General features: G+C 44.3%; 1 protein-coding gene, 4 long non-coding RNA genes and 4 pseudogenes across 18 annotated transcripts, besides 23 other annotated features; 1 reads left to right on the plus strand and 8 right to left on the minus strand.

Annotated features, from left to right (window-relative positions):
* Nucleotides 1-9,245: 9,245 nt before the first annotated feature.
* Nucleotides 9,246-13,778, minus strand: LOC124907781 (uncharacterized). The gene is made up of 2 exons (XR_007086472.1): nt 10,950-13,778; nt 9,246-10,856 (listed from the first exon to the last, which is right to left on the minus strand). It is a non-coding gene; the product is annotated as an uncharacterized LOC124907781 (long non-coding RNA).
* Nucleotides 13,785-13,967: a silencer, noted in NCBI's record as "fragment chr2:65522924-65523106 (GRCh37/hg19 assembly coordinates)". NCBI's record gives its function as "represses an EF-1alpha promoter that drives an FKBP-Casp9 reporter gene in an ReSE screen in K562 erythroleukemia cells {active_cell/tissue: K562}" and the evidence as "EXISTENCE:reporter gene assay evidence [ECO:0000049][PMID:32094911]".
* Nucleotides 18,825-18,934: an enhancer, noted in NCBI's record as "active region_15928". NCBI's record gives its function as "activates an Ori minimal core promoter by ATAC-STARR-seq in GM12878 lymphoblastoid cells {active_cell/tissue: GM12878}" and the evidence as "EXISTENCE:reporter gene assay evidence [ECO:0000049][PMID:35858748]".
* SPRED2 (sprouty related EVH1 domain containing 2) lies at nt 25,170-150,594 on the minus strand. 9 transcript variants are annotated; one of them, XM_005264200.6, is made up of 7 exons: nt 149,957-150,594; nt 62,714-62,891; nt 52,600-52,768; nt 49,982-50,046; nt 34,729-34,878; nt 26,491-26,568; nt 25,170-26,394 (listed from the first exon to the last, which is right to left on the minus strand). In XM_005264200.6, exons 1-7 carry the CDS (start codon nt 149,980-149,982, stop codon nt 26,314-26,316), a joined length of 747 nt encoding a protein of 248 aa, XP_005264257.2. In that variant the 5' UTR covers nt 149,983-150,594; the 3' UTR covers nt 25,170-26,313. The 9 variants fall into 9 exon arrangements, with proteins under 9 accessions (XP_005264257.2, XP_047299666.1, XP_005264259.1 ...); XM_047443710.1 differs by lacking the exon at nt 149,957-150,594 and adding an exon at nt 84,585-84,773; XM_005264202.6 differs by lacking the exon at nt 26,491-26,568 and having other exon boundaries at nt 25,170-26,382.
* Nucleotides 41,484-41,573: an enhancer, noted in NCBI's record as "active region_15929". NCBI's record gives its function as "activates an Ori minimal core promoter by ATAC-STARR-seq in GM12878 lymphoblastoid cells {active_cell/tissue: GM12878}" and the evidence as "EXISTENCE:reporter gene assay evidence [ECO:0000049][PMID:35858748]".
* Nucleotides 75,521-76,022: an enhancer, noted in NCBI's record as "NANOG hESC enhancer chr2:65584660-65585161 (GRCh37/hg19 assembly coordinates)". NCBI's record gives its function as "activates a minimal SCP1, AML or CMV promoter by ChIP-STARR-seq in primed H9 embryonic stem cells {active_cell/tissue: H9 hESC(primed)}" and the evidence as "EXISTENCE:reporter gene assay evidence [ECO:0000049][PMID:30033119]".
* Nucleotides 76,055-76,204: an enhancer, noted in NCBI's record as "active region_15930". NCBI's record gives its function as "activates an Ori minimal core promoter by ATAC-STARR-seq in GM12878 lymphoblastoid cells {active_cell/tissue: GM12878}" and the evidence as "EXISTENCE:reporter gene assay evidence [ECO:0000049][PMID:35858748]".
* Nucleotides 95,719-96,300: an enhancer, noted in NCBI's record as "NANOG-H3K27ac hESC enhancer chr2:65604858-65605439 (GRCh37/hg19 assembly coordinates)". NCBI's record gives its function as "activates a minimal SCP1, AML or CMV promoter by ChIP-STARR-seq in naive H9 embryonic stem cells {active_cell/tissue: H9 hESC(naive)}" and the evidence as "EXISTENCE:reporter gene assay evidence [ECO:0000049][PMID:30033119]".
* Nucleotides 100,994-101,123: an enhancer, noted in NCBI's record as "active region_15931". NCBI's record gives its function as "activates an Ori minimal core promoter by ATAC-STARR-seq in GM12878 lymphoblastoid cells {active_cell/tissue: GM12878}" and the evidence as "EXISTENCE:reporter gene assay evidence [ECO:0000049][PMID:35858748]".
* Nucleotides 101,334-101,383: an enhancer, noted in NCBI's record as "active region_15932". NCBI's record gives its function as "activates an Ori minimal core promoter by ATAC-STARR-seq in GM12878 lymphoblastoid cells {active_cell/tissue: GM12878}" and the evidence as "EXISTENCE:reporter gene assay evidence [ECO:0000049][PMID:35858748]".
* Nucleotides 105,739-106,275: an enhancer, noted in NCBI's record as "H3K4me1 hESC enhancer chr2:65614878-65615414 (GRCh37/hg19 assembly coordinates)". NCBI's record gives its function as "activates a minimal SCP1, AML or CMV promoter by ChIP-STARR-seq in naive H9 embryonic stem cells {active_cell/tissue: H9 hESC(naive)}" and the evidence as "EXISTENCE:reporter gene assay evidence [ECO:0000049][PMID:30033119]".
* Nucleotides 108,096-108,255: an enhancer, noted in NCBI's record as "active region_15933". NCBI's record gives its function as "activates an Ori minimal core promoter by ATAC-STARR-seq in GM12878 lymphoblastoid cells {active_cell/tissue: GM12878}" and the evidence as "EXISTENCE:reporter gene assay evidence [ECO:0000049][PMID:35858748]".
* Nucleotides 108,306-108,375: an enhancer, noted in NCBI's record as "active region_15934". NCBI's record gives its function as "activates an Ori minimal core promoter by ATAC-STARR-seq in GM12878 lymphoblastoid cells {active_cell/tissue: GM12878}" and the evidence as "EXISTENCE:reporter gene assay evidence [ECO:0000049][PMID:35858748]".
* Nucleotides 108,466-108,585: an enhancer, noted in NCBI's record as "active region_15935". NCBI's record gives its function as "activates an Ori minimal core promoter by ATAC-STARR-seq in GM12878 lymphoblastoid cells {active_cell/tissue: GM12878}" and the evidence as "EXISTENCE:reporter gene assay evidence [ECO:0000049][PMID:35858748]".
* Nucleotides 124,935-124,984: an enhancer, noted in NCBI's record as "active region_15936". NCBI's record gives its function as "activates an Ori minimal core promoter by ATAC-STARR-seq in GM12878 lymphoblastoid cells {active_cell/tissue: GM12878}" and the evidence as "EXISTENCE:reporter gene assay evidence [ECO:0000049][PMID:35858748]".
* Nucleotides 138,376-138,877: an enhancer, noted in NCBI's record as "NANOG-H3K27ac-H3K4me1 hESC enhancer chr2:65647515-65648016 (GRCh37/hg19 assembly coordinates)". NCBI's record gives its function as "activates a minimal SCP1, AML or CMV promoter by ChIP-STARR-seq in primed H9 embryonic stem cells {active_cell/tissue: H9 hESC(primed)}" and the evidence as "EXISTENCE:reporter gene assay evidence [ECO:0000049][PMID:30033119]".
* Nucleotides 138,878-139,377: an enhancer, noted in NCBI's record as "NANOG-H3K27ac-H3K4me1 hESC enhancer chr2:65648017-65648516 (GRCh37/hg19 assembly coordinates)". NCBI's record gives its function as "activates a minimal SCP1, AML or CMV promoter by ChIP-STARR-seq in primed H9 embryonic stem cells {active_cell/tissue: H9 hESC(primed)}" and the evidence as "EXISTENCE:reporter gene assay evidence [ECO:0000049][PMID:30033119]".
* Nucleotides 148,937-149,446: a silencer, noted in NCBI's record as "silent region_11579". NCBI's record gives its function as "represses an Ori minimal core promoter by ATAC-STARR-seq in GM12878 lymphoblastoid cells {active_cell/tissue: GM12878}" and the evidence as "EXISTENCE:reporter gene assay evidence [ECO:0000049][PMID:35858748]".
* Nucleotides 149,477-149,526: a silencer, noted in NCBI's record as "silent region_11580". NCBI's record gives its function as "represses an Ori minimal core promoter by ATAC-STARR-seq in GM12878 lymphoblastoid cells {active_cell/tissue: GM12878}" and the evidence as "EXISTENCE:reporter gene assay evidence [ECO:0000049][PMID:35858748]".
* Nucleotides 150,297-150,496: a silencer, noted in NCBI's record as "silent region_11581". NCBI's record gives its function as "represses an Ori minimal core promoter by ATAC-STARR-seq in GM12878 lymphoblastoid cells {active_cell/tissue: GM12878}" and the evidence as "EXISTENCE:reporter gene assay evidence [ECO:0000049][PMID:35858748]".
* Nucleotides 153,705-153,944: a silencer, noted in NCBI's record as "silent region_11582". NCBI's record gives its function as "represses an Ori minimal core promoter by ATAC-STARR-seq in GM12878 lymphoblastoid cells {active_cell/tissue: GM12878}" and the evidence as "EXISTENCE:reporter gene assay evidence [ECO:0000049][PMID:35858748]".
* Nucleotides 154,105-154,224: a silencer, noted in NCBI's record as "silent region_11583". NCBI's record gives its function as "represses an Ori minimal core promoter by ATAC-STARR-seq in GM12878 lymphoblastoid cells {active_cell/tissue: GM12878}" and the evidence as "EXISTENCE:reporter gene assay evidence [ECO:0000049][PMID:35858748]".
* Nucleotides 154,591-154,749: a silencer, noted in NCBI's record as "fragment chr2:65663730-65663888 (GRCh37/hg19 assembly coordinates)". NCBI's record gives its function as "represses an EF-1alpha promoter that drives an FKBP-Casp9 reporter gene in an ReSE screen in K562 erythroleukemia cells {active_cell/tissue: K562}" and the evidence as "EXISTENCE:reporter gene assay evidence [ECO:0000049][PMID:32094911]".
* Nucleotides 155,344-156,150: an enhancer, noted in NCBI's record as "OCT4-NANOG-H3K27ac hESC enhancer chr2:65664483-65665289 (GRCh37/hg19 assembly coordinates)". NCBI's record gives its function as "activates a minimal SCP1, AML or CMV promoter by ChIP-STARR-seq in naive and primed H9 embryonic stem cells {active_cell/tissue: H9 hESC(naive and primed)}" and the evidence as "EXISTENCE:reporter gene assay evidence [ECO:0000049][PMID:30033119]".
* LOC105374780 (uncharacterized) lies at nt 157,833-174,520 on the minus strand. 5 transcript variants are annotated; one of them, NR_187891.1, is made up of 5 exons: nt 174,300-174,520; nt 173,655-173,755; nt 171,878-171,977; nt 159,924-160,496; nt 157,833-158,080 (listed from the first exon to the last, which is right to left on the minus strand). It is a non-coding gene; the product is annotated as an uncharacterized LOC105374780 (long non-coding RNA). The 5 variants fall into 5 exon arrangements; NR_187888.1 differs by lacking the exon at nt 171,878-171,977; NR_187889.1 differs by lacking the exon at nt 171,878-171,977 and having other exon boundaries at nt 174,014-174,520.
* Nucleotides 174,521-175,512: 992 nt separating this feature from the next.
* Nucleotides 175,513-176,989, plus strand: LOC124907784 (uncharacterized). The gene is made up of 2 exons (XR_007086495.1): nt 175,513-176,591; nt 176,793-176,989. It is a non-coding gene; the product is annotated as an uncharacterized LOC124907784 (long non-coding RNA).
* A 28,626-nt stretch (nt 176,990-205,615) lies between these two features.
* On the minus strand, nt 205,616-236,908 carry LOC105374781 (uncharacterized). 2 transcript variants are annotated; one of them, XR_940192.3, is made up of 3 exons: nt 236,820-236,908; nt 230,964-231,053; nt 205,616-205,691 (listed from the first exon to the last, which is right to left on the minus strand). It is a non-coding gene; the product is annotated as an uncharacterized LOC105374781 (long non-coding RNA). The 2 variants fall into 2 exon arrangements; XR_940191.3 differs by lacking the exon at nt 205,616-205,691 and adding an exon at nt 222,058-222,142.
* DNAJB12P1 (DNAJB12 pseudogene 1) lies at nt 218,565-220,204 on the minus strand (annotated as a pseudogene).
* Nucleotides 229,763-230,141, minus strand: RPS15AP15 (ribosomal protein S15a pseudogene 15; annotated as a pseudogene).
* RN7SL635P (RNA, 7SL, cytoplasmic 635, pseudogene) lies at nt 263,397-263,686 on the minus strand (annotated as a pseudogene).
* Nucleotides 273,427-273,529, minus strand: VTRNA2-2P (vault RNA 2-2, pseudogene; annotated as a pseudogene).
* Nucleotides 276,045-276,673: an enhancer, noted in NCBI's record as "OCT4-NANOG-H3K4me1 hESC enhancer chr2:65785184-65785812 (GRCh37/hg19 assembly coordinates)". NCBI's record gives its function as "activates a minimal SCP1, AML or CMV promoter by ChIP-STARR-seq in naive and primed H9 embryonic stem cells {active_cell/tissue: H9 hESC(naive and primed)}" and the evidence as "EXISTENCE:reporter gene assay evidence [ECO:0000049][PMID:30033119]".

Here is a 278,694-nt window from a genome sequence, read left to right on the forward strand (position 1 = left end):
CTTTCTCTCTCTCTCCCCCTCCTTCACTCCGTCCATATCCCTCCCTCTCCCTCTCTGTCCCTCTTTCCCTTTTCCTTTCTCTTTCTTCCCCCACTCTTCCTCCCTCCCTCTCCCTCTCCACTTTTTTACCTCCCCTCCCCCTCCCCCTCCTCTCTCTCTTCCCCTCTTCCTCACACCCTCCCTCTGTGGCCCACCGCCTATTAGCACTATGCAAAGCACATTCTGGGAAATCTGGGTCCTAGCCAGTAGGACAGCTGTAGTAGCTATGGTGAAATTTCACATTTCTGGGCCCTGCCTGTTTCCTCCTTTGTCAACAGCAGGTTTCCAGGTGCTAGGAATTGTCATCACTCACACTCCCTTCCTCAAGGGTTTGCTTTAGAACTAAGATTCAAGGATTATCGATGTTTTTAATATAAGAATAAGCTGTAGAATGCCAAACAACAGCAGATAGGAGGAGAGAGAAGACTAAAACTATAACTGACAAATACATTAGACTAATGAATGCAAAGAAAACCTAGAAACTGGGAGGTTATTAGTGGACATTGGTCATGACTTGTGGCCACCAACCATGGTTTGAATTCTCTTCCCATGATTAGGGATTTTTCTACATTACAAATCTTGCTTCCCTGAGGCAGAAGTCCACAACTCACCCTTCTAGCTTTTCTTGTAGCAAAGATCTGCCCGTTAGACACTCCCACTCCAGAAGCAGCTACCCAGAGGAATTGTTTCCTAGCCAGGGGTCACCACAGGCCTGGGGTTTTGAAGCAGAGCTGGGCAAGGCACTTGGTATTCAGTGCCCAGTGTCAGGGGTGTGAGTGGCAGAGACGATGTCCAGGAGGGGAGGTGGTAGGAGTCACTGCTGAAGGCCCACAGCATGGTTGGGCCTTGGTCATGACTGGGTGTCCTCCAGCTGGACTCTGCGGCAACCTGGAGATTCTGTGAACTCCTACATATTCTTTACTAGTTTATTTCTGCTTAAATCATCCAGGGCAGGGTAGGGTTTGTTGCTTGCAGCTAAGACCCTGACTAATATAGGTAAATCCTGACAATATCTGGCTGGGATGCAATTCTGTCTTAAGGAAGCCAGTGCTTGGCAATGAAAGACACTGGATAGTTCCAAAACATTTAGTTCAGCAATATAGAGTGTGTTTCTTCTCTCACATGTCCAAGGTAAGAGCTCTATGTGCCATATGTAGCAGGAGCTCAATATTTATCAAATTAAAGTCAGCTTTCTCAAAAGAGAGGTGCCATCTATTTGTTCAGTCCCTTCATCCAGTGGAATGAGATTCTGACTTAAGATTTCCATGGGAGCAGAAGGTGAAAAGAGCAGACAGTGTGCTCAGCTATATCCTGCCGAGTTTGCTTTTGCACCCCATGAATACGGTAAGATTAATGAAATCCCAAATAAACTTCCAGGAAAGATGAAAGAATTTATAAATGGTAATGATGTAAAGTAAATTCACACTAGGGTTTTCCCCTTTCTTAGAGGAGCTGAGGGTGGGGTGAGGAGGGGGCTGGTAAAGGATCAGGATTTTATTTGTGTCTTCGCTGCAATAAAGCAGAAATGTTAGACACCAAGAAAGCCACTCTGAAAAGTATTTTCCTTGATCTCAGGAGAATGTGGAATTATTTAATAAATCAACAAGTCCAAGATCAAGGTGCCAGAAAAATAAAAAAGTATATTGCAGGGAAAAGCCCAAAAAAATTAAAAAATGATTAAATAGGCGGGCGCCGTGGCTCAAACCTGTAATCCCAGCATTTTGGGAGGCCGAAGCAGGTGGGTCACTTGAGTCCAGGAGTTCGAGACCAGCCTGGACAACATGGTGAAACCCCATCTATACTGAAAATACAAAAATTAGCTGGGTGTGGTGTGCATCTGTAATCCCAGCTACTAGGGAGGCTGAGGCATGAGAATCACTTGAACCTGGGAGGTGGAGGCTGCAGTGAGCCGAGATCACGACACTGCACTCCAGCCAGAGTGACATAGACTGAGTAAAAAAAAAAAATTAATTAAAAATTAAATAATCAACAAATATTTTAAATCCATTACCTGATATGGGCTTAGCTATTTGAGGGTTGCTGTAAAAAATATTGAAGCAGCCAGGCGCGGTGGCTCACGCCTGTAATCCCAGCACTTTGGGAGGTCGAGGCAGGTTGATCACAAGGTCAGGAGATCGAGACCATCCTGGCTAACACGGTGAAACCCCATCTCTACTAAAGATACAAAAATTAGCCAGGTGTGGTGGCGGGCACCTGTAGGCCCAGCTACTCAGGAGGCTGAGACAGGAGAATGGCGTGAACCCACGAGGCAGAGGTTGCAGTGAGCCGAGATCGCGCCACTGCACTCCAGCCTGGGCAACAGAGCGAGACTCCGTCTCAAAAAAAAAAAAAAAATTGAAACAATATTTAGTTTTTTCTGAACCATTTGAGAGTAGCTTGAGACATCATGCCCTGTTACCTTTTAATACCTCAGTGTATATTTCCTAAGAACAAGGATATTCACTTACATAACCACAGTTACCAAATTCGGCAAATTTAACATGGATGCAATTTTTTTATGTTCTACACTCCATATTCCACTTTTGTCAATCGTCCCATTAGGGCCTCAAAGCAGTTTCCCTATCCTTTGCAGAATCAAATCCGGCATCACATACATTTAGGTATATTCCTTTTGTTTTTGTCACTCTGGAACAGTTCCTCAGCCTTTCTTTGTCTTTTATGACAGTGAAATGTTTGAAGAAGAGATGCCAACTATTTCATAGCACAATTTGGGTTCCTCTGATGTTTTCTTGTGATTAGGCTCAGGTTAGGTAGCTCTGGCCACAAAACTGGATGGTGATGTTGAGCAATGTCCATCTGTTAATGCTCATTTTAGTCACCTGGTCAATGTGTGGTCACGTTTCTTCATTGCCGAGTTACCATATTTTCGTCCTTGCAATTCATAAGCAAGCTGTGGGGTGATAAACTCTTGTTTTTTTGTTTGTTTGTTTGTATGTTTTTTGAGATGGAGTCTCGCCCTGTCACTCAGGCTGGAGTGTAGTGGCACCATCTCAGCTCCCTGCAACTTCTGCCTCCCTGGTTCAAGCGATTCTCCTGCCTCAGCCTCCTAAATAGCTGAGATTACAGGTGTGCACAACCACGCCCAGCTAATTTTTGTATTTTTAGTAGAGACGGAGTTTCACCATGTTGGCCAGGCTGGTCTCAAACTCCTGACCTCAGGCAATCCACCTGCCTTGGCCTCCCAAAGCGATGGGATTACAGGTGTGAGCCACCGTGCCCAGCCATATACTCTTGTCTTTTAAGGGAATGGGACATACCATATTAATGGAGGCTACAGAGGACTGTAGTGAGAACCAGCTCAAACAGTCCTCACTCAGCCATTCTCTAGCTGTGCGACCTGGACGAATTCTCTAACTTCTCAGAGCCACCGTTCCTTTTCTGTGAAATGGGATAATAATAATATTTCCTCCCAGTGTTGGAAATATAAGTAAACATGTAAGATACTTGACTCACAGGAGACATTCTACAATGTGAGTGTGCTTCTCATTCTCCTTTGCTTTTTTTTTTTTTTTTTTTGAGATGGAGTCTCACTCTGTTGCCCAGGCTGGAGTGCAGTGGCGTGATCTCGGCTCACTGCAACTTCTGCCTCCTCAGTTTAAGCGATTCTCCTGAGTAGCTGGGGTTACAGGCACCTGTCACCATGCCTGGCTAATTTTGATATTTTTAGTAGAGATGGAATTTCACCATGTTGGCCAGGCTGGTCTCTAACCTCAAGCGATACACCTGCCTTGGCCTCCCAAAGTGCTGGGATTACAGGTGTGAGCCACCGATCTGGGCCTTCTCCTCTGCTTTTTAAAGTTACTTTAACTTTGTGCTTTTTAAAAATAGAGATGGGATCTTGCTATATTGCCCAGGCTGGAGTGCAGTGGCTAGTCACAGGTGCCATCATAGCTCACTGCAGCCCTGAATTCCTGGCCTCAGGCAATCCTCCTGCCTCAGCCTCTCAAGTTGTTGGGACTCAGGTAACACCACTGCACCCCAACTTTGTACTTTTAAAGTTACTTTAAACTCCAAAATTGAGGACAGTGGTTTGTTGATCTCTTACTATTGTTTCTAGTGCCATGAAGGGACATCAAAGATAAGCGAATCATACAATGTAACCTATGGCAGGAGGCATGAGAAACAAGATATGCAACAGAGGGCCTCTTTGGAAATGGCAGGAGCAGGGGCTGGAGGCAGCAACAAAAGTGTCATCTTGAAAGGCGTCTTCATGTGCAGCTTGAGAGTCAGCTGTGAGGAAAATAGCCAAGGAGACACAGACTATGAGACTGCCCGTGCCCTAGAGCTCTTTGCAAAATCAAGGTCTCAGGGCTTCACCCCATCCCCTGACCAAAAGCAAGGGATGTGAGGCAGAATCTGCCTTGCTGCCGATTCACTGTGTGTCCCTGGGAAAACCACCAATCTTCTCTAAGTCTCCATTTTCTCATCTGTAAAATGAGGGGTTTTGACCAGATCTGTAGTTCTCCATCTGGGCTGTGCATTAGAATCATTAGGGAAATTTTTTGAAACATTCTAATTCCTGGACCCATCCCCAGACCACTTGAATCAGAACACAGGTATCAGAATTTTTCAAAAATTCCCCCAGAGGATTCTGATCTTAACCAAATGTGAGAACCACAGACCTAAATAATCTTAAATAACCTTGCTAGATTTAAGTTTCTATGAATCCATGAATGGAATATTCTGAGGAACTGAGTTTTCTGATGAACTTAGAATTCACCACCAGAAATTCCTTTTTGTTTCTATTCCTATTTTTGAAAACTCTTCTAAAGTGAAAAAGTTTAAATAATCTTGAAGGTCCTTCCTACCTTAAAGTTTCTATGACTACATGAGAAGGATATTCAGAGGAGCTAAGTTTTCTGATGAATTTAGTATTTACTAATTTGCCACCAAAAATTCCTTTTCATTTTTATTTCTATTTTTGAAATCTTTCCTAATGTGTAAAATTCCAACCTCCTGTCTAGGGAAGCAGGGACAATAAATTCATAACATGGGGGCCACCACATGCTCTCTTCCCTTGACAGGGCAGACATTACTAATTGATGAAGACACTGACCTCCAACTTGCCATAAAAATCCATCTCACCTCTAGGCAGCCATGACCAATCAGTCAAAGCTGACACTGGAAATGAAACCGATTTGCCATTTTGGGTTTGGTAAATTTAGCTCAGTATTTCTTTCATAATGGGGTATCTTTCAGGGCCTCAAAGGCAAGATTCCAAACAACCCTTCCTCCACTCCATCCTCTCCAAATACACCGGGCTGTAGGACAGGTGGTATGGGGACTGTGCTGAATGTATACTGAGTTCAGATAAACTTTGGGTATAAATAAAATTTTTATAAAATATGTTTTGCTACCATTTACATCTTTTCCTTAAATTTAATCCAAAGAAGCCAGTTCTGGGGAAGCAATATGGCAAGTAGAGTAGGAGCGTGGGTTCAAATCCTGATTCTGCCGCTCACTATTTGGCCCATTTTGGACAACTTCCCTAAATTCTCCTCTCTGTCTTCTCGCCTCAGTCTTCTCATCTATAAAATGGGGGCTAATAATAGTATCTACCTCATAGGGTTATTGTGAGATTTGAATGAAATAATAGACCCAACACCCAGGGTCTGACACGCAGGGAACTCAACAAACCTTACCTATTTTGCTTGCTAATACCATACATTGAGGACTTCATTAAGTGATTTATGGCAAATCAAAATTGCATAGAAGTTAGAAGTAGTAGAAATAATAGTAGAGGAGATAATAGAAATACCTATATTGTGCCCCATTTGCCATCCCTTGGGAGGGAACGAGTCTGCATCCGCTCAAAGAGTCTGTGTCCACCCAAAGTGAGCGCCTTGGCAATGTGGTCTTGGGGGGCAGCCTCCACATCTGGGGTGTGGTCACGTAAGCTTGAAGCACTTAGCAAGAGCTGTGGTGGCCCAAAGGGGGTGTTTTGAAAATTGGCAGGTGTGCTTTTTTTGTTGACTCTGCCGTTGGCATTTGGGGATGGGGAGGAAGCTAGATGTCCTGCAATGTGTCGGAGAGTCCCAGACAACAAAGAACTCTCATGCCCCACATGACTTTCAGATGTTCCCCTAGCCTAAACTCACTACAAATGTAAATCATCAATAATTAGAACACAATGATCCTGAAAATAACTTGAAAGGAGTTACTTGAAAAGCCCAGTAATTTAGAAGACCATTCCATAGAGAGAAACTTTTTTTTTTTGAGATGGACTCTCATTCTGTCGCCCAGGCTGGAGTGCAGTGGCGTGATCCCAGCTCATTTCAACCTCTGCCTCCCAGGTTCAAACGATTCTCCTGCCTCAGCCTCCCTAGTAGCTGGGATTACATACAGGCCTGCACCACCACACCCAGCTAATTTTATATTTTTAGTAGAGACGAGGTTTCACCATGTTGGCCAGGCTGGTCTCGAACTCCTGACCTCAAGTGATCCACCCCCTTCAGCCTCCCAAAGAGCTGGGATTACAGGCGCGGGCCGCTGCGCCTGGCCTATAGAGAGAAACTTAAATGGAAGAAACGTCTTGCCCCGAAATGATTAATTTACTCATACTGTGCTGGTTGCTTGCTCTATGTATTGAGCATTTCTGATTATAAATTTTACTGAAAAGAATTTCAGTACAGTAGGGAGTTTACTGTACAATGAAACCAACTGAAAATAAGAAACAGATTTGAGATTTATTTAAACAAATCTTGAGCCAAATATAAAAGAGCAGACTCATGAAATGCAAGGATGTCATAGGTTTTTTTTTTTTTTTTTTTTGTCTTTTTTTGAGGCAAGGTTTCACTCCGTCACTGAGGGCAGTGGCTGGAGTGCAGTGGCACGATCTCAGCTCACTGCAACCTCCACCTCCTGGGCTCAAGCAATTCTCCTGCCTCAGTCTCCTGAGTAGCTGGGATTAACAGGTTCATGCCACTGTGCCCGGTTAATTTTTTTTTTGTTTGTTTGTTTTTTTTGTGGAAATGGGGCTTTGCCATGTTAGCCAGGCTGGTCTCAAACTCCTGAGCTGTGGTGATGCGCCCACCTTGGACTCTCCCAAAGTGCTTGGATTGCAGGTGTGAACCACGGCGCCTGGCCTGAGATGTTTTGACACAGGCGTGCAATGTGAAATAAGCACATCATAGAGAATGGGGTATCCATCCCTTCAAGCATTCATCCTTTGAGTTACAAACAATCCAGTTACACTCTTTAAGTTATTTTAAAATGTACAATTAATTTATTATTGACTGTGGGCTGGGCACGGTGGCTCACGCCTATAATCCCAGCATTTTGGGAGGCCGAGGTGGGTGGATCACTTGAGGTCAGGAGTTCGAGACCCGCCTGGCCAACACGGTAAAACCCTGTCTCTACTAAAAATACAAAAAATCACCTGGGTGTGGTGGTGGACGCCTGTAGTCGCAGCTACTAGGGAGGCTGAGGCAGGAGAATCACTTGAACGCTTGAGTCCGGGAGGCAGAGGTTGCAGTGAGCCGAGATTGCATCACTGCACTCTAGCCTGGGCAACAGAGCGAGACTCTGTCTCAAAAAAGAAAAGAAAAAAGAATTACTATTGACTATGATGTGGCCTCTTTCAAATCCATCCTCACTGTCCTTTGTTTCTCACAGGATGCAGCCCCCAAGTTCATTTTAAGTGCTAGAGACTCTCTCCAAAACATACCCTTATCCCAGGTCATAAAATCGAGGAACCACAGTGATGCTGTATTTTGTAAATAAGCCCCAGATCATTCATGACTTTGAGTCTGTAGCTTGTTTTAGTATATTACAGATTGAGTATCCCTTTTCTGAAATGCCTGGGATGAGAAATGTTTCAGAGTTTCTGAATTTTGGGATATTAGCATGTATATAATAAGATATTTTGGGGAATGCGACCCAAGTCTAAACACGAAATGCATTTATGTTTCACATACACCTTATATAGATAGGCTGAAGGTAATTTTATATAATATTTTACATAATTTTGTCCATGAAAAACAACATTTTGACTGTGTTTTGACTGTGACCCATCACATGAGGTCAGGTGTGGAATTTCCCATGGTGGCATCATGTCAGCACTCAAAAAGATTCAGATTTTGGAGCATTTTGGGTTTTGGATTTTCAGACTAGGGATGCTCAACCTGTATCTCTATTTTAAATAACGTTATTTTATTCTTTCTTTTATATACAGATAAGTGTTCTCTATTATTACTTAGCCTAACACTAATTTTTATTTTTTATTCTAATGTCCATTCATACCTCTGCTTTTTTTTTTTTTTTTTTTTTGAGACAGAGTCTCACTCTGTCGCCCAGGCTGGAGTGTAGTGGCGTGATCTCGGCTCACTGCAACCTCTGCCTCCCGGATTCAAGCCTCCCAAAGTGCTGGGATTACAGGCGTGAGCCACCACGCCCGGTATGTTCTTTTATTTTTTTGTTCTTCTTATGAAAATAGCTTCTGATCTTCTTATTTCCCTTAAATCCAAACCCATTCATTATCAGTAGGTGCAGGCATCTGGTGGCTTCAGTGTGTCCTGCTGTGCAGCCACACCTGAGCATTTATATTTTAAAGTACATGTTATTTTATTACACATTTTTAAAAATCTATCCTTTATGTTAAAGAAGTGATTCTCAGCTGGGGGTATTTTGTCCCACCTTGCCCTGGGACATTCACTTTTCGTTGCCAGAACTGGGGGTGAGGTGCTTCTTGAATCTAGTGGGGAGAGGCCTGGGATGCTGCTGAACATCCCACAATGCACAGGACAGCCCCCTCACAAGAGTAAAGTGGCCCAAAATGTCAATAGTGTTGAGGTTGAGAAACCCTGTGTTAGAGTTAGGGTATTACAACTAATTTTAAAAATGTGTGGCCCGGCACAGTGGCTCACCCCTGTAATCCTAGCACTTTGGGAGGCTGAGGCAGGCGGATCACGTGAGGTTGGGAGTTTGAGACCAGCCTGACCAACATGGAGAAACACCATCTCTACTAAAAATACAAAATTAGCTGGGCATGGTGGCACATGCCTGTAATCCCAGCTACTCAGGAGGCTGAGGCAATAGAATTGCTTGAACCCAGGAGGCGGAAGTTCCGGTGAGCCGAGATCGCCCCACTGCACTCCAGTCTGGGCAGCAAGATTGAAACTCCGTCTCAAAAAAAAAAAAAAATGTGTTTAGAGAGGTTATGTAATCCATGAATTTCATCTGGGATGTTAAAGGGAGTTTACAAAATATTTATTATAAAAAGTTATAAACCACTGGCATAAATCAAAATAAGAGGAAGTAGTCTGGGTAGACTTTGGATTCCTCACTTTCACCACAGCCCTTGAACTCATGTAAAGAGAAAATAACTTTGGAAAAGTGTTCTGTCCTTTCATCTCACATGAAAGCCAGAGGTCAAATGTGAAACTCCAGTGTTTCTGAACCGCAGAGCGTCCATCTTTCCAGCTGTGTTTCTCCAATGTCTTCCACCAAGCGGCCTCATTTCAGGTAATATTTGCTCTCTCCTCCCAGTCTGATGATGACTGTTTAGGGAATACCCAAGAGAGTCTAAATTGCTCACAGGATTTGGTAGAAACCACTCCCGTTTCAGTCACCAGCCGGCCCTGGGTCTTTATCACAATTGCTATCCTAGAGGAACACAGCTGCACGAAGGCACCAAGGGCTTCCTCCTTATGCCACAAATATCCTAAGAAGAATGTCTCAGAATTATTTCAAGGTGTGGCACTTAGTGCGGCCAGCATGTGGGAGAAGTGAGTTTGTATACTGTACCACTGAACACATGCCTTCTCAAGATGCATGAGGAGGCCTTCATTATAAGTGGCGTTAAACAAATGGAATGGAAAATTCCAGAGGTTGCAAAACAAAATAGGGGTGAGCAGAGATACTGTCTTCTGATGCAGTATTTAGACCCAAGTTCCGCCATTTATCATGCTGTGTGGCTTTGGGCAGAACCTTATCCTCTCTGTGCCTAGATGGATGTCCTGTTCCGTGAAAAGGGGATCGTGAGGTATGAAGTGACTAGCAGGTGTCAGCACACAAGTTGTGCTGCTAGTTTCTTTGGGTTAATAAATCCACTTGAGGCTGTACTGTATCTCAGCAGGATGGGCCCCGCCCATGTCAGACCTGGAGCTTGCTTTCCATGAGTTACATTTATGGCAGCTCGGTTAGCACTGGGAAAGGATCCCAGGCCTTAAGCCAGCCATGTACTTTGAGCTACCGGAGGCTACTCAATTAGGGACTGGCTTTGGACCTTCAAACCAACTTAAGAGATGGTAATTATTAGCACTTGCTATGTGCAGGTTGTCCATGCATCATCTCATTTTATTCTCATGAGATTCCAAAATAGAGTGCCACTGTCCTGCTAACGCTTGAGGAAAGTGGGGCCCAGAGCAGCGAAGCCACTGCCCAGGCTCACAGCGGCGAGAAGCGAAGGAGCCAGGGCGGGACTGAGCCCAGGCACGGTCCTGACCCGCTGCCTCTGAACCTGGTCAGGGCTTCATCCCTTCCTGCTGGAGAAATCGCTGCCAAAGCCTGCTCACACAGCCCCTGGGCGGCGGAGGCGAGGTGAAGCCAGTCAGCCTTTCTCCGAGACTTCCAACTCACCGGGCCTGGAGCTCGTCCCCTTCTCAGCCCAGCGCTGAGCCCCCAAGACTTGGCTCCCGGCTACCACATCTGCTTGGAGAAGAAATGGGTGTGGCCCAAAGAGCAGATTTATGTTGTCCTCAGCGCCTTGGGCTCCATCCCAGCTGCACAGAATTGGATGGATGACAAGGATAAATGTGTTTGGCTCCGGGCTCAGTCACTGAGGATTTATTTAGCACCTGCAATAATAAAAAAATCACAATGCTGCAGCGCTCCAGGCACCACATGGGCATGCGGGGGAAACGGGAGTCTGTAGGGGGGAAGACACTCACCTGCCTGCTCTCTAGCTGCTTGCAATCTGGCTGTGGGAGAGAGATGAATCCCGCGGCATCTCAGAGGAGGAGGGAGGTGGGATGTATTTGAGATGAGGAGCCTGAGAGGTTAAGTACTTTGTTTGAGGTTACACAGCTAATGAGGAACCAAACGAGAGCTGCCGATTTATTGACACTTATCATGAGTTTTCGTTGTTGCAAACATACGTGAAAAAATAAAATTTAAAAGCACAGCTAAGCAACGCAGGAGAAAAAAATCACCCCAAATCCCACCACCCAGAGTTAGCCACCAACACCCTCACCTCCATGCGTTTTCTTTCCTTGTGCAGATATGCATGGACATGTCTACAGTGTGTATGCCCTTAGTTTACGAAGCTGGATACTGCACAGTATACCGCTCAGGAAACTGCTTATCTCCTTTCAGATGCAGATCAGCTATTTTTTTTCTTTTTTAGAGACAGGGTCCTTGCTATAGTGCCCAGGCTGGTTTTGAACTCCTAGGCTGAAGCAGTGCTCCCACCTCAGCCTCCCAAAGTGTGGGATTACAGGCAGTAGCCACCAGCCCACCCTGCATCAGCTATTTAAATGGCTCCCAGCTGCGGCTGTGGAGTTCAGCAGGGGCTGCTGTCAGGCAGGGAGAAGGGGGAGTTTCCAGGATAATTCTCTCTCCTAGAGGCAGCGCTGGGCTCCTGGAAGGAGGAGAACCTCCAAACCAGGCCTCAGGAGGCAGGTGGGAGGATAGGCGGGCGGCAAGCGACATCCAGAAGGAAAAGCTGGGCCTGGTGAGACAAGTGTTGGGGGGCTGAAGAAAAGAGAGACTGAAGGGAGCCATTTCAGGTCTGGGGGGGGCCAGGGGGTAGCAGAATGTAGAAAAGGGTATGCTTTGGGGTTCCTCTAAAAGATGGGAGGAGCTGGCAAGCCCTGGCCTTAAGGAAAGGAAAAGTCCCATCTCTGGGTTCTTTAGCTAACAAAAGCCACTGACCCCTGTAGCTTCCCCATGCCTGTTCAGAAGGTGCTTCAGCCAGTAAAAAGGCAAAAAAGCAGCGTTTTCCCAAATGTGTCCCTGGAAAGACAAATCCCATAAAAGGATTCACCAGAAAAAAGGCTTAAAAAAAAGTTTGAGAAATGAGATGTACAGTCATTTCATCTCAGAGAATCGCAACACACAGAAACTTACCTGCAGCCCTGAGAAGTAAGAGATCCGCAGAACCTGGGTTTCCCAAGTTTATTTTCTCGGGTAGCTCTCACTGCCTAAGGAATTTCCCTTGTGCTCCCGCCCAGTGATGTTGGAGAAGACACCGCAGAGCCACTGGGCTGGGCATCTCCCTCAACAAGGCAGCCTCCTTAAGATCACAGGAAAGCCCCAGGCCTCACGGCAGGTTTACACCCTGTGTGCCCCGGCAGCCCTGTGAAAGGGCAGAAGTCAGTGATCCCAAGGTCTCTTCCAGCTCCAGCACTCTATCCTGTTTCTGCAGCTCATGCCCAATCAAATCTCACTTCAGGGGAATATCCATGGAGTGTGGTGGCCTGGGGCAGTTGTATTTGCTGGATAAATTCACTTATTTAATTCAACAAATATTTCTTGAATCCTTACTATGTGCCAGATACTGTTCTAGGCATTGGGGATTCCAAAGTCAGTAAAATAAAATCTGGGGGAAACAGACTACAGACAAATGTAATAACTATATCATGTATATGTCAGCTAAGGACTTTGGAGAGAAATAAAGTATGGTAAACAAAAAGTGTGGGGTGGCAAGGCTGAGAGAGGGATACTCTGTTAGATAAAGTGATCCGGGAAGGCTTTTCTAAAGAGGTGACTTGTGAGCAGAGACTAGCAGGAAGTGAGGGATAAAGCCATGCGGAGATCCCAGGGCTGAGCGTTCAGGCAGAAGAAACAGCAAGGGCAAACATTCTGAGGCAGGAACAAGGAGGCACACGAGGGGAACATTGTGGCTCAAGGGAATAAAAGAGGGGGAGCGTGTTAGGAGATGAGGTCAGAGAGTGAGTGGGGGCCAGATCTCCTAGGACTGGAAGGCCAAGATAAGAACTTCGGATATTTATTCAGAGATGAGAAGCCAGTGGAGGGGTTGAGGAGGGGCATAATGTGAGGTACAAGGAAGAATTTCTGCTTTCTAATAGGGATAAACAGTTTTCTAAATAGGGAGAGCCTACCCTCTGCCTTGGAACTTATGAAAAGAAGTTGAATTTTCATTTGATGGTTGAAGATCTTGCAAGGCCTTGGTACTGGTCATCCATCGTTGTACAGACACTTACTCAGTACTCCAAGCTCCCACCTGCCATGGTGGCAAGGAATTTGATCTCAGTCATATTTCAAGAGGCAGGTCTTCTTTTCACCCATGGCTACACGTGAGTCCAGCAACTTACAGGTGCCTGGGAAGGGAAGGGTCTCTGGTCTCCAGTCCATCATGGATAATGCAACTTTATGTTCATGGTCCAAGTCCATTGGTCTTTTCAAAGGCAAGCAGCTCTATCCTCCATAACCAACAGGGCTTCCAAGATCCTTCCCTTGGGTCCAGGACCATAGCTCTAAGAACTCAGTCTCCTGGTATCTACTCACCACCCACTGGCAGTCGGGCATTGGTGGATGCTGCATGCATGAGTAAGGCACCGTCACCTTTCCTCAAGCCTCTTATAATCTTTGGTCCAACAGACAAGTACACCAGCGTTTATGGTTGGGGAGGCTGGGCTCTGCTGGGGCAGTGGGATAGAACATAGTGCTGTTTTCCCTATGAGAAATAAGCCAAAGTAGGATACACAACTCCATGTCTTAAGTGTTTTTATTATTTATTTATTTATTTATTATTATTATTATTATTTTTTTATTTTATTTTTTTTTGAGACAGAGTCTCGCTCTGTTCCCAGGCTGGAGTGCAGTGGTGCGATCTCGGCTCACTGCAAGCTCCGCCTCCCAGGTTTACGCCATTCTCCTGACTCAGCCTCCCAAGTAGCTGGGACTACAGGCGCCCGCCACCACGCCCAGCTAATTTTGTTTTTGTATTTTTAGTACTGATGGGGTTTCACCGTGTTAGCCAGGATGGTCTTGATCTCCTGATCTTGTGATCCACCCACCTCAGCCTCCCAAAATGCTGGGATTACAGGCGTGAGCCACTGCGCCCGGTCCTATTTTTTATTTTTTGAGATGGAATCTCACTCTGTCATCTCGGCTTACTGCAACCTCCATTTCCCAGGCTCAAGTGGTCCTCCTGCCTCAGCCTCTCAAGTAGCTGGGACTACAGACATGTGCTACCATGCCTGGCTAATTTTTTTTGTATTTTTGGTAGACACGGGGTTTCACCATATTGCTCAGGCTGGTCTCGAACCCCTGACCTCAAGTGATTCGCCTTCCTTAGCCTCCCAAAGTGCTGGGATTACAGGTGTCAGCCACCGTACCCGGCCTTAAGATTTTTTTAGAAAGATAACTTGAAACTCTGGGTGATGGGAATCAGGCAGGGGCAGGTTCCGACTGAGCCCTGAAACCTCACCTGGACCCTCCACTCCGCCTGGGAGGAAGACCCAGGTCACCTTAGTCAGGAAGCAGGAATGCCGCAATGACCTGCCGCAGTGGAGATTTGTCCTCTTCTGTGTACAACATTTTTCAGTAAAGGGTACGGTGTCAGCTGGCAGCATTGCTGCAGCACTAATGAAGTTTAGGAAGTGCTTAGCTGAAAAGGGCATGGGTGGGGTAATTGAATTGGTGTCAGACACATAATGGCTTTGAGAGTCTTTTCTCCCTCATTTGATAAGAAGAGCCCTTTCCCTCACATCCTCCGTAAAAGCTCAAGGAGAAAAGGATGTTCACCCAGCTATACATCAATCCTGTCTATTGACTACGAGTTTTGGGAAATCATATGGAGAAGCATACTTTTTACGAAGGCTTTGGGGACTGTTAATAGCAGGCTGGGCAAAGCACAGGAAGAGGCTACGAATGAGTGTTTTCCACAGGACGCTGCCAGGTGATAAAATATTAAAACCATTACCAACACTCCCACTTCAAGGAATGGTCTTAATGATTCTGTCAGATATCTGGGTCCTGTGGTCAAATGGACAGTGAGCTTTTTGGGCCTCATCAAAAAATAGCTTACTGGGTGCCAGGTCCTGTGCTAAACGCTTACACGTTGTCTCCTTTCATCTTCACAACAACCCAAGAGGGAGGAGCTATTGTTATCCCCATTTCACATATGCAAAAACTGAGGCTTGCCCAAAACCACACAGTTCTGATGTGGCAAAGCTTGGCTTGAAATCTAAGATTGGGATTCCAAAGCCAATGCTTTCCTTCTTTACTTCCCTGATTAAAAAACGTAAAGGTGGCCTGGCGCGGTGGCTCATGCCTGTAACCCCAACACTTTGGGATGCGGAGGCAGGCGGATCACCTGTGGTCAGGAGATCAAGACCAGCCTGGCCAACATGGTGAAACCCTGTCTCTACTAAAAATACAAAAAAATTAGCTGGCCATGGTGGCGGGTGCCTATAATCCCAGCTACTTGGGAGGCTGAGGCAGGAGGATCGCTTGAACCCAGGAGGTGGAGTTTGAAGTGAGCTGAGACCATGCCATTACACTCCAGTCTGGGCAACAAGAAAGAAACTCCATCTCAAATAAATAAGTAAATAAATAAATAAATAACCTAAAGGAAAACAGACTACATCCATATACGGTTAAAAAGAAAAGTACAAGAGCTTACAATAAAAATTAACTCTCTGTCCCACCAGACCCAAGTCCAGAGGCAACTACCGTTACTGCTTCCTTGTTTACCTTCCGACTACAGAGAATACACACACAGATGTGTACACGATTGTGTCTACGTGTATATATATAAAATGGGTGTGCACTATCCACACTGTCTGCACCTTGCTTTTGGCACTTAACATTTCTCGGAAGACTTTAGCAAAACCTAACAAAGACAGCTGCCTGATTTTAATATGGCTGAATAATGGTTCGTCGTATAGATATAGAGGCGCTTAACCAGTCTGCTCCTTAGGGACATTTAGGATGTCTACATTTTTGCCATCAGCAATAATGCCGCAATGCGCATCTTCAGGGAAATGCCCCTGCACACGTGTGTGAGCAACGCTGTGCTTTTAATAACAAGAGCAAGATGATATCCCAGGACAGGTGGGTTCACTGTCCAGGTCACTAGCTCAGAGATTGCACTTGTAGCATCGCAAAGGCATTGAGGGTGGCACCAAGAAGGCCATGCAGGCCCTCGGCTTTGGGATATTCCATACGAACGACCCTCCAGGTTTGACAGATACAGACCTGGGCACCCCAGGGACATTTCTGAATGTAAACAAGAATATGGATAGCAGGGCTTCCTCTTTCCAGCCGCCATTTCATCACAGCACCCTTAGGGCAGCCAGGAACTGTAAAGGTTGTCTGTGAAGACTGCTGCCTGGGCAGATGGGGACCTTCATGCCTAGATCACCAAAGGAGGCATGGATCAAAGTCCAGAGAGTTGAAGTAGCTTGCCCAAGGTCACATAGAAGGTGGGGAGGACCTTGGCTCTAGCAGGCCTGCTCAACAGAGGTTTGTCTCGTCTCTGGTTGTTACTAAGGCTCAAGAAGATCTTGATGCCCTCTCTAGGCCCAGGGGAGTGGGTACAGTACCAATGAGTGATGCCTCCCCTGCTGGTAGCAGGCAGTGGTTAGTGTCCTTGTCACGATTTCTTTTTCTTTTTCTTTCTTTTTTTTTTTTTTTTTTAAGACGGAGTCTCACTCTGTCGCCCAGGCTGGAGTGCAGCGGCGCAATCTCAGCTCACTGCAAGCTCCGCTTCCCGGGTTCACGCCATTCTCCTGCCTCAGCCTCCTGAGTAGCTGGGACTACAGGCGCCCGCCACCGCGCCTGGCTAATTTTTTTTTTTTTTTTTTTGTATTTTTATTAGAGACGAGGTTTCACCGTGGTCTCAATCTCCTGACCTCGTGATCCGCCCGCCTTGGCCTCCCAAAGTGCTGGGATTACAGGCGTGAGCCACTGCGCCCAGCTTCTTTTTCTTTTTTTGAGAAGGAGTTTTTGTCTGTCGCCCAAGCTGGAGTGCAGTGGCATGATCTCAGCTCACCGCCACCTCCACCTCTTGGGTTCAAGCGATTCTCCTGCCTCAGCTTCTTGAGTAGCTGGGATTACAGGCGTCTGCCACCATGCCTGGCTAATTTTTGTATTTTTAGTAGAGATGGGGTTTCACCATGTTGGCCAGGCTGGTCTCAAACTCCTAACCTCAAATGGTCTGCCTGCCTTGGCCTCCCAAAGTGCTGGGATTACAGGCGTGAGCCACTGTAACCGGCCTCGTCACTATTTTATAAATTCCCACTATTTTTTTTATTAGTCAGGATAGTATATGGTGGTAACAAACAAACCTGAAATTGTACTGGCCTATTACCAAATTTATTTTTCACTTACTCATTCACCCCCGACTCAGGGAACTCCCCTGTCAGCTGTCCTCCCTATGGTGACTCAGTGACCCAATCTGCTTTCATCTTGTGGCTTGCCACCTCAATGTGTGGCCTCTAGAACTGCCCCGGGGGAGGGGCACATCGCTGGGACAGGGTATGGAGGATGCAGGCAGATCACACACTGACCCTCAAGTGTCTCACCCCGGTCACTTACAGCCCACTGGCCAGAATTATTCACGTGGCCACGCCTAACTGCAAGGGACTTGGAATGGCAGGGAGGGGTCTCCTGGATAGTCTTGAGCAGTATGTGTCTCTGCCAAGCTCCTAGGCTGGTGGGGCTGGCAAATACGGGCTGCTTTAAGCAGGGGAATGACCACAGGTCTGTGGGGAGGTTGTTAACAGTAGATTTGGGGACCAATATTAGCTTTTAGGTGCTACCCAATTGCTAATTCATCTGCAGGGGTCACTTATTTTTCCTAACCATCTTACTGTAGAATAAAACACACATACACAGAAAACCTCACAAAACAAATGTAGAGTTTAAGCTGAGTAAATAAATGCCTCCGAAGGCAAGAAGGAATTAATCGTTTTAGTTTTTGGACTCAGTGCTGTATTTTGCCATAGCATTTCTAACATAGCTTTGGAAAAGTGAAGTTTTGAATTTCAGAGGTATAATATTCCACTTTTAAACAGAGGGCTGTCTAACCTCGACAGCGAACTTGCAATCTGCCTGTGACCAAGGAGTGAGGAAGTCCTCCCCTCTCACAGTAAATGTTAGGTTGGAAGGTGGGGTTCCTGGGGCCGGCCAGCCAGTGGCCTGGGAAGCAGCTGAGAGCCTCTCCCCATTTTCCCTAACTGTGGACTTGGTTTCTGGATCATCCTGCTTCTTAGGCCCTGGTGCTTCAAGAGAAAGTTGAATTGGCCCCGAGAGGCCACCACACCCACCGTGTGGTCCCTCCTCCAGGCCAAGCTGCAGCCTGGAGGTCAGCCTGACCCTCGGGGACTCCCAGCTCTGGGCAGAAGCCTCATCGTCCCTGCCAAGGTATGTGTCAGCCTCAAGGCAGCACACAATGTTTTGGTAACTTGCAGAGGCTGAATCCTAGAAAGACCGCGTGTTCCTGGCCGCTGGACGCTGGCCTTGGTGATGCTCGCCCCCGTCCCGGAAGCCCGATGCACCTGCTGGGAGTCAGCACCGGGCCGGGCCTTCCAGCCAGCTCTGCCAGCACATATTTCTAGGCTCAAGTCAGACTTGGGAAAGCATGGCCCTCTCCTGGCTCCACATCCTGCTCCCCCTGCACCCATGGAGCAGCTGACCCAGTTTTTGGTAGAAAAATGAAAATCTTTACCAGTCAGATGAGAGGAGAGGAAGCAAATGCCACGCTGCCCTAATTTAGCCCAGACACAACCCTCCTTCTGAGGAAGGGATGAGGAGCTTGGGCCTTCTCACTCTCTCTTTTCAGAGCATTTGGAACAAACTCCCAAAATACCAGAGGCTGAGTGCAAACCTCCTTTGCTGTCATCAAGAGGGAGGATGAATCATGCAAAACACGCAATTTCTATCATCCCAAAATACTGCACATATACTTACATTTAGTGTCATTTTACATGTGCGAGGTATTTTTTTAAAAAATTCTTTTCTCTTTCACTCCTTTTTTTTTTTTTTGCTAAACCAAAAACACCAGCTGTAAAACCCACTGCTTCCTTCCCCGCCAAGTCTGCAGTGGCAGGAGGCGGCGGCAGCAGACAGCAGGGCCCCCTGTGCTCTGAGTCAGGCCTCCCTCTCAGTGGCTCCCTGCCTGCAAAACAAACTTAAAAGCTGGTGAATGGGACGTAGGGGCCCGCAAGCATGCAGGGAGGCCTAAAATATTTGCAGAGGCACACACTGTTCGCAGAATGAAAGGCCACTATGTAAATATCTGGGCCCCGGGTGAGGCGAGGCATTCTGAAAGTGGCTTTTCTGTTAGTCGCATCAAGCCAGCGAGGAAGCAAAGGCATTCATTCAAAAACATCACGCAGGAGCCACACCACAACTTCCTGGCCCCAGAGGGTAGACTCGAAAGGGACCACAGCCCTGAGGCCTGAGTTTCAACCTTTCTCCTTCGCTGCACGTTTCACAGGATGGTTCTGTGACAGCCGACAATGTCAGCTTTTAGGGATAGGCAGACAGGATTGATTTTCTCTCCTTTGGCAGGGAAAAGGCTTTTTTGGAAGACACTCAAAAGGCAACCATAGTTACTGATGGAGCATGGCAAGCATGAGACAGAGGCAGCTATTACCCAGGCTCGACAAAAGAGGAAAAAACGTGGGATGGATTTTGCAACAAGCCCCAAATGTTGATTCCAAGGACCCGAGGATGAGTGTAGAAGCGGAGCAGGCACACCTGACACCCCTCGCGGCATCCCCTTCAGATTCCCGGGAAGTCTCACAGAGACATGAAACCTGGCATCAGCTCCCTGACCAAGATGAGACCATGAACCAGTCAGAATGTTCACGAATCACATTGTCCTGGGGATGCATTTAGAACATTCTTGGATTTCACACCATTCATGTTGCCCCCTCTGAGCCAGAATGGGGCAGACAGCCCCAGGAAGGAAGGAAGGAAATAGTTTTGTTTCACTCAATCTCTGTCAGTGGATAGCCTTCCACTTGGGCAGGAATTATCGTCTAGGTCAGACAGAACCCAGTTTCATCTTCTCTATCCTCCTCTCTCCAAAGCAACAAAGACTGCAATTTCCAGCATACAACAAAGAGAGGGAGAGAGAGAGAGAGAGAGAGAGAGAGAGAGAGAGAGAGAGAGAGAGCGAGCACTAGCTGAAGACACACATCATCTTTTTCAGGTGTTTAATTGCTAGAGGAAGTATCTTCAACAGTGGTAGAAAGGGGAGGGTGCTAAGAGTGGCCGCTCAAAGAAGCGATGTAAACTACATTTGATTCTCTGGTTTAATCAGAGATTTTAAGAGCTGAGCAGAAGATCCAACTGTAGGCTGGCTCAGAAATACCCCAGATAATGCTCACCAGGCATGAACATCTGAGCTAGACGGGCATAGATCCACAAGCGGAAGCTGCCAGCACCCAACTGGGAGGCTTAGGACAAGGCATTTGCCTTGTCTGATGGCCAAGGTCAAGCCTGGATAGAGGGCTCTCCATGCAATGGAAAAAATACCAACAAGGGGCCAGAGAAAAGAGAGTAGAGCCTGAAGGGGAGAAAACTGCCCTCAAGGGCCAGAGGTAGCAGGTCTCTCTGAACATTACTACTCTACAAGAAACAGAGGCTCATCTTAGATGACTGCAATTTAGGGTCCTCTGAATGACACAAGAAGATATGGCTTCAACGGAACTGGCCTAAGAAGGAAGGGGAATGACAAAACAGTCTAAGACGAGATACAAAGGGAGCTGTCTAAAATAAGAAGGCAATACAAAGTAACCAAAAATAGAAGACCAGAGTCAAAGCTGCAGTTGAAGGGAATGAGAGCAGAATTGACTACAAAACAGCCTGTTAACCAAGAGAGGAAGAGGCCACACACTTTGTTCTCAGGATCTCTGTACACTCTTAAAAATTACTAAGGAGGCCGGGCACAGTGGCTCACGCCTATAATCCCAGTACTTTGGGAGGCCAAGGTGGGAGAGTTGCTTGAGCCCAGGAGTTTGAGGTTAGTGTGCTACGATTGCACCACTACACTCCAGTTGGGGAGACAGAGGGAGACCTTGCTTCAAAAAAAGAGAAAGAAATAACTACATTTGCCAAATAAAAAATATTTTAGAGAACAGAAATACTGGCTTATATTTTGAAAACCTTTAATTAATAGAAGACAGCTGGATTCTCATATCTGCTTCTGAGTTCAATCTGTTGTAATGTGTTGTTTTGATTGAAGTATATGAAGAAAACCTGACCTTAGACAGATATGTTGTTGGAAAAGGGAAGAGAGTTTAATAGTCTTTTGAGAGATCCTTGTAGGTAGTCTTCTTTGATACTCTGCCAAAACTCATAGGTAATAATTTCTTAAAGGTTAGTCGTGGGAGGTTGGGTGCAGTGGCTCATGCCTGTAATCCCAGCACTTTGGGAGGCCGAGGCAAGCAGATAACCTAGGGTCGGAAGTTCAAGACCAGCCTGGCCAACATGGCAAAACCCCTTGTCTACTAAAAATACAAAAATTAGCTGGGTGTGGTGGCAGGTGCCTGTAATCCCAGCTACTCGGGAGTCTGAGGCATGAGAATAGCTTGAATCCAGAAGGTGGAAGCTGCAGTGAGCTGAGATCGCACCACTGCACTCCAGCCTGGGTGACAAGAGCGAAACTCCGTCTCCAGGAAAAAGAAAGGTTAGTTGTGGAATCTAAAACCACATCACTTGGTTACATCAAAATTCATTATGGGGGCTGGGCGCAGTGGCTCACGCCTATAATCCCAGCACTTTGGGAGGCCAAGGCAGGAGGATCACTTCAGGTCAGGAGTTCGAGACCAGCCTGGGCAACATGGGGGAAACTCTGTTTCTACTAAAAACACAAAGATTAGCCAGGCATGGTGGTGTGTGCCTATAGTCCCAGCTACTTGGGATGCTCAGGCACGAGAGTCGCTTGAACCCGGGAGTCAGAGGCTGCAGTGACCCAAGATCACACCACTGCATTCCACAGCCTGGGCGGCAGAGTGACACTATCTCAAAAAAACAAAACAAAGCAAAACAAAACAAAACAAACAAAAAATACTAAAACAAAAACCCAACGTTCATTATGGGCCTTTCACTCTGAATGGATCTTTTACCCATGCGTGATTTTTTAACAGCAATACATTGGTCATTTGGAAGATATTGACTCTATTGCAGATCTGAAAGTTGACACATATCATTTTCATTATACAATATATATTTTAAAATCACATATCCTTTGCTCTTGTCTCCTAGGCTGGAGTGCAATGGCACGATCTTGGCTCACTGTAACCTCCGCTTCCTGGGTTCAAGCGATTCTCCTGCCTCAGCCTCCCGAGTAGCTGGGATTACAGGCACCCGCCACCACACCTGACTAACTTTTGTACTTTTAGTAGAGACGGGGTTTTGCCATGTTGGCCAGGCTGGTCTCGAACTCCTGACTTCGTGATCCGCCCACCTTGGCCTCCCAAAGTGCTGGGATTATAGGTGTGAGGCACTGTGCCTGGCCAAAATTGCATTTCTTAATATCACCACCAATTTCATGGAAAAAAAAAAAAGTCTATTGGGAAATTGTCAAGCCAACAGTAGCAGATACATATTTCACAAAATTCCAATTTTTGCTTGAAAGCTCAGATTTTGTCACTGACAACAAAACTGTCTGTTGTCTCTTTGAAGTAATAGGCTCATTTTGCTCATTTTTTTTGAGAAAGTGTATGCCAAATACCCCTTCCTGAATAACCATACAACATAACCATAATGACAGTCTGTCACTCTTTCAAGTAAAAGTGGTGTCCCATGACAAAAGCAGCTACTTCAGCTTGCAACTCAAAACAGTTGCACAAAAGCTTTACTTCAAGACAACAATACTTAACTGTGCAACAGAAGTGCTTTACATATATATTCCATTTTGTCACACAAAATATTAAGAAGATGTGAACTCAAGGGTCAATATGTATTAAAAGTAATCATATTTATTGCTTCATCAAGTACATTCTTTTTTTTTTTTTGAGACAGAGTTTTGCTCTTGTTGCCCAGGCTGGAGTGCAGTGGCGCAATCTCAGCTCACTGCAACCTCCACCTCCCAGGTTCAAGCAATTCTCCTGCCTCAGCCTCCGGAGTAGCTGGGATTACAGGTGTGCACCACCATGCCCAGCTAATTTTGTATTTTTAGTAGAGATGGGGTTTCTCCACGTTGGTCAGGCTGGTCTCGAACTCCCAACCTCAGGCGATTCGCCCGCCTCGGCCTCCCAAAGTGTGGGGATTACAGGTGTGAGCCACTGCCCCAGGCCTGCTTCATCGAGTACATTCTTAAGTGAAACTGGCATTTTTTTCTAAGAACATGCAATGATTAGACTAGCACAATTTGGTAGTCCGCTTTGACTAGCGCTAAGTTTTACCCTTCATTGTTTCTGCACCATCAATGTAAATGTCAACACAGTGGAAAAATCAAACACCGTCTTATTAAGATGATTTTAACCTCAGGGATTCTCAGGTGTCTCTCTGCAGACCACTCTTTGAAAAAGAGTACTATAGCAAAAAAAAAAAAAAAAAAAAAAAAGAAAAAAAAAGGAAAAAAATCATTTTAAAGAGGACAAAGTTAAGAGTGTAATTTAATAAAAGGGCAAGATGCAAATGATGAGCAAATACAATAGATATGGAAGACTGGAGAGTCAATCTATGAATTACGTAACCCAAAGGAAGAAACTTGAACTGTAAGGAGCAGGAGCAATCATTGAAGGCCAGGCATGGTGGCTCACGTCTGTAATCCCAGCACTTTGAGAGGCCAAGGTAGGAGGATCGCTTGAGCCGAGGAGTTTGAGACCAGCCTGGGCAACATAGTGCAACCCTGTCTCTACAAAAATAATTTTTAAAAACATTAAAAAAAGAAGAAGTCATCAAAGACATACAAGAAAAAAAATTCTGAGTTAAAAATCTGATTCTGTATATGAAAGGGCTCACTGAGCTTCAGGGAAAATTAATGCCATACACAAGCCAAAGGGTTTAATGACGAGATCCAGGTTTAAAAAACCATTACTGATGAACAAAAATTGGTCAACACTCACACAGGTCTTCTTCACAACAGTAAATGCCAAGAAACAAAGGTCATCTACATAGGACGTTCAGAGGGAAATGTTGGCCAAGGATTCTGTACTCCACCAAGTCACTGGGTGTGTGTGCATGCAACAAGAAGACATTCTGGGTTATGCAAAACTCAGAAAATAAAAATCACTTTTGTATTCTTCCTGGGTACAAAATCCTCTTGCCCTTCCAGTCAACTCATATTCATTGAGAAGATTAAAAATGCTGAGTTCACTGCTGACTTTGGTCATTAATGGGAATGCCTTACACCCTTAAGAGGAGAGAACACTCAAGGAATTTACTCTGAATTCATTGGAGAACTCAAGGAAATGGATGAGACATATATCCATTTAACCGAATGGTTGGACTGTTATCTTACCTTTTTCTAACTGGATAAAAAAGTTTTTTTCACATGAAACTGTTAAGAAGGATAAGGTAAATCTGTATGTATTCACATGCAAAGATGTCCAGGATATATTTTTAATTAAAACAAAAGAAACAGGTTTCAGAGCAATAAATATAGGTAGAATACATGACCCTATTTTAGTTCCCCTCCAAAGGGAAAACACACATGTCTACACGCACACAAATATACACACACATACATCTGTGTATAAATGCATAGAAAAAAGTCCGGAAGGACACAGAGTGGTTACATTTTGTGTGACAGAGGAATGTCAGGAGTTGAATTGTGTCCCCCTCTCTACTCCCCAATAAAATTCAAATGTTGGAATTCTAACCTCCAAAACCTCATAATGTGACTATTTGGAGATAACATATCTATTTGGAGATAATCAAGTTAAAATCAGGTCATCAGAGTGGGCCCTAATCCAGTATGACTGCTATCCTTCTAAGAAGGGGACATTTGGACACAGAGACATGCACAGAGGGAAGACTATGAGAACAGGCCTGGAAAAGATGGAGAAGATGTGCAACCCAAGGAGAGAGGCCTGGAGCACATCCTGCCCTGGTAGCCCTGCAACACCCTACTTTGGACTTCCAGCCTCCAGACTGCGGGACCACAAATTTCTATTGTTTAAGCCACCCAGTTTGTGGTATTTTGTTATGGCAGCCCCGGCAAAACAACAAGGAGACTCTTATTTTTATATTATATGACATTTTATTTATTTATTTATTTAGAGACAGAGTCTTGCGCTGTTGCCCAGGCTGGAGTGCAGTGGCTTGATCTCAGCTCACTGCAGCCTTTGCCTCCCAAGTTCAAGCATTTCTTGTGCCTCAGCTTCCTGAGTAGTTGCGATTACAGGCATGCGCCACCACGCCTGGCTAATTTTTGTATTTTTAGTAGAGATGGGGTTTCACCATGTTGGCCAGGCTGGTCTTGAACTCCTGACCTCAAGTGATCCACCCTCTTCGGCCTCCCAAAGTGTTGGGATTACAGGTGTGAGCCACTCCACCTGGCCTGTATGACATTTTAATAACTACATATGTTACTTCTATAATCACAACCCCTTCTCAAAAAAAAAAAAAAAAAAGACATAATGAGGGGGAAAGGGTACCAGGTATGATTATCACATAATAACTGTCTTTTTCCTCCTTTATAAATATATATGCTTTCCCTGACCCCAACAGTGCCCTTTAGGAGCTCAGCTTGCCACCACGGCACCAATAGCACCAGTGGCTGCTCCAGCTGAGGAGATGGGGCAGGCCCTGATTTGCACAGTTACAACTGGTATCTGGTTCTACAAGATGTTAACAGGGTCATTGCCCTTCATTCCATGCACCTAGTTCAGTTCTAAACAAAGGAAGAGCGGTTTTTCTAACCATCTCACCCCACGAATCGGAAAGACCAACGGGCTTCCAGTGAGGACGCCCGCATTGGCGGGCACTTTCACAAGCCTCCTCCCCACACCCCCCGCCCCCCCCATTCACACAGATGGCCCTGTGATTGCCTGCTCCAATGCCACAATACATAACCAACAAAACCCAGCCTGTGAGTCCTGTAAAATAGAGCTCCTCTAACAATACTTTTTCCCCTGGGAAGTGTCCTGATTTTCTGGGGGGTGTCCACCATTCAGGGAAGTGGGTAGTGGACCAGCATCAGGGCAGCAGCAGGGAGGAAGGGCAGAGGCGTGACTTGCAGGAGGCGACCCCAAAGGCCAGAGAAGCGGGGTGGGAGGTTCAGGCAGGCAGTACTCTGGAGACAGTGCTCTGACCCAGGGCAAGTGCCACTGAGCAGGACCCTGCCCTCTCGGCAAAACCGCTCCCACAGAGGCCACCGACTTTTTACCAGTTGGATGCATTGGCTCCCAGAAACCCAGCCAGCTTAGTGCACTTCTGCAGCCGTCCTTGGAGCTGTGAACATACCTGGAGGGGTCAGCAAGAAACTGAAATCAAATTCAGATCAAATAGAAGTTAAGAAATAGAAATCTCAACACACAGGATGTAGATCTAAATACTCACAAAATATTGATAATGCGCTTCAGCCTTCTGTGCCTTGAAAGAGGTTGTTCTCTCGAGTTCCTGATGTTTCCTCAGGGCCTCAGAATAAAAAAGGGACTGAGAAAGGAACTAGCATTTTTGGGGCACCTGCTGCGTATCCCACTGTAACTAAAGCATATCATTTAACCTTCACGCCAGCTGAGGGTAGGTATTATCCCACTTGTTAAATCTGAGAAAACTCAGAAAGGTGAAGTCACTTGCCCAAGAACTAATGGCTAGTAATGGCAGAAAGGCTGTCCAGTGACCTTTATGGAGTTAGGTGTAGTCGGTCCTCTGTATCCATGTTTTCTGCATCTGTGGATTCAACCAACCTCACATCGAAAATATATTCATTTAGGCTGGGCATGGTGGTTCACACCTGTAATCCCAACACTTTGGGAGGCCAAGGTGGGTGGATCAGCTGAGGTCAGGAGTTTGAGACCAGCCTGACTGACCAACATGGTGAAACCCTGTCTCTACTAAAAATACAAAATTAGCCGGGTGTGGTGGCGGGTGCCTGTAATTACAGCTACTCAGGAGGCTGGGGCAGGAGAATCACTAGAACCCGGGAGGCGAAGGGTGCAGTAAGCCAAGATCATAACACTGCACTCCAGCCTGGGCAACAAGAGCGAAACTCAGTCTCAAAAAAAAAAAAAAATCATTAAAGTGTTTTAATAGAGGTTAAGAAAAAACAAAACAAAGAAAGGGCCAGGCATGGTGGTTCATGACTGTAATCCTAGCACTTTGGGAGGCTGAGGTGGGAGGATCTCTTGAGCCCAGGAGGTCAGGACCAGCCTGGGCAACAGTGAGACCTCCATCTCTATGAAAAAAATTTAAAAACAGTTAGCTGGGCATGGTGATGTGCACCTGTAGTCCTAGCTACTCGAGGGGATAAGGTGGGAGAATCACTTGAGTCCAGGAGGTCAAGGCTACGGTGAGCCATGACTGTGCCACTGCATTCTAGCAAGGGTGACAGAGTGAGACCCTGTCTCAAAAAAAAAAAAAAAAAAAAAAGGATATAAGAGGGAGGATGTGGGATGTGTATAGGTTATATGCAAATATATCAGGGACTTGAGCATCTGTGGATTTTCTATCTGCAGGGGGTCCTGGAACCAATCCCCCATGGATACTGAGGGTTACTGTTGTTTCTTTACATGTGTGCTTCCTCACTTGTAAGGTGGAAAAGAATCCTGCATTCCGCAGAAAGTTAAACATGACGTTGGTGGTATGCCCAGTTCCGGCCTAGCACATAGGACACCAAAGACAAACTATACCTGAGGCAGCCTGAGGGCGCCCCAGAGAACCAGACGGACAGGATAAGGCTCTTGACTGTCGCCCACTTGTCAAGGCCACCAGCAGGGAAGGAAGGAACAGAGGCATCAGAGTGAGGCCTGGTAAGGACCTGGGCTCTGCAGTTGGCTAGCCCAGCTCAGCCTGGTTCAGTCCTTGCCTCCTGGGACCGCAGTTTACCTGTTACTCACCCTTTCTAAGCTTCAGTTGCTCAACTGTGACACAGGGATGACAGGAGGGCCCTGTCTTGCAGGGAGCATGAGGGCAAGTGAGCTCGTAGGACTCTTTCCCCACTCCTCCAAGTCCTCCTCTCCCTTCCTAACTTCCAACATCTCTCCATGCTTCTCACCTTTGCCAGTGGCTTGCGAAAATCACCCCCTTTAGGAAGAGTTAAAACTGAAACGTTAACACTAAGACGCAAGGCCCCTCCTATATATCTCCTTTTAAGGGCCCTACTCCTTTCTCTAGAGAAATTTTTCTCTGTGACCCTCAGAAGACCTCATACTTTATTTCCTCCTGGGGATTGTCACTGTAGCTCTGGAGCATCCAAAGTGTCAATTTGGAAAGGAAAGTGGGCCAAAGAGAGCTGCTCGGAGGAGACCAAGCATCTTGCAGTGTTAACAATTGTTTTCTGCGAGAAATTGTCCTCCAAACTACACACACACACACACACACACACACACACACACACACACACACACATATCCCTGAGGTTCAGCAGGGATCAGTGGAAAACAACTTAGAGGAAGTACAGCTGTTCCCTCTGAGGAGCGCTCGTTGGGGAAGCCAGGCCTAGGAAGAGGGGGTGTTCCTGGGCGGTGGCCTGCAGCCTTCCTTTCACTGAGGCATCCGAGCCCAAGGAGCTGCAGTCTCCCCTTGGGAATATGACATAACCATAGGAGGAAAGGGCCTTGAAAAAACAGACCGGTGTCCACATGTCCTTCGGCACAGGAAGCCCTGTCCCATCCTGTATGCGGGAACTCCAAGATCTGCCAACGCTCTAGCATCACCTCGTCTCCTGCCAGACAAATACCCCAAAGCCAGCGATCTGATAGGATGTGTTTATATTTACACGGTACATTTTAAAGCAATGGCTACATTGGTCATACATATTAGAAACCATAAAAAAAAGTTAAGAACTAAAATGTACATCATACACTTGTATATATATTTTTTACACAGAGGTAAAAAGGCTTATTATAAAAAAATCAATACAACAGGGTTTTTAGTATACAGGTAAAGAATGAATTATGCTTCAGGCACTTTAATTTGTTAATGTGAGCAAATAGCTTGGGGGGTCGGGGAGGCTTCTGGACAGAAAATCTTTTGGTTAATGTTTTGTTACCACAGATACAAAAATAAAATCTGAATAATTTCTCTCAAATGATTGACGTCAGTATGGCAAAGCTGACTGGGAAAATACTACACACTGTTCAGCTGCAGTGTGGCAATTAGAGACGTATTTACATAAATGTCCCCATGGCTGTCTTTGTGCCCTTAACCGATGCCTTCACAAACCAAAAAGTATACGTGGAGTAAGATCTGCTAGCGTAACTCTTAAAAGGGTGGAAAAGGACAAGGGGTGAAAGAAGAGAGAAACAGGTAACAACTAAATAGAGGTGACAAACAAAAAACAGCTGGGATATGTGCGTTCTTATTGAAATAAATAGGGGCACTTGAACTGAGGTCTAAGGAAACGAACATTAGTGTTGTGCTTTGTAGAGAAGAGACCCTAGAGAAAGACCCCAAGGAAGTGCCTCCGGGTCGGGGGAAGGTGGTCTCTCGACAGCACTGGAGGCTGGCTGAAGGTTTTCTAGATGTTCTCCAGGCATGGATGAGGTTCTCTTTTCTTCCATCAATCCAGATGGACAGCTCTCTGCTCCTTTTCCAAACTGGAAAGCCTAAACCAGTTACTCCAATGAATGAAGACGTCTACTAACTGACTCATAAGCACACTGGGTATTTACACCGGTAATCTACTAAAGAAAATCGATGAGCTTGTGGACGAGCTGGAAACAGCCCCATGAAGGTGAGCACAGCTAGCACTTTCCCAATATGATTGGCAGACTGGAAAAAAGTCCCTTTCCTTGAAGACTGGTGTCCTGTGTGCAATAAAGAAGGAGTGGGGAAAGGGAGTGGGGAGCAGGCCATGTCTTCTGCTGGCCGCTACCACAGAAAGATCGTGGCGGGAAGAACAGCCGGCGTCCGCAAGCCTGTCCCCGGTGGTCTCCACGAGGTTCTGATTGTACTATGCTAGGTATAGGTAACCACTCTTCACTTTTCTTCTTTCTTCAATAAGAAGATTTGGCTAATCCTTGCAACGTATTAGAAAAATACTCTTTTCCAGCTAATTAGAAGCCTCCTCCGTGGCAAGGCGACAGGCAGAACCAGTTGGCTGACCTAACCACCTGTGCACCCAAAGTGGCGAGTCTGGGTTTGGAGTTGCAGGAGAAAGACACTTAGGCATTGGAAGGGTTTTTACATATGGCCTTGTTTTTTCCCCAAGTATAAATGAGGAATTTGGTGATGTGAAATTGAGTCCAAAATGAAACGAAAACATAAACCCATGAAGAAAATGCAACCCACCACTCTTCAAATTTATGACATTTAAAAATCCCCTCTCCCCATTAATATAAAATAGCCAGGGGTTGGGGGGAAGAAGCTCCCTATGGTTTTATTCACCATAACCTTAGTGTTTCTCAACTGGAACTTGTTCGTGGGAACACTGATTTGTGTTTGAGGAAACTATTTGGTTTGCAAAACAACAAGCAAAATTTCTTACTTCACTAGTATCCTATTCTAATATTGCTAAATTTTTAGAAGTGGTGGCAACACAATTTAAAAAATGTTCTACTTTAGGGGTAATGGGGAGGCTCATAGAAACCTGAAATCCCCATTCTAGCCCTGGTCCAAGAGGATGCAATGCAGTTGAAGGAATTTTCCTGATTCTCACAAGTTAATCTGAAGTTAAGGCTCAATTCTCAGTCTATTACGGGTGAATGTTTTGCATCAGTGAATCATTTCAACAGATTTTGGGGGGGCAGAAAATGATGATGGGCTAAAGATAGAAACTGCAGCTTACATGGGAAATTTGGCTTTAGAAAAGTTAAAGCGATATTGTTTTGTGGTACAAGTTTGTTAACTAGCTCACCTCCTATACATAATAACTGACTGCAGGCTGAGATACTTCTGTCGGGTTTCATCATTCTCACATCCCATTTCCGCTGAACCAGATGCTTGCTAGCGACAGGCAAGGTGAACCAAGAGAAAGAGAGTCTTCGACGCTCTTGGAAAAATCAACTACAAAACCCACCGAAAATCAGCAGTTCCAATTGCAGACTCCTTTGAACTGGAAGAGGCGGGGGAGGAGGAAACAGGAAATCAACACATGGATGAGACAGTTAGCTTGGTTACAGATTGTTAATAGTACAGGAGTCTGTGGCGAAGGTTCCTTCCTCAGAACACTGTGCGAGCGTGTGTGTATGGATGTGGCTGCTGCAGTGTGGGCGGCAGGGGGAGTGGAGAGTCTACCCGGCAGCGTCCCTGGCTGGAATGGTGCCTCGAGGTACCAGGGAGCTGGGAGGCCGCTTGCCCTCCTCGCTCCTTGGAGTGGAAGGGAGCGGGGGAGAAGATGAGAGTATGTAAGAGACGAGTTCCCCTGTGGCTGCGGATGGAGGGAGAAGGGAGGGAAACTGAGTCACGCGGCCGCTTTGTGCTTCCCGCCACAGCACCTGCACATCACTCCGCAGTGGTAGCAGGCCCGAAGGGGCAGGTAACAGCACATACAGGGGGCCAGGAAAGACAAGGCAATAAGAGCCATCCACCGGAGGCAAAACTTCTCGTCGCTAGTATCGCACGAGCAAGGGTCTGTATAGTCTCCCTCGGGGTCCGACATACAGTGATAGAGCATGCTGTCCGCGCACCACATGCAGCTCACCCGGCGGATGCAAGTTCTCACGGAGTCGGGCGCGTCCTGGCAGTGGCCCCGGCGGTTCTCCTCGTGGTTGAACATGTCCCTGCAGTACACGCACCGCGAGCGCTCTCCGTCCTCCTTCCGCCGCCGCGACTTGCCCCGGGAGGGCTGCGTCTTGATCACGCTGCCCCCGCGGCCTTTGGGGTCCTCGCCTAGGCCAAAGTCTGAGGAGTCCACGTAGGGGTAGTTGTAGTCATGCTTGGGGACCTCGCCCTTGGCGAAGCGCACGTAGGAGGAGTCCGCGTCCTCCGAGGGGTCCGGGTACTTGCCCCTGACGGGTGCGTGCCGGTAATCCTCGTACCCCGTCATCCAGATCTTCTCCCGGGGGTTGATGCGCACGATCTCCTCGTCGTCGTCCGGGAAGCTCACCTGGCGGTAGGGCCTTGGCATCGGCTGTCCCGTAGGAGAGGAGACATTATTTTACAGCAGCGGCCAAAAAACAAACAAACAAAAAAACACCCCACCTTCTCCCTCCCTAGCCGTCCAAAATGCACCTTTCTCGATAACTCCATCACGATGCTCCGTGAAGAAACAGACCCTTCCTGAAATTACTGAATATCCTGTCGCCCAGTCAGAGATGTATTTCAAATAGAGTCTCAATCCATTAATGGGCCAGGAAATCAATTTCGTGGGTTGAGACCGGCAGTATTTTCCCTTTCTGGTGACGCACTGCCATACAGGCAGGGGAGTGTGCACATGGCAAGGGCACAGTGTGATGCGTTCTCAGGAGCATGGCACACTCAGATCAAGAGGCAGAACAGGACCTGTGCCCCAGAGTATCTTCCGCCTCCCTCAGGGATCTCCTAGCCCCAGTGTGAGGGCTACACTCACTTCTAAAGGCCTGCATTAGTTTTGCCTATTTTTGTATGGTATGTTCTCTTTTGTAAGGCTGGCTTTTTAAAAATTGAAATAGAATAAGGACACTGGAGTGCAATACATGTGAGAAGGTAAGTCCTGTTTTACGAAACTTCATTATCCATATGTGCACAATATGTCCACAAAGGATCACAATAGGAGATGCATTTCTCCCTGTGGGTGTCTCCTTCAAGAGACAGGGGACACTAGGAAACAGTAGCTCACCATGTCATCTGGTGAGATGCGGACAGGAGAAGGATAGAGTGAAGGCTCCGGAAACTGAAGTTTCACTCCTGCCAGGATCTCACAAATAGTGAGTGGCCAGACCAAGAGCCACACCCTCTAGAAACCTGCAAATCTAAGCTGCATTCTCCCTCAGGGTGGAAGAGGCTTTTCTCTGCAGTTAGTCCTGCTACAGGCTGCAACCCTGCCTTGTCCAGAGCAGCAGACACTGAATAAATATTTATTAATTACATGCATATAACCCTGGCTCACCCAGGGCCTCTCAGTGGAGGCAGAGAACTGAGACTTCTTGCTTTCGAAGTCCTTTGGGCATGAAGGTTTTTCAGGGGTTGAGGAACGTGGCTCTGGAGTGACTCACTGCAGTCAAATGCTGACATTTTCTAGCTAGTACCTAAGACTCAGGTTCCATTTCTGTCGAACTGCATAGGACTGTTTTGAGAATGAAGAGAAACAATCTACAGAGGGTGTCAGCTCACAGCCTTGCTCACAGGATGCACTTGATAACTCTCGCCATCACAGTCATTATCATATTGTTACGGACTTGATCATGCGCTTATTAGATTTACCCATCACTTCCTACCAGAGGGCAGGGCCATGTCCCACACATTTTACCTTAATTCCTGTCAAATTCTTGGTATCAGAGTTGCCTAGATTTTTGAAAATCATGATTTCAGAAGGATTTCAAAACAAATCTCGGAAACTGACACGGGCTTTACTAATTCTTTATTTTGGACAGTAAGGAAAGTAAAAAAGTTAATTTCCATCTACTGCTAGCATAATGTGATATTTATTTATTTATTTATTTTTTGAGATGGAGTCTTGCTCTGTTGCGATGACGCAATGGCGCAATCTTGGCTCACTGCAAGCTCCACCTCCTGGGTTCACGCCATTGTCCTGCTTCAGCCTCCCGAGTAGCTGGGACTACAGGCGCCCGCCACCACACCCAGCTAATTTTTTGTATTTTTAGTAGACACGGGGTTTCACCGTGTTAACCAGGATGGTCTCAATCTCCTGACCTTGTGATCCACCTGCCTCGGCCTCCCAAAGGGCTGGGATTACAGGCATGAGCCACTGCACCTGGCCAATAATGTGATTTTTAAATAGGACATTTTAATCCCAAAATATTAGGAAGCACAATCTAAAATAATTTTTTTAAAAAGAGTCAAATAAATCTAGTTTTATGTTTAAAAACAAAACAAAACAACTCACTGCCCTTTTTTCTCATTTCAAAGCAGCCTAGTGGCCACAGCACCCCACACAGGCACCAGTCCATGCCCCATGATTTGGGAACTTGCTCTGCAAAGCAGCCACTTGGTAAATATTTGTTGAACTACCGAATTCTGAGCTCCAGCTACATCCGCCTGAGCAAGACTGGGCCTGTAGCCTGTAAGGCTGGGGGCTCGAGCCAAGTGTGCAGCATTCCTTAGTCCTGATTGTGGCTCTGGGCTTCCACACAAAGCTGGGAGGCCCTTTGGACAGAGGAATGCAGGACGCAGTGTAGCCCCCTGGGTGAGAACAGGCTTGGATTTGAATCTCGTTCCATCAGATACTCCACCTCTCTAAGCCTCAGCTTCCTCATCGATAACCTGGGGAGGCTGAAGACTTGCCTTGTGGGGCAGTTTCTGAGGATTAAACCACATAAAGCATATAAAGGGTCTGGCAAGGTGTCTGGCACACAGAAAACACTGGATGAGGCTGAGGTGCCACCACCAATGCCACTTTCAATATGAAGTGGGGGTAAAGGCAGGAGCAGGAGAGGCCTGTGGTCATGGAATTTGGCTGAATAGGAGGGGAAAGAGGCCATTCCAGAATCAGAGGCACCACCCTGATGCCCTCAGAGGAACAGGGCTGCTGCTCACCTGATCGAGGTGATAGTGGTCTGTGGGGTATGAGTCGTGGAGGTGGCCCAGGGTATAAATCCTCCGGTGCTCACAGGATGTGGGAGAGGAGATTGTCCGAGTAGGTTGCTCTCTCTTCTGAGAGGAATTAGAAGAACTGTCTGTAGCTGTCTGTGTAGAGGGAGGTAACCAAGAGTCAATTTAAAAACAACAACAAAAACCCCACGCAGCAAACCCTGACATGCACTATTCAAATACTAGCTATTCCCTGGTTGTGGCAATTTGCTGCTCTTCCCAAAATCTTGAGTTTGTCTTGGCTACAACAGGAGGACCCCTGAATGGCCAGATTGTCTAAACACAATGTGGCTGGTTCAACAGGCAGAGAAGCCCAGCCACCAGACCCTGGAAAGGTAGGTTTTTCTTAAATGCGGGAATAGTGACTGGGTGCGGGGGGAAAGGCTGGATATACCAGGCTCCCCAAAGGTTTGTGTTCTAGTTTGATCAAGAATGGTTACCCTGGCCAGGCGCGGGGGCTCATGCCTGTAATCCCAGCACTTTGGGAGGCCAAGGCGGGCGGATCACCTGAGGTAAGGAGTTCAAGAGCAGCCTGGCCAATATGGCAAAACCCTGTCTCTACTAAAAATACAAAAATTAGGCAGGCATGGTGGCAGGTGCCTATAATCCCAGCTACTCGGGAGGCTGAAGCAGGAGAATTGTTTGAACCCGGGAAGCGGAGGCTGCAGTGAGCCAAGACTGAGCCACTGTACTCCAGCCTGGGTGACAGAGCAAGACTCCATCTCAAACAACAACAACAACAACAACAACAACAACAACAACAACAACAACAAAAACAAAACATAAATAAAAGAATGGTTATCCCATCTGTGGCCCTGGTTGTGAGGTGTTATGGCAAGCAGGGAAGACGCACACAGGCAAAAATGAAACCCACGTGTTTATATGGAGGGGGGAAATCTCCACCTGGGAGAGTCTCAGAGGTAAGGATACCGCTGGCTGGCGTATCTTGAGTACTGGATTTCCAAGAATAAATTTTGTATCTTTGGGGTTGGGAGCAAGACTTGGAGGTCACTTTAAACTGGAAGTGAGATGGATGACTGCATAGAAAAACAGAGGCCACCTCTGTGAAGGGGGAGTACAGAGCTGTTTTGCCCAGTAGAGATGTCAAGTTAAGACTGGAGTCTCCGTAACCATGTCTTTGGAAGGTGATTAGCTATCAGTGCGCACTGTACAAGCAGATCCCACAGGCACCCAGTATGCCACCTGATATGGTTTGGCTGTGTCCCCAACCAAAACTCATCATGAATTTGTGGGAGGGACCTGCTGGGAGGTAAGTGAATCATTGGGGCAAGTCTTTCCCGTGCTGTCCTCGGGATAGTGAATAAGTCTCAGATCTGATGGTTTTAAAAAGAGGTGTTCCCCTGCACAAGCTCTTTTTTTGCCTGCCACCATCCGCGTAAGATGTGACTTGCTCCTTCTTGCCTTCCGCCATGATTGTGAGGCCTCCCCAGCCATGCGGAACTGTAAGTCCAATTAAATCTCTTTCTTTTGAAAATTGCCCGGTCTCCGGTATGTCTTTATCAGCAGCGAGAAAATAGACTAATACTCCCACCTGAGACACAACGGAGCAGGCCAGGCGACCCCAGGTGGTGGTCATACTCCACAACCCTCTGGGCCCAGGGGCTATCCAGGGGCCTTGTTAGATGCAGCTGGCAACCATCTTTAAAACCAGGACCCCCAGAATCCCTACCCTTCCTTCTGCTTGCTTAGAGTGACATATCTCTCCACCCTCTACCATTCCCCAACTAAACAGATGAAAAGAAAAGGCTTTTTCTGATCTCTAGATGCTCTCTTTCTTGCAAATCTACAGGAACTTTCCTTTGGCTACTGTTTCTTACTTGTATATTCCCCTCATCTCATTTGCTTATATATATATTTTTAAATGTATTTATTTATGTATTTGGGACAGGATTTTGCTTTGTCACCCAAGCTGGAGTGCCGTGGCATGAACACAGCTCAAGTGATCCCCCTGCTTCAGCCTCCTGAGTAGCCGGGACAATAGGTGTGCACCACCACCCCTGGCTAATTTTTGTATTTTTTGTAGAGACGGGGGTCTTGCCAAGTTGCCCAGGCTGGTCTTGAACTCCTGGGCTCAAGTGATCCTCCTGCTTTGGCCTCCCAATATGCTGGGATTACTGCCATGAGCCACCATACCCTGACTTATCTATCACTTTACATGTTTTTGTTAGCTATCATAAATCATTTTAGGGACAAGGGCAAAACAAATAGACTTACAAAAGTTCTTTTTATCCTCCTCTCATTTATAAAGTAGTACATACTTAGAAAAAAAGCACTACAAGAATTTAGGAAAAACACACCCATATTTCCATTATGCAACATAAGCATTGTTAGTTTTTACACCTTGGTCCACATGTGCAGCATCCCTCTGGAGACCCAACCCTCCTGGATGTTTCTCTACTTGGGTTTGGTCTATGCCATGCATGGCTGATGCCTGCTTCTGATCCCCCAAGCCATGGTGACTAATTTCAATATGAACACACGGTGCTCTCCGAAGCAATATAGAGAGACTTTTGACAGAGCGGTCAGAAAAGCAGCTGTCTCCATTTCTGTAATCAAGATCTAAGGGTCCTATAAGCCTTGAATCCTGGCACGGGTGTGGGGAAAGGACTTGTCTGAGGATGGGAGCAAGAGAAGCCACCCTTAGTCCCTTTGAGCTGCTGGATCCAGCCAAGCCTGAATCCTGACCACTCGAGGATGTCCCAATGATGACACCAATTCTCTTTTGTGACTTAAGCCAGAATACACTGGGTTTGTCACTTGGGTGCACTTTCCCTTCACTATGGATTCCTTCCAAAGCAGTCCCACAGGCACCACACTCCTGGCTTCTCTCTACCCCTTACTCCTCCCCAGGTTCCCTCCTCTTCCTCACAAACAACTCTTCTTGGTGTCATATGTGTGAGTGCTTATGGTGTGCCAGGCCCTGAGCTACTTGTGGACACGGTTCCTCAGCATGGCCAGCAGGTCACAGGTAAAACACTATCTCCATGTCACACACTGGCACTAAGGGACTCTGAGAGATGGTGAATCCAGGCCATGGCAGCACAGTCACTGGCAGAGCTGGGACTGAAATGCAGCCTCCCTGACCACAAAGCCCAGGGAGATTTCTAATAGGCCCCACACACTGCTGCCTCTCACAGCCAGGTAAGTCCACTTCCAGCTCCTATGCTAAGAGGTATTTTGTTGAGATTAACACAAAACACAACTTCTCCAAGTCACAAGGTACACCCTGCTGTATACAAACCCAGGAGATGAGGAGATGATGTCTCACAGTACAAAGGTTACTACAGATCTCAATAAATACCTCTCAAATGAGTAATCAGGGCCTTTCAGTGTGATTCAAATCTCAAGAGTTAAATTCTTATCCAACAGCCACGTTACAGTCATCTATTAGGTTAGAAGTTAGCCTTGTGTTGAACATTGTAATAAGCTCTCAGTACTTAGTTCTCAGAAGCCCATTTAACACACCACGGTCACCACTGTGTTAGTCATCTGTTCACCCTAACTCAGCCTATTTTCTGTGACCCACTTTTGGGTTAACAATGTGTAGAAAGTCCTTCTGAGAAATGAGGCACATCCGGCTTTTCCTAGGACTCATTAGTCGATCAGAAATGCTACCTTCCGATATTCCCATCCCACCTCCCCAGCCCTCTCTCCCTGCACAGTCCAGTGCAAAGCTCCCCAGACATTTGTCAGAGGATGTGAGACTGAGAAAGGCCTTATCTGATGACGAATTTCTACAGTGAAGCAAGAAGGCCAGAAGACCTCGAGAGGCATGTCCACAGTCTACTGCCTCCTGAGGGCAGAGCTGAGGTTGCGTCCTAGCCGAGCCTGCAGTCTTCCAGGCCCAGCTGTTCAGGGTTGTCTGAACTCCCAGAAGATTCCATTGGAAGCCAAGGCTATTTCAGATGGATACTAACAGATGATTCTTACAAAGCAGCTAGTGTGACCTACAAACAAAAGGAATGTACTACCAGGGCATCTCCAAGAAAGGCAAAGGGGAAAAAAAATCTCCTTTTACCCTCATGCACCTCTGAACTGGCTCTCCTATAACTCTGCCCTGGTTTCCGTGGGCTGCAGAAAAGCAGCCCACCTGAGGTATGCACATACCTAATACACAAGCAAGATTCTTAAACATCTCTCTGTTATTTCTGTGCACAAGCTACTGACACCTACCAACCTACCAATCTGAAAGCTGTCACCTTCAATGAAAAAGTTGGCAATCACATGCTCCCAACTGTATCTACACTCCCCTTGCTCTCCAGTGGGGGTCTAAGAACTGTTAGGGCTTTGAAGAACAAAAGCAGAGGTCCCCTGTGACTACTCTGTGCTCGGGGACTTCAGGCTCCTAGAAGGCATGACTGCAGCATCCTGAGAGAGCAGGTCAGAGTGGGCGTTTAATGTCTCCTGCTGTGGACACTGAGGCTGGCATTGCCATCTGGCCCCAGCTGACACTGGGAGGTCTTGTGCACTATGATGCAGGGAGCACAGCCCTTGCCACCTGCAAATGTACCCTCTAAAAACACTCTTGCCTTTGGGTTTGACTCTGACTCAATGTCAATGCCTGTTGCTAAAAAGATGTCCAGCTGGGTGCAGCTGCTCATGCCTGTAATCCCAGCGCTTTGGGAGGCTGAGGTAGGAGGATCGCTTGAAGTCAAGAGTTCGAGACCAGCCTGGGCAACAAATCAAGACCCTGTCTAAAAAAAAAAAAAAAAAAAAAAAAAAGATGTCCAATTAAGAAGTGTGCAACCTAATATGAGGCACTGAACAACAGAAACGAGGGGAGTATTACAATGCTAAAAACAACAGGGTCTCAGCTCAGGCAGATTAGATTTGAATCATTCTCTGCTAATTATAAGATGATTTTGGTCAAGTTAATCTCTAACTCCAGTGTTTACATCTGTAAAATTGGGCCAAAATCTTCCTTGGGGTTATGGCAAAAATAAAATGGGATTTAAAATTTCTATTTTGCTATACATTTTTTTGAGACAGAGCCTTGATCTGTCACCCAGGCTGGAGTGCAGCGGCGGAATCTCAGCTCACTGCAACCTCCGCCTCCTGGGTTCAAGCGATTCTCATGCCTCAGCCTCCCGAGTGGCTGGGATTACAAGCACGTGCCAACACGTTTGGCTAATTTTTTGATTTTTTTAGTAGAGATGGGGTTTCACCAGGTTGCCCAGGCTGGTCTCCAACTCCTGAGCTCAGGCAATCTGCCCACCTTGTCCTCCTAAAGTGCCAGGATTACAGGGATGAGCTACCACGCCTGGCCTAAAAATTTCTATTTTAAACTGTGACTGCTGGTATATGAAAGTTACTGATTCTGTATGTTGATCCTGTATCTGGTTGTTTTGCTTAGCTCCCTTATGAAACTAGATTTTTCTAAGTAAATCATTTTGCTCACAAAAGATAGTTTGGTCTCCTTTCCTCTCTCTCTCTCTCTCTCTCTCTCTCTCTCTCTCTCTCTCTATATATATATATATATATATATATTTTTTTTTTTTTTTTTGAGACGGAGTCTTGCTCCGTTGCCCAGGCTGGAGTGCAGTGGCACGATCTCGGCTCACTGTAAGCTCTGCCTCCTAGGTTCACGCCGTTCTCCTGCCTCAGCCTCCCAAGTAGCTGGGACTATAGGCACTTGCCACCACACCCGGCTAATACTTCGTATTTTTAGTAGAGATGGGGTTTCACCTTGTTAGCCAGGATGGTCTCAATCTCCTGACCTCGTTATCCACCTGCCTTGGCCTCCCAAAGTGCTGGGATTACAGGCGTGAGCCACCGTGCCCGGCCTCCTTTCCAATATTTATACCATCTTCTTCTTACCTCATTGCATCTTTTGCCAGGGCTTCCAACATGACATGGAAAAACAGAGGGGACAGTGTCCTGCTTGTCTTGAACCTGACTTTGATAGAATTACTTCTAATGAATTTCTATTAGATATAATATTTCTAGGTAATTGGAGTGATTATAAAGTTCCAAAAGTTTCCTTCTATTCTAGATTGCTAAGGATTTTCACCAGATATTAGATGTTATTAGATGATTTTTCTGTCTACTGAGATGATTACAAAATCTTTCACCTTTATTTTATTAATATGTGAATTAAACAGCTTTTCCAACATAAACCTTCTTTGCATTCCTCAGATACATTCTACCGGTCTTTCACTAAATATGCCTTACTAATATGTGATGTGATTTATTTATTTATTTTTTGAGACAGAGTCTCGCTCTGTCGCCCAGGCTGGAGTGCAGTGGCACAATTTTGGCTCACCGCAACCTCCGCCTCCTGGGTTCAAGCGATTCTTATGCCTCAGCCTCCTGAGTAGCTGGACCACAGGCACGTGCCACCACACCTGGCTAATTTTTTATATTTTTAGTAGAGACAGGGTTTCGCCATGTTGGCCAGGCTGGTCTCCAACTCCTGACCTCAGGTGATCCGCCCACCTCAGCCTCCCAAAGTGCTGGGATTACAGGCATGAGCCACTGCACCTGGCCCACTGTCAAATTTTTCTATGGTAACTATAAAAAAACCACATACTTTGAGTAGCAAATAACAAGCTCTGTGTGACCTGGTTTCTAAAGCCCTCTAACAGGGCAGTGAGCTGAGACAAGCCTTTGATGAGGAAGAACCCAGAAAGGAGAGAGTAAGAAAAGAGAAGGGAAGGGGGTGAAAGCAGGTGTCAGAGGGTACAGAAATGAAAGTGGGCACTGCCAACATTTAAAAAAACAAGAAACAGGGACAGGGCTGGCCTGTCCAAATCCTCTATGGTAGTAAAAAAAAAAAAATCCATCCCTGGCCAGGCGCGGTGACTCACGCCTGTAATCTCAGCACTTTGGGAGGCTGAGGCGGGCAGATCACGAGGTCAGGAGATCGAGACCATTCTGGCTAACACGGTGAGACCCCGTCTCTACTAAAAATACAAAAAATTAGCTGGGCGTGGTGGCAGGAACCTGTAGTCCCAGCTACTCGGGAGGCTGAGGCAGGAGAATGGCGTGAACGTGGGAGGAAGAGGTTGCAGTGAGCCGAGATCGCGCCACTGCACTCCAGCCTGGGCGACAGAGCAAGACTCCGTCTCAAAAAAATCCATCCCTTCCCAGAAGGGTTTCTGGGTTTGGGTTGGGTGCTTTGCGGGATGTGGGCTCAGACACAGAAAGTGACCATGTTGTTGGGGGAGATGCCACGTGGCACGGGAAGAGGCAAGGCCAGGTGAGCAGTCCTCAAGCACCAGGCCTCAGAGCACTGGTCAGAGTCAGGCAGCTTCCCAGAGGGGTGTGTCTGAGATGGGTCATAGCATTCTAGATGGGTAGACCAGAGGAAGAAAAGGGGGCTCAAGTTTATCAGTGAACATCTGATCAACATCTCCAAAAAAAGAGCAGGCTTCCAGTTGCCAGATTCTATAGACACAGGCTGTACTTATTTTGAGAATTCAGATATTTCCCATAACTCTAGAGTTTGATGACAAATGAGAGCAACTCCATGGAGCTTCAAAACTTGAGACAGAATTTTAAAAAATAATAATGGACCTTAATGTTATGATGGCTTGACAATCAATCAAAATCTGAGTGCAAAAGACACTGGGCTGAAACTGCCTGGGCTAATGGACTGGCAGTTTCCCCAAGGTCAATGCTGTCTGGTTTGGGTGGGAATCAGCCTGAATGGAGAAACGAGACTAACAGGGCAACACCTCAGGTTAAACCTGAGCCAGCTCCCTCCTGCTGTATGAGCCTTTTTTGTACAATATGATCTCTTGTTCTTGGAAGCTTGGCTACTCTTCCCTCTCTTATGGAGGGACCTTGAGTTTACTGGGAAATTCATAAAGAAGCAAGTGCAGCAGCTCACACGCCCTGGGTCCAAGAATGAACCTTCTTCATGTAGAAGGCCACCTCTCTGACCAAGGGAAGCTCAAGGAGGGAGGGAAGGAACCACCAGGCCAGACGAGCTGAGGAGACAGGTTGCTTAAATTGTCCATTCTGGGATGGAATCCTGGCTGCTGACCCAGGACTTTTTGGGGGCACTTTCTGTGTCTTCAGGACGAGCCGGACAGATTTCAACGTTCACATTTCGCAGGTCTTTTCAGTACTATGCGCATCCCTTCAAGTCCTCTAGGTTTTCCTGCTAAACCTTTGCTTTCTAAAAGAGGGTAGGGGCAGAGGACAAGGAGGCAACAGTTGGCAAAAAGTGCTATGGGAAAGAAAAGGTGTGCCTGGGCTGTTTTCTCAAGGACACTTGGAATTATTATCAAGGGGCACCTGGTTCACAGCCTTCTCAAGTAGGATGCTCCCATCCAGTACATGGGTGAGACTATTAGAGGGCTGGCAATGTGTAATTTCTTCCTTCTTCTTAGGGAGGGAGATAAAAGGGACAAACCCCTCCTCTCAAGAGGCAAGGAAACAAGTACAGCCACTTCATCATCCTCATGTTCCCAGGAACACAAGGGCTGACTGCAGAAATCACAATGTGCAAAGAGCCAAGCCCTCTCTGACCAGCCCATTTGGGAGATCAGTGGGCCTACGTGTTTTGAATAGGGCCATAGAAAACAATGTTAAAGAAACTGCTTAAGGAGCTAGACCACATCATTCAGGAATCATGTAGCACTGCTAAGCAAAAATAGCACTATACAGGGAGATTCGAAAACCTCAATTTCAGGCCAGGCCAGATATCTTGGACAAGTTGTTTAACTTTTGGGGGCCTCAGTTTTCTCATGTGTAAAATGAGGGAGTTGAACTAGATGATTTCCAAGGTCTGTTTGAGCCCTAACAATTTCATGTGCAATGCCTCTCACCTGCTCCTAAGAACATTACAGGTTAGAGGAGTTGGACTAAGCCCGTTGCTTAGTTGATTCAAGAACCACAGGATTAGGACAGGTGCAGTGGCTCATGCCTGTAATCCCAGCACTTTGGGAGGCCAAGGGGTATGGATCACCTGAGGTCAGGAGTTGGAGACCAGCCTGGTCAACATGGTGAAACCCCATCTTTGTAAAATACAAAGTATTTTGTATACAAAATAGAAAATATCTTTGTAAAAATACAAAAATTATCTGGGTGTGGTGGCAGGTGCCTGTAATCCCAGCTACTCAGGAGGCTGAGGCAGGAGAATCACTTGAACCCGGGAGGCGGAGGTTACATTGAGCTGATATTGTGCCACTGCACTCCAGCCTAGGTGACAGAGCAAGACTGTCTCAAAAAAAAAAAAAAGTTACAGGATTAATTTTGATTGATTAAGTAGAATTTCTGCCTTGTCTGCAGATGCTGCTGCTATTTTGAATTTTTAAAGGTAGCTAACTAGTAGTTATGGACTACATTTGCATTATTTTTGCTGCAATCTACCACCAAAATATATCTCAATAGCTGATGTAACTAAGGCAATATTCTTCCTTTTGCAAGGGATTCTCATTTTATATATAAGTATTTACAACTCCCCCCACCCCGTATATAATATTCGTTCCTTTCTTAACCTCAGCCTGAGAGTGTCTCAGAAGGCTACTGGCTCAGACTGGATGAGTTGCAAGATTTTCCCCGCAATGTCTACTAAGGCTGAGAAACCTATGATCAGTCCTTTCTCCTTTGGCAAACAGGAAGTCGTCTGCCATTTTGTCAACAGGTCTTTGGGAACAGGTAGCTCCGGCTCATCTGTCCTGAGGGCCTACGTTGGTTCCAGGTGTCCTCTTTCAAAGAGACAGCAGATCAGGAAGTAGGCCAGACCTGTATTCTTTCACAATCCCAGCTAGCAGGCAGTTTGAGGCAGCTGCTGGTGGGGCTTTGGGGGAGAGATGACTCTGACTCTGTCCTAGACTCTAGGACATTATCCTCTCTCTAGGACCTAGAGGATTCTTTCATTGTGAAATTAACAACAACAAAAACCAACCAACCAACCAACCAACCAAGAAAAAGAAATAGGGTCTCACTATAGCTCTGGCTGGTCTCAAACTCCTGGGCTCAAGTGATCTTCCCGCCTCGGCCTCCCAAAGTGTTGGGATTAAAGGCGTGAGCCACCAGTCCAGGTCAACAAAAACAATTTTGTGAAAAATTTTTGTTTCTTAAAAAAACAATTTTTTTTTTGAGTTAGGGTCTTGCTCTATTGCCCAGGCTGGAGTACAGTGGTACAATCACAGCTCACTGCAGCCTTGACCTCTCAGGCTCAAGAGATCCTCCCACCTCAGCCTCCCAAGTAGCTGGGACCACAGGAGCACATCACCATGCCTGGCTAATTTTTTTGAAAAAATTTTATGTAGAGACAGGACAGGGTCTCTGTATGTTGCCCAGGCTGGTCTCAAACTCCTGGCCTCAAGCAATCCTCCTGCCTCACTTGGCCTCCCGAAGTGCTGGGATTACAGTTGTGAGCCACCATGCACGGCCTCTAAATTTTAAAGTTAGATGATATGTTGATATGAAAGAAAAGGACTCTGATAAACCCACAGTTTAGCTTCACTGGAGGGACTGAGGGGATGGGAGCAGGAAGGCTGGGTTTCAAGTAACCTTGAATAAATACTCTGTATGAATTAATAAAATGGAAATAAAAGTTTCTCACTGTCCACAGCTTAAAAAGATGAGATGATATATATGTAAATAAAGCAAGACACAAGTGGCAGGGGTTGCAAAATGCCTTGGGGCTTCCTGAAACTGAGAGCATTCCAAAGCTTTTATTTAGATCCTTAGACATTTAATTAATTTAGCCACTATAGGTATTACATGTCGATAAAAAGATCCTCCTCTTACAGCGTAATGTGAGCTTGAGAGTTATTGTCATTTAGAAGATAAAGGAGTCCCCACCCATCTTCTGAGACCTTCTTCTGACACCCCACCCTGTGTTGGGTCTCAATCAGCAGTAGTTATGGGATGCACTGCTCCCTGGGGTCAACCAAAACGTGGAGGGCTGCCCTCCCAAAACATCTTTGCTTTTCTTTTCTTTCTTTCTTTTTTTTTTTTTTTTTTTTTTTTTTTTGAGACGGAGTCTCGCTCTGTCGCCCAGGCTGGAGTGCAATGGTGCGGTCTCGGCTCACTGCAACCTCCGCCTTCCAGGTTCAAGCGATTCTCCTGCCTCAGCCTCCGGAGTAGCTGGGATTACAGGGGCCCGCCATCATGCCTGGCTAATTTTTGTATTTTTAGTAGAGATGGGGTTTCACCATGTTGGCCAGGCTGGTCTTGAATTGCTGACCTCGTGATCCGCCCACCTTGGCCTCCCAAAGTGCTGGGATTACAGGCATGAACCGCTGTGCCCGGCCCATTTTTGCTTTTCTTACCCACCATAAATCAGTTTCACTAAACTTTGTAGAAGTAATTTATATTTTCAAACTATTTTCTCTTTTACTTGTCACCCCTTCCCTCCTCTGCCCCAATCCCTTAATGCTAAAGATAATGACACCAGAAAATATTTTTGATCAACTGATCTTCTAAAATGAGACTGGGGCTTTCAAGTAGGGACAGGGGAACCTCAGACCTCCAGCAAAGAGATGGCTGAGGTCTTAAGCCAATGTACCAGTTTAAATGCACATCGTTTAGGCAGCTTTTCTGCAATAAAAGGAATCTGGTATACTGACCATGTAAAATGTACTGAAACTTAGTTGGATAACGATTTCCTTTTCTTAAGCTTCTCTGAAAGGCAGCAAGCAGTTTACGGGCTTGCATTCTGGGACAGCAGAGTGTGGAACTGAGGACAAGTCACTTCATCTCGCTGAGCTGTGGTGGCTTTATGTGCAAAAATGGAAGTGTCGATCTGTACTCACAGGGTAGCTGTGAGGACCAAATGCAGTCACGTATCCAGGAGTCCAGTGCAAAATGCCAGGGACAGTAATGGTTCCACATCACTGTCCCTTTCCTTCCCCTCCCCTTGGGCCAGTGAATGGAGACTCAAAAGAAATATGTTCATCCCAAGAAGGTTTTGAGTCCAAAGCACAGCTAACTAAAAGGAGAATCCAGTTTAGAATGGAGGCCTCTCTTCAGACTCCAAACACAGGGATCACATGCCACCTCACCTTTAAGAAAACACTTAGAAAGCCAGTCAATGAACTCCATTCATTACAACACTGGTAGATCTGCCCTCAGCTTTAATGTTTGCTGGGGATAGAGTAGGTAGAAAAAAACTCTTCAAGAAAAGGAAGATGTTGTATTCTGTGCCCTTTTACTTCTGCAAATGAAACCTTGATAAGTACAAAATTCAACAAATTCATTTTTCCACTTAAGAATGAAAAGAAACTCAACTTGCAAATACCCAAAAGCCCATCTAGGACAAAACCAACATTGTCTTGGTGCTTTGGTTTTAACTATGTGCTCTATCCATGCCTTAGACAACACCTGAGGTGGATGGGAGGGGGCTGGGATGTCATTAGACACAACTGCGCTGAGTTCCAAGTTCTAAATATCTGTCTTACCAGTAAGTTTTAGAACACAACCCCACTCTGGGAAGCTGTGGACCACATGTGAGCTAAAGCAGTGCTCATGTCCCTGGCTCTAGGTTCCAGACATTTCATTATCTCAGGACAGAAAATCTAATGACAGGGAGCTCATAAATGAAGGGGGACCTGGTTTGTAAGCCCTGATGGAGTGTGTTCCTAAGAGTCAATGGCCTAATTACTGGGCTTTTCTAGGGAAAGGAGGTACTATTGTTAATAGGTCCTTGTTTGTAAACAAATGGAATGAAGGCAATTGATCGCAGACACCAGGGTCTATACAGAATACAAGAAATTAAGTGGTGCTCTTTCTGCAGTGAGTCTGCAAGTGCCCGGAAGCAGCAGGGCTGCTCCTAAACTTTCTTCCAGGCATTTGGTGTTAGCCTAGAGTAGCACATGGATCCCCCGTGGATTAAAGGACAAAACCAGGAGGGATTCTGGCTTCCATCATCCCTTTCCCTCTCACCCTCTTCTGATTCTATAAATCACTTCTGGCAGGTAGCTGGGAAGCAGCTGCGAATGACAGGTTTGCTCTGGAGCACAGGAAGCCACCTTTTAACCCGCCTGCTGTTGTTTGTCTCTCAAAACGTGACAAAGGAACAGATGTAAGCAACATGCCAACTGTTGAGAGGATCTGCTCGGAGCACTATAGGAAGTCTGTTGGGAGCTATATCACACCAGCCAATCCAAGGAAGGACAACTGAGTTCATTTCCTGAAACCCCCTCTGCACACTCAGTTCAAGTCAGGTTGGGTCGGCAATGATCAGGCTATGCACCACGCAAACCCCTGCTTCCACCTTTGCCCCTGTGGCTCCCAGTTCTCAAAGCCCCTTCTTGAACCCCGTTCAAATGCAACTGAGAGGTTCAGTCCAGCCTCACCCCCAGCGAGGACTTTTTTGATCCCATGCCCCTCCCTCATCTCTCAACCAGACTACTTTTCACAGTCTGTAAGCCTCTCATGGGTCAGTCTCATTTCTGCAAACCATCTTGTGATCTCTTTGAGGGTTGGAGCCATGGCTCACATACCTTTGTATTCCCAAGGTAATGGTTTTTCAAATCACCAGTTGCAAACCATGAGTACAATGGGAGACAAGTTTAATGGGTTGCACCCAATATATTAAAATATAAAATAAAAACCAGCTTACAAAAGACACTCCTGGGACAACTGGGGAACTATGAAGTGGATATTAGATGACATTATGAAATTCTTATTAATTTTCTAAGGGATCGTAATGGTGGTGTGTTTACACAGGAAAATGCCTTATTTCTTTTAAAAATTATTTTTATTAGACTTTTTTTTTGGAGCAGTTTTAGTTTCACAGCAAAACCGAGTGGAAAGTAGAGATTTCCCCTGTCCCCACACATGCAAAGTCCCCCATTATCAACATCCCCACCACGGTGGTACATTTGTGACAATCGATGAAGTACACTGACACATCACTATCACCCAAAGGCTACGGTTTACATTAGGATTCAGGTGTTATACATGCTACAGGTTTGGACAAATGCATAATGACATGCATCTGCCATTACGGTGACATACAGAGTAGTGTCACTGCCCTTAAATTCCTTTGTGAACCTCAGGGGACACATGCTAAAGTACGAGAGGTGACTTACTTTCAAATGGATCAACAACAAAAATATCTGTGTGTGTATAAGCTCACACGCTTGCACAGATCAAGCAAATGTGCCCAAATGTTACAACAGCTGAATGTTAGGTGTACGGTATGCAGGCATTCACTGTACTATTCTTTACATTTTTCTGTGTGCTTGAAAAGTTTTATAATAAAAAATGGAAGAAAATGAAACAGAAAAAAAATCAGAATGCAGAGGATGAAATATGATTTGCTTTAGGTTTCTATTGACATATGTGTCCTGGGTCACAACATACATATATTTCTTATTGTGGGTCAAGGCCCAGAATTTGAAAATGCTGTCCAGGCTGGGCGTGGTGGCTAAAGCCTATAAACCTATAATCCCAGCACTTTGAGAAGCTGAAGTTGGAGGACTGCTTGAGCCCAGGAGTTCAAAACCAGCCTAGGCAATACAGCGAAACCCCATCTTTGAAAATAAATAAATAAATAAAAAGGAAAGAAAGAAAATGCTGTCCCGCGTAACTTGCTGCTCTAAGCACACAGCAGGCAGGCAATGAACTATTTGTTAATTAACTTCTAGAAGCACAGGATTTAACTGAAGCAGCAAGCTGAGAAATCATTTTGTTTCCAGTTACATCCCATTAACTCAAGCTGTGTCAAAACAGCTAAAAACCCTTTCCTGCGTTAGCACACTTGGGCCTAACCTTAAGTCAGCCTGCAGGCCTTTCTTATCAGATGTTTAATTACTCATCAGGAAAGATACTGCTGGCTTTCCCCCCTGATGCCAGGGAGGGAAGCGTGTTCACAGAAGACTCCAAATAGGGCAAGCGATTGTCCTGGCTTGCCTGGGATTGAGGTGTTTCCCAGGACTAGGGACATTTTGTGCTAAAACCAGGACAGACTTGGGCAAACCAGGGCAGCTGGTCATCCTAAATCTGAGCAAAGACTTTAAGACAACCTTGGACAGACCTGGGAGAGCTGACACTGCTGTGCTGTGTGGCAGATGTGCAGTGTTGCTCACTGCAGCGTGAGCAACAGGGACAAACCCAGCCTGAGAAAAATTGTAGTAAGACAGAGATCGCTCTGATGCCATCCAAACAGCAACAGCAAACACTGCATTGCAAAGTGTGCCTCATGCCCTTAAACAAAACCTTTCTCTGATTATTCAACAACTAATCTGGAAAGCAAAGGACAAAGGAAACTTACTGTAAAAACGTCATCATCGCCAAGCTCAGCTTCATTATGGATGGTGGAAGATGACGTTGTTGAACCTAAAAAGACAAAAATGTAATAAAAAGTGTTTCCCAAGAGGATACATCAAATCCAACCGTTTAAAAAAGTATATTTTAATAAAACCACATTCCATTCTTTTTGCATGTGAATTACCAACAGAAACAAGTTACCTGGGAATTGAGTGCTTTTAATTTACTCTTCTTTAATTGATTCTTGCCAGGATGCTCCCTAAATTAACTTTGCCTGCTGTTGTTCCCAATTAATCTCTCAAACTTCTGCACTCGCTGCTAGAGAATAAGCACACAGAAAGGCACTGTGGAGGAGGTGAGGGGAGAGGCTGCCCACTCCTCTGAGGGACATGCATCGAGCCCAGCCTCTGTAGTGACCTTGAGGTCCCAGCCGTGTAGTGGGAAAAGCACTGGACGGGGAACCCCTAAGTGAGACCTGCCACAATCTACTGTGTAAACTGGATTTAGCTCCTCTGGTCTTTTCACCTACCAATGAAGGCATTTTAGCTCAATAGCTTGTATGGTTGTGTCCAGTTCTGAATTCAGATGTTGTATTTCTAAATCCCAAATTGTGGGCTCCCTTCTAAGGGGACACCTGTGCAAGGGGGTTTCCTCTTGCAATACCAAGGCATCAGTGAGTTTGCTTTGTTTTTCCAAGTCAAAATTACAGCTCTTGTTAGAAAACCCTCCTTATTCCATCATGGAACCAATTGGATTTTAGAGTTCAATGTAATTACTTGTTCACCTTTTTCTTCATTCTGGTATGCGAATCAGGTACAACTGCCCTACTTCCCCCCACCACCCTGAATAGCAGACAATAATGCATGGATCAACTTAATTGGCCAAAAGAAAGACATATTTAAAATTGCATCAGTGACAGATATACCAAAAGGGAAATTTATTCTCTATCTTTTCCTTTTCTTGGTTAGATCTTTTAAAATATGCATTTAGAAAATATTTTGCTGGCCAGACGCAGTGGCTCACGCCTGCAATCCGAGCACTTTGGGAGGCTGAGGCCGGCAGATCACGAGGTCAGGAGTTCAAGACCAGCCTGGCCAACATAGTGAAACCCTGTCTCTACTAAAAATACAAAAATTAGCTGGGTGTGATGGCGGGCGCCTGTAATCCTAGCTACTGGGGAGGCTGAGGCATGAGAATCGCTTGAACCTGGGAGACGGAGGTTGCAGTGAGCCGAGATGGCACCACTGCACTCCAGCCTGGGCTGGAGACTCCATCTCAAAAAAAAAAAAAAAAGAAAAAGAAAATATTTTGCTATTACATGAAATTGAAATGAAAACAATTGCTCAGAAAGGATGAGAAATACTTAAATTTCCAACGAGAGACTGCAGGAGAAAAAACAACAGTCCCATAGTATGTTCTGTGCAACTCCTACTGGTCTTTCGGGAGCTGTCTCTACTCTGAATTACTCCAATCAACCAATGTTCTAGGAAAACTGGTGGAAAAAAAAGCTAGATAGTATGTATATAGAGAAAAAAATTACAAGTAGGAGAATGAAATGTTGTGCAATTAAGTACATGGACACAATGCGAACGTCTATCAATAATATAGGAGCTGTTTTTTCTCTAAACATGAAAAAGCTGTGTTTAATAACATTTTAAATATTTGCCACTTATGTCAGAACTATGATTTGAACACTGGTTTTTATTATCTCTTTTTGGCTATCTCATACTTGTTTATGGATTCATGTTCTAGCTAGTCTTGTCTTACTACTGATTATAATGTTAAGTAATTTGTCTTTTAAGACTTGCTTTTTTTCCTCTTCCCCCAAATCCACAATGAAGAAAATGACTTCAGAACACTTTTATTTCTTAAGCAAATGAAACATACATCCTTTTGTGATTAATTTCCCCAAGATCTGAATTTGGTATTAACATGCCTTGCTTGATATTTCTTTCTTCACAGGGCCCTGTCTATGGCTTCTTTAACCCTCTGATTTGATACCTGGATGTGCTGCAGTGGAGAATTTTTGTGTTTGCATCTGTGGACTCTAGTCAAGCCCACCATGAGAACTGACTGCCCAAGGGCCCTCCAGGCCACGATCAGATGTAACACAATGCCTACTACTCACTTACCCATAGACCAAGGCCTAAACCGAACCAGGGCTCCAGAGGTCACAGATCCCTTTCCTTTTCAGTGGCAGCTGTACACCCTGGGCCTCTGATTACAGGAGGACAGTGGGTAGGCCAGGAGCCTTCTGGGCCCGCCAGAATCCATTCTCTACTTCTGAGCCAAGACAGACCAGACCAAAGCCATTTCAATAGTCAGGACAAGGTGAAAGCAGTCAAAAATACATGCACATGGAAATCCAGAACCTGCCTGTTTTTTCACAGCAGAGTCTAAAAATCAATTGGGATTACTCCTTACTCTGAAACCCATCTCCTTTTCCCTGAATTGTCACTTTAATTACTCTCCTTGGAAATTCCAAAAGTTTTGGCATCTACTGACCTGGTCCCAAACCCTCCCGCAAATAAACCACAAATAAATGATGGCAGACTATTGGAATTAAAAATAATTTGGAACATTTCCATAGTCCCACTAAGAATGCAGCGACAAGTTCAATACCTTCTATAAGGTCTTCGATTGCTTTCCTTACTCCCCTGTCAAAGGCTCGGGCATCAGCAGGGCTTTGGAAAGTAAGTCCAAACTTCCTATTATCGACCTTCCAGTGATGAAACGTTGGATTGGCTTTGGTGTAGACCAAGTCCTTTCTTACATAGCATTCCAATACCACCTGAAGGATGGAAACACACAGGCTGGTTACTAGTGGAACAGCCATGATGATGTCTGGTTACAGAAGTCTAATTAGGAACCATCACTGGTGGCAACTACCAAAACCCCTCTAACCCCTGCCTTCACATATCTGTGAGTCTCTCCAATGGGAAAGGAGGCTTTGCTTGGCTGCTGACCATCCGATCTTCGCTGCTCCCCACTGTCCTGGTTGTACCCCTTCACTACACTCTCTTCATCACGGTTATTCCTCTTCCTCCTGGCTGCAGGGCACTAAGTTGATGCTCAGGTCTTGGGTCTTGGCTGTATTTCAGATTACTGCTTTTATGTTGGGGTTTTTATATTGATGGTCATCTAGCTTCCCTCCCCCGAGGCTCCAAATTCCAAAAGTTGAAAAATTAACTTTACTCTAAAATTTCTCCTCTCCCAACTTCTGGCAATACCAATCCCTCTCCACTCTTTTTCTCTGGCTCATCATCTCTGTGGTCATCTTTGCCTCCTCTGCCTATCTCCTGTATTATTAATCACCAGGTCCATTTCATTTTTCCTTCAACAGCTTTTATATCAACCCCATTTCAGTTGCTGCCACCCTGATCTGGGTCTCTATTAACTTTATGTTTGGATTAATAGAACAATATTCAAGTTTCTAGCAATTTAATCTCAGAACTGGCTTTTACTGAGTTGTAATGAGTAGATTGATCTTTTTATCTCTAAGATGGAAAGAACACCAATGTTATCAATGAGAACAAGAACATGCTCTGAAAACACTGAATAAATGAGAAACCTAATTCACATTCATTGTCCAGTATATCTTCCCTGTCAAGTTTTATATGTACTCCAATTCTCCTTCTTGTCATCTTCACAATTTAGTACCTGATTTCAAACTATTCTTTAACAGTTTCATGTGTATTAGTCTTGTTCCCCTAACTAGACTACAAAAAGTCAAGATTATAAAATAACCCCGTCTAGCACAGTTGATAGAGATACTAGAATTTATTTAATATTATAGAAAAGAAACATTGCAATAATTTGAACGTAAACTTCATTCTTTATTCATTAAAAAACTCAGACTACTTACAATATTTATTCCTATGGCTTCATTACAAACACCATAATGATTTTGCTAAGTTTTAATAGCCCAATCTTGTTCTGGCAAAGATCTGCATTTACCGCAATGTGATCTTATTAATTTAGACTAAATGAAGGACAAGAGTAAAGACCTGCCTAAATTAGTATACAGATAAATTAGAGAATATCTTTAAATAAGTATAAATTCTAAGAATAGATCAAAGCAAAAAGAAGGAGGCCAGTACAGTGGCTCATGCCTGTAATCCCAGCACTTTTGGGGGCTGAGGCAAGAGGATCACTTGAGCCCAGGAGTTTGAGACCAGCCTGGGCAACATGGCAGGACCCTGTCTCTAACTAAAATACAAAAATTAGCTGGGTGTGGTGGCACACATCTGTAGTCCCAGCTACTCAGGAGATTGAGGTGGGAGGAACGCTTGAGCCTGGGAGGCTGAGGCTGCAGTGAGCTGAGAAGGTGCACCACTACACTCCAGCCCAGGTGACAGAGTGAGACTCTGTCTCAACAAAAGGAAAAAACAAACGAGAAATAAATTAAGGGTTGTCTAATGAATGTTCCCTAACTTAATAAAAAAATGAGAATAATATTCAAATTGGTATATCAAATAGTAGTCCCAAGCAGTTAACTTTATTACATTGTATTGAGATCGGACAACAGTTCCCTCCCATAATTCTATTTATGATTAAATTGCTTATTATAGCCATTTCCCCCTAAGAATAGCACAATGATTAAATGTCAGCCCAGCCCCATTCCACATTGGGGAAATCCAAATAATCAAGAATTTAACAAATGTTATCTATTTTAGAATTTAATAGTCTCAATTCAAAGTCTCAAAATAAACTTTTTGTATTCTAAAAACAAAGACTCCTAGTTTCTCCATATTTTGGGGGTGAAAAAATTAGTCTTTGGTTGATATTTTCCAACTTTGAAATTATTCCAAAGGTACATTTTCTTAGAAAAGTTTAAGTAAAATGGCCGGGCGCGGTGGCTCACGCCTGTAATACCAGCCCTTTGGGAGGCCGAGGCGGGCGGATCATGAGGTCAGGAGATCGAGACCATCGTGGCTAACACGGTGAAACCTCATCTCTACTAAAAATACAAAAAATTAGCCGGGCATGGTGGCGGGCACCTGTAGTCCCAGCTACTAGGGAGGCTGAGGCAGGAGAATAGCGTGAACCCGGGAGGCGGAGCTTGCAGTGGGCCGAGATCGTGCCACTGCAGTCCAGCCTGGGCGAAAGAGCAAGACTCTGTCTCAAAAAAAAAATAAAGTTTGAGTAAAATAAGTTCAGCCACCTAAATTAAGTGAGGGGGGAAATCAGATACCATCTCTTTATGTCCTCTAAAGCAAAATAGTATCATATGTATCTAAGTTTAAAGACAAAAATGAAAAGGTTTTAGATGCTTTAATCTTCCCAACAGATATAAACTCTCTGGTGAAGTTTTGGCACGCACACAATTAGACACTAACTTAAAACTTGAGAAAGGCTTTAAAAAATACCCGTTTAAATAAGATGCATACGGAGAAAAAAAGTGATTATGTTCTTGTTCGAGACTTGAAAAAAAAAACTACACAAGAAATACATGTTGTGGGAGATTTAAGTATTAGCTGAAGACATGAGGACTCCATTCCTACTCATCTCTCCCCTCCACCGTCAACATCCCTCTCTGTCGAGTTCCCCACTGTCAGTAGAGCGGGCACAATCCCAGTTTCCATTTTGTGGCTTCTTTACATATACACAGGTAAGTTTCTGTGTAAGGGCAACTGTGTTTAAATGTAGCCACACCTATAAGTTGTTTTTAACTTGCTTTTTATTTTCCTTAAAAATATGTCATAGAGATACAGGAAGGTAAAATAATTGTTTAATTCATCTGTATGGATGTATTAGATTTATTCAACCATTCTCCATACTAACGGACATTTATGTCAGTAAGAATTGGTCACCTTGAAGGCAATGCTGCAATTTACATCCTTATCTATATTTGAAGTATAAATTAGAATTCTAGACAGCTTCCTGGTACTTAAAGACTTTTCTAATGAGTCAGTGGCAATATTAAAAAATGTAGTTTTTTTGATATTAATGAGTCAGTGGCGATATTAAGAAATGTAGTTTTTTTATATTAATGAGTTAGTGGCAATACTAAGAAATGTAGTTTTTTGATATTATAGAATAAAATGTATCAACATTTGGAAGATCTGCTTAACTCAGTGGAGCACTATTTTTCAGGTGACCAGTGCATGATGTTACAAAATCAGGGATGAGTAAGAGATCTATTGAAAGTGAAAGAGTCCCTCTCCCTCTCCCGTCTCCCTCTCCCGTCTCCCGTCTCCCTCTCCCTCTCCCGTCTCCCTCTCCCTCTCCCGTCTCCCTCTCCCTCTCCCGTCTCCCTCTCCCGTCTCCCTCTCCCTCTCCCGTCTCCCTCTCCCTCTCCCGTCTCCCTCTCCCTCTCCCGTCTCCCTCTCCCTCTCCTTTCCACGGTCTCCCTCTCATGCCGGGCCAAAGCTGGACTGTACTGCTGCCATCTCGGCTCGCTGCAGCCTCCCTGCCTGATTCTCCTGCCTCAGCCTGCCGAGTGCCTGCGATTGCAGGCGCGCGCCGCCACGCCTGACTGGTTTTTGTGTTTTTTTGGTGGGGACGGGGTTTCGCTGTGTTGGCCGGACTGGTCTCCAGCTCCTAGCCGCGAGTGATCCGCCAGCCTCGGCCTCCCGAGGTGCCGGGATTGCAGACGGAGTCTCATTCACTCAGTGCTCAATGGTGCCCAGGCTGGAGTGCAGTGGCGTGATCTCGGCTCGCTACGGCCTCCACCTCCCAGCCGCCTGCCTTGGCCCCCCAAAGTGCGGAGATTGCAGCCTCTGCCCGGCCGCCACCCCGTCTGGGAAGTGAGGAGCGTCTCTGCCTGGCTGCCCATCGTCTGGGATGTGAGGAGCCCCTCTGCCTGGCTGCCCAGTCTGGAAAGTGAGGAGCGTCTCTGCCCGGCCGCCATCCCACCTGGGAAGTGAGGAGCGCCTCCTCCCGGCCGCCATCCCATCTAGGAAGTGAGGAGCGTCTCTGCCCGGCAGCCCATCGTCTGAGATGTGGGGAGCGCCTCTGCCCCGCCGCCCCGTCCGGGAGGTGAGGGGCGCCTCTGCCCGGCGGCCCCTACTGGGAAGTGAGGAGCCCCTCTGGCCGGCCAGCCGCCCCGTCCGGGAGGGAGGTGGGGGGCTCAGCCCCCCGCCGGGCCAGCCGCTCCGTCCGGGAGGGAGGTTGGGCGGGGGGTCAGCGCCCCCTCCCGGCCAGCCGCCCGGTCCAGGAGCTGAGGGGCGCCTCTGCCCGGCCGCCCCTACTGGGAGGTGGGGAGCCCCTCTGCCCAGCCACCACCCCGTCTGGGAGGTGTGCCCAACAGCTCATTGAGAATGGGCCATGATGACGATGGCGGTTTTCTGGAATGGAAGGGGGGGCAGGGTGGGGAAAGGATTGAGAAATCGGATGGTTGCCGTGTCTGTGTAGAAAGAAGTAGACATGGGCGACTTTTCATTTTGTTTTGTACCAAGAAAAATTCTTCTGCCTTGGGATCCTGTTGATCTATGACCTTACCCCCAACCCTGTGCTCTCTGAAACATGTGCTGTGTCCACTCAGGGTTAAATGGATTAAGGGCGGTGCAAGATGTGCTTTGTTAAACAGATGCTTGAAGGCAGCATGCTCGTTAAGAGTCATCACCACTCCCTAATCTCAAGTACCCAGGGACACAAACACTCTGCCTAGGAAAACCAGAGACCTTTGTTCACTTGTTTGTCTGCTGACCTTCCCTCCACTAGTGTCCTATGACCCTGCCAAATCCCCCTCTGTGAGAAACACCCAAGAATGATCAATAAAAAATAAAATAAAATTAAAAAAAAATCCTAAAAAAAAAAAAAAGAAAGTGAAAGATAAACCAGTGGGTGGTAATGTAACAGAGTATGAAAGGTCCATTGATAGATTTCAGATTCCACATGGTTGAGTTTTAGTGTAGTATCAAAGAAGAATATCTACAATTGTCTGAAAAGGCTATTAAAATATTTCTCCCCTTACTAACTCCCCTTCTCTGTGAGTAGCTGTATTTTCTTTATATACTTCAACCAAAATAATATATTACAGATTAAAAGCAGGAGCAGATACCAGAATCCAGCTATTTTCTGGTAAGCCAGATATTAATGAGATCTTCAAAAACATAAAGCCATGCCACTCTTCTCATAATTACTTTTGTTCTGGAAAAGTTATACAGTTATTTGCCATAAAATGTCATTTATATTAACAATACTGTTTAATTAAAAGTTTTAAATTTTTTCCATTTTAATTTCTAATATGGCAAGTTATAAATAGCTGTAACTCACCAAACCAAAAGCTCTCTGAGGTCCTGAATAAAATTTTGGAGTGTAAAGGGATCCTGAGACCAAAAAAGTTTAAGAACTGTTACTGTCCATAAATCTCTGTGTGTTTAAGTCTTTTTCTAAAGGATAGTGTTCTAGATGTGAACTGCTAGGTAAAAAGATATGCACATTTAAAATTAAAATCCTGCCAAATTGCTTTTCAAAGAGCTTTGCCAGCTCAAATTCCCACCAAATGTTATGTGAGAATGCTCGCTGACCTACACATGGGCAATGACTGGAATGATCAAACTCTTAGATTTTGTGATTAGTCTCCATAAAGAGGTTTCTCATAAGATTTGTTTCAGGAGTAAACTCCTCTAATCCATCTAAAAATGAGATTCAACTCAGAAAATTTTAATTTAAATATAATTTCTCAGGCTTGACTGTCCCCAGCTTACCAAAAAATTACCTGACTACTCGTGAATGGTTGTCTGGAACAGAGACTTTTCCCACAGAAACAATGGTAGTTAACAGCCCTCAATATGTAACGAAACAAACTCCCACAATGTGCTGAATTCTAGATGTGCACTACATTGTAAAAACTGACAACACTGTTTCTATCTGAAAGAGCACTTCATGCCCTAGTTGGAATACTGGGAACTCTGATACAATCCATCCAATATATCCTAAAAATAATCTTCATCTTTTCTTTGCCATTCCACCTTTTAGAGGGGGGTTCCTCAATAACTCACCACATTTGCAGAGCTCCCATGTGGGCGCATGGTCTCCAGTGGGCACTAGCATTGCATTAGAGAAGCTTGAGAGGCCAAAGGAAGAGTTATCATATCTCTAAGGAGAGAGAAAGGGGCGGGGTGGTGGGGGGGAGGGCAGTGAGAGAGAGAGAGGAAGGGAGACTGGGTACGGGCGTGTGTGTGTGTGTGTGTGTGTGTGCATGTGCATGAGTGTGCTGGGTATGGGTGTGAGGGGAGGGGTTAAGTACCACTCAGTACAGAAATCCAGAATTTCCTGGAGTGTGAAACAGGCAAGGTGAGGGATGGAGAGACAGAGAAGTACAGCAGGACATATGGGTGTGTGACTTAGGTACTAGTGAATATAAAAGCCCACAAGTGTGGAGTCAAGGAATGTAAAGGGGACAGGAAAAGGGGTGGGGAAATGGAGAAACATGATGGGGGAGGGGATGAGGCACACTTTTAGGATAGTGCAATCTGTGTACACTAGCAACAAACAACAGCAGTTGGTCCACGACTCAGCGGGGGCGGACAGAGGACTGGACTGCCCTAATATTATGCCAAGTTAGTGTGAAGGGACAGGCTTTGATTTTGCAAAGAAATGAGCTCAAACGCAGGCTCTGCTGGTGACACTGCCCACCCCATGCCAAGGACGTGGCTCACTTCTTAGAGCATTGAGTTTCCCCACTACAATGTGGAAATAGTAGTATCTTCCTCCTTCAAAATGTTGCAGGAATTTAACTGAGGTTATTTACTTAAAGGACCTGGAACAAATGGTAAAAGTTTACTATGCACTAGTAATGTCTTACCAGTGACTAGATTAGATAAGCTAAAGGGCCACTTTAGGTTGAAGTATTCTATGACAAACCATAGAAATACCAGGAAAAAGTAGCTCTAAAAACATAAGCCTTCAGACAAGATAATCTGGTAAAACACAGAATAACCCTAAAAACAAAAAGACCAAAGAAGTGGAAAAAAATTTCTATATATATAAAAATAAGAACTAAAAGGGCAAGCAACAGATTATAAAAATATACTTGCAGCAAATATGACAGATGGAGATTCATATCTTTATTATGCAAGAGGGCATACACATGAAGGAGAAAAATAAGGCCCTGATAAGTAAATATACAAAGGACATCAACAGATAATTAATTCACAGTTATAACTGTTTAACAAACAGAAAAACATTTTATTAATTAGCAAGCAATAAGATTTTATATGTATATTTTATATACATATATTATGTATGTATATTTTATATACGTATATTATGTATGTATATTTTGTATACGTATATTATGTATGTATATTTTGTATACGTATATTATGTATGTATATTTTGTATACGTATATTATGTATGTATATTTTGTATACGTATATTATGTATGTATATTTTGTATACGTATATTATGTATGTATATTTTGTATACGTATATTATATGTATGTATATTTTGTATATGTATATATGTATGTATATTTTGTATACGTATATTATATGTATGTATATTTTGTATATATATTATATATGTATGAATATTTTGTATACGTATATTATATATGTATGTATATTTTATATCCCTCAATGTGTTAAAGGAAATTCTAATACTGGTAGCAGCTCCTTGCACATGTATCAAAAGTCATAAAAATATGACCTCCTAAATTATTCCAAAACTATAATAAACGTGGAAAATTCACATAGGTGTATTCCTAACACTGAGGTGAGGGGAAGAACCTTAATATTTGACACTAAGGAGGTGGTCAAATAATGAAACATCAAACTGATATCAGCAACATGGAAAATTTCATATGAGAATGTTAGGGCAATGTTGTTTCATGATAGTCTTGAAAGAGAATGTTTAAGGCAAAATAAATAAGATACACAACTGTTTAAAAATATGGCTGGGCACAGTGGCATGTGTCTGTAGTCCCAGCTACTCTGGAGGATGAGGTGGGAGGACCATTTGAAGCCCAGGAGTTGGAGGCCAGCCTGGGCAACAAAGTGAGATCCTGCCTTTTTAAAAAAAAGTACAAAGTGGGAAAATTACATCAAAGGGCTAAGGGTGGTTGTTCAGTTTTGGGGTCAGAGTGACAAGAGAATCAAATACTGGTTCCAGGCCCCCAAAACAGGCCACTAAGAACAAGGAATCTTTCTGAATCATAATTTCTTCAATTACAATTATACAGGCTGCTGTAAGGATACAATGAGAGATCTAACCGAAGGGCTGGATTATACTTAGTACATGGTAAATGCTAGATAAATGGTAGTCATTTTACTTTTTATTGGTAATATAGTTACATTGCTTTTTATTGCAAAAATATTATAAACAAGAATGTTTTCATTATTTGACTATTATATAGGGTATTTCCTGAACAAATACTTCTTAAAATTAGCTGTCTTCTCCCTTTAAATTTTCAGAAATGAAATCAAATGTGAAAATAACATTTCTGTTAACCCACATGTAACATTTACAAATTGTTCTGTCTTATCTATTTTCTAAATTTTTTTAAACTATAAGAAGTGCTTGCAAAAGAAGGTTAAATTTGTACACTTAACACATAAAACCCAACAGATGCTGCTGTAAAGGGTCTCAGATGTAACACTGACATATTCTTGTGGTGTCTTTGCATTTTCTCTGTGGGATCCTGCACAATCCTGCACATTCTGAATCATCTGTTGGCTTCTGAGTATACACTCCATGATCAAATACAGATAGAAGTAGTGTTCTTCCATGTTTAGGGCCATGAATTTAAAACAGATTTTGGACATTCAATTTTCCTTCCTATCATAGATTCCTTCATAACATAGAACTGAACATTTGAGTTCCTCCATAAGACCATATATTATGAAGTGTCAATCCCCCACCCTTGGGAGGTGATGATTACTTTCCAAAGTATTTATCTATAAGCATGGATAATAATTTATAGAAGTATGGGCCAGGCACGGTGGCTCATGCCTGTAATCCCAGCATTTTGGGAGGCCGAGGTGGGTGGATCACCTGAGGTCAGGAGTTCGAGACCAACCTAGCCAATATGGTGAAACTCTGTCTCTACTAAAGATACAAAAACTAGCTGGGTGTAGTGGCGCGCACCTGTAGTCCCAGCTACTCAGCAGGAGAATTGCTTGAACCTGGGAGGTGGAGGTTGCAGGGAGCCAATATCATGCCACTGCACTCCAGCCTAGGTGACAGAGCGAGACTCCGTCTCAAAAAAAAAAAAAAAAAAAAAAAACCCAAAAAAACCCACAAAGTATGATACCACTACTTCTTGTTACTTTCTTTTTCCAAGCATGTTTTATTCATTAGGGCATGAAATAAAAGCTAGATAAACATTTATTTATAAGTAGCCTAATGTCAGATGACATCTTGCCTTTCTGTTTTACCTGCCACCATCCAAACCTCAATGGCATGCTCCATGAATAAACTCTACATTTTTAAAACACTGACTTCACAGCTCAGTACAATGTGATTCATAATAATAAAAGAGTACACTTTTGTTTTGAATACCTTTTTACAATGATAGACATCTTAATCAAAGATGCAAATAAAACAGCCAAATATACTTCTAAGCATCTCGGATAAAGCGTGTGGTCAAAAGAGACTTTGCTGGAAAGGACAGTCACGTTTTACAATTTGGCACCAGCTCCGGGGTTCTAACTTTTGAAGCTTTTGCAAGAGTTTGAAGTCAGAGAAAGAAAGAAAAAAATACGTTAAGGAAAGAGGACTATGATTTAACGTAAAGAAAGCAGTTGTTACTAATTTAACCCACGAGTTGTATGTCTGCCATTACCAGTTTGTCTTTCTGTCGTTCACCATGGATGAGAAAGCCGCTTCGTCCATTGCCTTCGGGGTGCATGACCTTACAGACCCCGACGCGACTGATCCCGCCTCCTTCCTGTGGGAACCATCCCCCGCTGGAGTCATCTCTGGTCATAACCACAGCCTTGACACGCACAATATAGCTGTCACTAAAACGACAAGAAGAAGAAGCACAGGGCATGACAATGGTCTGGTAGTTGCAGAACACGTTTCAAAATGCAAGATGACCACCAGCCAGCACTTTTTTTGTTTTATCGAAAGAAATCTATGCTTGGCGGCAACCTTAAAAAGTGGTCCATCTCAACTTTTAGGGAAAAAACAAAACACTTAAACTCAATATAAAAGTACATTTTAAAAAAGATAAGTAATTAAAAATTACTTGTGATCGAAAGATGTATACAGGCACAATATTCTCCAGTTTCTAGGTGTAAGTACTGATAAATGAATTGATTTCTGTAATTCAGTATCTTTAGGTTGGAAAGACACACACCTATTTTGGTTTTTAGTTGTTGTTTTTTTTTTTTTTTTTTTTTGAGACGGAGTTTCGCTCTTGTTGCCCAGGCTGGAGTGTAATGGCGCGATGTCGGCTCACTGCAACCTCCGCCTCCCGGGTTCAAGCGATTCTGATTCAGCCTCCCAAGTAGCTGGGATTATAGGCACCTGCCACCATGCCTGGCTAGTTTTTTGTATTTTTAGTAGAGATGGGGTTTCACCATGTTGGCACGCTGGTCTGGAACTCCTGACATCAGGTGATTTACCCATGTTGGCATCCCAAAGCACTGGGATTACAGGCGGGAGCCACCACGCCCAGACTACAAACCTATTAAGACGGTATTATGGTTTCAACCCTTTAAAATGAGTTGAAAATGAATGACCAAGTTTTAACATTTTATAAAGCCAAGAATCTCATTTAGCATAAAATAGGATAATCTACTTGCAAATCATAAATTCACCATGAAATCACGTATCTAGGTAGGAAAATATTTCAATTCCAATAACCCTTTACATATTTGTAGACTTCTGTTTATGATTTTATTTCTTCCAGTCTAAAACCTCAATTTCACAATAAGTTCTTCTGCACATTTGCCAAAAATCCTTTTTCTCCCCCAGAGACCAATTCTAGCTTCTTTTCATTCTTCATCACTTTTGGGGGAAATTTATTTGGATTTTTGGCAAGGCCATTACATTCTCACTTGCTGTTTTCTTTCTTTGGATAGAATTCATTTTTACTCATTCAAACATATATTTGCGTGTTGTATATGCCAGGCGTTATAACAGATTCTCAGGAAACAAAGTTGCAGAGTAACAAAGAACCCCCATTATTCCCTGGGCCTCAGGGAAGACGCCCTCACCCTGGGCACTCAGAACCTGGTCCCCACAATTGGCCAGAGACGTGGAGGCAGTCCCTGTGCCCCACAGCCCTGCTCACCTCACTCACCGCTAAAGGCAAAGCCACCAGATTTTCTATGACCCCCTATGGCTCACCCTCCACTGCCACCCAACTGATCTCCCTTGGCCCCCCCAACCCAAGATCTACCATTCCCTTTACTTCCTCATCCCCTTCTCTGATCATTCCTTTCATTTTTTTTTTCATTGCGGTAAAATATGAATGGCATAAAATTTCCCGCTTTAACCATTTTTAAGTATACAAGTTCAGTGGCATTAATTACACCCACACTGTTGGGCAACCATCACCCCTTTCTACCTCTAGAACTTTTCGTCATTCCAAACTGAAACTCTGTACCTATGAAAAACACTAACTCCCCCTTCTCCACTTCCTCGACCCCTCAGCCCCTGGCACCCACCATTCTACTGTCTTGTCTCTATGAATCTGATACTCTAGGTACCTCATATAAGTTCCTTTCCCTTTCCTAACCTAAATTAAAATGCACTCTTGGCTGGGCCTCTGTGGCCCATTCTCCCAGGGCTGCTTTCTATCTCCCCACTGCACCCTGCTGGGCCTAGATGTGGGTATGGTGCTTGCCACTGCTGCAGACTATTCAGCCTCCCTCCAGTGCTTCTGAAGCTCACACCCTGACCCCTCTCACAACCCTTCTTCAGTCTTCTACAGACCTCACTTCCCTTCATTCCTTGAAGACTTCAGCAACCAGGCTCACTGACTCTCCATCTCTCCACCATGATCCCTGGCCCGATTCTTGATAATTTCATTATTGACATGGAGGATTCCTCCAATTCCCTGGCCTCTCAGTGTCTGGGCCTGTTTCCTTCCAATGCCCTTGTCTTACAACCAACTTTAGCCATTCATGCCCAGGTCAACCGTGAATCTCGTCATTACCAATATCTGCACCACCTCCATAACTCAATTGTAAGCATCCTGCTCTCCGACCACCTCGTAAGTTTGCAGCTCTCTCCCTCCAGACTCCAATAATTCTTTACCCTGTTGGGGCCAACAATCTATTGTTCTGACCACTTTTGCCCTCCCCCAAACCCCATGTCCTCAACTGATTCTCTACTCCTCCCCTTGCTTGTTGCCATTGCCTGGCATGACCCCAGTGGAGTTAAATCCTACCATCTACCTACTCTGTAACCCCACCCAGGCTGCTGAACATAGTGAGAGGGAAAAACCCCACTCTACTATGCTCATAGGACTAGTTTTAAAGCCATAAACACTACTCTCAAGTGAATCCTTAAGTGCCACCTGGCATCCTGCTACATTTCCCTGATCTGTCCCCCAAAGACAACTTCACATGGCCTCCTACCCCCTCACTCTCAGATGATGGATGAAGTTGCTTTAGTTTCACTGAGAAAATAGACAAAATCACAGGAGACCTTTCGCCTGTGCCCACCACCATGCCTACGCTTTGTACCAGCACTCTCTCCGCCCTTCCTCCTGTAACTGTGGTTAAGCCATCCATGATTCAAGCTAGGGCCAACTTCCTCCACTTAAAAACCTTCTACATACCAACAGTGCCCAAATTCACATTTCCATCCAGGTCTCTTCTGTGAGATTCAGGCCAGTAGAACCAAGGGCCTATGTGAGGTCTCTACATAGGCATCGAATACGTATCACAATCAACATGTTTCAGGTTGAACTCTCTTGGTTCCTGACACCTCCTCATCCTTCTAGTTCTCTCTTCAAAATATATCCAGGATCCACTTTTTCCACTTCTACTGACACTGACCTGATCCAGCTGCCATCACCTTCCATTGAGATTGCTGCAGTAGCCTTCTAACTGGCATCCTTGCTTCCACGTTTGCCCAACTTAACCCAGAAAATAGAAAGGTAAGTCAGATCATTCTACTGAAACAAACCCTCCAGTGGTATCGCCAAGCAGAAGTCAAAATCTGGACCTTACCCTATTACTCTCCTTGCTCATTCCACTTTGGTCCCACTGGCCTCCATATTAAGCATCCTTCTACCTCAGGGCCTTTGCACTTGCTGTTTCTTCTGTTCAAATCCTACTCCTCACATACCAACTGAGTTCATTCTCTTATTTCACTTAAGTCTCTGTCCAAGGTTATTTCAGAGAGGACTTCCCTGCCCACTCTATATAAAGCAGCATAGCACCCTCCACCCCTCTTAAATCTTCTCCCCTCTGCTTTGGCTTTCTATATGCTACTAAATCAATGCTTGCTCAATAAAATATCTGCTTGCCTACCAGAATATGAATTCCACAGGAGCAGAAACTTTGCCTTTTTTGTTCACTGCTATATCCCTAGAGCCTAGAATGGTGTCTTATATGTAACAGGTTGCGGAATGAATGGGGTTAAATTCACAATATAAACAGGTTTAAAAAAAATTATCTATAGCAGGCTGGAAGCGGTGGCTCATGCCTGTAATCCCAGCACTTTGGGAGGCTGAAGTGGGCGGATAACCTGAGGTCAGGAGTTCAAGACCAGCCTGGCCAACATGGTGAAACCCCGTCTCCATTAAAAGTACAAAAAATTAGCTGGGCTTGATGGTGGGCGCCTGTAATCCCAGTTACTCGGGAGGATGAGGCAGGAGAATAGCTTGAACCCCAGAGGCAGAGCTGAGATCGCGCCACTGCACTCCACCCTGGGCAACAAGAGCAAAACTCCGTCTAAAAAAAAAAAAAATCTATGGCTAACAGAATTCCTATAAAAACATATAGTGTTCAATACTTATTTACTTATGAACCACAATTACTAAATTGGGATCACAGTACTTTCTATTCCTAAAAATTGAAAAATCATGTAGAAGTACATATAAAAGTCATAGGACATACATGTACATATATGACTAATCCAACTATTTCAGGATTCAACATGCATATTCCCTTAGATTAAGAACCTTCTGGGCTGGGCGCAGTGGCTCACGCCTGTAATCCCAGCACTTCGGGAGGCTGAGGCGGCCGGATCATGAGGTCAAGAAATTAAGGCCATTCTGGCCAACATGGTGAAACCCCGTCTCTACTAAAAGTACAAAAATTAGCTGGGCGTGGCGGTGCTTTCGCCTGTAATCCCAGCTACTCAGGAGGCTGAGGCAGGAGAATTGCTTGAACCCAGGAGGTGGAGGTTGCAGTGAGCAGAGAATGCAGTGAGCAGAGATCAGCCTGGCGACACAGCAAGACTCTGTCTCAAAAAAAAAAAAAAAAAAAAAAGAATCTTCTGTAACATTTATTTAGATTAACTGCATACAACTTTGGAGAATATCCTTTCCCCCACTCCAACCCCATTTATTTAAAAACAAACAAACAAACAAAAAAACCTAAGGGTCCTACGACTTTTAATTCTCTAGTGTGCAACACAGCTTTCTCAAATCTTCTATAAGTATACTATGGGTTCATCTCAACAGGAGATGGCTAAGGTGAAGAATTGAAACTCTGTGCACCTCTTGTTAAAACATGCTTTCACTTTTTTTGTGTTGCAGTTATGTGCTGTTCTGTTTCTTTGAGGGGATTAAGTAAACATGAAAAAGAGAAGTTTGCATTACTTATGTTAGTGCCATAAACTTATTTCCAAAAAGTACCCATTTGTTAGAGAATTTAAAAATACCATACCCTTCTGTGTCCAGACTACAAGGCTGTTAACTCTGGCCTTTGCTTGCACTCTGAGGCCTCCTCCTTCCTGCCTCGATGCCTCCTATCAAGTGCCTTCTCCAGGGTATAGACTTCTCTGTGATGGGATTGGGGGAAGGGGAGGCTCAGGGGCAGAAGCCCCCTTTGTCTCCTCCGGCAACAGCCCCGACAGCCAGCATTAACTGAGGCATCTGGCTATTTAAAACAAGGCAGGGGGATAAAGTGCTGGACTAAAAGCTGCAAAGGATGTCTGGATAATCCAGCTGCATGGCTGCGTGCCAACTGCTTCCTATCCATGGTGTATTTACGTTACTCAGGCACTTCACCCCACCCAGCACAGAAATGACAATGAACTCCACTACCAAAAAGGTATAAAGGAGGAAAACTCTCTTCCCACCTTCCCTCCCCCTCTTTCTGGAAAGAATTAAACAACATCTGTTTAAAACAGATGCAGGGTTTGTTAGTGGTGGGGGGATGGGGCAGGAAGGGCAAGGGCAGATTAGTTTTAAAAATTTGCACAAGGAAACTGCTGCTGGTATGCCTTAGAAAAAAATGTCAAAACATGCTATCTTTGTCAAAAATAACAACATTTTAAAAGAATGCTTCTGAAATTAACAACTGCTGTAATGGTGTGGATCTAGTGAAGCTCCAGCCAAGGGTCCAAACCCCAACTGAATGGAGCCCGAGTGTCTGAACTTGAGCTGAACAGCCCCAACAATGTTATTACAAATGGTGTTGGACGACCAGCCCTCAATACCATATTCTTTAGTTGTGTTATGAGCAAAACTGGCTGGACTGAGGATCTCCCATTTAAATGTGGCTTCTTTAAGGAAAAAGCCTTGTGTTCCCAACATGTGGACTTTTTGTAAAAACAGGGCTTCCTGTCCCGGGATCACGCAATATGCAAAAGAGGCAGGTGACATTGTAAGTCAGGATAGGAAGGCAGAGAAAAAAATCTTTCAAAACTGGATTAGCATCTCCACAGGAAAGTTTTAGACCTCAGCCTTTATGTTCTAAGTGTTCTCCAGTTTCAAAGCAGGCCCCGTCTGGGCCACGTTACAGACATAAACCAAGGAAGTGTAGGAGATGACGGCGAGGCAGCACTGGGTCTCACAAAGAATGTGTGCTCTAGGGCCAGGCGGCCCTGAAGTCCCCAGCCCTCTCAGGAGCTGAAGAAACCTCTTTTTAAGCTTCAGTTTCCTCCTTTGCAAAATGAATAGGGGATCTACCCTGCTGGCTGAAAGTAGTGTTACAGGTCGTGTCAGATCCAGAAGTTTGGTAAGTTGTAACCATCATCATTTTTGCTGAAAGGCTACCTCAGTGACAAAAACAGGTCCTTGAAACACCAGCTTCCCTGGCCACTGAGGAGTGGGTTTCGACTGCCTGCCCTTTCCAGCTATCAGAGAGTGGAGGGGCAGGGAAGCTGTCAGGCTCTTGACAGTAGGAGGAAATTTGACATGGACCTCCAGCAATTGTCAAGAGAAGTCAGGTTTATAAAGACCAGGTTTAGTCGTCCACTGCAGGCATACCTGTAGAAGAAAATAATGCTGTCCGCCATCTGTGAACTGGCCCTCTGCTCCTGCCCCTCCCCATTTCTTTCAGGGATGGAGACTGGGACTTTTACCTCCCCCATAAATACTTCCTACAGCCAGCCCTTATCTGATTACACGGCTCCTTTATCTCTCCATTATGCTCAACATTAGATTCACTTCCTCCCAGCCTCTTCTCCACTTCACCAGACCTTGAGAGGGATTAGCCAAGATCCCAGCCTCTCCAGCCCAACTCCCAGACGCCAGCTGAGCCAAATATAACACCAACTTCTTGCAGGGAGCCAGGCACACTCACTTTATTTTAATCACATCCCCCGCCCCCGGTCTTCCTTGTGCTTATAGATTTATAAAGGCTCTTTGATTTCATCGAATTATATGTTTAAAATATTATATATGTGTGTATGAAGTATATGTGAATATAAAATACATATGACTAGTGATCTTTTTAAAAAGAATCAACAAAATGCTTCAGTAGAATCAAATGTGTTGAGAAGCTGAGGGTACTGGTCATACTTTCTATTTGTTAAGTCGGGTGGTGGTTTTGTGGGTGTTCGTCTTAAGTATCAACTACTCAAGAATTTTTTAAAAGCGGACTGCCCTGGTTTTGGAAGTTTATATATTCTGAACTTTATGGGCAAGGAAAGTTAACATAACGTAATTTTATGCATGGTGGTAACATGATTTTCTGCTCTGTACAAGCCCCTGAAGGTAGAACACTTGCTCTACACGCTATAATGTCCCAGAAAATAAGGCCTTTGTGTTAACCACCAAAATATGTACTGTTTGTGTGGTTAGGGTAGGCCATTACAGAAAACAGTGTTAACGAAAGCTCATAAATGCCCACAGTAGAAAGACTCGATCGCAAAGATGCCAGATCTGGCAGTAGCCAATTCTGGCAAAGGCCATCAGCTCTTCTCTCAAACATGGATGAGCAGGCACTGTGAGGCAGAGAAGAGATTTTCTGATCATTAAACGTTTGTTTCATAAAGAGAACCAGTTTGCATGATGTAAGATGTACAGAAGGTGAAAAGTGGGCTAAGATCACTTAACAACAGGCTTCTCCACAGTTATTTAACATCAGTGAAATCAGCCAACAAATACACTCAATGGAGAGTACTAGTAAAAGAACCCGTGTACTTAAACAGGGACTAACACTTTCCTGTGAGCTCACAGTGCCAGGGCACTATGCTCTATGTTTATCAAGAGGAGAAAACAGGCTCTTCCGTCCAGTCTTCACTGTGTCCCTGCTTTTCTGAGGTGCTGTAGCTAATCTTGCTCGTGCAGAGTAACCCCTACCCTTAGAGGACTACAACATAGCTTTGGTTTTTTGTTGTTTTGTTTTTGAGACGGAGTTTCACCCTTGTCATCCAGGCTGGAGTGCAGTGGCGCGATCTCAGCTCACTGCAACCTCTGCCTCCCAGATTTGAGCAATTCTCCTGCCTCAGCCTCTCGAGTAGCTGGGATTACAGGCGTGCTCCAACACGCCCAGCTAATTTTTGTATTTTTAGTTGAGACGGGGTTTCAGCATGTTGACCAGGCTGGTCTCAAACTCCTGGCCTCAAATGATCCACCTGCCTCAGCATCCCAAAGTGCTGGGATTACAGGCGTGAGCCACCAGGCCCAGCCAGCTTTGATTTTTAAAAATATGTTATCTTCATTATCAATTTATGTATTTTTTAAATGGTATGGAATGAGTTTTAGGAATAGAACCCTTATACAAAACACGGTACCTAAAAGGTGTGTGTAGGAGGTGGCGGTGGTAGTCTTTGCTTTACAATGACTGGGGATATGACCTTCATCCAGGAACCAATTAAGCTAAAAGCCAGGGGTCCTGCTTATGTGCAGGAGCCTCAGAGGGGGTATAAATAGGTTTTCCTTCACTCTGTTGGGCTCAGAATCTATGAGTAAAGCCAGTAAGTACTGCTGTCCTGCAAGGTCACTAGCGCCCTCTGTGTCCAAGTTCTACCCTCTCCCAAAGAGGGAGGTAAGGGGCATGTCCCTCCTCATGCCTTGGATAAGCCGAGCATCTTTGTTGTTCATGCTACCTAGCTACACTGAAGCATATAAATAAACCTCTCACCCACACACTATTTTCCAGTGCACATATTAAAAGAGGCCGTTTCCTCCATTATCATGGAAGACACTGGTCAGCATATAAATGATTATTAAACTTAATAATTTATCAATCATTCTTCAGAACCAGTATTAACAAGTCAAAGTTTGCTAGACTTGGACCTCTAGTATTTTAGTTTTCCTATTGAAATTTTAATACAGAAATACTCCTTTAAAAATAAGCTGTGAATCCCTATTTTTATAAGTGAGCAATTTTGGTTCGAAATATATGCCCATACCTTGTTTAACATACAGTGCTGATTTAGCATTCTATGTGCCTCTATACTTTCCTTTAAACCTCAGTTTAAAGGAAAATATTATAGATTTAATATTTAGATAATATAGATTTAACTTATCACTGATGTTAAATCCTAATTTAAATATAAATATTTCCCCATCGCTGAGTGCTACCTTACACCTCCAGGTCACTAGAGCCAGAGCAGCATGTATACTGCACATTCTGGCACATTATCTTGCACCTGCCTTGCAGACATCCTTGGGAGTGGAATGGATGCTCTGCCCAGCTGTCCTTAGTCAAGGGTACAAGGCAGTGTGCCATGCACCAGTCTGGCCTCCTTTCTTTCCTGCTGTGTCCTGTGACCCACAAGGGCCAAAAAAAAGGAAATGAAGCAAAGACACAAAGGAACAAAGATCAGAGCTGGAAGTTAAACACGTAAGCTTTACAGAGGCTTAGGAGCCTTTGAGGAAGTAGTTGGGAAAATACCGGCAGGCAATTAGGGATCCTCTGACATCCCCCGAGCCTGGGAGCCCTGAGTGACAGTTCTGGTAAGCTTGAAAAACCTACTGTGGCAGATGGAAGTTGGAGCTTCTAGTGCCCCCATCATCTTCTCAGAGAAAGCCCCAATTTTAGCGGCAAATCTATATGGACTGTAAATAGAAGGTGGTGATACCCACGGCATTAGCAATGCCCAGGCACACTGGAAGTTACCTCATAAAATGCTGGTTTTCTGGTTTCCATTTCAGCAAGGTTGACAAAGTTACATTAGACTCACTGCATTGTACTGTGTTTAAACGCAATTTTAAATTTCACCTCTAAGTGTTTATCTCCTGTAGCTTGAACACGTATAAATCCTGCACAGGAAAAGAGTGATTTGGCTAGATTCTATCTACAGTGCTCTCATGAAAAAAAAAAAAATCTTAATAGAAACTTTTTGATTTTATCAATACTTATTTAATCTATCAAAAATGTCTTAAGGATACCACTATATTTGTTGGTTTTTTTTTTTAAATCTTTTCAGCATTTTAATTCAGTACTCAAATTTATAAACCACAAGAATACTAAATATATACAAGATGACAGACCACGTGTAATTGGGACACAATAAAGGTTAAGGTTGTTCAACCTAAAACCCTAACATGGGGCAGTTTTAAACATGGGCAACGAAGTGTTCGCTGAAGTAAATCTTAGCTTCAGCACACAGGCAGCCAATTTTAGAAGTAATGTCTAAGACAGATTTTTAAAAAATGGCTCCTGGGCAATTTTCTCTTGTCAATATGTTCTTCTTGTGCAAGTACCTCTTGAGGTGAGTAATGCACCTGGCCCAGGAGAAGGAAAGCCCAGCAGAGGGCTGAGGTCAGGCCTGGGGGGACTGGCAGGACAGGCATGGTAGTTTAGTAATTAGATTATAATCAGCGAAGAATGGAACAACTTTTTCTTGAAGTTTGAAAACTCTTTGCTCTAATCCTTACTAATAGCAGAAATCCTAATTTTCTCATCCTGGGGGACCAGGGAACTGGAGACTCCTGGGCATATGCCTCTTAAATCCTTGGTGGGTTTCCTAGTCAACCAGTTAGGGGCCTCTGTATCAGTCACGTATCTGTGCAGCAGATAAATCACCTTAAAGAAGGCTCTACAATTAATTTAGGAAATTATGGGAAGATTTTACTGTGAAAGATTGTTGACATTCAAGGCATGTGTCAGAGGTAGTTCTGAGTTTTTTTCAAAAACCACGAAAACACGAATGGCTCTGACATGAGTAAACTACTTTAAAAAATAAAATTTATGGCCAAGTGTGGTTGCTCATGTTTGTAATCCTAGCACTTTGGGGGGACGAGGCAGGTGGATCACCCAAGGTCAGGAGTTTGAGACTAGCCTGGCTAACATGGAGAAAGCTCGTCTCCATCAAAAATACAAAAAAGTAGCCGGGCATGGTGGTGGACACCTGTAAACCCAGCTACTCAGGAGGCTGAGGTTCAAGAATCGCTTGAACCTAGGGGGCAGAGGTTGCAGTGAGGGAGTACTGGGAGTTGAGAGGCCAAAGTCTGAATCTAGGTTTATGATTTTGCTTTTATTGTCTGTCTGCTTTACTGAGTTGAGCCTGAACTTCTGGAGTTCATAATTAATCAAGATCAAAAGATTACCATCTTAAAGCAAACAAAATAACCCATCCCGAAGAAACGTTTCTTCTACTTTTTATTCCAGAAGCAGTAATTTTCTGACTTTCCCTCTGTTTTACACACCCTTCCAAAAATGGTATTTGTGATCCACATTTAAACCCCAAAGGCCAGCTAATGGAAATGTCAGATTACTAAACAAAATTAACTCTCACCACATTAAAGTGTACATGTAATAGAAAAATTGGTACTTCAAAAAACAAATGGCAAAGAGGAGTTGTTTAAAGTTAATAATCTCCAATTTAGGGCTTTAAATTGCAGCCCTTGAACTCCTATGCCTGACTTTCTCAGAATATTTTTGCTTTCTTTCACATTATTGGAGAAAACAAAGGAAGGGAGTATGTAATAACCCACCCGTTGAAATGTCTAGGAAGAAATGCCATGATATTTGCAACCTACTTTGAAATGCATTTAAAAAAACATGGAATCATGGATGGAGATAGATGGATAGATATGTGTATGATAAAACAATAATAGCAAAATGCTAATTGCAGACTTGAGGTGGTAGGCATATGGATGTTGAGCATACACTTCTTTCAACTTTTCTGAACACCTGAAAATCATAAATATTGGGAGAGTGAGAGATTTGTAGTGTTATGGTTGATTTCTAAATGGAAATCAACACTAAATCTACAAGATGCTGATAATGGTACTAAACAGAATCTGATTACTTTTCTTTCTGCTATTTAGAGTGCAGTTCCCCAGTTCCCTCTTTTTTTTTTTTTTTTTTTTTTGTGTGTGTGTACCTGCTATCTACCACCTGCCCTCTACCCCAAAGAAAACCTAATAAGAAGGTCAGGAAATGACTCTACCAAACTATGTTAATACCAAATTCTAAACCTACAAAATCCTTTACAAGCCAGCCCTTAATAAGACCTGTTCTCTGGCCGGGCGCGGTGGTTCATGCCTGTTATCCCAGCATTTTGGGAGGTTGAAGTGGGCAGATCACCTGAGGTCAGGAGTTCCAGACCAACCTGGCCAACATGGTGAAACCCCGTCTCTACTAAAAAAATACAAAAATTAGCTGGGTGTGATGGCGGGCACCTGTAATCCCAGCTACTTGGGAGGCTGAGGCAGGAGAATCGCTTGAACCCGAGAAGCGGAGTTAGAAGTGAGCTAAGATCACGCTACTGCACTCCAGCCTGGGCAACAGAATGAGTCTCTGTCTCAAAACACAAAACAAAACAAAAAACCTGCTCTCAAACAAAAGAAGGTGATAATTTAACCTATAGAGGAGGGAGGAAAATCAGCAGATCATGCTAGCAATAAGCTGACAGGATTTTTAAGAGCCTGTTTATATTCCCACAGGTCCACTAGAAATGGATGCCCTCTCAGATGGCAAGAATTACTAATGCATTTAGTTCCTTTTTTTCTAGGATTCTGCCACCTCCCTCATTAGAGATGGAGAGCTAAACACACAGATAAACAAACAACACACAGTCAAGGCACCTGTTCTCCCTGAAGCATGCTGGACGGCTTCACTTCCCTCCTGGAGAGTGGTATAGAGGTCAGCCCGAAGGCAGAGTTCAGGTCTTCACATTAGTTCCACCTCTTAAGCTATTCATACAAAGAACTGTGGAAACCGTCTATGCTAGACTCCTCTCTCACGTGGAAAAATTAAAATCCAGACTGCAGAAGGGACTTGTTCAAGGTCACTGACATTAGGGACAGATAAAGGACTAAGATCAGTCTCTGTGACAACCCCCGATCACACTTTTGAAAGGACCTCGTGTGGTGGCAGAAGTGCGCATATTCAAGTTAGGTGCTCTGGAGGATAAGTTATTCCTTATCTTGGTCCCTTGAAATTTACTGGATAGGCAACTGATTGTGAAAGGAATTCTAAGGAGAAATGAAGAGGTAACACTGGCAACACAGCTACATGAAAAAATCACAGAGCTAGAGGGTGATCCTACTCATCCTGCTGAAGTTTCACACCAATAGAGGTAATTCCTTTTTGGATCTGTTGTAATGAGTGCCGTAAGTCAGGACAGGTGACCTAACCTGACCTAACCTCCATTACACATCTTCTCACAACCGGGTGAGGCACCCCAAACTCTTATTACTGAGCTTCAGTTTCCTTATGTGTAAAATGAGGGGTAGAGACCACAAATGACTTTTGAGACCCTTTCAACTTTGATCCCTTTTCATGCTTTGTGTTTTAAAAAAATGGCCTTAAAGTCCTGTAGTTGTGGCAGAGGGCTTAGCAAACTTAAGCCACTAAAATACCCTACAAAAGCAGATCAGAAAACTTTCAGCAGTAAAATGCAACTGAGAGTATACTTTGAGTAGAGAAAAAACTTGAAACCACAAAGACCTGAAACCATGACAGACTAACAGATATGTTCTCTCAGTGCCAGTGTTATGACACAATTATGAAGTTTCCAGGAGTGAAACTGGTTTATCCAAGTATTTTGAAAAAGCAAGAAAATGATGAAAATTGAGTTTTAATAAGTTTAATAAGATCCTCTGGGGGAAAATAAAAGGTACAACCTGGTCATCTAGCTGGGTTTACGCATCCACAAATGTGAGATTCTCTTTAGCCACATGGAAGAAAAACCCCATGACATATTTATGGAACAAATGCAGGCCAAGAAGAGAAGAGAGATCTACCCTTTTTCTCCCAAACAGTTGATTCTATCTGCCTTATCAGTTGACTCAACATGAACTCCCCAGCCCCAATCTTTACTACATTCAGAGTGAAAAGGAGAAAATGTTAGGAAAAGGTAACAAAGCAATTATTTAGCTTAAAAATAGGGAAAGACATTTCTTATAGACCTCTGCTAAAGCAGCTCAGTGCACATCAAGTTGCAACTTAGGTTTAAGTTGCTTCAATGTGACAAATAATTTCTGGTCCAAACGTAAGTCAGTTGTTTGAAATTGGAATGTATCTTCCCTACAGAAAAAACATAAAATGGTGGGCAACTGGGTTCCCAATCCAGCCCACGAAAGCCCAATCAACGTGGAAAAATATTCCCAAATGTTTCAACTGCTTACTGACAGTCTCCTTGACAAGAAGCCTCTTTCCCCACTGCCAGAAAGGCCAGTTCCTCTCAGCTCTTGCTGGGTTTTGGCCAAGGGCTTTCCTATCTGGGGGTGGGGTGAGGGAGAAAAGGTAAGGAGGAGGAATTCTTCTTAAACTTCTGATTTAGGCTTCATTTTGGGGATCCTCAGAATGTGGCACCACTGAATCTTGAATGGCTCTAAAAGGATCCGTACTGATGTTATTTTACAAATCCCAACTTAAGTGTTACTGGGGAAATTCTTTCCTTTTAGGGTCACAATGACTGTTGGTGAGCAATTAAGTCAAGTGTCAGGCTCATAGGATATAGTCATGATGCAATGGATTCTTGACTAGTTGACTACACAGAGGGACAGGATTTGTCCTACAAGCGCAATTTCCTTCCGAGTTATAACAAGACAGAGCCATCCACTCAGTACACATATTTCCCATGTTACTTTCCTGACATAAAAGAACTAGGCAGCAAGGATAATGTAAAGGCCAACTAGCTACCAAGCTTCCTCAGTTTTAACACGTTAGTCTTAAAATATTTTTTCATTTATAAGGGAGTAGTGTAGTTTGAAGTACTTGATTCAGAAAGAACTCCAGGAAATACTAGAGCTATCTCCACCTCCCAAAGCCAACTAGCTTGTGGAGGCACTAGAAGGCATTTTTTTTCAAGACTCATGATTTTCACAGATAACTGAAACCCTGCGTGGCTAAGCTGCTGAAGTTGGGCTTTCCTGGCCATCACCAACATGTTTGCAGCAGGGAGCCCAACCAAGCTTTAAGTCATGCAGTCTGTGGTGGTTAAAGACCACTGCTGGCTGGGCGCAGTGACTCACGCTTGTAATCCCAGCACTGTGGGAGGCTGAGGCGGGTGGATCATGAGGTCAGGAGATCCAGACCATCCTGCCTAACACGGTGAAGCCCCGTCTCTACCAAAAATGCAAAAAATTGGGCCAGGTGCGGTGGCTCATGCCTGTAATCCCAGCACTTTGGGAGGCCAAGGAGGGTGGATTACCTGAGGTCAGGAGTTTAAGACCAGCCTGGCAAACATGGTGAAACTCCGTCTCTACTAAAAGTACAAAACTCAGCCTGGTGTGGTTCTGTGTGCCTGTAGTCCCAGCTACTCGGGAGCCTGGGGCAGGAGAATCGCTAGAACCCCGGAGGCGGAGGTTGCAGTGAGCCAAGGTCGCGTCACTGCACTCCAACCTGGGCGACAGAGCGAGACTCCATCTCAAAAAAAAAAAAAACAAAAAAAAACAAAAAAAAAACAAAAAAAAAAAAAACAAAGACCAAAAGACCACTGCTCAAGACAGGACAACCAAGTGGCTACTGCCAACTTCTTCCACCAGAGAGCTTTACTGACAGGTGGAAGGGCCCTCGACTTAATGTTGGTCAAAAGGAACAACTCTCTGCTCATTTCACTCACTGGTGTGCTTCAGCCACTTCTCAGGACTAACTTCACACAGTTTCATTCTCCAGGAAAGTCACAGTCACTGAAAGCATCCTGGATATGCCATCCCCTGAAAACTGCCGCACACCCAGCAGTGAGTTGCTGGCATATATGGAAGCTCTTGTGTTAACTTTTTCTTGTGTGTTCGCATATAGCGAATTAACCTTAACACCTGTGGTCCATACATACAATGGAATTATTCCGCCTTAACAAAGAAGGAAACATTGTCATATGCTATAACATGGATGAATCTTGAGGATATTGTGCTAAGTGAAACGTCAGTCACAAAAAGAAATACTGCATGATTTGTTCCGCTTACACCAGCTATCTAAATGTGACTAGTCAAAGTCCTAGAAACAAAAAGGAGAACAGTGGTTGCCAGAGGCGGGGGGCTGGGGAGGGGAGTGAGTTGTTTAATTGGGAAAGAGTTTCAGTTTTGGATGATGAAAACGTTCTAGAGATCTATTATACAAACTTGGATATAGTTAACACTACTGTACTGTTCACTTACAAATGGTTAAGATGATATACGCTATGTTATGTGTTTTTTACCACAATAAAAAAAGATAAACTGTGAAACAAAGAGAGGCTACTTGAAATAGGTAAAGAACCCCAAATTTAGAAATGTTGGGTTTAGCTTAGGAGCATTTCTGCAGTCCTTAAGAAGTAAACATTCACTTTGGGAGGCCAAAGCAGGAGGATTGCTTAAGCCCAGGAGTTTGAGACCAGCCTGTGCAACAATGTGGGACCTCATCTCTATTTTTATTAAAAAATTCTTTTAAAAGAAAAAAGGAGTAAACATTAACACTATTTAAAAAGTTAACTTTCCCCTAATTACAAAAGTAACATATGTCCCCATTATGCAAACTACATACATCACAACCCTCCCTTAAAAAGCATTCTTCTATACTATGAGGAGCAATTAATAAATATGCAAGACCTTCTCAAGAAAACTATAAAAGGAAGATCTTATGCTTCAAATGTAAGTGTAAATGTTGGCTTTGCTTTGTTCCTTGGGGTACCAGGTGAATCATATATAAGAAAAACACAAACATTTCCTTTGGTACTGGTTTTACTGAGACAAAAATGGCTTTTCTTACAAAATCATTTCAAAGAAGAACAGAAGAAAGTTAAACAAAATAGATTTTCCCTGAATTGTTAGCTCTGACAAATTCCTCTAATCCTTAGGCAGTTCTACTTTAATAGAAAGAACACTTACAATGTCTACAACACCAGCAACAGAATACACCAAAATATTTTTCATGATTAGTCCCTTTTCATCTCTTGTATTCTAACCTCAGTTGTAAAGATTAAACACACAGATTATTAAACACACACACATAATCACAAGAATTTCCTGACAGTTCCATTTCTTCTACATGGGGGTTAAGCGATGTTTTTTAATATTACTCAAAGCAGGGAAAAAGGGGCTGTTTTATTTTTCTTTGGAACAGGTTCCAGCCAGATTTTGCACATTGCAGTTCTCTGGCGACGTGATGAGAACACATGCCCACCCACAGACACTAATTTTGCTCTTCACCCCTCCCAAGCAGCCTTTATGACACATGCTGTCTGTGCTTCATTTAATGGAATTCAAGAGGCCCAGTCAAACAGCAGAGCCCCACAGGGCCAGGGCAACAACAGGCAACCCATCTCCTCCACTGGATGGGTACAGGGAACATGTGTTTAAAAGAAAACAACAACAACAAAAAAAGCCAAATCTAGCTTGGACATCTCCAATCTGAAGAATCTTTACAAATGAATGAATGAAGTCATCTCTTCGATTGAAATCAAGAAAGAGATAGTAATCTTGCTGTAGTTCTTATACACTGAACTCTATGAAGATGATGCAGCTAACTGTCTGAGCTGCTCTCAGATGTGCAGCAAAGAAGGTATCACTCTCATCCCAAGCCAAAAGCTCTAAGAGGGCTGAAGTGCCAGCCTGCTTCTGCAGCACTTGCTTTCTCTATGGTCATCATCTGTTTTTTTTTGTTTTTGTTTTTTTTGAGATGGAGTCTCACTCTGTCGCCCAGGCTGGAGTGCAGTGGCGCGATCTGGGCTCACTGCAAGCTCCGCCTCCCGGGTTCACGCCATTCTCCTGCCTCAGCCTCCCCAGTAGCTGCAACTACAGGCGCCCGACACCACGCCCAGCTAATTGTTTTGTATTTTTAGTAGAGATGGGATTTCACTGTGTTAGCCAGGATGGTCTCGATCTCCTGACCTGGTGATCCACCCACCTCAGCCTCCCAAAGTGTTGGGATTACAGGCGTAAGCCACTGCGCCCGGCCGTCACCTGTTATGAAGAAACCTTGGCAAATAAGAATCCAACTGGGTTGGGAGGCCAAGGTGGGTGGATAACCTGAGGTCAGGGGTTCGAGACCAGCCTGGCCATCATGGTGAAACTCCATCTCTACCAAAAATACAAAATTAGCCAGGCGTGGTGGTGCATGTCTGTAATCCTAGCTACTTGGGAGGCTGAGGCAGGAGAATCGCTTGAACCAGGGAGGTGAAGGTTGCAGTGAGCCAAGATCATGCCATTGCACTCCAGCCTGGGCAACAAGAGTGAAACTCCATTTCAAAAAAAAAAAGAAAAGAAAAGAAAAGAAAAAAACGGCTGGGCACGGTGGCTCATGCCTGTAAACCCAGCACTTTGGGAGGCCGAGGCGGGCGAGCAGGCCAGCCTGCTTCTGCAGCACTTGCTTTCTCTATGGTCATCATGTTTTGTTTTTTTTTTTTTTTTTTTTTTTTGAAAGGTTTGAGACCAGTCTGACCAAAGTGGAGAAAACCTGTCTCTACTAAAAATATAAAATTAGCTGGGTGTGGTGGCACATGCCTGTAATCCCAGCTACTCGGAGGCTGAGGCAGGAGAATCACTTGAACTTGGGAGGCGTAGGTTGCAGTGAGCCGAGATTGTGCCATTGCACTCCACCCTGGGCAATAAGAGCAAAACTCCGTCTCAAAAAAAAAAAAAAAAAAAAAAATTCCAACTGGGAATGCGCACGGTTTCCACAACTATGCCACATATAGCTCAAGACAATCCAGGTGCAGTTGACGCAACAAGCTGTCAGCAAACATGTACCCGGAAGAATGTTCAGGGTTCACAGAAGTCCATGCTGGTTTGATAAGAGGGTGATCATTCATCCCATTTGTACATTTAGGAGTTTATGTCGTTAGAAGGCTGATCCACGCTTGTCTCTGGCTTTTCTGAGCTACACAGGAATGTTGCTATTTCTAGATAATGATATAAGATTTACCTACAAGTGTTATTAATCCCACCCAGTATGGCAGAATGACCATAAACTCCAGATGTGGGGAGGACAATATCACAGCAGACAGTGAGCAATGGACAGCAGGCGATAGACAGGCCAAGCCTCCTGAGGCAGTGATCATCATGACCACACATCCATAAACCACACATCCGGACAGCAAGGACAGACTGCAGACTCTGTAACAAACAGGTCTCCCTCCAAATACAAATAAGGATGTTTAAATGTTGGTAGGTGATCTATACTAATTTTACATAAACCTGTTTTTATAAAATGTTTATTGAATTCGTAATAGCTTTGAGTCTTTAGAATATAATTTTAGTAAGTGCTAAAAATCTGCAAGCCAGCAAAGATTGGGAAAAATTGTTCCACTAAAATATCTTGGACACTCTTAACCTTTCAGGATTCAAATGCTCTCCCTGACTCTCACTCTCCCCAAGAAAAAGGAAAAACAAAAATCTTTTTTCCAAGGTTATGTCACTCTACTTGGCTCAGAAGACATGGCCACCAAAACTATCAAATGGATTTTTGAGTAGAGCAGTTCTTTCTTGATTTCCATCCAAGCAGAGTTAGGTTTTGAAGAACCAAAAAGGAATAGCTCAAAGCTGCTTATACACAATAGCAATGAGTGGCTCTGGATTGTAGACTCCAGTAAATCTATGAATAAAAGAAAACCCAGGGAGGAATTTATCTCCAATAACAATGAATCCCCACTAGGGCGGGAATTAAGAGAAGAACCGGACTGGGCTCAGATTTGAAACACTTTTAAATGTAACACTCCCCAGCACATTGCTCTGAACATAGGCAGCGTCTCACTCAATATCTATTGATTGCTTCCAAGTTGAATGATATGAGACCTTTGGAACTGGCCATGGCTCTGTATTCCTTTTCCCTCAAAAGGGAAAGAAGGCATCTAAAAACCACGTGGTTCCTTTGGACTGATGGCTCACAGTGCTTAACAGCAAAGGGGCCTCTGAGGCGTGGCAGCCACAACCCTAGGAGTGATTATCATTGTCCAATTTCAATGGTCAGTATACCCTCTGTGTACTGTAACCAAAGCTAACAGAATATGGTGCTCTGGAAAGAATGTGGACAGGACCTGAGCGAGTCCCAACTATACAAATCACAGAAAAACAAGACACAGAAAGTGTCACTAAATCAAGAACTTTAAAATAAATGTTTTTTTTATCCCTGACTATAATCATTTACCATAGGCCTCAAGGAAAAAAAAAATGCTACCATGAAACCTAATGTTTCCGTGAAAGCACAGGAAATTAGTTATTCTGTCTTTAAAATAAAACAAAATTAATGTATATTTTTCTAATGAATTTGATAAAGTGAACCCTAAGTTGAGTGTGGCATTCACCAAAACTATAAGAAAAAACCCCGTTTACTATAAGATGGCAAAATATGGGTCTTAGTTCAAGCTAACACTTTTAAAGTAGCCTTTCTTTCACAACTTAAAAAAATGTTGTTAATAAAAAATGGCCCTCACTTTGAATCTGAAGTATTTTTTAATGTCACCAAGTGCTATTATTAAATGTGTACTATATATGCATGTATACACACATAAAAATAAGCACTACAGATGTGGGCATGAAAATTCTTAGCAAAACCCCCACATATTTCAAATACTGTTCTTCTTCATTATTGTCCTCTACCATAATTAGCACGTTACAGCATAACAGGTGGCTTTCATTTATAGAATGCAAAATTAATGAAATTTAGAGATGGTCTTGTCTCCAAAAACAAATTGGCCATTCTATAAAAAGTACACCCCTTAATCTACAAAACAAACAGAAACAAACTCCCTTCATGCTGGTTTTCCAAATTATAGGAATTTCTGAATGTAGTTAAGTAAATTGAATGCATTTACTGACAGCTTAAAATTCATACACTTCAAGGAAAACAAGTCATTATTATGGATTTTATAAGAAAGGGGAAGAGAAACAAAGATTGCCGATTTTTCCAGCTTGGTAACCCCAGATCTGTTTAATGCTCTCTGAGTGATAACAGGATTTACTGCTATACACTGGGCTGCTCCACAAATGCTAAATCTTAGGCAAATTTGTGGGCAGTTGTGTTATAGGTCCTGACCTAGCCATTCTGGACAGACAGACCAGGAAAGCATAAATAGTACTGCTATAAACTAACTATAGCATCTGTCCCTAACAAGCAAGACTCACAAAGTATTTTTTTAAAATATGAGGAGACACTGAATAGACTGTCAACACACATAGGAATGTTTAATACACTCAAATAAATAAGATATGTGCTTTAACTAGTCAGACATTGTTTAAATTTAGTGGGTGAAGAAAGAGAGAGGGTCAGACAGGCAGACACAGCCTCCCAATTATGCAGAATGATCCTTCAGATCATGTGAACGCTATAATTAAATGTTGCTACCAAATCCCCACTACCCTTTCTCCCACCTAGAAAAAGTTAATGCATGAATTCAGTATGAGCAAATTGTGATTTATAAAAACAAACAAACAAACAAACAAACAAAACCCACCCTATTCACTCCGTAGGGGAATAAAGCTTTCTTGCATTAAGTCACGCATCATGGGGGTAGGAAAAAAGCACAGTACTGAAAGAAATCCAACGTAACACAATAGTAATTGTTAGACCACCTCCTTCAGCTCACCTCTGCTTATTCATTTGTTTTAAAGCTCTACACTACCCACCCAAGAGGTATACCATCTCTGCAAGCTGTTTCCTAGGCAGCATCTTTTAGATTCAGGACTTAATAATAAAAAACAACAACAACAACAACAAAACATTTCTATCAGAATATCTAAGGAGAAATTTGTTTTCAGAAAGAGGCATGAGAGGCTAAGAGCTCTGTGTCTATCAACAGACCAGAGGTTACCTATCTGTCCTTGCACGTGGGCACACACAAATACAAACACATACACACTGTGGTCCTCTACAACTAGGATAAATTTTCTCCTTTAAAAAAATGCTAAAAGCAGGCACCAGAAAGGTTAAGAATAAGAGAACAATGAAAAAATAAAGTTCATGTAAACAGTAAGCACGTACCTGCCAGGCGATGCCATTTCCTCTACATTGTGGAGCCCGAGTGCTGGGTATTAGCATTATTGCTACTATAAAGCTTCCGATAAAAATGGATCGTCTCTTGCTGACCTGAGAACCAGCTGGCTGCCTGAGAAGTGGTTTCCCCCATATATGATTCAGTCTCCTTGACAAATATACTGCATTGTACCGGATGAGTCATCCGAGGGTTAGTCCGCATTTTATAGGCCTGTTGTGTCATTACTCACATTCAACATCCTGCTTCTCAAAAGTGGAAACTGGAAGCCTGACAGCTGACAGATGCGTTTTCCAATTAAAATATTGTTTTAAAAATTCCTGTAAGTTATGATTACCAATCATTGATGAAAGGATGAAATGCCCAGGAAGCAAATGGCACAGTTCAATACCTGAGATTACATTCTGGAGAACCACAAGTGCAAATTCTTCACCTGCCCCCAGCCCCAAACCAAAGAATTTCGTCCAAAGTTGAGAGCAAGGATCCCTCTCTTTAAAGTTATCAGCTGAATTCGTGTAGGCATGGACTTGTTGATTCTTGTGCTGTGAGGTTACCCAGCTGCAGAAGCTATGTAAAAAGTATACATCAAAATTTTGGTCCTGGATTAATTTTATAGGTGGGATAGTGGCATTGTGTTTATAAAATGTCTACTTTTTTAGAGAGGCATGTTGAAGTATGTTAGGGGTAAAATGATATGATATCTGGGGTTTGTTGTGAATATTTTAGCAAAAAATAAATAAGGGACGGGGTAAAGAAATGTGGCAAAATCTTGATAAATGGTTGCATCTGTGTAGTGCGTATATGCAGGCTGACTGTATTTCTCTTTTTTGAAGTATCTTTGAAAATTTTCATAATAAAATGTTTTTAAAAATTAAAAAAAATTTTTTTTTCAGTCCCTGCAATCTAATTTATACCTAAACAAGGCACTTTTCTAGTTAGGTATAGAGCTACCACACATGTGAGTGTGGGAGCTGAACTTGAAGTTGTTTCTGCCTTCCAGCTGGGAGGTATGATACATGTATCCTGCGGCTGTTGTGAGTGTTGCATCAACCTCCTGAACAAACGCCTAGTGCCTTCTCCTCCCAGGGCGATCTGGTGATTGTTTCCTTATGCATTCTCTGAGGACACAAGCCCTGGCTTCATGGCTCAGTGTTAACGTTATGAAGGAGAGGTGACTATACCCAGCTTCCTTACAAGGTTTTGGAAATGCTCCATGAGAGGTTATGTAAGTCACATCCATAGTCTCTTAAACCAGCAGGCCCTTTGGTAATGTGGCACAGGGTTTGCTTGACTCACTTAATGTTCAAATTGGGTGTCTTAAACCATCTGGAGGAGGAAGAGCTTTGATTTAGTGGCTGACAAAAAAAAAATCCAGATATGGAAGCTCCAATGTATGTGAAATAAAACCACTGTTGAAACTGGCTGTCACTTTAAAAACTATCCATATTGATGCGCTGTGAAAACATGACAAGTCACCACAGGAAACAAAATAGAGGGGTCACTAAAGCCCAGAGCTCCTGCATGGCCCCCTTAGTCCTGAAACTTAAAAATGGAAGCATGTTTCAGGCTGAGGTTCACACCTCAGCAAACAGCTGACTCTAATTCTTAAAGGACCCTGTCTAATAGGACTTCAAACTGGCTCCAAATGGTTGGGACAGTCCCATCCAACATCAAATTACAACCTCACTAATCCAGACTGATTAGGATTGTGCATGGGCCTCAACTGAAGACTTCCTTGGCTTTGACAATTCTTTCCTCCTCACGAGGACTGCAGGCTGCAGCCTTATCAAAATGTTTCCTTGAAATTTTATAACTTTTCACACACTTGAAAAGCATAATTTACCTTAATGCAGCAGGTAGAAATGGGGGAAATTAATAAACTTGTAGTCTAATTTGAGTTTCTATAGTATTTTGGAGAAATAAGTTCACAGTTCATTGAAGAATTTTATAATTCAGATTTCAGTAATGAAAAATACAAAAATAATAGCAATAATAATGTGTGCACACATGCACAAACAATGAGAATAAGGCAAAGATAGTAAAATGGTAACAAATGGGGAAATGAGAATAGGGGAGTCCTTCATACTGTTCTTGCAACATTTCTGTAATTATGAACTGTTTCAAAATAAACTTAAACATTCACAAACACACAGGAATGAATATATATAACCCCTATTCCTAAAAAAATTAAAAAAGAGATTATTGGGTGCAGTGGCTCATGCCCGTAATCCCAACACTTTGGGAGGCTGAGGTGGGAGGACTGCTTGAGGCTGGAGACCAGCCTGGGCAACAAAGTGAGACCCTGTCTCTACAAAAAATACAAAAAGTAGCTGGGCATGGTGGTGCATGCCTGTGGTCCCAGCTACACAGAAAGCTGAGGCAGGAGGATAGCCTGAACCTGGGAGGCTGAAGCTGCAGTAAGCTATGTTTGCACCACCGCACTCCAGCCTGGGTGATGGAGCAAAAGACCATGTCTCAAAAAAAAATGATTTTTTAAGTATTTAATAATCACCACAGTTACTGTTGCTGACATGCCCACCCATTTGAAAAATATTGGACCATAAAGAAATTTACCAAAGTGTTAACACTGGGAAATGCCTCTGGGTTTGGGTTTCTCAAAGGATATTCCTTATAAACATTTTTATAAGGGGAGACACATACATACACATACACACACACACACATACACACACACATGCACACATTTTGGGAAAACATCATACTATATCCCTGAGAATATTGTTCAAGTTTTTCTAGGCTTGCATTTTCCAAATTTATTTGACCACAGAATCCCCACCCCCAACCCCCACTACCATCCCAATAAGCCTGAAGAAAGAACTTTGGTGGTGATAGCATATGCGATACTTTTCCCCTGATCTTTTACTTTTACTCTAAGTTTTCTTCAGAACACATTTTACTCATTATAACAACAAAGGCATCAAAACATGGTTCCTACCATCTTTAACAGACATTTCTGTTTGGTCGACTTGCATGCTAATGATACCACTATTTAGAAAACAACTTAATTATGCAATTTCTAGTCTCCCCTGACCACAGAGCAGCTTCAGGTCTAATTCTGGCTTAGAGGTAGGGAAACAGCAGAAGCTGCTCTGTGCCACCAGCAGCTGAGGAGCCTGCACCTGTGTGCAATGGCTTGGCAGCTCATGCCAGTGCTGGGCCTGGGTGAGGCCATTCCAAGGAGTAGTATAGCTTGCTGAAGGCCTGGCTCCACCTCACTATTTTCAGAGCACAGGGTCTTAGAACCTGGAAAGCAGCCTGGACATATATGTCTTCTGCCTCTGAGCTCTCCAGGACTTCATGTATTCATTTCCTAGCACTGATCCTCGGCAGGTAAGAAGCAAAACTAGCTGTAACTATACAGCAAAACTTTAGCTATATATGTATATAACTTAAGTCCAAATACTGGCTTATGTCAGGATCTAAAAGAAAATGCGGATATCAATGATGCAGGTACTGTAGGCTGACTGTATTGTGTAGTGGTATAAAGCATGAGTTTGGAGTGAAATTTACTTGTTCCAAATTCAACCTTGCCTACACTTAATGTTATTTAACTTCTCTAAGCCTCTGCTTCCTTACCTGTAAGATGGGTACAATACTATTAATAATCTTACAGAATTGTTTTGAATGGTATAAATGCGACCATTCGCAACAAGTACTTAGCATAGAGCCTGGCCACATACAGAACACTCATCAATTTATGTGAACAACGACAATGATTATTAGTAAATTTTATGAATTTAGACTCTCTCAGAGGTGGGCAAATTATGGCCAGCCACACATTCGAGTGTTTATATGCTGTCTATGGCTGCTTGAGAGCTACAAAGGCAGGACTGAGCAGCTGTGACAGAAACCATACGGTCCCCAAAGCTGAAAATATTTACCATCTAACTTTCATAGAGAAAATTCGTTGACCCCCAGTGATCAACATTTGGGTGAATAAAGAACCAGATCTTTTTCCTACAGAAATGTTGGTTGTTGGTCCCTTATTCTCCTCAATGTCCCAATTTAGAATCAGATACAAGAGTGTTATTTATAGTGATTTGGTCCACAGGATCTGTAGTTCACACTTTCCTTATAATGCAAAACACATACACAGCTTTCTGTCTTGCGGTAGGAGGGGAAATCTACAGTGCCTGAGGTTGCCTGTTGGTCTTTCCATCTCCCCTCTTTCCTGACCAGCCCATTCAGAAAGGACCTCCCCTATTTCAGAGTCCAGTGATTCCAGCTGAAGTGTATGAGTCCACAGCCATCCTCCCCTCCCCCGAAGTCACATTTGTGCATTATGTAGAAACCACACATGTCCCCAGAGGTTGAAGCAAGAGGTGAAAGATGATCTGGAAGAGGCATGCAGGAAACTAAGCAAACAGAAATGAAGGATGCTTTCAAGGGGGCTGAATAGCCACACACAGGATTAACAAGGCAGTGAGGGCCTTCAGAAATGAGGGCTACAGCCACCCTGTCGCTGCCCGTAAGAGCTCAGTAAGGAAAATGAGGGCCAACCCAGAAAAATGAAGAACGTGCCTCAAAATCAGGTCCCAAGACATATCCCCGCATCCAATCATACTGAATATTTTTTTTGGCAGGAAAACTTGTTTATTTGGGGGAAATGAATCCACAGCATTAATGGATAATGCAGTTGAAGGAACTCCTGGGACTGGTCTCTGGGAGGGGAAATTTGCACAAAAGAAACCATTCTAACTGCCTTCAGTTATGTTCTCTTGAAAAAAGAAGCCTCAGCCAGCTGTTTGAACAGATTAAACTGGGGTGTACTTAGATATACACAGTGTCTTTCTGGTGGTCACTTGCTGCCTTACTGGAAAATATCAACATCTTTGAGAAGTCAATCCAATAGAGAAATGTCTATGTTAAATACTGATGAGAATGATGAAGGCTGGTCAAGGAGGCGGCGGAGGCAGATGATTTCTATTGTTACCTAGTAGAGCCGGGCCTTCAGTACACACAGTGACAAATCTTACTTGAAGCTAAGTCAGTTTTCAGCTATGTTTCTTAAAGTGTAACGGGCTGGCAGAGGGGGTAAAATAAAGCTCTCTCCAAAGCTCAGGGTTAATTTGGGGATGTTCAGCTTGGCCAGAGCCAGAAGACCTGGCTCTCGCAGATGAAATGCATATGGGCTATTATGCCAAGTAGATTGAAAAAAAAAAGTAAGAGGCTCAACCGGGCGCGGTGGCTCACGCCTCTAATCCCAGCACTTTGGGAGGCCGGGGCAGGCAGATCATTTGAGTTCAGGAGTTTGAAATGAGCTTGGCTAACATGGTGAAAGCCCGTCTCTACTAAAAATACAAAAATTATCCGGGTGTGGTGGATGCCTGTAATCCCAGCTACTTGGGAGGCTGAGGCAGGAGAATCGTTTGAGCCCGGGAAGCAGAGGTTGCAGTGAACAGAGATCGCACCACTGCACTCCTGCCTGGAAGACAGAGCGAGACTGTCTCAAAAAAGAAAGAAAGAAAAAAAAAAGGCTCTATAATGTAAGGATCTTTCAGAGCTAGGACTGTGGTTTCAGCCCAGGTTTCTTTAGGGAAAGGCAAAGGGAACTCACATTCTCCCAAAGCCCACTCTGTGTGGGGTGCTCCATAGGGTTCTATTATCACACCCGTAAATTCTGTTCCTGGACTGTGTGGAGGGAAAATCAGGGCTGGATTAGTCGGCAGGCTTTGTCTAGATAGTCTGAGTTTCTCCTGCACAGTATGTTAAACAAATGCAGCAGGCCTGATGAGAGAGGAAGAATCCAAAATACATTAGAAATATGGGAAAGTCACTCTGGGAAAGTATGGGAAGAGCCGGGGGCTTGATTAGCAATGAAAAGGGAATGGTTGCGGCATTCAGGGTGCTGATTATGTGGCTGATGGGAGGCCAGGTGTCTATGAGAGGAGACCAGTTTCCCCTTAAAGCCTGGCAAAAGAGTGTTGAGGACCAACCAGGACAAGGCCTGGCTTCAGACCTGGTTGCAAACAGACCAAGTCTAGATCTAGAAGTGGAATTTGAAGTTCAAGGGATTGGGTTAACTCAAGTCCTGGAAATGAGATAAAGGGAGTTAAGGAGTGACCATTTAATGTATTTAGCAACTGACAGGCTGAACAATGAGGTCTGAGCTTGAAATCAGCTTAAAGTTGAATGACCTATTCCTTAAGGAGCACTTGCACCAAGAGGATCATTAACCGGACTAAGCATGCTAGACCCAAATCTGCCACTCAGGCCAACTCAACCCATTCTGCTGTTTCCCTACCTCTAAGCCAGAATTAGACCTGAAGCTGCTCTGTAAAATTCTAAGAATAGTCTTAAGCAGAGAAATCTATTACTCACCTTGATGCTGGCCACAAAAAACTTATCCAAGACAGCTTCCTAGCTAAGTAAACCTTTCACATGGAAGCTATCTGTTTGTCAGATGCCTATACAGCTGTGGACATGGAAATGTCTTCTAAGAACTTTCAACAATACTTTTTAATCATTCTCCTAGGTAAACAGCCCATAATTAATGGAGTTAGAAATCTTGCAAATTTATTCTATTGAGAGGCAGTAGCTTTGGCCTAGCTTTGCCACTAGTTATACAACCTGAGGTAGAGTCACTTAACTTCTTTGTGCTTCAAATTCCTTGTCTAGAAAATGCAGGGTTTAAACTAGTTTAGTACCTGAAGCTCCAACACAGCGAAATGAGAAAACTGCCTAACAATAAAAGTACCCCATAAAGAAGAGGGGAGTGGAAAGAAAGCTGGGCACTGTTGGTGGATCAAGACCAATGGATTGGGAGGAAAGCTATGTCCCTGATGCTGGATCTAAGAGACCACACCAAACTCACACACCAGTCCAAAAGGATGTGGATCTTACCCCAAAGCTAGAACTCACTTTTCCTTACAAACAAACATTAGTCAACAGCAGCAGCTAATGTCAATATTAGCTATGGTTATGTAATATGCAAACACTGAGTTTTAGAATTACACTGGACTTTTATCCCAAACAAAGACCCAAGATGGGGAGACAGAGTCTATAGCACAATCTCTTCTGTCTTCATGGCAATTGGTGCCACAATTACAGCATTTTGCTATGACTTGCATGTCATCTTTGCCACTGGACTTGAGATTCTCTAGGTCTTTTCTTTTTCATTTTTCCTTTTGTAGCTCTGCATTTGGCACATGGTAAACCCACGGTAGACTGGGTTTCTTCATTCATTCAACAAACACAGATTATCTTTTATTGGCTTCTACAGGGGGTAGAGATAAGGATTACATGAGGGGAGGAAATGACAACAGCAAACTTCTGTGATGTGTATTTTTTTCTTCATTACAAAAAGTGATAAATTCACTACAGAAAATTTAGCAAATGCAAAGAAAAACATTCACCTGAAATACATCTAGGCAGACGAATGTAAGAGTCTTACAGGCATCCACAGTATGTGAGGCACGTTTGCTAACTTAACGTACTTTTCGCCACTGAGATCCATTTAAAAAATTACTGGAAAATAACATTCCCGTTTTTCTATTTATTCATTCCTGATAAAAACAAAAGAGATTGTGCACAGGGCTTAGCAAGATTTTATTTTCTTCTGCTTTCGTTCAGCTTCCCAGAGGGGCAAATAAATAATTTATGGGGTTCACACCTTATGAACCTTAGACATTAACTACAGAACTAGAAGAGCTGCCTGGAATTCTAAACTGGACTTCAGAAATACCTAGGTCCAGACCAAGCACACTTGATGGAAGAGAAAATTACAGCTGTTGATCAAGTTCCTTGTACAAATTTAACTGCAGGAGCCAGAACTGGGCCTGATTCTAAATTCATTGTTCTAAATTCTAAATTCATTGTTCATTACTAAGATTCTAAATTCAGATTCTAAACTCATTGTTCCTTACTAAGAATTAGCTACCTAACTAAAACAAATCCCAAAATTCTGTCACAGTTAACTTTCTGGTTTCTCATGATTCCAGAATAAGAAAAGTAGATGATCACATCTAGGATATTTACCTGGATGAGAATTCTCAGGTGGCAGGTTAAATAAATCACCAGCAGGGCAGCCAAAGTTACTAAATACTTGAAAATTCTTCCTGGCTCTGCCACAAACATTTCAGCTCTAACAGAAATTTTAAAAATAGGCCAGTGAAGGTGAGTCAGGGCTCACTGGTTAATAGATGGGAAACTATCAGATAAAGCTTACAGACGACTGACTTGGGGCCCAACTTCCTGCCCATGGCTTACCTGCATTCTGCATAGGGGAGGCATGTGTGGAGAGCACCCAACTTGTTTCGAGTATCTCCTCCTCTCAGGTATCCCCAAGAGTGAGCCTAATACAGCTTGCTGGGAGAGGGGAGAGAAGCGGGTATCCAAAGCACCTCACCAAGAAAAGAAGCTTGCTGTGTGTGGCAGATGAGTGTTTTACAGGGGTGTCTCATAGGTGCACAGTTACCCTTTCCAATTGAACAACGCACACTCAGCAAGAGCCTGAGAACATTTAGAGAGTAGAGGCCCTTCCTCTGAAGAACACATACCCTGGAGTTGGCTGAGACTTGGGGGCCCCTGCCCACGTGCCTTGCCACCCCTGATGTGCCTCAAGCATTTAAAGTTGCAGCACATACTCATGTGTCAACATGGCTCTTAAATGCCAGTCAATGACTTCAACTGGCACTCCATCACAGGAACATTAACTCTTCCCAGCACTGGAGGAAGAGGCGAAGGCTTGTATGCCGGTCTCAGGTAGCTGTGACCACATGTGATTTCCACTGTGTGTATAGCCCTATTCAAAAGGGACAGAGATCTGTAGGGGAGATGACAAGTCCCTGATCAAATCTCAACTGACCAGCACTCATCCTCATAATAGTACTCACGTAGTCCTCATTCAAGGAAGAAAAGGGCCAAAGGAGGAGGGCTTACCCACTCTCTTCATTTAGCTGGCATTAAAAGGACAGCTCTCAAGTTTCATTAAAGTAAGTGTCAGCTGGCTAAGACGAAACAGTAGGGGGAATGGACAGTCAATGTGGGCTCTACCTATTTTGTAGGTAGAAACCTAATAGTAATGCACAAACCAGAATAAAATAGAAAAGGTACATTTGTGGCAGAGCCGAGAATAGATCCCAAGTGTCCTTGAATTTCATTTTTCAGAACACTTTTAAACTTTTAAACAAGGTTCATTCTCACGGTTCTTTGTTTCAAGTCTCCCCAAAGATCTTCTCTGCCTCTTTCTCCACTCAAGATGGAGAAAGGAGTTCCACGGATTTCATTTGTTTGTTTCCCATGAGCCCCCGATGCTAAGAATGTGTGGAGTGTGAAGAGCAAGTCTTAACATTTGAACATTCCAAAGCTACCAGGGTGGGACCAGTTCAGCTCAGAGAGATTTTGCTACCACTCAGGACAAGCTGGAAATAAACACAAACATACAGACAATATGGTGCACAGAATGCCAACAGGTAAGCAAGAGAGACTGGGGTGGGAGAGGAGGCCATGCTCTTGTGCTCCCTATCCTCCCACCACACCTCCTCCGAAGAAAGAAGACAGCAGCCCACTATGTTGTGGGACATAGGCACCTGCCTTCCCTGTTCCCTACAGTTAAACTTTAGAGGCTGTCAGCTCAGTTTATATTTCAGGGTGAAGAAGGGGAAACGCCCATGGGCTCCAGGAGCCAACCATGTATTTATTATCTGTTGCTGAGGAAAGCATCATGGGAAGAACAGGGCACGGCATTCCATGGGTCCGTTTCAGAGCAGATTCTGGACTGTTTAAATGTGGATAAGCAGTGGCCAGAAGCTTACAAAACAGATTAACTGGGGCATAATGAAGCCATTAATTTATCTGTACAATGTAAAGATAGATGCATTTTTCTTTTTAATTTTATTAATTGTTCTGTATAGGTATCATATTGATTTGATTCATAAATCAAAATACAAAGGCGTACTCCCACCATCCCATCTGCCCCATTCCTTCTCCTACCCAACATGCCAGTGGTACCCATTTCTTAAAGGTTGCTTTGTGTATCCTTCTAGGGTTTATGCAAATATTAATATGTATTCTCTCCCAAACTCATCTCACAAAAAAGGTAGCAAGCACGTTATTCACATGTTCTAGACCTTGCTGTTTATCTCTTCACAGTCTTTCCATATTTTTTTTTTGAGATGGAGTCTCACTCTGTTGCCCAGTCTGGAGTGCAGTGGCGCAATCTCGGCTCACTGCAAGCTCTGCCTCCCGGGTTTACGCCATTCTCCTGCCTCAGCCTCCTGAGTAGCTGGGACTACAGACGCCCGCCACCATGCCCGGCTAATTTTTTGTATTTTTAGTAGAGACGGGGTTTCACCGTGTTAGCCAGGATGGTCTCGATCTCCTGACCTCATGATCCGCCTGCCTCGGCCTCCCAAAGTGCTGAGATTACAGGCGTGAGCCACCATGCCTGGCCACAATCTTTCCATATTGAAACACAACTAATTCATTTCCTTTTATATCTGCACAATATTCCACTATAGGGATGTACCATGATTTATTTAACTAGTTTCTTATTAATGAACATTTAGTGTTTTCCAAACTTTTTGCTGTTAAAAATAATCCTGTGATAAATAACCTTATACATTAGAGTTGCCTTTACATATTAAGATGCTTGTTTACTGCTCTGTAACCATCTAACCATGATACAAAGACAGAAGAAAATCTTGCAACTGTAAACCCATCTGAAATCAAGACAAAGCCCTTCTAAAGAAGAAAAAAGCTACAGAAAAATAAAACCAAATTTAGATTTGTTGGGTCAGGATAATGAATGATGCATACGTGGTAGCACTGGATTGGTATTTGTGAAAGGAGTGATACAGTTTGATTATTTAGGCTGCCCATTCTCCATCCTTATCCTCCTCTTGCCGACCCCCCAAAGCCTCATCACCCATTAAAGCTGCAGCGTCTGACTCTAAGAAATTCTAACAGTGTTCGGTCTCATAGAGGGGGAACACTGTGGCAAAGCAATGACTGATGAGGTGGTAGGTGTTACCTCAGAGGGCAGAAACTCACCCCCTCCTTTCCTGGTCATCGTCTGACCTGAACCCAGATGCCCAGCTGGAGATAAGACTGCATAGAGCCATCTGCACACCAAGGAAAGGAAGGCTGTGTGGGTGTTGGCTGGTCCTTCCATCAGAACACAAGTCCTGGGCAACTCCCTAGGTAACTGTCAAAGCGGCAGTCCTCAGCAGAGACCAAAGAGGAGCCCGGGGGCAGTCCCAGCACTTCTCAGACACAGCCTCCAGCAAAGGGGCAGGAAATTCTAAGCTGTCCACGGAGCTGACTCATACTCTCTTTCCACATGCATCCTGAAGGTTCTATTCTAAGTTTACCAAAGGGAACATGCCTTCAGGCAGAAGCAGAGCACAGAAGTGGTTGTGGCTGGGGCTTCAATTAGCATTTCCTCTGTAACATGTCAAGATCCCACCAGAAGGGCTAAGGAAGGAAGGAGGAGAGAGCCCATCCAGTAAACATCAGCTGAGCCAAATTCCATTGACACCTCTTTTCAGAAGTGCATATGCATCGTTACCTGTGTACACAATGACAGTTTAATTACCCTGGGGTTAAAGTCAAACTACTAAAAGTGAGTAACACTTGTTTGGGCTTTAATTGGAATAAACCAAATGTATAAAGGTATTTTTCAGACAAATTGGAGAAAATAGAACATGGATTTGGTATTAGATGAGATTAAAGAACTACTGTTAATTTTCTTAGGTGTGATCATGGTATTGCGGTTCTTGTTTTAAAGTCCTTATCTCTCAGAAATACATACTGAAGTATTTATAGATGAAATTATATGTCAGGGATTTGCTTTAAAATACTGCAGTCCACCCCCTCCATACAAGAAAAAGTGTGTGTGTGGGGCGGAGGAGACATGAATGACAGCTGGGTGATGAGTACATGGGGTGGGGGCATATACTACTCTATCTCTGTCAATGTTTCACGGTAAAAAGGAAAAAGAGCTGTTAAAATGGCTATATGCCACTGAGACCTCACTAGTGACCAGAACAGGCAGTGTGGCCCCATAGGGGTGACATTGTGTCCTGTGTGATCCTCAGATGATAAGAGTTGGTGACCGCACAAAAGTCAACCCAGTAAGTAACTGCACTCGATTTTTCATTCCATCAACTAACACATTGGTTCTCAAATGTGGCTGCACACTGGAATCACCTGGAGGGGTTACTTTTGTTGTTTTAATTCATGCCTAATTTAATTGTTTGGGGTACAGCCTGAATTTCTGGATTTTAAAAAGTTCCCCAGTAATTCTAATGTACAGTGAAGTTTGAGAGTTAGTACTCTGAGAACCTAACATACCAGTTCAGGAAGATATCAAGGGTAAGCGAATGAGAAAGGACAGGGGCAGCTGGATGCTCTCTGCTCAAGCCTTTCCTGGGACCCCCTTGGCCTGATTATCTGTCTCTCTAGGGCCTCCAAGTCTGGGGTCCAGGCTGAGCATCCCTACATTACCGGTGCAATCAAAGATGACACGAGAGCTATAGTAAAAACTAGGGACTTGGCAAACAGGTTAAAATGAGAAGCTGGACCTACTTTAAAGCCAGATGAGAAGTGACTTTTTACCAATATCAGGATTGCAGTGGATACACCAAGTGTTCCATTGAGTGTTCCCCCTCACCCACCTGAGCATTAAGTGCTAATGTGCATCTTGCTGAGAGCAGCTTATGTTAGCTACAGAAAAACTCCTGTTTTAAGAGGCTGAGGGGTCTTAAGCAGTGAAATTTGTCATAGCTGCTGAGTACTGGGGCCCTAACAGCTGGTCTTATTCAAGCAAAGAGGAAGGAGAATTCTCTTAGGAGGGCAAGCCTCTCCTCACAAAGAGACTGGGGCCATTTTCCTGTGGCAGGTGGCATACTCTGACGAGCAACGATGAGCCTCTGCCTACTTTCTTGTGGCAAAAAGATAGATTCTGGTGTCATTCTCAGAGCCTGGGAGAGGTGGAACACTTGCTCTGTTGAGTCCCCTCATCTGTGTAACTCCTATGACCTTCCCTCCTATGACAACCCTGAAGTGTAATCATGTTTCCATTTTATAGATGAGCGTAATGAGGCTCATGAAACCTTAGTTACTATGCTTGAGTCGACACTGCAATAGAGAGCAGGGCTGGAATCTGACCCAGCCAAACTCCAAGGCACTACACTTTCTCCACAGCAAAGTCCTCTAAGAGATACTTTAGGATAGAATGAACATGGCACCTCTCATTTCCACCTGTAGGAAATAATACAAAGGTTGCTTGGTCACACATCCTCCTAGATGAACCTATTAGTCATCATGAGCCTTGAACTTTGCTTTATCGTGTTCCATGGGGACATGCATTCTTCCTCCACCCACCCCAGCTGGGTGTTGCTTTCCAGCTGCCCTGGCTGCTCTGTCCGTGGCACTATACAAGGAGGTTGAGTGCTTCTTACACACCCAACTCTAAAGTCCTTGCTGAGGATACCAACCTGAGGGTCCTTCCCTTGACCTGCACTCACATATTCAGGTTTGAATTCTGTATATCATAAGGTATAGAGAAACCTGGTGTGCAAGTCAACCTAAGTCAAAAGTCACGTTTTGGACTCTACTCCTTGGATGCAGAGAACCTTCTCTGTTACTGGTCCCATTTGTAGCTATGCAAGCCCCAAAGACAAGGTCGACTCAGGTGCCAGTATCACTTAATACCGTAGGTGTAAATAAGACTAATTTTTTCTCTCTAGACTCAACCTTATAGATCTTAGTCAAGGCTGCGTACTCATCCCCAAACCCCTGTCATTAAAGCTTTTGCCCCAGGAGACTCTACTGGCGTTCCAGAGACGCTGTCAGAAGTCAAAAGCTGTCTGGAACCTTTCTTATGGAACTGCCTTCGAGGCTAGTCAATCATGAATGAGTCAGCCATTAAAAAAAATTCCATCCTTACTGTTAGTTAAACACCATTTTTAAAATTTCAGTGGCTCAAAGCTTGTTCTGGACTTATTTACCAAACTTAGCTCTAATAAACTTAAAAATCTACCTTTACAAGATAAATACTTACTAGTGCCAAGTATGGCCCCCACTTTCTCTCTTTTTTTCTTCTGAAAAGAGTTCCACAAAGGCTTCTGAAAATGTTTCCAGTAAATGGCTGTGAGATCAAGTTGAGAGAGGAGTCTCCTGAGGTGAGGTCATGGCTTTGAAAGATATAACATTCAAATACAGACGTATGTGTTCAGATGCAAAGGTACATGCTCTGAAGTGTTTGCCTTAAAACAACAAAAAATTCAAGCCACGATTATATCTTCTATTACATGTTATATAGATTATGCTCCATCAAAGAGCATTAAATGGCATTAATGATATTAATGACATTGACATGCCAAGTACACTTTGCCTTTATGTGTCCTCTTTAATTCTCATTGCAGTTCTCTGAGGAAGGCGCTCTTAGGATCCCCATTTTAGAACTGGGGAAACTGCTGCCCAGAGAAGGAGTAGCCCAACCTATGAAGCCATTGAGAGGTCAAACCAAATAGGCAGCCTGACTCCAGACACATGGCTCTTTCTTACCCCTTTGCTCATTTCCAAACCTCACCAAGTTAGCCCAGCAAAGCTCAGAGGCGCTCAGTGCTCCTCAACTCGTAGCTCAGCTGGTTTGGCAACCCAGAATTTAACCCTCCCTTGGTGTTGTGTCCCAGCCTGCACCAGCAGATGTCTTGATAATAGACAAATGCTCATGCAGAATGGAACGGTAACATACATGGGCTGGTCTAGGCAGTGCAGAATGACACCTTAACAGTTAAACACTCGGCAGCTCTAAAGCAGCATGGCCCAAGTTGTGTTCCCTGCCCACCAATTTCTAGCTTGGTCAACTTATTTCATCTCTCTAACCTGCAGTTTCTCTATCTGCAAAACAGGGAAACAAGAGTATCTCCTCTGGGGCATCTTGGGGTTTGTTATGCTAGTTAGCTGCACATAGCAAAAGGCACTTTGCATAGTACCTTCATACAGCAAGCCCTTAATACATGTTGACACCTATGGCAATTATTCCAGCAAAGGTTCAGTACATGACAGACAGCAGGGTGGGCAAAATGTGGCAAAAGCAGGGAGGTGCCTCGGTGCAGGGCCGCTCCACTGGCTGATGACAGAAGCCCTCAGCCCCGGTCCCTGAGCAGAGAGATCTCACCGTGTAATATCCTCTAGCAAATGGGAACTGTGCAATTCAACAGGTTCTGCCTGGACCTCTGAAGTCAACATGAGACTCCTCCTTGCAACAGGGAATTACTTGGGGGCTTTCAGACACCAGTGGAATTCCCCCCACCACACACACCTTTTTCCTAAAATGCCAGCTTGACATTAGGAGGTTGGTTGTGGGTCTGCACTTCTGTACTTCTCAAAGCAGGAGTTTCCTTGGTTTCACATCCACCTTGTGTTTTCCCAATATATGTCTGCGCTTGAGTAACCACTCCAAAGGGAGAAGGGAGGGGGAACTGGTCTAAAAGAGTGGCTTCCCAGTCTTTGCTGGGTGGTTTCTGAGATGGTCCTGCAGAGGAAGGGTTAAAAGGCAGCTACTGGAGCAGCCTGACCTGTGGGCAAAAGAACAATTTAAACAAGAAAATAAAATAAAACAATAGCCCCTCTGGACACCATCACCTCCACAGGTCCCATGTGGGACAGAAGGGAAGAGTTCTGCATTTAAAAAAAGATTTCCAGGAAGAAGGCTGGTCCAGGAAGAAGGCTACGAAGAAGAAGAAGAAAAAAAAGCCAGGGGGGGTGCTTTGGAAAGGATTTTTAGAAATTCTTGCTGCTGCTTATTAAATTATTAACTTTTTGCCTGGAAGCAGGCTGTCCCACACACTACCCTAGGCAGTCTAGGGTTAGGGCTGGGTAACCCCCCCTCAGCCAGACCACTAAGGAGAGGAGCCTCTGGGAATGTACTGGTTTCAAAGCCACAACTGGCAGCTGAACTCACAGCACAGACTAGCGGTACTGTCCCATAGAAATGGAAACTGAGCCACATACACAGTTTAAAATTTTCTAGTAGTCACATTTAAAGAGTAATTAAAAAGCAGGTGTCATTAATTATAACATAGTTGACACAAACCAAGATATCTAAAATATTTGTTTCCACAGTAACCAAAATAAAATAATCATTAATGAGATACTTCACATTCTTTTTTTTCTTTTTGTAATAAGGCTTCAAAATCCAATGTGTATTTTGCACTTTTAGTCAGTTCGTACAAGCCTCATTTCCAGGTTCAACAGCCCAGGTGGCAAGGACTACATACTTGACAGTGTGGGTCTAGAAGCCACGGTGTGGCGCAGTAATTCTCAGTGGAGTCACCTGGATCTCTAAGGGGGAGGGGTGCTGCCTTGCGGTGGTGTGTTTGAAAAATGTGGCATCCCAGCCCCACCTCGGAAGGCCTCAGTAAAAGGCAGCTGGCCTTTCTCCAAGTTCCGCTGCGGCACAAGCCGCCACCCACGCAGCCCGGTCACCACCGCCTCTCTGCAAGAGTCATACAAGAAGGCTTACGTTTTAAAAATACCACCGGCATGCTAGCTTGGCGTCTGTAAGCACAAAAAGTAGGAGAGCAAGGAAGGGCTCCAGAGGCAGGTGGACCGGGCCGATGAGTAAAGCGCCCACGCCTGCTTAACCATACTTGTCTATCAGGTCTGAACTCGGCCCAAGCTTCAACAGAGCTTTTCCCTCTTGCTCTGTGCTGTCATGAGCACCAAGTTCACTCTAGTTCCCTTGTCTGTGAGGCCGGGGCCCTGTTTCTAGTTGGAAGATGCTGTAAGAACAAGTGATGGTCCAATGAGGGGTATTTTGAGCTCTTCAAAGGAGCAGAATTTCTTTAGCTAATATCCCCTGTGGTATTCAACAGGGAATTTAAAATATCCTCAGATAGGGCCCTCTTCAGCTATTACTTTATGTCCTTAGAACTCTGGCCAGAAAGAAGCTACCTTTCACATGGAGGAGGGAGGCTGAGTGCCCATCAAAACCCACCAAAGGCCGCTCCCCACCGTTACGTGGGTTCCCTATGTTCTGAGATAAGGCTTTCTGGTTTGGCCCTACTTGCTGTGGTGCCTAATCGAAATCTCCCTAAGGAGAAGTCTGACACACGAGTATGGAAAAGTTCTCTTATCATTTGGAGAATATAATTTAGGGCTGGGTAGATAAACATGTACAGGAAATACTTCTATAGAGGTCTTGATCCTCTGAAGATTAATAACCCATGGAACTGGAGCCCAGCCTCAAACTCAGAGGAAATAGGCAAGTTATAAAAACAGGAAGAACGGGAAGTTTATTTTTGGATGAATATTTGTTCTAGTGAAGCTCTCGATACTGACAAAAACCTTGATCTGCAGGTCATTTGCTGTAGCTGAGCAGCTGCAGTGCATGTTTCTACAAGCTGTCCCACCAGAGATTTCCGGGTCTTTCTGGAAAGAGCCTTGCCCCACTCCTGCAAAACATCTGCCTCGCTGCCACTGGCTGAGGGACTTCTTTCTCCTGCATTCTTGATGTGCAGGATCTGCTCAGCTAGAAGCCTCAGCCACCTGCAACGGCCGCTCTCGGCCTCCTTCCCAGTGCCCAGAGCCGGCCTATCTCCACCAGGTGTGGGAACTGCAGCTCTCGGTGTCTATCCCAGCGTGGTGTTATCAGCCTCCCTCGGTGGACTGCTGGCCTCCCTGGTCTCACAGCCTCCAGTGCCCCTTTCTCCCAACCCTGTCAGCATACTTTCCATGGCTCCCTACTGCTTATGGAATAAAGTCAGATGTTCCCAAGCTTGACGGGCAAAGCTCTTCACAATCCAGCCAAATCTACTTTTACAGTCCCATCTCCATAGGCAGGACCAGCTGCATGATTTGCAGGGCCTGGTACAAAATGAAAATAATTTGTTATTTATTAACTAAATAATAATTAGTTCAAAACTTAGTAAGAATTTCAAGGCAGCAACAGCAGAGCATTAAACCAAGTGTGGGGCCCTTCTGAGAGCAAGCCGGTGTGGTAGCATAGGGTGCAGGCCCGTGAGGCCAGCCCCTTCCCCACACCTCCCTTAGACCGACCCCAGAAGGCAGATGCTACCCCCACGGAGAAAAGCCCTCCTTACCTCTTCCTCACTCCAGTGAAACTCATCCTTTCCCTCAAGGAAGACTTCAAGACAAGAAGATCGGTTTCCACCCTGTCAGGTCCCCATTCAGAGGCACTCTCTGGCCTTGATTTACAGTATGCTTATTCATTTGCCTGTCTCTCATGCACACCTCGATTCACCAAGAGTTCCAGGCTCCTTGTTCATTGCCTGTTCATTTCTGTGCCCTCCTCTCCACCTGTTCAGAACAAAACTTGACACACAGTAGATCTGCTATAAATTTCTATGGTATGTTCACTAGAAATTTTGCTTTCCACTTCTTCTTTTTTTTTTTTTTTGAGACGGACTCTTGCTCTGTCACCCAGGCTGGAGTGCAGTGGCGCCATCTCGGCTCACTGCAACCTCTGCCTCCCAGGTTCAAGCAATTCTCCTGTCTCAGCCTCCCTGAGTAGCTGGGACTACAGGCGCACCACCACACCTGGCTAATTTTTGTATTTTTAGTAGAGATGGGGTTTCACCATGTTTGCCAGGCTGGTCTCAAACTCCTGACCTCAGGTGATCCGCCTGCCTTGGCCTCCCAAAATGCTGTCATTGCAGGTGTGAGCCACCACGCCCGGCCTGCTTTCCACTTCTAATGAATACTTACAAAGCCTCTTATGACCTTGCTGACTGATTAAAGGAAAAATTAAAAATTTCCTAAGATTTCCCCTTTACATAAGAGGAGATGCCCACGCCCTCTGGGGAGTTGGAGGGCGTCTGAACAGGAACTTCCATTAACCGCCATTGTGAACTGGGCTACCCAGACACAAAGGCTGCCCATGTTGTCTTTGGCAGTTGCTTCACAGGTAACCATGCCAGTGCTGCAGTGGAGGGGAGGCGTGGCAGAGGGATGGGAGTTAGGAGAGTCAGCATGACCCTCTTTCACCTTCCTGGTCTGATACAGCGGTGGGGAGAAACCAGAGAGGAAGAAGGTCATCTGATGTTTGATTCCCTACCCACTGCCACCAAGAAGTGGAAGGAGAAGGGCAAGAACCTAGGATTTTCATACCTAGAAACTTTAAATGAGCTCTCATTTCTTTGGAAATGATGACCTTTTCAGGGAAAATGCTTATGGGCTCTTGAGTTCCTTTAGAGCAAAGCGGCAGAAGAGACAGATGATGATCCCCACTCCCCTAATAAATGCAGACCTGCGTTAGTGTTTTTCAAGAGGAAGAAAAACACTGGACATCCCAAATAGCTTCCTAAATGTTCAGGTAAAGTTGATTTTTCCAGCAATTGTTAACTGATCATGCCCATGGGAGATGGTGAGGCAAAGAAGGGGGATGATATTGTATCAGAAAGCACAGGACTGGTCGGGTGCGGTGGCTCACGCCTGTAATCCCAGCACTTTGGGAAGCGGGGGCGGGAGGATCGCCTGAGGTCAGGAGTTTGAGACCAGCCTGGCCAACAGGGTGAAACCTCATCTCTACTAAAGATACAAAAATTAGCTGGGCGTGGTAGCGGGTGCCTATAATCCTAGCTACTCGGGAGGCTGAGGCAGGAGAATCGCTTGAACCCGGGAGATGGAGGTTGCAGGGAGCCGAGATCGCGCCATTGCACTCCAGCCTGGGCGACAAGAGTGAGACTCTGTCTCAAAAAAAAAAAAAAAAAAAGAAAGCACTGGTATCAGAAGGTCTTCACTAGATTTAATCAAGGGACCTTCTTACCCCAGCAGGGCATTCAGCAACCACAATAGTAGTAGCAGCAGCTAACAATTATGGAGACAAGTATTCACTAGGTAAGGGCCAGGTCACGTCCTCTCTATCGTACCTCTCATGGCATTGGTACCATCTGTACTCTTTTTGTTTACATGCTTCTATGCATATTGTGTATCTCCCCCTTAAGAATGTAAGGTCACTTCTGATTATGCAACACCCAGAACAGTGCTGCAAACTTAGTAAGCTCATAATGCAATCATGAATTTGACAAATATACATCATCTTCATCCTTACAGTATGGCTTCCATTTTTATAGAGGAAGAGAGATCAAGTAAAGCTCGGACTATCTATATAAGGAAGGAAATTTCAGGTTTGGGCTCTTCAGCTGTCATTCTGTATATTCAGAGCACTCTGTGTTTCAGAAGTCTTGGGCATAAAAGCATCTTTTAAAAATAACGTCTACTTTTGTAACAAACCTGCACGTTGTGCACATGTACCCTAAAACTTAAAGTATAATTTAAAAAAACAACAAAACAAAAAATAAGAATGTCTGCTTTAGAGACCCAGCTTTCCCACCATACTTCACCTAGAACTCACACGGATGAACAGTTTTCTACATATGGCTAAGAGCTTTTTTTTTTTTTTTAAGTTGAACCTGGTTCTAATGTTATAGAAAAACACTTCAACGTAAAGTATTCAGTGAATACCCTAAATGTCTAAAACCCCAAAGGGGAAGCCAGTGGGGCTCTCACAGTATTGATGGAGTGAATTTAAGGCACTGTCTAAATGCCTTGTGCAGTGTGGGCTGTGTGGGAGGTGCACAGTGGGTGCTGGCTCCCTCTGTTGGGGTCACAGAACACAGGGGCAGGAATTCTACATTGCTGACCGGAACAATCTCCTCAGCCACCTCTGCCTTGGTCTGTACTGCCGCTCTCGCACTTTCTCTTTAGGGAATACAGTCATTGCTCTCTAGTGATGCCCACCACACAAGGAATCATATTCACAGAGGTGTCTTGTTTCCATAGCTAAAACAGTCATTTGTAACACGGATCAGCTGGTTTTCACAGAAAACAATGGTAAGCACACCTAGGTCTCAGTTTACTTAGCAGAGAGCAACAGCTAAATATATTCAATTCTGATACCAATAAATGAAAAATCATAGCAAAATCGTCAAAACATATCTGTAAACACTTCTAAATTATTTTGGAAGTAACTAGGGCCTACATTGGAAAGGTTAGGTATTTGTGTGCATACTAACTCCAGAGTGAAGATACTATAGAGTTTGGTTAAAACAAATTTAAAAATTTAAATATATAAATGCATTTCCAATTTAGATCTAAAGACTATGAAACTAAAAATGCCGATTTACCATAAACATATAATATATATACATGTATATGAAAGGAAATGTATACACACTGAAAACCTAGGGAAAGCAAATTCTTTTCTTTTTCTTTTTTTTTTTGAGAGTTTGGCTCTGTTGCCCAGGCTGGAGTGCAGTGGCATGATCTCAGTTCACTGCATTCTCCGCCTCCCACATTCAAGCGATTCTCCTGCCTCCGCCTCCCAAGTAGCTGGGATTACACATGTGCACCACCATGTCTGGCTAATTTTTGTATTTTCAGTAGAGACAGGGTTTCACCATGTTGGCCAGGTTGGTCTCGAACTCCTGACCTCAAGTGATCTGCCTCGGCCTCCCAAAGTGCTGGGATTACAGGCATGAGCCACCACGCCCAGCGGAGAACGAATTTCTAAAAACCACCACGATGCAGCCATGCAGCTCGCGTCTTCAGCTTCAGCACATCACACAGCCGCACAGAGCTGGGCCAGCGCCTCACCCACATGCTGTGTTCACTTATTTTAATAAAGCGTGTATGGGGAAAAGAAAGTTCAACCTGAGTGAATCCAGTGCTTATGAAACTCTGAATATGAGCCCTCAAGGTAGAGATCGCGTGTCTCCTATTAGGGGCCGGGCCAAAGACATTATCAGTGCCCAACAAATGACGGTGAGGTCATGCCAGCCCTAGGCGGCATGTGGGCAGGGCCGCCCTGCCTGCCCAGTGCCTGGCTCCCAGCTAAAGTACCTGCTCCTACTTGATCCTGGGCCTTGAAAAATTAGCCAAGGCCCATGGGCTTACGGCTCCATTTTCAGTGACTTCTTGAGCCCATAAGAGTATAGTGAGTACAGTGAGGGTGGCTGGGAGATGTCCTGGTCTCCTACTGCAGGGTTTACCATGTGCTCTTAGGGGCTGTTATCAATTAGGCAGGAAGTCCCTCAGTCCCCTCCAGTGATTCTTCCAGGGCAGACAAAGGACCAAAAGCAGGAGGGGGGTGGTGAAAAGCAATTTTTCCCCAAAACAGGCACACCACACACACACACACCCCAACTAAAAACACTACTGTTGTGTTCACGGATGTTTCCTAGGTACCCAAAGCAAAACCCAAACCCTGAGCATGTGGTTTCATATTATAAAGGCCCTATTCTTTAATTAAAATGGTCTTTCTCCATCTCACTGTAGCCCACCCCCTCCTTGGCTCAGGGGTAAATTGCTCTCCCAGGCAGCCACACAAGCCACCAATTCAGCCAATATCCACAGAGAAAGCTGGCGAGTCACTGGGATTTGAAAGGTTCAACAGGTGGGGGTCAGGACAGAGATTCTGTACTGGGAGGGGCAGGCATCAGGGCTGCAGGACTCCTGCCTGTCCCTATGCTCTGGCCTCTGAGACCCCAGCCCTCTTTCCTCTGGAGGATGAAAGGCCCTTCCCTTCACAGCTCTGTGCCAGTGTGAGGAATCCATCTGGCCAGGCCCGAGAGTTCAATTCTCCCTTGTTCTCACCCCAAGAGATGCCTCATTTCCTCTTCCAGAGACAGCAATACAAAGACATGCTCAACCTTTTTTTTTTTTTTTTTTAAGGGAACACCTTGCCTTGGGAGAAGCACAATCTTTCCTTTGAACATGAAACATTCTAAAGACACCCTACTTTTACAGTGGAGAAACAGTTAATTTTTCTACATTACTTCTCCTCTTACCCCTGAAGGGTGTGTTGGGGGAGGAAGGAGGGTGACACCCACTTTTGAGAAACATATAGATTCTGCGAAACATAACACACACAGTCCAAATTTAAACTTTGTTTTAGCTTAAGCATCCCAGTCCCCACAAGGAAGTACCCCAAACTTTGTTGTGTTATTTGTTTATTAACAGATTTCTAAGATTTAAAAGCAAAAACATCACCCATAGCTAAAAAGAAATGTAGATGTGGTGCTTCTACCTCATGAGTGAGGAATGCTGGTGCCCTCTCATTGTTCAATTAATGTGACAAAACAATTATAGAATTTCTGGCATCGTTCTCAGAAATTCTGACAAGTTCAGACAATAACTAAAGGTATTTCTTTTTGATACAGAAATGGAGTTGCTCTAACTTGAATGATGGTTAGGAAGATCTTTGCCATACACAGACTTTGAAGGAGTGAGAAATTTTGCAGGAGTAAAATGGCATTATTAATAAAAAATTGAAATACACTTTTAAAAAATGGAAAGTAAAGCAAGTTTGTTGAAGAAGTGTTTAAAACAGGTAAGCAAAAACAATAAACCCACTACTCAGAGATAATACTGTTAACAAAACAATGTGCAAGTGTGAGGGTCTTTGTGGAGCAAAGCTGAGGATGGACACCCTGATACACATCACCCCTTTCCTATGTTTGGATTCTTCCTGCAATTCGCAGAGACCAGAACCCTCACGGAAGCTTGTGACACCTCCAGAAATGTTTGATGGTCTGGGCAGAGGAGCCAAAATCACCTTTCTGAGAGGAAGGTGACTGATGAGCCAGACCTGGCAAAATAAAAGAAAAGGAGAAGTGTTTCCAGAAATAACCAAGGCTGCACCTGCACCCAGTCCTTTGCCACAAGACCATGTAGCAAAACTGAAAGAACTCTATCACCAGAGAACAGTAACTCTGCCATGGAAATCCCCGCCCCGGCTCCCTCCCGACAGGTGGAAGATGTTTCCTCTGTGTAAGGTCAAAGGCAGTCCTGGCAATGACTGTGGGACTGGAGTGAGCCTGGCCAGCCCAGAGGTTTGGCGTGGGGAGTAACAGCATCGTTACTGTTGAGAGAGGCAGCAAGAGGAGAGGCTGGAGTCGGGGATCTACAGAGATGCAGGAGGTGGTCAATGGCCCAGACTCTGGATCCGAACTGCCTGAGTTCAAATCCAGATTCTGTCAAGGGCTGTGTGGCTATGGGTGAATTACTCCATGTCTCTATGCCTCTGTAAATGGGGATGCAACAACAGTATCTAGTTCATAGGGTTATGATGATTAAACTGTGAACCACCAAAAGCATTTAGAGCACTGTGGGCTACATGTAAATGCTATTTAAGTCTTTGCACATTTACTCTTTCCCTGTATTTTCTAGAACAAGTCACGTTAATTTTATCATCAGAAAATCTACTCCCTGGGCCAAGCACAGTGGCTCATGCCTGTAATCCCAGCACTTTGGGAGGCCAAGGTAGTGGATCACTTGAGCTCAGGAGTTTGAGACCAGCCTAGGCAACATGTAAAACCCCGTCTCTACAAAAAATGCAAAATAAAATTAGCTGGGTGTGGGGGTGCATGCCTGTAGTCCCAGCTACTTGGGCAGGTGAGGTGGGAGAATCGCTTGAGCCTGGGAGGCAGAGGCTGCAGTGAGCCAGGTTCATGCCACTGCACTCCAGCCTGGGTGACAGAGCGAGACTCCATCTCAAAAAAAAAAAAAAAAATCTACTGCCTGACTACCACACAGGCCCCATGAGCTTGTCACTTTATCTTTGGCCCTTCCTTTCAAATGGGCACAACCTCACCTTAATGTGTACACACACACACACACACACACACACACACACACGAATCATTAATTGTCCAGAGTAGGACTTCCAGTGCTAAAACCAGGGCAGTACCAGGCCAACGGGAACAGGTGGTCACCTTAATATAACATAAAAGAATAAACAAGAAAAACAAGAGTCATGCCAGTAACACCACAGCTCAGAAATGATGGACCCATGCTAACATTCTGGTGTAGTTCCCGAAATTCTTTTGCTATGCACGTTTTAGGCAAACTTTAGGCAAAATTTGGATCATGTTATGTAGGCAGAATTCTGTATTGGATTTTCATTCAGTTTTGTATTGCCCATCTTATTAACATTCCTTAAAAGTACTATTTTCCAAGGCTGCATAATATATCAATAGAATGTTCCAGGTGGCTTAACCATTGTAATAGGTTCTTATCAACAGTTTCACTCACAAAACTTTAAACACTGCCCATAAATGTGTTTTCACTTGACTATTATCTTTAAGTTTCTAGAGGAGAAATTTTTAGACAAGAGGATGAATTTTTTTTTAAAAGAAGTATTACAGGTTACCAAACTGCTTTCCAGAAAGGGTGCACTGAATTCTACTCTCAAACAACAGGGCATGAAAAATGTTCCCTCACCAAAACCACAATAGCATTTTAAAATATTTTTCTTTCTGGTAATAATAACAGTTGAAAAGCTGCTATTATGTTTTCATTGCATTAGTTGAAATTTGTAGGGTTAAATATATTGTGCTATATTTATTTAGTCAACTATATATTTCTTTTTTGTTAGCCTGGTGTTTTTTTAAAAAGTATTAAGTTATCTGTTTTCTCCTGGTTGTCTTTGTCTCTTTTTATAATCTCCTGAACTCTTCATAGTTTTATATTAACTCATAATGGAGGCAAATTTTACATATTTGTTAAATTTGTCTCTGATATTGCACAAACTTATGTTTCGAAATTTATCAGTGATTTCCTCTGTCATTTCTTCCAGAATTTCTTTTTTTTTTTTTTTTTTTTTGGAGACAGGGTCTTGCTCTGTCACCTACACTGGAGTGCAGTGGTGCAATCATGGCTCCCTGAAGCCTCAACCTTCTGGGCTCAAGCGATCCTCCCACTCAGCCTCCCAACCACAGGTGACAACAGGTGTGCATTACCATGCCTGGCTAATTTTAATTTTTGTAGAGACAGGGTATCATTATGTTGCCCAGGCTGGTCTCGAACTCTTGGGCTCAAGTGATCCTCCTACCTCAGCCTCCCAAAGTGCTAAGATTACAGGCGTGAGCCACTAAACCCAGTCTCTTCCAAAACTTTTATGTGTGGACAACCCTTCTTCCTTTAGAGAGGAGTTGAATATCCACCTACATGTTCTTCTAGTTTATTTTTTATTTTAAGGATTTCGTTTTTTTAGTATTCATCTTATAGTCTTAAAATGTGAGGTCAAGCTCTATATTAGAACAAAATCACAAAGCCCATGGTACAATGGAGTTGTGTTGAAATGAGGAAATTGTTAGAAATTAAATCCACAGGATACAAACTAGGGATTTGCATGAGACCTACTCTCAGTAATGAATCAGTTCATTAAAAAGCTGTACTTGACAATGAATAGGATTAATCAGAACATGCCAGGGACACTCAGTCCTCCCCCTCCTCCAAGCCCTTGTCTTCCTAAGGGTTGTCGGGGAAGACTGTTGAGAGTGGCAAGGATGAGGGACGGAAGCAGAGGGCAGCACATGGACCAGCACGGGACCATGGATCCGTCAGACCTCCATGAACTAGAGATTCTACCTGCTACTCAACAGCAAGAAAAGGAACTTCGAGGAGCCTGCAAAGAGTTTAAAATAGATCTCTCCTTTTCAAAAGGCAAAAGATCATGGAACTAGCTATTTTTCTTACAAAAAGTTGTTGCTACAGAGATAAAAATAAGGCAGTATGTTATTTTAAATAATCCTAAATGTAGCTTCCAACCACTTTTAGACTCCTGCACAGAGATAGATGCAGTACTATTGTAAAAAACCCAATGTTGCGAATGTGGCATCTCTCCCCAGCCTGACTCTCCACCTACATTTCCAGCCTCTACTCCCTTCCCCAAAATCCAGAGCTGAAAATTGCTATTTTATGCAATACCTGTTTAGTGATTAATCATAAGGCTTTTTTTTTTTTTTCTTTTTTTTGAGATGGAGTCTGGCTCTGTCTCCCAGGCTGGAGTGCAGTGGCACAATCTCGGCTCACTGCAACCTTCACCTCCCGGGTTCAAGTGATTCTCCTGCCTCAGCCTCCCGAGTAGCTGTGACTACACAGGCACGTGCCACTACCGCCCGGCTAATTTTTGTGTTTTTAGTAGAGACAGGGTTTCATCATGTTGGCCAGGCTGGTCTCGAACTCCTGACCTCAAATGATCCGCCCGCCTCTGCCTCCCAAAGTGCTAGGATTATAGGTGTGAACCACTGCGCCTATTATTTTTTGTTGTTGTTGTTTTTACACTTTATAATAACGGTCATTATAAAGCGATTTACCAGAAATGAGAAAGACTTATTGGTGTCTCCTGGTCTGTGGCCCCCTTCTCAAAACAACTATCTCAAGTATTCCCTCATACTAGGGAAACATGAACTATTTTCTTTGGAGAATTCATTTATTCATTCATTCAGTCATTGTTATTGCCAACTGTCAGGCTACTCTTGATAATGGAACAGAAACCCACAATGGAGTCAAAGCTGCATTCCAGTTGCAGCTCTGGCACCTAATAGCTGGGGGGTCTTGAGCAAGCTTCTAAACCTTCTGAACCTGGGTTCCTCATTTCTGAAATGGGGCTAAAACTACACAAGCAAAAAATGTTATGAGGAGTATAAGGACGTGTGAAATACTAAGGCAGGAAAATTGTAACATTTCAATGAATAGCAGCTGCTACTTGAAAAAAAAAGCTTTCCCTGTGCCCAGTGCATCTCTGGATGAGATGTCTCCCTCATATGTAAATTTTTTAAAGTCCAGCAAACAATTTAAATTCTCATTTCCTCTCAGGTAGCTACTCTGCTAGAAATAGACCAACCACACAGTTCAACAACTATGCAATTACACATCATTTGGTTTAGGAAGATGATGCCACAGATGCATCCTCACTTTAAAATTCTCAGGTGCCTGGCAAAGGATGCTGCTTTTAGAGACCTGCCCTCCATCAGGGTGGCTGCTGGCGCCCTGCACAGACCACTCGGATAGAGGCAGCTGTGAATGGACAGGAACAAGGGCTTAATGGACCTTCCATTTAAAAGCAGCCTCAATGAACACAAAAACTGAGAATGAGAAAGGCCTCTGGGTCAAATCTAACTGAGGAACACATACTTTATGACAACAGGTTTCACAGACGCTAGATCCAACATTCATCGGACCACTGGAACTTAGAGAAGAACAAACACGTGCCCTGCCCCCTCCCTGGTGCTTACAAACACCCATCAGGACAGGGCTTTGTCCCCTGTGTGTGCACCTCAGTCCCAGGCCTCCTTGCTTTTCTGCTACGGTACGAAGATTGCTAGGAGCCATGAGGGGTTTTGCTTACTATTTCTATTTCCCGGGACACTGAAGTCCGCTTCCGATCACAGTGAGGCGCAGGGAGGGTTGAATGCAAAGGACTAGATATTCAAGTGCTGGCTAAAAGGCTTTTTCATTTTTATATGAAGAGAAAATAAAACAACAACAACTGCATTTTCACATTATGCTACTTCTGTCTTTTTCTTAGGCAAATGTATGCTAATTGTAGTGATTTTTATCTATTTTCTGACCGAGGAAAATAGAAGACTGCTGTGGGTTGGGGTTGATTCTAGTAGCAAGGGTACAAGAGATATCCGGTGGCCAGGATTTGCCATCCCCAGTAACCTTGGGTGTACCTCTCCATCACCCAAGGTAACTCCGCCCGAGGTATCCAGCCCACTGACTGTTCATCCCCGTGTCCCTGCCTGACCCCTGTCATTCCACTGGGCCTCGGATCTAAGTGTTCCACGATCTCCAGCACTTCTCGCTCCGTGGCCCCGGCTCCTGGCCTCCACACACTCTTCCCTTACCAACGTTAACCCTCCACGGATTTTGTCTATCACTAGGTCCAGCCCTGATACCTGTCTTCAGCCCCAGCTGAATGGGCAGAGTGTCCCAACCTGACCTTCAAGTCTGTGTGTGGGGTTGAAAAAGAAGAGGACTTTCCCCCTTCCCCTTCTCTCCAGGGTTCTCACCACGGCAGTACCCTACGCAGTGGAAGTTAGAAGCCTCTGCCCCAACTGAACCCCACCTCCCTCACACTCATCCATTCAGCTGAACCCCAACTCCCTCACACTCATCCATTCCTTTCTACCACACCCCGCATCACCTGTCTCTCATGGCTTCCTGTAGTGTCTTGACTTACCTCTGCCTCTGACCTCAATTCATCTTGCACATCATATTCGATCCACTTCTAAAAAGTCATTTAAGGTCTCTAAATGTGTACTCGGTTTCCTTATGGGTAGAAGTGGGCATCAACAGCACCTATCTCATAGGGCAGTTATGAGAATTAAAACAGGTTAGGGGTATCGGGCACCTGGGATAGTGTCCAGCACACAGTAATGAACTCAAATATCAAATATTTTTGCAGTTACTGCTGGAAGTCCTGCTGTGGCCACGTCACACTCCATTAAAAACCTTCAATTGCTCCCTGCTGCTTACAGAGTAATTAGCTCAGGACTCAGGGTCCTTTTTTCCATCTGCCTCAAGTCACTTTTTTTTCCTAAACTTTATCTCTTCAAATTACTCCTTTTTCTCTTCAAATATCTTTTGCTCTGGCTAAAGCCTGCTCAGTTCAAATCTGGAATTGAACTGTCTTGGGTTCAAATCTCCACTCTAACCACTTATGAGCCTTCTCGGGCAAGTTATTTTAATGCTGCAGGCCTTAGTTTTCTTATGAGGAAAAAAGTTTTCTTATGAGGAGGATTAGATGGGATAATGTGGGTGAGGCCTCAGTCAAGGGCATGGCAACGCAGTTAAAGGTTGATTACTCTTCCTCTCTTCCACCTGTTTTGGTTTTGTTTTCTAACTTTTGTGCTATATCTCTGCCTAAAACTTCCCTCTCTGCACAGATAAACCTGTCCTTCAAGGCTCAACTCAAATGTCACCTTCTCCATGTGGGTTTACTTGAAACCCACCCACTAATTTCCTTCCCCCACCAAATACCTACGGCGCATCATGCTATTCTTGGACACAACAGCAAAAGCTCCCGTGTGCTTGCCCTATGTCCTACACTTGACTGACAACATTTGTGGACAGGCCCCACGTCTGATTCATCTTTGAGTTCTCCACACGGTCCTGCATATAGCAGAAACTTGGTAAATATTTGCTGAGTGAAAGAACAAATTTTTGGAGCAAAGGCAAGAGGGAGTTCCAAGCTTTGAAGACTACGGAACCAGCACTGTAGTATAACTGAGCAACAGGACAGAGATGGGTTTGTCCTGGGACATACTAGAGAAGTAAAGAATTTTTTTATTCCAAAGGAGCAGTGAAGCCAAACTATACAAAGTGAAGTGAAGCCAGCTTCCCCTGTCTCCTCCAAGTGAAGCATGGCCGCCTCCCCAGAGCCAAGGGTGTTGCCATTTTAAACAAATAAGTCACCCTGCTCTGATGCAAACAGCCCTCAGTGCTTCAGTCCTGAAGGGAGGGACTCTTGTATACCATGCACTTGAAAAATTAGATCTTTGTTTCCAAGAGGCTATTCTAAACTTCTAACCAGGCCTGTCTGCTTAGCAATCTCCTTAAAAGCATGTGCTGGTAGCAAGTACAGCTGCATTCTTAATCACTTACACCCCACAACCAACTAAAGATAGCTTGAGGAGGTCTGCCATATGCCAAATTCTTCTTTTAAATAAGAACACAAGAATCGTTCATGAAAAAAAAAAATTCAGTCATAGCCATCAGAAAAGGGAAAAGGAAAAAGATTTGACTTTTCTCTCCTTGTTTTGAATGAAATACCAAAGTAGAAAAATTTTGATAAAGAAACAGATACACACTACATCTTGGCACCAGGCTTATGCATCTGCATGGCCTGGCCTCTGAGACCCCTATCACAGTATTTACTCCTGAGTACCCTGAAAATGACTCAGGCCTGTCACAAGTTAGCCACAGACAGCGCCAAGTAATAAACCCAGCCCTCACCGCCCCCATCCTGAACAAATGAGCAGGGTTAACTTTTCTCACTGGCAACCAGAATGGGTTGTGGCTTATGACATGTCTCTCTTTTTCCTTTTTACCTAAACCCTACTAATCACTCAAAGCAAAGCTCAATTCCTTTCTCTTCTGTCAAGCTTTTCACAACTACCTAAACCAAGATAATTTCTTGGTCCATCACTAGGTCCAACCCTGCCCAGCTGTGGGCAGAATGTCCCAACCTGACCCTTCACATTTCTACAATCTGTTTCTAGCATCACTTTTTTTTTTTTTTTTTGCCCTTTACTCACAATACAAGGTAACATATGTATAATCCACAGACCCAGGCCTTTCTAAATAGATTGCCCACTTCCTGAAGACAGGAGCCTCATCTTAGCTAGACTCCTTTAGACATATCCCCCACTCCAAAGTACCTGAGCTACATGGATGAGTAGAATCGATATTGTGAAAATGACCATACTGCCAAAAGCAATCTACAAATTCAATGCAATTCCCATCAAAATACCACCATTATTCTTCACAGAACTAGAAAAAAAAATCCTAAAATTCACATGCAATCAAAAAAGAGCCTGCATAGCCTAAGCAAGACTAAGCAAAAAGAACAAATCTGGAGGCAACCTATTACCTGATTCCAAACTATACTGTAAGGCCATAGTCACCCAAACAGCATGGTAGTGGTATAAAAATAGGCACATAGACCAATGGAACAGAATAGAGAACCAAGAAATAAAACCAAATACTTGCAGACAACTGATCTTTGACAAAGCAAACAAAAACTTAAAGCAGAAAAAGAACACCCTATTCAACAAATGGTACTGGGATAATTGGCAAGCCACATGTAGAGAATGAAACTGGATCCTCATCTCTCATCTTATACAAAAATCAACTCAAGATGGACCAAAGACTTAAATCTAAGGCTTGAAACCAAAAAGATTTTAGAAGATAACGTTGGAAAAACCCTTCTAGACATTGGCTTAGGCAAAGACTTCATGACCAAGAACCCCAAAGCAAATGCAACAAAAACAAAGATATATGGGACTTAAACTTAAAAAGCTTCTGCACAGCAAAAGAAACAATCAGCACAGTTAGCAGACAACCCGCAGAGTGGGAGAAAATCTTCACAATCTATACATCCAACAGAGGACTAATATCCAGAATCTATAAGAACTCAGCGAGAAAAAAAAAATCCCATCAAAAAGTGGGCTAAGGACGTGAATGAACAATTCTCAAAAGAAGATATACAAATGGCCAACAAGCATATGGAGAAATACTCAACATCACTAATTATCAGGGCAATGCAAATCAAAACCACAATGAGATACCACCTCACTCCTGCAAGAATGGCCATAATCAAAAGATCCAAAAATAATAGATGTTGGTGTGGATGTGCTGAAAAGGGAACACTTTTACACTGTTGGTGGGAATGTAAACTAATACAACCACTATGGAAAACAGTGTGGAGATTCCTTAAAGAACTAAAAGCAGAACTGCCATTTGGTCCAGCAATCCCACTACTGGGAAAAGAAGTCATTATATGAAGAAGATACTTTCACATTCATGTTTATAGAAGCACAATGCGCAACTGCAAAAATATGGAACCACCCCAAATGCCTATCAACCAACAAGTGGATAGAGAAAATGTGGTATAGCTGGGCGCGGTGGCTCATGCCTGTAATCCCAGCATTTTGTGAGGCCAAGGTGGGCGGATCACGAGGTCAGGAGATCGAGACCATCCTGGCTAACACGGTGAAACCCTGTCTCTCTTAAAAAATAAGCCGGGTGTGGTGGCGGGCGCCTGTAGTCCCAGCTACTTGGGAGGCTGAGGTAGGAGAATCGCTTGAAGCTGGAGGCAGAGGTTGCGGTGAGCCGAGATCACGCCATTGCACTCCAGCCTGGTCAACAAGAGCGAAAATCTGTCTCAAAAAAAAAAAAAAGGTGTATATATATACACCATGGAATACTACTACTCAGTCATAAAAACGAACAAAATAATGGCATTTGCAGCAACCTGGATAGAACTGGAAACTATTATTCTTTTTTTTTTTTTTTTTTTGAGAGGGAATCTCTCTGTCGCCCAGGCTGGAGTGCAGTGGTGCGATCTCAGCTCACTGCAACCTCTGCCTCCCGGGTTCAAGTGATTCTTCTGCCTCAGCCTCCCTAGTAGCTGGAACTACAGGTGCACGCCACCACGCCTGGCTAATTTTTGTATTTTTAGTAGAGACGGGGTTTCACCATGTTGGCGAGGCTGGTCTCGAACTCCTGAGTTTGTGATCTGCCTGCCTCGGCCTCCCAAAGTGCTGGGATTACAGGCGTGAGCCACTGCGCCTGGCCTTAACTGGAAACTATTATTCTAAGTGAAGTAACTCAGGAATGGAAAACCAAACATCATATATTCTCACTCATATGTGGGAGCTAAGCTATGAGGACACAAAGGCATAAGAATCATACATTGGACTTTGGGGACTTGGGGGAAAGGGTGGGGATGGCAAAGGATAAAAGATTACACATTGGGTACACTGTATATTGCTCAGGTGATGGGTGTACCAAAATCTCAGAAAATACCACTAAAGAACTTATTCATGTAACCAAACACCACCTGTTCCCCCAAAACCTATTGAAATATAAAAATTAAAAAACAAAAAAACAAAAACCCCCAACAAAGTACCTGAGCTAGTCTCAGCACTGCAGGGTATACACAGGTATAAACTCTTCTCCAATGAAGTTACTGATACTCAATCCTTCTGACATCAAATTCAGTGATTACCTATTAGTTTTCTGAGGTTTAGCTCTTATATTATTCTGGTCCCTCCACAATCCTCCCCCTCAATCCTTCTTAAATAGTTATATGACACTTTTAACTAAGTCAAGATTTGGTGATAAAACTTATGATTATATAAATATTCAGGGCCAACCCTGGAATAGTCCATGGTTATATTTTCTTTCTTATAACTTTCTGCTTTATTCCTATATTAAATATTGCCTCCCTGTTTACTTTTGCTTAGTTTTCTATGTGTGAATTATTGTTTCATCCACAAATAGGGCCAGAAAAAAACAAGTTGTCAGAGAAACTGAAAAACTATTCTCTCAATAGGATCAAAAGCATTTTTGCTTGATGCCATCCCTTCTGGGACCGTTGGCCCTCATCCCCCATCTTTTTTATCCTCATAGGTTACTGGGGTACAGGTGGCATTTGGTTACATGAGTAAGGTCTTTAGTGGTGGCCCCATGTTCCATCTAGGCCGACTGTGCTCAGGGCCTCAGTGTGTGGGCTGGGGTATGGGGGTTCTTCCCTTCCTTTCTGTTCTGTGTTCGTCCCTATTTCCTAGATTCTTTGGTGTTCTCTCTCTCCTTTTCCTTTCTTGCTCTGATGGAAGGTCCTTTCACGTCCTGTTTCTGGTTCAGTCCTGAATCTGGAATCCAGAATTCAGGATTCTGCAGCAAAAACTCCAGCTATCCCACCTTCAGCTTTGCGCCACCCACCCTGGAAGGCAGTTCAGTTCTAGCGTTCTCTGCTCTACTAAATTCACACGCTGGCCTTCCATCTTACAAGATTTGGTTGGTATTTCTCTGGGAAGTTTCTGGGCTTATACTGTTTTTATTCCTTATCATCATTTTAAAATTTTTATTAGTTTTTTTGAGACAGAGTCTCACTCTGTCGCCTAGGCTGGTATGCAGTGGTGTGATCTTGGTTCACTGCAACCTCTGCCTCCCAGGTTCAAGTGATTCTTCTGCCTCTACCTCCTGAATAGCTGGAACTACAGACGTACCACACCACGCCTGGCAATTTTTTTTTTTTTTTATTTCTTAGTAGAGACGTGGTTTCACCACGTTGGCCAGGCTGGTCTTGAACTCCTGACCTCAAGTGATCCACCCGCCTCAGCCTCCCAAAGTGCTGAGATTACAGGTGTGAGCCACTGCGCCCAGCCCCTTATTTCCATTTTACAGTTTTGGGAGGAAGCAGAGATATATACACTTGTTCAGTTTACCAGAAGCCTGCTGAATGGGAACTTGCAGCTTAGCAAGAAGACCCCCCCAGGTGACTCACATGCATATCAAATGTTTACAAACAGATTTACAGTTAGTTGCCATGTCTCATACCATTTTTTTTTTCCTGGTAGCATCAAGTACAAAGACTTATAAGTAGTGAGAGCTCAAGAAGGTATTGGCCAGGCGCGGTGGCTCACGCCTGTAATCCCAGCACTTTGGGAGGCTGAGGCGGGCAGATCATGAGGCCAGGAGATTGAGACCATCCTGGCTAACACGGTGAAACCCCGTCTCTACTAAAAAAATACAAAAAAATTAGCCGGGCATGGTGGCGGGCGCGCCTGTAGTCCCAGCCACTCGGGAGGCTGAGGCAGGAGAATGGCATGAACCCAGGAGGTGGAGCTTGCAGTGAGCCAAGATCGCACCACTGCACTCCAGCCTGGGCGACAGAGCCAGACTCTGTCTCAAAAAATAAATAAATAAATAAATAAAAAAGGAAGTATTTACTACTAACAGTTGGTCAATATTTTAGTTAACTATATGCTAACATCTACACTACTCAGATTATAAATTGTAAAACGATCAGAATATTAGCGCGCGCGCGCACACACACACACACACACACACACACACACACACACCTGTTAATTTGTCTTAGGTAATTCTAAAGGAACACAGGTTTCATCACCAGGAGGATCAGGTATTTCATACAGGCTTGTCTGTGCAGGGAGGCCAGGAGTTTGAAAGCAGCCTGGGCAACATGGCAAAACCCCATCTCTACTAAAAATACAAAAAATTAGCTGGGCGTGGTGGCATGCACCTGTAATCACAGCTACTCGGGAGCCTGAGGCACGAGAATCACTTGAGCCCGGGAGGCGAAGGTTTCATTGAGCTGAGATCTGGCCACTGCACTCCAGCCTGGGAGACAGAGTGAGACTCTGTCTCAAAAAAAAAAAAAAAAAAAAAAAAAAACCAAAAACAAAATAATGCTATTGGGGATCTGGATCACTGAGTGAAGGGTGGTGCCATCTGTCAAGTCAGGAAAGGCCGGGTAAGCGGGCTGCCCACTGTAGGGGATGAGAAGTTCTCTTTTGGATATTTAAGTTTAGATGCCTGTTAGACAACCATATGGAGATACTGATATAACTCTGGAGTTCTGAGAATGGCCAGGCTGGAGAAATCAATCTGAGAGTCATCTGCACACAGATGGGATGTGAAGTCATAGGACTAGATTCCATCCAGGCAGGCCTGCAGAGGGAAAGGAGAAGGGGGTAGGATTGAGCCCCTGGGGTGCTCTAGAGCCTAAAGCAGGCATAGTGAAGGCATAGGAATTCCTATCAGAGCTCATATGGAATCACAGCATCTCAAAACAAACTAGAAGTTAAACTCACACCTATGTAATTGCCTGAATTGGATTAATATAATTCCATAAAGAGCTGTGTCTGAAGAAATCCTCTGATAATTCAGAAATTTTTAAAATCAATAGGCATGGTACAGACATGCAGAAAATCATAATTAGGGTTTTAATGTTGCAAGACTACAGAAGATTTGCTTCATTATTAACCAAAAAAGGGTTACACAATGATGAGCACATTTGGTTGAATTGAGAAATATAAATGAATCTATGTTTGGGGCATTTTACACTTCTGCCAAAGAATTTATCGGCACAATCTTTCAGCCAACACTGAACTAATAACATTTGATTTACATCCAAAAGCCAAAATACATTCCCAAAAGCCAGCCAAATACAAAGCTTCAGACTTCACTAAAGGTCCACAGTGAATGCTGAAACGTCCAAGCTCAGGACCGGCTATAAACTCGGCAGTACTACATTAACCATGTGCAAACCAAACAACAGCCTCCTAAGGAGACAACTATTAAATATTTCCAGAAGGGGTTACGGATAGTAGAGTCAACATTTAGAATAAGATCAGATAGACATCCATTTCCTTTAAAAGACAGGGTCTCACTCTGTTGCCCAGGCTGGAGTGCAGTGGTGCATGCATCAAAGCTCACTGCAGCCTCGAACTCTTGAGCTCAAGTGATCCTCCTGCCTCGGCCTCCTGAGTAGCTGGGACTACAGGCGTGTGCCACTGCACCTGGATAATTTTTTTAAAACTTTGTGTATAAGTGGAGTTTCCCAGGCTGGTCTTGAACTCCTGGGCTCAAGCAATCCCCCCACCTTGGCCTCCTAAAATGCTGGGATTACATGCGTGAGCCACTACGCCCATCTGGGATAGACATTTTTACGACACAAAGAAATCCTCAAAATACTAAAGACTAATTGAAATCGCATTAGTGGAAATGTAGTCCAAGGAGTAGCATCATGGGCAGCACCCAAAAGCTGAAGAAAAAAGCACCATCTCAGGCCCCACCCCAGGCCTGCTGAATGGGAACTTGCAACTTAGCAGGAAGACCCCACGTGACTCACATGCATATCAAAGCACTGGTCTGAAAGGCCTAGACCTCAGGTGCTTGGTACTGCCTGTTCTGAGCCATAATTAGGTGAATATCATGCTCAAAATTTCATATACAACACTCTACTCCAGAAGCAGCAGGAGAATCAGTTTCCTAAAAAGGAACATTTGTGGCCAGGTGTGGTGGCTCACTCCTGTAATCCCAGTACTTTGGGAGGCCGAGGCAGGTGGATCACCTTAGGTCAGGAGTTAGAGACCAGCCTGGCTAACATGGTGAAACCCCGTCTCTACTAAAAATACAAAAACTAGCTGGGCATGGTGGCGGATGCCTGTAGTCCCAGCTACTCAGGAGGCTGAGGCAGGAGAACTCTTGAACGCCCAGGAGACGGAGATTGCAGTAAGCCGAGATCACGCCACTGCACTCCAGCCTGGGCAACAGAGTGAGACTCCGTCTCAAAAAAAAAAAAAGAAAGAAAGAAAAAGAAGAAACATTTGTGCTAGTAATGTTCTCCTTAATTGTTTTAAGAATTATGTGTAGGCAGGCAACCATGTTAAATAAAGGGAAAGTCTGTAATCAAATATACTCACAAAGTTAACCATATATATTACATGTATTAGTGAACTGCATGGAAACTAGATATAAGCGCAAGTATATACTACTTGTCTATGCCAAACCAAGTTGTTTCAAAATCTCCTCTCATCTCTTTATTGGATGGCTAAACAGTCTCAGTAATGAGTTTCTCAGGGAGTTTTCTCTAGGAGCACATAATTTAATGCAGATATTCATTCATACTATACCCTATTCATTCATTCAGCAGATACTTCTTGAGCCTCTATTATGCCAGGCACTGAAGACAGCAATGAGTAAAACAGGCAGACACCTTGCCTCCTGTGCAGAGAGAGGGGACCTGGGGTCCCCAGGAGCTGGAGTGTCAACAGACCCCCAACTTTGGGACACAAGATCAAAGAGAAGCCACCTAGCGAGCAAACAGGACTGGCTGTAGGTCTATAAAAAACACGTGCCTGTTTCTTACAAATGAGGGCACAGCCCAGTTATCCATGTACTACCTCCCCAGCATGAACAGACCACCTTTCCCTTCTGCCAAACAAACACCTCCCCCAACAACAGCACACCCCTGGGCCCTTTTATGATCTAACCTCACTTAGCTCCAGGCACCTGCTCCCTAACAGGCCTTTAATTCCTCACTTTCCCTCCTGCCTTGTGACTACATCTGGCAAGGTGTTTTTCTTCTGTCACACGTTATAAACACGTTGTAGAGATACTATAAACAATAATTATGACAATAATGACAATTTGCTAATATTTACCGTGTGCTTTTCTTATGTGCCAAGCATTAGCTCATCTAAATGTATATACATCAGCCCATTTTCCAGGAGAGAAAATTAAGGCTTAGCGTTTATGTCACTACCCTACGTCTCATGACCAACAAGTGGCAGAATCAGGACTTAATGACCTTCTTATGGTACTTTCCACCTTGGTGGAGAAGAGCATGGAGATGACATAGTCATTGAGGTGATATATAGTGATAGTGATAGAGGAAGTCGTTATCCAGGGAGTTACTGAAATGTCCTTTTCAACCTTCCTTTTATCATTCAAATAGCAGTTAACAAGGACAAATTGCTGCAAATCATCCTCGATTTTCCCTCTTGCTTGGATCTTATTTTATTCTGATCCCAAATATTCCTAGCTAACATGTTTAAGGCTGAGTCTTTTCCCCCTCTCATCACACACTCATTACAAATGCAAATAACTGTGAATGACTGTCCAAACGAGCAGGACAAAACTCCCCCAATTAAGTCCAATACACACACCTGAACTTACTGGGGCTTCAACGCCCCCAGAAGATTAATCAGCACCATGGGGCTCCTGAGAACACAAAGGCTATTTTGTGGGAGTGATACGGCACTGCAATCCTCTTTTCTGTGATTACACCTCATTTTATAACAATGTTCAGACATTTGGTTTGAGCAAGTATAGTAATTACATTTCTCACTTTGAACTAATTTAAGCAGCTACATCTGAGCTCCTCCACAAGTCCTCAGGCTTACCAGCCCTTCTCCTCCCACCCAGAGCACTCCTATTTGAGAAGACCCGGACTTCTTTGCTAAGTGACTGTTCCCACTTTCTGTCAGGCACTCCATAATTCAAACCTATTTCTCCAAGCTGACCCTCTTGCAATGGGCAGAACACCCCCGCACTTTCTTCCTGGCACTCATTTGGAGGAGCCCTGTAGAAAAACAACCAGGCAACCAGACTCTCCCACTATCCAACTGTGTGACCTGGGTTTAACTCCCCAGGCCTCAGAGTCCTCATCTGTTAAATGGTGCTCCTGGCCTCTATGTTGGTGATGACACTTCTTTGGGCTGAGAGTGCTACCATGAGATTATAAAAGCGAACCACCCCACGGTGGCAGGTCCTTCAGAGCCACAAAGACCCTGCTGGAGGCAGAAAATTCTGCTAAATGTGCCCTGCAAAGAAAATGCTGAGAAGCCAGGATTTCTTAATACTTGACACCCAAACTTACCATCCACCAACTTTCCAATCCTCCCACCCCATTCTTATAATTTACTCTTTATAGAGGTCAAGAATAAATGGAAATGTTAACAGAGAGCAACACCAACCCTTCCCCCCAAATCAAAGATCCTGGTTTTGCTAGGCAGGACCCAATATTTTATCCACTCATGTCTGTGCACACAAGTTTGTTTGTAAGACTGCAAGCTTTTAGAAAGGCAGTGACAAGGAGCCTCACTAGTTGTAGAAATAAAGTTGGTCATTATACTCTTCGTGCACCACATGTGAGATGTCCTGACATTCCACCTCTGGGGGAGGTTTTGGGAAGTAGGGGTGGAAATGGAAGGTTGGGGGCAGAAAGCAACTCACACTTCACTTTCCTTCTGCTTAGCACATCAGCCCACCTTGCTGTACACAAGAGGCAGGCTAAAAATAGTAACATCGTTTTCCTTTCCACCCTTGCAGGAAGCTAACCTGTTCCACCAGAATGGCCTGATAAAGGCAGCCGCACTTCCTTAGAGATAAAATCCACCTTTCCTGAGAGCTCAGCCTTGAGAGTGAGGCAGGGCCCTCCATCAAGCTGCCTGCCTTGGAGGCTCAGGCAGGGCTCTGGTCCAAGTTACTGGACAGTGGAAAGTTTAGTCTCTCTTTTTTTTTTTTTTTGAGACGGAGTCTCGCTCTGTCGCCCAGGCTGGAGTGCAGTGGTGCCATCTCGGCTCACTGCAAGCTCCACCTCCTGGGTTCACGCCATTCTCCTGCCTCAGCTCCTGAGTAGCTGGGACTACAGGCACCCACCACCATGCCCGGCTAATTTTTTGTATTTTTAGTAGAGATGGGGTTTCACCATGTTAGCCAGGATGGTCTCGATCTCCTGACCCCATGATCTGCCCGCCTTGGCCTCCCAAAGTGCTGGAATTACAGGTGTGAGCCATAGTCTCTTTCTCAAATGGGGCGCTGGCTCCTTTTTTTTTTTTTGCTAAAAGTCCCATGACAGAAGGATTCTGACTTCACAGCTAATGTGAACTGACAATGAAGACTCCCAAACCACAATAACTTAACAGGAAACTGAGGTGGCTGCAGGTGTGTGTGTGTGCGTGTGTTGTGTATTGGGGGGCATTTTGGGGGGCATTTTGATTGTCTTCATCAAGTCAAGATTCAGCACGAGGGGGTTCTAATCTATTGCTGTGTAGCCATGAGAGCTGCAATCAAGAAGGTAGGTGCATGGCATGCAAACTTCCTCTCTGCAGGGGGTGGGAAGTGCTGCCAACTTAAAGCTTATCTCATTCTGAGTCTTCATGTCAATGACTGTCATGCACATCCCTGTTCACATGCCTTGGAAATCTAGGTTTGGGTGTCTGGTTTGGTTAAACCAAAAGATCAACTCTCCTCAGCTGGATCACTTGTCCTTTCACCCGTGGAGACGCGGTATCCACTCATGCCTCCGTGCACACAGGTAGACAGAAAAGGGTGGGAAAGGTGGAGCACAGGGAACCTCCCCATAACTCCAACTGGAGGACAGTTCTCTCTTCCACTCTTGGGAGTGTCTTAAAATACTAACATGACCGAGTGCAAAGCTCTAGCTATATTTTTACTTCTCAGAACAAACAACAACAAAATATCAAAAGCTGGGCAAGGGAGCCAGAGGTCTAAAGGGGCAAGAAGAAAGAATGTTATCAAAACGATTATGACATGGTCCCTGTGTAGAGAGGCATTCCCTAATAGGCCACCAACCCAGGCTATCTTCCTTTTACCCATCAGTCTGATTTCAGCTCCTCATAAAACCAGTCTCTTGAGCTTCTCTCCTTGCCTGCTGGTTCCATCTTCTTAAGATCTTATCAGAGGAGCAAGATCCTTCCCTTCTGCCCAGACCTTGGGTCCTTTCAACAAAGCTTTAGGCTGAAACTTCTTTCCAGACACCAGTAATGATCACCCGGCATGTATTAGGCACCTCAAACATGTCAGACACTGCTGCGGACACTTTCATGTGCTACATGTAATTTAATCCTCACAAGCCTCATACTATGAGTCCTATTTGACAGACAAGAAAGCTAAAGTTTGGGAAGATAAATATGCAGTATAAGGTAGAGTCAGAATTCAAAATCAGCTCCCCTGACTTTGAGGCAGAAGCTGTTTTTATGATGCCACAGATTCCTGTAGGAATTCCTTGTATCCCTTCTTCTCTGAATTGATCATAGAGCTCCAGGCAAATTGCTCGGACCAGAACCAGAGCCCCCTTCCAATGTCTGTATGTATAATCCCAGTCGCCAGCCACAGGAATTAGTCAGTTACATAAGGGGACTTTTGAAGTTCTTTTTTTTTTTTTTGAGACGGAGTCTCACTCTGTCACCTAGGCTGGAGTGCAGTGGCGCGATCTGCAACCTCTGCCTTCTGGGATCAAGCAATTCTTCTGCCTCAGCCTCCTGAGTAGCTGGGACAATAGTCACGTGCCACCACACCCAGCTAATTTTTGTATTTTTAGTAGAGATGGGGTTCCACTATACTGGCCAGGCTGGTCTTGAACTCCTGACTTTGTGATCCGCCTGCCTTGGCCTCCCAAAGTGCTGGGATTACAAGCGTGAGCCACTGCACCTGGCTCTAAAGTTCTTAATAGCCCATAAATATTGCCCTAATTCTGCCTTTCATCATAACCCTTATATCCTATAGTCCTTAGCCTGTGTGAGACCACAATTACCTGTAGATATCTCAAAAGTCACAGATGTCATTTACAGATCACCTCTTCATCGACCCCAGACCTTTATGCACATAAATCAACTGACTTAATACAACAGCCCAGAAAAGGAAGTATTATGAGCCCTTTTTCTATATTCAAGGACACTGAAGTTTTTGAAAGGTTCAGGTAATTTAACACTGGTCGCACAGCTAATAAGCAGCAAAGGGAAATTCACACCCAGGTCTGTCCTAGTCTAAGAGGTACTGTCTAACACAGTAGCAGCCAGCAGCCACAAGTGGCACTGAGCACATGAAAATGGAGATGTGCTCCAATTATAACATACAAGCGGCATTTTGCAGGTGTAGTACAAAAAAAGAATGTGAAATACTTCATTAGCAATTTAAAACATTAACTGTTGAAATGAGAATTTTTAGATACACTAAATAATAGACTAAAATTAATTTCACCTGTTTCTATTTACTTTTTTAACACCCCTATCAGAACATTTAAAATTACATATGTGGCCTATGTTGTATTTCTATTGGACAGCACTAGTCTAAATCCTATGATTTTACCAAGTTCTACTGCCTCCCTATAATAACACAGCTTTTAGCAATTTACATCTCATGCACTATTTAAAAATGAATAAAGCCACCTTGACATCCTCACTTCTAGTAACAAGAATTTTGTTTCCTGGCAAGACTGATTTGAGTGCTAATAAAACTCCAGTTTCCTGCAAAAAAAAAAAAAAAAAAAAAAGAATTTTGTGTTCTGATGAAGACTTTCAAGAGAAATTTTAGGCTGGGCATGGTGGCTCACGCCTGTAATCCTAGCACTTTGGGAGGCCAAGGCGGGCGGATCACGAGGTCAGGAGATCAAGACCATCCTGGCCAATATGGTGAAACCCTCTACTAAAAATACAAAAATTATCCAGGTGTGGTGGCGCGTGCCTGTAGTCCCAGCTACTTGGGAGGCTGAGGCAGGAGAATCGCTTGAACCAGGGAGGTGGAGGTTGCAGTGAGCCAAGATTGCACCACTGTACTCCAACTTGGTAACAGAGTGAGACTCTGCCTCGGAAAAAAAAAAAAAAAAGAATAATTTTAAATGCAAAAAAAAAGTATAACATCTTGTGCAAGGCCAGGCGTAATGGCTCACGCCTGTAATACCTATGCTTTGGGAGGCTGAGGCAGGAGGATAACTTGAGCCCAGGAGTTCGAGGCTGCAGTGAGCTTTGATCATGCCACTGCACTGCAGCCTGGATGATGCAGTGAGACCTTGTCTCTTAACTGAAAAGAAAACAAACAAACAAAAATCCTTCATGTGCAGGTGTCAAATGATCTGCAAGCAGCCTACACAGGGGTGTCTCTCTCGCTCTCTCTCTGTCTCTCTCCTGCCCATGCTGGGTTCTTTAGCATCGTTCATGGCATCTGATTATACCTCTCAGGCAGAATCTCCTTTTAAAATCACTATTTATACTCGTCATCCCAGTTCTTCCACTCACTAGGTAAAAATGGTTCCCAACTGGCCTGGCATGGTGACTCAGGCCTGTAATCCCAGCACTTTGGGAGGCCGAGGCGGGCGGATCACAAGGTCAGGAGATCGAGACCATCCTGGCTAACATGGTGAGACCCCGTCTTTACTAAAAATACAAAAAATTAGCCGGGCGTGGTGGTGGGCGCCTGTAGTCCCAGCTACTCGGGAGGCTGAGGCAGGAGAATGGCGTGAACCCGCGAGGCGGAGCTTGCAGTGAGCCGAGATGGCGCCACTGCACTTCATCCTGGGTGACAGAGCGAGACTCTGTCTCAAAAAAAAAAAAAAAAATTGGTTCCCAATCAAAAAAGAACCTAAAGGATGAGGCTTTTATAGATAATCAGTTAGCTTGAAAGATGTAATGCAGAGGGTCTATCGTGAGACGGGAAGGAGCCTATTGTACTTGTAGACTTTTCCTTTGGAGAGTGGTTCTCAGTGCAGGGCAACCAACTGCCATCGGGACAGGGGTCATGGTCTGCACAGAAGGACCTCAGACTGTTTGTTCGAGGTGCCTTCACTGTGGAAAACCTATCAGAGGATGCGCTTGACCTACTGCAATTGCTAACTCTAAGGGTTAGTTCTCTTTCAGGGTTTTCCATTTTTATATTATAATCATCATCTGCTGCAGCAGCTACCTTTAAAAGAAAAAAAGTTTGCTTTCCACGTACCAGGTGCTGTGCTGAGCACTTGGCCCACATTATCTCATTTAATCCTCCAGCAATCTTTTGAGGAATTACTTTGTGTACTTTCTGGACCCAGGCAAGACTCAGATTCAACAGCAGGCTCTGATAGCAACATTGAGGGACACCGAGCCTCTCTTTCCTTCTTTCCTAACATTGCTGTGATATCCCTGCTGCTTGCGGTGGGAGGGCGATTGAATTGGTTGCAAAAGTGCTAATATGGCATCGTTTAATAGTTACTTAAATTACATGCTTTTAAACAGCACTCCCACATGATGACATGACAAATGGTACTTATTCCTATATGCTGAAACGGGCCACACATGCATAGGTTGTGTGAAGTAAATGGCTTGAAGGGACTTGTGAAATTAAGCTACAACAGGGGACAAAAGTGAGGGATGGAATGTTGGCCTGAACAGCTCACTTCCTTGCTTTAATTGGCTTCTATCTTAGTGTTAATTGACTTTGAGTTAAGTGGCTTTCATACAAATCAAGGAAAGCTGACCTTTGGAACGCTGGTGACTTGTTGGGTAAATATGTCTTTATGGACTTCATAAAATTCAGATTGTGTAAACACATACTCAGGAACTATTAAAAAGCACTGGGTGGCTAGAGTAAGGCACAGAGGTGGCCTTTAGGATTGAGTACTCCGTAGTTTAACATTTAAGAAAATGAACAGCAAGACCAGGCGCGGTGGCTCACGCCTGTAATCCCAGCACTTTGGGGGCCGAGGCAGGCGGATCACAAGGTCAATAGACGGAGACCATCCTGGCCAACACGGTGAAACTTCATCTCTACTAAAGATACAAAAAAATTAGCCGGGTGTGGTGGCAGGCGCCTGTAGTCCCAGCTACCCAGGAGGCTGAGGCAGGAGAATGGCATGAACCCAGGAGGCAGAGCTTGCAGTGAGCCGACATGCACCACTGCACTCCAGCCTGGGCGACACAGTGAGACTGTCTCAAAAAAAAAAAAGAAAAGAAAGAAAGAAAAAGAAAAAGAAAATGAACAGCAAGGATGCAATGACAATTTAGGAGGTGAATCTCAAACTGTGGATGTAGGCAGAGGAATCACCTGGAGATAATTTCAAAAACGCAGATTCCCTAGACCCCATACTCATGGAGGCAGATTCAGGAGGCCTGGGTGGGCAGCAGACACTGGAGTACTGACTCTGAGTAGGTGGCCTAGGACCAGCTTCAAGAAAAAATGATTTTGAAACCATCCCTACAGGGCTGACAAGAATTGCACGCCAGATTCTGGACAGAAATACAGTTGTAATTAAGGACTAATTGGGCTGCACTCTGGCCCATTTCCTTGTTGCTAAAAGTCACCTAGCACTAGATATTGACTATTTGCAATCCCATTGTTCCTAGAGGTAGATTTCTGGCAACAGGGTCATATGACTGTTTAAGAGTGGATTTGCATCCCTGTTGTTCCTATAGACTGGATCTCTGACATTAGTCAGAGGCTTTTGTTTAATGATCCTTTGTTTTTCAGCAACCAGTTTGAAGACCCCCCACCCCAAGAGGAATGAGATCAGTATGAGAATACAGCTTCTTCATCTCCTTGCCCTGAGACTTTATGCTGCACTCTTTAATCAATCAATGATCTTCACATTTTGGCCCACTCCAAAACCCTTAAAAATCCTAGTCTCAAACTCCACAGGAAGATGGATTTGAAGTTTCCTCCCATGTCCTCATTTGGCAGTCCTACAGTTAAACTTTTCTCTGCTGCAACCCTGTGTCTCATTGCATTGACTTGCGTGCACATCAGCAACTGACCTATTATGGTTACAATTTTGGCACTATAAGCAGATCATTCACCTTCTTCCCCACCAAAGAATACCACCCAGGAATTCAAAGACCAGAGTCCTTCACCTATAAGTGGGCTGATCCTTGGAACAGTGGGGAACTCCTTTCCCCATCCTTGCCTCAGAACCAATAAATTGTCCAGCAAGTGACCATACTGACACCAAGAGGACCTTCTTTTTTGCCTACCCCTCTCAAGGGGAGAGATGTTTCTCCTCTAAGGCCCAGGTGCTGATGGTGACCAACATACTTTCAAGAGAAAACCAGTGGTGCAGGCTCCATTAAGGACAGCATGCATTTTTTCCATGCCAACAGCCTGGAGCCTTTACCCTGACGGTGGCCTCAAAGCCACCCTAGACTGCACAGGGAGGCCAGCCAATACCCACAGTGCCTAAGAGGCTGAGGCCTCTGGAAAAGCATCTCATTTCTGGGTTCCCACGTTATGAAGAGATGTGGCTGTATCTGTCCACTGATCAGGAAACCAGGATAATGTTTGGCCAACAGAAGAGAAGAGAGGAAACCCTCTGTGTTGTGTTGTCTGCAGGGCGGTCAAAACAACAGAGAATTGGTTATCGCTGCTGCAGAGGGCAGTGGTTCCACAGAAGAACTTGCTGACGATTAGAGCTGCATACCCAAGTCACCGTGCAAGTGGGACCCAGGCATTCCACATCAAGCACACATCTAAGCATAAGCTGCAGGGCCAGCCAGTGTGGTAAGACAGGGCATCCTTCTCAGCTCCCTTGATTGGCATATTTTCTGATCCTGTGTTTCAGTCCCTGGGGGGTCTGAGTGCTTCCATCACAAATAGCCCTAACTCCAAAGCTTATCAGAGTGGTTCATCAAGACATTTGTTTTTTCTACTGAACATACAGACTGCCAAATGTGGTGACTTAAGTATTCCCAAGGCCAGAAAGCGTCAAATCTATAAACAGTTTATGAATGAGTATAAATTTTCAACAATCAAGAATGAGTACTTGTTGGTAAGAGTTAGTGTGTGTAGTTTTATTGAAAAAGTCACAAAAAACTCTAAGTTGTTAACATTCCCACTCTAGGGATATACCGTCCCAGAAAATGCTAACAATCCAATTTACACCAACATGCTACTAGTAAAACTACTTAAAGAGAGAAACATTAAGTCTTAAAAAAATTAAAAAGGTGGGAGGCTGAGCATTTTCAAAGAACAATTTGTTTTTTCACAGGCATGCATGACAGCACATACTCATTCTCAAACATGTTTGTTTGAATTAAGTGATTCTTAATTTCATCTGCTAAATGCTGAATTGTCCCTTCTCCAAATAGGGGAAAGGAGGAAGGGCTGCCTTGCTTGGTTTTTACACGTGTGTGAGTACTACATTTTTCACATTATCATCGCCTATCATCAGTATAACCTCTGAAGCTAATATTCCTGCTGCCTTTGAGAACCACGGAGTATCATCGCCTATCATCAGTATAACCTCTGAAGCTAATATTCCTGCTGCCTTTGAGAACCACGGAGGCTGTGAATGTGAAGTACTTGCCCAAGGGCCTATCAGTTGTCATGGAGGAGTCTTTCTTCAACCTTGGTCCCCTGAATGTCTGGGAAGGGGCCATCATTCCCACCACCCACAACTAAGACCCAGCTCTGCTGTTTGCTCTACTGCCAGGTCATTCAGACTTCTACAGCATTCTCAGAGGTTCCAACCCCTTGTCAAGATGCATTAGTACTATAGAAAGTAATGTACATGCTTGGTGAACTGCAGGAACCTTAAGGAGATGCAAGACTTTGGCCATTACTGGAGTAATCTCAAAGTTGATCTTCTTTAAATTTCTGTGAAGGGAGCTTTTGGGGCGGGACAGGGAGAACAGAGTTGCAGAGGGGACTAGGCAGGAATTGATTGGGAGCTAGAAATCTATAAATAAGGATGTAAAAGCCAGATAGTTGTGTCCAGGATTCCATTTTTCAGGAGGGAAGTGTTTCTCTGAGTCATTAGTTGACTCTATCCCGTTTAAAAAAATTTTTTTTTGTTTTGGTAGACACAGAGTCTTGCTATGTTGCCCAGGCTGGTCTTGAATTCCTGTTCTCCTGTCTTAGCTTCCCAAACTATTGGGATTACAGGTGTGAGCCATCACAACTAGCCTAAACAAAATGTTTTAATCATACTAAAATATACATAACATAAAACTTACCACTTTAACCATTTTTATACAATTCAGTGGCATTAAGTACATTCACGCTGTTGTGTAAGACTCTGTCCCATTTTTATGTATGCCCTTCACATTTTCTCCTAAGACATTAAAACAACTTTTGGGCCTTCCCCACATTTGCATGCAGTGCCACACTTGTGGGTGACAAGATACAATCTTAAAACCTGGCATCAGTCTTTGTTAGAGACATCTGTTTTAAGTCAATGTATTTTCATTTCTAGGTAAAAGCATATGATTTTATAGCTCTGCTTTCCTTTAAATTCAAGCAAATACCAATCCTATGTTAACAAAGTTTTGTTAAAAAAAAAAAAATTCAAATATAAGGAATTATTCCTGTTCCCTGCAAAGTAACTGGCCCCCACTCCACCAAAAAGGGGCAACATTTTAAAACACCTCTATATTTACTGCTTTAACCATTAAAATAGCTAAATTCATATCCTAAAGACATCTGTGTTACATCACCAAGGAAAATTTCTGAAAACATTAATAGACCTTTTAAAGTTTCAGCCGAACCTTTTAAAATAAAAATAAAAACCAGTTATAATTTTGGACTGCTGTAGGTGATTTTTTTTTTATTTTTTAATTTTTTTTATTCAAAGCGACTCTTTGGATCAACAATTAGAATTTATTTTTTATTGGCTCTTACAATTTGCTTCACATGTAACATCCATTTGGTATATGCCTCCCTGGGAGGTTATTGGTCATCTAATTTGAAATGAGAAAGAACAAAGGGCGAAAGAAAAGGAGCAACATTCCTCTCCTCAGCTCACTAATACGAATGTGTGTCACCTTTTAAATACCACCCAGTATGACAGATTAATCGGAATGAATTAATAGGCAGAAGAGAGAGAGGAGGATCTTTAAAAAGACTAAATGCTCCCTGGTCAATACTGCCCAGGTTGGTTGCAACCTTCTAGGTTTGATTTGGGTGTTGCCCCTTCTAAATCCCGGATTAGCTAAAGCATGTTAGAATCTCTTGGATTATTAAAATACCAACTCGGGAGGATGGGAGGATGGGGGTGACATTCAGATTCAATCGGTCTACGGATGAGAAAGGTTAAGATGGGAGAGATGAAGAGTGTTGTTTCTCCTTGGTGACATCCCCAAGCAACCTCAGATATGCTCTTCCTTGGGGCCTCTGGTTTTGTTGCTAAATTGTCCTTGTTGAGACAGTTGGGGGGGTGTATATTTCAGGCTGCATGCCAACCAACACACTGCCCAGGGACGGGATGGGAAATGAACCACACACATCTAGTTCTCCTGGTCACTGTTGTACTGCTCCATCCTGAACAAGAGAGTGTGGAAGAGTGGGTCTACAGGTAAGCCATTATAACCAAACTACCCTCACAGTTTAGCCTCACAAGGGATCCTTTATGCTAAGAAGAATGCCCAGCTGATGGGGATTAACAAGAAAAGCAGAGGGGAGGGGGGTCGCTGGAAGCCCAAGAGAAGGAAATTTTTTAAAAAATACAAGTTTCCTGTCCTACACAAGCAGTATGAATTTTGTTATCCCAACGGGAGTCCTGATGGTAAAATCTAGTTTCAAAGTAGGATGGGGAAATGGATCAAGCCTTACCATGGCAAAGCTGGGTGGGACCTCCTAGGCGTCTGTGGGACCTTGGGCTCTCCGGATACTGTGTCTTGGTTTGGGGACTATTTTCATTCTGTCTCAAGCCTAGGTTTGTAGATGCCCTTGGCCATGATACTTACTAGCTGTGTGATTCAGTACAGAGGACAAGCCCCACTTTATTCGGAGTTAACCTATGGTGCAGTGGCCTTAGAAAAACTTAAGAGTAAAAAGCTACCATAAAAAATGCTGGTTATATGTATGACCAGACGGTCAACTCCTCCTTCTTCTCTCTCTTTGCTATAACAGCACCTGTTGGCTTCTAAGTGCACAGAGTTCTCACAACAATGTGCCAAAACCGCCACCCTTCCCATCCTGGCACCCACCTCCCCCCACCCCAGGAGACCTGCATATCAGATATTACTTCCTGCTGTCTATGACCACACCACCTTGGCAGTTAACATCAAAAGCAAACACATGGGGAGAACAGAAGGCACTGGAGCAGCGGGGGAAGAACAAGCATAGGTAATGTTTCATAAACATTTTTCTGGTGCCCAGGTGCAAAAACCTTGGAACTTCACATGTATTTCAGCTGATCATCTAAGGACCCACCTTCTCTCTCCCAGGATAGTGAGCTGAAGGCCCTTCCCTGCCTCCACTCCCAGTGCTCCTGTACCTGGAACACAGACATGCGGAAACCAAAGCTTAAGACCCCTACCTACCATGTTCAGGAGAGCTACACAAGAAGAGCATCTGGGAAGCTCATCTACCTCCACCTCATGCAGGGTGTGACCAAGGCTAGCCATCTGTTCAATGCTGGTGGTTCAACATCTACCTGGGCCACCTTTATCTCAATTAATTTCCACCATCTTTTTCCTATCTCCTGAGGGTTCAGTAACTCAAAGCAGTTGTCATGAATGTTTAACACAGTACCCAAAACAGGCCTGGAACCAGATGATATCTCACTGATCTAGCCCAAACTAACTAGCTTTGTGACCCTGAGTTAGTCACTCAGCCTCTCCAGATTGCAAATTATGTGTAAAAAAGAGGGAGCTGAGCTCGTATTTTCCTAAGATCCTCTCTAGTTCTAAAAGGTTATGGTCAGATGGAAACCATTTTACTTCAGCGAGAAAGGGCAAAGCATTCACCACTTCACTGACGAGTGCTGTGAGAAGTAACAATACTGAAACCAAACAAAAACAAAACTTCACTTGGGTTAATTCTAGGCTGTATGTCTGATTTACAAAATAAGTTGGCTAATTTTGTTCTGAATTTCACAGCCCCCTTGACCATCTTCCCCAACAACTATCTCTTCACAATATATGTTTCTATATCCAGGCTCACTGCATTTAACTAAAGTCAGAGAGAAAAATCCAGCTGAGATCTGTCAGACAGAATTATTAGTGGTCTCCCTGACTCCAGCCTAGCCTGCACTCTCTAACTAATCTGTTTGATTCTACCAACATATCACTTCATCGTCTCTTTGTTTCAAAGCCTCAACCAGCTCTGTTCTACTCAAAGAACAAAAGTCCAAATACGTGCTTTGTCAGCCTGGCTGGTACTCAATATCCTCCCAAATTTAGCCTCACCTGACTTGACTGGCTTTCTCTGAGCTCCCCCAGCATAAACTCAGACATGGAGTGTCCCTATCTGTGGAAGAAACCTTTGGACATGAGATGTCTCCTCTCCACCTTGCTGACCTGTCTCCTCCCCTAAATACTACCATCATCCTTTTCTGAGTCCTCAAAGACTCAAGACTCACCTTGTCGGAAGTGAACTCTCCCCTGGCTGGTGCAGTGATAAATATTTCTTTCTTTCTTTCCTTTTTCTTTCTTTCTTTTTTCTTTTTTTTTGACAGGGTCTCACTTTGTTGCCCGGGCTGGAGCATACTGGCACGACCTTGGCTCACTGCAACCTCCGTCTCCTGGGTTTAAGTCATTCTCATGTCTCAGCCTCCCAAGTAGCTGGGACTACACATGCACGCCACCACGCCCAGCTAAGTTTTTGTATTTTTAGTAGAGATGGGATTTCACCATATTGGCCAGGCTGGTCTCAAACTCCTGACCTGAAGTGATCTGCCCACCTCAGCCTCCCAAAGTGCTGGGATTACAGGTATGAGCCACCGCACCTGGCCTTTAATTTCTTATCATTTTTTTTTATTTAAAACAAGAATATTATGCTTATAAGTAAGAATAAAAGTCTTTTTTTAAAAAATATAAATTCTGCTTGCAATATTTAGAATGAAAAGAATCCTTAAATATTACTTTATTATTCAATCCCTTTATTCTAGAGATGAGAAAACTGAGTCTAGGGATGCTGACAATCTTGCTCAAGGCCACACAGCAGGTCAGTGGCAGACCTAAGTTTTCTGACTCCCATCCCAGAACTTACCACACTTGGCAAGCAGGTACCTATCTGCTTTAGACTTGGTATCCACATTCAAGAACTTTTAGTGTTGAGTGTATCCTCTTTTCCACTTGTGTACCACACAGACAAGGTGCTAACTCCAAGAGTAGAAAGGGGACAGAGCTGGCAGACAGAAGATTCACTCCCCTAACTCTTCCTCCTTTAATCAGACGACCCAAACTTTATACATAGTCTGTAGGTTAGACTCACTTGTAACTCCCCCCATCCAACTCCAACTAAACATGTCCTTTGCTTTCCTTCAGACCTTCCACTAAATCCACTCCAGAGTACCAAGGCACCCTCTGTGTATTCATCCCTCACCCCCAAAGAGTGCCCACACTTACGTTCTTATATCCAGAATGCGGTTCATAACAATAATTCCCAACTTTCCAAGCACAAGGACTCAAAGGGAAAAAATTCAGGGAGCACTTCCCTTCACAGGGATTATAGTTGTGTGTGTGTGTGTGTGTGTGTGTGTGTGTGTGTGTGTGTTTATTAACTGTGAGCCAAGAAAAATATATGCCAAACATCCACTGTGAATTCAGTAGTATTGTAATAAGGTTGTATTTTATTATTCTACAAATGTAGCTACATACTCTGAAAGACAGTAATACATATGCTTGGGAGACATTACGTATTTGGTTCACAAACAATGCATGGAGTGCATATGGTTTCCCAGACACTAGTTTGGGAACCACTGGCTAGTAGCATCAGTTCAAGACTTGCAGATGAGATATCTAAATGCTGGGGAGAGACCTTAAGTTTTATTCACCTTCTTCTGAAAGAAAAATGTGACAGCCAGGCCAGGCGCGGTGGCTCACACCTGTAATCCCAGCACTTTGGGAGGCTGAGGTGGGCAGATCACTTGAGGTCAGGAGTTCGAGACCAGCCAGGACAACATGGTGAAACCCCTCCTCTACTAAAAATACAAAAATTAGCTGGGCGTGGTGGCGCTTGCCTGTAGACCCAGCTACTTGGGAGGCAGAGGTGGGAGGATCGCTTGAACCCAGGAGGCGGCAGTTGCAGTGAGCCAAGACTGCACCACTGCATTCCAGCCTGGGCAACAGAGCAAGACTCTGTCTCAAAAAAAAAAAAAAAAAAAAAAAAGGAAAAATATGACAACCTAATGAAGATACAACTGGAGGGTCTATAGTTTATTTCAGATTTCCCATTGTACCCACCTCCGTGTTGGAGTTATTGACAGCACAGGCCTTCGTATTTTTAGTACCCCTTTTGGGGGGAAACAAAGGGGCCTCTCACTTGTTTCAGTCCTCTAGTTTATTCTTGACTTTCCCAGCAAAGCTGCCTCAAGTAGAAAGCCCTATTCCAATTCATATTCCAGTCTCTTCCCGATTTCTCACCAGAATTATCTGTAAAGAGTAAGCACTGACAAGTGATGGATAATTTGCATTTTAACCCTATTCAAATTTGGGTAAATGGTTTAATATGCATGCTAATATTCCATCATTATTCCAATTAAGGAAACTATTATGTTAAAGTGTTTAATCAGGAGAATTAGGGAGAACTCCAGACACCTAAAATTAACCTCTAATAGTCTTGACATTCATTTCATTTAAGTGCAATTTGCCAAGCTACAACCAACTCCCGCTTAAGACTTCTGCTTAGGCACGTGGGGATTCCTGATAAGACCTAAAAGCAATTCATTTCCTAACTACATTGCTGTCTAAAAGAATAAACTAAAAGGACCACAATACAATCAAATCCCCAAGCAGTCACATTCCAAGAGATTTAAACATCATCATCTTGATTCCCAGTAACAACAATGCTCTTTGCATCAGAAACAACACAACCACTTCCTCTTTCTCTGACCTTCTCTGTTTAATTACTTCCTGTGATTTCTTCTAGGGCTGAGCGCCCAAGCTTCCCAGGGCGGCAGCCTTTCCGTGCATACATGACTGATTTGTCTGACAGTCAGACATTACACATACAGTTTGGGACTTCACATTTCTTTTTAAGTGATGGATCTCATGGGCCTCCTAGCATTCACCGAGAACTTTCTTTCAGCCATAAAAAAAGAAAAAATTCTTCTAGTACATTTCCATTTAAAATCAAGCTGTACCTCAAAGCTGGAAGTCCTGCTAAGAATGGGGAGGGACAGGCACCTGATGATACCTCTCAGTGTATGATCACCACCTTCTTATCAAATGAGCCTCTTCAGCAAACATTCAAAATGCCAAAGATGTGAAGTCATCTTTTTATTAGGGTCTGGACAATGAAGATAAAACCATCACAGCCATGGATAAGCCCATGAACCCTCAGTGGCATAATTCCTGGGGAGTTTGTTAAGAATGCAGAATCTCAGGATCAGAATCCTCATTTTACCAGATTTCCCCAGGGAATCCCTATGTAAGCTCAGGTTTGAGAAGCACGGCTACAGGATCCTCCCCACAAAACAGCAAGGCTACAATACAGGTCCAGGTGAACACAATGCTGTGTTAGCCACATTGCTCTCACAAGCTTTCCATCAGGGGTAAGTTGGCTTACTCTTTCCAAAACAAGTATTTGTAGAGTTGCTGTTTATATCTCAGTACAGAAAAGGCCACCTGGATTGGCACTGGCTCCCTATTCCACAGAGCTGAACAGGAATGCAAGGAAGAAATGTCACTACATAGTTCTGAGGTGTTTACAGGATTCTAAATGAGTTCTAATTTCATTTGCTCAACAGTAATATAAACCAAGCTATTCAGATAACACAATTTTTTATACGAGAAAACTGAGGCCCTGTGAGGTTGTAACACAGACTGTTGTTCTACAGATGTTAAGATTTGAAGTCAAAGGACCTGGGTTAAAAATAACAAATCCTGCTGTGTGTGTGAGACCTCAGGCAAGACAGGGCCCTCTCAGAATCTTTTCCTCACCTGTGGTATGTGGACACTTGACGGTTGGACATATTCCATCCATGTGTGAATGTGTACGTGCTTGTATGTACAACACACACACACACACACACACACACACTCTCTCTCTCTCTCTCTCTCTCTCTCTCTCTTACCCTCACTCATTCTTTCTCTCATACCTAAAAACGACTTGAAAAGCTTGCTTGTTTGAAGATTCTGGCAAGGGCCTGTAGGTCCTTCAATGCTGTGCATGAAGAGTTCCCCTACCCCAAATATGAGAACCCCAACACATCACATTTCTAGTTTGCAGCTCTAGGAGGAACCCAGCAGGAAGGAGGGGAAGAAAAAGGAAAACAACTCTAGTTAGTAATCAGTTAGTCAGTCATCAAGAGGGCTGTCCTCACACCTTAAAGCAGATGAAACTGTCTAGCATCCTAGAATGTAAGTGCCCCGAGAGCAGGGACTTCCTGAGCCACAGCTCTGGTATTGTATGGCAGGCTAGGTGCTCTATATTTGCAGTAAGTGAATGGCACATGGTAGGCATTCAATGGCTAGTGGCTCCCTCTCCTCTGGCTGTACTTCCACTCATTTATTTTATCCAATACAATAATTTACACATAATTTTGCAACTGGGGCCTAAGTACATTCTAAATTCAAGTTATTCCGATTCACAGTATATCACACTCCAAATCAACACCTATAATCTAGTATCCCCAATTTTCCTTAGTACAAAAGACATCTTAGAATGGACGGTAAGGTCTTCAAAGGTTTTTTGTTGTTGTTTTTTATTTTAACAAACAGCAGAGTACTGTTCTGAAGTGTGCTCACACACAGATCAATGAGAAGGCAACCAATTATTAGGCCTTCAGGGCCAGAGGTGAGCTGTTGAGCCCAGGCACATCATTCTAGCAAGGCAGATTTGCTTTGCGAGTCTGAGCCTGAGAAAAAAATCAAACTTGACTTAACCTTTAAGCAAAAGGGAGAAATGTAATAACTATATTAAGACTATAGTCACACTTACGCTGCTTTAAAAGATCTATAAAAATGAGTAAAATTACTGGGATGTTGATAAATTAAACCTCTAGTCTAGCACTATGTCTGTATTCCCACTCCATCGTCCACTTTATTCCTTGGCTGGAAAAATAAAATGAAATGCCAAACATGGCATTCAAGTAGACAAAACATGTCATAAGCCAAGTGACTCCTAAGAGGATGGTCAGTCCCACCCATCCACACCAAGCCTACTGACTTTTGTTTTAGAGAGAATTTGAATGCTGCTGGTAATAAGGTATCTAGACCACATATCAGGAATGGCGTAGGGATGGCAGGGGAGCCAAGGATGCTATTACAGGTAGGTACTCTTACCCTAAGAGAACAGACAAGCTATAAAACTCAGAATCTCAAAAAGCACAGCCAACTGGGATCACTGAGTAAAGGGGCCAATGGTCAGCTGGGCATTATTGATTATCACAGTACAAAAACTACCAGGACACCATTAGAAAGCCAAAAGAAACAGTCAGTCTTAGAACATGACTTCTAAATCCTAATTATCCTCCCACAAGCTCCCTGAGGAGCCTTGAGCAAGTCATTTCAGCTCTCTAAGGTACAAAGTGAAAATCTTGTTTCCTGCCTTGTAAAGTTCATGGATCTCCTCTGCCTTGTAAATTCTGAAAAGAAAGAACACCTTATTACATGATGGGGGACAGACCTGGGGTAGATGGATGCTACTGAATCTCAATTTCTCAGGTGCTGTGCTAAAATGTTTTACCAAGGCTACCTCATTTATGCTTTTTTTTTTTTTTCTTTGAGATGGAGTTCTGCTCTTGTTGACCAGGCTGGAGTGCAATGGTGCAATCTCTGCTTAGCACGATCTCTGCTTGGCATAACCTCCGCCTCCCAGGTTCAAGCGATTCTCCTGCCCCAGCCTCCCGAGTAGCTGGGATTACAGGCATGTGCTAGCATGCTCAACTAATTTTGTATATTTAGTAGAGATGGGGTTTCTCCATCTTGGTTGGGCTGGTCTCGAACTCCTGACCTCAGGTGGTCGGCCCACCTCGGACTCCCAAAGTGATGGGATTACAGGCATGAACCACCATGCCTGGTCCATTTCTACTTTTTAACAGCCTATTAGGTATACAGCAGAATGAACCTCATTTACATTAATCCAGGGCTGGTGGCTTGGGATACTTAGCAGGGTCCCTTAGTGGCAGGGGAAGAGGTACGGTCTCACTCCAAAGTCCATGATTCTTCCACTACCATCATGGCAGCCTCTCCTTTAGTAGTTTTGAAAAAGCAACTCAAAGTCTTTTTTGGATATAGGTATCCAAAAAAGATAATTGTTAAATTGTGAAAAATTGTTAAATTTTTATACACGGTACAATTATTTTTTCAATTAATGAATAGTTACTTCAACCAATTGATAACTGTTTACAGAAAGCCTACTATGTGCTCAGTGTTCTGCCAGGCCATGGGTATGAGGGTTAATAAATTATTCTCAAAGGGCATGGTGGTGTACACCTGTGGTCGCAGCTACTTGGGAGGCTGAGATGGGAGCACTGCTTGAGCCCAGGAGTTCAAGGCTCCAGTAAGCCATGATTGCACCCCTGCACTCCAGCCTGGGCAACAGAGCAAGACCCCATCTCTAAAAAAAAAGTAATAAAAATAAAAGATAAAGCTATTCCCATGCCAGGTGCAGGTGGCTCATGCCTATAATCCCAGCACTCTGGAAGGTCGAGACAGGAGGACTGCTTAAGGCTAGGAGCTGAAGGCCATCCTGGGCAACGTTAAGAAGACCTCACCTCTACTAAAAATTTAAAAATTAGCCAGGTGTGGTGGCGCACACCTACAATCCCAGCTACTCAGGAGGCCAAGGCAGAAGGATCACTTGGAATACTCCAGCCTGGACAACAGATCAAGAGTCTGTTTCAAAAACAAACAAACAAACAAACAAACCTATTCCCACACCTAGAAAGACAGATGGGCCAAGCTTCTCTGTGCATTCTCAGTTAGTATGGATGCAAATACAAAATAAACAGTGCGTATCTGAAAAGTCAGTACTGGAGGCCAGAGCCAAAGCAAAGCAGTAAGAAAAAGAAACAAGAGGAATAAATAATGAAAATGAAAAGACAAAGATGTCATTACCAGATGAACAAATGAAAGTCAATTAAAAACTTAACTGATAATTAAGTTTTAAGCATTTATAAATGGACCACAGGAAATATATCAAAGAATAAAAACAACCAGATCTGAAAAATCGTTATTTCAGGACACAGAGGAGCCAAAACCATACATTTTAGAAGCTCCCAATATTTGTTCTAATCTCTTCAATCACAAGTGTTAAATGCTAAGGGTGAAGTCAAAATCTGTTTCTTTACCTTTACCCTCTAAGTGCAAGTAAACACAGAAAGTTTGTTTTTAAATAAATATTCAACTACCCTTTGAGAGTAGCAGGAAGAACATAAGCACAATTTGATAATACGTGTGCAATATGCCACATGTGAACATAATGTTGATAAAGGTTACATGAGAAAGGGAAATGGGTAGTTATGAAACAATTGTTACTTAATTTAGCAAACTCCCATGATCCTGGCCTGACTTTCTTTCCATGACATGGGACATATGTCAAGATGTAACAATCCTTCATGTCTATCCAGGGAAAGCATATAAAAAATATATTTTGTTCCACGGGGCACTGGAGCATCAATACAAAATATTTCTTCTACTTCAAAGTCACTAAGAGCCCTAGAAAATGCCTTAAAAGCACCATCACAATGTTCTAGATTTAAATAGTAATTTTTAAATATTTCTAAGAATAAGTTATCAAGTTTATTGAGATGACGGGGTCTTTTTAAAAAACTCGGCCTAATTTACCTTAGTAAAAACAAGCCCAAACAAATAATCACATACACCAAAACTTTCTGGTCTGCCTCTATTATCACTTGTTCAATTTCTGAAAATTTTGCTGTTAGACTGTATTTGTGTTCAGCCGGCAATACAAGAATGATGCCAATATTGGAGTTCATCAGCACAGCTGTATCCACCCTCAAGTGTTAAGACTCCAGCAGAACCCTGCAGCTATTGAAAATTGTTAATACTGTGATTTCTGCAGAGATTCTCCTACAGAGGCATAGAAACAGGCCCTGTCTTATTGTGGTCAAGATTTTTTACTTGTCAGTTCTCGCAACAATGAATGGAATAAAAATGGGTTTTGAGTTACCAATGACAGATCACTACCACCAGATAGTTCTGCATGGAATTTCCACAAAATACCAGAGGCTCAATGTGAACATGGTTGAGTTTCTCAGGAGGCTTATATATATATATACCCTAAGTTAACCAAATACAACAATTGTAATTATTGCATTAGTCAGTAGGGATGAAACAGCACTTTAAAATAATTAAATCCATTATTTTATTCAATAGACATTAAGCAACCACAATGTGCCCAATGGTGTTGGGCCAACAACTAGAAAACTAGGCATTTGAGAAGTAACCTTGAATCCAAAAAACTCAAATTCGGATGCAGAATCTAGCTGGGTATAAGCCCAACTTGAAATAATAATTGCCATGTAATGTAGGGAAAAAAATAATACACACAGACATTGATTTTGACTTGCATTTTGACTTTGACTTGATTTTGACTGGGAGGAGGGGGTTATGGTGGGAAAGTCAAAAAGGACCACCCAAACGCAATGGCTCAGAGATGGCTGGGGGCATGAGCAGAATGTCACCTACTGGAGAAGTGAAGGAAGAAAGAAGAGAATTTCAGAATAAAAGCAAGAGTAAGCAAATTGCTAAGGCAAAACAGTTTTGGGTATTGCTACTGATCCACTTTGTATATATTGTACTGGATAAAAGGACAGGAAAGCAGAGGGGACCAGCTTTAGTTAGAAAGGAGGTTGCATTTGCTAATATTCCCATGGAAACAAACCCAGACCACAACCAGCTGATGGAGCTTAGTCCACTCCAGGTCTACCACCTCACTAGCTGTTCAGCCTTGCACTAGGCACTTAAGTTTATACTATGACAGGTCCTAGCTTACAAGCTCCTTAAGGTCTTTTCAGGTTTTTTTTGTTTTTTCTTACTTTTAAGATTTTTTTTTCCTGGAGACAGGGTGTCACTCTGTCGCCCAGGCTAGAGTGCAGTGGTACGATCACAGCTCATTGCAGCCTCGACCTCCTGGCCTGAAGCCATCCTCTCCCCTCAGCCTCCTGAGTAGCTGGGACTACAGGTGTGCGCTACCACACGCGGCTAATTTTTATTTTTTATTTTTTTGGTAGAGACAGGGTCTCACTGTGTTGCCCAGGCTGGTTTTCCTGGCCTCAAGCTATCATCCTCCAGGCCTGGGTCTCCAGTAGTGTGGGGATTTTCTGAGGAATAAATCAAGATTCTAATTCTGCACAGTCAACTCCATATTTTTAACATTTAAGGGTTCTACTCATGTATAGTAGAACCATACCCCCTGGTAGAAACATACCTCCCTTTTTAAGGCAAACACAAAGAAAATGGATCAATACTCACTGTATCGGTTTAATTTCCACAACTGTTATTTCAGTTAACATAGATCTAACATTCCAATAATAACCAACTCTGAATTTGCACTACTCCCATTATCTTTGAGGTGTATCACAGAATTCTCAAGCCCAAATTTATTTAAATCCATTTTAATTCAGTATGCCCCTCATGCTTCACAGCATTTTCTGGGAAGATAAGTGAAGTGAGAAAAATGATGGCAATGACAGATTGTCACCAGTTCAGAAGAATAATGAACAAGCATGATTGGCAGAAAGGCTGCGAGCTCTGAGTCAGAACGACTGAGGCTGGACCACCCCAATGGTTCATAGTGGTTAGTTAAGAGCACAGAGACCTTCCTGAACCAGGCTACTGGAGTGCTCCATTCCCAGCTCCTTCAGTTACTCACAGGATGACCTTGAGGAAAGGACTTCACCTCTCTGTGCCTCACTTCTCCCTATTATAATAGGGATAATAATACCAACTACCTCGCAGGATTTTTAAGAAGACTAAATGAATAAAGTGCTTTAAAAAAATGTTTGCTGTCTCGGGCAACTAACTTGACCTTGGCTTTCTCATCAGTTAAATGGGGGTAATACCTTCTTCACAGGGTTATCTGAAAATGAAGCTCAGCCTGAAAGAAATCTATCTCAGTGCCCTGCAAAGAGCCACATAGGGCACCTGTTTTATGCCTAGCCCTGTACTATAAGCTTTACGTAGGCTGTCTCATTTAATTCTCACAGCAGCTCCACAAAATAGGTAGTGTCTATTCCCATTTTGTCCACTCCATATAAAACTGACATGACATATGAAAGTAAACTGCCTTAGATCATAAAGTGAGCAAATGGCTAAGCCTTAAGCCTTAAATACACGTTACAAACGCATTTAACTCGGGGTCTTCGATTGGTCTCTGGCTGAATAACCAGTTATAAAAGACATTTTTGCAGACAATTCAGGCAGAGTGTTAAAGACACCAGGGAATTATTAATTTTGTAAAATGTGATAATAGTATTGTGGTTTCACAGAACAGTATTTTTATCTCTTGAGAAGTAAGCTCAAATATTTAGGTACAACAGTCCCAATGTCTGCAATGTCTTTGAAATGGTTCAGCAAAAATACTTACACCTGTTTTATTAATGGGAAACATTTCAACGTTAGGGAAAATATGACTGAAAGGGAAGCTGCAAATCCATTCCCAGCAAGAAGTGGGTTACAGAGAAGAGTTCATGAAAGGAACAAAAGAAAAAGCTGAATGGCAGCTCGATGTCTCCAGGGTTAGAGCTTGGTTCAGTAAGGTTTATCTTGTCTGCAAATTTCCAAACCATTCATAGCCATGATCAAACGCTTTAAAGATAGTGACAAAATAGGTATGGATTTAAAAAAATTTTCCAACCCTATGCACAGAGGACGACTTACAATAGTTTGCTGATGCTCTTCGCTTCTTAAATTATATTTTTAAAAGTCTGTATAATTGTAAATTTTAACATGCATTTTTATGTGGAGGGGGGACGAAAGAGAATGGTCAGTGTATTTTCTATATGGAAGATATCTTTTGGGACCATTATCAACAAGAGCAAAGAAACTTTCCTGAATTACCATATATTAGAAGAATTTTAAATTGACATGGAAAACAACATTAGAAAACAAAACATTATTTTTTTAAATTAAGCACAATTTTACCATTTGCAAGATTCTGATTTACTGCATTCTGATGCTAAATGAAACAGATATTATCTGGACCATTCAACAAAACCTTTACTACATGTAGACTATCAAGTCTATTTTACCTAAAGTACAAATATATCTTTCCTAGGTCTCCAGTTTGATGCCACCAGTTCTCTTAAGTAGCAAACCCTGCCTGGTTCCAAAGGTATCTGAGAGACCTCAAACATAAAATCATTACAAGAAAAAAACAGATCAAATTCACCCAAAGTAGGAATCTAGCAAAAATCTAACCAAATATGGCTACCTTAATCAAACAATAATTTTAGCTCTAGACTTAAAGACAGTGGCAGCAAACAACAATAAAACAACAAAAAAGCAATCACAGCAAGCTCTGTAATTCAGAGAGAAAAACCTTACTGTCACTAACATTTAAAAGGAATTTTTCAGATGCGTCATTACACAGGTACGTTGAACAAAATAATAGACAGTGGCTACCATGGCAGTTTACAGCCCACGAAGTCGCTTTCTTCTCAGGCATTTTAAGTTTTGAGCCAAGGTCATCACATTAAAAATAACCCCTATAAGCCCATTTCTTCAGTGGCTAAGGTGCCAAGGCTTTCTCAGTCTCTAAGTGAAACTAGAACTCCTCAAATATCTATCCTCTCAACTGGACTCGTGACAGCAGTGGAGGCTACGGCTTCATGCTGAACTTGCTCTGAGAGCCTGAAATGGAGCTATTCTTTCCTCGCTGGTGATCCCACTCGAAATCCTTCTGCTTTGGATAGCAGATGGAGAAAGATGCAAGGCTGACAAGCTGCCACAAAAAGAGCCAGGTCAGGCCTGTATTCCCAAGGGGTGGAGCCAAGGTAGAGTGGTCAAACCTCTCCAAGAATCTGCAAGGCCAGAGCACAGCAACCAGCCTCACTGCTACTACTGCTACTCTGTGTGCAGGTACAATCGAGGGCCCATAAAAATATTGATTTATTGGTCACGTTCAAAAGGCAGCAAGGCCCAGCAGCATATTCCTTCTCTGTATTTCAGCCCTAAAAGCGCAACTTTTTTTCATTTTACCATTTTAAGATGCTATATACGAAGACAAAGCAAAACGTCTGAAATAGAAACACCAGCAGATGCGGTGGGACGTCTGCGACAGGCACAGCAGCAGGGATCCTCTCCTGTGACGGCTGTCTGGAAGATCAGGGGTTACTGCAGTCAAAGTTCCCTGGGGACTCACAGGAAGGAAACTGAAATTCCCTTTCCCAAACACCAGCCCCACTCCCGCCCGGACTGGCAACAGCAGACGCCAAAGGATAAAGGGGGTATATTTAATAAAGTGAGTAGATTTCCTAGAGTAGGGCACAGCACTGTCACCTGCTGCAAGAGACAAGCCTCCCAGTCGCCCAGCCCTGAGTCACTTCCCCTCCCAGCACTCTTGAGGCTCAATGCCTGCGGGGGGCAAAAGACCTGGGGCCTCCGGAGCACGCCTTCCGAAGCCCACACTCCCCTGCAAAGACGCGCGCGGGGCCTCCCTCCAGGGCGCGTCCCCGCGGCTGCCAACCAGCTCTTTGCGCCCAAGCCCGCGCCGCCGCTACCTTGGCTAATGGCAGCACTGAATGAAAGGAACGGATGCAGGCTCCGGATTTATGAATGTGCAGGGGAGGAGGGGAGGGATATCATGTGACAATAAAGGAGCGCGTCTTATTCACAAAAAAAAAAAAGTGGCTGGTGGCGGGCACAGCCACTGAGCAGCAGCGGCGGCCGCCGCGCGGTGACCGCTCAAACCCCAGGCATAAGACTTGAGGCGTCGGGCCCCGCGGCCCCGCCCCCGTCGCACCCGAGACTGAAAACGCCTCAGACCAGGGAGGGAAAATGCCAAACTGGACCCCTGGACCGCGAGGCAGGAGGCAGCTGCACCTCCGCCCCGGGCTGGCGACAGTCACGGGTCCCGCGCGGGGCGGCCCAGGATCCCTCCGGCGGAGCGCCCCGAGCATTGTTCCCCTCGGGCCCGCGGGCCAGGCACAAGCCCGTGCACGCGCACCCGCGAGGACACTCACATACACACACACACACGCGCGCCCCCAGCGCGATGCCCCGCACGCCCCCGCCGCACACGCCTCGGTCCGCCCCGAGCCGCCCGACCCCGCAGGACGCGTGTGCCGGCCACAAGCGCGTGCACAGGCACTCACGCGCCGCGGGGCCCCTCGGGCGGCTCCAGCACGCCGGCCCGCGCGGGGACCCTGGCGCACCAGACCCCCGCGCAGCCCGCGCCTGTCCTCCTCTCGCTCCGCCGTGTTTTTTATGAATGAAAATGTGGTATGCAAATGAGAGCGATTCAAGAAAACGAAATGGCGGAGCCTAGGCCCCAGTGGGCTCCGGAGCGGACTGCAGGGCTCGCGGGGCGGCGGGAGTCACAAAGTCACTGTGCAAAAACCCACCAGCCCCGGGAAGCCGGAGTGGGGGTGTCAGGTCTTCCGCTCTAGCCGCCGAGGATTTCGGGGGCGGGGGAGCTGTAAGTCCTCCGAGAGGGAGCGGAGACCGCCGGGAGGTCACCCGCACGCCCTTGGCCCCCGGAGCTGCCACCAGCCCGCCGACCCTAGGCGTGCGCCCGCCAGCCCGCAGCAGTTTTTGCCCTCTCCTCACTTCAACAAGCAGGGAAGCCTCGCGTCCCAACGCCGAAAGGTCAGCGAGTCGCTGCACCCCACGCCAAGTTCACCCAATAAGCGTCCCCGCCCGCATCCTCAGCCCCGGCCCCCACGCTGCCCCTGAGGGGCACCCTCGTCCCACCCCGCGACCAAACTTACTCGTCTGGGTGTGTTTCTTCGGTCATTTTCTTGTTCACCTAGACGCCTGTCCCGCGGCGGGCAGCTTTGCTCCCTTCATCTTCCTGTCCGCTCGCCCCCCTTCTTCACATCTCCGGAGATCGCCTGATTTGGGGAGGGGGGGCGGCTAGAGATGAAGAGGGCGCCGCAGCAGAAGGGGAAGCAGGGCGCGGGATAGGGTTTGGGGGAAGGGGTGCAAAGGCAGGCTGCGCGGGGAGTGAACGCCGCAGCGCCGTGGGGAGAGGCGGGCGGAGGCTCCGGGGGCTCGGGAGCGGGCAGAGGGGGCGAGATTTGGGAAGGGGACGGCGGTGGGGGAGAGCAGGAGAAAAACAAGCGCGCCTCGGAGCGGCAGGGACTGCTGCGAGGAGGAGGAGAGCGCCGGCCGCGGGTGGGGGGGCTCAGTCCGGGGTCGCCCCCGGGGGGCCGGGCCAATCACGGTTCCGGGGAGCGGTCGGCGGCCGGGGGAGGTGCGCCTGGGAGGCGGTGCAGGGCGCCCCGTCCGAGCCCCATCTCTCGACTCCACCGATTTACTCCATATTGGATTCTCACCGCCGCCAACAGGAGGAGGAAGTAGGGCGGAAGCGATGACGTCTTCCCAGCGGCCAGAGGTGGTGGAGTGCAAAAAGCTTCCTACTTGCGACCGAAAAAAAGGGAGAAGAAAAAAAAAAAAACTTTGTCCCGCCTACTGAGCACGCCCCGCTTCCTCTCCCCCTCCCTCCTGGCTTCCACTCCCGGGGGAGCCGCGGAGCCGAGTTGTTTGCTTGCGCCGCGACCGTCTGGCTCCGAATCCTCCTTGATTAGGGCTCCGGGTTTTAGGAAGCCCGAGAGGAGGGAGGAGGCGGGAGCGGAGGACTCGTACACATCTGGCTCCCGTTTTTGCCCCCTCCCTCCTTCCAAACACCAAGATTAAAAATCGGGGGGTTGGGCGGGGGCAGAGATGGGAAACTCAAGGGAGGGGAGGGAGTAAAACAGCTGAAGAGGTGCTCAGGCTCAGAGGCACAACTACCCCCACCGCGGGGTGGGAAGGTAGGGGCGGCGCAGGTGCCAGGGGCTGGCTTCTCCAGCCCAACCCAACCAGAGAGGGGAGGGGGTTCGACTTTGCCAAGGTTCTGAAAGGCAGAGGCTTTTCCGTTTCACGTGAATCTTGTGATTTTTTTTCTTTTTTGTCTCAATAGAGGAATGGATTTTTGTTTTGTTTTGTTTTGAGATGGAGTCTCGCTCTGTCCTCAGGCTGGAGTGCAGTGGCGCGATCTAGGCTCACTGCAACCTCCACCTCCTGGGTTCAAGTGATTCTCCTGCCTCAGCCTCCCGAGTAGCTGCGACTACAGGCGCGCGCCACCACGCCCAGCTAATTTTTGTATTTTTAGTAGGGAGGGGGTTTCATCATGTTGGCCAGGATGGTCTCGATTTCTTGACCTCGTGATCCGCCTGCCTCGGCATCCCAAAGTGCTGGGATTATAGGCATGGGCCACCGCACCCGGCCAAGGAACGGATGTTTTTAAGAATCATTACTCATGCAAAGAAAAAGGTCAACCCAGCACAGCCCAGAAACGTTTGCATTTCCGTAGAAATTATGGAATTTCTCGCGTTAAGAAGCAGCCCCGGCCGGGCGCGGTGGCACACGCCTGTAATCCCAGCACTTTGGAAGGCCGAGGCGGGCAGATCACCTGAGGTCGGGAGTTCGAGACCAGCCTGACCAACATGGTGAAACATCGTCTGTACTAAAAATACAGAATTAGCCGGGCGTGGTGGCGCGTGCCTGTAATCCCAGCTACTCGGGAGCTGAGGCAGGAGAATCGCTTGACCCCAGGAGGTGAAGGTGGCGGTGAGCCAAGATTGTGCCACTGCACCCCAGCCTGGGCAACAAGAGCAAAACTCCATCTCAAAAAAAAAAAAAAAGAAGAAGAAAGAAAGAAAGAAAAAGAAACAAGAGACATAGTCCCTATCCCTTGCTGCTCTCCAAACACAGTAGACTTTTCCATCCTCTTGAATGTCCATGGGACAATCCAGATACGATGTTAACTAAATAGCAACCACTGAACAGGTTAAGAGATTAAATATTTGCCTCAGGCTGGGCGCAGTGGCTCATGCCTGTAATCCCAGCACTTTGGGAGGCTGAGGTGGGCGGATCACCTGAGGTCAGGCGTTTGAGACCAGCCTGGCCAACATGGCAAAACCCTGTCTCTACTAAAAATATAAAAATTAGTTGGGTGTGGTGGTGGGCACCCATAATCCCAGCTACTCAGTAGGCCGAGGCAGGAGAATTGTTTGAACCCAGGAGGAGGAGGCTGCAGTGTACCGAGATTGCACCATTGCACTCCAGCCTGGGCAACAAGAGCAAAACTTTGTCTCTAAATAAATAAATAAATGCCTCAAATTTAGTATTCCTAAAATTTACATACATATAAGAGCCACAAATGCTCCAAAAAGTTTCACCTTGAGTCAGGGATAAACTGGTGGTTTACTCCAGGCTTTGTGCTTATCACAGCCATGATCTCTGTAGACATGGAGTAGGGTTCACGCTGGTGATGTGTGGTGGTGGGGAGGGCATGAACCAGGGGATGGAACAGCTTGGTTCTGGTTTTCTCCTAGCAGTCCTGAGACCCCGAGTGAGTTTCTTTATAAAACAGGAATAACAAGGCCAAGCTTGTCTTTATCAGTTTTTGAGGCCATTGAGAGTTCCTGAGAAAGTACTAAGCAAAGGCAAGATCTCATTGTCTTCCAAATCCTCAGATGGCTAAGGAATCTACCCAAGTCTCACCTTTGGCCATGGTTGCTCTTCTCCCTGGGAGTGCTGAAAGAGATCCCACCCTGTTATTCCTGAACTTCCCAGAACACAGGCACTTACCCATGTCAAAATTATCCACCCTGTGGGCATCTCTTGGGCTCCACCCTCCAGTTTCAAGGTACACAAATGGCAAGGTGGCAGGTGAGGTGATTAATTTCTGCAGGTAGGCCAGCTCTATGAGCAGGTTAAATTGGTGTCATCACCACTCACTCAGCCAGCTCTCTGCTTAATAGCAGCGAACGACTGGCCCAGCCTATGGACCAGGTTGCCAGGGGAACAATGATAAATATTCTGAGGTCCAGAAGTCCCCAAGTCCCCACTGGGATCACCTGGTACCATACTCCAGCTGGGCTATCTCAGGCAGGCCCTTAGGTCCACTGAGCCTTGGGTTCAGTGTCTGTTGGGTCGGAATAGTACCCACAACATAGGGTTGCTGGGAATCTTAAATGGGCTATACAGATTCCTGATAGCCCTTTCCTCTCTCTGGCCAGCTGGTTTACCAAATGCCCCCCTCCACTCTGTCCTTCATGTTCCTTTAAATGAAGCCTGCCAGTTCTCTTCTGTCTTGTTCAACACCCAAAAGGGGCCTTTTGATGGAAACATTACTAGCAGGTCACTTCTTGGTCCTCCCCATCAATTACTGTGGTTGAGGCAAGTCTGACTCCTGCAGCTCCATAGAATAAATGAGGACATTGGGCGAATAACTCAGATATGTCTGTTGATCTGAACATCAAGGTGTTATCAAAGTCCATTGGATTGTTGCTGGAATAGGGGATATCACAGATTTAGGGCTTTAATTGATGTCACTGCTGAAAGAGCTAAGGACCCACATCCCTGTCTCTCCCCACAACCGGCAGAACAGGGGGCTGCGGGAATCTCTGAACACGATCAAATCAATAGTGCTCAGTCAGAGTAGGATCGTAAAGCTTCAAAAGTAATATCGATCTGCTCACAACTTCACGCAAACCCAGCGGGGCCCCCAGCAGGTCCCCCACCTACAGGCTTCTCAGTTCCGAGTCCTGGGCGAGGGAGCACCCCCACCCCGGCCCTTCCCGCGGGCTGCCCGGAAAGTCCGGAGCGCGGAGCCGGAGCGACCCTCCGCGGCCGGGGACGGGCATGCTCAGTAGCCCCGCAGGTCCTGTTTCACTGGGAAGCCGTCCGCGGCCCCCACCCCTCCCGCCTGGCTCGGGCGCCAGGAGAAGCGGACATTTTAGCCTCCTCTGCAATCCGCTCTCTCGTTCGTGTCCTTCTCCCCCCTCTCGTCCGGTAGGGCCGGCAGTGTAGATTTCCCCAGGGGCGGGGGTGGGATCTGAGCAATCACTCGCCCTCCCCCCTCCCAGGGGCGGGGAGGGGGTGATTTAGGGAGGACTCCACGGGGCCCAAAGGTTCGCACCGCCCCGCCGCGGCCCAGCCTGCAGAAGCCCCCCGCTGCCGCGGCGCCCCCGCTCCCCGCCCCGCGAGGCGCGCGCAGCTGCGCCCGGGCCTGTCCTCGCTTCACCCCCACTCTGCCCCTTCGGTATTTCTCAATGACCGGCGCTCCGAGGACACTTCCGACGCGGAGGGAGGGGGTGTCATTAGCGCTCGGTTATCAGTTCCTTCCGGTCTCCCCGAGCTCAACCCTGCGCGCGGCCGGGCCGCGCCTCGGGCGATCTGGTGCCTTTATTATGATGTTTAAGTAAGCAGTCGTGTGTGCCAAGTGAGTTTGTAGCCCAGCTGTCTCCCCCAAGCCCCGCTGGCAGGAATGGAAACCCAAGCTCTCTCGTAATGCAGGGGATGATGCAAACTTAGAAACTGACCCGGCGCCCGGGAATGAGGCCCCCCCGCCCCGGGCGTGCGGCGGCCCAGTCGGGGCATGAATGGCTGGAGCCCGATTGCATAATCCGCGCGGTATAAATAGCCGGCGGGCGGGCCGCTGACGCGCTCGGTTGTGCCGTTATCGTGCAATGCTTCATCCCCGGTGCCGTTCAATCCCAGGTCGTTTTCCCTTTCAGCTGCAATGCCGGGATTTTAAATAGCAGAGATGAAAGGCCCCTGCCCCCGCCTCCCTCCTCCCCTGAGTTCATGTATTATGAATGAAACGGCAGCCTCGCTGCTTCCTGAGGTGCTCCACTTCAGGTAGGAGAGAGACTCAATGTCAAGGCAGCTGGCTACTAAAAGTTGGGTGTGTGCGCGCGTTGGGGAGGGACGGAGACCAGGAAATAATTGACAGGCTGGGAAACATTCTTTTCGAGAAAATGTAACCGCTCAGGGTTTGCCTCTGGAGTTTCAGTTTACAACTGTACAAGCCTCAGTCAATTTAAGAATGGATTATGCAAAGGGGCTTTCGACTGCGGCTTGCTCGCCCTCACACCCTAGGCCGCTGTCTCTGTGGAAAGTGCTGTTTCATTCAGAGGAGCTGGTTTCTGCCCTCCCAGGGAGGCAGCACACATCCCCTCTCCCCTCTCATCCCCCACTTTAAGATGAGCCCTGAGAACCCTTGAGGGTCTCGAGAAAAGCGAATGCTGGTCACTGTAGCCATTCTCTAGTTCCAGAACCTCTTGGAAGCCTCAGCGAGGTCCAAAGCTGAGTAAGTTTTAAAACGTATTTTTTTTCCAACAGTTTTTCAACAATAGGTAGTCATTTTAAAAATTAAAGGATGAAGCAAGTTTTCGTCTTCTCATGAATACCAGATTTCAACTTAATTTCTTAACATAAAAATGGCCAGTTCTTCACAAATGCATTTCTGACATGTGAAGGGCAATGGTCAAGGTCATGATTTTTTTCACTGGATACCCATTGCTCCAGTCTGCCTTGAAAGCACCAGGGCTCTATGAGGCAGTGGGGATACAGGAGTGAAGAAACCCAGGCTCCTTCCCTCCAGGGATTCGGTCAGCTGGGGCAACAGGCATGTAAAAAACACATGAGGCCGCGAGGTAACAGCTCTGAAAAATGGAGTAAGCAGAAGAGAAAGCAGGGGTCAGGGAAAGGATCCTTGAAAGATGCTGGGAGTGCCCTTAGATAACTGGAAGGGGAGAGATCTCGGGGATAAAGAGCCGGGTTACCACAAAGGCCCTAGGTGCGAAATAACTTTGGGAGGAGGGGGAAGGAGGTGCGGGAAAGGGTGGAGAAGGGTAGAAGCCAGGTCAGGGAGGTCACACAGGCCTTGCTGAAGAAGGTTACCCTTTATTTTGAAATCATGGAACCTTTTGTAGTCGATTCACAGCTGATCTTTGTCTAGTCCCAGATCACTGCAGTGGCTCCCAAAGTTATGCAAATGTGGGGCAAGTGGGCATCCATTGTTCTGGGATTAGGGCATCAAACCAAATTCACAAACTGACAGCTCCTAGGCCAGATAAGGCCCCAGACAAGTTTTGTTTTGCCTGTTTTTTTTTGTTGTTGTTGTTGTTTTTTAATCAAGCTAACAGCTTAAAACCAGAATATTTCACATAAAACTCAATATTTTTGGTTCCTCCTGAAAAAAATTAAAGACTTAGCAACTGTGAGTGCCAGATTTCTGCGGGGTAACAGTGGATGGTTGCTGAGTGGAGGCTGCCCTGTCTGTCAGGCTTCTGGCTCCTGGAGGCATTTGAGCTTTTGACCCCTGGCATAACAGGATGTTTTGTGACTGGGTGAAGGCCCCACTCTGAGACCCCAGGCTGGTAGAGCTTGTCACTGGGTAAAAGCAATTTGCATGAGGAGCGCTGGGCCTCTTGGGAGGCCAATCCCCAATCTCCTTACCAAAGACACTGTATTCTACCTAGGCAGGCAGCCCACAGGCAGGGAGCAGTGAGGCTCCTAAAATAACAATGAACATTGATCCCAGCTTGGGCTCTGTTTCTAGGGAACCCAACCTAAGAGAAGTAGGCTCTCTCCCACCAGGGGAGCTGGAGGGGCTCAAGTGATCAGCTGAGAAAATCACCAAATTTGTGGAACAAGTTTTACAAGTTACATAACCAAATAGTTTAAGCAGGGAATGCTAGGCTCAGGTTTTATACTTTAATAGGTTATTCTAGGCTTGAAGGATGGTTTGTTGGGAGCAGAGCAAAGACTGGTTTGGGAGAAATTTTCCTCTTCCATGACAGGAGTAACAATGCATGATAAAGCACAGTGACAAGGGCCATGGAAAGAAGTAACCAATTCCAAAGACACAAATGGGGTAGAAATGACTTGGCTTTATGATCTGTTAGATATGGGGGCTCATTGAGAGGTCTAGGATAAATTCCAAGTTTCTTTCCCTTTTCCTTGGGAAATTGGGTGTTTTCTGGTCTCTTAACATGATTAGGGTAATAAGTGGGGAGTAGGAAGAAGGCTGGGATCACTCAAGATGGAGAAGCACGATGAGCAGTTGCTGCCACACAAGTCTGGGACCCACACAATAGGTCAGAGACTGAGGGATATACATAGGACAAGACTGAGTGCAGCAGATCCTGGAGGTGGAGATGGGGAGACAGTTCCCTGAATACATCTTTTGAGCAACTGGATTCAATCTTGCCTGAAGCCTGAGGATGATCTGGACTTTTAAGATGTAAAAGCCAATATATTGTTTTTTGCTTGAGCTAGGTTGAGTTGGGCTTTTGTCACTTGGAGCCCCCAAAATTCTAGCTAACAAAGTAGAAAACCATACTTTGGATAGTGAAAAAGATTGAGAGGAACTAAGGAATGGAACATAAGGGGAATTTTAGAATGTGTGTTTGCAATTTAACACAGGGACATCTGGGGTCTTTGCCAGGGAGTTTCATAGAGACTCTGATTTACTAGAACAAACTTCTCCCAGGAAGTTAGTCAACACTTTATGGGTTGTGCTGTCCTCTGTTTTTAGTCTCAGCATCCTACCATCACCACCTTAATTCACATGTTCACCTCCCTTCTCACTCCTAAAAACATGCCTCATTTTTACTACCTTTATTTCCCGTCCCTTCTGTAAAGACCAAAGCTGGGAAAGGAAGCTTAATAATATAAGAGAATCAGAGCTTTTAGAATTGGAAGAAAATGAAGGATCGTATGTTGTGGCAACTCTGACTTCAGTAAACCAAACATCTTACCCAACCTTTTTGGAATGGAGAAAGGAAGAAAACAAAATACAATATGATATGGTCCCTGTATCAGTTAGCTTTTGGTGTATAACAAACCACCACAAAATCTAGTGGCTTAAAATGATGAACATTTTACTGTTTCTCATGAGTCTCTGGTCTGGGCTGGCTCAGCTAGGGCTGGATGGTCTAGGATGGCCTCGCTGATGTATGTCGTGTTTGGCAAGCTGATTGCTCTGGTAGGGCCTGAGGTGGGCCAGCTCGTCTCTGCTCCACATGATCTGTTATCCTCCAACAGGCCAGCCTGAACTGCATCACATGGTGGTGGTGGCAGGGTTCCCAGATCAGCAAGAGAGAACAACCCCCAATGTGCATGTACTTGTTAAGCCTCTGCTTGCATCACATTTGTTACTATCCCATTAGCAAAAGAAGTCACACAGTTGGACAGGCGCGGTGGCTCACACCTGTAATCCCAGCACTTTGGGAGGCCGAGACTGGTGGATCACCTGAGGTCAGGAGTTCAAGACCAGCCTGGCCAACAGAGTGAAACCCTGTCTCTACTAAAAATATAAAAAATTAGCTGGGCGTGGTGGCAGGCACCTGTAATCCCAGCTACTCGGGAGGCTGAGGCAGGAAAACCAATGGAAACCAGGAGGCGAAGGTTGCAGTGAGCTGAGATCATGCCATTGCACTCCAGCCTGGGCGACAAGAACGAAACTCCGTCTCAAAAAAAAAAACAACAAAGAAAATAAGAAGTCACACAGTCAACCCAGAGTCAGAGTCAAGGAGTAGTGACATAGACTCTCCTTGTTGATGAGAAGAATGGCAAAGTCATATCACAAGGGATGTGCATACAAGATGAGAGGAATCTGTAGCCATCTTAATAATCTACCTCAACCCCTAACCCAAATTTTACAACATAGAAAAAGATATTTGTTTTTTGTTTTTGTTTTGGTGGTTTTTTTCTTTTTCTTTTTCTTTCTTTCTTTCTTTTTTTTTTTTTTTTTTTTTGAGATGGAGTCTTGCTTTGTCACCCAGGCTGGAGTGCAGTGGTGTGATCTCAGCTCACTGCAACCTCCACCTCCTGGGTTCATGCAATTCTCCTGCGTCAGCCTCCTGAGTAGCTGGGATTACAGACATGCACCACCATGCCCAGCTAATTTTTTTTGTATTTTTAGTAGAGATGGGGTTTCACTATGTTGGCCAGGCTGGTCTCGAACTCCCAATCTCAAGTGACTCACCTGCCTTGGCCTCCCAAAGTGCTGGGATTACAGGTGTGAGTCACCATGCCTGGCCTGTTTTTGTGCTTTTTTTTTTGAGACAGTGTCTCGCTGTGTCACTCAGGCTGGAGTGCAGTGGTGCAATCTTGGCTCACTGCACCCTCAACCCAGGCTCAAGCGATCTTCCCACCTCAGCATCCCTAGTGACTGGGGCTACAGGTGGTCACCATCATGCCTAGTTAATTTTTTTAATTTTTAGTACAGATGAGGTCTTGCTATGTTGTCCAGGCTGGTCTTGAACTCCTGAGATCAAATGATACTCCTGCCTTGGCCTCCCAAAGTGTTGGGATACAGGTGTGAGCCACCGTGCCCAGCCAGGGTATTTGTAATAATAATATACATTTATCTCATATATGATATATTGTATACTTACATATACAAATATAAAATATAAACATGATACATATATAAGTACATGTATCATGTATTTACATAAGTATATTTTTATATAGATATACTATTTCTATATAGCAGTACTATTGATGAAATTCACTTTTCCCTTTACAGTCCCTGATTTATGGCCAACTAAAACTGCTTAATGTTTAGTAGATTTGTGCATGCTATAAAACTCTTCTCAATTAATTTAATGAATCAAGAAAGAGTCCTTAAAAACTTTTTATACTTGCCCTTCTCTGTCAGCTTGAAAATCCTATTTCTGTTATGCTTACATCTTAAAATAGGCATGCTACTGAAGAGATCTGGGCAATTAAAATGTTTGTAAACCAAAGCACATTTTAAAAACACTAGGGAAGCTTAACTATTTAGGGTTACTTTAGATTAGATAATTTGGAAAAGCAAATAATCATTCCTGAATTTGTTCATAGAACTCATATCTTAAATATAGTTTTGGGATTAGTTAAAGCAAGGCTCACCTGTGTGCTTTTTTGATGACGACAGAGGTGGTGCTCATGGTGATGATGGTGGTGGTGGTGATGATGATGGTGTTGAGAGATAGCAGTGGAGATGGTGATGGGAAGGATGAGGATGATAGTGGTGATGGTGGTAAAGGTGATGGTGGTGGAGATAGTGACGGTGATTTTGGAAATGATGGTGGTGGAAGGATCTGAGATAGACACTTTTAGTTTGCTGCAGTGGTTTCCCTGTGGTCCATCTACCAGATTGCAGGCTATACAGATAGCTGGGGCAAATGCATTAGAAAAAGGAATAGAAGGCCGGGCAAGGTGGCTCACGCCTGTAATCCTAGCACTTTGGGAGGCCGAGGTGGGCAGATCACGAGGTCAGGAGATCAAGATCATCCTGGCCAACATGGTTAAACCCCATCTGTACTAAAATACAAAAAAAAATTAGCCGGCCATGCTGGTGCATGCCTGTAGTCCCAGCTGCTTGGGAGGCTAAAGCAGGGGAATCACTTGAAGCTGGGAGGCAGAGGTTGCAGTGAGCCAAGATCACGCCATTACACTCCAGCCTGGAAACTGAGCGAGACTCTGTTAAAAAAAAAAAAAAAAAGGAATAGAAAAACAGCAAGTCAAAGAAAAGAAGAAAAGCAGGTAGAGTATATGATGACATGCCTGCTAGGCCAGACAGTTCCCCACAATGCCAGGAGAGGCAACCAAGTACTCTTCCTTCAGGCCTCATTTGGATAAAACTTCCTCCAGGAAGCCTTCTCTCATCTCACCTCAACTGGGCGAGGTGCAAGGCATGTATACCCTCTCCTCTGTCCCAGTCCTCTCCATACCTTTCGGTAATTGCTCTTCTACATTTCCTTCCCACTAGATTGTAAGCTTACTGAGGGCAGGGACCACATCTTATTCTCTCTTATTCAATCTTGAGCCACTATGGCACATAGTGCATGCCCTGTGATGCTTACTGAGTAAATGAACGACAAGTCAGCACAACTTGCTTTCTTCTTTCCCTCTAAAAGTGCATTTTACTCCACAGCATCAGAGAAAGTATCCTGAATGGCTTCTCAAGTGTCCTTGCCTAAGGCCCTGGGCTTGCTGGTGTCAGGTGGCTGGGAAGGTGCTCCAGCCGATTTTATAGCATAAAACCATGTAGTACTAGAGTTCTAAAGGACATTAAGGAACTACCTGTTTTAAGATGAGGAAACTGGGGCCCAGATAAGCAAAGTAACTCAATTATGTCACACAGATAGTCAGAGTCACACCAAACCATAACTCGGGGAACTCAGAGTCCAAATTTTATAATCGATGTGACTTTGTTGGAATAATGCTGGATACACCTTTTGCACCCACTGCTAATTATGCTGGTGGGAGGCAGTGTTGCTTATCATTGTTGTAATTCATTCACATAAGAGAAAATGAAGACTTGCTTTTAGGTTTCCAAAGACTGACTCAGGGATATTTATATGGCTTGCATTTGTGGCTCACATTAAATTCTATTGGACACTGCTGGTCTAGGGCAATAATGATGATCATGGTAATCCCCTTCTCTGGGCCAGTTCTTGATTTAGGGATGGCTGTGTTTCTTCTTTTAACTGAGCATAGTTTTTTTCCCTGTGCTTTTCCTTACACCGAACTGTCACAGTGTGGCCAATAAAATGTAGGAAAATGTCTGCTAGGAACAGACATTTTGGGAAAGATTTGAATCCCTGAGAAAAAGAAAGATGAGTGAGCAGAAATGCCACCACCCACCCCTTCCTGCCTTTAGAAGTTCTTGTGTGAAGCAGTGATGCCAGGAGCTACCAGGAGGGGAAAGCCATGGAAGTCAAAGGAAAGCTGACCTAGAATCCTGAAATCGTCAAGATAACTGACATAACCAGTCTTGGAAACTACCTATATCTGGACTTCACATTATGTGAAGTAGTAAGCGTCTATTATTTAAGCCACCTTTATTCTGTGTCTTGTTACTTTCAGCCAAACTAAGTGATTCACACAGCATGGCTTCATTGTGTGCATTCCCTGCTCTGCAGGGTTGTAAGTAAATCTCAGTCTTCCAGCAGCGGGTGCCTGGGCTTGGTTTGCCACCTTGCAGAAGAGGACTAAGCAGCAGTTTTTAGACATATCTCTTTGAGATGTCATCTGCTGATATTTGTAGGCTGAGAAATTTTTGGTGCTTTTTGTGTAACAACTTAACATTGGGCAATCTACAAAAATGTAAAAACCTCTAGCCTATGTATGCTTACAAGCATGCGTTATATGCTTGTAACTTATTGTTGCTGTATAAAACTCTATGTTTTTTTTCCATTGTTATTTGTGCTTATGAAATAACACAAGCCTTAATTTAAAAAAAAAAAAAACTTGGCCGGGCGCGGTGGCTCACGCCTGTAATCCCAGCACTTTGGGAGGCCGAGGCGGGCAGATCATGAGGTCAGGAGATCGAGACCATCCTGGCTAACACAGTGGAACCCCATCTCTACTAAAAATATAAAAAATTACCCGGATATGGTGGTGGGCGCCTGTAGTCCCAGCTATTCAGGAGGCTGAGGCAGGAGAATGGCGTGAACCCGGGAGGCGGAGCTTGCAGTGAGCCGAGATGGCACCACTGCACTCCAGCCTGGGCGACAGAGCGAGACTCCGTCTCAAAAAAAAAAAAAAAAAAAAATAGCCAAGTGCAGTGACACATATCTATAGTCCTAGCCACTCAGAAAACTGAGGCAGGAAGATTGGTTGAGCTCAGGAGTTCGAGACTAGCTGGGTAACATAACAAGACCCTGTCTCAATTTTAAAAAAAGAAAAGTAAAAAGAAATGTAAGCCTTGTTCACTGTATAAACAGTTAAAGTGCAAAAAAGTATTGAGAAAAGAATAATGTCCCAGTAATCTCACCACTCAGATATAACCCCTGCTATTAATGGTTGATTTTTCTTTTCTTTCTTTCTTTCTTTCTTTCTTTCTTTCTTTCTTTCTTTCTTTCTTTCTTTCTTTCTTTCTTTCTTTCTTTCTTTTCTTTCTTTCTTTTTTTTTTTAAAGAAGTTTTGCTCTGTCGCCAGGCTGGAGTGCAGTGGCGTGATCTTGGCTCATGGCAACCTCCACCTCCAGGGTTCAAACGATTCTCCTGCCTCAGCCTCCCGAGTACCTGGCACATGCCACCACGCCCAGCTAATTTTTGTATTTTAGTAGAGACAGGATTTCACCATGTTGGCCAGGATAGTCTCGATCTTTTGACCTCGTGATCTGCCCACCTCGGCCTCCCAAAGTGCTAGGATTATAGGCATGAGCCACCGCACCCCACCGGGTTTTTCTTTTTTGAGACAGGGTCTCGCTTTGTCTCCCAGGTTGGAGTGCCATGGCATGATCTTGGCTCACTGTAGCTTCCGCCTTCCGGGATCAAGCTAACCTCTTGCCTCAGCCTTTCAAGTAGCTGGAACTACAGTTGTGTGCCACCATGCCCAGCTAATTTTTGTATATTTTGAAGAGATGGGTTTTTGCCATGTTGCCCAGGCTGGTATTTAACTCCTGGGCTCAAGTGCTCTACCCGCCTTGAACTCCCAAAGTGCTGAGATTACAGATGTGAGCCACCGTGCCTGGCCATGTTTTTACATTAAAAAAAAAAAAAAAATTGGGGGTCTGGGCTCACACCTGTAATCTCGGCACTTTGGGAGGCCGAGACAGGTAGATAACCTGAGGTCAGGAGTTCAAGACCAGCCAGACCAACATGGTGAAACCCCACCTCTACTAAAAATACAAAATTAGCCAGGCATGGTGATGCATGCCTGTAATCCCAGCTAGTCGGGACGCTGAGGCACAAGAATCGCTTGAACCCGGAGGCGGAGGTTGCAGTGAGCTGAAATCACACCCTTGCTCTCCAGCCTGGGCAACAAGAGCGAAACTCCCTCTCAAAAAAAAGAAAAAAAAAATTCTAATTTTTAATTTTTGTGGGTACATAGTAGGTGCATATATTTATGGTGTACATGAGATATTTTGGTACAGACATGCAATGCATAATAATCACATGGAAAGTGGGGTATCCATCCCCTCAAGCATGTATCTTTTGTGTTATAAACAATCCAGTTATACTCTAAGTTCTTTATTTTTATTTTTATTTTTTTTGAGACGGAGTCTCGCTCTGTCCCCCGGGCTGGAGTGCAGTGGCGCGATCTCGGCTCACTGCAAGCTCCGCCTCCCGGGTTCACGCCATTCTCCTGCCTCAGCCTCCCGAGTAGCTGGGACTACAGGCGCCCGCCACCACCGACTAATTTTTTAAAAAATGTACAATTAAATTATTATTGACTATAGTCGCCCTGTTATGTTATCAAATAATAGGTCTTATTCATTCTTTCTATTTTTTTGTACCCATTAACTGTCTCCATCTCCCCACTGCCACCCCCGACTACCCTTCCCAGCCTCTGGTAACCATTCTTTTGCTCTCTATCTCCATGAGTTCAATTGTTTTGATGTTTGGGATCCCACACATAAGTGAAGACATGCTATGTTTGTCTTTTTGTGCCTGGCTTATTTCAGTTAATGATTTCCAGTTCCATCCATGTTGTTACAAATAACAGGAGCTCATTTTCTTCTATGGCTGAGTAGCACTCCATTGTGTATATGTACCATATTTTCTTTCTTTCTTTTTTCTTTTCTTTTCTTTTCTTTTTTTTTTTTTGGAGACAGAGTCTCAGTCTATTGCCCAGGCTGGAGTGCAGTGGCGCGATCTCAGCTCACTGCAACCTCCGCCTCCCAGGTTCAAGTGATTCTCATGCCTCAGCCTCCCGAGTAGTTGGGATTATAGGTATGCACCACCATGCCCGGCTAATTTTTGTATTTTTGGTAGAGAGGGGTTTCACCATGTTGGCCAGGCTGGTCTCGAACTCCTGACTTCGTGATCTGCCTGCCTTGGCCTCCCAAAGTGCCGAGATTACAGATGTGAGCCACTGCGCCCGGCCTTGTACCATATTTTCTTTATCTGTTCATCTGTTAATGGACATGTAGGTTGCTTCCAAATCTTGACTATTGTGAACAGTGCTGCAACAAATATAGGAGTGCAGATATCGCTTTAATATACTGATTTCCTTTCTTTTGGGTACACATCTAGCAGTGGGATTGCTGGGTCATTTGGTAGTCATATTTTTAGTTTCTTGAGGAACCTTCAAACTGTCCCTATAGTGGCTGTACTAATCTACATTCTCATCAACAGTGTACAGGGGTTCCCTTTTCTTCACATACTTGCCAACATTTGTTATTGCCTGTCTTTTGGTTACGAGCTGTTTTAGCTGGGGTTAAGATGATATCTCATTGTAGTTTTGATTTGCATTTCTCTGATGATCAGTGATGTTGAGCACCTTTTCTTTTCTTTTTTTTTTTTTTGTTTGAGACAGAGTTTCACTCTTGTTGCCTAGGCTGGAGTGCAGTGGCATGATCTTGACTCACTGCAACCTCCATCTCCCGGGTTCAAGCGATTCTCCTGCCTCAGCCTCCTGAGTAGCTGGGATTACAGGTACACACCACCACACCTGGCTAATTTTTGTATTTTTAGTAGAGGCGGGGTTTCACCACGTTGGCCAGGCTGATCTCGAACTCCTGACCTCAGGTGATCCACCCGCCTCAGCCTCCCAAAGTGCTGGAATTAGAGGCATGAGCCACGGTGCCCAGCTGAGCACCTTTTCATATGCCTGTTTGCCATTTGTATCTCTTCTTCTGAGAAATGTTTATTCAAATCTTTTGCCCATTTTTAAATTGTATTATTAGATTTTTCCCTATAGCATTGTTTGAGTTCCTTGTATATTCTGGTTATTAATCCCCTGTCTGATGGGTAGTTTGCAGATATTTTCTTCCATTCTGTGGGTTGTCTCTTCACTTTGTTGATTGCTTTCTTTGTCATGTGGAAGCTTTTTAACTTGATGGGATCCCATTTGTCCATTTTTGCTTTGGTTGCCTGTGCTTGAAGGGTATTACTCAAGAAATGTTTGCCCAGACCAATGTCCTGGAGACTTTCCCCTAATGTTTTCTTGTAGAAGTTTCATAGTTTGAGGTCTTAGATTTAAGTCTTTAATCCATTTTGATACGATTATTCTATGTAGTGAGAGATACGGGTCTAGTTTTATTCTTCTGCATATGGATATCCAGTTTTTCCAGCACCATTTATTGAAGAGACTGTCTTTTCCCCAGTGGATGTTCTTGGCACCTTTGTTAAAAATGAGTTCACAGTAGGTGTGTGGATTTGTTTCTGGGTTCTCTATTCTGTTCCATATGTCTATGTATCTGTTTTTATGCCAGTACCATGCTGTTTTGGTTAATATAGCTCTGTAGTGTAATTTGAAGTCAGTAATGTGATTCCTCCAGTTTTGTTCTTTTTGCTTGGGATAGCTTTGGCTATTCTGGGTCTTTTGTGGTTCCATATAAGTTTTAGGATTTTTTTTTCTATTTCTGTGAAGAATGCCATTGGTATTTTGATAGGAATTGCATTGAATCTGCAGATTGCTTTGTGCAGTATGGGCATTTTAACAATATTGATTCTTTCAATCCATGGACATGGAATATATTTCCTTTTTTGTGTGTCCTCTTCAATTTCTTTTATCAGTGTTTTGTTATTTTCATTATAGATATCTTTCACTTCTTTGGTTAATTCCTAGGTATTTAATTTTATGTGTGGCTATTGTAAATGGGATTACTTTGTAAAATTTCTTTTTCAGATTGCTCACTGTTGGCATATAGAAATGCTACTGATTTTTGTGTGTTGAGTTTTTTTTTTTTTTTTTTTTTTTTTTTTTTTTTTTTGAGACAGACCTGGCTCTGTTGCCCAGGCTAGAAAGCAGTGTGATCTTGACTCACTGGAACCTCTGCTTCCTGGGCTCAAGGCATCCTGCCATCTGCCAGCCTCCCTAGTAGCTGGGTGTGTGCCACAATGCCTGGCTAATTTTTTGCACTTTTTTTGAGATGGTGTTTCGTCATGTTGCTCAGACTGGTCTTGAATTCCTGAGCCCAAGTGATCTACCCACCTTGGCCTCCCAAAGTGCTGGGATTACAGGCATGAGCCACCACTTCTGGTTCTGTGTAGATTTTGTATCCTGCAACTTTACTAAATTTGTTGATCAGTTCTTGTTTTTTTTTTTTTTTTTTTTTTTTTTTTGAGATGGAGTCTTGCTCTGTCGCCAGGCTGGAGTGCAGTGGTGCGATCTTGGCTCATTGCAACGTCTGCCTCCTAGGTTCAAGCGATTCTCCTGCCTCAGCCTCCCGAGTAGCTGGGACTACAGGCACGCTCCACCACCCCCAGCTAATTTTTGTATTTTTAGTAGAGACAGGGTTTCACCATGTTGGCCAGGATGGTCTCCACCTCTTGACCTCGTGATCCACCCACCTGGGCCTCCCAAAGTGCTGGGATTACAGGCGTTAGCCACCATGCCCAGTGATCAGTTCTAATAGATATTTTTGTGTGTGTGCAATTGTTAGATTTTTCCAAATATAAGATCATATCATCTGCAAACAAGGATAATTTCACTTCTTCCTTTCAAATTTGGATGCATTTTATTTCATTCTCGTGTCTGATTGCCCTAGCTAGAACTTCCAGTACTAAGTTGAATAATAGTGGTAAAAATGGGCATTTTTGTTGTGTTCTAGATCATGGAGAAAAGGCTTTTAGTTATTCCCCATTCAGTATGATACTAGCTGTGGGTCACTGCTAATGTTTTAAGTGTGTATTTTTATAGTCTTTTTCTGTATAGAAAGTATAATTTTAATAAAAATAAGATCATGCTGAACATACTCCTTTGTAGCCCCTTAAAAGAAAAACAACTCAGTGGTAATATGCAGAGGTCCTAAATGTCTCATGCATGTTTTCTAGAAAGCAGCTATGACTTGATACCATTCTCTTTAGTCTTAATGCCACAGATGTATAGAGCTTTTCACAGATGTGAAAATAGTTTTAAATACATTATTTTATTATTTTGTGCCCCCACCATAACCCATCTACACTTCTACAAATAGTGAACTTATTTGCTTAACTGATTTTCTTTACCAACTAAATCAAGAATTTCTGGAGGCGGTGGGGAAAGCAACTATCAAATAAACTAAATTTTATACCCACATAATTATATCTGTCAGAATGCCTAGTGTATATAAAGTACTCAGTACAAATTTATAGAATGAACAAAAATATGCTTGTATAGTTTTTGTTTTGTCACGACTGTAATTGTTCTGTTGGTAAATTTACACTACTGTCTCCATTGAAATTCTCATTTCAAACTAGTTAAGATCACACAGTGATTAAGATCACAAAAGAAAGAAAGAAACATTATCATCATCAGCATCATCATATGCCTCACCATTATTAAACCCTTTAATGGTTCTGGACTTTAAGGTTCTGCCTGCTAGTTGTAGACGTGAATTTTAAGCATTGAAATTTTACCCAAACCCAAACAGCTCAAAGATAAGAGGAAACTTCATCAGATATTCCAATATTTCAATAAGCCTGATATTTTTTGGTGAGCCGATTTAAAAAATTCAGGTAGCAGGCCAAATGTGTTCATTTTTATCTTGATACTTGTCATCATATAATCTCCACTTTCCTATCTCTTCTTCTTCATTTCCATTTCCTCCTAAACCAGTCGCAGACCAGCGCCTGTCCTCACTACTTCACACAAGCTGCTCTTTGGTCAGGTCACTTCATCTGATTGCCAAATCTGCCAGTCTTTCTTCAGTCCTTGGCTTGTCACTTAACAGGGCTGACCACTTCTACTATCTTGAAACTCTTCCATCAGTGACTTCTGTAACCCCAACTTCTGGTTCCTCTTTACCTCTCCATTCATTGATTTATTCAGCAAAAAATTTAACTGAGTACTGGTGTTAGGTGCTACAGTAAAGGAATGCAATCATATTAATAAAGCTGGTATTAATTGAGTGTCTTACCAAGTGCTAGTCAATGATTCAAAAATTTAAACACTTTACATGTTTACATGTGTGAACTACTTTAATCTCACTAGAACAAGGGACAGCAAACCTTTTCTTTAAGGGCCAGATAGTAAATATTTTCAGCTGTACAAGCCATATGGTCTGTGTTGCAACCACTGAACCCAACCTTTGTAGCATGCACGTGGCCATAGATAATACATAATCTAAAGGGTGTGGCCATGTACCAATAAAACTTTATAAAACAAGTGACTAAGTTTGGTCAGGAGCTGTAGATTGCCAACCCCTGCACTAGAATCTATCTAAGTTCCACCAGGGCAGGAATTTTGGTTGGTTTCAATATAGAAAAACAAATGCTTAGTTAATATTTAATGAATGAAGGCTCTCCTTCTAAGATAGAAACTATTTGAATCCCCATTTTATAAATAAGACAACCAAAACACAGAGGTTAAGTAGCATGCCCAATGTGACCAACTGAATTGGCAAATCCAGGATCAAAACCCACATAGTTTGGCATTAGAACTTATATTCTTAATCACTGTACTGTACAGTGGTGACACAGAGAAGGTTGTTAACTGTTCTCTGGGAAGTGGGAGTGGGAGCCAGGAGAGGTAATTTTAACTGGATCTTGAAGAATGAAGAATTCACCAGGAAGAAAAGTAGAGGAGAGGGAGAGGCTTTGCGTTCTAGCATGTGGAAACTGCAGGTATAAGAAACAGATGTCTGATACAACATGGTATTATGAGCAAATTGGCAATAAAGGAAAACCATTGCTTAGGGAATGCACTCAATTTTCAGCAATTCACATGTCTGGACACAGGTTTTGAGGTGGAGAGTGGCAGAGATGGGCTAAAGAAATATGCCGGGGGCCTTGTGTGACATGTGGATGAATTTGGATTTTAACTTGGTGGCAGATGGGCTACTGAAGTGTTTTGAGCATGAGAAAGAATGACCATATTTGCATTTTAGGTCAATTTTTAAAATTACATTTTATTTTAAAATTAGATGATACATGCATATTGTACAGCCTTCAAAAGCTGAAAAGGTCTTCTTCCTGCTTGTTTCCACTATCCAGTTCTGTCTTCCAAAGGCGCCCACTGTTTCCAGTTAGAAAGATGACTTTCGGCCAGGCGCAGTGGCTCACACCTGTAATCCTAGCACTTTGGGAGGCCAAGGCGGGTGATCATCTGAGGTCGGGAGTTTGAGACCAGCCTGACCAACTTGGAGAAACCCTGTCTCTACTAAAAATACAGAAAATTAGCCAGGCATGGTGGCGCATGCCTGTAATCCCAGCTACTCGGGAGGCTGAGGCAGGAGAATCACTCGAACCCGGGAGGCAAAGGTTGCAGTGAGCCGAGATCAGGCCACTGCACTCCAGCCTGGGTGACAGAGCAAGACTCCATCTCTAAAAAAAAAAGAAAGAAAGAAAGAAAGAAAGAAAGATGACTTTCACTGTAGTGTGAAGAATGGATCAGTCCTGGGGCCATACCAATCTCTTGACAGAATGTCACAGCTCTCAGATGTCTCCGACTTCCAGTAATACCTCCCTCCCTCACCACTTCTGGCCTTGAGATGGTATCTCAGTCACTAGCCTGGAGGGCTGTGGTATCACTATGGTTTCCCTCTCCATGCATTCTTACATTCTAAATGGGGGTAATATTGCCTCTAAAGGGGTGAAAATTAGTCTGGGGGAGCAAAACAATCTTAGATATGAAATGGTTTGTTGGCCTCCAAAGCTCAACCCTACTCACCAAAATTTTGTCAAGGGAAATTTAAATTTTTCTCTTAGGATGAAATAAGGAGATAATGACAAAAGGTTGAGCAACACTGCTCTACACGTTTGTAAATATTTCCTTGACTAGATCCTTTTCAAATGACTCAGGCTGAATGTGCACCTGTTTCCGCCCAGGTACCTAACTGATCCAGGAGATAATGGAATTCAGAGGCTTGAATGGAGGATGGTGATCCATGTGGTCATAGAGAAAAGGCAGTGTAACATCTTGGGAGTAAGTGTGGACTGCTGGGATTAGATCCTGGCTCTGCCATTTACTATTGGCTGTGTGACTTTAACCCCTCGTTGCCTCTGCAAAGTAGGGGATAACAATTGTACCTGTCTCCTGGTTTTGCTCAGGATATTGCTCAGCATATGTTAGCTATTGCTCAAAGACTCAGATGGTAGAGCATCAAAGGAGGAGGGAGTTTTGCTGGAGGTTGGAAGAGCTAAAGGTTTAGAAGTAGGATTGAGGAATGTGGAGAGCGCCAGTACCACTTTCCATACCCATGGGTTGTGGGGCATGGGAAAATGAGTAGCATCCTTTCTAGAATTCAGCAATGGAATCATGTTCCTTAGGGATTACAGTTACTTTTCAGTTAAGGCAAGGAATGAGCCAGGAGGTTAAAAGTGGAAAGAAGTTTATATACAATTGAATGAAAGCAGGGCACAGAAGAAAGATCTGGGAAGGAAGAAGGTAGAAGGTGGAGAGGAAGCCCAGAGCAGGATAGCAGATTGGAGATTAGGGTAAGGGAGAAGAGACCTCCAGAGGCAGGAGCACCGCACAAGATGGCTCAGACTGAACAGAGCAGGAGGTGGTGAACTATGGCCGGATCTAGCCAGCTGCTTATTTTTGTATAGCTCGCAAACTAAGAATAATTTTTACATTTTAAATGGGTTTTTAAAAATGAATATGAGAGCATTTCATGATACATGAAAATGATATGAAGTTCAATGTCAGTGTCCATAAATAAAGTTTTTTTGGATCATAGCCATGCCCGCTCATTTAAACATTGTCTATGGCTGCATTCCCACTACAACAGCAGAAATGAGTAGTTGCAACAGAGATTGTGTGGCCCACACAGTGGAGACTATTGGCCCTATCTGGCCCTTTATAGAAGTTTATTGCCCAGGCACAGTGGCTCATGCCACTGTAATCCCAGCACTTTGGGAGGCTGAGATGGGCAGATTGCTTGAGCTGAGAAGTTCAGGACCAACCTGGGTAACATGGCAAAACCCCATCTCTTAAAAAAAAAAAAAAAAAGAAAAAAATTAGCCAGGCATGTCAGTGTGCACCTGTAGTCCTAGCTACTCAGGAGGCTGTGGTGAGAGGATCGCTTGAGCCCAGGAGGTAGAGGTTGTAGTGAGCCTTGTGTTCATACCATTGCATTCCACCCTGTCTCAAAAAAAAAAAAAGAAAGAAAGAAAGAAAATTTGCTGGCTCCTGTTCTAGCACATCATTCATAGTCTGCAATATGAATGGCACCTCCAGGAGTTGTGCAACACAGATGACCTGGCTCTAGGAGCACTCAGTTTGGATAAGTGATAAAGGATTACAGTGAGGAGAAGAATGGATGGAATTAAATGGCCTCAAGGCTCTTTTTGGAATGTAGTCACAAAGTTGTTATGTTAGAAAAAAGCAAGGCTGTCAGCCTGGATTCAAGCCACCACCTCTTGGCTGGTGAGGAGCTAGGTGTGGTAGACACTTCTGGTTGCCCACACAATTTTTGTTTCTCCTTTTGTTCCTTATTAACAGAAGGCTGATTTTATCAAGGTAGCAATGTACCCTGTTAAAAATAATAATCTCAATAAGAAAAGTCCCCAAAGAATGATGGGGACATGTCAATAGGACACAGAGCCAGCTTAAAGGGGTTCCTAATGGCCAATCTGGGACAATTCCATGTTAAAATAAACTCTGATAGTAATGGGTTGTAACTTATCAAGTAGAATAAAAATCTTTGAGTCCGTACGGAAATAAATGAATAAGTGGAGAAAGGAAAGCTTTCCATATGGTGCAAGGCAAACTCATACATGGAAAGACAGAATTAGAAAATTACCATCTTATTGTTTCAGGCAAGGATTATCAATGGATGCTAAAACTAGTGGGTGAAGTTTTGATGAGAAACATGATATTTATATCATCTCAAAGCCTCTCCTCACAGATTCTTATTAATTTCAAAGGGTAAAATAGGGACTTTATAGTAGAGAAATCTGACGGATACTACCTTACCACCTTAACCAAGTTATCAAAGCTAATATCATTAGTAACAGAACAAGTCAAAATAGGGTAGCTTCTGCCATGATGCATCGAGAAGGTTGCAGCATCACTTCTGTGGTATTCTAGCCAAAAATACCTAACCTGAATCCTGAGGAACTGTCAGACAAACCCAAATAAGGGATGTTCTGCAAAGTAACTGGACTTCAGTTTTCAAAAATACCAACAACATGAAAGGCAAAGACAGATTGAGGAACTATTTCATGTTAAAGTAGACTAAACCAACATGACAACGAAATGCAATGTTTGGTCCTGGATTGGTTCCTGGACCAGAAAAAAAGCTTCTTCTCTGTTATAAAGGACATTAGTGGGACAATTGACAAAAGCTGTAGATTAAATAATAGCCTTGTATCAGTGTTAATATTCTGATTTTGATCATTGTACTGTGGTTATGTAAGAGAAAGTCTTTATTTTTAGGAAGCACATACCAAACTAGAAGTAAATGAGCATCACGCATGCATGAGAGAGAGAGAAAGAAAATGATAAAGTAATTGTGGTAAATGTTAGTATTGGGAAATTTTGGGTGAAAAAATACAAGAATTCTTTGTACTACTTTTGCAAATTTTGTCCATTTGAAATTATTCCAAAGCAAAAAGTTTAAAAAAATACTCATTTTGCCCTGGTACTCATGCAGTGATATATTCATATACCCAATCTTGGCCAATGGGTTGTAGGTTTTAGTCCAGTGAATAGGGCTTATCAGAAAATGATTGTTTTTCCTCATAAAAAGGGAGAGACTTGGCAAATGCCTTTTGCCCTTTGTCCTTCCCCTTCCTGCTTGGAATAAGAGCTTAATACCTGGATGTGGAGCAATCATCTATGATTATGAGGACAGAAGGAGCTGGAAGTAGCACGGGTCTTGATGGCTTCTTTGGGCATCAGCCTTGGACTGCCTGCCTCTGAATAAGAAGTCTGTTAGTACACTGTAGTTGGGTTTCTGTTACATATAGTCAAATCCAACTCCAACTGAGCTAGACTGTCTAAGGCTCCCAATGATGTTTACAGTTTTGAGTTTGTGTGGCTTGACTCCTCAATCTCCTTCACAGGCAGCTGCTTTTGGTTGCCCCTCACATGTGGGTGTTCTGCAAGTTTGGTCCTCGGCCTTCTCCTCCCTCTGCGGTCTGTCTACATGGGCTGCCTCATCCACTCCCACTTACCATATAGACTCTGATGATTCGCAATTACCATCTTCACCTAGAATTTTCTCCTGATTTGCAGGCTACATATTCAGCTACCTAGGGATATCTATGTCTATGGTCCATATTCACTTCAACAGTTGCAAAGCTAAATTGCCTTTTCAGCTACACACACATAATCATGCACACATCCAGCCCACAATCTAACCACTTTCCCAAGCCAGAAATGCAGGAGTCATCATCCTCTCTTCTTCCTACTTTTTTACCCCCTACATGCAATTAGTCATCTAGATCTTGATGACTGTACCTCCTAAGTAGTTTCTGAATCCATCTCCTCTTCTCCATTCCCATCAGGTAGGTGCCTCATCATCTGTCACTGGTATTTTTTATTAATGTTTTAAATAGTCTCCCTGTCTCTGTCCTTTGTTCCCCTAACAAACTGCTATCCATTATTTTCTAAAATGCAAATATGATCACCATACTCTCCTATGTAAAAATTTCCTACCACTTCAACTGCTAATGGTAATTCCCCCCAACCCCGTCCCCTCCCCCCGACTCCAATTCCTACTGTGACATAACAATGCTCATAGGATAACCTCTTGGCTGCCCTTCTGTGCCATTTCTTGATGAAGGAAGGACTGTTGACTGCCCCTGGCTGATTTATTTTATTCTTAGGAGGCAGATTCTCCCAAGTCTCCATAAACCAGTGATCTTCCTTTGGCCCCAACTGTCTCTTACCCACAGCAATTTGTACCTCACTTTATTCCATGTCAAAAGACCTGCAGTGTTCTTTTACTTGTCACAAAAATAAATTTTATACATTGATCAAAATGAAGTGTTCGGGCCACTCTGTGTGATAAGTGAGGGTTGAACACTGCCTGAATCCAGCAAACACCATTCATACTACACTTGATCTTAACCAAAAGGCTGAGAAGCAATAACAAACACCATTCATATGATGACATTTTAATCAGTTCGTAGTAGCCCAGGTAGGCAAGCTCCAGGGATGTTTATAAGGCAACCTGGCCCCACATTATGAGTCTCCTGTCTTGGCTACTTTTGAGTTAAGCAATCCTGGGCTCCCGGGACTGATTCCTCCATTTCCTGAGGCAAGCTGCTGGGGTTTGGGTGGAATATGTGATTAAGAATCTTTAGTCACAGAGCAGGAAACAAGGGTACCCAGCTTTGGAGGCACCAGCCATTCACCTTTTCCCTTAATAACCTTCCCCATCCTGTTCTACCACACCTAGTATTATTATTATTTTTTTTTTTTTGAGATGGAGTCTCACTCTGTCGCCTAGGCTGGAGTGCAGTGGAGCGATCTCAGCTCACTGCAAGCTCCACCTCCTGAGTTCAAGCAATTCTCCTGCCTCAGCCTCCCGAGTAGCTGGGACTACAGGTGCTCACCACCATGCCTGGCTAATTTTTTGTATTTTTAGTAGAGACGGGGTTTCACGGTGTTAGCCAGGATGATCTCAATCTCCTGACCTCATGATCCGCCTGCCTTGGCCTCCCAAAGTGCTGGGATTGTAGGCATGAGCCACCGTGCCCGGCCTATTTTTTTTTTTAAACCCAGATCAAATGGAACCTATTAAAGGTAGAGTTGGACATTCCTCCTATGAGCAGAGTTAGACAGTCCTCCTAGAGCTTCTGTGGTATTTATTACACTCTAATACAATTATGTGTTTGTATGTCCGTTTCCCTGCATTTGGTTTCTTTTAATAGCATCCAAATGCAAATCTGACCTTTTTTTTGTTTGTCCTTCTATCAGCATACAATAGAGCCTGACATAGAGAATAATCAATAAGTATATATTGATTGATTAAATGAATGGATTTTTTTTTTTTGTTCCAGGTAGAGTGTAGTGGAAAAAGCCTAGACCCTGGTACTATTCCCAGTTCCTCTGCTAACTTGCTATGTGACCATAGTCTCTCAGCAGCTCCTTCACCTCATCAATGAAGTGGAGTCAGTACCACCCACTTTGGAATAATTGTTTTGAAGATTAAAAGAGTTAATGATCATTTATCCATTCAATTGTAGGGATATGCTGAATGCTTCTTATGAGCCAGGCACTGTGGTAGGTACTAAGGCTATAACATTGTCTTTTCCTCATAAAGCTTTTCAATCTAGCGGGAAAGACAAGTAATTAAACAAGCATCTACAATAACATATAGTGAAAATTGGAATAGGAGAAGAATAAGGTCCTATGGGAACATACAACAGGGGGCCCACCTTAATCGAGGGGTTAGGAAGAACCTCCCCAAATGGTATGAAAGAATTGTAAAGTACTATACTCATGTCAGGTAGGATGTTATTACTATAGATGAGACTGCCGTTGAGCTCATAGAAGGAAGCCATCACACTGTGGAGAGTGAGGCTTCCTGGAAAAGTGGAGTGTTGAGCTGGACTTAACTTCCTTTGATGTTGCTGGCTGATTTTCATTAGGAAGATGTGCCCTTCGAATGGTGTCTCCAGGATCAGAGATGGATCTGTCTTCATCTGTCCATACCCCAACTCACCTTGTTGCTATAAGAAACTGAGCCCTCCAGTTCAAGAATACAAACCACAGAGAGGGGAATACTGAAGGGAAATCTAAAAGGTCAGTGATGTTTCTAGGCAAGGCATCTGTGGAAAGCTGACTTCTGCCTTCAAATGCATCTGGAATCCAACCACCTCTCACCACCTCCTCTGTAACCCCCTGTCTAGACCACTCTCATTGGTCACTAGATTGCAGAGACCTTCAGACTGGTCCTCCTGTTTCCACCCATGCCCTCTTAGAATTTCTTCATGCACATTCCAGCTCCAAATGTCTGTGTTCCTGCTTTGGGCACATTGAGGTGAAGAAGACCAGTGATTTGCCAAGGAAAGAAGGGCTTGTCTGAAAGAGTCAGGAAGGAAATTTATGCTCCCTTAGAAGATGAGAAAACAGAGATAGGGGCTGCTCACCTACCCCTCAGTGTCAACTTGTAGTAGGTAAATAAACAACACCAAATAAGTCTTCCTCTGTTGTTTTTATACTAAAGGATTTTCAGATAAGCCACTGCTCGTTGACCCTTTCCCAGCCTCCCCTCCTCCTCATTTCCCAGACATTCCCTAAGTTGTCTCCTGGCTACAAACTTCCCATCTCTCTGCCCCCTCATCTGTTTCCCAGCCTTTTTCTGACTCACCCTTCACAGTCTCTTCCAGCAGTGCACAAACATCCTCTTGTCTATCAAAGTCAACTTCCAAACAGTCATCATGGTGCACCAGACTGGAGGAAGGAGCAGGGGAGCCAGCACCCTCTTTGGTCAGCTCCTGAGTATGCTGAATGGACACTCAGCGTGGGTTTGCAGGGAGGATTGTTAACTTGACCCAGGCTTCGGACAGGGCTGCCTCCTGCAAGGATGATCTATTTCAGGTTGTGGCAGTTTTCTCTTCTTTTTTTCTTTCTTTTTTTTTTTTTTTTTGTAGACAGAGTCTTGCTTTGTTGCCCAGGCTGGAGTGCAGTGGCGCGATATTGGCTCACTGCAACCTCCGCCTCTCAGGTTCAAGGGATTCTCCTGCCTCAGCCTCCCGAGTAGCTGGGACTACAGGCGTGTGCCACCACGCCCGGCTAATTTTTTGTATTTTTAGTAGATACTGGGCTTCACTGTGTTAGCCAGGATGGTCTCGATCTCCTGACCTTGTGATCCACTCACCTCGGCCTCCCAAAGTGCTGGGATTACAGGCATGAGCCACCGCGCCCAGCTGGTTGTGGCATTTTTCAAATGACAGCAAGGTAAGAGACAGAGACACCATCTTTTCCAAAACCTTCATTTTTTTCTTCCCCCCAATTTTTATTCTGAAAATATTTCAAACCTACAGTTAAGCTGAAAGAAAACCCCCACAAAATTAATATATTCTTCACCTAGATTCAGCAGTTGTTAACATTTGCTTTCTCTGTCTGCCTTTTTTTTCCTCTCTTTCTCTTTTGAGATAGCTGTCTGCCTGTCTATGTATGCATGTATCCATCCATTTCTGTAAGCACACACACAATGTGACAAACCCTTTGAAAGTAAATTGCAGAGAACTTGACATATCATCTTGAACACTCTATCATGCATTTCCTAAGAATAAGGCCATTATTTTTCCTACATACTATGATATGATTATCACACTTACAAGAATTAACATTAGTGCAATAATACTACTACCTAAAATATAGTCCAGACTTTTGTAGTTGTCCCAAAAATGTCTTTGAACACTCCCCCTGCCACCCTCAAATCCAATTAAGGATCAAGAATATCTTCTTTTAACCCAGAAATTTCCAGGGCAATACCAAGTTTGGAAGAGGCAATATGGTTCCCAGAAACAGGGCTTTGTAGCTATATACAATTGGGTTCAAATGTCAGGTTTTTCCCAGCTATGTGACCATGGACAGATTATTTCACTTTCTCACCTCAGTTTCTTCATATAATGGGAATGCTGTTACCCAGTCTAAAGATTTTGTAAGGATGAAGAATGATGTAGTTTTCGTGCTTGTCAAGTAGTAGGCACTCAGGGCAAGTTGCTCCTCTGGAAAGAGAAGCAGAGAAGGGAACTCAGTTGGGTTATATAAATGGCTGAGAACTTGTGTAGCTAAACAAATGTAAGTGAGCTTACTACATCAAGGTTAAGACATTTTAAAACTATTTCCCCTGCTCAACGTAAGCCTGTAGCAAATGCCTCTTGCATATGGGAATACAAACTTTGTGGGAGCAGGGATTTCCTCTGTTTCATTCAATGTTTTGTTCCCAGTATCTGAAACACAGCTCATTAGACAACTTTTGAATGAATGAACAAGTGAATAAATACATCTTACTAGGTAAGTTACCACTTTTATGTAACTCAAAAATGTGAGCCTCTACTCTTCACTCCCTTTTCTTTCTTTTTTTTTTTTGAGATGGAGTCTCACTCTGTCACCAGGCTGGAGTACAGCCGTCTGGAGTGCAGTGGTGCGATCTCGGCTCACTGCAACCTCCGCCCCCTGGGTTCAAGTGATTTTCCTGACTCAGCCTCCCGAGTAGATGGGACTACAGGCGTGTGCCACCACACCCAGCTAATTTTTGTATTTTCATTAGAGACAGGGTTTCACCATGTTGGCCAGGATGGTCTTGATCTCTTGACCTCGTGATCCACCTGTCTCAGCCTCCCAAAGTGCTGGGATTACAGGCGTGAGCCACTGCACCCAGCCTCTTCACTCCCTTTTCTAGAGTTGATTTCCTCTGACATAAGGTGGTGTCTCTGTCCGTTATTACCACAGTTATTCTAACAAATTATTCTGAAGCTCAGTTACTCAAAACAACAATCATTTGTTTTCATGCTCAAAGGTCTACAGGTTGGGCTACAACTTGGACTGAGCTAGGCTAGCTCTTGGCTTTGGGCTTCAAGCTCCAGGTTGGATCCAGTTGTGTTTCTTATGTCCCTCACCCTCCTTGGACCAGTGACATGCAATCTTTTCCCTGTATCTCATTCTGGGGCCCAAAGTGAAGGGTGCGGGTGTAGGGGTGTGGACATGGTCTCTCTAAGCTGAGTTGACTTTTAGGTTTCCCTCATCACATAGCTGCAGCATGAATAGTCATTCTCCTAACAATTTCAATAGGCGGTTTTTGAACTTGCTAGACAGATATATGCATGCACTTCACATTCCCTTCCCAAAGACAAACACGATTTCTTACAGGCATTATAAGCTACTAGGAATAAGAAGGGAGTGATCACCTCTTAGTGGATGTTCTCTTACTTCCTGAACTTTCTGGAAGGGACTTGACTAAATTCTTGGCCAAGAGCTCTTGTTCTCAGTTTTCATGGAGATAAGAGCAGGGAGTGGTTTATTCTCTAAGTTAAACCTGTGTAACAAATCATGGTAGGATGAAGAAAAAACAGTGTGACTACAACAAACCTTTACAGTTCTTCTTCAGCCCTCCATCCGCATCCAGGCTTCCTCATGCCACCCAACACTGCTATGTCTTATTGCAGATGACTTTGCTGCTGAGACTATTAGACAGGAGGCACTGCAGCCTATCTGTGCATGCCCCATCTGCCATCTTGTCCATGTCTCCATCTACCTTTGCTTTCTTCCATTTTCCTGTCCAAGGCTAATCCTGACATCTCTGTTAAAATATCATTCCAGATTTTCAATATACCAAATGACTCCCATTCTCTCTTCTCTCTTCAATCTCTTTCTCACCACGTGCTGATTTCTTTGTCCATTTAAGCCTCTTCCCTCTGAAACAAAACAAAACAAACCCAAAAAAACCTAGCTGGGCATGGTAGCTCATGCCTGTAATCTCAGCTACTTGGGAGGCTGAGGTGGGAGGATTGCTTGAGCCCAGGAGTTTGAGGCTGCAGTGAGCCATGATCACTCCAGCCTGGAGTGACAGAGTGAGACCCCCCTCTATAAAAAATAAATAAATAAAAATTAAGAATACCATGCTTGATCTTGTATCTCCCTCTGGATTTGGCCATACAGAGTTGTCCATGGGAATCTAACTGAAAAAGGAAGAGGACTCCTATGGGAAATGGCAGTTCTTGGGAAATAAAGCTAGTTGAGAAAGAAGTTGTCAGATGAGACAAATGTATTATTGTTTGATGGTGAAGGAAACAACCAACAAAGAATTAGATCTAATACATGAGTTCAGGAAGGTTGCTGGTCAACATATAAAAATTAATAGTATTTATCTAAGCAATAACCACCTAATAATGTAATTAAAAATATGAGAGGCTGGATGTGATGGCTTAGACCTATAATCCCAGCACTTTGGGAGGCCAATGTAGAAGGATTGCTTGAGCTTAGTAGTTCAAGGCTAGCCCGGGCAACATGATGAGACCCTGTCTCTATTAAAAAAAAGAGAGAGAAAGAGAAAAAAAGAAAGAGAGAGAGAGAGAAAGAAAGAAAAAGAAAGAAAGGAAAGAAAAGAGATGGAGAGGGAGAAAGAGAAAGAAAGGAAGGAATGAAAGAAAGAAAAGAAAGAAAGATTATTAAAAAATATGAGAACATTCAAAAATGGTCATCAAAACCCATAAAGTATGTAGGAATTAGCCTAACCAAGTGTTATGAGCTGAATTATGGTCCTGGTCCTCCAAATTTCATAGGTTGAACTCCTAACCCCCAATACCTCAGAATGTGACTATATTTGGAGGTAGAGTTTTTACAGAGGCAATTAAGTTAATGTGGGGTCATTAGGGTGAGCCCTACTCCGATATGACTGGTGTCCTTATAAGAAGAAGTGACTAGGTACACAAGCACACACACAGAAGACCATGTGAAGAATCAGGGAGGAGAAAGTCATTTACACCAAGGAGAGAGGTCTCAGAAGAAACCAACCCTGCCAACACCTTGACCTTGGACTTCCAGCCTCCAGAACTGTAAGAAAATAAATTTGTATTGTTTAAGCCACCCAGCCTGTGGTACTTTGTTATGGCAGTCCTAGCAAACTGATATACCAAAAATATACAAGACCTCTGTTGATGTAGGTTTGAAAACTCTCAGCAAGCTTCTTTTTCCTGTTTCTTGTCCTCCCTGCCTGTGCTATTTGGTCCTTAGCCATTAGATGGGGCAGAGCAAGGTGGCCTTCTGCTGGGCTTGGGGATGGGAGCTGGTGACAGAGTGAACCAAACAAGAAAAGGTAAAGGGTTGTAGAACAGCTGTGTTCTGTATAGAGTGGGGTGGAAACCCAAGGAATCTATGTTATGGATGAGCTTTGGGGAATGGCTTCCTAGTTTCCTTTTAAATTTTCCTTGACTAAAATATAAAGGCACTTATAGGTTGTATAATCCCCACTCCTTCCTTTCTTCTGGTGGCAATAATACAAGTGAAAGTGCATTTCTTCTGGCACCTACTTTCTCTTTGTTACAAGGCAGGGAGTCTTCTCATTCAATTTGGAGCTGTGTTCCTGTCACTCTAAACAAAGTAGATTGCTTTCCTTTCCTATAAGCAGGGGCCATCTGGTGAGGGGGCATTTGGCTTGAGCTTGGAGAATGAAGCAGCCACTCAGGCATCCTACCTTATGCTTGAAATGCCATTGTCAATGATAATGACTAATATTTATTGAGCACTTATTATGGTGTCAGCACTGTTTGAAGTATATCACATATATTACTTCATTGAGTCTGCCAACCATCCTATGAGATGTGGCACTATTAATATCAAACCTTTTTTAGAGATAAGGAAAACTAGATACAGAAAGGTTAAGTAGTTGGCCTAAGGTCTCTCACTGGCAGCTAGGGATGGAAGCAGGATTGGAACCTGGGAAGCCTGGCTCCCAGGTCTAGGCTGGTGTTTACTACACTGCACTGTCCCTGGTATTTAGACCCTACACTGGGAATTTACTTCTCTAAATGTCTTTTTTTTTGTTCAGCCGTCTACACCGAGAAGTTGATAGGGAAATCCATTTTCAGTCATTCACACTGCCGTGTAAATTAGATTCTCAGATGATTTCATATCCACTTGAGAGTAGATTACCAAGACACTAGAAGTTTTGATATTGAGGAGAATGTATTTCACACACGAAATTAACATTCACTGGGTGCCAACTGGGATTTGACAATTGTTGTTTTATAGAACCCTCCCAAATGGCCCTGCAGGGTAAGAATTAATTACCTTCCTTTTATGTTAGAAGGAAATGGGTGTCTTAGAGGTTGGAGCCCAAATCTGGTCCCTGGGCATTCTCGATGGCTGCTTGAGGCCCTCTGACACTTGTGGCTGGCTGGGAAGACACAGAGGCTTCTGGAGGGGAGTGGCAGGATGCTAAGGCCAAACGTCATAGTTTTGTGCAGTTCCAGGTCTAGGAAACAGCTGGTTTTATTTAGTGAAAATAATTGCTGCAGGCCAGTGTCTCCCTACCTCTCATGGACTTTTGTGGTAGGGTGGAAGATGGGTATGTAGCAATATGTTCTGTAACTGCAATTTAGTGCCACAGGCCTCCTGAATCCTCCACCTCCTAAGCAGGAGCATTTTAATAGTCGAGGACAGAGAAGAGAGAACTAGAGCTAATTTATAACTTTAAAATCTTGTATTACCTTTCCTACTTGCCTCCAGTCTTTCAAATACATATATCCCAAATGCATCAATTTCTATGCGTCTTGAATCTGGAATCTACAGCCCACCACCCCCTACACAGACCGTTCTTCGTTTTGTGAATTAACTTTATCTGCTGTGCATTTCAGCTTAGTCTGGAAACCTCTGCTTAGGATTGCCAGCTTCGGCTTTTTTCAGAGGTCTAAAGAAGAGGTGGTTCTGGCAGGTGTAAGCTCTCTGATGTTTCAGCCTACAAATATGTGAACCGAAGTCATGTCGATTTGCATTTCTGGATTAGCAACAGATGGTAGTTATGAACTAACTGACTATCTGACAGAGAGGCCCCATTGGAAGCAGTATGGGAGCAGATCCAGGCTCTGCTGTGCAGTTATCAGTTGGTCTAACTCTTCTTTCAGAAAATATTCTCTCCGGAGGAGAGGCCTCAAATTGCAGATCCCCATCTAGGCATTGAAAAGGCAGCGTACAACCCTCCTTTTGTAGGCACCTCCCAAAATAACTTTCAGCAGGATATGGCTTGTTATATTAGTTCTGTAATTTTATTTTCCAAATGATGCTTGTCTTTGAAGCTTGGCTAGGGGAACTGTAGCTAAGATTAAATGGGGTCCAATGTTTTGTGACAATACTTCCTTAGATTTACATGACTTTTAAAAAATAGATTTTTTTTTTAATCTCTTAAAATCTGTGACAGAGAATATTGGGATTTTCCATCCTGCCATTTGTTTCCCATATTTGTTATAAGTAATGAGCACTTCTTATTTGTCAGGCCCTGCATTGGCGCTGGGGAAGACACAACAGTGCGCAGAAACCAACCAGCCTCTAATTGCAAAAAACTTCACAGCCCAGTGAGGAGGCTGACATTAATCCAAGGATCACACAATGCAACTACAAAATGTGCTAAGGAGGCAAGCGTCTGGTGCTAGGAGAGTGTGTAATTTGATATAGTCTGAGAGGTCAGGGTATGGATGTGTAAGCCAATGAGGAGAACAGCCTGTGCAAAAGCCCTGGACTGTGTCTGGTACCAGGACTTAGCCAGTTAGGGCGAGCAGAGCAAGGGAGGGGTGGGCGGTGGAGCTGAGACTGGAGAGGCAAGACGTGCCAGACCATGAGGCTTTTGCAACATTTAGCCCCTAGGCCCCACCCACAAAGATTCCGATTCAACTGGGAGAGAGGGGGAGAGATATGGGTAGTTTTTTTGTTTTGTTGTGTTTTGAGACAGAGTCTCACTCTATCTCCCAGGCTAGAGTGCAGTGGTGTGATCTCGGCTCACTGCCACCTCTCTGCAACCTCCACCTCCCGGGTTCAAGCGATTCTCCTGCCTCAGCCTCCCAAGTAGCTGGGATTACAGGCATGTGCCACCACGCCCAGTTAATTTTATATTTTTAGTAGAGATGGGGTTTCTCCATGTTGGTCAGGCTGGTCTTGAACTCCTGACCTCAGGTGATCTGCCTGCCTCAGCCTCCCAAAGTGCTGGGATTACAGGTGTGAGTCACTGTGCCAGGCCAGATATGGGTAGTTTTTTAAAGTTCCTGAGGTAAAGCATCCAGGGTTAAGAATCATTAGCCTGGACTTATTTGGTCCGTATTCTAAGAGCTGTGGGAAACCACTGAATTGTTTGTGGCAGGACAAACAATTCAGATGTACATCTTGTATCCTCAGGATGCCTGCACATATAGACACCGAAAATTACTAGGGTGGGCCCAGAAATCTGTATTACTCTGCTGCACGATAATATCAGAAGCACTGTCAACCTCAGCATTGTTTGATCAAACAGGAAGTACATAGATAAACCCCAAAAGTAGACCACTAAGATGATCCCATTTCAATTTTCTTCCTTCCTTCCTTCCTTCCTTCCTTCCTTCCTTCCTTCCTTCCTTCCTTCCTTCTTTCCTTCCTTCCTTTGAGACAGTCTTGCTCTGTCATCCAGGCTGGAGTGCAGTGGCACGATCTCGGCTCACTGCAAGTTCTGCCTCCCGGGTTCATGCCATTCTCCTGCCTCAGCCTCCTGAGTAGCTGGGACTCCAGGTGCCCGCCACCACGCCCGGCTAATTTTTTGTATTTTTAGGAGAGACAGGGTTTCACCATGTTAGCCAGGATGGTCTCGATCTCCTGACCTCGTGATCTGCCCACCTCGGCCTCCCAAAGTGCTGAGATTACAGGCGTAAGCCACCGCGCCCGGCCTCAATTCTCTTTTTTTAAGACAAGTTCTTGCTCTGTGGCCCATGCTATAGTGCAGTGGCGCAGTGAACTGTGGTTGTGCCATTGCTCTACAGCCTCGACTTCCTAGGCTCAAGTGATCCTTCCACCTCGGCCTTCTGAGTAGTTGGGACTACAGGTGCATGCCACCATGCCTGGATAATTTTTTAATTTTATTTATTTATTTTTTTGTAGAGATGGATTCCCACTATATTTCTCAGGGTGGTATTGAACTCCTGGGCTCAAGTGATCCTTTCGCCTTGGCTTCCCAAAATGTCAGGATTATAGGTGTGAGCCACTGTGCCCAGCCTTCAATTTTTTTTTTTTTTTGCTTTATCTTTCTACTATTACTTCCAATCTTCCCATTCTTGCTCAGACCCTCTACTTGGAGTGGTAAAGAAGGCCTGGTTGTGTGCTCCTTACTACACCCTGTGGCTTCAAAACTTGGAAGACTTGTTTTATACTGAGGCAGTTTCCAAAAAGCACTACTTTCAGCAACAGCATCACTTCATATTTACTGTGCACAATGGGCAGAGTAAATGAAAGAAATTACTTTAATACATGAGTGAGCCAGAATATGTATGTATAGGCCCATGAACAAGAAGATAGCATTAATACTTGAGAAAGTGTCTTTTAGGAAGGATGTATTCAGGATTTTCTCTCCTTACACTGCCAGATTCCCAGAGACCAGACCTAACACCTACCTCCACATCACTCATTTATTCAAATTCCTGAAACATCAATGATTCCAAAGTAAATTAACCAGGCATTTTGGTGGTCTCTGCAATATTGGACACTTTAGTTAGGATTCTTTGCATCTTCAGAGCACTAGTTACACAGACACTGTAAACTCTCTAGGGTGATAAGGAGGAACAAAGGGCACCGAATGCTTTCTTCTTTGTGTGGATACGGAAACTGAGTGGTTAAGTGACTTCCTTAGATGACTTTTTAGAAGGGGCATCGGAGTGGAGAAGGGAAGTCAGGGACTCTGGGCTTCAACACACGGCTCCGGCCATTTGGCCTGATAAGCATTCATCTTTAAAGACCTGAAGATGGTGAACTTTTTTGAATGACTTGTCAGACAGATGGAGTGATGGCTTCCAGCCATGGAACTCACTTATCGTGGATGTCTGTCAGGGTTAAAAGTTCTATTTGCAGGCCTCTCCCATCAGGTTGTTTTTTTGTGTGTGTTCTATCCCCCACTAGTATGGATCCTAACTGGCTTGGTTGGCTTGGATAATGGCATTCATCTTCTGCTCCCTGGGGCATCAGATCACAGAGGGGTAAAGGTGTGGGCACTATGCCAGAGCATAAGCTCAGGAATAGTGCTAGCTAAGAGCAATTTCTGTTGACTTATCTAGAAATCACGCCCTAGCATCCATTAGGATGCCAGTGTATTTTTCTAGGGCAGCAAATTGACCAAATAACCATACAAACCTGCTTCCTCCCTGTTTCCATTTTCTTGCAATGTTGTTTTTCCATCCACTAGGGATGAATGAAATATCCTCTCAAGTAGATCTCTAAATAAATAAAAATAGAATAGGAAATCCATGTAGTGCTTACTCTGTGCCAAGATCTCTTCAAAGTGCCTTACATACATTCTTAACTCATTTAATCCTTACAATTGCCCCTCTGAGATGGGTACCATTACTATCCCTGTTTTACAGACGGAGGCACAGAGAAGTTAAATTATTTGTTCAGGATCACACAACTAGTAAGCAATATAGCTGAAATTTGGATCTAGGCAGTTTGATTCCAGACTTGGTGTTCCCAGTTACTTCCCTAATTATCCTCTTTATAAAGGGTAAATTAAACTGAAATTTCATTGGGCTGATCAATGCGGAACTGTAAAAAAATAAATGAATAAATACACTGAGATTCCAATCTTAACTTCGCTATACATATATCTACAACAGGTTATCATACTGACCACAGCAAAAAATTCATTTGGATGTTTCTAGTGCAACTAGAAAGTGCACTGCTTGAGGGCAGGGGCCTCTAAGTCCTCCTTGTAGACCTAATACCTTACATATAGTAAAAGCTCACTAAGTATCCCTTGAATGTTATGCAAAAGCATTTGGAAAACTGTGAAATACTGTGAAATATTACTACACATGTTTACATATACCTATATCTCTAAGCCAAGCAGGACTACCTATAATTAGTATCTCTACCATTTCCTCCCCCCCCCCCCTCCCCGCTCTCTCTCTCTCTCATGCATGTTTTTTTGTTTGGGTTTGCTTGTTTGGTTGGGTTTTTTTTGAGATGAAGTCTTGCTCTGTTGCCCAGGCTGGGGTGCAATGGCTCGATCTCGGCTCAGTGCAACCTCTGCTTCCCGGGTTCAAGTGATTCTCCTGCGTCAGCCTCCCAAGCAGCTGTGAATACAGGTATGCACCACCACATCTGGCTAATTTTTTGTATTTTTAGTAGAGATGGGGTTTCACCATGTTGGCCAGGCTGATCTCAAACTCATGACCTCAAGTGATCCGCCTGCCTCGGCCTCCCAAAGTGCTGGGATTACAGGCATGAGCCACCATGCCCTGCCTTATAATGCATGCTTTGTACAGACATTCCTCAACCCACCAAGCTTTGCAATTATTCCTTAGTTGCCCCTTATGGCAGCTGTATGTAGCAGAATATACCCAGCAATAGTGGCGGGCAAGTCTCAATTTGCTGATGTACTCCCCTCTGCCCTTCCTTCCTCCCCTTTCTCAACAGCTTGGAATAGTCCATGCTTTGAAAAAAAAAAATTTAACTTAAAAATTATTTTCAGTGATTACAAAACAGTTAAATCACTTTAAAACAACCCCACTGTCATTACTGCATTAATTGGCAATGATTTGAAATATAAGGAATACAGAACTTTCAAGCATTTAAGAAAGGGACTCTCTTATCAACATGATTTCTCTTCAAACTTATGTTTCAAATGGAATTCCAGTCTTTATTTATTTATTTATTTTTTGAGACCAAGTCTCACTCTGTCACCCTGGCCAGAGTGCAGTGATGCAATCTCGGCTCATTGCAACTTCCGCCTCCCATGTTCAAGCAATCCTTGTGCCTCAGACTATTGAGTAGCTAGGATTACAGGTGTGTGTCACCATGACTGGCTAATTTTTGTATTTTTAGTAGAGATGGGGTTTTGCTATGTTGGCCAGCTGGTCTTGAGCTCCTGGCCTCAAGTGATCCACCCGCCTCAGCCTCCCATAGTGCTGGGATTATAGGTGTGAGCCACCGTGCTTGGCTGGAATTCCAGTATTTATAAAATTAATTTTATAACCAAAGCCAGGACTGGGCACAATGGCTCATGCCTATAATCTGAGCACTTTGGGAGGCCAAGGCAGGAGGATTGCCTGAGGTCAGGACCTCGAGACCAGCCTGGGCTACATAGTGAGACCCTGTCTCTAAAAAATAAAAAATAATAATAACTAAAAAAGAAAAAAAATACCCGAATCCAGTTTTTGTTGTTTATGCAGCCATTTGTAAGTGGATCAACCCACTTGAGAAGGAACCAGATTTTTGCTAGTACGTGGTGTATGTATGACCATGAGCCTCATGTTTGTATTGTCCAGGATGATCATTATAACCAGCCATCTCTTACATCAGTTAACAGTGCCCCCACTGAAAACTTGGCTCTTAGGGCTCTGGCCCCAGACCTTAGAAGGAACTGACCTCAACCCTGTGAAGCTGTGAGAGCCAGGAAGTTACCTGAGCAGGATGGTGGGTGGTTCCATGGCCTGAATGTCTTTGTCCCCCAACCCCAACATTTATATGTTGAAATCCTAATCCCCATGTTAATGGTTAGGAGGTGAGGCCTCTGGGAGATGATCAGGTCATGAGAGTGGAATCCTCATGAATGGGATTAGTGCCCTTATAAAGAGACCCCAGAGGGCTAGGCTTACCCCTTCTACCATGTGAGGATGCAGAGAGAACAGGAAATGGACCCTCACCAGAATCTTCTGGTACCTTGATCCTGGACTTCCTGGCCTCCAGAACTGTGAGAAATAAATTTCAGGTGTTTATAAGCCACCTGGTCCATGTTATTTTCCTATGGCTGTCCAAACAAACTAATACAAGTGGGCTCCAGGATTAAACTTCATCTGCTCTATGCTGCCTGCTTCATGCCCCCAGAGATAACAGTGGCACCATCCCGAGGCTATTGGAGAGCTGTGAGAAATGGAACACAGCCAGCAACAGGGGAGACAAGCACAGACAGGTAGGCCTGACACCTTTCAGACTTGGAAGTGTCAGCCAGCAGAGACCAACATCTTCTCAGCTAAAAGGTCAAACTTGCTCCAGAAAGCTTGAAGACTTCCCAGGTATGATCTTAAGACTTCATCTGGCTGGGCACGGTGGCTCATGCCAGTAATCTTAACACTTTGGGAGGCCGAGGCAGGAGGACTGCTTGAGGCCAGAAGTTCAAGACCAGCCTGGGCAACATAGCAAGACCCCATCTCTACAAAAAATTAAATTAGCCAGATGTGTGCGTGCCTATAGTTTTAGCTACTGGGGATGCTGAGGCAGGAGGATCACTTCAGCCCAGCAGGTGAAGGTTCCAGTGAACTAGGGTTGTACCACTGCACTCCAGCCTGGGTGATAGAGTGACACCCTGTCTAAAAAAAAAAAGACTTCATTCCAGCTGTGTCTGTCTCATCCATACCCTGCCTCTGATTTCCCCTTGCTCATTAACTACAGACAACCACATTAGTCTGTGCCTCTCTGATTTTTGCCTGCTTGTTTGTGACAGTTTTGGGTCAGCCCTGAGGCTTCCACTCAGAGATCTTTAGTCCTCTGCCCATGCCTTTTGCTCCAATGTATATACCATCACGATTTTACATTTACATAGGCTAATTTATGACAGCCAGTACTTATGTAGCATTTACTTTGTGTCAGGCACTTTTGTAAGCACAAAATTATGTTTACTTAGAACAGAGGAAAGTCATGTTTCCTTAGACCAGTACACCAATCCTGGACAGCTTGTTAATTACAGAAATCCCAGAGTTTCTGATTTAATAGGTCTGGAGTGGTGCTTAAGAATTTGTGTTTATAACAGTGTTGATGCTTCTGGTCCAGGCACCATACTTTGAGAACCTGTGTTACAGAATGTCAGATAACCTGTAGGTGGGCTTGTTAGAAAATGCTCTTGTATGACATTGGAAAGGCATGCAGTAATCTTTTTGCTTTACTTTCAACTTGGATGGTTTTCCTTAACAAAGGAAAAGCTGAACTGAACTATTCATTACAGTTCTCTTTCAAGGGTTGGATATTGATAGATCATAGCACTCTGGAACTGGAATATCAGGTGTTTCTTAGGGACTTCAGCAGTTGGACTTTAGAGTGGAGGGAGAGGCTAGGGAAATGCACCACCATAGGTGAGTACCTGCTGTGTGTCAGGCACTGTATTGGGCACTTGGCTGCCATAATTATCTCATGGAGTCAATCACCCAGTGGTGTTGGTATTATTCTCCCATTTTGCAGATGAGGAAACCATGACCGTGGCTTAGAGGGCAGAGGGTCTCCAGCAGAGCTTCCCAACTGGTATGTTGGAATGCGTAATGAATGTATGCTGAGCTATTGATCTCAGTGCTAGTGGTGCTGGGATGGGGCCCAAGGTGCCTGGAGCACCCTGCCCCTGTCAGTTTACCCCCAGGGTACTCTGGCCACAGGACAGACCCTCAGTGAGCTCAGGTCCAGGGGTAGACACTGCTCCTCCATCCTCTGACACTCACAGCTCTGTGAGTGAGGGGCAGGACTCAAGGAGTCCTCGGGAGCCTGCTCATGGTCACAGGCAGTGTTCCTGGAGGTGGAAGACACTCAGGATTAAGGCTGAGGGGCTACACTGGCAAAAACCTCCTGGGTACCTTTGGGGAAAGAAGACTCCCTTTCAGTTATGGAAACAAAAGTTCTCTGATGATGCTTATGCACCACACCTTAGGCTACAGCTAAGACAAGGCAAAACAGGACCCTCAGTCATTCCAGCTCCATAAAGCTGCCTCTCAGTGAGGACGAAAGGTTATCAGACTTTGTCCTTGGTGAACTGTGACAGAAGTGAAGATTTATGACCCATACTTTAATAGTTTCTTGATTGGATGATTAGAGCTCCCTATATCTTTATCTGCTAGCTAAGTAGTTTGGTGTCTGCACAAGGCCCAAATGCTGTAGTCAGACTCCTGGAGAGTCAATGGCCATATATGTTGGGGGAAAGCTTAAGTAACTCAATTGACTTTCAGTTGTTGAAAGCATTGATTTTTTTTAATTGCACTTATGGCTTAAGACCCAAAATAGCTTTGGACGATAGAGCAGAGGTTGCACTATTAGTTCTGTAGTCAATTCTTGACATATTCTGCCCTCTAAAAGGGCCAGTTACTACATCGGTTACTATATTAGGAGCTTCCAGTTCAGGCCTAAGATTTTCATTGATATGACTTAAGGACAATTGATGCTTAGATTCTTCCATTGAGAAGGTAACTTCAGGAGATTCTCATGTCTCCACCAAGGTTTCAGGAGATACTCTGCACAAATAAGACATGACTGGGGAGGTTTGCAGCCTCTTCTGTTTTGAATGTGATCTGTGATCTGCTGGCCTTTTCTGTTTCCCTAGGGACTTTTGCTCTCAGAAACTTTCTACCAGCTTGTGCTGTGGGGAAAGGAAGGCATTTTCCAGGGAGACCAGTCATTCTTCATGTTTGTATAGTGCTTTCCAGTCTTTAGTGTTACAGAGAACATTAAAATATTTTAGGCTAATCCTGCTTTTAAAAATGAAGAATTGAGGTCTAAGGAGGCTAAGTGATTATCTGAAATGTCACAACAAGAGGCAGGGCCCATGATTATAAATCCAGGGTTCTTGCCAGGATGCAAGACTAATCTATTTATGGGTAGGGGATACAGGCTCCACTAGGTCCATTGAGAGACGCTCTTATTAAGTTTATACAGGTATGTTACTTCTCTGCTATCTTCATGTGTAGGATTGGGGTGGGGAGACAAGGTCACACTCAAATGAGAGTGTGGGAGAACAACCACAGCTCCCCTGCCTCTCCTGTGGCAGGTCCGAGAAGGCTATGGAGAGGTGCTCCTTTTCCCATCATCTCCCCAATTTGGAAAGGAGTTCAGGAAACCAAAGCTAATGGAATCAATGTTAAATAGATTCGCTCTTTCATTGGCTTAAGTGGTCCAGCTGAAGAAATGTTTGGGAACAAGATACCAGAGAGGCAAGGTACTTACACAATTAAAATATAAAGAATTTAAAGACTGTGACTGAGTGGTCTTTTTGAGGTGACTCTTAAATGAAGGGCAGCCATATGTACTGACAAGGTAAAACCAGAGCTAGACAGTAATTGAAGTGGTAAAAACAGGTTTCTGTTTATGACTATCTCACTAGGGGAAAAGAGATCACAGTGTAGACCTGGATTCACTTCTGAATACAGTGTGGGCAAGTGGGAATTTATAGCCAGGAGCAGGGTGGGGGTTGGCGGGTGGGATAAGGGAGACTCTAGCTTAACAGGATTTTTGCTGAAGACAGGGCAGGGTGATCACACATCACCTGGGGATGGTGGAGGATGAGGAACCCAATCAGATATGGAGAGGGATCAGATATGGAGGGTGGGGGATTCTGGCTAAACCAATTTAGCCGGGTTCTTGCTAAACTTGTCTTTACAAGGAAGTGTACAGATAAATGTAGGAGAAGATTCAGGAGCCTGACTAAAGTTTGGTCAAACAAAGCATCTTTGTCAGATCAAATCTGGGAAAGCAAGAATTTAAAGGCTGGCCGGCGTTCGTTTTGACCCAAACACATAGGCCATAGTACTAGCACTGATTACATAGATCAACCCTGGAGAAGAAAGGAGAGCATTTAATAGCTTCCCGTGAATGAGTTCTGTAAGGGTTTACAGAACATGTACTGTGTGTTCCAGGTGTGGATGTACAGACATGAATGAGGCCTCATGGCCCAGTCTCTATGAGTTCTCAGTGCAACAAAGAGATGAGAACATGTGAGCTGGAGGGGAGGTGGTAGCAGGGTGAGAGCTGGTACTGTGAGCTCAGTGGGGGTTGAGAGTGAGTAGGGCTGTCCCCTGGGGCAGGGCAACAGTGATCTCATTACATCTGCAGCCCACAGGGCTCAGTTCTGCTGTGGTCTCAGAGGGATCACCCTATAGCATCTCTTGGATTCACTCTTCCCTGTAAATGGATGTCAGGTTCATAAAGGCACTCAGTTGGGTTACATGAGTCAGTAGGCTTTACCCCATACCCCCTCCCATGCTCAGAATCTAAGACATTGTTTTAGATATCACATTTTCAGCCAAATGTCAATATGCCTGGTCTGACATCTGAAGATAATTTGAAATCAATGGCAATAATTTTCCCATCCTTGGAAGTATGGTTTTAGCCATTGTTACCTAAAAGGTCTTGCTTAAATCAACCTCCATCCAAAGTCTCTTTAATAAGAAAAGTAGCTGACATTTTTTGATCACTTACTCTGTGACAGGCATTATATATGCATTAGCTCATTTAATCTTCCCAACATCCCTATGGATAAGTCCTATTATTACCCCCGTTTTACAGGTAAGTAACTGAGGCTAAGAGGATATATGAGTAGCTGAAAATCACACAAGGGGGAGGTGCTGAGTGGGAATTTGTAACTCCTGAGCCCATGCTTTGAGTTCAAGCTGCTTATCACCACATTAAACTGGGTCTTTACCTGAAATAATGCAACACCCAAAGCAACTTCATGTTTCAGGGATTCTCAGAGGAGTAGAAGGGGCTTCTCAGCCTTGCAGAAGGGTGAAGCTTGGAGGGAATTATGCTTACCATAATGTTTATTATATACTTTATAGTTTGAAAATGATAATAATAAAGATTCTCATACAGTCTTCGTGAAGGGAAGGCACACATCCATAATGTCCGAGGTGGGAGAAGCCACAGGCCAATTGTAGTACATCCCTGGGTGTCATTAAAGGAAAGGCAGCAATGAAGTGGAGAATAGTTTCCCTATCTATGAGGTGGGAGGAATAACAGTATGGCATCTCGCTCTGTCACCAGGTTGGAGTGCAGTGGTGCTGTGTCTGGAGTTTGTTCCTGCCGTTGGGTTTGTGGTCTTGCTGACTTCAAGAATGAAGCCACGGACCTTCACGGTGAGTGTTATAGCTCTTTTTTTTTTTTTTTTTTTTTTTTTTTGAGACAGAGTCTGGCTCTGTCGCCCAGGCTGGAGTGCAGTGGCGCCATCTCGGCTCACTGCAAGCTCCGCCTCCTGGGTTCACGCCATTCTCCTGCCTCAGCCTCCCGAGTAGCTGGGACTATAGGCGCCCGCCACCAAGCCCAGCTAATTTTTTTATGTGTTTTTAGTAGAGACGGGGTTTCACCGTGTTAGCCAGGATGGTCTCAAGCTCCTGACCTCATGATCCGCCTGCCTCGGCCTCCCAAAGTGCTGGGATTACAGGCGTGAGCCACGGCGCCCGGCCATGTTATAGCTCTTAAAGGTGGCACGGACCCAAAGAGTGAGCAGCAGCAAGATTTATTGTGAAGAGCGAAAGAACAAAGCTTCCACAGCGTAGAAAAGGAACACAGCGGGTTGCCGATGCTGGCTGGAGTGGCCAGCTTTTATTCTCTTATTGGCCCTTCCGGTATTCCCTTTCTGTCCTACTAGAGTGTCCTTTTTTTCAATCCTCCCTGCAATTGGCTACTTTTAGGATCCTGCTGATGGGTGCATTTTACAGAGCGCTGATTGGTGCATTTTACTGAGCGCTGATTGGCGCATTTCACAATGCTCTTGCTAGCTACAGAGCGCTGATCGGTGTGTTTTTACAGAGCGCTGACTGGTGCATTTTACAATCCCCTTGCTAAGACAGAAAAGTTCTTCAAGTACCCACTTGACCCAGGAAGTCCATCTGGCTTCACCTCTCATTGAGATCTTGGCTCACTGCAACCTCCACCTCCCAGGTTCAAAAGATTCTCCTGCTTCAGCCTCCCGAGTAGCTGGGACTACAGGTGCCTGCCACAATGCCTGGCTAATTTTTGTATTTTTAGTAGAGATGGGGTTTCACCATGTTGGCCAGGATGGTCTCCATCTCTTGACCTCGTGATCTGCCCACCTCGGCCTCCCAAAGTGCTGGGATTACAGGCGTGAGCCACCGCACCCAGCCCTTTGTCTATATTTTAAAAGATATAGATCGAACTTCAAATAATTTTGATGCCCGTTATGGGGCCTTTTCAGGCTCTGCCTCAGACATCTCTCTTGCTTGCTTTTGGGGAGAGCCCTTTCTGAGTTTAATGGCTTCAGTAACTGGAAAGGGGGTCAGCTTATTTCCCTCGAGATGTAAATGAAGCCCTTGAGACCTGGACACCTACATTGGCCCATTTCGAGGTGGTTGTTTTTTAGGACTCCTTTGTCTAATGATAGTGGGAAGGTTTTAGACCACCCGGAGAAGGCAGGTGGGAGGGGATTGGTCTCCAGAAACCATCTAGAAAGAGGGCCCCACCCTCCTGTGATCCTTTCTAAGAAGACTGGCAAGGCTGAAGAATCCTGGTCGCTTCCTCTTGTATGTTGTTTGCTTATCTCCTTTCCATTTCCTTTAGAGATTAGCGGTAAAACACAAGCAAGCACTTTTGAGAAACAGGCTGACCTAATACCATTATTTATTTTCCTCGGATCTGACATCCAGAGAGATGGTGCTAGTCCTCACAGTCACATAGAAAATTAGGATGTAGGCTCATACCTGTAATCCCAGCACTTGGAAGGCTGAGGCAAGAGGATGAGTTGAGGCCAGGAACTTAAGGATGCAGTGAGCTATGATGGAGCCACTGCATTCCAGCCTGGGTGACAGAGCAAGAATCCATCTCTAAAAAAAAAAAAAAAGAAAAGAAAAGAAAGAAAATTAGAATCTGATCTAGAGATTCAAACACAAGTTTTCCAAGGTTTGTCCTTGTACACTTTCCACACTAGACCACTTGCATCTCAACAGAGCACTTCTGGACATCATGGTTACCAGCTCTGGATGTAGAGCTAGACAGATCTGAGTTTGAATCCCTTTTATGGGTTGCATGACAGTGGAACCTTTCATGACTCTGTTAAAACCTCAGCCCCCCACCCCCAACCCCAAACTCCTGTAAATGTGGGGACTGAAGGAGGTGATCTACTTAAAAGCTTAGCACAGGTAGAGCCTGGTAGAAAGCAAGTCTTGAGGAGATGTCAGCTGTTCATATTCTTTTTTGTAAGTAATTCAAAGAACAAAGAAGTGTATTTTGGGATTTAGGGGGGTGGAATCTGATGGTTTTTCAAGTCCACATCCAGGGAGTTTACTGCCTTCTCACCTCATTTGGAAGATGCTCAGAACCATCCTGACTCGGAACGATCCTATGGAAAACTTGAAGTGTTTCTGCAGCACATAAAATCCTGGCAAATATGTAGCAATAACACCTGGGTTAAGGAAGCTGGACTCCTTGATATACCTTTCCAACCAACGGAGGTGGCATAGTCACCAAGAAAAGGGAAGTGTCTATGTGGCAGCCTTGTGTCCCACTGCGTGAGACTTCTGTGTTGGAGGGTGGCTAGGCTGGAGCCAGTCATGGTGTGCAGTTCCACACACAAGTCATTGCACTTAAGAAGACCTAGTTTGCCGGGAAAAGGTTTTACTCAGCAGATGAAAAGGAGCAGAACCGCCCATGTTGCTTACTGCCTCAGGGAAAATTGCCCAGTCCAGGAGCCCATTAGGAGGCTGTAGCTCCGACATCCCCAGGTGCTGGCCAGTAAGTAGGTTTCCTGGACTGTCTCTAACCTGGTTTATAAAGGAAGTCAGCCCTCTGGAATTTCTGACAGGTTTACAAACACCCAGGTTCAGGCAGGGTAGAGAAGCATGCTGGGCAGCAAGGAGTCCTTGTCTTGCTGAGAGAATTTGCAGACCAGGAGTAAAGAGAAAACTCCATCCCTGGCACACACAGGAAGCTTGCATCTGACAACAGGAAGGCTGGAACGCCACTTGGATTTGCTCAAGGAGGGTACAAGCATCTCCTGCTCATTGTCTCCTTTGTTATGAATGTATGTAGGGGATCAGCCCAAACAACCTGAAAAGAGATAGGATTCTGTACCCATATAGGCCACATGTCCAGGCTCAGGTACATGTGGGGATACAGGCTCCAGGGAGGCTGACTTGCATTCGGTGCCTGTCTGGGCTTTTCTCTAAACTGTGAGACAAGAGACAACAGTGGGACAAGGCAACAGCGGGAACCCACCTGGCTCCTTCTAATTGCGTTTATTACAAACGAGATGAGTGATGAGTTCAAGTTATAAGAAGTAGACTTGGAAGACAGACAAGGATGAAGGTTCCCTTTTAACTCTTTTCTGACAAACACACGCTTAATAGTTAGGACTGATGCAAAGATCCCACCCTTTTCTCCCCCCCTCCCGTTTTCCGGGCCCTGAGTAGTTGGAGGAAGAGTCTACAAAGCCAGATTATTTTTAGCCTTTGAGGCGAGGCTGATTCACCCCTCCCCTCGCCCCTTCCTTTGAAACGCACAGTCCTTTTTATTCCCTGGCCCAGCCAGGGCACCCGAGTTCTCTCGGGAGCTGCCCTTGAGCAAAGCTTGCTCAAAGCTGCTCCATCAGCAGGTTGTCAGCCCGGGGTCCAGCGAGGAGTATGGAGGAGGAGCTGACCTGCTAGTATGAAGGGTTTAAAGGAACTTAAGGCCGCATGTGGTGGCTCACGCCTGTAATCCCAGCACTTTGGGAGGCCGAGGCAGGCTGATCACCGGAGGTCAGGAGTTTGAGACCAGTCTGGCCAACATGGCAAAACCTTGTCTCTACTAAAAATACAAAAATTAGCTGGGTGTGATGGTCCATGCCTGTAATCCCAGCTACTAGGGAGGCTGAGGCAGGAGAATTGCTTGAACCCGGAAGGCAGAGGTTGCAGTGAGCCGAGATTGTGCCACTGCACTGCAGCCTGGGCAACAGAGCAAGAATCCTTCTCAAAAATTAAAAAAATCAAAAAGTAAGAGAATAAAGGAACTTAAGTACCCGCCAGTTCACTCGTTCATCCAATCATCGGTATAGGCAGGATCCTGTGCAACATTCAGAGGGGAGAGGGAGAACGAATCAGTGGGGTGTTATATCCAAGGAATAATTGATTGCTCAGCTAGACACAGAAATACCCTTTCTGTGATGAAAAATGCCCTGTACCACAGTTTTCATGACTACTTAAGAAGGGATGGTGTCTCTTAAAAAAATGATTGAGAAATATTTCAAACGTGAAAAAGTGCAGAGTGCATTATAACTCATAGGTATGGACTCCGAACACCCCTATTTAACTTTTGGCTTTATTGAATTGACTTACAAATGTTTTAAGGAATAAAACCTTAAAAATATCAGTTGAAGCCCTCCTGTGCTCTCTCCCCATTCTCCTACCGCATTCGAGGGGCCGTGTATCTTTCTAGTCCTTCACAAGTAGTCTCAAAGCAGCAAAAGGAATGGAAACTTGTAAATTAGCTACTTCCATTAAAAACACTCCTTTAACTTCTTTTTTTTTTTCAATTAATAACAATTATAGAAACGGGCCTTGCTCTGTTGCCCAGGCTGGTCTTTAACTCCTGGGCTCAAGTGATTCTTCCACCTCGGCCTCCCAAAGTGCTGGGATTGTGGCATGAGCCATCATGCCTGCCCCACTTTAACTTCTTCCTCTTCTCCAGGTTGGAAGCATCCTCATCTTCACCACCACTGTCGCCACCATTATCAGTTCCCATAGAACTATCTTCTAGCCACCACTGATTACAATGCAATTTCCAAGTCATAGAGCCCTGGAATGGGTCCAGAATGGGCCTTTAAAATCACAGTGGAGAGGCCGGGTGCGGTGGCTCATGCCTGTAATCCCAGCACTTTGGGAAGCCGAGGTGGGTGGATCACTTGAGGTCAGTAGTTTGAGAATAGCCTGGCCAACATGGTGAAACCTTGTCTCTACTAAAAATATAAAAATTCCAAAAAAACAAAAGTAAGCCAGGCTCGGTGGCTCACACCTATAATTCAAGCACTTTGGGAGGCCGAGTTGAGACCATCCTGGCCAACTTGGCGAAACCCTGTCTCTACTAAAAGTACAAAAATGAGCCAGGCATGGTGGTGGGCGCCTGTAATCCCAGCTACTCGGGAGGCTGAAGCAGGAGAATTGCTTGAACCTGGGAGGCAGAGGTTGCGGTGAGCCAAGATCGCACCACTTCCTCCAGTCTGGCAACAGAGCAAGAGTCCATCTAAAAAAAAACCACAGTGGAGAAACAGAGACCCCAACAGGTGGGGTATCTGCATATTGACAGCATGTATACTCAGGTTCAGAAGCTGGGAAGGAGCTATGTGACTGCCTAGAGGTCCAGCACTCCTGGCACAGACAGGGTGCTCCATAAACTCTAACAGCATGATTGTCCCTGTCAAATCCTGCCCACAGTGCACATGTGGTTAGTGCCCCGAACTTCATCCTAACCAATGAAAATATATCAGGAAGTGTTCATCTTGTTACTTAATATAATGAATGGGACATTTCACATAACTTCCTAACTATGAAAAAGTCTGCTTGGGATCTTTAAAACAGTTAAGTTGGACAGAAAGTTTTCAAGAGAAAGTGTTAGCTAGGCAATATGACACACACACTTGCCCCCTAAAACTAAAGAAAAAAGAGTATTAGAACCTATAATCAAACAATGTTTCGTGTAGTCTAATAAAATGCCAAGAAGCTAGCTGCCCTGGGGTGGTACCTCCCAGGAATCCAGGCTGGGCAGAGGGCCACTTGGAAGGAGGTGGGGGATAGAGCACAGGGCAGACAGATTTTTAAGCCCACCTGAGAAGTGACTTCATACTGTGACTGTTGGCTGGCTAGTCATAGTGAGATCTAATGCAGAATGGGTGTTGGACACTGCATTACATATACACATTCACTATATCCTCCTAACCTGTGAACCAGGAACTATTGCATCACCATGTACAGATGAGGATACCAAGGCCCAGAAAGCTTAAGGAACTTGTCCAAGGTCACACAGCTAAGGAAATGGTGGGGCTGAGGTTCTGTAACAGGCTAGTGACCCCAAGGCCCATGTCTTTTTTTTTTTTTTTTTTTTTGATGTATATAACCTGGGAGCAGTGGCGTGCGCCAATAGTCCCAGCTACTCTAGAGGCTGAGGCATGATTGGGCAACATAAGGAGACCTCTGTCTTTAAAAATAAAGAAATAAATAATTTAAATTGAGGTATAATCTACATAAAGTAAAATTCACTTTGTTTTGGCAGTGTACAATTCTATGAGGATTGACAAGTGAAATACCACCATGATAAAGATACAGAACAGCTCCATCACCCTCAAAAATTCCCTTGCGTCCTTTTGTAATCAATCCCTTCCTTCTAATTTTTTTTTTTTTTTTTTTGGAAACGGAGTCTCCCTCTGTCACCCAGGCTGGAATGCAGTGGCGCAATCTTGGCTCACTGACTGCAACCTCCGTCTCCCCAGGTTCAAGCGATTCTCCTGCCTCAGCCTCCCAAGTAGGTGGAACTGCAGGCATGCACCACTACACCTGGCTAATTTTTGTATTTTTGGTAGAGACAGGGTTTCACCATGTTGGCCAGGCTGGTCTCAAACTCCTGACCTCACGTGATCCTCCTGCCTCGACTGCCCAAAGCGCTGGGATTACAGGTGTGAGCCACTGCACCCAGCCTCGATCCCTTCCTTCTATTTGCCCCTGCCCCCTGTATACGCAGCGATCAGTTTTCTGTTTACTTTTTCTAGAATGTTATACAAATGGAATCATACAGCCCTTTGAGACTATTTTCTTTCATTTAGCAAAATCTGCATACATCCATCTTTTGTTCCTTTTTGTTGCAGAGAAATATTACGTTGTATGGATGTACCACTGTTTGTTTATCCATTCTTCAGGTGAAGGACATGTGGGTTGTGCCCAGCGCGGGCTGAATAAAGGTGGGTAAACATTTGTGCAGGTTTTCATGTGAATGTAGCTTTTCATTTCTCTTGAGTAAGTACCTAGGAGTGGGATTGCACAGCTCATGCTTCTAGCTAGCCTTCAGGATGTTGTATAACTAAGTAGATACTCAGGACTTTGGTAGATGTCAACAGCTCCCTGCTGCCAGAGAAGGACATGGAGAAAAGGAGGTTTTTTTTTTTTTCCCCACACACTTTCGAAAAATTCAGAAATAACTTTTTGTTCCAGCGTTCACATTTTTAATATATCAAAATGATAAGTTTATAACTTATAAAACAGTTAGTTTTGAGCTTAAAATGTGAATTTTGATCTGTGATGAGTGCTGAAAACTGAAACACTACTTTTTTTGTTTTTTTTTTTTTAACTATTTGCAGTCTTAATTTTCCCACTCCAGATAAAACTCAACCTTTACCATGCATGACACATATCTTTCTGGATGTTTTCTGTCGCTTTGAAAACGACTACGGTCAGACCTTGGTACTCAAACAGAAGAAGATGTAGATGAGTTCTTTCCTTCTCTTTAGAATTCTGCTCTTTCCTCTCGGGTTTATTTTAACTCGAATCCCATCTTTCTCCCACTTTCCCAACCCCCTCCCTTATTCTCACCTATCATCTGCTTTGGAAGAGGGAGCTGGATTCTCAAATTGAAGACTCCTTGCTATATTTGGTTAAAATCTCGATGTTGGGTTGAGGGCACTTAGACATCAGCCAAACCACGTCACCCCACTTTGAGTCCTGATGTGTGTATGTAAGAAGCGTGTGAAACATCCCACTTCTAATGAAACTTATCTTCCCATTTTTGCATGGTGAGTCAGTGGTCCTCCCACAAGATGAGTTCTAGTGAATCAACAAAGTGAAACGGGATTTAGTGAAAAGAATTCACCTGTTATGCCTATCCACTGTAGATAGAGGGATCATCTCCTCCTCCTTCTATGGGTTGCATGAGGACTTCTCAGAGTCAATGTCTGACTGGTTACAAGAGAAAAGGTTCATGTGCAGCACCAACAGAGGACGGGATCTAAGGAGACCCACACCACTGTGCCCTACTGGGTCACTTTCAGAAGCCAAGTGATATCTTTTGAGATTCCTAAGTACCTTAGCTGAGGCACCTATAATAAAAGACAAGTTAACAAGAAAGAAGCATATTCAGGCCAGGTGCAGTGGCTCACGCCTGTAATCCCAGCACTTTGGGAGGCTGAAGCATGTGGGTCACCTGAGGTCAGGAGTTCAAGACCACCCTGGCCAACATAGTGAAACCCCATCTCTACTAAAAATACAAAAAAAATTAGCTGGGCATGGTGGTGAGCATCTGTAGCCCCAGCTACTTGGGAGGCTAAGGCAAGAGAATCACTTGAACCCTGGAGACAGAGGTTGCAGTGAGCCGAGATCACACCACTGCACTACAGCCTGGGCGACAGAGCGAGACTCCATCTCAAACAAATAAATAAACAAATAAAAATAAGCATATTAACTTATTTAATATATTTGATGTAGCATGCGGCCTTCAGAAATGAAGAACCGGCTGAGCGTGGTGGCTCATGCCTATAATCCTAGCACTTTGGGAGGCTGAGGCAGGCAGATCACCTGACGTCAGGAGTTTGAGACCAGCCTGGCCAACATGATGAAACCCCGACTCTACTAAAAATACAAAATTAGCTGGGCGTGGTGGCACTTGCCTGTTGTCCCAGCTACTCGGGAGGCTGAGGCAGGAGAATTGTTTGAACTTGGGAGGTGGAGGTTGCAGTGAACCGAGATCACACCACTTCACTCCAGCCTGGGCAACACAGCAAGACTCCATCTCAAAACAAACAAACAAACAAAAAAATGAAGAACCACGAAAGAGGGAAGCTTGTGTGGTTTTTTTTTTTTTTTTTTTTTTTTTTTGAGATGGAGTGTTGCTCTGTCACCCAGGTGGAGTGCAGTGGCGCGATCTCAGCTCACTGCAACCTCTACCTCCCAGGTTCAAGCGATTCTCCTGGCTCAACCTCCCGAGTAGCTGGGGCTACAGGCGAGCGCCACCACGCCTGGCTAATTTTTGTATTTTTAGTAGAGACAAGGTTTCACCATGTTGGCCAGGCTGGCCTTGAACTCCTGACCCCAGGAGATCTGCCCGCCTTGGCCTACAAAGTGCTGGGATTACAAGTGTGAGCCACTGCACCCAGTCAAGCTTGTGTTTTTTTATGTTTAGGTTTGATGAAGAGTGGACAGTCACTGAGAGGTATGATTGGACAAAGGGGATATGACCTAATAGTAATCAACTGGGGGGAATTTAGCAAGATTCGTTTGTTCAAATTCTTCTCTGTGTCTCTGTGTCTTCAGGGATAAGGACATTTCTTTCCTTCAGGCATAGGGAGGGCACCTCTGAAATTAGGGTATTTATTTACTTATTTTGTGACAGAGTCTCACTCTGTTGCCCAGGCTGGAGTACAGTGCTCACTGCAACTCTGCCTTCCTGGCTCAAGTGATCCTCCCACCTTGCCACCATGCTCAGCTAATTGTTTAACATTTTTATAGAGATGAGGTCTCACGATGTTACCCAGGTTGGTCTTGAACTCCTGGGCTCAAGTGATCCTCCCACCTCGACCTCCCATAGTGCAAGCTGCCTCGTCTGGCCTGAATGAGGGTTTTATGACCTATCAACTACTTTTTTTTTAAGACGAGATTTTGCTTTGGTGCCTAGGCTGGAGTGGAGTGGCACCATCAAAGCTGCAATGTGCAGCCTTGACCGTATGGGCTCAAACAATCCTCCAACCTTAGCCTCCGGAGTAGCTGGGACCATAGATGTGCACCACCATGCTTGGCTAATTTTTTGATTTTTTTGCAGAGTCAGGGTCTCACTATGTTGCCCAGGCTGGTCTTGAATTCACGGCCTCAAGCAGTCCTCCTGTCTTGGCCTCCCAAAATGCTGGGATTACAGGCGTGAGCCACTGCACCTGGTCCTTATGACCTACTTTAGGGGAATGTAAGCACATCCTTTTCCGGTCTGTTTCAGGGGAGAAGGTCAAGAAAAGGTCAGAGAGACCTTCCAGCTTCTGCTGTTTTCTCAAATGCCAAGGTGCCATATTTTGGGGTAGTGTGTTCTGAACCCCATCACAATAAAATGATGAGTTATTGCGTTGGCCACCCCTACGCAGAACCTTCTGAGAAGATTTATGAAATGCATCTCAGGAACATCCTAGGGTTGGGGGAGAGGAAATGGGGAAGCATTTATCCTTTGCTCCCAGGCCCCCATGGGCAAAGATTGCCCCATAGGCATCAATACACCTGTATTTGCCTTGTCTAGGGCAGGGTGTGGGGAAAGCCAGGGGCATGATCCTTACATAAGCTTGTTGGTTACATAATGTCACTTCAACAATGCCTGGTATCTTGCTGAAGAAATGGCAAACTATTTTTAACCTCTTGGGACTTGCATCCTGGGACTTGCCTTCCTATAGCCCTGGCTATAAAACTCTAGGTGGCCCAATGTAAGGCTGGTAAGAATGGTGGTTGTGGAATTTCTATTTGAAAGGAGCCTTGGGGCAGCCATCTGTTTGGGACTTGGCGTAGGCTGTGAAGAACAGACATTGTGTTTACTTAGATTGTATGTGTATTTAGCGCATGCTGAAGGAATATGAGGGGTTGTTAGCTGTGAACACAGCCACCAAGAGCAAGACCTGTGGGCACGGTGGCTCATGCCTCTAATCCCAGCACTTTGGGAGGCTGAGGTGGATGGACTACTTCAGCCTAGGAGTTCGAGATCAGCTTGGGCAACACAGACTCCATCTCTATTTTTTTTCACTTCTTTTTTTGAGATGGGGTCTCACTGTGTTGCCCAGGCTGGAATGTGGTCATGCGATCTTGGCTCACCACAGCTCCAACCTCCTGGGCTCAAGCAATCCTCCCACCTGAGCCTCCCAAGTAGCTGGGACTATAGGCATGTGCCACCACACCTATCTAATTTTTGTATTTTTTTTTTTTGTAGAGATAGCATCTCACTATGTTGCCCAGTCTGGTCTCGAACTCCTGGGCTCAAGCCATCCTCCCATCTTAGCCTCTCAAAGTGCCAGGATTATAGGCATGAGCCATCATGTCTGGCCCATCTCAATTTTTGAGAAAATAAATTAAAAACAAAAAGGGTAAGGTTCTTCTTGAGCACATTCTGCCTGAGGTAGCCCAGAATCTTCAAGGCTTTCCACGCCTGATTGCTCCTTACAAAATGGTGCCGAGTATTTGGCTGGGCTCTCTCTCTTTCTTATCCAGTGTGCCAATCTCTCCTGCCCACGCCCTCACTGGGGTGAAGGGTGAAGGTAAGCAAAGAAGAAATCCTGTCCCAGCACAGGAGCTGTAAATGAGGTCTCAATTGCCAAGGCTTCAGGGAAATGTCTTCAGCCCCCTAAGTATGTGAAACTCCCGAGTTCCAAGTGGTGTGATCCAAGCACAACAGTAAGACTGGCAGTTACACAGTGTCTTCTGGTGCCAAGTTTTCAGACTGGGGAGCCACAGCGGTCACATGCGTCATCTTACTCAATCAGCCCTCTTAGACCTGCAAGAAAGGTGACTTGTTCAGTATGTGGTTTGTATACTTTATCCATGTCTTGGCTTGAAAAGTAGTCGTGAATTACCATGTATCTACAATCCTCAGCTATTGTCTCTTGAACCATGGTTTCCCTCCTGGTAAACATCTTTTTCAATCACCCCCTTTGACTCCCCAGTTGTTCTGACCTGAGGAAAGGTGGGGGAGGCAGAGTGATGAAGAGAATCACCTGGTATGTCCTGGCTTTATGGCTTTGCTCATGTGCCTCTCCCCTTTCGTTTTCCCTCCCCAGCTCTGCTCCTAGCCAGCAAACTCCCCTCATTCTCTAAGCCTTACTTTTCCAGGGCAGCTGTCCACTCCAGTTCCCAGGGGCCACCTTCTCTGAAAACATGGCACTTCTCTGCTCAACGCACTTGGCCATGAATCAGTTGAGCCTGATGGAAGCTCTGGTCTTGTCATTTATCTTTCCAGGCACTTCTACCTTATCTTTGTCCCTCTCCCACACCCTCTAGTAGATTGTAAGCTCCTCGAATTTGCTTTAATTTGTGACCTCCACAGGTCCTAATTCAGTGTCTTAGACATAAGAGGAATCAATAAATGAACAGAAAAAAGGTACATGACAATCTGGGGAAGGACACTCTGATGGCCCCTGTCTCCACTGGGTCTTAAACATGTTTGAGAAATTGGCTGATCTCTAGCATCCAATAATGAACACTGTACCAGTGCTTGTCAAGTTTGCTTGCTACCATCTTCCTTCCTTTCACACCATGATTGAATACCCTATCTGACATGCAGTCATTAAGAGTGTGAACTTCAGAGAGAGACCACCTTGGTTCAAATCCCAGCTCTTCTGTGTGACCTTGGGCAAGTGACTTAAGCTCTCTGAGCTTCATTTTTCTCATTTGTAAAATGGGGATAATAATAATAGTGGTGGCCTCTTAGGGTTGTCATGCAGATAAGATGAGGTAATTCACAGAAAGCATTTGGCAGTGTGAGTTCTCAGAGAAATATGGTTTTTGGCTGTCTGTGGGGAGCTCACCATCCAACAGGAAAATACACATTAATGCAACTATGTGTTTTAAGTTGGATGCCCTCAGAAACTGATCTGATGATACAGATTTGAGTGCAAATCGTGTATTTGAGAGGCGACCCCAGGAGGCACAGGTAAGAAAGAGGGGAAGTGAGACAGTACAGGATACGTTAATGAGCAGGTTCCCACTGTGGGCCCTCAGGTTCATTCCTGCTGGGGACCTCTGGGAGACTGCAGAGAGAAACCTCAGAGTTGTCTCTCCTCTTGCCAAGGGCAAGAAAGTTGGGGTCTTTTTCATCACCTCCTGTTACTCATTGCTTGAGGGTTGCTCCCAAAGGGTTTCCTCCCCTGTGCTTTCAGGACAGTCTCCCCAGGCAGCCAAAGACAGTTCTTAGACCATGAGTCAAAGATACTTGCAGAAGAAAGCCTGGGGTCAGGGTCATGGTCCCACTGGACCCTGTGCTGGGGGGAATCTCTGGATGGGGCATCGACTGTGACAGCCCTTGTTCTGAGTTCTGCTGTTATCCATAAGAGTTGGTGGAGAAAAATTGTAACCTTTCTGAGGTTGTTCAAGGGGAAGGTTTAGGTATGGGAGCATATGCTTCTGAAGAAAACCCTGCTGCCTCTTTAACGACTTGATTGTCAAGTGGCATCTCTGAAATCTCAGCGCCCACCAAGCTCTTTCAGCACTGAGGGTCAGCTCTGGAAGTGCAGAGACTGTTGCCTGCACTCGCTCGAGGGGAGGGCCCCACCCTCATTATCTCACTGGGATTTTATGACCCTGCTGTGTGAGCAGCAGTGCACAGCTGGGGCAGGAAAGAGCAACCTCACAGATTCAAAAAGGATAATGCTGCTTCCCGCACCTTCCCCACTTTTCAAAACTGGAAATAGCAGAGGCAAGGGGAAAAAATGTGCAGAAAGCACAGCAAATTGGGGGAAAAGCTGTTGCAGTTTTGCCTTTGTATGTTCCTCATTAAGGTTTGCCTTTTTCCTGCCATGATTGTCTCCAGAACTTATGGTTGAAAGGAAATGGGCTTGTGAGTAAAGCTGGAGAGAAATCAAGAAGTTATACTGAAATAGTAGTGGCAAAAAAAAAAAAAAAAGATGAAGTCAAGAAGTATTCGTTATTCCACAGGGAGATTTAGGGGGCCCATGGGGGTCTCATAGCAAGTGTGACTTCTAGACATAGCCAGACCAGGAAGTACAAGACAAAGTGACTTAAAGGTGCTTGTAAGAAACCCCCAGGCTCACAATTCTTCACACCTCATACTCACACCTACATCTTTTCCCTCCTGGTTCATTTAAAGCTTATTTTAGCTTTTAGTTTTAGGTAATTTCATACCTGCAGTTTTGATTTTTATTTATTTTTATTTACGTTTTGTTTCTCAGAGACAGAGTCTCATTTTGTTGCCTAGGCTGCTCTTGAACTCCTGGCCTGAAGTGATTCTCCCACCTTGGCCTCCCAAAGTGTTGGTATTACAGGTGTGTACCACTGCGCCAGGCCTGATGTTTTACATTCATCTTTGCCTCTATCCGTGAGTGTACTGGGTTGAGTAGTGTCTCCCCAAAATTCATGTCCACACAGAACCCCAGAAAGTGGTCTTATTTGGAGATAAGGTCTTGCAAATTTGTTAGGTGGGTGCAAAAGTAATTGCAGTTTTTGCCATTGAAAGTAATTGCAAAAACCGCAATTACTTTTGCACCAACCTAATAATTAGTCAAGATGAAATCACGCTGGATTAGGGAGGCCCTAAATCCAGTATGGTTAGTGTCTGATAAGAAGAGGGAAGTTTGGACACAGAGACACAGAAACACAGGGAAAGAGGCCATGTGAAGGTGGAGGCAGAGATTGGAGTGGTGTAGCTGCAAGCCAAGCAGTGCCAAGGTTTGCCAGCCACCCTTAGAATCTAGGAAGAAGCAAGGAAAGATTCTTCCCTAGACCCTTCAGAGGGAGTGTGGGCTTGCCAACAGCTTGCTTTCTGACTTGTAGCCTCTAGAACTGTGAGAAAACACATTTCTGTTGTTTGAAGTCACCCAGTTTGACAGCTCTGGGAGAGTAATCCAGAGTAGAAGCCACCTGAGGGCAAGGATGATGGTTTATTCACCTTATGCCTCTCTGCAGTGTTTAGTTCCAAACATGGCTGACTCAAGATGTTAAACGGAGCTTCATAAAAAGATGTTACTGGAAGGTATGGCTCTTTCTAGCCTGACTGCTGTCACAGCTGTAGAAATGAGGTTGTCAATCTGAGAGCAGGGCTCAGGGGTTTGGAGACTAGGTAGTTTCCTCTTGGGAGGACATGACAGTATTGGGGAAGGGAAACACTCAAGATGGTGACCCAGGACCTCCTGAATCTGTCTCCCAATTGTGGCTAGAGCTGGCCTGGTTTCTGGGCCCCCACATCTAATTATGTGGATTCCATGGTGGCTCCCGCCTGTAATCTCAGAACTCTGGGAGGCTGAGGCGGGTGGGTCGCTTGAGCTCAGGAGTTTGAGACCAGCCTGGACAGCATGGTGAAACCCTGTCTCTACAAAAAATTACAAAAATTAGCTGGATGTGCTGATGCGTGCCTGTAGTCACAGCTCCTCAGGAGGCTGAGGTGGGAGGATTGCTTGAACCCAGGAGGTCGAGGCTGCAGTGAGCCCTGATAATGCCACTGCATTCCTGCCTGGGTGACAGAGCAAGAGCCTGTCTCAAAAAAATAATAATGATTATTATGTGGATTCAAAGAGACTCAGATGCTCCTTCTACGAGCGGGGGCAAATCCTTGGGCATCCGAGGTCCTGACCGTGGATTACCCCAGCTGGTCTCCAGAGGACTTCTGAGTATCACCATGGGTGGGGACAAGAGGGTAGTGGGTTGGGGTTGAAGTCGACTTTAGCAAATAGCTCATTGTTCTCTTTCACCCTTCTGTGAAAGAGGATCAGAAGTTCAGGGCATGGCTCTAAGGAAGTTCCTGGCAGCTCTGTTTAGAGTAGCAAGATTTTGGAAATGACCCAAGTGTCTGACAATAGATGATTGGTTAGATAAGGTATGGGTTAGCCAGACGTTGGAATTTTATTCAGCCACTAAAAATGATGTCGTAGATGATTGTTTATTGACATGATAGGAGGATATCCTGTATGGAAAACACATATAATATTTTACACTTATGATATGTGCAAGATATATGTATGCAGGCATAGGAAAAAATCTACAAGGGCATAAGAGCAAGGTCTTAACAAGAGTTTTCTCTGGTTAGATAATGGATGATTTTTTTCCTCTTACGGTTGGGGGATATATTTTTGTAATATAAAACCAAAGTTATTTTTGTTTTAAGAAATGCTCCTGGCCAGACGCGGTGGCTCATACCTGTAATTCCAGAACTTTGGGAGGCCAAGGCGGGCAGATAACCTAAGGTCAGGAGTTCAAGACCAGCCTAACCAACATGGAGAAACCCCATCTCTACTAAAAATACAAAATTAGCCAGGCATGATAGTGCAGGCCTGTAATCCCAGCTAGTCCGAAGGCTGAGGCAGGAGAATCACTTGAACCCAGGAGGCAGAGGTTATGGTGAGCCGAGATCACGCCACTGCACTCCAGCCTGAGCAACAAGAGTAAAACTCTGTCTCAAAAAAAAAAAAAAAGAAATGCTCCTGCAGGCCAGGTGCAGTGGCTCATGCCTGTAATCCCAGCACTTTGGGAGGCCGAGGCAGGTGTATCACCTGAGGTCAGGAGTTGGAGACCAGCCTGGCCATCAAGGTGAAACCCCCTCTCTACTAAAAATACAAAAATTACCCGGGCATGGTGGCAGGTGCCTGTAGTTCCAGCTACTTAGGAGGCTGAGACAGGAGTATTGCTTGAACCCGGAAGGCAGAGGTTGCAGTGAGCAGCTGAGATCGCACCACTGCACTCCAGCCTGGGCAACAGAGTGAGACCCCGTCTCAAAAAAAAAAAAAAAAAAAAAAAAAAGAAATGCTCCTGCAGTATTCTATAGGTTGTGCCATGAGCGTCCTCCTTCCTTTTCTCTTATGAGAACTCACTTTTCTGCATTTTTTGCATAGGATTGGGCTCTCTTTCTTAATGTGTCAGCAGAGAGTCATGGCAGCAACGCAGAGAAAACCTCGTTACCGGGGCAGATGTGAAGTTTACCAGAAGCTTTTCCAGCCCCTTGGGCACCACCTCTTTGGTGCTGAGAATGGCTGAGCTCACCTGAGATGGTTTCCTTCCTTCTCTGCCCTTTCCACTGTGCAGGGTGGCTGGGACTTCCCTGACCTCCACCAACCCTGACCTTCCAACCTTGAGTCTACCTTGGATTCTCTCTATTCAGTCTCATCTTGCTTGAAATACTAAACCATATCCCATGTCTCCAAATATTGATTTTTAAAAGCTATATTGTTCCACTGCACTTCAACTCAGCCAACATTTATTTTACTGCTTATTTTGTGCCAGGCACTGAGGCAAGCTCTTGGGTAATAATGATCACCAGGACAAGGGTCTATGGCCAAGAAGGGATTGGAGCTAATGGAGCATCTATTAGGTGCCAAGCCCTTTGCTGAGGACCTTGTATACATTCTCACTTTTAATTTAATCTGTACAGGAATCCTTTGAGTGAGCACTAATATTTTTATGGTACAGATGAAAAATGAGGGTTAGAGAAGACTCACTACTTGTTTAAATAGTGATGGGGGATTTTAAACCCAGTTCTGTCTGACTCTACCACTGCTATTCCTACTACCACTCTACTCTAACTGCCTTAGAGCCCAAAGTTGTTTCCTTTACACAGTGCTCAGTTAGCAATAAATAATAGTTTGCTTAACTATTCCTTGCTTGGAACAGCTAGGTATTTTTAAGTATTTCCATTATTATAAGAAGACCCTGCTCTACTCATGTATGTATACATAACAGCCACTGATCTTTAAGAAAGTCTTACATATAGGGTGGGTGCGGTGGCTTACGCCTATAATCCCAGCACTTTGGGAGGCTGAGGAGGCGGGCGGATCACCTGATATCAGGAGTTTGAGACCATCCTGGCCAACATGGTGAAACTTGTCTCTACCAAAAATACAAAAATTAGCCAGGCATCGTGGTGGGCTCCCAGCTACTCGGGAGGATGAGGCAGGAGAATTGCTGGAACCCAGGAGGCAGAGGTTGCAGCGAGCGGAGATCACACCATTGCACTCCAGCCTGGGCGGCAAGAGTGAAACTCCGTGTTAAAAAAATAATAATAAAAAAATAAAAATTCTTACATATACATAGACATCATGAGTGTGTGAGAAAGAAAAGATGGAAAGAAAATACGCTAAACATTAAACAACAGTTACACAAGGGAAATAGATTGGGCATGGGAGACATGAGAAAAAAAACTTTTAGTTGAAAAAATAGACAAATTTTTAAGAGAAGTTTTAGGCTCACAGCAAACTAGAGTAAGAAGGTACAGAGATTTTCCATATACCTCCTGTCCGCACATATGCCCAGTCTCCCCCACTATCAAAATCTGCACCAAAGTATACATTTGTTACAATTGGTCAAACTACATTGCACATTATTATCACCCAAAGTCCATAGTTTACCCTAGGGTTCACTCTTTGTGCTGTACATTCTGTGCATTGGAACAAATGTGTAATGACATGCATCCACCATTACAGAATCATACAGAGTAGCCTCACTGCCCTAAAAATCCTGTGTGCTCTGCCTATTCATCCAGGCAACCCCCCCGCCCCAGCTCCTGGCAACCATTGATCTTTACTGTCTCCGTAGTTCTGCCTTTTCTAGAATGTCATATAGTTGGAATCGTACAGTATGTAGACTTTTCAGATGGGCTTTGTTCATTCAGTAATATGCATTTAAGATTGCTCCATGTCTTTTCATGGCTTGATAGCCCATTTCTTTTTAGCATTGAATAATACTCCATTGTCTGGATGTACCACAGTTCATCTATTCACCAACTGAAAGTCATCTTGGTTGCTTCCGAGTTTTGGCAATTATGAATAAAGTTGTTATAAACATTCACGTGCAGGTTTTTGTGCGGACATGTTTTCAACTCATTTGGGTAAATACCGAGGAGCACGATTGCTGGATCATATGGTAAGAGTATGTTTAGTTTTGTAAGAAACTGCCAAACTGTCTTTCAAAGTGGCGGTACCATTTTGCATTTCCACATGCAATGAATGAAAGTTCCTCTTGCTGTTCATCCTTGCCAGCATTTGGTGGTGTTACTGTTTTGGTTTTTAACTATTCTGATAGGTGGGTAGTAGCATCTTATTGTGTTTTAATTTGAAATCCCCTGATGCACATGATGTTGAGCATCTTTTCATGTGTATGTTTTCCATCTGATATCTTCTTTGTTGAGGTGTCTGTTTAGGTCATTTGGTTATTTTAAAAAATTGGATTGTTCATTTTCTTATTGTTGAGTTCTTTGTATATTTTGGATAACAGTCCTTTATCAGATATATCTTTTTAAAATAATTTCTCCCACTTTGTGACTTCTTCTCATTCTCTTGAGAACTTTCTGTTTTTACTTTACACATTTCAGTATTGTTTGATTTTTTTCCCTGCAAAGAGCATACCGTGCTTTTTGTGATTGCCTTCCAATGCATTCAGAAGCATACAAATAAATAAGGTTTTTATCAGCAATATAACTGCTTTTAGAAGGATTCCTGGTGAAAAGAAAAGATTTCTCCCAAACAGAGCCCATGTTCTCTCTTGGCCCTGCCAAGAGGAGAGAACAGTAAGCATAGTGAATAACTCCCACTGGAGGTTAGGAACTTTTTAATAGCTTGTGTGTGGTTATGACTGTGTCATGTATTTCAGAGTTTAATGACTATATTATACATTTATAAGTCTGATAGGGGCTTGGATAAACAGGAGAGTCTCTGCCTCCCTCAAAAGAAATGCTAATGCATTGGATTCCCTTTGGCTAAAAGAAAAAACTGGAGCCAGCTGTCTCAGTTGGAGAGAGCAAAGAGAAAGGTTAGAAAAAAGAGAACATACTTGAGGCTGGAAAAAGACATTTGGCAGAGGATACACTTCTTCAGCTTGTGGACTTCTGTGGCCCTTATAGGAAGAGGCTCCACATTTATTCTGGTCAAATGTCTTGGATCGCAGACCAACCGCATCATAAACTGATTGTGTGACTTGAAGAAGATGCTTAGTTGTTTTGAGCCACAGTTTCCTCGTTTGGAAAATCCAGATTCTAATAATAATAGTAACTATCTCACATGGTTGTTATGAAAATAAATGATCTTCCCTTTCAAAGCGCTTTGTAAAGAACTAAGTGCTTGTTCTAACGTGCTGTGCAAATACTTTCTGTCTATACGGACAAATTGCATTTGCATGCCTGCTGTGTGTGGAGCGATGGCTACACAGAAAGTAATGGGTGTACAAAATGGATATATTACACAAATGATAACATTATTATTATACAAAATAATGCTTGGTGCTTACCCTCAAGAAACTTACAGACAGACCAGGTGCGGTGGCTCACGCCTGTAATCCCAGCACTTTGGGAGGCTGAGGTGGGCGGATCACAAGGTCAGGAGATCGAGACCATCCTGGCTAACATGGTGAAACCCCATCTCTACTAAAAATACAAAAAATTAGCTGAGTGTGGTGGCGTGCCTGTAGTCTCAGCTACTCGGAAGGCTGAGGCAGGAGAATCGCTTGAATCTGGGAGGCGGAGGTTGCAGTGAGCCAAGATTGCACCACTGCACTCCAGCCTGGGTGACAGAGCGAGACTCCGTCTCAAAAATAAAATAAAATAAAATAAAGAAACTTACAGACAATATAAAAAGAAATGCTGGGTGTGGTGTCTCATGCCTGTAATCCCAGCACTTTGGGAGACCGAGGCAGGAGGATCACCTGAGCCCAGGAGATCAAGACCAGCCTGGGCAACACAGTGAGTCCCCATCTCTACAAAAATTAAAAAACATTAGTCAGGCATGGTGGTGCACATCTGTAGTCCCAGCTACCTGGCAGGCTGAGGCAGGAGAATCACTTGAGCCCAGGAGGTTGAGGCTGCAGTGAGCTGTGATTATGCCACTGTACTCCAGCCTAGGTGACAGAGCAAGACCCTGCCGAAAAAAAAAAAAAGGAATGGACAGGTATGTGGAAAAGATAGTTCCAATACTGTTTCACTGTAGCTCAAATCAGATAATTTACCACTTAAAAATATAGGGTCATCTGTGCTGTTCATTATTATAAGAATGTTCATCTCATCTTCCAAAGTAGATTGCAGGCTTCTTGAGGGTAGGGCCCATGTTTTCTTTTTCCTCCCACACCAACTTATACGGAGTTCAGAAAAACCATATCTGTTACCATTTATAGAGGGCTGTCTGTGGACTAGGCACCTTGTTAAGATCTTTTTTTTTTTTTTTTTTTTTGAGATGGAGTCTCACTTTGTCGCCCAGGCTGGAGTGCAGTGGTGTGATCTTGGCTCACTACAACCTCCGCCTCCCAGGTTCAAGCGATTCTCCTGCCTCAGCCACCCAAGTAGCTGGGACTACAGGTGTGTGCCACCACGCCTGGCTAATTTTTTGTATTTCTAGTATAGATGGGGTTTCACTGTGTTAGCCAGGATGGTCTCGATCTCTGGACCTCATGATCTGCCCGCCTCGGCCTCCCAAAGTGCTGGGATTACAGGCATGAGCTACTGTGCCCGGCCAAGATCTTTTAGATATATTATATTATGGAATCTTTGAAACTATCCTATGAGGTAATTTTATTTAATTAATTTATTTTATTTTATTTGAGACAGAGTCTCGCTTTGTTGCCTAGGCTGGAGTGCAATGGTGCTATCTCAGCTCACCGCAACCTCTGCCTCCCGGACTCAAGCGATTCTCCTGCCTCAGCCTCCTGAGTAGCTGGGATTACAGGTGCCCACCACCATGCCCAGCTAATTTTTATATTTTGTATTTTTGATAGAGATAGGGTTTTACCATGTTGGCCAGGCTGGTCTTGAACTCCTGACCTCAGGTGATCCACCTGCCTCAGCCTCTGAAAGTGCTGGGATTACAGGCATGAACCACCATGCCTGGGCTTTATGAGGTAATTTTATAATTTCAATTTTACAAATGAGGAAACTGAGGCACAGAGTGGAATAGCTTTCATGAGGCCTCTCAGCTGCTGAGTGTTGGGATCAAAATTTGAACCTTGATTTTTTCAGCCCATATTCTTCTTTAAAAATAATTTTTATTGTGTATCTTTGAGGTTTACAACATGATGTTATAGGATACAGATATAGATAGTAAAATGGTTACTATAGTGAAGCTGATTAACATATCTATCATCTCACAGTTACTTTTTTTGTGACAAGAGCAGCTAAAATCTACTTATTTAACACAAATTTTAAAGCAATGCAATTTTATTAACTTAGCCCTAATGTTGTACATTAGATTTCTAAAGGTGTTCATCCTGCGTTATCTGCTATTTTATGTCCTTTGACCTACATGTCCCCATTTCCTCTCCCCCTCCCCCTTGGCCATGGTAACCTCTGTTTTATTCTCTGCCTCTGTGTATTTGAGCTTTTTTTTTTTTTTTTAAATCCATGTATAGGTGAGATCATGCAATATTTTTATTTCTGTGTCTGGCTTAATTCACTTAGCACATGTCTTCTAGGTTCATCCATGTTCTGGCGCAAATGACAGGATCTCCTTTTTTAAGGCTGAATAATATTCCTCTGTGTGTGTCTGTGTGTGTGTGTGTGTCTCTGTGTGTGTGTGTGTGTGTGTGTACGCATCATATTTTATCCATTTGTCCATAGATGGACATTTAGGTTGTTTCCATATCTTGGCTATTGTGAATAATGCTTCAATGAGCATGGGAGTACAGATGTGTTTATGAGGTGGTGATTTCATCTCCTTGGGGTATACACCCAGATGAGAAATTGCTGAAAATCCCATATTCTTAACGACTAGGCTGGGAATTTTGGAAACTTGTTGACTGGTTGCTAAACTAATCTCGCAGCCTGGAGTACTTAGTGCTGAGCTTAAGAGGAGGTATGAGGTAAGGTATTAGAGACCTCCGAGGGGTGACAGGGAGCTTTTGGGCTCTGAATCATGTTTCTGGGGGGTATTTTTGTAGTTGGGGATCACATGCATTTTCCTGTTTCTGCTCCATGAGAACTGAGAGTATTTTCTGGCTCTGATTTAGCAGTCAGTTGAAGATTCCTGTGGGTTCCACATGTGAGGAGAGTTCAGTCTAGATGGGAGCGTAGCGTGCGTATGGGGTAGTATATAGAGTAGAGGCCCAGGGACCAGATAGATCTGGAGTAGGGGCCATCTGGGATGCTGCTTATAAGGACCAAGTGACAGAGAGGACATAAAAGCAGAGCTGGGAAGGGGAGATGCTGGGAGAAACAGTGAGACAAACTGGGAGGTCAACTAAAGCCCCGCCAAATTGACATTGTGGTCTTCATCGTTCTTGCCCTTTTAAGTGAACAGAATTAGCTCCATCAGTCAGAATCCATCAGGAAGCAGCCAGTACACTGAAGAGGTAAAGTCAAAGAGAGGTTAATAAAGGGGGTATTTAGAGAAAGTAAGAGAAACCAATAGGGGCTGGTGAAGCACCTCGGGCTAGCAGTAGGTGGAGGTGCTGCTACTCCTGGGCTTGAAGGCCAAGGGGACAAGAGCAGATACAGGAACACCCTGAGAGCTTTAGCTCTAGGACAGGCCCCTAACAGGACCTGTGACCTTTGCAAGAGAAACACGGCCACTGCCAGCCTGCAGCGTGGTAGGAAGTGAGCCGGTGGATAAACACTCCAAGTTCTCTTTTTTTCACCCTTTGATTTCCTGCCACTCACATCGGTTTCATCCAACCAGATGCCAAAAGGCGAGGGAGTCAGCTCATGTTATCAGCAGCCTGGATGCAGAGCAGACAAGGATGGATCTGAGGGGCAAAGAGAGCATCCTCTGCCTTTATCCACAGGTGTACTTAGAAACTGCTGGGAACACAACCCACGATGCTATCCATAGGGAAATATCTAAATAAACTGTGATGTGTCCATACTAGGAAATCCTAGGCAGAAGTTGAAAAGACAGAATAAATCAGTAGTTATTGCTATGGAGAGATTGCTGAGATCTATTGTTGAGTGGTGAAGCAAATTGCAGAAAAATGCCTAGAGTAGGATGGCATGTTTACGATACTCACCCCCGCCCCCCACCACCACATACACTATCATAAGTCTATTAAGGTGCAGCACGGTGGCTCACGCCTGTAATCCCAACATTTTGGGAGGCCGAGGCAGGCAGATCACCTGAGGTCAGGAGTTCCGGACCAGCCTGGCCAACATGGTGAAACCCCATCTCTACTAAAAATACAAAAATTAGCCGGGCATGATGGCGTGTGCCTGTAATCTCAGCTACTCTGGGAGGCTGAGGCAGGAGGATCGCTTGAACCTGGGAGGTGGAGGTTGCAGTGACCCGAGATCACGCCATTGCATTCCAGCTGTGGCGGCAAGAACGAAACTTTGCCTCAAAAAAAAAAAAAAGTCTATTAAATGCCCCATGTCTTTTATGGTATTTTGTTATATGTATATGTCCATATGCAAAGTTTGGAATAACATACATCAAACTGGTAAGAGTGGTTTGCTCTGGAGAGGTGGGAGGCAGTTCAAGATTTGGGGGGTGGTCAAAGGGGACTTCAGTTGTGGTAGATAGTACTGGCTGCTTAATAACAGCCATTTCCCACTCACCCCCTTCTTTAATGCTAACAACTCAAATCTTATTCAGGTATCAAAGGGCAGCATTGTGCTCAGGGAAGGTAGGTCCAGGTGTCAAATCACGATTGAGCTAAGCCAAGTATGCTTATACCACTCCCCTTTGCCTGTGATTTGTCTAGGGGTAGGCATGTGACCTAGTCTGCTGTTGACTTTTTTTTTTTTGGCTTCCAATTCCATTTTAATTTTGTTTCTTTGTATGTCTTTCCTTAAATATATAGTCCATCGCCTTGGCTTAGTGCATGTCACCAAAAATTCTCCAGGAATTTCATAGTTTGGACCTTGGTGGCATGGCTGGCCCTGGATTATCCATGCAGGGAGGCCTGATCCTGTGACAGCTGGCTGCAGCAGGGGGCTGCCCATCTTCTGTGCTTTGTGGTACATATCTGTGTCACCAAAGTAGCGGCCTCGGTACAGCAAGCCTTTCATCTGCTGCTTCTCCGTCCAGCAGTTGTTCCAGAGGTTGGCGATATAATCATCTTTCACATTCGGTTTGACTGTTTGGAGGCTGGAGCCTGTGTACTCCTCGGAGAAAATGCCTGCCACATAGTAGATGACACTCAGGTGGTCAGTGACTCGCCTGTGATGTGGCCCACAAACAGTCTTGGGCTCAGACTGTAGGGTGGACTGGAGACCATGAGCTGGCTGAGAGCTGACATGAGGATGAGGATGGGTATCAGCTGCACGAACACCCGCAAGCTGCCGTCACTCCGCTTCTCCCTGCAGCCCTGCCTTTGCTGGTAGGTATAGCGCATGCAGCCATTGCTGTAGACGTAGACTTTACTAGAAGGGAAGCCATTGCCAAAGAACATGTTGAAGAGGTCTTCAGGGGAGATGTCAGCCTCAAAGCCGTGGTGGAAATCCCCATGACGATGCTGGACCTGACTGCCTGACTCCTGTTATCGCCCAAGTGGTCATACTGCTTCCTCTTTTCTTTCTTTCTTTCTTTCTTTCTTTTTTTTTTTTTTTTCCTGAGACAGAGTCTTGCTCTGTCGCCTAGGCTGAAGTGCAGTGGCTTGGTCTTAGTACACTGCAACCTCTGCTTCCCTGGTTCAAGCAATTCCCCTGCCTCGGCCTCCCGAGTAGCTGGGTTTACAGACATGCACCGCCACTGCCGGCTAATTTTTGTATTTTTAGTACAGACAGAGTTTTACCATGTTGGCTAGGCTGGTCTCAAACCAGCTGGTCTTGAACTCTTGACCTCATGATCCGCCCACCTTGGCCTCCTAAAGTGCTGGGATTATAGGCATAAGCCACCGTGCCGGGCCACACTGCTTCCTCTTCTCCGGGTTGCTGAGTACTGCATATGCTGTGCCAATGGCTTTGAAAGCTCCAGTGGTGCCAGGTGCATGGTTCTTGTCTGGGTGGAATTTGAGGGCCAGTTTGTGGTAGGCCTTCTTCAGGTCCTCATCTGAGGCCCCTCTCCTCACCTCCAGGATCTCATAATAATCCTTACATTGCTTGACCCTTTTCACAGCTGCAACTCCTTCTGCAGTGTAGCCTTTGGTGCTCTCTCCTCCTCCAGCTTCACCGTTGGCCTAGGGAGCATCGGTCCCACCTGCTTTCCTGTGGGTGGCATGGGTTGTGTCTGTGGGTTGGGGTTGGTCACCAGCAGTTTGTGGTTCCTAGTTGAGAGACTCCATCAGGCCACACACTCGCGGCATTGGGTACAGCCACTGTGCCTTCTCCAGGATGAGGAGCGCCTGGTTGGGCTGGTTGCACTGGATGGCTTGAGGGTGATGCTGATACAGAGCTCGGCTTCATCCTTATTGGATTACATGGCAGAACCAGAGCATGGAACCTGCTGTTGACTTTTAAGAAGTGTTTTTGTTGTTGTTGTTCTAATAACAGAGTATAGTAGATGAAGTAAGTAGATGAAGGTGAAAAGTTCTGCTTCTCCCTTTCCTTTTTGCCTTGGGATGGAGTTGTTGGAAATGTGATGCTTGGAGTTACGGCAACCATCTTGTGACCCAGGGGAAAAGGCCAGGAGAGGCCGGGCACGGTGGCTCACACCTGGAATCCCAGGACTTTGGGAGGCTGAGGCCGAGGTGGGCAGATCACGAGGTCAGGAGTTCAAGACTAGCCTGACAAATATGGTGAAACTCTGTCTCTACTAAAAATGAAAAAATTAGCTGGGTGTGGCAGCATGCACCTGTAGTCCCAGCTACTCGGGAGGCTGAGGCAGAAGAATCCCTTGAACCCGGGAGGCAGAGGTTGTGGTGAGCCGAGATCGCGCCACTACACTCCAGCCTGGGCGACAGAGCAAGACTCCATCTCAAAAAAAAAGGCGAGCAGAAATGGAGAAATGTAGAGACATTAGCCTAGCATCTTAATTTTTTATTGTTGTTGTTGTTTTTTTGAGATGGAGTTTTGCTCTTGTTGCCCAGGCTGGAGTGCAATGGCATGATCTCAGCTCACCACAACCTCTGCCTCCCCAGTTCAAGCAATTCTCCTGCCTCAGCCTCCCGAGTAGCTGGGATTACAGGGATGCGCCGCCATGCCTGGCTAATTTTGTATTTTTTTTTAGTAGAGGTGGGGTTTCTGCATGTTGGCCTGAAGTGATATATTTTCTCAGTATAATTTATTCATGCATTACTTGTGTAATTACACATTTTTCAAAGGAGGGCAAAACGCCTTAGGCATTTGTACTTCATCTTCAGAGTTGACCTGATCCTCCTTCTGCTGACTCTGACTCTCTCTACCCTTCAGGACTCTTGTTTGCCTCTGCTGCTGGTCTCTCGGCTGCCAGCTGAACTGCTTTGATTGACAACTTAGGTGTTCAAGACTTTTGGAATGCACACTTTAGCCTTCCTGGGGCTGCTCCATCCTTTTTACTCCCTCAGGCTGGGGAACCCACTGTTTGGGGCTGCCCTTTCCACAGCACTTTCTTCAGGGAGGGACTTGCCGTTTGGTAACTGACACCCCTCACCCCCACCACTTCTCTTCTGAGGAGATGGAAGAGCTGCAGCATAGAAGAAGCTGGGGAACAGGCCCAAAACCAAGGGCCCCAGAGTCTAGGTGGGATTCCTTTGGCTCTGGCCCTAGGCCTGGCATCTGAGTATTATAGAGAAACTCATTTTATGTTTATCCAGGGGTTCTTGCATTGCCTGTGATTTCTGAGGATGCTTTTAAATCACTAGTATTCACTGCCTCTACTAGAACTTCTGTACACTGGATTTTATTCCCCCCAGCTATAAGGGCTTGTGAAAATATCTTAAAGAGTAGAGTAAGTAGCTCGGGCAGGCTTGCATTTGCAAAAGCCCACCCTCACTGATGGAAGACTGGTGGGAGGCCCTTGTGATAGGTTGAGGGAAAGAAGCTGAGGTTTTAGTTGGGGCCCAGGATTGGGGTGGAGGGGAGGAGATGGGTGTGAGTTTTCCCCTTCCCTTCTCTGTGGGCGATGCTCCACATACGGTGGCAAGGAAAGTTTTCTGCATTCTTCAAAGCATGAGCAGAGATCTTTTGCATGCTGTTTCCACGGGTGTTTCAGGGAGCTCTCTGTAATAAGGGTTCCCTTTGTGGCAGTTGGCAGTCGGTTCCAAGCTCATCATTTTGTTGCAGCAGGACTTGGCAGGGGCATGGGAGAACAAGACTTCTGCTGTTCCTTTGCCACTCTGAGCTCTGCACCCGTACCTATGAGGGCTACCTCTTTCCTCCATCCTGTTCCACCTGTCCTCTTCCTGCCATTCTTTTGTCCAAACCTGTGGGAGGCTGCATTCAAGTTCACAGAAAAGGGGTACCTGTAGTCAAAAAGGGTAGGAGGATGGGAGGAGAGGATTAAGGAAAAGCCAACTTTTGCCTCAGATGCCCGGCTGCTTTATTATGCATGCTTTCCTCTTTCTCACTGTTTTTTGGAAAGGCTGAAAATAAACACTTTTGTAATACTGACTTGTAGTTCACACTTTCCTGACAAGTTACTCAAACTGCAGCCACAGCCGCTTAAAGAGAAGTTTGACGCAAGCCTTATTCAGCAGACGCTTTCTAATTCAGAATGTTCCGAGGCAGTTGATCTTGCTACTTCTAAACTAGTGAAGGGGCCGAGGAGGGGGCACATTGCTTAACCTGGGAGCCCTGGGCCAGTACCCACCACCAGCAAGTCCACCAGCATCTCCACCACAAAGTCAAGCTTTTGAGACTGCTGGGTCCTCAGGGCTGTTACCCAGCTCACTTATTCAAGAAATGTCACAGAGTCATTAAAAATCTCACCTGGAAGAAACTATGAACATCTCTTAATTCAAGATCCCTTTTTCTGTAGGCCAGAGAAGTGACTTCCCTGCTTAAAATGAACAGAACTATTAGGAGCTAGGGATACAGCCCCAAACTCTGGAAGCTTCCCATTGAGCCATGCTTTGTTAATTTCATGGATTTGATTTATTACGTTTCAGTTTTTATTACAAAAACTTTCAAACATACACAAAAAGTTGAGAGAAGAGTATAATGAACATCTGTGTACCCATCACTCAATGTCAATACTGGTCGCCGATTCGATGTTATCTTATCTAGTCCCCATTTTCCCTCACTGCAACCAGATAGACGTCGTAACACTTTATCCACAAGTACAGCAATATGTGTCTCTAACAGAAAGCTTTAAAAAATAGTGTAACCATAGTTACCATTATCACATCCACAAAATTAGCATTATTTCTTAGTGTCATAATACCTTCGAACACAGTTTTCTCCGGTTGTGTCAAAAATGTCTTTTTGCAGTTTGTTTAAATGAGGATCCAAACAAGGTCCACACATTGCATTTGTTGACATATTTTAAGGGGTTTATACTGTCATGGTCCCTCCCCTATACCTTCCCCATGCCATTTGTTTGTTGATATAGTTGGGTCATCTGTCCTTCAGAACTTCCCACGTTCTGAATGTGGCTGGTTGTATTCTGCTGGTGTCCTTCAACCTATTTTTCCATCCTGTTTCCTGTACATTGGTACTGAAGATGTAGACAACAGTGATTCTCAGCTGGGGGAGACTTTGCTTCCCTCACCTCCCAGGGGACGTTTGGCAATGTCTGGAGACTTTTGGTTGTCACACCTGGGGGTGGGGGTGCTTCAGGCATCTGGTGGGTAGAGGCCGGGGATGCCGCTAAACATCCTGCAGTGCACAGGACAGCTGCCCACAGGAAAGAACCACGTGTCCCCCAATGTCAGTAGAGCTGAGGTTGAGAAACCCTGACTGGGAGACTTGAAATTCAAGTTTTGCTTTTGGCAAGGATATTTCATAGGTGGAGCCGTGTACTTCCTGCTGCATCATATCAGAACACTGTGTCTGATGTTAAGGTGATGTTTCGGTTGGTCAGTGGATTCAGGAGGGGTCAACCTCACACATCATAAAATTAGCCAAATGGGCATGTTTTGAGAGTAAAAGGGAGTGCTATTAATAGATGAAAACTGGGAATGTTTCTGGCAAACAGAGACATGTGATTATCCATTGATTTTTCAAGAGCTTTATTCATCTCTAATGAATTTTCTTTCACTTTTTTACCAGTTTTAATCAAAGTTACATGGGCACATAATTTTTTTATTTTTAAATTCATATATTTTTAAGAGACAAGGTCTCACTCTGTTACCCAGGTTGGAGTGCAGTGCTTGATCATAGCTCACTGTATCATCAAACTCCTTACTTCAAGTGATCCTCCCACCTCAGCTTCCCAAATAGCTAGGACTATAGATGTGTGCCACATGTCTGGATAATTTTTTTTTCTTTTGTAGAAACAGCGTCTTGCTATGTTACCCAGGCTGGTCTGGAATTCCTGGCCTCAAGTGATCCTCCTACCTTGGCCTCCCAAAGTGCTAGGATTACAAGCATGAGCCACCGTGCTTGGCCCATGGGCACATAATTTAAAGAGGCACATAATTCTCCTAAACTTGTTGCTGCGGTAATTTCCTCATTCCTCCCTATTTTCCTTTCCTAAGAGGCAACCACTTTCAATTCTTTCAGTTGGTTCTTGTAATATTTATCCTCACACATCCTAATATGCTTAAATTGCTACTTCATGGTTTTTCTGTTTTTGGCATTTTAAAAGGACTTCTTTCTAAAGAATATAATTTATCTTTCTGACAATGCTCTCTAGCCCCCAGTACAAGCCTTTCTTGACCTTTCATTTTCTCAGAACAGTGAAATTCTAATTTTAGCTGTCTGCTTATATTTAAGAGTGGGGTATTAAAAAGCCAAATAGCAGCTCTGATCTTGTGAGTGGAGCCTGTTGACTGCTATCTTCCCCATTGGGTTATCTGGCTATGCTACCCTCCAATGTCAGGATGTTTGATCATTTCTTCTTGGGCCAGTAAGTCTTCCAGTCTTCTGCCCAAGGAGATAGACCGGGCTGCCAGGGTCCTGGGACCCAGGTGGGGCCAAAGAGCAGTGAGTCTCAGCATTCCTTCTGTGGACTTTCCTTTTTTTGTTGTAATTCCTTGCCATCAGTGGTGCCCGCTGTCCTTCAGTCAGTCCTTAGAAGCTCCATTAACTTCCTCCAGAGAATAAACCTTAAGTCTAGTGGCAGGATTGTGGGAGGTCAGTTGCCCAGTTGCACAGAATTGGGGAAGGAAGCTAAGGATCAAATTGTTATTTTTTTTAAAAAAACAGCTTTATTGAGATATAATTGACATAAAATAAATATCACTTATTTAAAATGTACAATTTGATAAGTTTTGACATGTGTATACACCCATGAAATTATCAACAGTCAAGATAATGAGCACCTGGGCATGGTGGCTCACGCCTGTAATCCCAGCATTTTGGGAGTCCAAGGCAGGAGGATGACTTGAACCTAGGAGTTTGAGACCAGCCTGGGCAACAAAGTGAGACTCCCATCTCTACAAAAAATTTGAAAATTAGCCGGGCGTGGTGGTGCATGCCTGTAGTCTCAGCTACTCAGATGACTGAGTGGGAGGATCGCTTGAGCCCGGGAGGTCGAGGCTGCGGTCAGTGAGCTATGATCACACCACAGCCCTCCAGCCTGAGTGACAGAGTGAGACCCTGTCCCCCTCCCCCCCAAAAAAGTAAAAATAAGATAATGAGCATATTAGTTGCCCCTTAAGTTTCCGTTGCCCACTCAGGCAACTGCTGATCTGCTTTCTGCCACTAGATTGGTTTGTATTTTCTAAGATTTTATGTAAAAGTAATCATATAGTACTTGCTCTTTTTAGGGGGGAAGGATTCTGCTTTTTTTTCACTCAGCATCATTACTCTGAGATTCATTCAGGTCGTTGAGTATATCAATAGATTATTCCTTTTTATTGTTAAGTAGTATCTCATTGGATTAATACACCAAAATTTGTTTATTCATTTACTTGTTGATGGACATATGGATTGTTTCCAGTTTTTAGTTATTACAAATAATACTGCTATGAACATTCATGTGCAGGTCTTTGTGTGGACATGGTTTTTCATTTTTCTTGGGTTAACACCTAGGAATGGAATGGCTGAGCCATATGGCAGGTGCATGTTTCACTTTTTTTTTTTTAGTTGAACTTTGAACAACATGTTTAACCTTTAGTGAAACTGCCACACTGTTTTCCAAAGTGGTTGTACCATTTCATATTTCCACCAGCAGTGAACCAGAAAGTTCTAGGTGGCTCAACATCCTTGCCAACAAGTGATTTGGTCAACCATTTAAATTTTAGATATTCTAGTGAGTATGTAGTGGTATCTCACGGTTTTAATTTGCATTTCCTAATGACTAATGATGTTGAGCATCTTTGCGTGTGCTTATTTGCCATCTGTATATCCTCTTTGGTAAATTGTTCAAATCTCTTGCCCATTTATAAAATTTGGTTGTTTTGTTTTCTTATTGAGTTTTGAGATTTCTTTACATATTTTGGATACAAATCTGTTATCAAATGTGTAACTTGCATATATTTGCTCCTAGTCTGCAGCTTGCCTTTTCATTCTCCTAACAATATCTTTCAAAGAGCAAATGTTCTCAGTTTTATTTCTTTTTTCTCCATAAGAGATTTTAGAATCTTCCATAAGTGTTCTTAATTTTGATGAAGTCCAATGTATTGATTTTCTTTTATTGATTTTGCTTTTGGTGCTGTTTCTAAGAAATATTTGCTTAACCCAAGGTCACAAAGAGTTTCTCTTGTTTTTTTTTTTTTTTTTTCCCTAGATGTTAATAGTTTTAGGTTTAGGTCTGTGATCCATTTTGAGTAAATTATTTTTAATTAATTTTTTTTTAAGAGACAGAGTCTTGGCCAGGCATGGTGGCTGACGCCTGTAATCCTGCCAGTTTGGGAGGCCAAGGTGGGTGGATTGCCTGAGCTCAGGAGTTTGTGACCAGCCTGGGCAACATGGTGAAACCCAGTCTCTACTAAAATATAAAAAAATTAGCCGAGCGTGGCAGCATGTGCCTGTAGTCCCAGCTACTCAGGAGGCTGAGGCAGGAGAATTGCTTGAACCTGGGAGGCGGAGGTTGCAGTGAGCTGAGATCACACCACGGCACTCCAGCCTGGGCGATAGAGCGAGACTCACCCCGCCAAAAAACAACAACAACAACAACAACAACAACAAAACACAACGAGACAGAATCTCACTCTGATGTCCAGGCTGGAATTCAGTGGTATGATCACAGCTCACTGCAGCCTTGAAGCCAGGGCTGAAGTGATCCTTCCATCTCAGCCTTTGGAGTAGCTGGGACTACAGGGGAGTGCCATGTTCCTGAACCATTTTCAGTTAATTTTTTCTGTATAGCGTGAGATGGGTCAAAGTTCTGGGTTTTTTTTTCCTTTTTGTATATGGATATCCAATTATTTCAACACTATTTGTCAAAAAAGACCATTTTCCCCATCAAATTGCCTTTGCACTTACGCAAGTTACTATTTCTTAGTCTCCTATTTTTCTATTTGTCTATTTTGAATTCAATACCACACCATCTTGATTATTGTAGCTTATATTAAGTCTTAAAGTTACATAGGGTAAATTCTCCATATTTATTCTTCTTTTTCAAAGTTGAATTGGTTATTCCAAGTCTTTTGCATTTCTAAATGAATTATGTTTTTATTTTTTATTTTTGAGACAGAGTCTCGTTCTGTCATGCCGGCTGGAGTGCAATGGCACGGTCTCAGCTCACTGCATCCTCTACCTCCCGGGTTCAAGCCATTCTCCTGCCTCAGCCTCCCAAGTAGCTGGGACTACAGGCATGCGCCACCACGCCCAGCTAATTTTTGTATTTTTGGTGGAGATGGGGTTTCGCCATCTTGGCCAGGCTGGTCTTGAACTCCTGATCTCAAGTGATCTGCCCACCTCGGCCTCCCAAAGTGCTGGGATTATAGGCGTGAGCCATCGTGCCTTTCCCTAAATGACTTATATGATCAGCTTGTCAATTTTAAAAACCACATTGTTAATGTAAAAATGAATAATATAATGTAAAATGTAAATGTTAATGTATACATATATGTATGATTTAATGTGTAATATAAAAAGCCTGCTGGGATTTTGACTTGGATTTATTATAGCTATAGATCAAATTGGGGAAAATTTACATCTTACCAAGTTCAGTGTTGGATATAAGTGGTAACAGCAGACATTCTTTCCTTGTTCTGATGTTGGGGAAAGCAATCAGTCTTTCACCGTTAAGTATGATGCTAGCTGTAGGGTTTTCAGTTATCCATTATCAGGTTGTAGAAGTTCCCATCTGTTCCTAGTTTGTTGAAAATTTTCATCAGGAATGGAGGTTAGATTTTGTTAAATGCTCTATTTTGTATGTATTGAGCTGGTCACATGTTTTTTCTTTTTAAATTTTTGTTCGTTTGTTTTTCCATTTGTTCGAGATGGAGTCTCGCTGTGTCACCCAGGCTGGAGTGCAGTGGCGTGATCTTGGTTCACTGTAACCTCCACTTCCGGGGTTCAAGAGATTCTCCTGCCCCAGCCTCCCGAGTAGCTGGGTTTACAGGCACCTGCCACCACACTCGGCTAATTTTTTTGTATTTTTAGTAGAGATGGAGTTTCACCATGTTGGCCAGCCTGGTCTCGAACTCCTGACCTCAAGTGATCCTTCCACACTGCTGGGATTACAGGTGTAAGCCACCACACCTGACCTTTAATTTGTTAATATAATGAATTAAATTGATTGATTTTCAAATGCTTTTTTTTTCTGGGAGACAGGGTCTCACTTTGTCACTCTGGCTGGAGCAGTGATGCAGCGAACACGGCTCACTGCAGCCTCAACCTCCTGGGCTCAAGTGATCTTCCTGTTTCAGCAACCTCCCTCCACCCCTAACCCCACCCCAAGTAGCTGGGACTATGGGCATGTGCCACCATACCTGGCTAATTTTTTTTATTTTTTTATTTTTATTTTTATTTTTATAGAGATGGGGCTTCACCATGGTGCCTAGGTTGGTCTTGAACTCCTGAGCTCCAGCAATCCTTCCACCTCGGCCTCCCAAAGTGCTGGGATTACAGGCATGAGCCACCATGTGCAGCCGAGATTTTTCTTTCTTTTCTTTTCTTTTTCTTTCTTTCTTTCTTTCTTTCTTTTTTTTTTTTTTTTGAGACGGAGCGTGTCTCTGTCCCCCAGGCTGGAGGGCAGTGGCGCAATCTCGGCTCACTGCAACCTTACCTCCTAGGTTCAAGTGATTCTCTTGCCTCAGCCTCCCGAGTAGCTGGAACTACAGGCATGCCACCACGCCCAGCTAATTTTTTTGTATTTTTAGCAGAGACGGGGTTTCACCTTGTAGGTCAGGCGGGTGGTGATCTGCCTGCCTTGGCCTCCCAAAGTGCTGGGATTACAGGCGTGAGCCACTGTGCCCCACCCTGAAAGTTTTCAAGTGTTAAACTAATCTGGCAATTCTGGGATAAAGCCTTCTTGGTTAAAATATATTATTCTTTTTGTATATAATTGAAATCAATTTGCTAAAATTTTGTTTTAAGAAATTTGCATCTATGTTCATAAGTTTTCTTTTCTTGCAATGTCTTTGGTTTGATTTATAGAATGCTGATCTCATAGGATTCCATCCCTCTTCTTTAGCTTTCTGGAAGAGTTCATGTAGAATTAGTATGACTTCTTTAAAATTTTGGTATTATTATTTTTTTCTTCTGCTTACTCCGAGTTTCACTTTCTCTTCTTTATGTAGTTTCTTAAGAAAGAAGGAAGCTGAGGTTGTTGACTTGAGCACTTTTTTCCTCCTACTTTAGTTGAGTGCTATGGATTTCCCTCTAAGTTCTGCATTCCCTGCATCCCACCCATTTTGATGTGTTGTGTTTTCTTTTGCATCAGTTCACAATGCTAATTTATCTTTGATTTCTTCTTCGACCTATGGATTAAGAAGTGAGTTATTTAGTTTTCAAACATTTGGTTTTTTTGAAATTTTTTTTTTTTTTTTGTCCAGGAGGCATTTTATTTGTAAATCTGTATTACACATCTAGAAAAAGAATGCCAGGATTTTCCCTCCTGTGTGTTTTTGTCTTGCCTCTTCATGGTCTATGATGCTAGCTGAGGTTGTCAGTACAATAAAACCAAACTGGTGGGATGGAAGAAGATTACTCTGCCATTTTTCTAGATCTTTGAGTTGCACATCAAATCTGGGGCTGATCACGCCACACTTGTTTAGCCTGCCTGTGGGGCAGCTCTTTGATCATCAATGATTTCAGTTTTGCCAGTGTAACCATGCTTCATCATCATAGTGAAAAACTGGACGATGACTTCAGAGCACAGCCTAATAAGAACCTGAGTTCATGGCCTCTCTTTTCAGCATTGTCGATGCTCTTGAGAGCATCAGCCAGGACATTCATGTGCACCATTGTGGCGGTGCAGAAAGATAAAGGCAAGAGGACAGGAGGGGAGAGCGCACAGAATTATTGAGATATATTTTTCTTATTGATTTCATTTTGGTCACAGAGCATACTTTGTATAACTCGAACCCTTTTAAATTATTGAAATTCGTTTTATGGCCCAGAATTGGACGATTTTGGTAAATGTTTTTTTGTGTACCAAAAAAAAAATGTATATTCTGCCAATCTTGGGTGGACCTGGAAACTTTCTCAAGCCAGTAGGCCGGGGCACTCAAAGAGCTCATTTTGTTTATTTCCTGTCTCTCAGGAATTGGTATACTTCATTGCCTTATACCCAATGTCTTCAGAACAACTGTTTCATATATTTGTCTATTTTATAAGTTGCATTTGGTGGAAGAAGAGTAAATCTGGTCTCTGCTATTCCATCTTAGCCAAAGTGAAAGTCTCTTTGAACTGCTTTTTAATTGAGTTTTCAGTCAATATTCCTTTGCTAGCCCTACCTTAACCTTCCACTTCCAGAAGTAGCTGGTACTGACTATTCCCGGACCTTTTCGGTGTTTTTAGATGTCAGTTGTTTTGTTTCTTGGCTTTTCTCACTGCTGGTTGTGGAATCTAATAAATATTCTAGCAAAGTTATTAAAGCAGAGCTGACACTACACAGGGGACCCTGAAATTAGACAATCATGGCTCACTTGTCATTTTCTCATGAGGCCACATTTGTCTGGAACAGGGCCTCAAACTAATATACCAACAAGGGCTCTCTAGGGAGAGAAAATGAATGAAAACATGGGTGCAAGATAACTGGAAGGGGTGGGGACAAACATAACTCACCTTGTTTAGACAACTCTGCTCTCATCTCCTGTGACCATGCAAGAAAGAAGGCCTGGTGTTGCCGGATCTTCCAGGAAAGTTTCAGAGAAGCTGGAAACGCATAACTTTATGTAAAATTGCCTCTTTTTTTCTTTCTTTCTTTTTTTATTTGTTTATTTTTTTTGAGATGGAGTCTTGCTCTGTCGCCAGGCTAGAGTGCAGTGGCGCCATCTCGGCTCACCACAACTTCTGACTCCCTGGTTCAAGCTATTCTCTTGCCTCAGCCTCCTGAGTAGCTGGCATACAGGTACGCGCCACCACGCCCAGCTAATTTTTTTATTTTTAGTAGAGACAGGGTTTCACCATGTTGGCCAGGATGGTCTTGGTCTTCTGACCTCATGATCCACCCGCCTCAGCCTTCCAAAGTGCTGGGATTACAGGCCTGAGCCACCACGCCCAGCCCAAAATTACCTCTTTTAAAAATCTTGAGAACTCATCTAAATTTAAAAGAATGTCGAAGGCCAAATGAAAATCCACGTAAGGATGGGATGACAGCTCAGGATTTGCATCTCTGTTTCTCTTTCGCGCTTTCCTGCTCCATTATGCAGGGATGTGGATATTCACTGGCCTTTGGGGACTGAGGGTGGGTAAGTCTCTATGGGTAGCAAGGAAATGACAGACTTTCTATGAAAACCAACTGAATCATGGAATGAGAGAGCTGGAAGTGACCTTAGAAAAATGTGGTCAAACCCCAGGATATTACATAAGAAGCACCTAAGGCTTAGAAAAGTCAGGTGACTTCTCTAAGTACAAAGACTGTATTAGTTAATAGTTGGGCTGAGTCTGCATCTAGTTGCCTAGCCAAATTTTCTTTCTTCTGTGTTCCATGAGAGCAAGAGATATGTCAGTATCCTTAATGCAATTCTTGGTGCATAGTAGGTATTCAATGAATATTTGTTGAATTAAAAACACATACTGAGTTGCTTTCTATAATATTAGCATGTGCTATCTTTATCAGTTAGGATATGGTGTGGCTACATATAACAGAAAATTCCCAAAACATTAGCTCATATACAATAAAGATTTATTTATCTGTGAAAGAAATGTGGACATTTAGGGTGTCAACAATGTTCTCATCTCTTCTGGTTCTGTTTTACCATTCTTCGTGTATGGCTTCTATCCTTAAATTTATCTTATGATACTGAAGCTATAGCCATACAGCTCAACTAAATTCCAAGATGGAAGAATGCAGAATGCCTCCATGGCAAAAGGTTTTCCTGGAAGTTCCACCCAACTTCCACTTAAATCTCATAGTTTGAAACTTAGATAAGTGGCCACATGTAGTTCCAAGGGAGGTTAGGAAAAGGAAGTTGGATACATTGTCTCCTTGAATAAATCTGGGTTTTGTTAAAGAAAGGATGGAATGGGTATTTAGTAGGCAACTAGCAGTATCTGCTGGAATTTAAGAGTTAATTATTGATTGAAATATTGTTTCCTGCAGTTTTGATATGCACAATAATCAAAGCAGAAATATGTAAGCCTTTAAAGATATTTATCAGAAGATATTCAAACAAAAAAATACTGGTTTAGTTCAGATAATATTCTAATGTTCTGGTTAAATCATTTTAGAAAACATTGGTTCAGCTTCAGTTCATGTTAGTTCAGTAGGATTTTACTGGTTTTCATGGAAATCCTTTTGGATGAGTCCACAATTTAGAAAAACATAATGTTGTATTTCAGTTCAGCACTCGGTTTCAGAAATGAGTGTGATCTCTTTGAATTTTTGGTTCATAATTTGAGTCAACTCCAGTTCCTGTTTCTAATGTATCCACCCTAGACATTTTGTAGTTATGGCTTAGAAAGACAGACATGGGCCAAAGAACTGGTTTCCACTGAGGCTCGAGTTTATTAATCCTGCTCTTCTTATGTAGGAGCCAATAATCCTAATGGCTTTGAATGACTCTAAATTTATCTCTGTGATTTGGCATGACTAAAGGTCTCACTCATGACAGACATGCCAAAATTAACACATTAGCCTGTTTCATACTTGTTCTATGATATAAATGCACCTAATTGAAAATGTCTCTGTTCTTACTCATAAGTTTTGCATTCCCGTGGTTTGAGATTTCTTTTACCATGTTAGTTCTAGAACACTATTCTGGATTTTGTATGGTGTCTCAGAAAATACACTTAAAAATTAGAGGTTCAAGTTTTTTTTTTTTTTTTTTTTTTTTTTTTTACGGGGACTGAGGAGGTACTGTACATTTCAGAAGGAGAATGTATGTGGGGAGTGAGAGGCTCCTTCTCCAGGGAATCCCGCTGATCAGGGACTGGGAAAAGGTGGCTCAGCATTGCCAGATACCTGGAGTACACTACAACATTTTAACTACAAATTAGAAATCTGAGTTCCTATGAAAAACCCTGATTTGTACATATCAGCCAATAACTTAAAAAATTAAAATCAACAAGTGGGCCACTACTGTGCTGGCCAAACAGTACATGTCTATAGGTTCAGTTATTGGGCTGCTGGTTTTCAGAGTCTGATTTTGACACTGCCTATTTTTTCTATGTCCTCCCTGTCCTCTTCCATGCCTTACTTGATGATTCTGCCCTTATTCTTTTGGATAAAAATGTTGATAAAATATTCAAAAGTAGGAACCCAATTCTCTGGGTATGACTGTATGCTTCTCTCATGGTCATTGGCCACCCCTATGACATTTATCTAGTCAAGTTTGCACATATAGCCATTGGTCATAAAGTAGAATGAGCAAGAGGCTGTAAACGATGCACTACAATCCATCTCACACAATTAACCTGGTAGAAGTCTTCATGTTTATGTGCTACTTATTTGTTTTCCAAAATGCATTCAAGGAGTGCCAGCTGCGTATGGCAAGTGGAATGCACAGTGGGTACATACCCTCCACTGGACTTTACTTATTTTCAAAATTTGAATTAAACAGAAGAAGCCCGTTGCCCTCTGGTCATAAGCTGTGAGGATGTGAGCCTAGAAGCCACCAGCAGACATAGTTCCTTTATCAGGAGAAAGATGGTGTGAGAGAATAAAGCCAACATGCTGAGATATGCATTATCTTTCTCCTGGATACTGCAAGGGCTTCCTGACTTGTCTTCCCGTTTCTACCCTTGCTCCACAGTCTACTTCCAACACAAAAACTGGAGTGATCTTTAGAAACAAAAGTCAGATGTCACCTCCTTGCTTAAAATCCTGCTTCGGGCCGGGTGCGGTGGCTCATGCCTGTAATCCCAGCACTTTGGGAGGCTGAGGCTGGTAGATCACCTGAGGTCAGGAGTTCGAGACCGGCCTGGTCAACCTGGTGAAACCATCTCTACTGATAATACAGAAATTAGCTGGGCATGGTGGTGGGCGCCTGTAATCCCAGCTACTGCGGAGGCTGAGGCAGGAGAAGCGCTTGAACCTGGGAGGTCGGTGGAGGTTGCAGTGAGCCGAGATGGCGCCATTGCACTCCAGCCTGGATGACAGAGCAAGACTCAATCTCAAAAAAAAAAAATATATATATATATAGCTAACACCAATACACATTTTCTACATTTTCTATGTGCCAGGCATTATTGTAAGTGCTTTATGCATATTCACTCATTTAATTCTCACAACAGCTTTATGAAGTTGGCACTATTATTATCCATTTATTAGATGAGGAAGCTGAGTCATTGAGATATTAAGTAATCTACTCAAAGTGCCACTGTTAATAAGCATGGGGCCACAATTTAAACTCAGGCGTCATGATTTCAGAGTCCACTGAAATCATAATGAAAGGTTTTCAGATGATAAAAAACCCACCTCAAATTGGCTTACATAAAAAGTGGAACTTACTCCCTTCTATCATGGACCAGTCCCTGGCGCTATCCCAGTGTGCCGTCAGTATTTGGTACTCTTCTCTCTCATCTCAGCCTCGTTCTCAGGCAGCCTCTCTGTGTGTGGTGACCGCAGCAACACTGGGTCCACATCATTTTCAGCTTCGAGTTTAGAAGACAGAGAGGAGCTTGTGCCGATAAGTCTCAGGACTGAGTCTCAGTGATCCCAGTGGGGTGTCTGACTCATAACTGAACATTTCACCCTGGGGCCAGGATAGAAGATACCAATTGGCCAGATCGTGGTCATGTGACAACCTGTCTAACTATGGGTTAGGGGATGGTGTTGATTTTGTATCACCAGAGCCATGTAGGCCAAGAGTGGGTGAGGAGCTGTTGCACCAAATATAAACAGGGTGCTATTATAAGTAAAAGGATGGCCGGGCACGGTGGCACACACCTGTAATCCCAGCACTTTGGGAGACCAAGGCGGGTAGATCACCTGAGGTCAGGAGTTCGAGACCAGCCTGACCAATATGATGAAATCCTGTCTCTACTAAAAATACAAAAAAATTAGCCAGGCGTGGTGGCAGGCATCTGTAGTCCTAGCTACTCAGGAGGCTGAGGCAGGAGAATTGCTTGAACCCGAGGGGTGGAGGTTGCAGTGAGCTGAGATCATGCCACTGCACTCCAGCCTGGATGACAGAGTGAGACTCCGTTTAAAAAAAAAAACAACCTCAAAAAACCCAAAAAACCAAAAAAAAAAAAAAAAAAAAAAAAAAAAAAAAAAAAAGGGTGGGGGGATGGATACTGGGTAAGGAAAAATATTGGATGGCCACTACAGGCAGACACTGTGTTTTGTTTGTTTGCTTGTTTTTTGTTTTTTTTTTCACAGATGAGGGGCCTAGGGTTCATAAATGCTAAGTGATATTCCCAGGACTATAGATCTAGAGCATGGCAGGGCTGGGATTTGAATCCCAAAACTTTTGTCTTGTCATAAAAAGACAAACTTGGCCAGGTGCGGTGGCTCACACCTATACTCCCAGCACTTTGGGAGGCTGAGGCGGGACAATCACCTGAGGTTGGGAGTTTGAGATCAGCCTGGCCAACATGGTGAAACCCCATCTCTACTAAAACTACAAAAATTAGCCAGGCATGGTGGCAGGTGCCTGTAATCCCAGCTACTCGGGAGGCTGAGGCATGAGAATCGCATGAACCCAGGAGGCGGAGGTTGCAGTGAGCTGAGATCTCACCACTGCACTGCAGCCTGGGCAACAGAGAGAGACTCCATCTCAAAAAAAAAAAAAAAAAAAAAAAAAAAAGACAAACTGGAAATGACGGGAATGGTAGTTGTCAGGGTGGTCTTCAGGGTCCAGGGACTGCCTGGTGCTCTGTCTATTCGCACCATCACTTCTTTTTTCCTGCCTTTTAGCTCAGCCCTGAGGGGCTCCAACTCCAGGACCCCAGAACTGGTTTTCTTTAAGAAAGGATCTGGAAGGTGACAGGGAGGTGAAGGAGTGGAGCTTCCTTGAAATGGCAGACCCAGAGACCTAGAGGAGCCTTGCTTCTGTGGTCTAATTGGACTAATTTTAGGCTGTTAATTAGCCTCTGGCAATTATTTTTCACTCCAGAAATTCCCCAGTTTTATTTACACAGAGTGATTTAGCCTTTTCACAGACAGAGTTATTTCCTTATATTTGGTTCTGTTTAAAAAAACCTCCAGTCCCCAAAGCCTTCCAAAAAGCTGGGCCGGAAGCAGAGCCCAGGATCAAGTATCTGCAACTTCAGAGGCAAGGAAGGTCTGGGGGCTAAAATTCACACAGTCAACAATTTTAAGCAGTTTAGGCCAATGCTCACTTGTTCTTTCTTTCCCTTCTTTCCTTCTTCCCTCCATCCTTTCCTTACCTCCTTTCTTTCTGCTTAAAACCCCTCTGTTCTTAATGTGCTTGGCTTATACTCCTTAATAGATACTAAGCATCTATTAGAAGTCAAACATTTTGGGAAGAGCTTAAGAGAGGCTATGTTCTCAGTAAGATATCTATAATTTACCTTCACAAAGTTCAGCATAGACAGAAAATATTGAGTTTGTGCTATTTGGTAGAAGCTCTGACTCCAAGGGCAGCACCTCTTGCCAAGAACACAATCAGGGCATAGTCAGCTCCATTCCAATTAGGAAGTTAAGGCAGCTGCTGTGAGCACCAATGATATCCATATCTTGATCAGTACCTTATGTTTGGCTTAGCATAGTGAATGTCAGAAAGGGTTTTTATTAATTCAAGTAGTAGCTAGTAGTCTGCACAGTGAATGTGGGCTCTTAACTGGGTGAAACTGAAGATATTTGAGATGCGTGGATGGGGCTAAAATAGTTCAGAACCACTCACATAAATAGGTTAGAGAAATCTAGGAAGGCCTGCTGCCTGCACCCTCAGGGAAGGCATCAGAAACTTGATCCCAACTGGTCCTACATCTAGCCACTTGTTAGGAGGATGTCTGGTTGCCCAATGCCACGTATGAGGGTAACATATGTGTTACCCTCATATGTTGTCATAAGAGAATGTTGTCATATGAGACTGTTGTCATATCTGTCTCAGATAAACTTTTCATATAAGACAGTGGCCAAAGCACTTCAAAGGGTAGAGAGCTTGGGTTTCACGGCCCTTAAAGATCAGACTTTATAAACTGTCTTTCATTTACTAGCTAATAAGTTCTTTTTTAGTGAATGTTCATATATGTGGCAGAATTTGATGTGAGATTTCCCATCAATGTCATGGGACAGGGAGGGTGTGGGAAGCAGATAAACCTCACCCACCTGGAACCTCACCCACCTCCAACATCTTCTTCAGTGACTACTGTTTCCACCAAAGAGAACCAACATTGCATATACTGAAACTGGCTTAAGTTTGTTTGCAATAACTCCTTCCCTTCAGAGAATTTGCATCTTAGCTAGAAAGATGAATCTATTAGGCCATTTTCACACTGAAGATGGGCTACCCAAGATTGGGTAATTTATAACTGGAAGATACTACCCAAGATTGGGTAATTGATAAACAAAGGAGGTTTAATTGACTCACAATCCTGCACGCCTGGAAAGGCCTTGGGAAACTTATAATCATGGCTGAAAGGAGGCAGGCACCTTCTTCACAAGGCGGCGGGAGAGACAGCGAGCAAGAGCAGGGAAAACTGCCTTATAAAACCATCAGATCTCATGAGAACTCACTCATTATCATGAGGACAGCATGGGCGAAACTGCCCTCATGATCCAATCACCTCTCACCAAGTTCCTCTCTCGACATGTGGAGGTTATGGGTGTTACAGTTTGAGATGAGATTTGGGTGGGGACACAGAGCCAAACCATATCAATGAACAATTAGGGGAAAACCACACTTCAAACAAGGATACCCATACAGCATACAATGTACAAGCAAGAACAGGAGGGCTTCAGAAAGGGCAGAAAACAGTTAGGCAGGTTTTTCTTCCTTTACTTTTGTGAGCTTTATTGAGGTACCGTTTATATAACATAAAACTCACCAGTATCAAGTGCACGATTTGAAGAGCTTTGACAAATGTAGACATTTGTGAACCACCATCACAATCAAGGTGTAGAACATGTCTATCACTCCCAAATATTTCTTCTTTCCTAATTTTAGTCAATCTCGTACTCCCACCTCTTGGACCCTGACAACCACGGATGTAGTTCCATCACCCTAGTTTTACCTTTTAGAAAAAATTTCACAGAAATGAATCATACAGTTTGTAGCCTTTTGAGTCTGGCTTCTTTCACTTGGCATAATGCATTTGAGATTTGTCCATGTTTCAGTGTATATCAGTAGTTCATTCCTTTTTATTGCTGAGTAGTATTCTGTTGTATGGATGTACCACAATTTGTTTATCACTTCACCAGCTGAGGTCAGAAGTTTAAGACCAGCCTGGCCAACATGGTGAAACCCCGTCTCTACTAAAAATACAAAAAATTAACCAGGCGTGGTGGTGGGTGCCTGTAATCCCAGCTACTTGGGAGGTTGAGGCAGGAGTATTGCTTGAACCTGGGAGGCAGAGGTTGCAGTGAGCCGAGATTGCACCATTGCACTCCAGCCTGGGTAACAAGAGTGAAACTCTGTCTCAAAAAAAAAAAAAAAAAAGAGCCATATTGTTTGTTTGTTTGTTTGTTTGTTTGTTTATTTATTTATTTATTGAGACAGGATCTTCTTCTGTTGCCCAGGCTGGATGGAACCGGCACCATCATAGCTCACTACAGCCTTGACCTTTTGTGCTCAAGCAATCCTCCCATCTCAGCCTCCCAAGTAACTGGGACTACAGGTATGCACGACCATGCCCAGCTAATTAAAACAAATTTTTTTTTAGAGACAGGGTCTTACTATGTTGCCCAGGCTGGTCTCAAACTCCTGGGCTCACGGGATCCTTCCACCTCAAACTCCCAAAATGCTGGGATTACAGGCATGAGCCACCTTGCCCAGCCATATTATTTTTTAAAGCGTTTGTACTCCCACCAGCAAAGTATGAGAATTCCACTTACTCCACATCCTCATCAATGTTTGACATTGTCAGTCTTTTAAATTCTAACCATTCCAATGTGTGTATACACAGTGGTGTTTCACTGTGGCTTTAATTTGCATTTCTCTATTGAATAATCATGTTGAGCATCTTTGCATGTGCTTATTTTTCATTTGTATATCTTTTATAAAGTATGTATTCATTTTTTTGCCCTTTTTTTCTTATAGAGTTATAAGAGTTTTTTTGTTTTTGTTTTGTTTTGCTTTGTTTTTTGAGAACGAGTTTTGTTCTTGTTGCCCAGGCTGGAGTGCAATGGTGCAATCTTGGCTCACTGCAACCTCTGCCTCCCGCGTTCAAGTGATTCTCCTGCCTCAGCCTCTCGAGTAGCTGGGGTTACAGGCATGCATCACCACGCCCAGCTAATTTTGTATTTTTAGTAGAGACAGAGTTTCTCCATGTTGGTCAGGCTGGTCTCGAACTCCTGACCTCAGGTGATCTGCCCGCCTCGGCCTCCCAAAGTGCTGGGGTTACAGGCATGAGCCACCGAGCCCAGCAAGAGTTTTTGAAGTATTGTGCACACAGATCTTTTACCAGATATTTGTTTTGCAAATATTTTCTCCTGGTCTCTGGCTTTCCTTATTGATTCCTTAACTGTCTTTTCTTATTAGTTTTGTTTCTGAACTGTATCTTTTCAAGAGTAAAATTTTAAGTTTTGATGAAGTTCAATTCATCGATTTTTTTGTGTCCCTATTTTTAAGAAATCTTTGCCCAATGCAAGGCTACTAAGATTTTCTCCTATGTTTTCTACTGTTTGTTTTATAGTTTTATCTCTTATGTGTAGGTTTATGATCCAATTTATTTTAATTTTTTGTATATACTATGAGTTAGAGATTGAGATTTTCTTTTGCCCATGCCTATTTAATTCTCCCAGCTCCATTTGTTGAATGTCTAGTTTTTACTTCATTGAAGTGCCTTGGCATCTTTGTAAAAATCAATTTGCCATATACATATAAGTTTATTTCTTGACTTTCTGTTTTGTTCTGATACCATCACTGCCTTTTCTACTATCGCTTTATAAAAAGTCTTGAAATCAGATAGTATAATCTACCTTTGTTCTTCCTTTTCTTTAAAGCTGAGATTTAAAGTATAGGAATTTAATTTGGTCCTGTATCTGGAATGAAATGAAACTGGTCCAGATTCCACCTCGAATACTTGCTAGCTGGGAGATCTTAGCCAAGTCACATGTTTTACCCGAGTCTCACAATACTTCATGGCCTTGTGAAGATTAAATGAATGATTGAAAGTTTAAAAAATGGGCTGGGCATGGTGGCTCACACCTGTAATCCCAGCCCTTTGGGAGCCCGAGGTGGGTGGATCACTTGAGGTCAGGAGTTTGAGACCAGTCTGGCCAACATGGCAAAATCCCATCTCTACTAAAAATACAAAAATTCGCCAGGCGTGGTGGTGCATACTTGTTATCCCAGCTACTTGGGAGGCTGAGGCAGAAGAATTGCTTGAACCCAGGAGGCAGTGGTTGCTGTGAGCTGAGATTGCGCTACCACACTCCAGCCTGGGTGACAGAACAAGACTCCATCTCAATTAAAAAAAAAAAGAAAGTTTAAAAAATGTACTTTTAAAACGGTAAAGAGAGATGCACATATCACCTGATATGTTGTTATGGTCCTAGGAGTGGTTATTCTATAGGCAACCCAAATAATAGTGCCTGCTTTCTTGCAGTGTTAAAAAAATATTAGCCGCCCATACTTACTGTACGCTCCCTACTGGGCCCTCCTGCAGAATAATGAGAAATCCTTACCCCTTGACACTCTTGGCCATGTGACTTGCTTGGGCCAATCAGCTGTGAGCAGAAGTGACATGTCCTCTTCTAAGCAGAAGCTATAAAAGCCATCATGTGTCCTCCACTTTTTCTTTTCTTCCTCTCCATTAGATTGCCCCAAACCCCCATTTTTCTGGATGCTGTTCCTTGTTCACTTCCCTCTCCCTTATATGCGTGGGTCACTCAAGAACAGCCATGTACTTCCATGGCCCTGCCACCCTGGTCTCAGATGGGCACCTGAGGGTTTGGGGGCAATGATCTGTCCCCTGCAATTTTTAGACTAGAGTACAGCTAGTCAGGTCAATCTTTCTTCAGTGGTTGAAGCTATAAGCTGTACAGTTTGTGGCCACTGCTTTCCGCCTTGTGAGTTATAATGGAAATCTACCATGTGTGGCTGCCCAAATCTTGTAAATATTTCCACATTTCAGTAGTGCCATGTTTCGTGAATCTTGTCACCTCAAGGTAGGTTCCAAAAACCGTAAACCAACCAGCCAACCTACAATTCCCAGCTTCCATTGCAGCAAGAGAGTAGAATCATGGTCTAGGTTCTCCTAACCAGATAATCCTATGTGGAATTTTGATTTGCAAATATGTGAGAAAGCAGTTTGGGTGAGTGGCTAGTGGATTGGTATCAGGTCCCTTATTGGGTCAGTTCTTTAGCAGGGTTCTGGGAGTTGTTCTAGGAAGACCAGCCTAAAACCTGTTTCTCCACACTTTCAGTGATTCTGTGAGCTAATCCAAGGTAGTTTTCAAAATACTTCACAAGTGGCACAGCCTGGGCCCTGCTGCACCTGACAGGGTGCTGTGACCAGGCAGAAGGGAAGTGGCTGTAAACAGCCAGTAAGACTGTGCAGGTGTATACAAGCTGATTGTCAGTCCGAGGACAAATAATGTCCTTTCAAAAATCCTTTTCTCCTTAAGCCATATAGATTTTGTTGCCTACAGCCCAGAACCAGTTCTTAATGAAAGAGAAATGTAAGTTCAGTTCTTGGAGAGTGGTAGGGAAAAGGTGCAGAGTCCATCCCAACGTGGCCAAGGCCCTGATTTCTGTCATTCCCAAGGTCCAGCTGCATCTCTGTTTGTCCATAGCTTGACTTTATTTTCTTTTTTAAAGACAGGATCTGACTTTGTCACCCAGGCTGGAGTGCAATGGCACTATCTTGGCTTAATGCAACCTCCCAGGCTTAAGTTATCCTCCCAGTCTCAGCCTCCTGAGTAGCTGGGATTACAGGCGTGTGCCCCCACTCCCAGTTAATTTTTGTATTTTTTTGTAGAGATGCGGTTTTGCCATGTTGCCCAGGCTGGTCTTGAACTCTTGGGCTCAAAAAGATTCGTCCGTCTCCACCTCCCAAAATGCTGAGATTACAGACATGAGCCACCATGCCCATTCCCACCTTTCTTTCTTTAAAAAGATGAACATTAATAAATTAGATGAGAAAAATGAAAGAGTAGGGGCTGAGAAACTTCGGTTAAACAATGATTTATTTAATGAAGAAGCAGCATGCATCAGAGAAGCTCTTTGATTCTGCTTAGAGGCAGATCCTGAAGGAAAGATTTGACTGCAAGTAAATTATTTAGGAAATGATTCTAGGAAACAACTGTGGGAGAGGGAGGAAGTGAGATGGAAAGGGAAGGCAGCCAACGAAATGTGCTTTATCAAGCAGGTTACCAAAATGTGGAACTGGAGCTTAATCTCATTTGGGAACTTTGGAGGGTTGTAGAAAACACACCCACATGTGCTACCCAAGAGGTGAGGGAGCTGGGATATTTATACACCAGCCTGGTCAGTCACTGGTTGAGGGCAGCTAGATGGTGGTGTGGTGGGTAATTATCCGGCAGAGTGGGTCCAATAGGCAGAGAAAGCCCTTAGGCGAAGAGAGACAGGTTGGCAGTTGGAAGTTGGGCAGCTGTCCTGAGATGGTAAGAGAGAGGGGAAATGGGTGTGGCATGGACAGCTTCTGCCAGATCTTGTTTAGACTTTTCCCTGAATGCACACCTATGTGAGGCACCACTTCCATAATAAAAATGTCACATGGTAGTGACATGCTTGTGCTAAGGTAGATTCAAATTTATTTCGGGTTTAAGATCAATGGGAACATTTAAAAAATGAATTGCTCATATAATTATTGCTTGAAAGTCCATCTCTTCTGTTTGACTGTAAGCTTTCTGAGGGCAGAGCCTATGTCTTTATTTGCTCACTGTTTTATCCCTGGGCTTTAGCATGGTGCCTAACACATAGCAGAAATTCAATAATTTTTTTATTGAATGAATTTGGCATAATTAGACAATGTGGGGTATTGCTAGATGTTAAAATTTGAAAAAAAATCTGAATGTGTGCAACATAAAAAACAAAACCCCAATGATTTATCTTTATAGCTCCAAAATGTCATTATTAGCTTAAGAATATATTTTTGTGTGACAAGCAAGTTGATTTGCTTATTAAATTATTAATTGATATGTTTAGAGGGCTACAGACCTTGTAAAACATTGGAGGAGGTTTTGTTTTTTTTTTTTTTAACCCCCTTCTTAACTCAAAAAAGTCTAAGGAGGGAGAAAGAAAAAGCTGATTTTTCAGCTGTTTGTTTTCTTTTTCCTCCCAACACTCTGAGGTTTCTACGTGCTGTTAAAACAGGGCCAAGAATCCCTGGCTTGGATTCTGTCTTTCCTTGGGGGCAGAAGTTTCCCTCTCAGGCCTCCGGGGTCTTTCCAGTCTGCAGTCTTCAAATATGGGCTGACCAACCCAGAAATGATATTTTTTGTTGACTAACTCCAGGCACATATGTTCTTTCGTGGAGGGATATTTTTGAAAGAAAGGCTGCACAGTTTCCATTTGCAAGAGAAGAGTATATTTTCAGAAGCTTCTATGGGAGGGAGACTGACCTTTGCTCTAACACAGAGAGTCTTCTTCAATCTGGGATTTTATGGGGAACCTCATCTATTTTCTTTCTTCTTCTTTCCTGCTGGAGCTAGTTTCCTCTGTTCTCTGGTTAAACATTTTTATTGGATGGATTTTACAATGGGGAGGAACACATACTTTTTTGTTGAAAGACCATCTCCAGCTAATGGAATCTAATCGGGCCAAGGGAATAAAATTTGGGAATTCAATTTCCTCAAACTGAGTCGACACTTCACTGCTCCTGTTTCATGCACTTTGAAATATGGCGTGTTCATGTTTGAAGGCACAGAGAGAGTTGAGCTCATTCTTAAGTGAGACATTCTAGGCAAGAAATAGCTAGAACTAATATTAAAATCGTCAACTGTAAACGCCCCTTCTACCCCAACAAAAGACAACAGTATGTGAACTAAACCCCTCCCTTCTATACGGATGCTGCAGAGAAACCCCCTGTTGTCCTTTGGGAACAATGGTTGGAATAAGTATGTAATGAGTGGGGGTGAGGAGAAGAGTTTGAAATTAAAAAAAAAAAATGTTTCATGTGGTAGATCAGAAGCTGACCAATAAAATATTGCAACATTTATACCAACCAACCCTATGGTTATGGTTGCAACTGTACGTAATTATATCTCATTTTCATTTCATTTATTTTTAAAGAGCTTAGAGATTTCTCTTTCAGCTAAAAACAGTATAGGGCGTTTCATTGATGATTGGGAGAGGGAGGGTGGAAGTGTGGTAACAGAGTCACCTTGTTACTGTGCACTTGGGATATATGCTTTGGTCCATGACAGCTGAGCATAGAACGACCTCATTCAGGAACAAATATCGTCTAAAGATTTTGTCTAAGAAACCCAGTGCTATGTACCCCCTAGTTATTTACAGAGAAACACAATAATTTCTATAAAACTGAATGTGTAAACAAAAATTAAAATCCAGCCTCAAGAAAGGAAGAGCATCTTCTCTAGTCTGTCTGTGTAGGCCCCTCCCCAGTGGAACTTCAAATTCCTTTCCCAATCCTATTTGCCACTCTCCCCACTCAGAAAACCTTTTCTCAAGGAAACTTGCCCACACCTCCACTCACATATTCATGGAGAAATACTCCTAGTCTTGAGCGTTAGAATGCTATTGTGTGAATGTTGCATTTTGATTTATTAATAGGACATTTGAATCCATCTTTACTCTCAATCATTCAGCATATTTCTAATCTAATTTTATACACCAGTTTATAATTGTTCTCATTAAAGAGCTGTGGAACAGCCTGACTTTAAAAGGAAAGTAATGGAAATAGAGAAAGGAGAAATCAGGGTAACTGGGCAGAGACAATATCCGTTCTTTCATTTTTATATAGAAATAGAATTTTCAGCTGAGCATAGGGCTGCCCAGCTAAGATGACAAGAAGACCAATCTGCCTTGTAGCTAGGACCAAGTTTTGGCCAATGGGATGGGCAGAAGTGATGTGTGCAGCTTCTAGGTCATGCCTTTAAGGGGAGGACACTTCTGCTGAACTTCCCCTATCTCCTACTGCCAGTGACAGAGGTGTGGATGTCAGCATGAGACATCCTAGACCATGCAGATAAGGACTATGCCCATGGATGGCAGATCAACAACATAGCAAGCACCTGAGTCTCAATCCTGGGCACTACTGTGTCAGCCCTAGATATACCCAGACTATTACATAAAAGGGAAATTACATTCTCTCTTGTCTAAACTACAGTTGTTTTAGATCTCTTTTGGAGCAGCCAAGCCTGTGTCTGACACTGAAGAATTTTATTACATTCTTCAGCCCTGGAGAATTTCATTAAAGAGACCTCCTTGCAAAGTTGGTAATCTCCACACATTTTGCTTTGCTTATCTAGGCAGGTCAAGTCCAAAGTGCATTTTTCCAAACGCTTCTGCTCCTCTTTCTGCCTAGGAGTACTCTTATCAGTGCTTGGGGTGGGGGTGCTGAACTGAACCATGAACTTAGGAAGTTAAGCTATCTCTGTGGGAGTCACGGGTGCTGGATGAGAGCAGGATAAGCAAGCTACTAGAAAGAGAGACACAAGAGGGCTCCCAAGCCAAAAGGACTTGAGGCCTTGAGCCTTCAGGGAAATGGATGCATCTGAAGACAGAGTGGCCCTCGAAGCAGGACTGGTTGGCCGCAAAACAAGAGAAATGGTGGTGGTGTCATCCTTGCTTTGCAGGAAGAATACTCTCACTGAGCTCTCTTAGAGTACTTCTGGCCTCAGTAGCCTGCAGGAATGGAAAGGAAAGGGTTTGTCAAGACAGCTCTGTGTGAGCAATGTGCAGCAGGCTCTTCTCAGGCTGAGGCCATTAATCTTTCATTCATTGAATCACCTTTGCTCTGATGTCTCATTCACCAAGCCCTCTTCTGCTGCAATTTGGTTTCACACCTGGATCTCCTACAATGAAAGTGCTGATCATAGAGACTTTGAGCCTTTCTGGTCTTTGTGATGTGGATGGCTCATGGCAAATAAATAAAGTCGCTGCAGGTCAGGATTTGGCTTCCCAAGTTGCTTGCATAAAGAGTGAATAATGCAGATCTTGCTGCAGGTGATTTGGGCCCAGGTGGAGTTATGTTTCTCTTTGTACCATAATGCATTTGCATTCTGGTGTCTGCCTAAGGCTTGGGTCCTTTTCTGTAGAATGAGACCATTTTTTAGCCCTGATAACCCCTCAGGGAGTCTCTGAGACCACTTAATACATTAAAAATCCACCATGGGTTCCTGCCCTTGTCTACCAGTTTTCCCTTGGACTAATGGCTGGAAGTTTTTTATGTTTGATGAGTGTGACATTAGATGGACAAGTTCACCCCATGCCTATTCCCTGAGTTATATTCAGCTCTAGGACACTTGCCCTTACCCTGTGCCTTTTTCTTCTTCCACTGAAAAGAGCATATGAGAATGTAAGGAGGCTTTCCATCCAGGAGAGAAAGCCTGGGATCCTCTCTAGGTGGTAATGAGAAAGGTTAACTTTTGCAAAGCAACATATTCCTTCTGCCATGCTTAACCTTGATGGGGTCACATTCCAGTGTGGGGAGGCTGCTGTTGTAAAGTGGGGGACCCCCTTCTACCCTGGTCTGCTCTCTCTCTGCTGAGAGCCAGGGATATTGCTAGATTTGGCAAAGCATAATGTTCTGGCTCTTTATGAGCGTATGCTAAAGTATTCAGTCTTTTTTCTAGGTGAGTTCATTTTGCTTTGAGACAAAAATCTTAGCATTTGCCCTTGATTTTTTACCCTAATTTGCAATTTTAATATTATTTGTGATTAATTTTTTAAAAAGCTTTTCATTTTCTAGTCTAAATTAATTATAGTCTTTTATTTTGGAGAATAGAAAGCTATGTATTTTCAGCTTGAAATATGTTAGAATGATGAGTGGGGAAATAGTTTTGTTTAATGGAAAGAGCACGTGTTTTAGTGTCAGATTTTTAGCGGTGTTTGCGATATAGCACTTTATCGTTCTGAGCCTTGATTTCTTCATCTTTTAGTTAAAAGGGGATTTTTGCAGGACTGTTGAGATAATTAGATACTGTTTGTAAAGCACCAGCCAGGGCCTGGGATGGAGGACATTAACAGATGATGCCCTCCTTTATCTTTCTGTACAGCGGGTGTGCCCCAGAGCAATGCAAGGATCAACCATAGATGCCCAGGTTGTCCTAAACTTTCAGGAATCCCCATTTGAAGGTGACTCCATAGGTTTTCTAGGCTGAGTTTTGGGAGTTTCTGGTAGTGGTGGCAGAAATGGAGTTGGAGGAACAATGTGTGTGTGTGTGTTTGTGTGTGTTTGTGTGACAGAGACAGAGAGACTGCCCAGTTTTAGGGATTTCAAGGGAAGGAGCTGTTTTAGCTTGATCTTATACAACATCCCTGTGATATCAAAAACTTGGGGCTGGGCGTGGTGGCTCATGCCTGTAATCTCAGCACTTTGGGATGCTGAGGCAGGCAGATCACCTGAGGTCAGGAGTTCGAGACCAGCCTGACCAACATGGAGAAACCCTGTCTCTACTAAAAATGCAAAATTAGCTGGGCGTGGTGGTGCATGCCTGTAATCCCAGCTACTCGAGAGGCTGAGGCAGGAGAATCTCTTGAACCCGGGAGGAGGAGGACACGGTGAGCCGAAATGACACCATTGCACTCCAGCCTGGGCAACAAGAGTGAAACTTGGTCCAAAAAGAAACAAACAAACAAACAAACAAACAAACAAAAAAAAACTTCGGTTCTGTGTCCATTTTCTGTAGCTGAAGAAACAAAAAAAGAAACTTGGGTTCTGTGAAGATAAATCAGCTCAGCACTGGGTGCTGTTAACAGGAAGGGAGTGGGATCAATTGGCCAGTCACAGATGGATGGGGAGAGGCAGGAGAATGACCACCTGTGCCAACAGTGGAGAGGCTCTGGAAGGTCCCCATGCCCCTCAATGTTCCTAAATGTTTCTTCTCCTGCATACTAATCTGAAATAACTGAAACGCCACAAGTTATTTTTTTTTCCTCTCTCTGGAATCCTTGTGTCTTTCTTTCTTTCTTTTTGTGCTCCCTGTAACTACACACCCAGGTAGCTCCTTCTGAAATGGTGCTGTGTCTGGGACTAGTTTGGAGAAATCTGGAAAACTTGCTCATGACTGTATTTAAGTCACTTTGTCTCTCTGGGCCTCTTAAAATTAGTCACTTATTGAATCTCTGCCAGAGCCAACCAGATCCACAATTCTAAATGTAAAAGATTGTTATCCACAGAGTTGGCTTCTGGAGTGGGCATCTTCAGCCATCCTAGGGAACTGTGGGTGGGTAAAGGTTGCACGGGATGCTGAAGACAAACTTGAGTCACTTCTCAGGCAGGCCCCAGCCTCACTGTGGGTGCCTTTAAGGCAGCAGTACCCAATCTTTTTGGCATCAGGGACTGGTTTTGTGGAAACCAATTTTTTCTATGGATGGGAAAATGGGACTGGTTTCAGGATGAAACTGTTCCACCTCAGATCATCAGGTATTAGATTCTAATAAGGAGCATGCAGCCTAGATCCCTTGCATGCACAGTTCACAATAGGGTTCTTTCTCCTAAGAGAATCTAATGCCACCGCTGATGTGACAGGAGGCAGAGCTCAGGCGGTAATGCTCTCTTGCCCGCTGCTCACCTCCTGCTGTGTGGCCCAGTTTCTGACAGGCCATGGACTAGTACAGTGGGTTGGGGATCCCTGCTTTACGGGAAAGGTACAAAGGGAGTTTCCCACAGTTTGAGAAACTGTCCTGTCATTTTTAGACTCAAGTTGTTGAAAGCAAAGCCATCATCCTTGGGATTGTCCTATGAGTCTTGCCAAACTGTAGGACACAAGGAGATGACAGAAGTGATAAAGACAATTTTTGTCTCTCCACTAATTTTAGGCATTGTGGGAATTGGAGCCAGGAGTTCTGGTTTTGAGGCCCAGGCTTACCACTGATTAGCTCAGTGGACCTGACATCTCTGGGTGTTGCTTTCTTCCTCTGTTAAGTGGGGAAAATCGTACTTGACTTGTAGTTGAGGGGAGATCATGTGCTATGGACTGACTTATGTCCTGCCACACCCCAAATTCCTATGTTAAAGCCCTAACCCCTAGTGTGCTGGTGTTTGGAGATGGGATAGAGTTAGGGATATATCTTTTGGGATATAATTAGGTTTAGATGAAGTCATGAAGTTGGGGCTCTCATGATGGGATTAGTGCCCTCACCGGAAGAGACATCATAGAGCATGCTCTTGCTTTCTTTCTGTCTATCTCTTTGTCTGTGTGTGTGTGTGTGTGTGTGTGTGTGTGTGTGTGTGTGTGTGTTCATGTGCATGTGTTTTTTGTGAGGCTGGAATGGGAAAGCTGCCATCTGCAAGCCAGGAAAAGACCCCTCCCCAGGAATAGAATCTGCCAGCCCCTTAATCTTGGACTTTCCCCTAGACTCCAGAACTATGAGAAATCAATGTCTGTTGTTGAAGCCACCCAGTCTATGGCATTTGTTATGGCACCCTTAGCAGATCAAGACATTGTGGTCCCTCCCTCACTCACTCACTCATTGGTCTCTTATCTTTTGAGCACTGTTTATTGTGTTCTGAGCATTGTTCTCAGAAGTGAGGATACAATGAACAAAATAGACCAGGCTCTCACGTCCCTACAGTTCAGTGGGGGAAGAAAGACAGAAAACGAAAGAAATGAGATAATTTTGGATTGTGATAATAGCCTTGAAGATACTGTAGGCATAATAGTAGGTGAAAATAGTTCACAATCAGTGAATATTTGTAGCACTCCCACCCATAGCTGCTTCTGATCACTGTCCGTGCTATGTTGCCAGCTTTGGAAATGTCTTCTTCACCTTTGTCCTGAATCACAGGAACAGTATAGGGCATTGACACAGAGATGGCACTTCTTGTTTTCTGGGACAACTCTATCCTTTTGTAGCCCCATCGCTGAAATCCCTCCCCTACATCTTGCCCCCTATCAGGCAGCACATCGCTCCAACACTCTTGGAGTTGGGATGCAGAACCTGTATTTTGGGTTCTTCTTAGAGGTGATGGGCTGTTGTCATAGCAACTGCTTCCTAGACTTAACCGTCAGCCTCAGTGGAGGTTTCTCCTCAGCTTTTCAGGCTGTAGGCAATGCTTTCTCCTCAAATGCCAGAGCTGATCTAACTCCCCTGCCTCTAGCCTGCAAGCTGGAGAGACTCTTTACTTTCAAGGAAGTCTGGCTTTTACAGGTTCAAGCCTTTATAAGAACACCAAAGCAAGAGCAAGTCCAAAAGGGGCCTCCCTGCCTGGATGACAGAGGTGCTGGCTGGGGCTTAGGTAAGAAGCTCTCCTTTACCTCTTGCCCCTCACTGATCTTTCCAGACCCCTGGGGAGGCTTATGCAGGGGGCTCTGGCGGCAATTTCCCTATCCATTTTGGGTTGTGTTAGTTTTCAGGTTTCTCTGCTGTTTGGATCCTGATGTTAGATTCAAAGGCCAGATTTATAAGGTCAGGAGAATCAAAGACGGCCAGTGACTCACACACTTTCATGTTTCTCAGCCCTGGCCTGTTGGCAAGTTTCTGGACCCACTTGTAACCACTTTCCTGGAGCCAGTGCAGGTAAAGGAAAGGAGTTTAGCAAACAGGGAAGGGGTGGGCAGCCTGCCTGAACCTGAACCTGAGCCTGGGCCTGTGATGTGGTCAGGCTAGTGTGCCCCACCAGCCCTGGGCAGACGCCGGGCCAGGGCACACACCACTTGGTGCCCACTGGCGCCTGGGAGAGCTCCTGGGTCCCCTGCAGGGTGGGACTGGCTGGGTCATCTGCCCTCAGTGCTGCTATGGGGGGTGCTCTGTGAGGTGGGAGCAGCCAGGGAGAGAAACGGCAGGGCGTGTTGGTGAGGCTCCTATAAACGTGCACTTGGCTGTGTGCCTTCAATGCTGGCAGGCATGGGCTTCTGTTCTGGCTTCTCAGAGATCTTTAGGAGAAGAGAGTTATGTTCACTTCTGTAATCCTCCTTCTCGAATCTTCAGACTATGGGTCATGACCCATAGTGGGGCAAAAACCAATGTAGTGGATTACACACAACATGGAAAAACAAGGAGAAAGAAAAGATATTAATGTTAATTTTTTAGGCACAGTAATGGCAATGCAGCTGTGTAAGAGAATGTCATTATTCTTGGGAGATACACGATGAACTATTTTGGTGTTGAATATCATGAAGTTTGTCATCTACTTTCAAACAGTTCAACCAAAAAATGTCTCTTTGTGTGTGCATGTGTGTGTGTGTGCATGTGTGTGTGTGTGTGTGCCTGTATTGAGAGGAAGGTAGAGTAATATGGTACACTGTTTACTATTGGTAGGCCTAGGTCAATGGTTCTCAATGGACTGTGGGTGATTTTACCCCTCAGAAAACAATGGCATTTTTGGTTGTAATATCTGGGTGTGCGTATGAGGTACTAATGGCATCTAGTGGGTAAAGGCCAGGCATAGCCCTAAATATCCTGCAATGCACAGATGGCCCCCCCACAGCAGAGTTATCCAGCCCAGAATGTCAATAGTGCTGATGTTGAGAAACTCTGCTCTAGGGTAAAAAGTGTTTTTGTATCATTCTTTCAACATTTCTGTAAGGTTGAAAAATTTCAAAAGTAAATAAATAAATGAAACACATAGACTAGTAAAGAAGTCCCAGGCCAGGCGCCGTGGCTCACACCTGTAATCCCAGCACTTTGGGAGGCCGAGGCGGGTGGATCACTTGAAGTCAGGAGTTCGAGACCAGCCTGGCCAACATAGTGAAACCCTGTCTCTACTAAAAATACAAAAATTAGCCAGGTGTTATGGTGGGTGCCTGTAATCCCAGGTACTCGGGAGGCTGAGGCAGGAGAATCGCTTGAACCCTGGAGGCAGAGGTTGCAGCGAGCCAAGATCACGCCACTGCACCCCAGCCTGGGCGACAGAGCGAGACTCCGTCTCGAAAAAAAAAGAAGTCTCGGGGTACGTCACGTGTTGCCACAGTAAAGATAATTATTTGGTAGCACTTATTTTGTTTCAGTCATTTATCTATGGGTGTGTGAACTGGGCTGCAATATGTAAGTATTTCTTATGGGTATTGTGCTCAATATGTTTGAAAAGCACTGCATAATCCATATCCTTCCGGCTGTGCTTGCTGTTGGAGAGATAGAGAAGCTTGTCAAACTCTACTCACTTTCAAGTCATCCATAGTGATAATATAATTTTGTGTTTACGATGTTCCATGCACTGTGCTAAGCAGTTTACATGCATTATTTGCATTATCTTATTTAACCTTCACAGGAACACTTGTGAAGTGGGTATTACTCCTATCCTCATTTTATAGACACACTGAGGCTTAGGTTAAATGGATGGCCCAAGGGCACACAGCTAATAATGGAAGAACAGAGGCTTAGATCTCTTAGACTACAAAATCCAAGCTTTTAAATATTATGCCATCTGCCTCTAACCCTCTCAAAGCTTCCAAACTGAATATTGCTTGCTTTGGAAGTGAGAGGAGCTTCAGTCTCCTGAAGGTTGAAATGTGTGGTTGATCAAGTAGCCATGCCCTCTCCCTCTTCCATTCCTTCCTCTGGAGTCAGTGTATGTGAGCGTGAGTGCTGTTTTGATCTTCGAAGGACAACGGTGTTCATCCTGAAGTGGTGAAAATTTGACCACAAAATAATCTTTAGGGTTGAATGGCAAAAAAGCAACAAGTGATCATGAAAATATTTGACTCAAATTTCAACTTGACCGAGTCGTACCTACATACAGATTTCCCCAAAGCTCAGAGTGCTGCGTTTCAGGGTCAGAAATGAGGGGCTCATACCCCTCCTTCCACCTGGGCAATTTTTAGAGTGTAAACAAAGCTTCAACAAGTTGACCAGGATCCTTGACAGTGGCCCCAATTCCATGTGGTCATTATACAGATGCCAGGAGGCCCCCCAAAGTAAGTGTGGGATCTCAAGAGATGACCAAGTCCAGTCTCAGAAGGGAGAGCACTGACTTCTGGTTAGGATGCTCTTTTGGCTAAAGGCCACACCTGGTTCTAACCCGCATTAGAAACTTTCACTTACCCTTAACTGTTAAGCTCTCACTTCCCACATGGAATTGGTCACTCATCCTGGCAATTCTAATGGGCTGTGCTTTCTTTCTGCATTGACTTTGGAAAGGTCTTCACGTTGACTTCCATCTCCATCACATGTCACCTAGAGTCCAGGTCCTAGACCGTTCTCTATTAATTGTCCACACAGAAGCCCTGAGTCAGGCATCAACAAACATGAGAAATGAAAATCATGAACGGCCACCTAGTAACATGTGAAATGCAAAACTCAATACAAACATTTCATTGCCACAGATGAACTAGGGAGACCTTAAACTTGATCATCCACTTTGCTGATAGGGACTTTCTGGAGCGGTTTCCCCGGTAGGATTTTCTTTGGAGAGATGCTGGAAGTTCAGCTCATGGTTGCTGCTTGTGAGGCTAACTGTTCATGGCTTGTAAGCGGAGGCTACCTGCTCAGTTTGTGGACCTGGTCAGACAGGAGGAGCTGGCAACATTCCTTCCTATTGTTTAGCACGTTTTATAAATGAAGTTAAATAAAGCCCCCCGGAGAAGATTTATTGCCCACAGATCACTTCAAATAGAGAGCTCTGATCTTAGTTAACTTATTTGTTAAAAAAGTTTTTATCTTCAGATGTTTGGGCAGGCAAGTGATTTGGTCTCTGTGGTGAGTGTAGGGCCTTCCCACCTTAGCTCTTAGTTTGGTAGGTAGCTCACAGTAAGGGGTTGTACAGGCTGGACAGAGGGAACTGTGCTATTTTAATGCTGGAGTGAGATGTCACATCTCCACTTGGCTGTAAGAACAGTCCATTGGTTGGCTGTGTGAACCCTCAGGAGAGGGAATGATGACTCTTCATCTTCTGGAAGGAAAACCTGGGAACAGCCTGGTGATAACCTGTTCTTTGTCACTCTTCTTTTTGCTGCCCAGTCCTCCAGGCTTTTAGGCTCTGGTGTGCAACCCCTGCTGTGGTCATTTGAGAGGAGATAAAAGGAATCTTCTGAGAGCCAGAAGTTCTGTCTTCAGCACCAGCTGGGAGACCCTCTGTCAAGATGAGGGTTCTATTGATCCATGCAACTGCCGCCAACCAGAATTTTAGGGTTTTGCCCCAATAGGTATGTAGTTGTGATTCACTCCAGCCTCTGCTGTAGCTATCTTGGGAGGTTAGTAATGATTTGCTTCTATTTTATTAGTTTTACAACTTCCCACTTTCACTCTTAAATCACCTGTAGCTGCAATACACAAGGGATCTTCATACATAGACGGTTTCCACAGAACTATTGAAACAAAGGTTGAGTCATCACACGATTTTGTTAGTGGATGGGAGAAAGCCTTGTAGTGGTACTCTTTCCCCACTTCTTTTATTGTGGTAAAATATAGGTAACATAAAATATACCATTTTAACTTTTTTTTTTTTTTTTTTTTTGAGACGGAGTCTCATTCTGTCACCCAGGCTGGAGTGTAGTGGCGCGACCTCAGCTCACTGCAAGCTCCGCCTCCCGGGTTCACGCCATTCTCCAGCCTCAGCCTGCTAAGTAGCTGGGACTACAGATGCCCGCCACCACGCCTGGCTAATTTTTTGTATTTTTAGTAGAGATGGGGTTTCACCGTGTTAGCCAGGATGGTCTTGATCTCCTGACCTGGTGATCCACCCACCTTGGCCTCCCAAAGTGCTGGGATTACAGGCGTGAGCCACCACGCCTGGCCCATTTTAACCATTTTTAAAGCATATACTTCAGGCCAGGTGCAGTGGCTCACGTGTGTAATCCCAGGATTTTGAGAGGCCGAAGCCTGCTGATGGCTTGAGCCCAGGAGTTTGAGACCAGCCTGGGCAACATGGTGAAACCCCATCTCTACCAAAAACAAAACAAAACAAAACAAAACAAACAAAAATTAGTCTGGCACGGTGTGTGCATCTGTAGTCCCAGCTATTTGGGAGCTGAGGTCAGAGGATTGATTGAGCCCGGGAGGTCAAGGCTGCAGTGAGCCATGATTGTGTCACTGCACTCCAGCCTGGGTGACAGAGTAAGACCCTGTCTCAATAAATAAATAAATAAATAAATAAATAAATAAAATCTATAGTTCAATGATATTAAATACATTCACACTGTTGTGCAACCATTACCACCATTCATATCTACAACTTTTCTAATCTTGTCAAACGTTTTTCCCACTTAAAAAAAATTGAGTTATTATTTCACATATCATAAAACACACCTTTTTTCCAGTGTACAATTTGATGGTTTTTAGGTTTATTCACAAGATTGTGCAGCCATCACCACTATCTACTTGCAGAACATTTTCATCTTTTATCACTTTTGAACTCTGATTTTCCACACAGTATCATCCTCTTTGCCATCAGATGCACTGGTGATGCAACCTTTCTTAGAAGAGTGCTCCACTATTGTCTCTGGAATTTTCTCCCAAGCTCCTGACAGCCATCTGCAAGGTTGGATACTGACGCTTTCCTGACTGTGGCTAATGGTGTTAGGCGATGGCAACCAGGGCGTATTTACCCCCCTACCCGGGCTGACAGTGATTCTATGATACATATACTAATTTAGTGATGTTAAAATGTGAAAACTGTGTGCCTTAGAACCGGTGAACTCAGTACTTATCTTTCCAGCTCCAGCCCTGAAGTTGCTACATCTCTCGTGACTCACTCCCTTACTCAGTTCTCTGGGGGGCATCAATTTTACCATTCTGAGCTCCAAGGTACTTTGGCCAGAACCCTGTTCATTAACCCACCCATTGTATCAGCCTCATCTATACTTGTTTACATATTGTCTCTCTCCCTAGACCAGGAACCCCTGCTCAGGAGACATGCAAGGACATGTTATTCCTACTTGTCTCCACTGTGCCTAGTATCATGTAAGGAATAAAGTAAGTACTTGATAGCCAGGCGTGGTGGCTCACGCCTGTAATCCCAGCACTTTGGGAGGCTGAGGAGGGCAGATCATGAAGTCAGGAGATCAAGACCATCCTGGCTAACATGCTGAAACCCCTTCTCTACTAAAAATACAAAAAATTAGCCGGGCGTGGTTGCGGGCGCCTGTAGTCCCAGCTACTCGGGAGGCTGAGGCAGGAGAATGGCGTGAAACTGGGAGGCAGAGCTTGCAGTGAGCGGAGATTGTGCCACTGCACTCCAGCCTGGGCAATAGAGCGAGACTCCGTCTCAAAAAAAAAAAAAAAAAAGTAAGTACTTGATAAATGTTTATTGACTAAGCCATGATGATAAGAGCCTACAAATTATAGCAGAATGGGGTTGACATGAGAATACCTACCTGGGTGTTCATCTCCTTTTGGTGCAGCTTACTGGCAAAATTAAAGACAACTTCTAGCTAGGTAATGAGTCATTCAACTTAAAATGTAACCGAAGAAAAATAATCTGAGAAGTTGGGAAAGCACAATGTGGTATGAAAACATGGAAAATAAAGAATTGGGTTGTTTTTGTTTTGTTTTGTTTGAGATGGAGTCTTGTTCTGTCATTCAGGCTGGAGTGCGGTGGTGCAATCTCAGCTCACTGCACCCTCCACTTCCCAGGTTCAAGCGATTCTTCTGCCTCAGCCTCCTGAGTAGCTGAGATTACAGATGTGCACCACCGCATCTGGCTAATTTTTATATTTTTAGTAAAGACGGGGTTTCACCATGTTGGCCAGGCTGGTCCCAAATTCCTGACCTCAAGTGATCCACCTGCCTCGGCCTCCCAAAGTGCTGGGATTACAGGCATGAGCCACCGCGCCCGGCCAGAATTGGGTTGTTAATGGCAGTGAAAATAGAGGATGTAGTTGTGCTTAGGCCTAGGAAAGAGACAGAAGATTAGGATTTCCTAGATCACCAGCCAAAGCCTAGGGGCTCATTGCCTGGCTGAGGTGCGAGTTCTGGGGGCTTGGCAGATCTAGGGGTGAACTTGACTAGGACCATCCAGATCCCTAGGACTTGGTGCATGTAGTAAGTAACCTATGGATTATATTTCAGGTTCCTCCACCAGGAGGAGGGTATGTGGAAGACTTGCCTGTTGTAACTGGCCATGCAGTTCTTATGATAAACTGGCTTTCTTATTTTATGTAGTAATCTTGATATAGGGCTAACAAGGATTCAGCTTGGTATTACCTGATGGCTTCTGTATGAGTCCCTGCCAGTCATTGCTCCACCCAGCTGTCAGCAATAATTACCTGCTGCAGGCTGGACGGGGGCCAGGCTGGAATCCAGGATCCCCTGGGAGGGCAGTGTGTTAGCTCTTTTCCCACTAATGTGTGGATCTGGAAATTGTCTCCGTGCCTGTGCTGAGTGTCCTAAGGGTGTGGGAGCCTGTCCCTGTCAGGGACAGCCTCCCATGTGCAGCCAGTCCGCTGGCCAGCCTTGTGCCTGGGTCTCTGCTTTCCTTTTCTTTTGGAACCTGTACCTGGCATCTCTCTCAACTCCAAGGGCCTCCCTGAGCTCTGAGTCATGCATCCTTCTGATCAAAGAAGCCTTTTTGATTTGGACACTGCGTCCCTTTTCTTCTCCAGACTAGAACCCTAGGGTATGGATGCTATGCTGCATTTTACAGAGTTTTCTCTGCCCTTTGCGATGTGGTCATTTGAAATGGGGACTCTTTCTTGAGTGGCGACAAGTCTTATCCGTCCTGGTTAATTTCCCCAGCTCTTGCCCCTGTTTTAGTCTATTTCTTCTTTCCCAGTGCTTTGTGATCAGGACATTCTAGTTAGGCCAGAAGACTGATAAAAGTGAGTTTCTAGATCTGTAAAACTGAGAACCTAAACCTGGACCAAGAAGGACTGTACTAGTGGAGTTCTCTGAGAGGCCCATCTTGAAATAGGCTTCTTCTCTTAGCCAGCATAACAAAGCTTCACAGGGAACAGTGGCCATGTTATCTAGGCTTTTGTGGGGGCAAGTGTCTTCTCCAAGTCCTCACTGCTCAGCTGTTACCTCTGCCTCATACTGCTACAAGTTGCTACTTAAACCAGTAGCACTGGCATCCCTGGGAGTTTGTCAAAGATGCAGAGTCCTGGGCCCAACTTCAGACCTCCTGAATTAAGATCTGCATTTTAATATGAAGTCCAAATGATTCACATCCACCTAGAACTCTGAGGAATACTTACCTAAAATACTGGTGACTGCAGCACTAGCATTTGCTGCTGTGGAGTTTATTATGTACCGGCGTTAAAGAGTCTCATGTTGATTGAGTACACACCATGTGCCGGTGCCTTTTTCACTACCAAGCCACAGTGTCTGAGAATAAGATCCTTAGTTTGCATATAGCTCGTTCATCCACTCATTTAACTCTAATTTCATGATCAATGTGTGCTGGCACTAGAAATGCAAAAGCGAAAAAGACATGGGCCTTGATCACAATGAGCTCATAATTTCTGTGAGGCTGTGATGGCAGCACAGTGCCTTGCACAGCAGGTACTGAGTGAGTGTTTCCAAGGTGGGGCAGATCCCAGCAGGTTGGTGTGGGACCCTTATCCAGCTAGCCTGGATGTGGAGCAGTGGGTGGGGGTGGCACTTGCTATGTGGAACCCAAGTTGAAGGTGGGGAACTCAATGTATAAAAGGGCATCATTATTACTGATGTTAAACATGAAGAAGTACCACGTGGCCACTCAGAAGCATGGACATTTTGTTTGTTTGGGGTTTTTTTGGAGATGGAGTCTTGCTCTGTTGTCCAGGCTGGAGTGCAGTGGCACGATCTTGGCTCACTGCAACCTCTGCCTCCCGGGTTCAAGTGATTCTCCTGCCTCAGCCTCCCTAGTAGCTGGGACTACAGGTGCACACCGCCACACCCAGCCTTTTTTTTTGTGTGTATTTTAGTAGAGATGGTGTTTCACCGTGTTGCCCAGGCTGGTCTTGAACTCCTGAGCTCAGGCAGTCTGCCTGCCTTGGCCTCCCAAAGTGTTAGGATTACAGGCATGAGCCACCATGCCCGGCCAGCATGGACATTTTGAACTGAAACTGATGTTAACATGAAACAGAAAACAAACAAGCTGCATTCTTCAGCCAGCATGCTCAGTAAGTTGGCATTTTTATTTTTTCTTAAGTTGGCATTTTTTTGTTTTATTTGTTCACTTAAGTCCAGGGGTCTGAAAACTGGCCCATGAGCCAAGTCCAGACCATTGCTTTATTTTATTTTATTTATTTAATTAATTAATTTAGAGATAGGGTCTATTGCCCAGGCTGGCGTGCAGTGGCGCCATCACAGCTCACTGTAGCCTTGAACGCCCGAGCTCAAGCTACCCTCTTGCCTCACCCTCCAGAATAGTTAGGATCACAGGCATGCACCTGGCTAATTTTTAAAATTTTTGTAGAGAAAGGGTTTCACTATATTGCCCAGGCTGGTCTTGAACTGCTGGGCTCAAGCAATCCTCCCACCCTGGCCTCCCAAACTGCTGGGATTATAGGTGTGAGCCACTGCGCCCAGCTGTATTGCTTGTTTTTGTAAATAAAGTTTTATTGGAAGATAGCCATGCTCATTTGTTACATATCATCTATGGCTGCTTTCGTGATGCAATGGCAGAGTGGCGTAGTTGCAAAAGAGCTGGAAATATTAATTATCTGGACCTTTATAGAAAAAGTTTGTGGCCAGGCTCGGTGGCTCACACCTGTAATCCTAGCACTTTGGGAGGCCGAGACGGGTGGATCACTTGAGGTCAGGAGTTCAAAACCAGCTTGGCCATCATGGTGAAACCTTTTCTCTACTAAAAATACAAAAAATTAGCTGGGCATGGTGGTGTGCGCCTGTAATTCCAGCTACACAGGAGGCTGAGGCAGGAGAATCGCTTGAACCCAGGAGGTGGAGGTTGCAGTGAGCCGAGATTGTGCCAATGTACTCCACCCTGGGCTACAGAGTGAGACTCCATCTCAAAAAAAAAAAAAAGAAAAAAAGAAAGAAAGAAAAAAAAAAGAAAAAGCTTGCTGATTCCTGATCTTAGTCTTCTACTATCTAAAATTAAAAAAAATCTTTTAAATTACTTTTAATGTATACATATATTTAGATAGAAAAAAATCCACAATAATGTAACAAAGGCCTCTGTGATTTTTTTTATGGGGAATCTGATTTGGAGGAATTAGGGGAATGGAACACTTTTAATTTTTTCTTAATATGCTTTAATACTTTTTGGATTTTAAATGATCAGATTCTATTACTTTTATATTTAAAAAGACTATCTTATTATATTAAGCTATTTAATTATATGAAACTATTTTTATTATATTAAAAATAACAGACTATTTTTAATTACCAAAGCTATAGAGTGTTTCTTATAAATATTTTGGAAAATACGGAGAAGCAAAAAGTAAATTAAAACCACCCATTATTGTGCCATCCAGAAATTTAGATACTGTTACTATTTTGGTGCATATTCTTCCTCTTTCATTTGAATGTGTTACTATTTTGGTGTCCATTCTTCTAGTCTTTTGTCTGAGTGTGTATGAGTGCATGTGTGTATATATATATACATATTTAATGTACTCATTATCTTTTGTGAACTATTTTTTAAAATTTAATAATATAATGTGACCGTTTTTTCTGGGTTGCTAAATAGTTGCCTGTTTAACATTTTATTTTATTTTATTTTGAGACAGGGTCTCACTTTGTCACCCAGGCTGGAGTGCAGTGATGCATTCACTGCTCATTAACATCCTGGGCACAAGTGATCCTCCTACCTCAGCCTCCTGAGTAGCTGGGACTATAAGTGTGCACTACCACGCCTGACTAATTTTTTTTTTTTGAGACCCAGTCTCACTCTGTCGCCCAGGCTGGAGTGCAGTGGCGTGATCTTGGCTCACTGTAACCTCCACCTCCTAGGTTCAAGTGATTCTCCTGCTTCAGTCTCCCAAGTAGCTGAGATTACAATGCCTGACTAATTTTTAAAAATTCTTTTGCAGAGATGAGGTTTCACTATGTTGTCCAGGCTGGTCTCAAGCCCTTGAGCTCAAGTGATCCTCCCGCCTTGGCCTCCCAAAATGGTGGGATTATAGGCATGAGCCACCATGCTCAGCCTACTTAACATTTTAAATGGTTGCCGAGTATTGTATCCTATGGAGATGTATAACAATGTGTTTAACTAATTTCCTGTTGTTGGAAATTTACATTGTTTCCAGTTTTAAACTCTTATAAACAAAGTTATGATAAATATGCTTGTAGATAAATCTTTGCAGATATCCTTGTGACTTTTATAGAATAAGTTTGTGTACGTTGAATCGCTGGGCTACAGTGTCTGCAATCTTTTAGGTTTTTCTTCCCCTTTTTTTTGAGTTACTTGTTGATAAGTTGTGCTACTGTAAATCCTCACCGGTGGTGTCTGAAAATGCTTGCTTCCTGGAACCTTCAACTTGGTATTACCAAAATTATCAACAGCAGTATATTTGCCACTTGCACTGTTGGTTTTATGTTTTCTCTTCTTTTTATTTTTATTTTTTGGTTTGGGTGAAGTCTCACTCTGTTACTCAGGCTGGAGTGCAGTGGGACAATCATAGCTCACTACAGCCTCGATCTCCTGGGCTCAAATGATCCTCCTGCCTCAGCCTCCTGAGTAGCTGGGACTACAGGTGCATGCCAGCATGCCCAGCTAATTTAAAAAATTATTTTTTTTTTTTGCAGAAACTGGGGTCTCACTATGTTGCCCAGGCTGGTCTTGAACTTCTGGGCTCAAACAGTCTCCTGCCTTGATCTCCCAAAGTGCTGGGATTACAGGCATGAGCCACTGCACCTGGCCTGGTTTTGTGTTTTCTTAGTAAATAGGTCTCCTCTTCCGATGGGCCACTGAAGTCTCAGCCTCTCACTGGAATGTTGAGCAGTAGTCTTTACCCTACATTTTCTAGGACAATTTAAGTCCTGAACTATGAATACTTGGCGGTACTAGCAATGAGGATCATTAGCCAGTTCTGGACGTTAGCCACAGTATAGGCATGTCCCTCTTCACCTGCCTCACTCAAACACAGGCGTGACGTGATGAGGCTGGTGAGGTTACATGGTCTGGCATGTAATAGGTCACACACTCCCTCCATGACAAAGGAAGGCTTTGTCACGAGGGTGGATGATCTCTTTTCTTCCATCCTTGGTTAAAATTCTTCAAAGAGTAGTATCAACTTTCGGCTTCCATTCCCAAATCCCGTAAGGTTCTGCTGAAATTGAAAACGCAGTAAGGAACTTCTAACAGCCTGATTGAGGGCCTTCCTTTTGGGTCTTATTCTCCCTTACCTCTCTGTGGCTTTTGGTATTTGACTTCTTGGAAGGTGTCTTGACCACAGCCCAGGTTCAACTGTTCATACTCAGTATCTTTTGCTAGCTCTTCTCTCCTTCAATTCCTTTTTAAAATTAATATTCCTAAGCTTCTATCCTTAGTTCTTGTCTCTTTTTCTTCATGCTTTATGCTTATAATCTTCTAAAGCTGTCATCTGCAGACGATTTACCTACTCTCCTTTGGCCACCTCAAAATCAACCTGTCCAAAACACAGCTCATCATCTTGTTGTCTCCTTACCTCGGGACTGGCTCTTCTTCCTGGGCTTCCTTTCTCTGACCGGCATCATCGTTGACTGACGGCTCCACTTAGAAACCTCGGAGGCATTTCTTTTTCTGCTTTGTGCCTTCCCTGTCACCATCTGACCCTGCTGGTTTGCTGTGGGAATGTTTGTTTTTGAATATCTGGAATCCAGCCTTCCTCGTCCTTGGCTTAAAGTAATTGCAGAGACTTTCTCTTCCATTTTTTTGCTTACGGTTTCTCCCAGGTAAATTCTACCTTTCATGCGTCTGCCACAGCTATCTTTCTACCATATAAATGTCACTGAGTCCTTTCTCCATTAAAAAAAAAAAAACCTCTTGGTGACTCCTCATAGTTGACCAAGGCCTTTTTTTTTTTTTTTTGAGATGGGATTTCACCATGTTGCCCAGGCTGGAGTGCAGTGGCTATTCACAGGCATGATCCCACTACTGATCAGCATGGGAGTTTTGACCTGCTTAGTTTCTGACCTGGCCTGGTACACTCTGCCTAGGCAACCTGGTGGTCCCCTGCTCCAGGGAGGTCACCATATTGATGACAAACCTACTGTAGATACCTGATCGGCGTGGTGCACCGTAGCCTAGAACTCCCGGGCTTGAGCAATCCTCTTGCCTCGGCCTCCTAAAGTGTTGGAATTACAGGTGTGAGCCACTGCCCAGCCACCAAGGCCTTCAGCATGTGGCTACCGCCTTCCTATTCTGGCTCCCATCCTGTATCTCCTCCTGCCACACATGGAGCCTGCACCTCAGCCAGCTCTCGTCTCTAATGAGTTTCCCTCTGGTTCCCATTGACGCTGTGTCCTCCATCCACAGTGCCCTTCTGGACTTGGAGAGATCTTCTTCTTCCTTCCCTGACCTCCTGAGACCTTCCCTGAGCCTCTGAGGCCTTTCCTCTCCTTTCCCCAGCATTACTCACTTCCTGCTCTCTGGCCTTTGGCACCTCAGTCAAATCACTGGTAAAGCAGTTAACACATTGTTATTCCAGTTAATCACATGTCTTCCCCACCTCCCCTGCTAATGATGAGTTTGCTGTGGAGAGGACCTTGCCTTACCACCTCTGCATTGCCAGGGCATAGAACAGTGCCAGGCATAGGGCTAAGTCACTCTCTAAATGTCTGTCTAATGATCTTACTTACCAAGCTTGTTCAGTCACTGTTATTTTAAAATGCAGTTGTTAGACTCCTAGTTTTTTTTAAATGTGACTAAAGCTGAGTTGATGTCATTATTGATGATCAACTTCCACACTGAGCTAAGTTTTTGTTTTCATTCATCACACACACATCTTATCTATAAGAGGAGATGGAGGCTTCCTTGAAATTAGTGTTCTTTTTGTAGTTCTATTACAAATTCAGAAAGAGTAGGCCTCCGGAAAATTCTGTGCTTGTTTTCATCTCTAAACAGGAAGTCCAAAGGCAAATAAAAATGAAGACAATCCCAGTTTGCAAACAGTCAAAATTTTTAGCAACTCTCTCACCAAGTACTCTGGGATTTTAGCCCAGTCCTACTAATTTAGAGGAAGGCATTTGCTCGGGCTGACCATGCCTGGTGCAATTGATGGGCCCTTAGTGCGTTGGCAGGCATACTTGCAGCTTGCAGGACTTCTTGAGAAGGGCACTTCACCTCTCTGAGCCTTAATGCCCTCATCTGTAAAATGGAAACATTGATCCTGCAATTATAGGGTAATTTTAAGGGTTAAAGGACAAAAATGCATGGGAGCCCTGCTTTGGGCCTGGCATGTAGTAACCGCTCAACAAATCATAGCTGCAGGCCGGGTGCGGTGGCTCACGCCTGTAATCCCAGCACTTTGGGAGGCCAAGGCTGGCGGATCACGAGGTCAGGAAATCGAGACCATCCTGGCTAACACGGGAAACCCCGTCTCTACTAAAAATACAAAAAATTAGCCGGGCGTAGTGGCGGGCGCCTGTAGTCCCAGCTACTCGCTCCTGAGGCAGAAGAATGGCGTGAACCCGGGAGGCGGAGCTTGCAGTGAGCTGAGATGGCACCACTGCACTCCAGCCTGGGCGACAGAGGGAGACTCCGTCTCAAAAAAAAAAAAAAAAAAATCATAGCTGCTGAGAGATGTTGCCCATTGCCAGCACATAGAAGTGAGCCAGGAAGTTTCTGCTACTTGCAGGCTTAACTCTTGACCAGTCCAGGAAATACTGGTGCTTTACCCTAACACAAGAGACGTTTTAACTGAGATTACCTGAAGTTGGGCAGGTGCAAAGTGGTTAGGAAGTGCCCTCTTGCTTTACAATCCAGTGACCAGGGAAGAGGCTTTTAGTCATTTATGGATGGTTTTCAGGGCTTCTTTTAAGCCCTAAAACTGTGCCATCAATTTTATGTGAAAGTACATTTGACCAGGCAAAGAGTCTTTGGTTTTTATCAATTTCTCAGTGGAGTCTGTGACCCTAAAAATGCTAAGAACCACTAGCCTGGAGTTTTACAGACTGAGACATTTGAATGTAGATTTTGTATCTCATAATGAATGATGGAAACAGTGTCTTACGTTCAGAGTAGAAGTCCATTCTAGCCTGGATCCACTGCCAGCCTGCAGTGTGGCTTTGGACATCCAGATGGAAAAATGAGAGCTCCTTAGTCAAGACTAGAGTGTGAAACAATTTGGCTTTGTTATAGCTCATGTCCTTGGGACAGGCCCTGTTCTGCTGGGAACTCTTAGACCTCACCTTGAACAGGAGCTGGGCTGCCTGTAGGAGGCTGTGGCAGGCTCTGGCTCTGGGAATGATGCTTTTAGGTTGTGTGTGTGTGTGTGTGTGTGTGTGTGTGTGTATGCATGTGTGTGAGACTGGATCTGCATGGATCCTGGGTGGCAGATGTTTGCACCAGCTACCAGGGGTGGGAGGTGCAGTGTGTAATCCAGGAACTTTATAAAAGGGGGATATCCAGTGATCCTCATGTAAATGGAAGACAAACCTTGGCCATATTAAGCTGGGGCTCTAACCACCTCCTGTTAGAGCGGTCCAGCAGGTCCAGGAGGCTCACAGCTCCCACAACAGGCCTGGAGAGGACAAAGATGACCCATCCTGAAGGACCATCTTCCTGGCATGATGTCAGGCTTGGTGGCTCGGGTGCCTTTCCTTCCATCTGGGATGAGATGCTGCAGGGGGCCTTCTCCAGCTGGCCTTGTAGGGTTGGCCAAAATACAGAAACATCTAGCTCTTGACTTCCTCTCTGAGGCTGAAGGAAGCATTGACCAGAAATCGGGTGTGTTCAGACTACCTGACTCTGCCTCATTTCAACACCCCGGCTTTAGTGTGATAGGGTGTCGTCTAGGGGCATTCCTTGTCTGCACAGTGTTTCCAATGGAAATTTCTGTGTTCAGAACCAGGTAGATGCTTCCTTTGACAGGATCTCACTGCTTCTTGTACTTAGAGACCATTCTGCTTCTACTCTGAATTATTCAGCCTGCCCTGCAAGCGAATGGAAGTCCTTTATGTTCCTCGTTGAAGGAGAAAAAGATTATGTCATGAGATTTCAGCTCGAGTTTGTCTTCATGCATATTACATTCAGGTTTTTACAATGAGTGTTTGATTTGCAGTGGAGGAATATTTATTTCCAAATCCTCCAAATGCTTCTGAAGGCAGCCTCCACGCAGATTTTAATTGCTAAACCTACTTATTCTGACTCAGTGTCTGTTTGGTAAAATGTCTGGAGATACAAGAAAGTGGGGAGACAAGTGAGCTGGGCCCAGATGCTCCTCTATGACTAACAGAATGTCCACCCAGAGTGGGGAGATGAGCAGCCCACTGCCATGTCATAGGTGGGTGGGTTTCTCATAGCTCTTATTTAAAGCTGTGCCCTATTGTACTAAAATTACAATTTGTGAATAAGCATTGAATTGGGATTGTTGGGCTGAGCTGACTCACCTCTGGTAACTGGGACTGGGTCTGAGGAATGTCTTCGTGTCACAGTCAACTCAGGCAAGAGGAGAAAGCAGAATATGCCCCAGTGGGGGAACCGGCTCACGGCTTTCCTGATTGTCATTTCTGCAGGTGACCCGAGTCCCTGGGCTTTCTCTCCACTCGCTTGCTCTGTCCCTTAAGAAGGGCCAGCAGGTGGATCTCAATGAGAAATGCTTACTGGGGTTTTGGGCGTTTAGGTCATGTACCCTGCATCCCATCTTGAGGCAGCCCTTGCAGCAGGAGGTGGGGACACACAGACACTTGGAAAGTGGTTTCAGATCCAGATTTGGATGTAACCTAAAACTGTCACCATTCTAAGCAATGGCTTTTAGATCTTGGACAGAGTAGGCAATCTTTCAAAGGTGACTAGGCCACTCTGCCATGCTCTGTGATCCTGGTAGGTGGGAGTAAGCTGCCTTTTGTAAGCCGAAGCTCCTGTGCTCAGTGGCTGGTTGGGGCGGCTCTTGTGAAGTGTTGGTGTGGGGGCCTCCCTTGTGCCATCTGGGTGTTTATGTTGTAGGATGTTAATATGTCATGGGGCTGCTTCCAAGTGGCCCTATTCAGATGTTCCAGTGACAAATGGATTCTGGAGATGAATGTGGGTGAGGGAACTACTAGTATCTTTTTCCGTTAACCAGTTTCATTTGAATTCACTATTGCATGACTTGATCAACATTTTGAAAAACAGAGAATAAAGTTCTGAGGTCACAGATTTTAGGAAGCATAATTTTCTTAGAAATGGAATAGAAAAACCTCAGAACACAGGACCCTGGCAGGAGGATTGGACAGTGGGATGACACAAAAGCTATAACCTAGTGATTCTCAGTGGGGGTGACGTTATCTCTGGGAATATCTGGCAATGGCTGCAGACACTTTCAATTATCATGGCTGAGCGCTCCTGGTATCCAGTGCAGAGAGGCCAGGGATACTGCTAAAGATCCTACAAGAGCCAGGACGGCCCCCACAATAAAGAATTACCTGTCCCCAGATGTTGACAGTGCCACTCTTGAGAAACCCTGTTATAAATGGGCCCCAATGCACCGCAATTACATGTACACATTCTCTTCCTCCTATGAACTGTCTTTTGTATTTTGCATGTAATGCTTACCAAACATTATGGGAGCATCATCTGCATGCCAGGTGCAGTACTGTGGGTAAGCGGGAGGTTAAAAAATGACTGAGACCAGTGAGGAAGACGCGCATCTACACAGCTCTCTCATCTAGTGCATTTAGATTCATGTCTCCCCTTTCCTAGGCGGAAAGCCTCCTGGTAGAAAGTGTATCCTTTAGACTCTCACAGCATCAGCCGCGATGCCTAATGGTAGCCTTTGTTCTCAGCAAATGCCTGTCATACATTCAGGAGTGGGGTCGGAAACAAGGCAAACTTCCCTGTAGGACCTGTACTATGGTTCAGTACGGGAGAGTTCACGTGGTCCTTGTGCTGTTTCTATTCCTCTTCTCATCCGGGTAGCCTCCCACTCCATAGGACAGACATTTCAGTAGCTGAGATGGACTCAAAGGTGACTAAGAGAGGCCGGAGCTCATCCTCTTGCACAGTAGTGATTATTCATGGCTGACCAGGAGATTTCTGAAGAAAAGCCTCCACATCTGGCCTCAGGAAGCCCTGCTCAGGAGGGCAATTCTTGCTTGAGGGTGTCCTGGCAAGGGAGCTTTGGAGCAGGAAAATCATCTGGTCATCAGAGTTCAATCATTCTTACCACCCTTGATGGCACTTTGAACCACACCAGCTCAGTGGACTGTGAAGGTTTGTTTCATAGAAGAATTTGGGGCCAGGCGCAGTGGCTCACGCCTGTAATCCCAGCACTTTGGGAGGCCGAGGCGGGCCGATCATGAGGTCAGGAGATTGAGACCATCCTGGCTAACACGGTGAAACCCCCTAAAAAATACAAAAAAAAAAAAAAATTAGCCTGGCGTGGCGGTGGGCGCCTGTACTCCCAGCTACTCGGGAGGCTGAGGCAGGAGAATGGCATGAACCCGGGAGGCAGAGCTTGCAGTGAGCCGAGATCGTGCTCCAGCCTGGGCAACAGAGCAAGACTCTGTCTCAAAAAAAAAAAAAAAAAAAAAAAGGAAATTTGGGCTGGAGGGTGATGGAAAAGCCAGAAGGTACGAACTCTACTCAAGGCATAAAATTTGAAGGCTGCCTGGGCCTGCCCTAACTCCACCCCAGCCCATTTATGGATATGTCCCCATTTCTGCTTCATTGGAACAAGAATGCCAGGACAGTTTCTTTGCTGATGGGCTTCTAGCATAATATATCTCTTTACTATCACAGATTTATATTCCTCATAGTCTACACCAAAGAGCCCAGGGTGGAGTGGAAGATGCTGCAGAGTTATTGCAAGGGGGTCTGTGACCCGTGCAACAAGCCCTGCCTGTAGAGCAAATATATCTTGCCTTACGCATGTACGTTCTACTATTTTTCAAATGCATATTTCACACTTCTATGTTCTACTGTTTTTCAAATATATATAAATACTACTGTGATTACAATAAAGGGATTGATTACAAAGTGTGGAATTCAGAGTGAATTGTCATTCCTCTGCTACTCTTGCCTCAAACCACAACCAATGTCAAATCAGTCGCCTAGCTTGCTTCCGATTTCTTCCTACTTCCACCTCTTCAGTCAAGAACCAGGCCTTGTCAGTTACTCCTTCACAGTCTCACATATGTGTCCTTTCTTCAGCCTTTGTCACCCAACGCTAGCCCTTATCACTCCTCCACTCACGGGGACCAGGGCTGCCCACGTGGTCCCGAGGCCTGAATCCAGAGCGTCCCTCCCACTGCCACCAAGTACATCTTCCTACTGGCCCACACAAGTCCTTGGTGTCAAAATATTTAGGGCTTCCAGTCTCCTTAACCTGATATCCCACCTGCTTTACAGTGTGGCATGAAGAACTATCTCTTGAACACAAAACAAGTCACCTTATCATTTACATTGTCTAATATTTAAAAAACAACTTTTAAAAACCAGTTTTGTGGCCAGGCATGGTGGCTCACGCCTGTAATCCCAGCACTTTGGGAGGCCGAGGCGCGTCATGAGGTCAGGAGTTTGAGACCAGCCTGGCCAACACATCGAAACCGCGTTTCTTCTAAAAATACAAAAATTAGCTGGGCATGGTGGCGGATGCCTGTAATCCCAGCTGCTAGGGAGGCTGAGGCAGGAGAATTGCTTGAACCCAGGAGGCAGATGTTGCAGTTAGCCAAGATTGCACCACTGAACTCCAGCTCCGGCAGCAGAGTGAGACTCTGTCTCAAAAAAAAAAAAAATCAGTTTTGTGTTCCATTAAAATACATTAAGTCGGGTGTGGTAGCATGTGTCTGTAATCCCAGCACTTTAGGAGGCTGAGGCAGGAGGATCCCTTGAGGCCAGGAGTTGGAGACCAGCCTGGACAACATAGCGAGACCCTGTCTCAAAAAAAAAAAAAAAATAGGACAGCAACTGAGACTTAATAAAAATGTCTTCCATGTATTTTTTCTAAAACCAGTTAATTTATATTTGTGGAATAATTTTGTGCTCACTAAACATGTACATACAACGCTATTATGGACTTCAATGAACAGAAAGCTTTTTCCATTGTTTCCAGATCACTCTTTCTCTCTCTTTTTTTTTTTTTTTTTTTTGAGACGGAGTCTGGCTCTGTAACCCAGGCTGGAGTGCAGTGGCGCCATCTCGGCTCACTGCAAGCTCCGCCTCCCGGGTTCACGCCATTCTCCTGCCTCAGCCTCCAGAGTAGCTGGGACTACAGGCTCCTGCCACCACGCCTGGCTAATTATTTTTGTATTTTTAGTAGAGACGGGGTTTCACTGTGTTAGCCAGGATGGTCTTAATCTCCTGACCTCATGATCTGCCCACCTCGGCCTCCCAAAGTGCTGGGATTACAGGTATGAGCCACCGCGCCCAGCCTCTCTCTTTTTTTTAAAGAACAGGTGTTCGCCAGGCACGGTGGCTCACGCCTGTAATCCCAGGACTTTGGGAGGCCAAGGCGGGCGGATCACGAGGTCAGGAGTTCGAAACCAGCCTGGCCAACATGGTGAAACCCCGTCTCTACTAAAAAAATGAAAATTAGCCGGGCGTGGTGGCATGTGTCTGTAATCCCAGCTACTCAGGAGGCTGAGGCAGGAGAATCACTTGAACCCGGGAGGCAGAGGTTGCAGTGAGCCAAGATCGCGCCACTGCACTCCAGCCTGGGCGACAGAGCGAGACTCTGTCTCAAAACAACAACAAAAAACAAACAAACAACAACAACAACAACAACAAAAACAGGTGTTCACCTCTTATTCCCTTGAAATAAGTTGTTGAAAAATCCTGTTGTTCTACACAGCCCTGCTCACCAAACAGTGTGAGAGCTGTGGGCTTGGTTTACCGCCCGCAGGTTCTGATCCCACGTCTTCTTTGCCCTGGTTGGAGAAGGGATGTGAGGAGCGGAGAAGCCGTGGCCCAAACAGGACCTGCTGGCTCCCTCTTGTGGAGAATAGGGAGAAAACATGCGGGAAGAAAAGGGGCTCTGTATATCGGCGAATACTATTTTACTGAAACAACCCCGGGAAATGTGATCTGAAAAATATGGTCTGAGACAGAGTTGTATTTTGCTGTGTATTGCAAAAGGGATTGGAAGTCACTGGGTGGGGGAGTATAAATTGAATAACTAGAATACGCAGAAGATTAAAAAAATTTTAGCCCATCATTTTGTTGTTGGCCCAGAGTAAACCTCTCTCCCAGGGCAATTCATAAGGAACAAACTGGCTTGGGGATCTCTTTTCCCCCCTCTTTCCCTTCTCGTGGTGGGAGGAGGAACAGAATTACCCAAAGGGGTGCCGCGGCTGAGGTGTATGTTCCTGGCAGGGATAAGGCACGGGCGCCTTGGCTCACCCAACAGTCCGGGCAGGCCTCCAGGGTCCTGCGTGTGGACACCAAATACCAAAAACCAACTGAATTGTATGCTTTAAAGTGATGGATTTTATGGTATGCAAATTACATCTCAATTTTAGAAAGGAAATATTTTATTGAGCCAGTTGTTAACTTGATTTAAAAATTGTATTCAGACACATGGTACAACACGTGGGCCTCATTTGTACTCTTGCCCCTGGGGTCCTGCAAATGTCACCAAGGAGTCTGCACATCGAGGTGTGAAATGGCAGTGGGTGCTTTGTCAACTCAGATTTTCAAGGAACCTGGAGCTTAGCAGTTGAGGTGGAGAGTGGTAGGAAATAAGGCTGGATCATAGACAAGGCCAGGTCCTGGAGGGCTTATGAACTGTGAGATGAACTCAGCCTTTATTGGAGGTGAGTGGGATGGACAGGTCTTAGTTGTAGGTTGGCAGTGAGGAATCTTTTTTTTTTTTGAGATGCAGTCTCACTCTGTCACCCAGGCTGGAGTGCAGTGGTGTGATTTTGGCTCACTGCAACTTCTGCCTCCCGGGTTCAAGTGATTCTTCTGCCTCACCCTCCTGAGTAGCTGGGACTACAGGTGCATGCCACCACAGCTGGCTAATTTTTGTAATTTTAGTAGAGTCGGGGTTTCACCATATTAAGCCAGGCTGGTCTTGAACTCCTGACCTCGTGATCTGCCCGCCTCGGCCTCCCAAAGTGCTGGGATTACAGATGTAAGCCACCACGCCTGGCTGATTTTGCATTTTCAAATAAACAGCCATACCTTTTTACTTTCCACTCTAGCAGCTGGTGGGGAGGACAGATCTGAGAGGGACCGTTCTGGAGTCATCGAGGGCAGTCGGCTGTTGCATTCATCTAGGAGAGAGGTGTGCCAGGCCTGAACCCTAAGGCAGTGACAGTAGAAATAAGGCAGAGGAGAGGGCAGGTCATGGAAATGCTTAGCCATAAACTCAGAGGCATGGGGATAGTGGTGGAGTGTGTGGAAGAGAAGGTGGGGGAAGAGTCAAAGGTGACTCATCATTGTGGGTAGTGGTGGCAAAAGTGGGCAGGCTTGGGGCATGTGGAGGGAGAGGACCTGCTGACTGAGAAAATGACCAGTGGGTGTTAGATAAGAAGAGGTCAAGCCCGGAGGCTGGGGTGTGGAGTCTTCATCATATCCTACTCAACCACAAGTTGGGTGAAGATGAACTCTCGTGGTGCTTGAGGGGAAGGATGAGGTTGGTCCCTTGGGAAACACCAGTGTCATCTAGAGCAAGAAGTGGGAGACCCAGCCTGCCGCAGAGTGTTCTAAGAAGGGCGTGGTCAGTGGACCAGATGCCATAAGACCATCAAGGAGAATCAGGAGGTACAAGCCCTGGATTTAGTGACAGTGATGATGATGAGTGCCTTTTGCCAGCTGGTACATTTCAGCGGGATGTTGCATGAAACAGCCGGGTCTCAGTGGGCAAGGAACAAGTGTGAGGCCAGGAAGTGGAGGCAGAGAGTGCAGTCGACTGCAAAGGGCATGACTCCGAGCAGCAGAAGGATGGGTTGAGGGAGGGCTTTTTTTTTTTTTTTTTTTTTTAAAGATCAGAAAGCACCTGCAGGATTCAAACCCCAGCACAGGGAGTTAGAGAGACAGAAAGTCTGGCATGAGGAAGTAACCACTTGAGCCAAAGCTGACCCAAGGGAGGGCTTCATCTAAGGGAGAAGAGGAGGTGGTTACATCATTGCGTTTTATTTATTTATTTGCTTTTTTTTTTTTTGAGACGGAGTCTTGCTCTGTTGCCCAGGCTGGAGTGTAGTGGCGTGATCTCAGCTCACTGCAACCTCTGCCTCCCTCCTCAGCCTCCCAAGTAGCTGGGATTAAAAGCATGCACCACCACGCCCAGCTAATTTTTGTAGTTTTAGTACAGACAGGGTTTCACCATGTTGGCCAGGCTGGTCTTGAACTCTTGACCTTAAGTGACCCACCTGCCTCGGCCCCCCAAAGTGCTGGGATTACAGGCGTGAGCCACCGTGCCAGGTCTTATTTGCTATTTTTAATAAAAATATTAATGTACGTGGTAAAAAAATCAAACACTACAGCAAATGTATAAAATGAAAAGTAAAATTCTGTACTTTTCAGACTCCCTCGTCTCTCCTTGTCCAAAGGTAACAGTTATGATCAATTTCTTATATATTCATCCAGAAAAAATTTTATACATATGGAATTCTCTTTAAAGATGAGAGAGATTTGGCTGACTTTAAATACTGATGGAAAAGAGCTATATAGAGAAAACGGTGAAGACAGACGGAAGGCTGATGGGAGAGAACTGGTAGCCAGCTCACTCCCGGGGGTGGGGAAGGAACCCAGGGGAGGGGAGAGAAGAGGCCTGGCTTGGTGGTGGAAATGCAGGTTTTTGCTGGGACTGGAGGGAAGGGCAGGGAGCAGGGATGGTGGAAGTGAGGTCAAAGTGTGCAAAACCATGATTTATGATGTCAGCGGTGGGGTGATTCAGGAAGATGGTGTAGGTGTGGCAGAGGCCATGAACATGGGTGGATGGAGTGGAGGTGAAAGTCATGGTGGTTGGGGATCGTTGAGCCCGGGATGTTGGATGAGTTCTTCACACGGATATTAAAATCTCTTAAGATGATGGTGGGTGCCAAAGTTCTCAATGGAGGTAAAGCATAGTCTGGAAAGAGGAATGTCAGAAGAGAAAAAGCCAAGGATGGAAGCTAACGTCCTGGAAGCAACTGGGAGCAGGAAGCAACTGGGAGCAGGAAGCATATCTTCTCTGTCTTCTTGCCTTGGGTCCTGGGCATGTGGGACAATAAGCAGCCTCTCCTTGCGGAAGCAGGAGGTGGATGGTGCATTTAGCAGAAAGGCTGAGAAGCAGAGGGGGTTGTCTTCACGGGAACAAGGTCTCCAGGGTGTTCCAGGTGGGGAAAGGGCCTTGGGGAAGTGGGGTGGCTATCAGTGGCCCAAGGAACCGGCTGGGGGAGGCAGCCAGCAGGAAGGAGAAAACGTGGGATGGGGTGGATAGGATGTGTGGGAGGACTATGGATGAAGTAATGGGCCTCAGTGCTCCCATCTTTGATGCCTATAGTTTTGGCAGCTGCTGAGCTCTCTCGGCCAGGTGGCATGACAGTCACCCCAGAGCCCATGGGTGGAAGCAGTTGTATCTGGTTTGAATAAGGGTTGGGTGTTGCCTTCGTTTGCTAGGGCTGCCAATAACAAGGTACCACAGACCGAGGGGCTTCAGCAGGAGAAATTTGTTGTCTCACAGTTCTGGAGCTCGGAGTCAAATCAAGGTGCTTGTCAGGTCGGTTCCTTTTGAGGACCATGAGGGACAGATCTGTTCCAGGCCTCTCTTCTTGGCTCATAGATGGCCATCTTCTTCTCTCTATGTCTCCTCTATCCTCCCCTCCCCTCCTTTTCCCTCTGCTTCTTTCCTCTCCTCCTCTTCTCTTTTATCTTCTTTTCTAGACAGAGTCTCACTCTGCCCCCCAGGCTGGAGTGCAGTGGTGCAATCATGGTTCACTGCACCCTCAACCTCCCTGGGCTCAGTTGATCCTCCCTCCTCAGCCTCCCTAGTAGGTGGGACTACAGGCACTTGTCACCATGCCAGGCTAATTTTTGTAATTTTTATAGAGATGCAGTTTTGCCATGTTGCCCAGGCTAGTCTCCAGCTCCCGGGCTCAAGCCTTGGCTTCCCACAGTGCTGGGATTACAGACATCAGCCACTGTGCCTGGGCCCTACTATGTCTTTTCATATCATTTCCCCTTTATATTAATACATGTCTGTCTCCCAATTTCCCGCTTTTATAAGGACACCAGTCAGATTAGATTCGGGCTCACCCTAGTGACCTCATTTTAACTTAATTACCTCTGTAAAGACCCTATCTCTCTGAATAACAGTACATTCTGAGCTGCTGGAGGTAGGATTTCAACATATGAATTTTGGGGGAGGGGTGCACAATTCAGCCCATGGCAGGTGTCCTTGGGCAAGATACATAATCATTCTTAGCTCCAGCTGCCCTGGCTATTAACTGGTGATCATAGCAGCCTTAATCCACTGCATTGTTGTAAGGATGAAGTAAGAACAGTGCCTGGCACATTTTAAGTGTTTGATACCAATTCTCATCATCATCATCATCATCATCATCATTATCATCATCATCATCATCACCATCTGGACCTTCTCCCTGGGTTTGGAGACTAGTGAACAGCAAAGGCAGTGAGCTTCTCTATCATTCTCCTGAGCTCATCATCTCAGGTAGGGAGCTCACAGAGAGACCCAGGTCAGGTCTATAGGGAATAGCTGCAGGCAAAGCTAATTTTCTCCATCATTCTCATGCAGATGAAATTAGCTTTAAAATGAGCATCAGGTTCAGCTTGAAATCACAAAAGGACAATATACTGCCTGAGTGGGTAGCAAAAAGGAGAGGGGCAATCCTAACACTTTCTTTTACTTTTTATGGGGGGAGGAGAAAAGAGGGAGTGTTGGCTTTGTTATCTGCATGTAAATCACAGAGCTTTAGGTACTGCTGGTGGGGAAGGTTGTTTCTTTTGTCTTGTCACTCTGAACCATTGTCTTACTACCTGTGCCTCCAGGAGGTATTATGTAACCCACCCCAAACCAGAGGTCTGGCGTGATTTCAGAATTTGTGAGAAAGGCAGATTCTCTTGGCGGTATCTGGAGCCGACTTCTGTAGTGCTGTGAACCCTCTGGAAAAGGGTTTTGGAAACCTAGGAAGCCCAGAATCTTCCTGCAGATTGATAGGAATTCCTTATACTGATTGTTCTCAAATGGAGTCCCTTGAATCAGGTTGATATGCATTCCTTATACTAATTGTTCTCAAAAATGTAGTCCTTGAATCAGCAACGTCAGCATCACCGGTGGAGTTGTTGGAAATAAAAATTCTTCGGCTCTACCTTAGACCTCGTGTTATGGTTTGAATGGATCTTCTCCAAAAATCAGGTGTTGAAACTTAACGGACAATGTGATGGTGTTAAGAGGTGGAGCCTTTAAGAGGTGATTAGGCCATGAGGGCCCTCCCTCATACAGGACTTCATGCTGGTTCGCCCTTCCGCCTTCCACCGTGTGAGGACGTAACATTCCTCCCCTCTGGAGGATGCAGCAACAAGGCACCATCTTGGAAACAGACAGCGTCTGTCATCTGGCAATTGAACCTGTTGGTGCCTTAATCTTGGACTTCTCAGCTTCCGGAACTGGGATGAAAGTAAGAGAAAGTAAGTTTCAGTTCTTTGCAAATCACTTAGTTTCAGGTATTTTAGTTAAAGCAGCACAAAATGGACTAAGACACTTGCTGAACCAGAAAACTGGGTATAGGGCTTGGCTATGTGTTTGAAAAAGCTCATGCTAAGGTTTGAGAAGCGCCACATTATATATATGATACTCTCCCCACCCCCTTTGAGTACAAGCATTTAAGCATTTATAAATTTCGTTCATAAATCTCATCTTGTTCACTGGAACATCATGAACCTAACGTTGTGAGTGCTTCCTGGGCCTCTGAGTAAGAACGGTTCCTTTTGATCCTATATAGGGATGGTCAGTCCTCTGTAGTGCCTTTGTAGCTGTGTGGCTGTGCCAGGATGTATGCTGGCTCTTGGCTTGGGGTGGGGGGTTCAGGCATCTCAGAGATAGTGTGGAATGGTGCAAAGCACTGGGTGGCATTTGCTGGGCCCATTCTAGTCCTGCCTCTTTAGCTAACTAGCTGCATGACAACTTGAAAGCCAGCAATACAGTCAACGTATTTATTGGCATCTTGACTATAGAAAGCATCGTCATCAAGTTATGAATGACACAATCAGGGAGGAAGGGACAGAAATATGCTGGATGACAGAAATCAGAATAAACAAAAGTTTAATTTATAGGCTCAACATAGCAAGATGGAATTTTACTGGGATAAGTGTCAGGTCCTATACATAGTTCTGCTAATACCTAGCTATATCAGGAAGGGTTGAAAGAGATGTGTCAAGAGAAATATTTGTGCAACATGTTTTTGGGTTTTTACTGTGATTAGATAAACATACCATAAAATTTACGATTTCGTATTTATATTTTTAAAATTATTTATTTATTTATTTATTTATCTATTTATTTATTTATTTATTTATTTACTTATTTTGAGATGGAGTCTCACTCTGTTGCCCAGGCTGGAGTGCAGTGGCATGATCTCGGCTCACTGCAAGCTCCACCTCCCGGGTTCACGCTATTCTCCTGCCTCAGCCTCCCAAGTAGCTGGGACTACAGGTGCCCTCCACCATGCCCAGCTAAGTTTTTGTATTTTTAGTAGAGACGGGGTTTCACCGTGTTAGCCAGGATGGTCTCGATCTGCTGACCTCGTGATCCGCCCACCTCGGCCTCCCAAAGTGCTGAGATTACAGGTGTGAGCCACCAAGCCCAGCTGTTTATTTTTATTTTTTGAGACAGAGTCCCACTCTGTCGCCCAGGCTGGAGTGCAATGGCACGATCTTGGCTCACTGCAGCCTCCACTTCCCGTGTTCAAGCGATTCTCCTGCCTCAGCCTCTCAAGTAGCTGGGATTACAGGCACCTACCACTACACCTGAGTAATTTTTGTATTTTTAGTAGAGGTGGGGTTTTGCCATGTTGGCCAGGCTGGTCTTGAACTCCTGACCTCAAATGATCCACCCACCTTGGCCTCCCAAAGTGCTGGAATTACACCTGGCCCCATTTCCCATTTTTAAATCTACAATTCAATGGCATTAATTACATGACATTGTTGTGCAACATCAACACTATCTATTCTGAAATGCACGTATTTTAAAAGTGAGTCTAGGCCAGGCGTGGTGGCTCATGCCTGTAATCCCAGCACCTTGGGA

Source organism: Homo sapiens, chromosome 2, assembly GCF_000001405.40.
Source record: "Homo sapiens chromosome 2, GRCh38.p14 Primary Assembly".
NCBI classification, from domain to species: domain Eukaryota; kingdom Metazoa; phylum Chordata; class Mammalia; order Primates; family Hominidae; genus Homo; species Homo sapiens.

Bases quoted from the DNA above. Each gene is read 5' to 3' on its own strand.
- SPRED2 (NM_181784.3), bottom strand. From the start codon at position 149,982: ATGACCGAAGAAACACACCCAGACGA. The intron at 34,879-49,981 runs GTAAGTTTCCTT...CCCTCTACACAG, and splicing joins GCGATGATGACGTTTTTACA to ACAGCTACAGACAGTTCTTC. The intron at 32,165-34,728 runs GTGAGCAGCAGC...CCTACGGGACAG, and splicing joins ACCACTATCACCTCGATCAG to CCGATGCCAAGGCCCTACCG.